This window comes from Danaus plexippus, chromosome 15, assembly GCF_018135715.1.
Source record: "Danaus plexippus chromosome 15, MEX_DaPlex, whole genome shotgun sequence".
NCBI classification, from domain to species: Eukaryota; Metazoa; Arthropoda; class Insecta; order Lepidoptera; family Nymphalidae; genus Danaus; species Danaus plexippus.
The window spans coordinates 3,741,872-3,945,754 of NC_083547.1; the positions used below are offsets into that span (position 1 = coordinate 3,741,872).

Sequence of the window (203,883 nt, forward strand, 5' to 3'; positions counted from 1 at the left end):
CAAACCATACAGACGATACTTGTGTTAATTTTTAAATTAATTACAAAACATGGAGACATTTCGAAAATGATGAATGTCTTCTGTGATTTATTTGTTTTTTAATTCTGCTGGGAGTTAAATGTTGCTGCTTAAATAAGATCATTAGAACATTACCTTTCAATACATCACAGATTCTAGAAGTGAAAGTGAACTCTAAATATCCTTTCACTTAAGGAACTTCTTGAACATTCTTACTTTTATTATTTTTATGATACGTATGTAATTATTATAATTATGAATGTTATGTAATTTGCACCACGATGTCACCTGTGCAAATTATTTCTTCAGTTTAGGAAGTCTCTTGCTGTGAAACTAATTATCTGCAATAAGGTAAGCAGTTATTAATGTGTGATGGAATCACATTATCTGAAAATAAATTCACAAGAAAATTTACAGAAAAAAACACGCTTGAACTCTCTAATTATTATACTCTCTGATTAATACGTCAAGATTCCTCACTAGAAGTTTTTAAGATATTGCGTTTGCTTAAATTTATATGTTCAATTTAACTCTTTATTTTAATGTAATATTTTTGTTTTAATTTTAATAATAGTTATAGAAACAGTCATTTTCCTTACAATTTTACCTGATAAAAGATGAACTCGTTCAGTATGAACTAGTTCATCTTTTACCTATCTTTTGAAGTTAGTTGAAAAATTTGTTATATAATATATAAGTAAAAACGTGTAAAAATATTTCATCAAGTCCATAATATTCGGGATGTCTTTAATTTTCACCTTACTAATTTCAGAGATTGTAGAGTTGGTTAAAAACAAATGAATTAAAAATATTTTGAAGCGTATTTCATTAAATAATATTTGTATTTGAAATTGCAGGTCTAAAATACGAATACCGTAAACTTTATGATGACTTTGACTGAATTGGCGACTATGTCGTTGAAAATTGAAACATAGTTCAGTATGCGAGGTGATGTTGATTCAATAGATCTATATATTTTATATCAAACATAAACCGCTGCTATCTAAGACAATGAATGGTTATGTTAATGTTGTATCTTGTGTTGAATACTACTGTCAAGGGCGATACGTGATCCACGCAGTGCTAGGCGGACAACCGTTACCCAATCCTCTATCTGTTAAGCAAGACCACCTCTCCCATTTAAATCTATGGTTGGACCTTTAGTCTTTTGACATGGTCATCTCAAATTATATTCTATCCTAAACTTGTTTTTCTTTTCTCAATATCCTCTTGAATATACTGAGTATGTAACTGTGTTCTTTCAATCTTATTGTATCTCTATAACAAGCTATGTTAGTGGGAGGACTATAAAACTAAAAGGTTTTATAAAAAATAATCTATTTTATAACTTAAAATTCTGAAATACTAGCCGATTCTGTTATTTAAGGTTTTAAAACTAAAAAAAATATTACAAATTACTTAAAATGTTCCATAATGTTTCATAGATATATATAATATTAACTTTTTATTTATTACCTATACTTATATACTTTTAATTGTATTCAAATTCTAATCTGCCTATAAGAGGTAGGACTTATATAATTCCATATTTATATTAGCACTTAAATAACATTTGTTTGATTTTCTTCTAGTCTTATATTTAGAGTGTTTCTTCTGGGTTGACTGTTATCGTCAAACCACTAATGATCTCTTAAGACGTAGCTTAGTTAAAATTCAAAAAGCTCTCTTAAAAAAGAGAAAAAAAGCAGACAAAGTAGTAGATAAAGGTCACTCTACAATATAAATTAGTGCTGTTCACTTCATATTAAAACAAAGTAACAGGTTACACTAGTAGCTGAGTAAGTTGTACAGTAAAAATACTTTTTTATTGACTTGTAAGCCTTGATTAAATTTAATAATTATTAGAACTAATTATTTGGTTTTTTAATTAAATTCATAAATAATTTTAAACAAATAAAGCTGTTTAGTATCTATACTGCTATTCTCTAGTATAGATAATATATAATATAAACGAACCACTATTTATATACAGAATTATTTGATATAATGTCATCATCAGCCTATTTGGGCCCACAAAGCTTCTCACATGGAGAAGGTTAAAGTATTAATCACCACGCTTGCTAAAGGTGGATTGTGAAGCTTGTCATTTGAAATTATAAGTCCAGGTTTTCTCAGGATGTTTTCCTTTTTGTTGATATAATAAGACTGCCCAAATTTTCTGAGATTGTTAGTTACATTTATGCAACAGCTGAAAGTCTAGAAATTGTTGCGAATGTTTTTAATCGTAGGAATAAATTACAGTGGTCACCCATTATGCAAGTCCATAATAACTTCTTGATTCATTGGACTCGTAAAACTGGTAAATAGTTTGATTAACGTAAAGTAAGGAATAAAATTATGAAGCTGGCAAGTTTATTGACTTCGTTCGTTTTAATGCAATAAACTTAAAAGTTTGCTGTAATTTTTTTCAGATATTATTTTCTTTTATTAGCTTCCTCATGGAATGAGGTTGTATGTACCAACTTTAAGCATTGAAATTATATTATTAGCTCTAAATCTTAAAGAGGAATTAGTTTTTTGACAACTACTTCTGGTTATTTATCACTAAACGAAACAAAAGACCTAACCGACGGCGCATACATACATATTACGTATATAATAATTTTTATCTAGAATGACCTCAAACAGACAGACATGACAGAGGTTGAAGTCCGTTTATGTACCGAAGTTTGTTGTTTCTTTATATATCTTATTCAATTAATAACCCTTAAACCCTTCCAATCCATCTTTCAGTCCCTTAAACTCCAAAACTAAGTATTCATAATCTTTCAACGTTCTACTTTTCCTTGACTTTGGAGATTATGTTGTATTACTTTTCTTAATTAACAAATTTTTTGATACTGCCTGTCTCGGTCAATGCTCTACTTTGTTATTCCTACTTGCCTTGTAAGATATTAGGAAGTAAAGAAGGGCGACCGCTTTTTTACTTCTTTTTAATGACAAAAGATATATAAAAGACTTTTATACTGAAAAAATTAAAACAGTTACAGTAATTAATTATTATTAAAGCCCGAAGTCTTTTAAATATCTTTATGTTTAAGAATATAATTTCAAAGCTTTCAACAAAGGAATTCCAGTTTTGTTATGATTCCAAAGTAATTAAAAACTGCCTATGAATATTAATGACATTCAAATTGTAGTTGTAGATAAATTAAGCTGCTCATATTTATTAGGAAAGCTTATAAGAATGTCAATATTACCATTTTATTTTAATAAAATTTGCCATCAAGGGCCAAGTCGGGTCACGACCAACGTTACAAAATAAGAAACAAGTTTTAAATCCTCTTCCCAAACTTTAAGTTGGAGTAAATCAGTTCTTATTCAGTTTCGTACAAGAACGCACTTAAATTAATATTAAAAAACCATTAGTCCAGATAACTTTACACAGCTGATTGTTCCTGTTCGTATTGTTAGTTGATTTATACGTCAGAAATATGAATACGAATATTTATTTATGGGTGATAAGATAATAGTTCTGACTTGATTGAACTCATTCCTTGTTTAGACGCAGAGTCAAGTGGTTCATATGATGGACCACACGTCGGAGTTAGAGAAAATTAACGTCGGTGGAAACGAAAATGGAAAGAGCGAAACGGAAAAAACTTACAGTGAAGTGGAATCGAGACATTCACCTTTTGCTAGACAGGTTTATTATTTTTAATTGTGTTGTTTATTTTTATTCGGTGATTTTCGATTGTTCGAAGTCGATTCCTTTTGTTCTAACAAATACCTTTAAACTGACTGGCAGTGTCTTAGTAATTAAATATTTTGTTGCTTATAAATTTTTGTTTCATTGATATACGTTTTTCTTAGTTCTTAAATCAAAGTTCTGTGAAAAAATCAAATTAAGTAGAAACAAAAGTGGATTAGCAAATAAACTGAATAAAATATATGTTTATAGTATTTCGTAAGCTCTCTTTAATTTTGATATACATATTAATTTAGATACATTACAAAAATATATTGCAAGGTGTCTAAACTTGGATTAAAATATGTAATGTGATACTGTGATATTATGTGTCTTATCTGGCAGTGTTTGTCAATGTTAAGGAGATTGTCCAAACTGTTTAATAAACATCGTAAAATTTTAATGTGAATGAGAAAAAAAAGAAAGTATTTTTTTTCATTTATTCGTATTAAAAACTTGTCAAATATTCTAATCGAGATAAATAAGAGCAAAATGATAAAGAAATATTTTACAAACGGAGTTAGTTTTTTCGTTACAAATGGGATTTAAAATATGATGAGAATATCAAAGTATCAATCATAGGAATAGTGAACTTCAATTAATTATAGTAATAGCAAAATACGTATCCTTCTTATCAATATATCTAACAAACAATAGTACAGTGAAATTAATTTATTTTAAATCAATGCTTCATGCTTATAGCTCTTAATGATTCGAAATGTTAGTATCCCATACAGGCAATAAATTTAGTATGTAGTGTTTATAACTTATTAATAAATTGTTTAAGCTTTATCAAGTAACCAAACCAATTCAAGGGTAACCAGGATGACTCATTTTAGTTTTAATTTTATGCCTTTGTTTGCAGATGATTTTGTAAGCTTTGAGAATCTATCTTTGAGAGCTTTATCTATATATATATATATATTAAGTTTACTAATTTATTGAATCTTCCTAAGCTTTCTATGTATTCATTTTAATCAACGGATAGCTCTGTCAATTAATTAAACTACGTACTATGTAACTACTTTAAAGTTCAATAAAAAGCCTTCTAGTATTGTTGACGTCAGCATAGTCCTTCGCTCCATTCTTTCATCCTCCCACATTAACACCATACGTGCATTAATAATATAAGTAGAATGAATTGAAACTTATCCTTTTCCAGGCATTTATTTCAACGGGAGCGTTCATGCTGTCGTTTGGAGCTGGTGCCACAGCTGGCTTCTCATCAATTCTTATACCCCAATTGAAGCACGATATGAAAAATCATAATTTCAGCACAGAAATGGAATCATGGGTGGGTAGGTAAAAATTAAATTACTAATTTGCAATTCTATTTAATGTTATATGTTGACGAATTAGTTATTTGAGTGCTTTTAAATAAATAATAAAGATTTTAAATTTTCATATGTGGAAATGTTGTTGAAGTTTATTCTTAAATTTGCAGCGGCCATGGCTTCATTGGCGCTTTTGTTTGGTAACATGATATCGGGATACTTAATGGAAAAAATGGGAAGAAGAGCGTCACAGATTTTGTTGTCTGTCTTTTACATTGGAGGATGGACTATCATTGGATTTGCCGGCAATATCCATTTGATTTTATTTGGACGATTTATAACAGGATTTTGTCAAGGATGGTTAGGTCCATTAGGCCCTGTTTTTGTTGGAGAGATAAGTTCACCGGCATACAGAGGGTTATTTTTGGCTGGTTTATCTTTAAGCATAGCATCGGGGGTCTTTATGTCACATTTATTTGGAACATTTTTACACTGGAGCCATGCGTCTTTCCTTTGTGGAGCCTTCCCTCTTTTTGGATGTATAATTCTTTATTTTGCACCAGAATCACCAGCATGGTTGGCTTCTAAAAACGAAATCGATAGATGCATAAAAGCTTTTCAATGGTATAGAGGAACGAGCGCAGCTATGAAAATGGAACTTGATAAAATGATAGAAGACCAAACTAAGAAGAAGGAAGTGCAAAGTAAACTGAAAACTTTAACAGTGAATATAAAGAAGCCTGAGTTTTGGAAACCCTTGTGTATAATGATTGTGTTTTTCATAGTGACTCAGTTATCAGGTATTAATGTGGTTTGCGCGTACGCAACAGATATAATGGAAGTTATTATAGGAAACAACTCTAACACTTACGCTGCTATGTTAGCTATAGATATATTAAGAGTTATTGCTTTGGTTTCAGCCTGTATTTTACTTAGGAGAAAGGGTAGGAGACCTTTGGCTCTATTTAGTGGAGTTTTTACTACATGTTCTTTAATACTCTTGGCTATTTATTTATATATGTTGGAAAAACGCATCATAAGACACATATCACCGATAATTTCACTCAGTTTGATGGCTATTTATGTTTTTGTTTCCAACTTGGGGATATCACTGTTGCCTTGGAATATGGTTGGTGAATTATTTGCAACTGAAACCAAGGGTTTGGGTTCTGGAATAAGTGTAATGATGACTTCTGTAGCTTTTTTTGGTACCATTAAAACTGCTCCAGCCATGTTTAAAAGTTTTGGTCATCATGGAACTTATTTATTTTATGGTATATCAACTTTATTTGGAACTATATTTCTGTACTTCTACCTTCCGGAAACAAGAGGTAAAACTCTATTACAAATTGCTGAAGAATTTAGATACGGAGACAAAGGAAGAAAAAAAGAAACTACTGAATTGACCAGTGTATAACGGTAAAGTTGTAGTGAATAGGTACTGATTAGCTAACATACTAGCTAGCTCATAAACTAGCAAATTTTTCTCATTTAGACATTAAATGATTTTTAACATATGTAGAATAGGTAATTATCAATAACTTATTCTTCGACGTTAGTTCAAATTGTCACCCGTTTAGTGATTTATGTATTTAATATAATAAGTGATTAGGAAATAGCGTTTGTTATTATCTATATATAAAATTAAGTCAAGAGAGATAACAATGAATGTCACGGGCAGTCTAACAGTATCAAGAAATTTTATCTTCTACTAAATTTACTGTTTTATATCATTCGGCAACGTTTTATAGCTCGATAAACATTTCGGAAATTTGCTTAAATTTTCCAAGCAATGATTAATTATGATGATTCAAGAAAGTTTATGACGCTTGGCGTGTACTTGATTATAAAAAGCGAAGGTCTATTTCACAGTACGTTAGAGACGGACAAGTGGCACGCGTCGTCGCTAAATTACAAACATCTTCCTGTTTTGACACGTGGCTATGACCCATGAAGTACCACTCCATGATTCGCTGACATCTGCAAGAAATTTTTTCGTACTCTAGAAATTCCCACGTTGGAACTTGGAACGCGACATGTTTTTGTCAGAACTAAAAAATCAGGAAACCATCTGGGTAGTGGGTATTCTATATTTAGTGACTCTTAATAAATGAAAGTGTAGAAAGACCTTTACGTAATTTTTTTGAAGCTTAAGAAGTTTTAGATGTTTATTATTTTAGGAACAATATTTAAAACTACGTATTACACCAACTACGAAATATTTAAGTAAATTACATGTGTATATTACGTAAGGTTTGCGTCAATTTAATATCGCAATTTGTTATCGCTATTACATATTTGTCTCTAATTGTACTTAAAATTGTGTTTGTGATCTCTTTCTGTAGTTTTTAAATGTTATATTGTCTATGGTATTTCTAGTAAATCATTATTCTAATGTTTTTTTAATGCAAATAAATAGCTAATAACTATCCTATATTAGAGGCTTATTTTGAACCAAACCAAACGAGGATTTGTAAAGAACGTGCCTCTTTACATTTACTTTTGAGTAGTTCCTGTGCATTCATTTGTTTATTATTAACGAAATGCATATCATATCATGATTTTTTGGTTGATGGAAACGGAACGAATATTTAATATCACACAATAGGACACGTGGCGGAAACTGTACACGTGTTATCAATTAGGCAGGAATGTTATAAAAAAATGACTACAAAATAAGCTTCACCCTTAAGGGGGTGGAGTCGAAGCATAAAGAATTGTACTGACCAATATTTTGATATCATTTGAAATACATTTGCCATATTAACAAAATGATTTTATGAGTTCTTATTTTACACAAAAGTGAATCTTTACATTGTTGTATTATTTATTATACTAACATTCAATTACGTAATCACTATTGATAAATGTAATGGAAAATAAATCTGTCTTCACCCAGTGTTTGGTTTTATTTTACAGGAAATAATGCGTAATTCTAGATGTATATCCTTGTGTATCAAGGATTAAGTGTGTGAATGCAGAAGTAATTAATTTATTATATATATGTAGATGTTTATAACGAAATGGTTCAGAAAGGTGAACTTGCCGGGCCCCTAAACCTGTTTAAGAAACGATATTGGGTTATTCAATTAAGATTTTATAGAAAAAAGGTTTCAAAATAAAAATAAAATACATTTGATGACTATTTCACTTTGCCTAGTAATAAAGTAATTTGTTATCTTTTTGTTTAACTGTTTGATAAAGATAACTAGTATTATTATGAAATACTTTTAACACTATGTATTTATTATTTTAACTTGTTACAATGTTGTGTTTAAATTGTATATATAACAATAATTAATGAATTAACTGATGCATGGACCACAATTGTAGCGACATTTGGAGGAGATATGGTTGCCCTGCTTGCAATATGTTCGGAATTCCGGTATGGTATGGGGTGGTTTAACATTTAAATAATTTACTATACGGTTGTAACAAAAAACACTCCTCTCTTTTAAGGTCATATGTTTGAAAATGTCTTGTTCGTGGGTTTGTTATTGATTTCAATGAAAACAAGTTTTCGGTTCTATATGTCCTGATTATTTGAAACAAGTAAGTAAGTATTATATTTGAAATAAGTAATAAGTCTGAACATGCTTTTAACATGATAAATATTAGAATATAATATAGTAAATGAGTAACTCTCATAGACGTTTCATTTATATAGATAGTAGGTATTTGCCTTAAATTTTATAATATTATTTTTAAATATATGTAAATCTTCTAAAGCGAGACAGAATTTTTCAAATTGTATCATGTCAATTTATTGTATATAATCCATTGTCTTTCTTCCTTCTTGTTTTAAATATATTTATAACTTGTGCTAGCTATATCTCAATTTGCTATTTTATACTTGTTTTTGTAGCATATTTTCATAAGTCATAAAATTAACATGACAGACGGTTTCTATTTCTATTCGCAATTATATAATTCTACACGTGGTACACACGAGCGAAGATCAACTTAATACTTACTATGCACCATAGACCTTTGACATTCAATTCCAAAGCATTAACATAAAATCAAAATCTTAATGTATAATATCTCATTCCGACAGTTATCATTTTATATTAAAATAATTATATTGTTCTGTTATTGCCATTAATGTTCTCAATACATGAGTTATAACCTGATAAAGATTTAACTGCTTGTTATAGTGTAAAGTAGGCGATAGAGTATGTAAATTATTATGACAACAAAATTACATCGACAAAGATAGAGCATTTATATTAAAACTGTGTACTTTGTTGAAGTAAGTGAAAAGCTCGGACAACTTTATATTTTACTACGTGGATGATTTTTTTAAAGAGTTATTTAAACTAGAAGGTTTATATGCAATTAATTCAAGGAGTTTTGCGTTTATAGCTAGCGGCAAATAATCAATACAAAGGACAAAGATATGTTTAATAAAGATTTTGTATTTACACAATATAAACAGTGATATCGTTTCATTGTAAGTTAACAAAGATTAATAATTTATGTTAATGGAGCTCAATATTAGATAAAGGCATTAGGTTTCACACGGAGACAGAAAAGTTTAAATTTAGGAAATGCCTTTTAATTCTATATTTTTAAATGCTCATTTAAGAGAACGATTTATAATCAAAGAGTTATATTATTTTAGAATTTAGATGAGACGAAATATTACAAGAAAATTAAACTTGCGTAAAGAGATATACGAAATTTACTCAACTCTTTTTTCATATTGAAAATATTTTTCGTGCAAGAGAAATGTATTTAGATTAGAACATATACCGTTTTTGTTGCATTTAAAAATATATCAAGTCATTGATGTTGCTACTTTTAATGGATATGTAAAATGCATATATGTTGTAAAGGTACAAAGTCGGACTGTTAATACATATTAAATATAAACACATTACACGTTCTGCTGTGTGGTGTTATTACGAATAATCAAGAATTACTGACTTGTTTACACTTTGGGCTAAACTGATTTATCTCATTCTTAATTTGATAGTATACAGTTTATTTATATGAATTCATAAAGAAATAGCATTATACATTATGTGGTTAACATTAATATAAAGCTGAACTGTACTTCTTAAAACATCTTAATTGCTTTTATTACTAAATGAAATACTAAAACAGTTTGTATTAAAAGACAATATAATACAGTTTTATATTATATTATTTTAAGTTCGTAAAAGTTTTAGTCTAGTCATGTGGTTCGGTTTAAAATAAATCAACACCGAAAGATTTGAAACGAATTAATGTAATTGTAAAGCATATGCCACCATGACTTTTGGCTTCAGTTAATTTAGCGTTTTTGTTTGCAGCACCAGATGGGCTTCGTACACCGTATGGCGGAGTCTGGAGATCACTGTCTCTTAGATTATCTGTTACGCTAAAAAATACTTAAGTATCCTACCTAAGTGTGTTTGTATCCATAGATACTCTTATTATTATAAATGATATAATGATAAAATGTATTTTTAAAACGTTCAAACCTGTATGAAATATAAATGGGAGGACTTTTTAAGATTAATTTTACCTTTCATTATCTAAAATAGCATTAAATATTGTATATCTTACAAACAAATACTATCTTAATTAAGAAGAAAACCTATTTCTTTATATTTCTAATTGTGTGCTACATAAGACTTCGATATTTCTAGTAAAGTTTTGAATGTCAATTTATTTGATAATTAGATTATAAACTGATCCACCTAATTGTTAAGAATTCTGTTCGATACAATCGTGTCAATGAAGTGCTTCATCAAGGCAATGAACTGATAGCTTATCAATGTCCAGTGTCATTGAGACTAAATAAAATTTAAAATATTATTAATTATTTGTCAACTCTTTCAAATAATCTCCTGATTAAACATGATCATTGAAAGATTACAGTTAATTTGTACGTAAAATAAATAGGTTTCATCGTTAATATATAGATTATAGAAATAGTTATTTTTATATTCCGGTTATTTATTGTAATTTTTTTATTATTCACAATTAAAGATCTTTTTTCTATGAACACTATTGGACCTGGAATATTATATATATATATATTTCGATCTCATATGTTAATTATGGAACAAAATTTAACAACAGCAATGAAGCAAACAATAAAACATGCGTGAAATATAAATCAATTATATTATAATAAATGTACTCTATATTTACCAATACCTTTTTATACTATATAGAACAGATCTTTTTAATTTATTCTCAAAGGTTCTTGCGTCTGTAGCCTTGAGCTTTTGGGGATATTATTCTTAGCTAAGAAGGAGCTGCATAAAGGGCATTATAAGCATAGCACACAGAGATTATAAGTCATCTTAATCTGAACACGTGGACTTGCAACGATATTTTTTTGCGTTCCCATGAACTCTGCGACAATAGAGCGACCTCGATGAAAGACGCCAGAGCTACGCAAGAATAAGTATTACAACAATGGGGTTGCTTCTTTGACTTTAATATAAGAGGATGCGGGATCTTGATACTGGTTTGTTTCTGTTATGTTTTATATAATAATTTGTTTAAAATTATATGGAGGTTCTACCTTAACATACTTACATTCAATTAAAATACTAGTTAACAACAGATAGGATTCGTAAAATTTTTTGAAACTGTAATTATTATAAGATTACAAGTGCAGACAATTAAAATGGATCAAAAATATCATTGACATATATATACTTTATCATATATATGTATGATTTTAATATCTGCTGGCGATAATCTTACACATCATTTAATTACGTAACTTTAGATAGATAAATGTACCTATATTTAAAGTATCAAGACTGCATGAGCTAGCAACAACACCTTAAATAAAAAAAGGACATAGCGTCTCGTAACGGACATTTTGGTGCATCGATCTTTCTTCATTCTATAGTTACGCCAAAAAAGATTTATATTCCCACGAATATAGTATTTATACATATCAAGCTTAGCTTTTGTGAACTTAAATTATCAATGTGGTAATGAAATATGTATATATACATGTATGTATGTATATATATATATATATATATGTATGTACATAATATCATACGTTCATTAGTCATTTTGGTAATATATAAAACATCAGAATTATTTTTGAAACATGTAGTCATAATGAGATCTCAGATTTAAATGAAAGAAATATTTTCGGATTATTACGCGAATTTTTTTTTTTAAACTACATACTCCAGACGTATCGGTTACTTTGCAGCAAGCGTGATCACGGGCAGATGAGATCGCTGTTGCTTTCCGGATTACTACGCGTATTTTTCCAAAATATTAGTTTCATTTACATGTAGTTATATTTCAACCAGACTTGTATTTTAGGAGCTGATTATATATATTTTTCTCTCTTATAAAACCTAATATATCATCTAAAAATTAACTAATAAAACATACTAAAGGATGATTACACGATTAAGAAATACATGAAGAATAAAACGTAGACTGAGATCTAAAATAATAGATTTTTTTTTGTACCAGACAGACCTGTTATCTAATGATAAATTTTATCCGATAGATAATAATGTAATTTTGAACCAAAGTTAAAACAGAAATCAAAACGACTAGTCATGATACACCAAAAGATTAAATGAAAATTTTTAAATCTAAAGAGCTCAAAAATATTAATCACACTGAACACGGCCTAGCGAATGAAGCGGAAAATGCTTAAATGGAATCCCAAATAGCGAGACGTTGCAACCGTAAAATATGATTTAATGTTTAAAAAAAATAAAGTTATTAAAATTCTTACCGTCCCGGAAACAGGATATATGTGGAGAGATGGAACCTATTTACAAATATTGGGATTTTTAAAATTCTTGTATTTAGCTGTACAGAATGTGAAAAAACGTTTTACTTTAAACGTAGAACAATTGCGAAAAGTTACGAAGAAGATAATGTCTTTCATAATGATGCTGTCTTCTTTAATTATGAAAGAAAACTTAAAAATGAAATGGATCGGATTTAGGGTTACTATAAATTATTTATAAAGTCATATAAAAAATACCGAAATTAGTAGAAAAGATTATGCACTGACGTTGAACGGTTCTTTGCATCCGAAATTCTTTTCAATCTCTCCCTAGAATCTTTTTTTTTAAGGGTAACGGCAACGCATTACAATCACAATACAACCGCCGCCCTTAACGGCCACGGGACTGGTTCTACAATTTCGGTTATCTTTCAAGCCATGATTAGTTTGAATTTAATTTAACTATAAAATGAGTTAGTTCCTTAATAATTGATTCTGCATATTTTTTGTTAAGAACGCTGTGCTTTGTGCTGAAGAACACTCTGTGCTTTACAGGAATGAAATAGATTAAAGTTAGTTTAAAAATATATATGTATGTACATATTTTTAGCACAATAAAAGAAAGAATTAAACAAGTTCGTATAAATTCTATTAAACTGTGGTTTATTTCATAACGCTCAGTTTGTTTGTGGCACCGACCTCGCGGTCTTTTCAAACAACGTTTTAAGTAGGTCATTTAAAGTTGAACAGTTTTGCTGCATTACCATAGGGGTTTGTTTTAAGGGGTTGGCATTCAGATGTGTCGTTAATGGTGTGATTAAGATTATTGAATATCTCAAATTAGGTGAAACAGGGTATAAGATAACAAAAAAATAATTAATAAAGCATTTAATTTATTACGTTAAAATTATTCTAACATCACATAATTTTCAATTCAAGGCACAGTTTGTATTTTATAATAGTTTGTAATTCGGTGCCTCTATTATATTTATTTACACTAACTAATATGAGCATAAAAAGACAAATTGATTATTATAAATACAATAAGTTAAATTTAATACTAGTGGACTTAATAACAATTATCAATGACATTTATATTAAATTTTTATTTTAAGATAACTGTGATAGATAAACTATTATAGGCTAAGTTATCATATATATTATAAGCTGTTATTTTTCCAATGACCGTTACAGAATGGAACACCTTGCGCCCGTTTCGAGTGTACTCTTTGGCGACGACAGCTGTATGTTTTTACTTTTTTCACATAGTTACATAATATTTACATCAAATTTATTTTAATGGAATTACTTTACAAATTTTAGGATCAAGTGCTGCTTTTAGGAATAGGTCGCGCCTGTCTAGTTTTCTCTTGCCACCATTTAAGAGTCTCTTCGAATTGTTCACGATCTTCTGGAGTAACTTGTATGTCTGGTAGTTCCTTTTTAAGGTCGACCTCGTTGTAGTGATGATCTAAATATTCACTTTCTTCCTTGAATTTATATTGATTATGTGACAGCATCAAATCTGGATTGATTGCTTCTAATGGCAGCTGTGAATCTTCTTCAAAGTTGCGATGAATATTTTGTATTGTTTCAGCATATTTAACTTCAAAATCTCCATCATTCAATGCAGCTTCTGGTTCACAATAGTTTTGTTCAGGAATAACTGTGAATTGTTCAGCTGAGTTAGGAAATGGAAAGTGTGTTTCCAAAACATGAGAGTGTATTTCCTCCGCTCCAAGAAGGTCAGATGAGGGAGTAAGTGGGTTTCTAGATTCATCTTCCTCGTATAAGTGTGGCGTGGAAACTAATTGAAAAGTTTCAGAAGGTAAGTCCATATATTGCTGAGTTGGGAGTCGATGAAGGGAACTGTCCAAATCATCTTCCTCCATATCTTCATCATCAAGAGCTGGTGAATTTAGGGAATAATAACTTCTTTCCTGGCTGTTGTCTCTAGGAGATGAAGATGCTGGTGATGGAAATGATTCCATTGATGGTCGTGACATATTTTCTTTATCTCCATGCCCTATATTAAGAAGATTCTCTAGATTTCTAATATATTCTACAGCCATACGCAGTGTTTCAACTTTACTAAGCTTTTTATTAGGGCCTCTATTCGAATTCGCGTTTTCGAAAGCTGCAGCGACCTCGTCAGGTATATGTCGCCGTAAAGCAGCAAAACCGTCGTTAACTTGACGTACACGATTCCTTTCCCGCGCATTTCTTCTCGCTACCGCTAGTGGTGTAGGGGTACGTGTAGATTCATCAGGAATATTTTCACGTAGCTTAGGACGTTTAGCTAAGACAATATTATTTGGTTCTGAAGCACTCACTAGCGACGTCACTGACACTGTGTTTTGGGATTGATGTTTTTGTTTCTTTCTCAAAATTATGATTTCACGACGGACGTTATCGTTATTGCTTATATTTACAGAATTATTCACAGATTCTTGGAGCACCTGCTGTTTGAGCGGAGAATTACGGAACACAACAACACCTATGGAACTCATTTTCGTTGAGTTTCTTCACATAACTGTTCACTTGTGATTAGTGGTAGTTTGTTAAATCACGTTATACTTAGGATACTGTTAGGTGGCGTCAGGGCGCCGGCCGCGATAGGAATGGCGCGTGCCGAGTTGCACCTGGGGTGGCTCGCGGCTCGCGGGGGGATAAACAGGGGTAGGTACTTACGTTTACTAGCACATGCTTGTAGGGCGGAATGGGGAAGCGTTGATGTTCTATGATGGCTGTTCATTTTTAAAAGTGAATCTTTTGAGAAAAATCTTATTTACTCATTTTTGTTTTAATTGGTGATAATTTTTAAGGTATATAAATAAAAATGAAATTATTAATTATTTCATATGTATTCATTTATTTATAAAAGGATCTTCTTTTCTTTTTTTTATTACATTTCCTTTAGTTTATTACTTATTTATCAAGTGGTTGCTGATGTGAAAACTTTGTGAACCTTGACGTTAAGTTGCTCCGCGGGTTACAGAGGACAATAATTTCATGGGGTGTCGCACCCAACTACAATCGTGTATGTGTGAATGGCACACACATACATTGCCATTTTTAGATGAAATGTGTAGAGACATGCGAAATAACGGGCGCAGAGCCGTTCGCGTGTACAAAATGTAATTTCTAAAGCGCATACGCATGAGTTAATTCATTTCAAGAAAACAGTTTATAAAAAACTTTAAATTCCTAAAATTCTTTGGTGTCATATCTTACTTAATTAACGTAAAAATTTATATAGTCTACTAGCTTTTACGGAAATAAAACAAACTCCTACAATAAATTTAAGATTAATTTTAAAACATATATTAAATACTGATCCAAATTAACTTTAGTACAACATGGAAAAAATGTTTTATTACAACTATTTACTTAGTCCAAGAGATATGAATTAATTGCTTCTTCTAACACTTATTGTGTATGTGTGTGTGTACGCCCACGACAGCTGCGCCTGCGCTTCTTTGTGTGATGGCACGCGCCGATCTATGACCATTCTTTAATAGCTATTTCACATATCAAACGTATTGGTTGATACAAAAATAATCCTTCTGTCTGATTGTCTAAGGTCGATTTTGTAATAATGATGAAAACCATTGTACGTTTGTATAAAAGGACAGGGAAAGGGTTTTAGTAAACGGTTTTTTCGAAAACAATAATTATTAATGGTTTTGATTTGGTTTTAAGGTAAATGATATCAAGGCTTTTGATTACTGTGTAATTTTACTGTTATGTAGAATTATACAATTTTAGAGGAACTAAGAAGAGCAATAAAAATCTTGCGTTATGTAAACATTTTATTTATTTTCTCAGTCATGATTATTACGATCATATAATATTTCAAGAGATTGTCATGTTAAGAAAACTCTCTTTTTAGATAACATCTCGGAGTAAGGATTGTAACAAAACTGTATTTCAAAAATTGTTAAAATAATAGCAGTGATAAATTTCTTTACTTAAGTTACTTAAATATTTTTGGTTCATCACTGAATAAGTTATAATATTTGTAAAAAAACAAACCGACAAAATCAATTATACCTAACTGTTATGAATTTCACAATTTAAATTTAAATTCTTTATTTAATTGATTTGTACGAGTAAATAAATTATAGTATTTTATTCTTCAAATGAATCCCATAATTGTAAAAGACCCAAAATTTGTAATACCAGAATAAAATACAATTTGATCGAGACTGGAAATAATAAAATGAGCCTCACTTATCATATTTGGTCAGGCTTTAATAATTTCCCTTGTATTAAATAAATAAGTGCGCCTTTATGTATCTTAATGCAATATCGACTGACAACAAAATTAAGTCGAAATAGTTTTCACTGCCTCAATGGTATCTATATGTTTTTCTCATAATAAATGGATTTTAATATTTCAGGGATTTTTTATTTTGCTATATTTTCATATCGGAATTCAATATATAAAATAAAAAATGTTTATGACATAGTCTTAAAAACCAAATATTATGTATCCTTTAAGCTGATTACGCTTTTAGAGTCTTCCTAATACAAGGGCATCCTGTAACACAAGATGAAAGTTTTTTCGCGGTAAGGTGAGCGCCGCCATGTTGCGAACATGTGTCACTGATTATCTATATTTAGTTCAAGCTCTTAACATATGCGAAGGTGTAACGAAGGGGAAGGTTGAGTCTGAGTGATTGCAACCCTTTTCATCAACTATTAAGTTAATAGTCATAAGTGTATGAAGTAAAGAATTTAAGGTAATAAATTTTTTTCATCACAAAAACTACAAAATATACAAATAAATAATCTTCGTATTCATTCATTCAAAAATATCATCTTCAATTTCTTTAAAGTAACTAAATTCAATAAAATCCTCGAGCACCATTAAAAGCAATACATTTTCGAGATTCATTTGAAGGTCGGCTCACTCAAGTTCAAATAAGAATAAAGTCAAACAAGATCATGAATGAAAATAAAACTAAATCCTAACCTGTGCTTTCAAGTCAGTTAACAGCTGTGTTTTGTATAGACCAGTTACTGCAACCTATCATACTTGTACATAGACGGCCAGACGGTATTATTTCTAATTAGAATAAAAGGGAACCTTCAACTTGAATGGTAAATAAGGTCACCGTAGGCTGCATCTAGAGAACTAGGAGTCTGTATTATGCATGGGGACTTGAAAGGGCCTAATATCCGGCGCGGGCTGTAGGGTGAGGAAGTTTGGAGATTTTTTTACTATATAGGCATCAAATTTAATATTATTTAGAACCAGATCGAGTCAGAATTAATTACCATTGATGTTACATGAGATACGAATGGGTAGGTTTGTACAAAACAGAAGATTGATGTTATAAATTATTTACAATTTGAATTTAAATATATATATATATATTTTTAATTTAAATAATTATTCTTTCAATTGAAAAAAATATAATTTAAAAGTAATTTGTTCATAGACTGGCAAGATTTAAAACAGAAATTCTCAGACTTAAATATAAAGCAATTGAAATAAACGAACAAATAACTTCCCATGGTAGTCCGTTCCCTTTCAACAATATCTGGAGCAAAAATAACAATATACTGCTTTCAACAGTGGTCCAGACACAAAACGCTTTTGAAAATCATTATTTCTCTCCAGACGAACAAAACTTAGCCCCTTGGAAACTTGCATTGGGATTTCAATGTTTTTACTCGGCAATTTTGCTATTATTTTTTAAAATCTTCTTAGTCACTCCAATTTCTTTCTTATGATAAGGGACTTAAGTGTCATCTCTGTTTTTTTATATTGTGGTGAGTTCTAGTGTTTTTTTTTATTTTAATGGCACAATCCGTAACAACTACAGCTTTCAGACAAACATTTTCAACAATAAAATTAATTTATTGAGATGTTCATTAACACCGATTGTCTCTATAAATTATACAAATTTTAGCCAACATGAAAACATTATCTCAGTACTATTATTATTAGGTTTTACTCCAATCACCGAAAAAATATAAAGTGCGGCAGATGTTTGGGATCCCTCCATACCCACACATAGATGTTGATATTCGGTCCCTCTTAGTCGTAGTAAATTATTGGAAAGCAAGAAAGAGAGAGCATATTATATTAGGGGATGAAGAGGACCACGTGGCTATTTTGTTACACACAGCCGCTATAAAACCGTAGGTACATCATTTTATTGATCTCGGAGCGAAATCTAAACTATTGCTGCCTGTATATAAACCCATTCCGATATTAATGCTATGGGAAGTTTAGATTATATTCTACTTAATTTGTGGACGTGTTCGTACACTTTGCATAATTCATGGAAATAACGGTCAGTCTTCGTTTCGATATTACAAAATAACCGTATAATTTCTTAAGTAGCATGTATTGACGCAACGTAATTATTAATACCAGTCGCACTAGTCGATTAATTAAATTAGAATAATCATACATCGAAATTAATGACATTATAATTTATTTGGGGTTAATGTTGTAAGTATTGTTTAAAACGGGCATTAACTGTGGCATGATAACATCCATTTATTTGTTGTTAACAATTTGTAAGAATAACAATCTGGTCATATTACCACTAATACTGTCGTCAAGCGCCACCCACGCACTCCATTTTGTTTTTTAACTTACCTTAAATGTTATTTCCTGTTAGAAAATCAAACAGAGACATTATTGACATTGTTTTTTATTTTAAGGTCTTAATGCATATAGCATTTCTTATGCTTATCATATTCTGTCTAATGATTTGTGAAGAATTGTAATAAATTAAGAGATTTTGATTTATTACACACAATAATCAGGTTATTAGTACTGCACAGTTAGATCGAGGAATACTTACTTTTAATATAGAGGCAAAAACACAATTCTTTGTTTCCTTACTAAAGTCTTAAATAATTTTTTAATATTTTTTAAAATGTATTAGGTACCTCATTGTATTAGCTGGTATAGACGGTAATAAGTTTTTAATAGTCCAATGCAAAAAGATCCTTAATATCTTGTTGGGGATGAGTGATGGATTTGAAACGACCTTCGTTGTTTCCGATGACGCAAAATTATAGTTTTAGATGTCAAATTACGATTTGTATATTATATTGTAATGATATAACGCGAAATTAGTATTTTTGGTGGTCCCATTTGTCATTCTGCGCTACTGATTCGGTTGGTTAGTAAATTTATCTGTTCATCGGATGGAGTTTAGGGGAAATATATCAAGTTATGTGAAATTTTCGGACGGTCATCGGGGTGACGGGGCGTGTTAGATGATAATCTGCATTTTTCTATAGTTTTTATTTTATAGCCAGGTTATATTCGTCTATTAGATTTTTTATGAGGCCCAAAATATGTTTTGGTACTGTAATTTATATTGCACGAATTATAAAAAATAGATTTATTTTTTCTGACAATAAACAAAAATATAATCAATAGTCATGTAGCTACTTGTGGAGATTAAGTTAATAATTATAGTCTATACAAAGTAAATGGTACGTGAAAAAATGGACTTGTTCATTGCAAAATATTTTTGATTGATATAACAATATAGTGTCTTTTGAGTAAAACAAAACTTAGATTAGATCTGACGTAAAAACTAAAGATCTCCTTGGTCACTTTGATTTACGAGACATCGTTTTGGGGACGATCTGCCGCACAATTAAAATATTTAAACAACCCTCGGTGGGTGGTGGCGACAGTTCTCACGAGCCTATTAAATATAATTTTACTACCGACCCCTCACCGCACGGGATGATAATAAACATTTTCATCTTAGTCTGTTACATTTTCTTTCGCAATTAAACATTTAATTTTATATATATGTCTGAAGATATGTAAAGCGGAAGTACTATTTAAAGTATTTTAAATTATAATACTTGATCTGTTTTTTTTTTGCGGTTTTTTGCTGGGCTTAGAAACGAGAACGTTCGGTATCCTTTGACATGTTTTACGGCCTGCGGTAGCTTTAGTATTGCTTCCGTGTGGAACCATCCACTAATTTTTTCTTATCTATACCGTTTTGTTTTGCGATTCTATTCTATAAGTTACAAAATTTCTCTTCCCATTTGGTATGCAAATACAATGTCATATTTTTATTTTAATAATGATCAAATTATAGTAGGTACTATGGCTATTGTCACTGTAATTAATTGATAATACCCAAAAATCGTTACTGTCAACAAGATATTGTGATAAATAAAATATATACAACTCGGAATGCTTTGTCAGCGTGATGCGAAAGAGATTGGTCCTTTTCAAAGGGTTTTGATAAAATGTCAGTTAATACTCAGCAGGACAGGCCTACTGAGATCGTAGAATATCGGTATGGGAGCCATTTCATGCTGTAGATAGAGTGACATAAATTTTTATTGAAAATAATTTCAATATAAATAAAATTTTATACATATATTATTAGCATATTTTGTGTCCTTTCAAAACTATAAATATTTTATGTGATTGAATGATAGCTACTGAGTTTTCGATTTAATATAATAGAGATAGGTTAATAAATTTTACTCACAAGAACGTTGTGGTACTTTTTATTATTTTTTATATTAAACATAATGACAAAAAAAAAACTCCAGAAATGAGAAATTTTAGGCTGTTATTAAAGAAAATTACATGCAAAGATGATATAAAGTTTTAATAAGATATTAGATGATATAAGATTTAAATAAGATATTAGGAGACAGAGACTATATATTTAATAGAACGAAATTAAATAAATTTCACTAATAAACAAGTCGTGTCGATTTGCTACAATGGAATACTTTGAAAGCCTTAAAGACTCATATTTACTGTGCTCTAAAGGAATCCACATGTTTTTCAATACTGAAACAATACATGTGTTTCACATTATTATATTTTTGCTTTTAAATAGATTATTTATTGTAGTTGACTTCTAAAAGGCTTTTATATGTTTTAGAAGATTTTTGGGCTAAAATATTTCAATGTGGTGCTTTATTTCATTTTTATTTAATTATAATATATAAATTGATATATTCAGAATTGAGATAAAAAATTATTATGGGAAGTCAAAATTCATGCAAATTACGAATGGCTATTACTTTTAAAGTAAATTTAGATGCATATAACCGGCATAACTTTTTCAATCTACAATCCCCACATTATTGAAGAATATTTAAACTTTTGGTAAGTGGCGCATAATATTATGAAATAATATTTTGGGATATCAGAGCACCGAAAAGTATTGGTAATAGATAGTAGGGGCTTGACAAAAGCAGTCTTTGAATTTCTGCAAATAAATTTAGACAATTAAAAAAAATACTTTTGACTTATGAATATCAAAAATATACATACTACATACTTCCATATAATTTAGACAAAACAATTGTTCTCTTACTATAACTTAATTTATGTTTCACAAATTACACGAGTGCTTTGAAGAAAGGGATGGTTATTATTCAAAATAAGAAAATATAAAGAACCATTTCGCTACTATCGTTATTAAGGATGTGACAAATGCGGCGCGACTCTTTGTCGGCCTCTAATGAGACCGTGGGGACTCGAGACAAATTTATCTCGTAAATAATCTACAGATCGATCTGCATTTAATTTATTATCTATATCGATATCATTACTCATTCATGTTATTACATAACTTATTCATATAGTTATAATGTGAATTATGATTGGTGTCGTCTATATTTTTTCTCCGTTCTCAGGCTTGCCTCTAGTTAATAAAGTCATTCTACATTTTTTACGCGACAACAGTAGAGATATTGCTTTTAGTGTACGATTACCTTTTTCTATCAAGGTACAATTTTTCTTAATTTTTTATTAGTTCTCTCTAGTTACGTCTGAAACGTGACAGTATTTTTTTTTTAAATAAAATCTTTATGTGGGGAAAACAACGTGTATTATACTTAGAGTGAATAAGACATGAAATAGCCTTACTTTTAATCATGTTTATTAAATGGAGTATCGCATTAACCATGTTCTTAACCAGCCCCTGAGCGCCTGATAAGTCGGTGCGGATTTTAAAACGAGAAACCTTTTCAAGTTATATTAATATTTCAAGTACGTTTAAAATCTCACTCCTGTAGTGATTGTCGGGCTTTTTGTCGGCTGCCTGTTTAATGATCAGATATATTACACCTCATTTCTTATTACAACTTCGTATAAATTAAATGTATCGTCTATTTCATTAAATCCGATAATCGTAATGACGACTTGACCTTAATCACTGCATCGCGGATTGAACTGATATCGATAAAACGGAAAGAATTCATTTTATAATTCCATTCATTATCTTTCCTCTTCATGAAACGTAAATGAAAAGTTTGATACGAAATTAAATTCTAGTTACATATTAGAAATAAAGAATCTTTGGTTTTATTCCCGTTTAAATCACAGTTTATGTTTGTAATACTTTGAAAACGTGTCTCTATTTTGGTTTATACATGCATAGCTAAACGTAAAAGCTCATGATTAAATTTTGTAATACATATTTGTCTTCTTAATAAATTAATAATAATTATTATCAAATTTGGAATTTCATTTATTTTGTCCGGGACTTATTTCATTTGATTAGGATATTTACTCAATTTACGGAAAATGTTGCTCCAGTGATTAAGATATTTCACGAATGATAAAGAGGATTCAAAACAAATTTATCACAACACAAAATTTCCTATGTGAATATTTGTACCTTAAAACCACATCCTTAATAGAAACAATGGGTTTTTTAAATGATATGTATAAAACATTTTATTAAAAAATGACTATAAGCAAATTTTTTTGTATCTAAAAACATTGTCGGCAAAATTATAACCATCCAATTTAGATAAATGCCGGTAAAACTTCTGTCACCGTTCGGCATGTTAGCAGGTTGTTAACAACATTGCCCGATCATTATTTACCAAGACGCAGATAAGGAATACAAACAAAGATTTTGGACCACTTTTTGAGATTTAGCAAAATTTTTTTACTATTTCACCTGTTTCGTGAGTTCTAATAAACATTTATCAAGTGGATCTTAGGAAGACTTATGGTATATTTAAACAATTTATGGCTGTGGCAAAACAAGGGATATCACAGATAAGCCTCTTGTATAGAGATAAGGTTGATGCCTAAAACATATTTAGGTGTATGTATATTTTTGTGTATCGCTTTTGAGTTTTGAATATATTTATAAATTACTCGTAATCACATTAATATTATTTGTTATACTATTTTAAATATTTAATGAGATATAATGTTCTATATTTTAATATAATTGCATATTGAATGTCCTCGGTTGCATACGAATTGTATGATTGGCGTATTTGTATTTTTTAATATTTTTGTTTTGAATTGATGTTTTTTCGCTAAATAAAGGGGAAGATTTATGAATTAGATTCTATTGTAAAGTCAGGAGATAAATTTTTATAGTTTATCATTTTATTGTTTAATATAAAAATATCTACAATTTAAGCTATTCATTGAACTTGCATGTTGATAATGTATTAGTTTTGATATTTTTATTTCTTGTCTCAATAATATAATTGATATAGACCGGTTTGATTTATTACCATGAAATCTATGAATATAAAAGATGTTCCATTTATATGAGTTGTTTTAATAGTATCTAACCCTCTTGACCCACAGTAGCTATTCCACATTCGTCTTGTCTGCAAGTCACTGCAGCAAAAAATAACTTAATACGTTCTTTTATGTATCGATTTCAATAGTAATATAATATTATTTTGTTGACCGTAGCGCGCTTTGACGTCTTAATCCAACCCAATCAAGAAAATTAGTTATTGGGTTACTTTGCCAATTATTTACAAATCGTTGATTCCTGATGTCTGTATCATTAGTATGCGATGATTTGAGGTAGGTCAGTTATACCGTTTACCTAATTATTAATGGTTTTTATAAGCGTATCGTGTTTTTTTATATGGAAATATTTATAATATTATTCATTAATTTGATTTTAATTTTTATTTTCATGTTCAAAACATTCCCGGATTACATTTTTATTATTTATGTAAAACCTCTTTTCTTTATGAATAATTAATAAGGTGATTGTGTGCAAAAGAGTAAAAATAAAAAATGAACATATAATCTACATTGATAACATACGAATAGTTTGAACCGACGACCTATTGCTTTTATTCGTTTCGTTTTTTTTTAATCACTAATGGCATCCGAGTGATGACCAGCATTCGATAGTTGCTATAGAGCCATTATTAATAAATACTCCAACCGCCTTGTTATCTATACGTATCCTTTCAATCCATCCGAACTATTGTTTTTGAATCACTTTTTTTTATATTGATATGGTTATTTTTTTCGATGGGTGTAACGATAAAAAGTGATTTGTTCTCGATATCTCCTGATGCCGCGGGCTCGTGATGCGTATATCATTCGACGGTTTTATCCTTTGTATGTAAATGTTTTATTATAGTTACTTATCCATTTACATCTGAAATATATTTAACAATTAAAATCCCATAATTCTTTATAAAAAGCCATAACTAAGACTATTTACTGTATTGTTTGAAATATTCTAACAAGTACATTGTGTGCAGAAATCTTATTTCTAATAATACAGGATTTCGCTAAGTAGCAGATAAAATGTTATTGGTTTTATGGGGACTGTTGTAGCTGTAGTAAACGTTGGGTAATATTTTTCCTTTAAAAGAGATATCTTGGAGGATCGACCACATTTTAAGAATTTAATGGTTCTTAAATTTAATATCTAGCATTGTGACATTTTATTAAGACATATTTAAGTGAAGTAGGCACTTAATGGTATATCTTTATATGTATCGTTCTTAGGAGTAGTTTCTTATATTAAGGTTGTTACTTGATATTGCTTTGCAGGTTTGAAATATATATATTTTTAATTTATATCTTGTTAATTAAAACACTTAAATTATCTGTGTGTAAAATATAGAAGACATGAACAGGGTTAAAATAAGAAGAAGTGTGTTTAGAAATAAAGGAAAAGTTTTGGTAATGTTATGGCTTAAATAAATATTGCTATGATGTGCTTCGTCACTCTTTATACTGAATTTTTACTTAAAATCTATGCTTACCTTTATGTTATGCTAATATAAAATCTAATATTTGTCTAAATCCATTTTGATGGAAACAAAATGTAACGAATCAATTGTAGCCTGTGTGTATCGATTATCGTTTCAGACGCCGTATGATTGATAATATCTTTGTTTAAAAGCATCAGAAATTAATAGAGATGTTTGTTTTAAAATGCGGCGCCGCGGGCGTCTAAAATATACAACTGTGTAATGAGGTGTTTTGTGTTGTAAAGGTGCGTGCACAATGAATTATACAACAATAATTAAAATAAAATTTTCTCGACTTTATTTTATATAAATTAATCAACTTACTTTATTATAACTTATGGATCTATTTATCTCTTGAAATTACTGTTGTAATCTCGACTGGGTTACTATTTACTTTGAGTACATGTAGTATAAGTTTGATTTGGATTATTCCATGCGCTTTAGTTAAGGATATTCGAAGTCTGGTAAACGAACGAATACTTTATAAGATATAAAAATTATCATTCACAATTGACTTTTCTAATTTTGTTATTTTAGTATTCTTTTTTATAAATTCTAACTATCATTAATATTCAATTATATAAAATTTTCTGAATTTATTTACTTCCTTGTGTAGTCTCTCTTTTTTCGCCTCCGATTTGTTTATCTATTCATTTATAGCCAATACGTATTGTGTTAATACCACTCTATCACCATTTTGCCTAAAGCTGTGAGGTACAGTCGACATCAAAAGCTTTAATTATTAAAAACTTATAATATATATACAAATGTACTAAGTTTGCACATTTTGATAGCTGTTATCATACAGTAAAAAGCTTTGCTTCTTTCAATATTAGTCCTAATTTAAGAATGTTTATGATTAATGACAATTGAATTAGTCGAATCGAATGAACTCACTGAATAATATTGTGATAAACAAAGCAATAATATAATTTATGTCCCAAATTAAAATTTACATTTCTGTATGTTAATACCTTTCTGATTGTATCTCATCATTAAATAACCGATGAGATTTGGTTATCAATATTTATATATTATATATAATGTATTTTCTTCGGACAGCTCTCATTTATTTTAATAGAATAATTAACTAGATAATTTGAATATTATCGTTACTGTATCAGAGGCTTCGATGTTCACTTATTGCTTAAACGTTATTTATTATTTGAAATATGTTTTGTTTATTTGATTTTATTCCGTGAGAAAAATATCTGTAACACCTTGACTTCTTTTAATTTTTATATACATGTATAAGATGCGTTTTTGTAAGTGGTTTTCAAATCTTAACACTTTGGAATGAAGATTGTTCGTTACGTAGATTACTTAGATAGGAGATTTTATTTAATTTATAGTTAGAAGACATATATTTCCATCATTATAAAAGTCTAACAAGTGAGAGATCTTACACTCGAACTACAAAATTAGTCTAAGAGCCTTTAACAAAAAGTTTATCATTCCAATTAAGTCTAATAATAGGTTCGAGCGTGGAGTATGTTAAAAAGACAAATTCCTCTACAATACAATAGCAGGTTCTCTATATTAATAGACCGTCGGTAGCCACGCACAAGCAAAATATATGATTAACACAAAAGTGATACGTAATAAGCGATATTGGGACCTGTTCGGGAATTTATGGATATGTTACAAAGCAGGTTTGTATGCATTATGGTAATGCTACAAATAGTAGACTATTGCCATAAGCCATTGAAAATATGCGGGCTTAGATCTCTTTGGATGAAGCTTAGTTGGTAAAACTTGCGTCAAAAGTTTTTACATATATATTATATCTTTTCCTTGTACCTCCAAGTCTAATTAGTTTTCTGATAAATCGAAGATTGACAACATAAAACCAGGGCTGATAATACTTTGTTTAATAATAGGAAGAGACTAATTATTATAAATATTAAGTGTATTGACTTTCAATTTATATTGGTTATAAATATATATTATCTTTCTTATTCCGCACCATATAAAAAGACTAAGAATCGCTTCTTATTTCTGTAACATTTAAGAACATACCTATTCAATGTCTTTTAATTAACCAACAGAGCGATCTAGCACGTGACCGTAGTATCAAGCAGTATCACTTTGTACCTCCTCTAAGGATTCGTTTGAATTCATTACGTTTATCCGATATGGTTTATCCGATTGTAAAACCAATATCTTAATGAGCTTCAAGTAGGGGTAATTTTCATTAAATCGATCCCCTTTACTGAATATTATATATTAAAAAAAGATTCAATTTAAAATTTATAACATGTCTAAGTGTATATACGTATATAATATTTTCGTTTATAAGATGGTATCTTTTAATTTTCATGTCAGGTTATGTTGTGATCTCCTTATCGAGAGTGTCATTAACAATATTACCACTTTATGGCACATAATAATGATTGACATTAACTCTATTCAGTCAAGAATTATCATCTTGTGGTCAATAGCTGTAAATGATACAATAATTATTATATTACGTACCGACCTTTATACTTATGGTTTCAAAAAACTATTAATTATCTTTAAATAACCAATTCTTCTGCTCTCTCTAAGTACGTCTGTTATTTCAGCGTGTCAGCTGTCTAAGGTGGTTTTTGTATTACTATAGCACTTACAAATATAATTATTTAGTTTTATCTCGTTATAAATACACAGAAGCGATTGTAAATAACTTCCCAGTGACACGGGTTGTAATTGGTTGCGCTTCAACATCGATCAGACGATAAAAGTTATTGCTAAACGAAACTCTAGATAACGCTATTTATTTTGCTGATATATTATGTGCAGTTCAAATAAACGAACAAAATGTATGATTATTGTTCTTTGAAAATAACGAATGTCACATATTTTTCTGCCTTTAATTATTGAGTATATCATATTTTTTTGTCAAATATATAACGTTGAAATTGTGTTTGTTTCGTATCATATTTCTTTTCATTTAAAATTTAAATGTCTTAATTTAAATATACTAATTGAGTATATTGTAAGTGCTTTTTTTTCGTAGACAAGAAGTTTTGGATTTGTGGGTTTTATTATGAAACATTGAAATAAAAATAAAAATATAATTAACCATCAAAACAGAACTAACAAGACTGAAAAGAGACATAATATATTTTTTTTATTAATACTATATTACTTATTTTTAAAGCTGCTTTAAAAAGATAAAAATTCTTTGATCGATCCTCGTAAAATATAAAATACTTAATTTCATCGGCGAAGCCTAATCATCCTTTCCAGGTTTGGTTATTGCAAAAAGTCAATCTAACCTTGCACTTGCAATACCTAATGATGAGTATCCGCCAATTAAGGTGCGTATGCGCAGCGAGTGCTACAAAAACTTGCCAGCGAGGCGCTACCGAACTTAATTGGATTCAGTTATTGACTGTACAATATAGTATTTAATAGGTATTCGAAGGTCACTCTTGTTTCTACTATTCTTCAATATTGGACGAGAATAGCTAAGGAATGTCATTTATATAAGTGTAGGTAGATTTTATCACGTATTTATTTATTGAAGAACCTATGAATTATGTAGGTACTATCAAAATGTTTTTACTCCTTAGTTACATTTTTAAACGGATATTATCATTACTTATACTTATCAGGACGATATTTTAAAAATTAAATATTAATTTTGAAAGTCAAACTCAGGACTTGTGGTTAACGTCACAATTGACACGTTAAGTGTGAGAAGAAAATTGCAATAAAGGCATAACGGTTTGTCGACTGCATCGTGAATCAATTTTATAAAAATTGTGTTCCACGTTTAAATTCATCTGAGCGTGTTATAAAACTATCTTAAATAATAAAGATCAACACCCTAGTACAATATACATTCATATATATATATATAACTCATAAAGCACATGTAAAATTAAGTTAGTAATTAGGTTTCATAAACAGGTTGTATCGGCGCGTGGCAAGATCAGTTACAGTCAGCTCTATCAGCATAAAAATTGTAAGAAGCTAAGAAAAATGTATGAAATTATGACCAAATTTATAACATAAACATTTTTATAAGAAGTTTGTGTATTAAAATGTTCAATAAAAAATGTAAAATCTTATTTGAAATTGCCAAGTTAAATAATTGCTTAGTGTAATTGTGTAATTAATCTTTAGTAATAAATTATTAGTGTTATTATCTAATAGGTACTAAATATTACACATTGTGAGATTTACGAATAGTGTTCCGATATTCTTTTTAGACTTGCTATGTTTATTCAATTTGGTACATTATTCAACTTTGTTAAAACACTTTTAATTCCATTCATACATTAGTAGTCAACGTAAAAACTAATTGCTGAAATCCTTTATTGACAGTAAATTCTATTTTTATAATATTATCATTATTTTTATGTTTTAAGATAAGTTGGAGTACTTGAATATGCATGAACAATTTTCATAAATTATTGAGATGCCTCTACAAAATAGTTAAATAAAGTAGAATACAAAGTAGCGTGCGTTGCAGATAAAAATAATTTATTCAAGATCGATTTATGCCATTATGAGTCGAAAATGGATTTTGTGTTATTTAGTTAACTCAGCGAGTGTATTTTTATGACTTTATGTACTAAAAATCAAGCCGTTGAATAGGTATAAGCGAAACACCTGGTTTCAGGTATGTGTCATTAAAAAGCGTTCTTGTTTTATTTACTAATAAACAATCTCAAATCTAGCAATCAGACTGAACGTTTCGGTAGTTATAATGTACTAAAATAATGAGGTGAAATAATTTCTTTACTTTACTGAAATTCTAGGTGTAACATCGAAAGGAAATTGTTTAGATAATTATTGCTGGTTTGTTGTTATATATATTCAAATTAAAGTCACTAATGATTAAAAGTGACGCAAAGTAATGTATGAGTATTGTCTGTTAATCGATTTTTTAAATTTATCTGGTAGATTTAGTAGTTCCATTTATAATAACAAAACAGATACAAACGAGAACACTTTATTTTTTCCGTACAAAGCGAATTCATTTATTTCTTAATAAGCGGTGCAAGTGTCCTTTGCTGGTTTAATTAAGAAGTTGTGAAACGAAGATATCGTTTACAATCTGCATAGGTATTTGAATTTTAATCACGATTATTTATGGCGGTTTTATTTTGTCAGGTACTTTAAACGCGATTGGTCTATCATTTAATGGGATAAATATTCCATCCAAAATATTTGAATTGATATCGTCGTCACATGTTATCTATGTTTAAAATGGTTTCAAGATGAAATGAATATATAAAGTCGATTCATATCCATTAATATCAGAAACGCTGAATATAATAAAAATATAATTGGTATTAAAGTATAACACTCCACGTTGTTATCATCATTTTAGAACTATTTCAAGTTAACTTGACTTGGCTTTTTCTACCAATATTCCTGAAACATAGGCAATTTTGTATTTAGACAAGGTTGCATCAATGATGACTTGTTTATCGAACCCAAGAATGAGTAAAAAATGGAATCTTGTGTGTCCAAGAAGGCCATTCAGGAATTTGTTGACAAGCAATTAAAGACTGGATGGGTATGCGCACTTGATCAAAGAGGACGAATTTTGTGCTTATCTTTTTACTCAATATTTTGAGTTATAACAAAAACTTTAGCGAATTAGATTCATGTAGTCTCATTTGAGATCTTAATAGCTCTTGCACATTAATCCAGATAATGGATATACATTTATATTCCTTATAACAAGACTTACAATACTAAAATTAAAGTTAATGTTTCTTTTTACCAATATTTATTTTTCTCACCGTATGAATTAAAGATTATTATTGATGCTGTATAATTTTGTCATGAATTGTCTTCCAGCATCAGAATTTTCGATCAAGCTCACTAAGATATTGTTAAAAAAGCTCCCAATTATTTCAATAATTCTACTTTATTGTCATTGAAAACGTAAAGAACAACAACATCGACGGATTTAAGGGCGCAATTAACGTTTTTGTTCCCTTAAAATAATTATCTGACAATAAAATTAAAATAATACAATTAACTGTAGTTGAAAGGAGCTTGGAAAACATTTTATTTAATTGGAAATGTACTGTAATTTTTTGTTCCTTAAAATTCAATCAATAAATGGCACTAAATAGAATATCAAGTAAGTGAAGCAAATAAAAGGTAAGTGATTTTAAGGTATTTTTATTTTATACATCGGTAAATAAACTACATTATTAATTATAATAAGGACGAACAACCGGCTGATTGCAATTTTAATTGTTGGGATAAGTACACCTTAACTATCTTCTAACCTAAAATGAAAGTAATATTTTTCGGATCACTACGCGTATTTTATTACTTAAAAAACTACGTACTTCCGACGTTTCGGTTACTTTGCAGCAACCGTGTTCACGGACAGACGAGATATCTGAGTACTCGCGAAAGTGTTAAATATCTTCTAACCTGTAATTGAGTCGCCGATACTAACACTGCTTAATTTAGGTGAATAGCAATTTTCTAAAATTTTGCTTTAAGCTTAAGTGCATTGCTATTTTGAATACGATTTAATTTTTTGTGCCAATCTTGTAGTGCCAAAGTGCCAGTGTACAGTTAAAGATATCAATAGTAGTTACAAAAGTTTATATCTGATAGAATACGTGATCCCACTAGCCTTAACTAGGTCTCAGATAGGTTCGTACTCATAATTTAAGAATTTTTTAATTAAATATTCTTTAAATCGAATAGCGTTTTTCCTTCAAAAAACTCATTAAAGATGAAGTTTCTTGTTCACAAGACTTAAATGATATGTATGCGCACTGAAAAATATTAGCATCTAGTTGAGAGCAGCTGTTATCAGTTCTTCAAATGGTGAAAATTTTTTTGCAGACGATTAAGCCGTTGAAATAAGTTTATCTAAAAAGTTTCGATCGGGTTCAACCTTTGGACAAAAATGAATGTGTTATGTAAGTAGGACCTATACCCATATACCCATGTTGCCTTTATCAGTTTTAATTTTGGTGTGAATTTAAATCTATAATTTGGATGGATGTAAATTATAGTACTAATAAGAACTAATTCTGTAAATTATAGTATACTTACAAAAATATACTTCTGTATATCTTTGTGTGAATCTATTAACTCCTTGACCACTTTTTTTAAATAAAGTTGCGAAAATACACATGCATTTCATTAGTTGTAAGTAAGGTATTAATGCTTTACAATAAGTTTTATTTATACTTGACTTCTATTTGTTGTATCAAGGTTGGGTTTAAAGAAAAAGAAGAAGTTCCTTAAGTGTATCATCTTCAATCAACATGATAGACGCGCCTATATGCGGAGATGTTGCCTTCGCAATTATTAATAATTAAAACTATTATTTTCACCAGACGGTTAATCTCAAAATAATTAATATGGTAACAAACAAGGCTGCGTACCCGTGTTATTACAGGGTTTTGTAATGTAGGAGATAGACGAGTTCTACTGACTGAGTGATGAAGACTCGCGTTTCATATATTAATATTAGTGAATATAAAAAAAATGTGATTATAATTAAACGTATTTTCTTTAAATTTGCCTTTAGAATCAACTCTAAGGTCACAAAAACAAAAACAGGCTAAAATTATAACTTTAAAATTATTATAAATGCGGTCGCGGTGTTTGTTTTTTCGTGTAGCAATTATAAATATTCTAGACGTTAGTACATAGGTATTATTTGTAGACAATAATAAAATTAACATGTTTAATGTAATGAATTTCCATAAAGTATTTAGTTTTTAGTTTTAAGAGTTTGTTGAATAAAACTTTTTCTTTGCCATTATGTGTAAATTATTTTTTTTGCCAATAAAAATTACAAACACTTTTATTTATTTTATTCGTCTTAATGAATTTTGTTATCGTTCGTTCTGTACCTCATATTTTTTGTACAGCAAAATTTAGACTTAATGTTTATAAGATAATGTAAACAAAAATAAACATAACTAAGATTAAACTGATCGAATTTTCTACAAATAATAAAATGCAAGTAGAGTTTTAGGTTCTTGTAAGCCACTTAATAACGTCATTCGCGTTTTACTTTAAGTTATTGATCGATTTAAATTTCCATGTGATTTCTTACACGACATAATCCTTAAAGCAATCCCAGTAATGAACTGCGGTTATCCTGTTCTTAGACATCCATGTGATATAATGTTGAATATTGATTGACGGCTACATCCATTTAACCGCTAAGTAATAGGCTTAAAAGCAGTATAAATATAATAAATATATTAATAATAGTTACTAATTTTGTAATAATATTCAAGGAACCCCTTAAATTTTTAAAATAAAAAATACAACCCCGTGTTTGAGAGCTAATCAACTAAATTTATGTTATTGGGTTTGAATATTCGCTGGACTGGTAATGGGAATTGGCGCCTGAGACACATAATTATATCATTTCTGCCATTCCGACTCCTCCTATATTTCACACATGCGAAATATATCCATAACGACTTGAGGTTACCACCCACAAGATATTTCTACCGTCTAAGTATCTAGTTGTTCCAACTACCATGATAAATGAATCGTGACAGTTCAAACAATCGGATACGTCAAATTTTAGCGTATAGCCTATAGCGATTGTTATATCGCTAATAGTTTGATCTCATTTAGTACTGACTGATGGTCATAATGATGAGCGATAAAAAATATTTAGGGGTTCATTTATAACCAAGGCGGTGCGAATGAAAAAAGCACATTATTCCATTTTGAATCTTATAATAACAAAAACTTCCATAAAAGGGAAACAATAATCGACAAAAGTTTAATAAATATTATACTGGCTTTAAGATACATATTAAATATATCATGAGTCGATTAATTGTCGTCATTTCCTTGTGTTTACAACATTCAATCAATCGGGAGGAAATCACAAAATAGCCTGTTAATATATCCGCTATCAATCTCGTGAAAAACATTAAAACATGATAAAAAATTGCAAATCAAGAAGAAATACTACAAGGAGTGAGAAATGAAATAGGTTTTTAACAAATTTATTTTTTATATTATATGTTTATATTCGATTAATCCTACTAATACTATAAACGCGAAATGTTATGTGTTACATCTACATATATGGATGTTTGGAAGTATGTGTGTATGGATGTTGCTCTTTCATTCAAAAAATACAACACTATGGATTACACTGACACTTTCCATAGTAGCCTGGACTAAATCGTAATCTAAATTTATTCCGGAATTAAGTGTAATTTGCCTGGGATTAGGACATAATATTTATTTTTATGAAGTCGCGTGACACAGGTTACATTTGTCAATGGCCGGTAGGATACCATTTCTGTTGTATCAATACATTTTAAACATTTTCTTTTGACCCCTATTTCGAAAGTCCCATGGATGGTGTTATATGCAAATATTAGTTTCTTGTAAATTCCTCAGATATTTTGATACAATGTGTTGTACTCTTCATATTTGTCTTATGTAATCCTTAATTACAGCGTATTTGAAAAAAATAATCTGTATACATAATTTGTATATAGAAGACGTCAAATTTGATCTAAACAAAAAGACTCAATCGCCGTAGGTACAAATGCAAATACGCCACACAAATCTCGTCCACCCAAGGAGCGGTAAGCCTGCGGCGGCGTACCAATTTTACAGTTAATATATTTGCACTGATTGCCGGGACACTCGTATTTATTTACAGACTGTACTTTAAACGACATGAGAAGGTTATTATTACGTTTAATGCAAATTTATTGCGTTTGCATGTAATTGCAGAACAGTTTTGCGTGGAGGCACTATTTTTGTTCTTATTACAGACGTTTCGTCCAAATGGATATCAGTTAAAAGACTAAATAATATAAACAGTTTGAAAAATCTGTTGTATTATTTATAATGGATATTATCAATCTTATAATATTAATGTAGAGAAAAACAATTTTATACTATAGTAATATCAATGTTATGTATAGTAAGAGAGACAGGATTCATGAATCATCACAGAAGATATTTCTTTAAGGGTTTGTGAAACTAAGTCTATATATATCAAAAACACTTGATCGTTAAATTATAAGAAAATAAGTCAGTGGGAATTTTTGTTACTCCCTCAGTGAAATTTTCCTGAGCCAACTGTCATATAAATTATTTACTAAAATAATTATATTGAAATTTATAAGTACGTTCTGGGCATAACATCCGAGTCCGCCGGCGATGCTGCGGAAGGCAGCTAGCTAGATTTATATAAATCAATAGTAATCTCAAAATATTCTCACTACATTCATAATATACAAATCACGAGAGGTTTTCCGGTGTTCAGAATGAGGGCGGATACATAAACAGCTTTTTGTTCTGTCGGTAAGTCACAGCTTTCGGCTAATGAGCGGATAGAAAGGCGGTTGGTTGCGAAATTTTGGTTTCGTTTTCATATACAGATTTTGGTTGTGCCAATTTGAGGAAACATTTCTGATATTAAACAAAAACCTAAAAATAAAAGACTTATGTATCTCACAAAAAATTTAAGCCATACGTATGAACACCATAAATACCTACGTTTGTTCCAACAAGATAATTCTAATGAGATTTACAGATTTCAACTATAGGATTTGGTATAAGCAAAGTGAACAAATTTCTACTTTAGCTTGAGTTTGAACATTTTGACAAATATTTTGATTAATATTAGATTATCGCATTACTTTAGCAGCTTTTGTTGTTATTAACCTGAACACAAAAATGAATTTTAAAACGTAATTTAATTCCTAAAACTTTGAAAAACATTGATTTCTATTGATTTTTGTATTTGTTTAAAATATTTTTTCCACTGCATTAAATACAATGGTTATAAAATGTTATATTAATAATAATACAGAGGGTAAGATCAAGCGACGCGTGGCCGACAGGTGCTCCAACCCTCCACTGACGAGGTTGACTTGCGAGTGATTGTTTATCTGAATAAAGCAAAAAAAATTATCAAAAATATAAGTACACAAAATGTGTTTACAACAGCAGAATAAATATAATTATATAACAACATGTACAAATAAAAGGAAAAACAAAAGAAATAAAAGGCTTTATGTATACATGTTTTCGATATGTACGAGTATGTGTTCAACGATTGTATGATATGAATAATTTATTGCTCAAACAATATTTTTGCTTGGTTGGGCATGAAAAATTGCTTAAAATACGGTTCAGAAGTCATAACATTATCGTGTCCGTAATAATATACCTGTCAAATCATTAGTAATAATAATAATAATCACAACTTTTATTATGCACCCTGCGCAAAACAGAACAATAAAAACCGGCCACCATATCCATTACTATACATAATTGTACAAGATGAGATTTGACAAAACTAAGAAAAATGTTTGAGCTCCTTTAAACTGGGAATTTCAATACATTTACAGTTATATCATAGATCATTTTAGGCTGGTGGATGCTTGTGCAACGTGCGTTCGCGTGTCGCGAGGGCGCAGGACAGGTGTGATACACCCCTTATTTGAGGGAATTTGAGGCCATTCGAATAACTATACAGTACACGTCGTAATATTGAGGGTGACCATGAGTTTTTTCAGCATCTGGATCTCTATTACCTTTATTCGCTATTTATTGAGAGATTTAACATATTATATCAGTTATTCTTCTGAAGCTTATTTTGTCTAAACAAATTAAAATTTAAGTTAAAATAAAATTTTACAGTAGTATCATGTTTAGTTTTCCAATGCTATGAATTCACTACAGTTACATAATAAAAATACAAATTATTAGAAAATACCAAGCATCATAAAATTTTTATGTATAATCATATCCCATTTCTTTTTAAGAATTTTAAGTTATATTATTACAATCAATAACTCTTTCGTGTAAATGATGGATCACCGACCATCGGCTAAACAGTACAAGCGTTACTTATCGAATGCAAATAAAACGTGTTTTATATGAATAAATCCAACCCTCGATAAAAATATAATTTATAAGTGGTCAGAGCGTGTGCTTTATGTTTGCTTGCTGCCACGAATTACCAGTTCAGTACGATATATGTTACGTCATATGAACTCTCTTTAACCACTATTTAATTTAGTTTGTAAATATGAAGAATTCGTTAATTTATTCTTAAGAACAAATCTTCTATTAGATCTAAATATTTTTCGTTATATGTAAAGACTACTAGTTTTATATATAGCAGGTACTTTTTATATTCCCTGTATTTACTTTCCAAACCTCACTTCATATTTGGCATATTTAAATGACTGAAGTAACGATTTCTTGTCAAATGTTTTTCGTTACAAAGAATATCATTCTTGATAAAAATCAGATCTGCTGTAATCTTTGCAATGTTTGGACATTTCGACCGCACCAAGAATTGAAATGCATTGTTAGTTTTTTTAACCTCAGTTACTCATCTTTTGTTCGTGATAGCGGGATATTGAAAGCAAGTCCATAGATGATGCTTCGATATAATTCCTACTTTTCAACACTATTGTATACGCTTTGATCGGTGATCTTCTATTGAAAACTATCCACGGGATCTTTATCAATAAAAGTGATACCCGAAATGTTATTTGTTACACAAATCTGTGTTATTTTCATTGGTTTTACGGCCGCTTTTTGTTTATTTGAAACTATTTATTTAGCGAAAGGTACTTAATGTTCAGTTATTGTATTTAAATGTTTCTGTTATGTCCTAATATTTTAATTATCTAAATGACCAAAGAGTATTTCGGTATTTTGTGTGTAGAGAATGTAATAGGAATTCCAAATGGTAGATATATTCATAATAATAATGGAAGATAGTTATATTTTCTCATATAATTGACACGATGCGGTCTACGCCAATAAAGTTATGATATAGTTAAAACGATCAATATGACCCAGTAGGTGGTAAAATCCGATTACGAATAATGAGAAGAGTTGAGTTCGCGTGCCAATTATTGACGTAATTATTTCGAAAATATTACCATCCTTTGTAATATTTAACAGTTTAAAGTCGCCATATTTTTAATCACCCGTCGCGACCACTGTTTATAGAGTCCTGCACATAATTGATTCTGAACGTTTTTTCACACTTTTACGATATACATGTGGCAATACCATGTCTGAGCCGTTTATTATCTGTGCTTGTAATAAAATTAAGTACATGTATTTGTGCACATTTTACATGATTGGAGCTGGCAACCCGAAAATAATTCGCATTAATGGCGAGTAAATCCTGGCAGAAATTGATGGGATAATCTTTGCTTTAAGTGCCTAATTAGTACTTATAACTTGTAATTTTTCCCTTCAAAATGTCTACTATAATTTAAAACGATATATGTAGTGACGGAAAGGAATTAAAAATACACATATTATATGACAATTATAAAATAATTTTGTTATATGATTTTTTTTAAATCACTAAGTGATTAATGTTAAAGAAAAAAAATATGACATGCACAGTTAAATTTATGCTTTCATTTCCATAAACAATCCAATACATGCGTGTAGATACGCGTACCTCTATGGAAATTAATGAAGGTTTCATTTTCATAGCTACAATTCAATAATTGGGTTATTATTCATATACGTTTCTATATTTAAATTTAATTTTTATCTATAAAAATAATATTTTAAAACAACACGGTTATATTGTAGAGTGTAGGATACGGTAATATTGTTATCTCGTTGCGTGTCTTTTCACGCTGAATTTAAATATAGCCACATTTATCATGAGTTCTGAAATGTGATGCGATTATTCTCACTACGGCTATTAGCAGAAAGGAATCCATTTATTTCAATAATCAATTAATTAGTTCTTACACCCAGATACGATGAAGCGAGTTTTGGAGTTCCGTATTTAAATCTCTTGTAGGTATAAGTTAGTTCCTATGTTATGTTGAAATTAATTTTATGAAACCCTTATGGGTGGAAATAAAATAAATACTAAGTCTTGAAAACATGAGTAATGATATCGTATTATAAATACTAAATAACTTTTACACAAACTTTACCACAGACAAATATTATAAGCAATGTTTTAATCGGCGTATTAATATCTGGTTATAATTAATGCAATCGTATGTTACCTCAGTGACAGATCAGAACGCTCTACTTCCAATTTGAGCAAAAGTAAGCTAAATTAGCTTTACCGCTTGACAAAATGATGAAAATAATCTACATTCAAATTAAGAAATTGAGGGTTGTCCTTTTAATATAACATTTTTAATTGAAATTTTGCCTAATATTCAAATTATTCAAAGATTCATTTAAAGGTACGGAACCTTTAAATAAGCAGTGCTAAATTTAAAGCTGTCTCCCGTTCTTTTAATTAACAGCGAATTAAAATGAAAAATATCCTCGCACTCAGCTCTAATGAGCCTTATAATATGTAAAATATTTTTACTCAATATTGAGAATTCATCCTTAAAGCACGATACGTTATTTATTGTTAAAGAACTCATCAGTGTTTTTCCTTTTGTTAAATAAATGAAATATTTCTTACGTTGAGAATTTTTCACTTTTGTTATCTGTAAAATTAAGAGTAGATAGTATTTTCTAATGTTATTTAGTTAATTATTTAGATAGCATTTTTGTTTATATTGCATGCTTCTTTGCTTTGTAAGCATTAAAAAGGAAAAGTTAATATCTCTTGCGAAATCACATTTCGATAGGAAGGCAAGAAAATGAAAAAAGAAATCAAATAACTGCTGTCTCTCATAAATTAAATTTCACACCTTTGTTTCAGCTACAAAAATATTCATTAAAAATCTTATCCCAACATTATTTAAATACCAACCGAAGCCTTAATAGTTCTAGAACCTTTTATTTTTCTTGTAATTGCTCTAAAGTACGTAAAAACAAGTCGTGAGGGCCAGAAGCAATGTTAGGAATACAGGGATTTCGCTTTAAGTAGGTCTTTTCTATATTAACCTGTCTCACAAGTAATGGATAGGGAATTTCACGCTTCAAAGGTCAGTTTAAATTAATTTATACATTAAAAAGACAAGTGGTTGGCGGCCGGCGTAAATATTGTTGATCCGATCAAGTTACGTATCATATTAATGTGTCTGCTGAATAATTTATAAAAATGTTTACTTATTACTGCGAAAAGCTGGTTTAAAATATACGTCTTAAGTTAATAAGCAGTGTCATTTTGGATCAGTGGGTATGTAATATTAATCTCTTGCAGCGATCAAACCCATTTCCAATGTTATAAATTGTTTGATATGAATTTAATTGCATTTAACATCCTGTAGTTTTTTAACGGAAGGAAAAACTAAAATTATGAAAGTATACTTTCATTAATTTAATTTTATTACTAACAATAAAAGCTATATGCTGAATCAGTTTCCAACATGCAAAGTATTGATATAACAGAAGCACCGGATAGGGTTGAGTTTTTGCCCATTTCTGCAAAAGGCTTTATGATTGACGGATACTTAAGATGTTTACAGACAAAATAAGACCGAATATCGAACGGAAGCAAAGATATTGACCCTTTGAGACCAAACAATGAGAATAAAAATAGAAGGAACGCGTGGTAACACATCTGCCGGTCACTATCGAATAAATCTAATAAAATAATATTTTTATTTTGATTACGTTAGGCAGATGGTGGAACGATACACACTTTTTAAATTTGGACAACTATTTAAATTACTGTCCACGGTAGAAAACTTTTAACTTAATTATATCACTTTATTAATCAAGAACATATGAAAGTTTCATAAGATAAAATAAATAAAACCTATTGCAATTTTCTTTTCTTGTGTGTCACATACATACCAGAAGAAGTTATACATTTGATTTACAAAATTTCGTTAATATTATATGTTCTTTATTGTTTGTAACCGTGTGTATTAAGACTAAGGGGTTCAAGTCGCTAGTCATTGACCAATATCGACTGTTCTACATTATCTACTAACTGGCCGATACAAGGTGCGATACTATTTATCTCATGGTGTTTTACTAACAATGAAAGATAATAACGTTAAGTTAAAATCGTTATTGATAATGTTTTAAAGCCTTTTTTTGGACAGAAAAGGGTTAAAACTGGTCTAGCAGATTAAGTTCTTTATATCACCCCATATTATGGTATACATTATCTAATAGGGATAACAAAGTAGTTTTAAATTAAGTATTTAATAGTTCAATTAATTTTGTTGATATAAAGATAAAAAGCTAAAACCATTTCTCGTGTCAATATTTTTTTTTTAAGTTTACCTATGAAAGACGTAGCTCTGGAAAGTATAAAAGTAAATCGATTTAACGCGTCACTAACATTAAGACGCGCCGCCTGCCGACACAAATGCAATTTGACAAATAATAGACACTAATAAATAAAATTAACATTCTAGTATACAATGCCTACATACCACAAAGCAGTTAAGGCAAACCTGTATATTACTTAAAGAAACACGTTGCCGACTTTAGCTGTGTAGATTTTTTTTTTATAATTCGTAAGCCATACTTTTATATTCCACCAGTTTATTGTTTCAATAGTAGTTAATAGATTTTTATTTTATATTTTATATTATAGTGGCTTAGAGCGTCAGGATTTTTGAACGGTAATTTTAAAATTATACAAATTGTAACTATTACTTCATCTAATAATAAAAGGATAAAATCATCAGAAGCCATAATATATATTTTAAAATAAGACAAATAAAATATTTAAATATTACCTGAATATCCCAAATAAAACTGTATATTGATATAAATCCTTAACGCTTCGACACATTTGACCACGCGTCAAGTTATGATCGTTATAAAATACCTTTCTTTGTCGTCCTTCACAATGGACGCCTAACTTGACTTCGAACAAAGGCGCTATATCGACGGCTTCACAACGAGCCGGTAAAATATATCGGCTGTGGGATGATGTAAATCAATATTGATGATCGCTTAAATCATATCCCGTCTGAAGCTGCTACTGACCTGATATATGTAACGATTGAATTAAAGCTTTCGTTTGTTAAGCTCAAGTCTGTCACACATCGCCAACATTAATTCATATGATTTGTTCTTATTAGTTATATCATTAAAACTTCTTAAGAGCGCAAGGTATTGTGATAAAATGTTTGAGGTACGAATTTATGTATTATGTAATAATGTTTACATACGCAATCTAAATCTGAAAACCGACAAAAAGCCTTCCGCTCAATTTCCCTTAAAACGTCAAATGTTTGCTTTCGAGAAGGATTTTAAAATTCAACAACTTTTTGTAAGTATTCCTTGGATTATCTTATGCAAAGCGGACAACCGTATCGGTGAAACGTTAACGCAAACGTCCGAGCCTGGTTTACTTTTGAAATCTATAGATTGCATTTATTCTGTTTGGAGTTTACATGAAGTTCTGCGTTCGATTCGACGTGGATCTCGCTACAATGGATAGTATTTGATTGCTTCATTATGCGAGATCGGAGTTCATTGTATATCATTTTGCATGTTATATCTGTTCGTATCCTAATTTAATCATCTTGAGGATTGGACCACCGGGATAAGCTTGTATTGGGTGGCCTTTGTGATTGAACATTCAGTGACAGCTATTTGTTTTTTAGAGGTAATTTATATAAAAAAGATTATATGAAATTTAATAGAACTTGCAAATATAATATTTTGCTATTATCGTTATATTTGGTTTATGTGTTTAAATTTTTGTTATCATAAAGTTAAAATCTTCTTAATTTATAATAAATGCTCATTACCTTATATAATGCATTTATTTATTTATTCTGAAGAAATTGGTCAGTCATGTTTTATTGCCAAGATAAGTTCGTATAATATAAATATTTAATGAATCTTAAGAGATATTAATCAGTATATATCACGAATTATGTATTTTATACCGTTACCGATTTAATTAATGCATATAATTAATACAGAATTTATCGTGATTTGAAAACGACAGTTGAAATTTTATTAGCTTTTTTCCCATCAATGTCGTTGGTAAAAAATAGAAATTTTAATTTTCTTAGCTTTTTTTATTTTCTTTCACATCAGAATATATATGATTTTGAAGAAATTTTTTTTTTTACTATTATTTTATTTTATTTAAAACTAAATATATTTAGAACACCATGTCGGATTTGCAATACGTGATTTGACTTATTGATTTGAAAGAGACAATCCTAATGCCGATGCATTTGATCGTTTCAATTTGTTTGATGTCTTATTTTCAACAAGGTGGTCCGATCTCCTTTTATTGATATTTCAGAAAATTATTGTCGTGAAGCTTTTATTAGATGAGGTATTTTAATATGTGTTTTATATAATAATATGTTGAATATTAAAAATAAAATTAATTACGTGGTGATTTAATAAAATATTATATTTTAAGTCATAAATATAAATTTGGCAGTTCTAATAAAAACGAAACAGACGGACGGTCACTTGAGAGTACAAAGGGAACATAAGTAACGTGCCATGAAAAGTGTAAAAAGTGTTTAAAAGTGTAACAGAATCCTAACAGGCACGACAATGGGGCATCGGTTCCTTGAACGTCGACTCAGTTAAATTTAGCGTCAGTAATCCCATTTCGATAAAAGTGAAATCTAAGTAATGATACTATTTGAAATCTGAATGGACTACATAGAAGATGCTAGCACATGTTTGATTTTCCATACATTTGGATGTATGACTTGCTTATGTTGAAATATGGAATTATTTTCCAAACATTTTTATTAGATTTTAAATTTGATATCACATAAAAACTTTGTAACTGTTTTTTTAATTATGTAAATAATTTACGCCAAAAATAATGATTACTTATAGTAATCATTTCATAAATAATGATTCAAAATTAAAGTTTAATATCGTTTAAGAGTTATTCCAAATATTTATTATTATGTGAGATCACGACAGCACTTGTTTTACTTGTTGTACTGAAAAACTTGGGTGGCCAGATGACGTCTGAAATATAATAATTAATTAAACAGACAATAACAGAGTTAACAAGCACTTTAATGGGTAAAATTTTTCATCGTTGGAAACCAGAAGCGAGCATAATATATTTTATTGAAGTCATAAAAAACAGTCAAGTGTGAGTCAAATTTGCGAATTGAAGTTTCCGTACAAGTGTTTTCTCATGTATAGGATTTTTAAGTCTTTTTGGCGAGTTTTAGGATTCCGTATCTATCACATTATAATGCTCTTGAAGCATATGCCTTCAGGTTTCAAGAAAATGACTCAAAAAGCTACAGAAAACCAAACCAAAGTAGTAATTACATAAAGATTTTTATATATATGATAGTTTTGAACCCTTTGAATTATATAACTGTTATTTGGTCATTAATGTCCACCTCCCGTTAAAGTGAGGAAAAAATTTCCAACGTTTTCATTGACACTGGCTTTTGTATACGAATGAATTGTAATTGTTCCAATGGTTTATGAGAGTAGCATGAGAGCTCGTTTACATTTTATGATGGCAAGGTATGTGACCAGGACGAGTGGCGTGCCTTGGTAACCAGGAACAAATTCCTTTTGTGCGTAAAAACTGGACATTTCACATCGGGAAATCTTTGAATGGCTCTGCGATATGATATGATTCCATTGAGGCTTAAAAGTGAATAGAACTCTCAATATTTTTATGGAATAACATCCTTTTTTCATCATATTCTTTTTACTGTTATGATATATTTTTGTTATTTATTATTATTTTTGTAATATTTTTATCGACAAAAAAAATATTCTGGGAAAGTTACAATGTGCATCTAATTTAAAAAAATATTATCTTCTGGATTACTTATAACAAATTAAGATCAAAAATATATTGCGATGTCGTTTTAACACAATATTATTTTATATTAAATATACGAACACATACTTCCACTTCTTGCTGTGATAAAAACTTGAACTAGCTTAGGATTAATCAGATAGTGCTCTCACGCAGTCTCATTCATCTTGAGCATTCGAAGCGGATGTCAGCATAAAAATCTTGGTCCGTGGAAAACCACAGTAAACTCAGGCATAGTCTCAATAAGACATGTTAGGGCTTATTTCCATCCAGAGTATGAAAGTATAAATAGTTTTAATTTTTTTTGTTAGTTTCTTATTGTCTGTTTTTATTATTACAGATCTAAAGATATTAGGTATCCTGAGGTACTCCTGTAGCGTGATTTTGTGTCTTTGATAAATTTATCGTAGCCGGTCTGTGACAACAACTGTATCTAATAAGACAAACGTATATAATATATATTTTTTTTATCCTTTGTATTGTACCTTAGAGTCTATTTGTTTATATCTAAATTATTGTTATTACATAAAAATAATCCTAAATTGTTTTAAAATAAATTTATTAAGAAAAATTATTGATTAATATTTAAATTAAATCTTTTTAAAAATTGTAATCTTCCCATAGTAACTTGTTCTGAGATATAAGTTTCGCCTAATCAATGCCATCTCAACCCTGATAGATTATCTTTTAACATCACATCATTAGATAAAATAAAAGATTATGAAGTAAAAATATAACTTTATACAAAATCTTTATTTTTAATACCATCAATCTTATGGCGTCTTGGTGTCCTTCCATTACGAGCGTGACGTGGATTAATATCATTATTACTTAACCAATTTACAATAAGTGTAGTAATGTTTGTTCCTAAAGTATAATGCAAATCCTGAAGTACAGCTGGTCAAAGATATATAATCATAATTCTAATTTATGGTAATCAGAATAATTTAATACAAAATAATAATTTTTTATAACATTTTAAATCAATAACTCTTTTTCATTTCTCAGGAGAAATTCAATATACGTATATGATAAAAAAATTAAATTAATAGTTTATTAAATATGTATGAACTGTGTTCTCTCGAAGTTTATCATTTTATCTTATCATCAAGTGCCTTATCGTGTAGGTTCTCGAAGGCTTTGATTGTTTATATCAATATGAGTCATGTATCCTCTTGTTTTTATTTTTTATGAAAATAGATGTTCTGTCGCAAGACAAGTTGATGTCAAATTTATCTTGGAAGTACATGTAAAAAATGTGATCATCTTAAGTAAAAATATTATTTCTTTCTAGAGAATATATTTTTGTTATCGAATTATATACATAGTATGATTTTTTTTTAATATTCTGATTTATGTTAATGTAGATATTTTACTTATCATAAAATTGTAATAACTTGATGTATTTGAAATCTATATATCTAAAAAATATTACAGTTCGTTATAAAAGAAGTTAAAGTCAAGGCAACATTTAGAACAATTTCCTTGTGGATATTGGTTCATACTTGGTGAAAAATAGAGTAACCATGTAATGGAATTCAGCTCTCATCGTGATGCTGGAGATGCAATTTAAAAATATTGAATTTATTTTACCGAAGAATATTTTAATCATGATGTAGGTTATTTGTAGTGCTAGAAAGAGATATTCAATAAGGTTTTAAAGACTGACTATCGGAAATAATTACACAAATTAGGCTTTCTCTAATGTTTTGAAGTAAATCAAATACTTTTCCTCACATATTTTTTTTAATCTATAGAAATACATGACTTGCACGTGTATCAATTTACTTTCACTTCAGGATATCCCGAAAAATGTAGTGACAATGTTTGTTTTCTTAGAAAGGGTATTTCTGTAACTTAAACCACTTTTTCCGGGGTCCGTTGTGAAGTGGGGTCGAAAGTCAGGTCTCTATTGACATCCGTGTCAATATTTGTTTTTTTATTTTAATGTTTATTTTTAACGTTTTTAGTAGTCGGTTAAGTTTAAAAATGCTTCTGTTGGACCCTCATTTTTATAAAAATACCTCTTACTAGTAACATCCTTAAATAATTATTATCTTTAATCTTATAATAAAAATGTACCTTTATTTCTACATCAAAAATATTATTGAACAATTGTAAAATAACATTTATTTTTGAAGAGAGAGGCAATTCATTAATATCTTTCATCTGCGCTTAAGACTTACACATCACATTTATTACAATGCGTGTATAAGACAATATCGCCAGCCATTAACTTAAATTTATTTAATACTACATAACCACAATATCTTAAAGTTTAGAGGAGAAACAATCCGTATAACGTCACGCGACAACTCAAACAAAAACGTAAATGTCATTGCGCAAGCTTATAATAAGGCATTCACACCACCCCAGTAAATATTTTTTCAATGTCAAGATGGGACAGGCATGCAATTTTGTACAAAAAACGGCAAAATCAATAATAGCTGTGCACGTGTTGGCGATGGATTATAGATTGGCTCGAAGATTTTCTCAGCGTTTCGTGCGCCCGCTCTTCGTCAGGTACGACGAATGATAGGGATTCTGTGGAGTTGTCGCAGTGTATAAATTCTTTTTATTTAATCTTAAATACATCAACGATTAAATACAACCGACTTAAAATTTAATCTGGTTGAAATTTCTGACTGACATTAAAAATGAATTAATTTACAAGAGTGTAGAAAACATTAAGAATATATTTTGTTGTTATTTTCTCAAATGTAATTGTTGTTTGATTTGATCTATTCATATTAGTTATACATCAGTTTGTACATTTAATACTAGCTTTACACGCTTCACTCTTTATATTTGTAAGGTCTTAATCAAAACCACTCCATGCATTGTTTGTTCGTTTTCATTCTTGAGTTTTACAAAGCAATTCTATACAATTATAACGGCCGAAATTGTAACTGTCTCTTAACAAAACCTTGTTTCTGTTTCTTTCAAGCAAATGCCTTAAAAGCAGGTAATTTTATAGGACGAAGTATTTTAGGTTGTTAAAAAACAGTTATTTGTTAAGATATAAGGTAATGTAATAAATAGGTTAGCAGTGTTGATTACATAGTAAAATATATTATTAATATTTCAACGAAGAACACTTAAAGCTTATTTATTGTTATACAATCTGTGATGTTTCATAAATAATTATGTTCAGTAATTCGTATTAACAAACGATAAAGTGAACAAAGTATCCTGTTTTTTTTTTTATAAATTTTAATACTGAATCATAATTTTAAAAGAAGCTATAATGAATATTATTAATGACTTAAATCTCTATGAAGAATTTTAACACCGAAATAAATTATAAAGCTATATTAATGCTAGAAGCAAAAACTGCAAAATTAATAGCATGGCGATAGAGTATGGCTATATTTAACATAAGTAATGGACACATGGAACATTACCGACAAGAGGTGCAATCCATTAAATATTTTTATCATGCAAATAGTAAAATTTACATTTGATGTAATATATTAACTTGTGTTTATTTTATTTTACAAAATCCTCAACATCACAGAACTGGTTACATTTGAAGAATTAAAAACGTCTGCTAGGAATAGCTTTAAATTACACAGTAACATTCCAATCTTTATATGGTGGACGTTTGACCATATACGATACGCGTTTTGTGAAAAAAGCCTCAAGGGGTTTCAGGTCTAGGCAGCTGAATCGTTTAATTAATATGATGTATATATATTCAACAACCATAATAGATACTCGTGATGACAGAAATTTAAAGGAATTTCAACTGATCACTGTAAATTTAAGAAAAAAAACATTCCAAAAAACATTCCATGTATAAATTAAATAATTAATATAAAAGATGAAAAAATTATCATCATAATTAATTAAACTAAACGCGTTAATAAATTATGTGCAATAAAGAATACAAATTTGTATGACTTATTATTTGAATAAAGTGGATTTAAGAACTTTCATGCTTATTCTTAAGTTTGTACAATTTGTATTTACAATAAATATAAATCAAAGAGTCAATATACGTCCAATTAAAGTGATAAAATCAAGACATATTATGAATTTCGATATAAAAACTCGGTCAGTGATTCACAAATTAAATATGTATAATAAAAATTTATAAATGACAAATGTCGATTTTATGAATAAGGTTTACAAGTGTACTACATAATATATTGATTTATCGAACGGGTTATTGAAGACTTTAGAGGACATTGACATTGTCGCAAAAAATTTGGAAATCGCAGACAAGTCTCACGTGTTTCGGCGCATCTTGATTCACCATAATCGTGAATTAAAGACTTAATTGATTCATGGCTGGGAAAGTAATTCGGAGTTATATAGCATTACGTAACGACGAAACGACAAAAAGATAATATCGCTATGGCGGCGAAATATCGATTATTTTAGGGATCGTTGTTATAAAATATGAATTAAAACTAAAAAAAAAAACACAATAGTTACACATTTTTTCGAATAACAATTACGTTATGACGAAATAATAATTTTAATTCAATTCATATAATATAATAACAAAAGATTGTGAACCTCAAATTATAATCGAAATGTTATAAAAATTCGTACAAAAAACTATATCGTGTCTGATGTCGTGAAGTGTCGCAGTCGCTCGACAGGCCACACGAACAATAAACATGAATGAATCGTAATTTCTGAACGTATAATTACGACGGGTAACTTGTGTGGTAGTTATAAGTATACATATTTATGTATGTTGGCTTTGGATTCAATTTTAAAAAATATTTTGGAGGTTTGATACAGTTGCTGATGATGATAAAACTTAATTGAATCATATATTTACTGTGAAATAATTCATTATAACTTTTATAATATCCTCACAACTGACGTTTAGAATTACTTGTGGATGATTACACTTTCATTTAATTTGAAGATATCATGAATCATATCATAAATGGCTTGTAATTTATGAACAACTAGTTGTAAAAGATCTTGATAGACCATTAATGATCACTAACAAAATCCTTGACACTCAATCGGAAGTAGTATCAATTGATGCAATTCATTCATTTCTAGAAGACAATTGCATCATCAAAGACGTCGAGTCATCGGCCACTTACGGAGCGGATGTTGTTAACCGTGTCTTGATTAGTTGAGACGCTCTTAAACAGTAGTGACCAAGTTCAAACAATTAAATGTATAGAAGTGTCCGACACTAATGAATGATGCAGACTTGCTCTGTTCTTCATACAAACACTACGACAAGGGATGATTGAGATAAATTTAACATGTACTTTATGAAATATATATTAATACAAGCAACACTCACTCTTAACGTTTGTGTAATAAAGTTAAATTTTCATTTGAGTGAGGAATTAAGTAATCCAATGTAAATACTAAAGGAGACTATTATAGCTGCTAGTCTATTTATGTCACCAGTGTACTTAAGTTTTAATTTTAGAAATTGGAATAGAAGAATTTCTTTTGTTAAACAGTTAGTCATGTATTGTAATGTTGTAGCTTTTTTCGCTTGTTGATTTTGAAGTACAAACATTACGCAAGATTATCTTTTTTTCCCGCCGGCGGCTCGTTTCTTTAACTATTGTTATTGTATTTATTTTAAAAATATCCTTCTTTTAAATTTTTTAGTTAAATATTAGCCTTCAATGACATTTTTAATGTTTGATTTAATATAACTAAAAAACAACATGTTTAATAATACAACGACATGTAAGAAGTAAATTTTTGTTTAGGATTAAAATGGATTAAGTATAGAAACAAATATGTAGCCCATTTTTTTACATTTTATGGCATTCAAGTGTTCAGTTTTTAGATTATGAAGGTAACAACAGCCAAAGGCAATATCTAGTTTTATATTGTTTCATATAATATATATATATATATATATATATATATATACATATAGCTACTGCTCACCAAGTAGGCCGTGTGCTCGTTTACCACCTTTAAAATAAATAAAAAAACAACTCTTATTTTTGTATATTTTCTGTAAGGTAGAAGACATACATATATCCAATAAACTATACGCTGCAGAGTGGTACTAATATAAAGTAGAGTTAGGAAATTTAAATATTATTATTAACTTAGAAATTTGTGTTCTTTCAAAAGACTTCTTTTAAATAACTACTTAAATAGCCAATCATTCATGAGTCCGCAATGAAGCCGCGGACTTTGTAAATATAAATATAGGTGATGTAAGTAATATGAATGCCACCCACCAGTTAAGTGTGAGATATTATGATAATAGTATTATAGAGTATAAACTTACAATTTGTCGTCAGATCGCAGCACAGTCACAGAGCGTTATTGATTGAGATAGATACTTACACCCACGCTGCACAAATATTGACTCGAGATAACGATAGAGGAAGTTATACTCAGAAATATATAAATAACATTCATTTATAATAATACGTTATAATTCTCGGAGTCAAAATACCTAGAGCATTTAAGTGTCTGATTATTTTATTGATGTTTTGTCTGTGTGACGATTCCTTATATTATAGTTTTTAATTTAAATTAACGAATATATGGCTCAATATATTTTATCATATAAAAATCATAGTAAAATATTTAATAGTGCTATTTTTGTCACATATTAAGAAACCAAGAATGGGAACAGCTTGCCAGGTAGTCCACTAATTTAAACCTTGTCTCATTATCTCATGGTACAGAGTGGATGGACGTATACATGGTCATTCAAAACCAACTAAACATAACGCCTCCGACAGCCAAAAAAATCTATAATAGAAATTAAATGGACAACCTCGCCACAATGAAATAAAAGATGAAGTAGAATTACAAGGAAATATCTGTAAGCTTTTGTAAAGGCTCTTCAGTAGATAACAATTTGCACTTCGAGTGTTGCTCTTTGTGTTAGCGCCGTAATAAATAAACATTACAATGACATCCAGATGTGAAGCTCGTGACATTAGCTTTGACAAGAAAGTGGACAAGTCAGCTGACATGTGAAAAAACAGTAATTCATTCAGGTGCATAAATGAAAAGAAATATATAAATGAATGAATATTGCGTAAAACAAAAAAAATAAAATAAAACAAAAATATGTTGTGTTAATAAAATTTTGCCTTAAGAGTGTAGGATTGCAATTAATAATTTGATAGAGCACATTAAAGCACATTTGCACAGCAAAGTACTTTCTCCATTTACAGTAAACATCATTAGATACTGCAGCAGCAACATTGTTAAGCTATTTTTCAAAAAGTGCGACGTTGCGTAACAGATTTTTCCGGTTCTATTTGAATAAACTCCTAATTTGCGGATGAAGGAAGTTACACTGGCATAACAACCGTAAAACCTTTTCTACGTTTGTTGTAAAATATCTACAACCCGACAAAATTTACAAGAATTATATGCAGACATATATAAAAGAGATTTTTTTTTAAATTTATGTAATAAATTATTCAAATATTGTCTAAAAAATTTACAAAGTTCGATTACTTATGTATTTTATATGGACAGGTTATTAACAATATATGAAAAGTGAATGAATCAGAATATTAATCAGAACGAAAGCAATGGTAGCTCAGAAGTTAAAATTGTTTAAAAATAAAGACGAAACATTTCAAAGTTAATAAGACCCAGCGTTTGTTATCCGAAGATGAAGATGTTTCCTCATTAACATGGACCAATCGAAGAGGCAATTCGTTATTAATTTAGAAAGTCATCGTGAGTCCATTAGTCGATATAATCATATTGATCTTTCCGATCCGAACACAACACTTTTGTGTGTGATTGCCTTAATGGTCAAGTGATCCTGCTTCTTGTTAACCACGATCAAAAGTCTTTATTACGATTGATTTACTATCAGCCGCCACTAGATTTATGGGTTTCACAGGTTTCTTAGTGCAATTACGTCACAATTGAGATCGCCGTAAATGTATTTAGTATACAAAATGGTAGCGGTGATCTTCAAAGCATATAAAAATCATAAAAAATAGCGACTATATGATCAGAGTTTTTATCATTAGGCATTCCATTTTTATAATCTTCTCAGTAATATGGAGAAACTATATAAATTATAGGATTAGTTATTGTCGTATGTACTTCATGTACTCATAACCAGTTAATCTTGTTTTATACTGAAAATAAATTTTCAACTATTTATTAAAGTTATCGGATGCTCATTACTGTTAATACGCACAACAAAGCGTGTTCAATATTACCACCTAAATTTTTATCATAATGAAGATCTTAAGAATTAATTCCTTTACACCTCATTAAAGCTTGATGAGATTCGTTAACAATAGATATGCAAATTCGATTGATGTCCAAGCATTCGTTTAAAAAGTTTCATTTCATCCAATTAACCTATGATATAATGTTTTTAATTGTTGTTGGTCGGGTGCTACAAAATAAATTGGAAAGGCGACTTTGACCGGCCGTTTTGTGTTAGCGGCATGGCGGTCGTATATTACGATTCTAGTTTCGACGAACTTTTTCTCCGGTTACGAACGTCTTAATTAAGGTTCAAAAGTGCTATCAAATAAAATATTACGTCGTATTTTCTGGATTGAAATTTTTAACATTAATTTTACAGTGTTCTAAGGTCTATATATCTTTTCAACTTAATAATTATAACGCCTCCAAAATAATCCATATTCCCATTAATATTATATAAAGGTGTTTTGACAAGCATTTTGCATCTGATTCTGCATTGATTAATGGGTTAAAGTGTGAATAAAAATTAACAAGCCTATTAACAAATCAATGATGAGTTTCCAATTAAGAAGCATGCGGTATTAATCGCTTTTTGCAGTTAACGCTTCTGTGGTAATCATCAAATGAAATCTTCAATAGGGAATTGATCGCAATACAAAGTTTATGATGTTTTATACAAAAAAGGCCTTATAAAGATGTTATAAGGAAAATAATACAAATAGGTTTACCAGTGATCATTCCAATGGTATTACATTAGTAACCACTATAGGCCCATAACATGAAGATAATAAAATTAAATCGGTTATGGTGGGCCCATAGAAGCTTGCGCTTAATAAGACAATCAAAATAACTGACGGTAAAGACGCTAAAACCATTTTTATTGAGATAGAACAATAAGTATAATAATTATATATTTTATACTCTTTAATAATAGACCTACGTCCAATTTATTTCATTTTAATATTGTAAGTTTCTGTAGTAAATTTTAATAAGTATAATTTTGTGTTTGGTTAAATTTATTATTTTAATGACATTTATTGAAGAGTCTTAAAGTACATTAAATATTTTTTAGTTTTGTTCATTTCTTAATGTTTAAAGAAACAAAGAAAAAAAAATTATGCCTAGGTATGTATATTTTATGACACACTATGCTATTTCAAATGAATTTATTAAGATTTGTCATATATTTTTAAGTAGGTATATATCGTTAAAAAATATTTCCTAATTTTATTCAAAAAGCTTATAATATAACTCTATTCTTCTTTCTTGGAAATTGGTTAAACTTTATGGTTTCATGGCAATAAATTTGACGAAATTTTTGGCGTTATGGTCACGGTTAAAGTTTTCTTAAAGGCTAAAAAAATATTTCTGGTTTAAAATAAAAGAAGCGGCGCTTCAAAGTACCTTCACCCAAACTGTTAAACAAATAATACAAAAAAGCTCATAAGTTACCATTAATATTAATAACGCTATTTCAAAGTCTTAAATGATTTTTTGATGGTGACCATTTTAAACGTGCAATTTTATGTACCTTAAAACTTAAAGAATCATCTATTTTATGACTTATCATTATCGAAGTAAACATTCTTACTGCAGTAAACTTCATACTCATCATCATCATTCATATTCATCGATACAATATCTGCTTGTATTATAATTGTCTTCAGATTATATAAAAATATTTTTTATTCTCATGTATTTTAAGAAACGAGGTCTAGTTTACGAAAAATATAGTCACACTACATATTAGATATTAGCGTGAATTTGGCCAACATACAAGTTTAAATTCGATTTCGTTAGTCTCGCCCACAATATTAATCAAAACGCCTTTTTTTCATACCTGTTTGTTTAATATCGGCATATTTGCTATACGTCGCTTTGAATTTGACCGCTGATTAAGATTTTATTCATAGAATTATTTTTCACTGAACGTTTAGCACATTTTTTGTGCTGGGTGATTGATGAGTAATTTTTATATTTTTTTTAATATCCCAGAACAGTTATGTGTATTGTTTTTCTCTTTATATTATATATTATAATATAAAATAACTGAATGGTCACTTAATTAAATATTTAAATAGATATAAAGTATCAATAGAATAAAAATCTCAATTTCAATACAAATATAAATAAAGACTGTAGAAATTTTAATGTCTAATAAGACATGTGGGTTAATAACTCAGTGGGAATATAAATAAAACAAAAATGTCGGTTAGTGGCACATTATCCTTGTTAATTTGCGTAGACCAGCTGCCATTGACCACAAGGACAAAACTGTGCAGATACGATCAGATCGTGTTACATTGCTATGGGCTCGTGGATCAAAAAATTCTCCAAAAAAACTGTCACCGCAACATAAACAAGCCTAGATATGGTTACCTTGACTTTGCAAAGGCAAGTAACAGGAGTATAGCACTATGATTGTAGGTACATGCTATGGAGGCTTAATATATTTTCACACAATTTGCTTCAAGAAACTCTATTTACGATATTATTTGTTTCTTGTCACAATATTTTATGTTATGATTTATATTGCTTTAATTAGATGGTACATAAGAAACAGTTGGAAATGTAAAAATCTTATTCAAAATATAGATACACGACTCGACGATATCTTATTAATTCACCTTTTAATTAAAACTGATGACAAATGCAAAAAAATATAACACCCGGTTTTCTTTTGATGCTGTCTCATAAATATTTTAATAGACTTTATAAAATATTACCATGTAATAGATTTTTAGGTTCATATATATGAGTTTAAAATGCAATTCTAATATCGTAACGGACAATGCTTTTATCTCGGTATTTAAACTTCAAAAGCAGACTATTTAGATGATATTTTTTGCACTGAGTTCGGGTACTGTTCTCTTATTTGCCTTTTGTCAAGATGTGGGCGCGACAAAGCCGCAAACATTACCCGCTGAGCGTAGTTTTTGCCGAAATTTCGTATTTTATTTCCTTAAGAAGCGCGGTTAAAGGTTGAAAAAAATAACTGGAATCCCTATGATATATCACCGTGTGGTTATCTTTTCTTTATAGTTTAATGCTTTGTGTGGATGGACTGGTCAGAAATTTTGTATACAAGATGTTGTGAATGGTGAATCTCATCTGATCAATAATCAAATGAATTCCTTAGTATTATAAAAGCGTATTATTCAACATATAAACTTTTTCGACACGTAGTATACTCGCAATTTCTTTTATATGTATGTTATCCCTTGCTAGCATACAACTTTTATATTTTAAATTTTATCAGAAATGTATGTAAACGAAAAAAATTCGTATTTTAATCTTTAAGTTTATTATTTCATGATAAATGGTTCTTTTATTTGCAACCCCATTAACATTCTTTATTTGTATTCAAGTCTTTCTACATGTTTTTATTAAATTTCTACATTATCCTCTGGTACCTATACTAAAATCTGAAAATCGGAATAGTTTTGACATAGGCTTTCATGGCTTTTAGGCTATTGCAGTGTTCACAAAACACTCCGGAACACGTGCAAATTCGCATAATAAAAGTTTGCATTTCCGCCCGCCATGCACTTCCTTTACTCAGATTTTACTTTTTATATCGCCTTTGTACTGCGGTCTGGACTTTTGTGAGTTCTCATTGTACACAGGACATTCAACGCATCGAAGGTTTCGATTTCCTTAATGATATCGGAACATTATAATTGAAATCGAAAGGGAAGGAAATAGCGAAACTGCTCAGCGTCATTAGATGGAATGGATCCTATACGTGAAATATATAAAAAATATCGCCCTTTATAGTCAAAATAATTAAAAAAAGTTAAATATATGAGGTTTCTAATGAAGCATGGAATGGTTATGAATTAAGTTATACCTCTTTTAAAAGATTTCAACTACAAATTTTTCTCAACAAGCAAAAATAATCTTTTATCAGTAAGAATTAGTCCGTGTGTTTGGAGTCATTTTAACACTTTTAATCTGGACCACCTTTTCACGTCAAGATAAAGGGACTCAGGACACCCTTCTCCAAATTTATTTGCGTCGTTTTGAAATCCAGCAAAAACAATGCGGGAAAAAAAATTGCAAGTATCTGATGACTTAGGATATTAAAAGATAAATTGTTTTGATGGTCAAAAAGACGAGTGCGAAAGAATTAAAATTCTGCTACCTATATGTTAAGGTATAAATTTGACTTTAGATTAATTTGCTTAATGGTATGTGGTAAAGCAATGATTATTGTTATCGTATTTATCTGTTATGGTGTCAAAATGCATGTCCGGCGCCCTGCGTGGACAGGAACCTTCCTTGGCAGGAGGTCGCTACCACACAAGGTGACATCTTATTTCCCGAATTACGACATAAATGTGACAAATTATTGAAAATACTAAACGGGTGGTCTATTCATAGAAGTGTCGTTATAAAGTTTTGTAGCTTATAACTCTCTTGGGCCAATAAGTCTTATTTGGTTCGGAGGTAATAATTACATACCTTTGTTGCATTAAAAATTAAGTAAAGCATGAAAAGCATACAAATGTATTACAAATGTACATTTATACTCGTACAATTAATTCTTTAAAATTATTTATATATATATCTGGGAAGTAGCATAGTGGTATATTTTCCAAAATTTACTTTTTACTTCAATAAGAGTATAATTTTACATATACTTGTATCTAATAAATAAATATAAAAATGGCTTAACCAATAAGTTACGTGGTCTGCTTTTCTTCGTTTTAAAATAAAACGTTCCCAGTAAGAATTCATATTTTTCCATAATATTATTAAATATTCTCTATTTTTAAGGTTTTCAATATTTTGACAGGCTATTGACTTTAAATGTAGAGCACATAAATACTCGTTATAATCAACACGTTGACTTAAAAAACTCCTTATAAAAAGTGAAACTTTATACTACCATTTTCTTACTATTTTTAAAGTAGCTACAATAAACTTTGTTTTTATGACTCTCATATAAAAGTTAGATACGTGCTGTAACTGACTTTTATGTAGGCATTTTTAAGCGCTACAACTTTCCTATGGAAATCTTTCATGCATCTTTTACCGTTAACGCGGTGTTTATAAGATATTCCTTCTTTCAAAGATTTTTTTTTTCTTGGCCGAAATTTGAAGATTTTCTTGAATACAAACCAACAATTTTTATTTATTATTAAGTTTCGGATATATAAATATTAAATAAAAATAGACGTCTTAAGTTTTAATTTACACAAAATTAATAACATTGCGATTATTTAAATAAAATATACTTAGCTCTATAGCGTTCCAGTATATATTATGAAAAATTACATAATTCTCTTCCCCCTTTAAGAAATCACTTGATACACGGTTTATCGATTGGCGATACATCGGTTGGGTTAAATTTAACAGGTCTTATAACGGACAGACAGGTGCTCGGTGGAAAAATTTTAATGCGATCAAAATCTTGTCATTCTAGTTTAATATAGTAATATCTGTTTTAATTCAATCAGATATTAAACTGTCTTCTTAAATGGCATACGTGCGGTGCATTGGCATATGTTATTTTCGTTTTGATGACACTACTATAATAACATTGAATATGATCTATAATATTTTACTCTTATAGGTAGTAAATGTTTGAGTACATTACTATTTGTAATTAACGTGAGCGACTCTCAAGAAAATGTCATCAGTGTTTAATACCAGAGGATAAAATGGACCAAAGGTCTTTTTAACTTCAATATTAACTACTGTTGCTAAAGATAACATATTATAGTAAGCGATTGCCGGAGGATAGCACTTACATCGTTAGGTGTACAGGCCTCAGTGACATTGCATGATATCTGCTATCCAAGCCAGGAGCGTGGGATAAAAATCAGTTATTCGAAATTACTCCCAATGTCTTTATGATTAAAGTTCACGTTGACGGCATTAATTGTTGTGTGAACACGTAATGCGTGTAATCAGCTCCTGATTGGCTTGAATTAATCGTGAGCATGCGTGACCGCTACTATCTGGCTCAAGCAGCCTTTATGAGAAATGGCGGGAGAGTCGAGAGTGAATTAAAAATAATGGTATAATTAAAACTTACATCGTTCTTTGTGCGCGAGCGGTTACTTTGTTTTAATTCTACTTATTAGTAACTAAATTAAGAATTTCATTAAGCTTGTGACAGCTTATAATATGGCGTGTATTATGAATGCGAATGTACCGGTAAAATAACTTTTTACTTACATTTTTAATTAAAGCAAGATTTATTTCTATAGTTATTTTTTTTAGTAGATTTTTACCGTGGTAAGATACTCATAAAAACGACTACGTTATTATTTTAAGATTTCATCTATTCAAAATCTGTGCAGTCCTTGAATAAAAAAAAAATGTATTTAAAAATCATGACCACGTCCATGATTAAAATGTTAAATTTGCTTGAAATGTCAATTACACCTTAGATAACGAAAACATTTATCAAAGCTGCACCAATATTGCATACATAAGTTTATTTAATGGCGTCTTAAATCATGAAATACAAAATCTATTGCTATTACATCGATATTAAATTCATATGAGTGTCCGTTAGCACCGCTTAACCGGTAGTTAATTCAAATTTTTCATATATTTTATAATAAAACCATTAATACTAATAGCCTGGGCGGTGGAAAGCGCAATTCGTCACCGTCATTACGACCGTCCATTTAAAGTTAGACCACCAGAACCGCTCTGCTACCGGCACAAGGTACATTGAGGTTCGAAGGTTAAATTCTTAATCATGACTTCTACATTACCCGGTTGTTTCAAATGAAAATGAGCTTTATAACCATAATATAATATGATTAAATATTTTATAAATCTACAATAAATAATCTGAAATATAAAAGGTATGCTAGTAAGGAGATGCAATTTCTAATGACAATTCGAAATGTTTCTAATGTTAATTAATATTCATATAGAGTAGTATTTAAATGTAAATGAGAAATTGTCAGGAAATTTAAAAAAAATCTTTTAATTAAGGAAAGGTTGCCTGTAAAATTAGTTCCGTTGCATTCGAGCATCTGATTGTATAATTCGTTATGCGATATTATGAGAGGCTACTGAGAGTCATTTGCGTCTAAATTATCTATGGTGTACCGCACTTTTACTTTAACGACGATTATTATATTTCTTCATTTATTGTATATTATGTTGTATGAAGTTTTCAGTCTGAATTTAATTCACTTTCTAAGCTAAATCGCAATTTTTTTTTATACATATTTTTGTGTGTCCCCGATTAAATCAATTTGAGTAACCTACATAGGTCAATTAAATAGTATATTGTGATGAAACTTTAGATATATAATTTGTTAAATTATATAAAAGGTTATTTATTATAAAATAATGTAAAACATACGAACATACATTTTATTTTTATTAAATTTAATCTTGAATTGAAAGCAAATAATTCTTGTGTCAGTTGCATCACTACTGTTTTATCGTTCGCGTGATCGTACCTCGTAAAATTTGTAAGCGAGAGAACTTAGCGTGGAAAGTACGATCAGCAAAAATATACCGGAACCTCACGGTTGTTTGGTTGATTAAGCCTTTTATTACCCTCCTCCTTCGACATTTACTCCCACTTGGAGTGATTCTTCATGCCAAATTCTGGGTATCATTTAATACGTCTAAAATAAACTCTTCACCGTAACGAAACTCTTCAATGTTGGTGTAGATTACAAATAGGTACTTGTGAGAAAATCTTAGTAACTTTGAAGTAGATAAATAAAAGATTTTAAATAGAAGGCTTATGTTAGGGCTGTATTACTGAAAAAAGTTTGAACATATAAATATCAATAAATATAATCAATAATTTAAATATCGGATATTTATTATTATGTACAGCTTTATTGTCTTGTTTTCTAGTGAACTCAGAATAAGTCTGTAATTTTCATTTGAATTTCATTCTAATTTGTTTAGCAAGCGCAATGAATTTTCTACCTCAGTGATTCGGCTCGTGCCTTACCTTGATCTTAACGCAGTGAGACAGAAAATTGTAGGACTGCGGTGGAGATGATCTTTAAATATTTAAACTTGAGTGTCACTGACACAAAATGACCGTTCCATAAACGATTTTCGCGGTTGGTAAAACCAGTAACAAGGTAAAACTGTAAGAATTATTGAAATTTTTATTATTCTCCCGTCAGATAGAGAGAATGAAATACATTGTGATATTGATTAAATACCTAATCCACAACATTAAATTGCACGTTATAGTTTTATATAGTTGTTTATATTTACTCAAATAACATTTGTAATTAACAGTATCTATAAAATTTTACTTATCCTAAAAAGGAAAGGGTTTGATCTGTTTTTCAAATAATCTCCGTGAGAACTTCAACATCAATGTTATCTTTTAAAGGAAAGGTACTTTTTAGAAATCGAAAAAGTTAATTTCTTTATCTTAATAGTTAAAGATATCTCATGTCAATAAATATTTTTGAAGAGTTTTAATGATAATAGCTACAAAAGTTAGTTTATTTGTGTTTTCAATATTAATTCAATTCAATATCAATTCTAATTTAAACTATCTTATTAAATTATTAAATCGTTTATTTTAATTAATTAAAACTTTAAAACAAAATACTTTTTAGGTCATTTTCTTGTATAAAATTAACGTAATTAACATGTCTTCTATTTGAAATGAAATTGATAACACGAAGATAATTATCGATGTTGTCATGTACAGCTTTAATAAGGTAACTGGTGTTTAGCGAAATTGCATGTTTAAGTAAAAAGTCTTCCTGTCTGATAGCCCTATTTGCTTCATAATCGATTCAATCGCAAAACGTATACTTATAGCTGATACCCTTAAATACTGTAAAAACAAGCAAATTTTGGAGCATCGCTCCCATTATCCGTGACTGAAATCGTTCTTGCTTATATCGTTCAATGATTAGTTATTACGCAGTAGCGTGTATGACACGGTTACTTGTAACCTCTTCATAATAATGAAAGTTTATAACATGTAGGAAAGTGATGTAGCGTTTATATACTTTACAAGGTTCTCAAGTAAATCTATCTAATTAAAAGCAACAAGTTTGCAGAATAATCGACTAATATAAGGTTTTCCTTCACTTCACCTCATCAGAGACTGCATTGCTGTCTACATACTTTACATTTACATACTTCGCTTACATAAACATACACGCAGTTAATTATACAAATGGTAATAAAACTTTAAATACTTATTGCTGCCCATTATCTTTATGAAACTGAAAGCCATTAAAGTATAATGACTACCAGGTTTCAATTTTCAATATATAAGGCTCTTATTTTTCAAAGTACCCTAAAGTACTCAAGACCACCAGAGTAGTGTTTTATGGTGATCTTTTTAAGGAATCTCATTAGAGCGAAACGATGGTGACGTCCATGAAACAACCATGACGTCGGAGAAATATGAACATCCTGAGAAATGTAAATTACCAACAGCATAAAAATAATTATCAACTAATTGTTATCATAATATTAGCCAAACAACAGAGCTTTAATAAGTTTAATAGAAAAAAAACTCATACAATGTTAAATATATTTTAACGATTCAGTAACGAACGGGTAAATAAAAATATTTCTATTATCCCCGATAACAGCCTATCTTACACCTTTCAACTTTAATATACAATTCAATTACTTTATTAGGCCCATACGTTGTCACTCATGTTGACGTTCGATTATTGATATCAATACCTTACCGCTTTCTAGGGCGTTATTATGTTAGGTCAGTTTCATACCATCGTTGTAATTTCTTCCGTCTATAGATAAGTCAAATATTGACAGTCCATACCACCTGGATGGGTCAAAGAACTTTATTTGTCATAATTTATCCGTTAAACTTTTTTATTCATTCAAAAACCAAACCATTGAGTTGAAAATGAAGAGATTTTGGTAAATTTTACAAATTGTTGTAAACTCCACCGGACGCAAGAACACTTTCAAGTTTGAATTACCATTTTACCAACTTTGGCTAAAAGGATTTTTGTAATCGAGTGATTATGATAATAATTATTCTAAAAGTATTCGATTATACGAATGTGATGCTTATAAGGTATTACGATTTAATGATTTTAAATTACCCTCTCGATATATCACTGTGGTACACGTTTTTGTACACAACCATTTTTATGTAGTTTAATTCGATGGCAGTTGAATTCACTCTAATTATTATATGAGTCGCGGGATACGGTTCGTCTTTGAGATGCCGATATCAAACAAGACAGGAAATGTTGAGAGTTTATTTTATGTCCAAAAATCATATAATATTAATGTACATAATATTGGTAATTGGTAAGTTATATGAAAATTTGTCGATTCTTATCCTGAGCAACTATCACTAGGTACCAACGTTATCTTTATTTCTAAAAATATTATCAATAATCTCTATAGTTTTCTTGTTCTATTAATAACAAAGTAAAAATTAGGAAATTTCTTAGTCCAATTTTCCGCTTCAAACTTTTTATTATTGGTAACATTAGACAGCTAAAAGTTTTAATGTTTGTATTATTAAATGAATAATTTAGAAGAAAAGTATGTGCGGTTCAAATAATTAAAACAAATTTTTAAGGGACCTGTCAAAGATAACGACAAAGGTGTTGCTTGGAAATTTTGGGATATTCAGAATATTTCGAGATACCGCTACCTGCTACTGATCTCCAATTCATTAAAGACCATTAATGAAGTTTATTGCATCCTAAATTTATGATGGCGGCAGCTGATTAATTGGAAGGTATAAAAACTTGATTATAAATGATAGTTATATACCATATATAATATAATAGGTACTGAATTATATACACGTGTTCTTGGCCAACAATAAAGTTATGTAGATTTTTTAGGTCAACATAAATATATACATTCAAGTAATACATAAGTTACATTTAACAATGACTATAGTTTTAATGACTTTGAAAAGCTTGAAGCTGCAATCTGAGCTTTAGTTTGGCTCTCACGAATGCTACATTCATTTGTGAATCTATAAATGATAATAGTGTTAAATACTTGAGCTAGAAAGAAATTAAATGCTAACAACGATTTGACTATACAAAGTTTGGAAGATAATAATAAAAATCTATTCACATGGCATCTTATAAAAACACTCACTGTGTACGTTGTATAAACAAATATATTCAAATATAAACATGTTAATAGCTTATTAAAACTTATTGTACTATTGATAAATTTTATGAATTAACTTGAAATGTGGGTCACAAGCCCATTGTTGCTGTTCAAGGCCGAAACTGCATTTACACAAAACCGGCAAAATTGGTTTAATATGGCCCAACTCATAAATATGTTTATTTTTTGTACTCGATTGTTCTTGGCCGGACTGTTGTGTACTTCCTGATTTTAATATCAATAATGTTGGATTTACTTCATGTCGATCCAAACTTTGTTTAGCTAATACGAGTTTATTTAATGTTTTCTAATAACAAATTATTAGTTTTAATACTACAAAAGGGGTAGCGTGCAATATAGAAATATTTTTGACAATAAACCTTAATTTTTTATAAATTAAATTGTTGTGTTGATGTGCTTCTATTTTAATAAATAAAACATTAAGTACCTAACCTGAAAATAAAATATTTTACTGCTCTACTAAGTTCTGAATATGAAAATGTATGTGTCCGAACGTCGGCACAAAAAGCTGTTACAGATTTAAGAATTCCTCCTAAAATATTTGACAATCCGGAAATCGATACCAGGAAGCATACTCGTAGTGCATAATCTATAATTGAAACTACTATCTCAGCTTATTATAAATATATATAAAATACATTAAGCACAAGTAAATCAAGAGCAAAACCAAAAACTAATTAATATGCATTTTTTGTCCTCGAAAAGCAATCGTCTGTGGGGCAGCTGCGCGACGCGTGCCGGACTCACGAGCGGACCCGAAAGTAGCCGATAGTTGGCACGTCGTTTTATTATTTTCAAAACGATAATTTATAGCACTAGGCCGACATTTCTTAAAGTCCATATTTTCAGCATAAACATTAAAAATTAAAAATAAATGATGAGCAAGAAGATAACGCTAAGTGCTTATTCTTATTCTATTATGTATAAGTGTATACCAATTCTATGTTACGTTGATTATAACATATTCAATAAAAAATGCTGTACCAATTCTATTGGATGAACAAAAAGTCGGAATAAAAACTTTGCAAACGGATGTAGCATATAGTACAAGAAACAATTAATGATGAATAGTCGTGTGCATAAACGAAACTTCGCGAATAAAAGTGTATATGTATGCACACCTGTAGGTAAACGCTTCCGTCGCATCTAGTCAGGCCCGTTCTTAAAGAGCAACAAGTTCAAGCAATTAATAACACCAACGGAAATATCCACCCATAATGGCCCGAGCTTCCCTTCAATTATCAAAAATTACTATTGCGATTTGAATTCGCTGGGCGGGAACTACGTGATCATGTTGCAGCCTCATTGTCTTTCTCAAATTAAATGTTATATTGACGTGAGGCCCCCATTTTTGTATTTCGTTATATTCGCGTTCGTCATATGATATGTAGCACGTGCACCTTTTGTTATTAAAATTTTTGCAACTGATTTTACTCTCGTTTTCACAAACAAGTTTTTACAGATCGAGCGACATTTATATTTTTAATGATCAGTATTATATGAGTATTTATAGATTTATGGTTACATAATTATACCATAGCCTTTATTTGGCGGCTCAGTGGAATGATTGATGTATCGTGAATGTCTCGACTAGATCAGTTTCGACCGGAAATTAAAGCGAATGCGTTTAAATTGATGAAGTCGGCAATACTGACAAACTTTTAAATTGTTTATCATTACAAGGAATTGATTATAATCATTATTATATGACTCTGTCAATGAGTAATTGAGATTTAAAAATGTTTTATAAAATAAGTTCTAGCAGTCATTTCCTCTTAATAATTTTACGTTTTTTTTGCCTTATTAAATCTAACATCACAGTTCTTAATTTCCTACTGCGTAATACAAATTTCTTGGAAACGGTTTTAATTTTATTATTAGTAAATGCTTACAGAATATTATATGTATATTATGAGTTATTTTTAACGAAGTAATTGTTGTCTTTATTTATAGATTACGAAACTATAAATTTAAAAAATATCTTATTAATTTAAATGAAACTAATATATTTCGGATATACTACGAGGATTTTATTATTTTAAAACTACATGATCCCGACGTTTCGATTACTTTTCAGCAACCGTGATCATTGGCAGACGAGATGATCTCGTCTGCCCGTGATTATGTAGTTTTAGAATAATAAAATCCGCGTAGTATATCCGAAATATATTAGTTTCATTTAAATGAATAAAACTCGGGAAAGTCTTAGATCTCATTAACATGTTATTTTACAAAAAATCATAAAAGTAATTAAATCTTTAAAATATTACTTTTTAGAAGATACTTGCATTTTTTTTCGTTTTTCTAAGAGTTTGTTTTTAGCTACGAAACATAAAACTCTCATATCCATCCAACTGTAGTGCTATATTTATATACTTCCAATATTTCATATCGATCAAAGGGTTCATCAATAAAAATATTAAGGGCAGACTAAGGAGACTGAACTACGTTTTTAAAATTTTACTCTCGTATTCTCGTCTGCCAGCGGTTATAATTATTGAAAAGTAAGTGCAATTTAAATCAAAACAAAGTGTTATTTAAATTTGTACTAATGAAAATCGTGGACATCATTAAACAGAAACGTAGTTTCTATATGTGTATAGGTATGGATTTATAATATCTCTAAAAGACACACTAAAGAACTTCATGGTAGAAAACATTTCTGTCGTTAATAAATATTGCTATTAATGTCAATAATTTGTTCTAAACAAAAAAGTGTAATACTAAAATCTACCAAAAATAAAAAGAAATTGTGAGGTCTGTGTTATGTAAAATCACAATCAAATTCATTAAATTCTTATACATTTACACTCGTTAAAGTTCCGTTTTAATAGCCTTTAATTGTCTAGTTAAGGGCCAAGAAGTCAGTTTATTAAATAAATGAGTGAGTTAGTCTTTGTGTCGTCAATTAAAGGAAGTTTTGTTAATGCCACAATTGAGATATTTGATATTTAAATGAATATTATTTATAAATAGAAAAGAAACAACATTATTCTTTTTAAATATTTTATGTAATATATTTACAATGTTAACCTCGCAGCCATTTGCCGAGGGGTTTTTTCAACAAATACTTTAAAAAATCTTAAGTTATTAGGAATCTTTCTTAAGGTGCTACATTTATCTATATACATTAAGTCTTTGTCTCAACATAATAAACGTTAATGTTAAGTATAACACATTTTTGAATCTCTACGATTTAAGTGAATGATGTGTATTTGCTCTAAATAAACTTAGCTCTGTTAACTATGCGTGACATAAATCTATAATAATAACTAATGACTAGATGGAACATTAAAACTTAACCATATCTGTATATAATTGGAAGCTTAAGATAATATTACAAGGCACAGCGTGTTCAAGTCTTCTACGATACAGTTAAATGCTTAAATGGAAGGATTTACAATTCAGTCTTGATACTATCTCATTCATGTATGAAACTGAGTTCGATTGCTCGGTTGCTGGGAATGCATAGATGGGTTCGGCATATTCCATGATTATCCTTCGCATTAGGAATATACTGATTGCGCTAATTAGAGGTTCTCTCCTTCATCATTCCGATTCTTCGCGACTCGAAGGGAATTCCTTTTTTCACAATCACTAAGCCGCTGAGTGACAGCACTTTGATCCGTATGGCCATAATACCTGTAAATAACAATTTAATTTAAAACTTATCTTTATGATAAAGCTACAACGATAGTGATGTGAATATTGTACACATAAATAAATTTTAATTCCCATGAAATCTCAATTGGTATCACCAGATGTTTGTTTAGTGCTTAGCAAATATTATAACACGTGTGCGAGTGCCCTTCGATTTCCCTAAGATTTCAACTTCCGGTATAATAAATTAAGAAGGCTAAGTTTTTTTTTAGCACCTTGTAATGTTGTTTTTTTTCCAATGGCGCTACCAGTTTCAAGTTGACCTAAAGTGCTTCATATGGCGAAGATGTGTCGACAGGTCCCACTGACCGGATGCTTTATATTGATTTAAGATAAATAAACAAAAGTTGCAACTGAAACCTGTTTCCACTTATAACAAATCTGATCAGGGACCTGTTATTATTAGAATACACAACTTTTTATGTGCAATTTTCTCACTACATGCGGGACGAACCACAATGTTATTAGAAATAATTGTTACTTTGCTAGCATAATAATAAGGTTCCATGCGGGTCCTATTGAGAATATTGAACCTGATTTTGATTTAAAAGCTTTAGAAGATCAAATGAAAAATTTACCTAGCTCGTATAAAGTTTTTTATAAGCACATATTTTAAGATTCGCTATTGTCATATATTTTTTTTTTTTCATATCAACTAACAAAGAATAGATAAAGTCTGCGAGATGGTTCAATGCGCAACCTTTATGGTATATGTTTACCTTTTGGCTCGTAAAGCAGTGGGTCCCAAATCTCTATTGAAATTGTGCAATATAAAGGCATAGATCTAACCCGGTGAGCAACCGTGTCTAACGAAAGGGACAAAAAGCTTAGCATATTTAAAAACTACCTGAGTATTTCATTCAGAATAAAAATATCGATATTAATTAAAAGTAAAGTGTAAATTTTTAAAACCAGTGTAAACAGTGTCGCGACAAAATGTAAACAGATTGATAAGAATTTAGAACTATCAAAGCTTTGGCGCTTTTATAAACATACTTAAATATTCATTCACAAAATATCTTATCAGTTTCATATGGCCTTGCCCCTATCACGGTCTTGAACGACTTTAATGGTACGAAACTTAAAGTTTGCTTATATTTAACTCATGAATGAAAAGAAAATTTTAATAAAACTCACCTTAAATCATTGCTGTTGCCACCATGATATAACATCTAATAATTCTTCATCTTCAGGACTCATAGGTTCATAGGAATCATAAGCATCTTGACAATTTGGACCTGTTGAACCCTCTGAATGGAGTGAGGGTGCAGGTGAATGGGATTCTTCTGAGAAAGGGGGTGTTTGAGGTCCATTTGAACTTAAGCCCAAACTCATTTGTGCTTCATTACAGCCTTCTTCACTTTCTTCTAATAATCGTTTAAGGCTTCTTATGTATTCAACCGCTAGTCTCAAAGTATCCACTTTGCTTAATTTTCGTGAAGAACCTCTTCCACCTGCCAAAGCCGCAGTTACAGCTGATGGAATATGTTGTCGTAGAGCAGCAAATCCATTATTAACTTGTTTCACTCTATTCCTTTCTCTTGCGTTTCTTCTTGCTACAGAAGCAGGTTGAGTGGGATAGGTTTGATGGAGATAAGATCTCTTTTTGCAGCGAGCATCTACGGGTGCAGGTGCGAGACGTCTAGCATTTTGCAGCTGAGTCAATTTTTGGTTTACACCGAGATTTTGGTAAGCGTGTACCGCCGCCATGGGCATCGCGAGTTAAGAAACTGTCGAGAGTAGGTCAAGAGCGCACGAGTGCGTGCCGCGGAGGTTGCCGGTGGATTGGCGGAGGTGGCGTGCACCCCCACACTAAGTAGCGCGCGCGCGGCGGTGGGGCGCGTGCCGGGCGCGCGCGCACGCACGGGCCGAGTTTCCCCGCTCTCCCCGCACGGCTACTTGTTGCGTTCATCAAAATACGCCGCTTATTATACCATAGAACCAGCAGCTCGAGCCGCTATTGTTGCACGTCGTTGCGTATAATTATCCTGTCCATTACCTTGTACGGGATTTGCCCGTATCTATTTAGAAGTTGTTACGCGAAATACATGCTGTAAATGCCGGGATATTGCTCTTATGTTTTAGAGCTTTAGTTCCCTTAATGAGGCATATTATTATAAGTTTTATTAAGAATAAATGTTATGCACATAATTGGTTACTGCTTCAGGTGCGTCGTAAATCTTGTACCATTTTCATTTTTTAATTAAAAAAATTACGAAAGAGACTAGAAACTGATAGATTCAGTAATCGACTTTATCAAGTGATTGAGGCTACTACATTTTATCCTACTCTTCAGAGGCTAATGGAGTCGATGCGCCTACGCATCAACAGACAGGTGCGCCTAAGAGCTTGTCCTAAACTAGACAAATAACTAAAGATTTTTTGTAAATCTTAAAAGAAAAAGCTATTACTGTCAACGAAATCTGGTCGCAATCTTATAATAAAGGAAAATAAGGACTGCCTTGCTAATGGTATATACATAACATTAAAAATGTTTCTTCCCTGTCAAGACTTTCCATACTGTTACCCGCCGAAACCAAAACATAAACCTAAGAAGTGCAATATGTGAGTTTAAATACCTACCTTTAAACATCATTCCATATGACTGAGTGAGTAGGTCTGTGCTAAATATATTACAAGCTGGTCGGCGTCAGGTTGTAGGCAGGTGTGCGGCGTGTGACATCGTTTGCGCTACGACTTCAGTGACGTCATTTACGAATTACTTCAGTGAAGTTATAATTTGTACCTCAATAATTGCCGGATGACTTGATTAGGTTCTTTACTTTTATGACCTTCGATTTTTAAATATATATTTTTTTCTATAATTACCTAAAATTGATATACAATGGAATATATGTATATAGTTGAAATATAATATTCTACTTGTATTTTTAGTGTATTATCAAACGCGAAAAGAATCTGTAATTAGATTAAAAACAAAATATGTATATGGCATAAGCAATTCACCTGTCCGACTAGGCGGCTCGCTCTACGAACTCATTTGTGACGTCACATTTCGGACGCATTGTAAAAGTGTTTAAATGAAACTTAAATTAATTAAAAGTATTAAATATGTTTAAAGTTTATTTTACTTAATTTACCAAAAATAAATAAAATAACTGAATAAGGATTTCACTTTAGTGAGTAAAAATATTTCTTTCCGTATTAATGTATCTAGCGCCATCTATTTTCAACCCTTAACAGGCAGGTACTAAAATCAATAGTATCTATTTCAACCCCTTGTAGTACCAAAGAATTCGTTTAGATGGCAGTGCAGTATTGTGGCATGGTTCAATCCTATTTGACTGATTGAATGAGTGAATGAAAACTTAGAAATAAAAAAAAAATACTGAACATGAACAAATTGTGTAGTACAAACAAATTTTTTAGGGTTAAAAAAGCTTTGGATAAAAAAAATAATAATCTTGAAGTACCTGAATGCGAATTCTTTTGAACAGAATTTAATTTGAACAGATTTTTTTTCTTGTTCTTAACTCTCGTTTAATGAATATTGACCACATCACAATAAAATATAAAAAGAATAATGTATTGTTTCGACGCAATTTTCGTTCATAAAAATATAAGCTCATTTCATAAAATATTTTAAAAACACAATAACGAAGTACATCCAAATCCAATACGGCAACTTAATGGCGATATAAAACTTGGTGTTGTTTAAATTGATCGTGAACTTGTCTTAAGTATTGATAGTATAGATTACACAGCTAACCTCCAACCAAAAAGGCAACGAGTGAACCCATTACAGGTTCACTGAATCTCTCGATGCTCTTCATGAACGTGGGAATGTTTGTACCTCTGTTTGTTTGTTGTAATTTAATTTTAGACTTGTTATTTTACAGTCTTATTAGAAAGTTTCTGCTCAGCAAATACTAAATCGAAAATCTGTAGAACGAAACTTTATTTGTGTGGAATTAAATCCTTCATGGATCAAGATGTATTGACGTTTATTACGAGAGAACAGTTTATAATAGGACCTTTTCAACTGTTCGATGTGTGTTTCATTATATTTAATTGATTACAAGCTTTTGACTTTGATATGACGTTATTTAGACAATATGTAATTTGATTTTATATTATAATTTAATTTGATTATAATTTCATCTTAATGGAAGGCCGGACATGGCCATCTGAACTCTTTGATTATGCATTTTCTTGGTACCCTTCATTATAATTACGTTGTCATTCGCTGAATTTATCGATATCCTTAATAACCGTGTCCGTTACGCGTCTTCATTCGTCACAGTACGAAAAGTATGATTCCGATCAGCGATATTGTCAAATTTAAGTGCAATTTTAATTAGGTGAAGTTAGTCTTTAATTATATCTTAATTTCTGAATTACAGTAATATAATGTTTCTTATTTTTAATTTCTTTGTATAAATTATAAGTTATCACTCTACTTTTTTAAAGCATAAAACGATGATAGTAAATAAGTTATGATATAAATGACGGAGCGGTGAAAGCGAACACAGACAAACTCCGATTGTCATCTAACAAACGTGCATACAAACTAAATTATGCTTAGTTACAGCTATAATTCCTGCAGTCAGGTAGAGGGCTATTATTTACGAAATAACAATCAGAAATAAAAAACTTGATTATGTATACGATGCATTAGCGAGTACTGTTGGCCATGAGGTTATTTTTAAAAGCCGGGGTCTTTAGAAGTGGATAGAAATGGTATTTTACTTACAAGATTTTTGATGTAATTCCCAATCATGTAGTAAATGTTACAAAATTATATAATTATTGTAATGACACATTGTTTCGTTGGCATCATCTGCTGATAAGCTTTCATTTGGTATTTATTTTGTATAACATTTTGATCTTGAATCCCCAATCCCAACTAGAACGTGACCAGACAGCAGAACCCTTAATTTTTTGATTCCATGTTGGTCTTGAGATATTCATTATAATTTACCTTCACAGCGCTATCGTATAATTCCACGTCTGCTGACACAAGCCTAGTGTTGCCATTTTACAATATATCACAGGAGCACGTTCGCCTCCATAGTGTGTAATTCGTGTAATTTATTGCAAATCTACTGGTAGCTATGGCCATACTTAATAGCAGACAACCACGCGACCCATGCATATGTACAGTCGGGTGTATTTTGCCGTGGGCGTACGTTAAACGACTTCTAAGCTTGATTGTAGGTTAATGTTGATTAATAGCCGTTATGAAGGAATGGAAACGATTATCGCTGTACGCGATTCTGAATATACTATTTTACAGATTGTAAATACTAATAGATACCTGATATTAAACTCGACTCGTTACGACGACTCGAGAGCACAATTACTGCAAAAAGAATCAAATGTTTGTTAACCAATTTAAAAATTTTACTTCAATGTGTATGAAAGTTTTAAAAACTTAGATATTTATTTCTAATTCATAAAATAATACATACAACCAAATTTGTTGAATATTACCTATCAAAAGATGTGTTTGTGTTAAATATATTGATAATTATAATAAATTTTGTTGCACAAAACAATAGACCCAGTTTAGTAACATCATCTCTTAATATATCCCACATATAAATACTGTCAGTACGCTTCACAAGATTCGCATTTCAAACTTTTTAGTAAACACTCAAAACCAAGGCATTCTTTGACAAATTTAAAACCTAAACAGCAAAAAAGGTTAATCTCATTCATTTTCAGAGCTCAACGCTCCTTAATGATGGATTCAGCCTGTCCTTACAATTAAGAATTAATTACTTTACGACATCTCTTTAAGGTTCAGATTAATTTCTTGTGTCATTTTGTTTGATTAAAACCAATTAGATAAGTTTTCGAGGCAAACGTGATATAATTCAAACTGTTCGTCAAATTTTTGAATCGGATGTCATAAACTTTGCACATTAAGCTCACTTTGAAAATAACTGACCACATCATCTTTAAAGTTAATGTTTTTAAGCACCTTTTCCAATAATTTCAGTTGTACATCGCATGTTCATTACATTCGAAGCAGCAAGTGTGAGCATAAAGCTAAAGTCTAATTGGATTAAAATACGATTTAAGATGGAATTTTAAGATTTAGTACAATAAAAAACGGGGACAAATTTGAAACAGAAAGTATCGTGTTGGTATTTCCAAATGGAGTTGAATTTATTGAAATCTTATTAACTGTAATTAGTCTGTCGTTGTTTATTTTAAGCAGGTGCAGAACAGTCTCTATGATGGACCAGTTCTCGTCTTACTTTAAAGCTACCGTTGACTTTTTCTTATCGATTTCACAATTTTCCGCATCTCATGCTACACGATCCATTTTGCATAACACAATAATTAATATGATAATTGATATTTCTCACAAAATTTTAAAAGTTAATGAATTATGCATACATTTTAGAAATGTTTAGAGTATATATATGATTTTGATGGGATCTTATTGGAATGTGATATAAAATAGTTAATACTTAGAACCTTATTTATTTTATTTCGGGACTAGTCAGTTGTAGTTAGAAATTCGAATAAAAAAGTTCTTTCTAAGGTTTCATGCTATACGTATTTAAAATTAGAATTTTTAATATGAGTTACAGTTTAAAAATAAAAAAAATCTACTAATACTTCAATAATAATAAATATCTCAAAACAAATAAGAGGCAGCATCGTAATAGCAGAAAGTGATAACATTAAAAGTAGATAATAGTTGATGAATTCATATACGATCTGGTCTAGGCAACAAATCTAATACGCATAGACCAACCTATTGTTACGCCACTGCTTCTTATTGGACGTCGGAGTTTACAATTCTCCAATCGCGGCGTAAGGTTCTAGTTAGGTATTAAGCTTATAGACACTGATTTGTTACCACGTGCTCTGCGCTCTCTACATTCCGTAGCTTAGAACGTAAGTGAAGGGATATCTTAATATTTGTTTCTCTCTCCAAATCTATTGAATCGTAGACGAACAGCTTATAGCGTACAGCTTGGTAATACAGTCTATACAATAAAAAATATATAAATAGTTTCATTAAGAATATATTATTTGTCACAAATTTTGTTATAAAATAGCATTGAAATCATATTGAAGCGTAAATTGATAATATCAGATAATCACTTGATTACAAATTATTGAGTATCTCTTGTAATAAACTTATGGTTCAGGCTTACTCGAAATATAGGGTTTTAACACGCCATGATATTTAAATTATTTTAAAAATGCATGGAGTACTTGGTATTGTATGAAGTTATTACTAAGTTAAATTATAAGGCAAATATAATACATTCAACTGTGCATATAAAGAAACGATTGTAATTTAAATTAATTTCCAGTAATTCTCTTTCACGTTTTGATTTTTTTAGTTCCATAATAATTTTAATCAATAAATCGATAAGATTTCAAATCATTGATCACATCCAAAACTGTTTATCTTTCTTCATTTCATATTTTATATTTGTTATATTAGAACCAAATTAGACTGTAAATAAACATTAAAAAAAAATATATCCTTACTGACTGATTATTTAACTTATGAAAACTTAAAAAATATACGAATTAATATCCAAAAAAAGCCCTTTGAGAAAGCAAACATTAAAATATTCTAACAGGATTTATTTCTAACTAACGAGATTTCTCAACAAAATTTAAATACTGTTAAGATACTTTTTTTTAGTTTAAAAATAAATACCTTGTTTACGTTGTTCTTTGACTTGTATGTTTTTGTAAACTTCGAGTTTTTAATGCACCATGTGCGGTAAGTGTGAACAATTTACAGATAAAAATCTATAATATTATTTTTATCTAACAAGCAAACAACCATTACAAATGAATACAAGCACATAAAATCGTCGCATTCTGTTTGCAACTTGATACACGTCTGAGTGCTGGGTTCGTCTATAAATTCCCTGCTCGTCTCATTAATTCATCCTCACCTTATATTTCTTGCTAGTACCTCGGGGTTTATTTGTCAAAAGATGGCTATCAGATTTGAATCTACACAGCCCGCTAACGAAGCCAGTTTACCATCGCTATATTAAATAAAACTGAAGCCACAATTAAAAATTGTTTAGGTCGTCATTAATATATTATTTTTGTAGTATTGTTTTTACAAACCACAGTATATTAATACCAATTAAGGATTTTAAGAGACTTTCTTGTAAGTTTTATCTTATTTTCTTCACCAACTGCAAATTTTAGATTATCTTTGTCTTAAGAGTGTTTTATCACACGCAAGGTAAGTTAAAATTTGTAGAAAAAATATTTTAAAATAAGGAATTTAAAAAACAATTCAACATAAATTTTTTTATATGTACAAAAGATAAAGTGTTAAAAAAGTTAATAGGCATAAAGTGTTTCATAAAAAGAAACCAGTTTGTTCCGAAATTTATATAAAAAAAATAATTATCATACGGAAACAGTAACTTCATTCATATATGCATTTCATTCATAAAATTCGAGGCACGGATTCTGAATACTCACTAGCAAAACTCTTACTTTTGTCTTGGTCTTTCGGTCACGTTTTGACAATTTCACCGTCATTATTCGAACGTGCCATAATCTTAAGGTGGCGCCTTCTTTTATTGTCCTTATTTCCTACGTGATTTGTTTTGTGATAGATACAAGGAAATGTGATTTGGTTTTGTGAATCACTCATAGTAAAAACTTATAACGTATAACTTAACGTAAGAATTGAAGTTCCGCAACGAATTTATTAATTTTATTTTCACTATTAAAATAAATTTTATTTATTTATTTACTATTTTACTTGAACATGATTGACGAATCCTGAAGTTTTATTTGTCCCTTTGGTATAATTTCCTTTATTTTCGATTAAATTATGTCAGATCTCTGGTTTTATGTACTTCCACATAACATCAAGCGCGATTTTTCTCTGACCAAACAAACATCGACGAAATACCACAAAGCAACTGTAATATCACTTAAGCAATGTGATAATAACTTGAATCAATTTGTGTTAAAAGACATGTTTTTTATTTCTAACAATGGACTCGGAACACTCATTAGGTATGGAAAACTTTGTAATCATACATAATATGTATCAATTTCGTTCGTCTCTGCATCTGGGTGAAAGTATAAATTTTTGGCTTACGGCTCTAAATTAGATGCATACATGCGGTAGCTAGGTATGTTTGCACTATATTATATGCTTCAACCGTTACCAGTTATAGACACAGACAGATGTCAATCAATGGAAATGATATATTATTACGTAGTTAGTTTGTTAATGACGGTATATAATTTTGTTTAAAACAGAATTGAATTTGAACTTTTTTATTCAATATTAATGTTACTTAAATAGCTAGTTAGAAGTTTAAAAAAGGAAATGTTAATATGAATTGCTCAAAAGTCGTACGTATAATGACATGTACAGAACCTTTGAAGGCAGTAAATAAATGAATAATTGGGTTTTATTCTTGTGAAAATACTCGACACTAAGCCGCTATTTCAATTGCCTAATTGGTATCAAGTATATAATTGACGCGATCAGATTTTAAACGATACAATTGCTATACAATTGACAAAGGAACGATTAAGTTTATTTATGATTGTCTAAAAAACTCAGCGACTTACCCGACTGAGCGGAAGTGGAAAATGTGAAGGTTGTTCCAGAATAAAGTTCAAGTCGGAAGTTTACAAGAGTATATTAATTATTCTTTAAAGAAGTACAAATCTTTTTAAGATGAAACATGTTACCGTTTAAATAAGAGGGGCTTTTTATTTATATATATATTTTTTTATCAATTTGATATAAAAAATATATTTTACACGTTTGTAATATCCATAAAACTAAATAGCCATGTAACGTTTTACGATACTGTAAATAAAACTATACGATTCCATGAGTTCACATCAGTTTCGGTTTTTGTCTTACGATGAAGATATCACGACTAATTAAAACTGGTATCCCCGTTTCATTAATATGTATAAATCGTGACTGGGATTTTATTTATTCTTTAAAAAAAAAAATTCTGATCTTGGTCATGATTTTGTTTTATGGTACCTATGTGCCGTTTTAAGTTCTTTGTCGTTTGTTTTCTTTAGATGTTTAGCCTGACGTTTCAATTTCTATTGCAATAACCGTGTTCACAGGAAGACGATATTAAAAAATAATAATTATTGAAAAGTAAAATTACTTAACCGTCAAACTCTTAGGGTTAAGTGAATATTTTTACTTACCAAAAATTCAGCCCAATAACTTTCGTCCTATAACTAGTTGCATATAACAGAGATATATTTATTAAGACTCCAATTATCCTCCAACATGGCTGGACGCAGGAGTGATTAATAAATAATTTATCCAATCATTTGTATAGAAATCGGTAAAAAGCGATTAATTTATACACCCCAAGACTTATCAGCGGGATGTGCGGTAAATGTAAAATTTGGTAAAAAATAAAACGGTAGATCGTCTTTAATGATGTGAGAGTACGTTTAAAAAAACACCAGCTTATATGATTGGTCATCGAACAAAGACTTCTGTCTTATTCCAAACAATTGAGGTATTTAATAATAATGTGTGAATCCTTTGAAAGTCACAAGACAAATTCGATATTATGAGAAGGTAGATGTTTGTTACTATTAGTGTGAAAAATTACTTAAATAATTTTATTTAAGTTTGCTATGAAGCTAGTTTATACAAGAAAAATAAATAAAAACGTCAGTGATGTTGAAACTTATTCTTAGATACAGTCATAACATAAATGCAAATCCAAGGGTCAAATCGCGGGCAGTAACTAGTATTGCAAAAATACTAATCAAATGATTTCTTAAACATGTCTCCGATATACACCGGGATTAAGACCTCAAATAAAATAGCTTCATAAAAATATCAGTTTAAACTCATAACACTTACAGCTTTATTCCTTTTAGCCGAGGTACACTTAAACAAGATTACAAATGCCTCTACTTGGCGTACAAGAGCTTTTGATATGGCAAAAGTATTAAGAAGCAATGAAATCACCTCGTCGGTAGACTTGTAAGTGCATAAAAATTCCTCACTTAATAAAGTACCTTAATATTGCAAACATGTGTATAATAGGTATATATATTGTGTATTAAAAATGCGCTCATTATAGGACGAAACATAGCATTGCGTTCCAAGTGAATAATTATGATATGTCTGAAGGAAAACACGGAATTGATTTTAAGCATTTGGTGATATTCTAGCTTTTCCAAAATACTTTTTTTTATATAAAAGTATCGTTGTAACGCAAATTTTTTACCCCTTACGGCACAAAATTTAATGAAAACAAACACTAAAATAATTTTATAGCATATTAATAACGTTATGCTGAAATATTAAATGATTAAAACAATTTTCCCGTTCAATATCCATTACCTGACTTCCTTGACGTTGTGATACAAAGTTTTAATGTCTATAATATAGCGAGAACAAAGCCTGCGGGTGGCGGTTGACAAAAAACATTTTTTGAAATGTTAAACAATAAATCATGTACAAAAATATGCATTGCAATGTTTACTTACTACACTCTTAACTACTTCGTCGTAGCTTATACATAACAACAAAATTATATTATAACAACATCAAATCCTAATGGTCACTAAAATAATGTTATTTATATTGAAAATTAAGGCATAATTGTACACATGTAAATTTATTTAACTCTAAACATAATACAACAGCTTAAATGAGTGTACAGTTTGTTTAATATTAATGAAAGAGTTAATTAAAATATATAAAATTAAAAATATCGAACTTAAAAATTATGATTTATTATGTAATTTTCGTTGAAATGAATACATCGGATTATTCATTACCCTACCGGAGTGACAATAAAAAAAGCAAATGACATACGACAATACTCCAACGAATTCACTTACTAAATTAAGAAATGAAGTCGTGTTTTTTCCTCAAAAGTATGCTCTAATTGATATTTCATTCAACGCTTTCGCTCTCTGGGTGGCGGAATGGAAATATCAACAATGAATATGACACCAAACTTCTTCGAGTTTTGTTTTTAGGATTTTTTGCTTGAAGGTTTCATTATGCATGGGTGAATGGATCATGTATTTTTTAGAAATCTTGACCCAAATAATACTATTGGTCTTAAAAAGCAAATGGCTAAAATCAAACTATTTTACACATTCATTATGAAGATTTAAATCCATTTATTTATTAGATTCTGGTTGATCTACATTCTATAAATTTAACTCACCAATATGAGAGAGTAGTATTCTATATCAAATGACTTAATTAAAAAATGCTAACAATAATTTATTAAAATTGTATAAAATTGAAAAAAGCAACAACATTGTCTCTTAAAAAATACTTTATATCTGTATCATACTTGATAGATCAGTAGATATTGCGACAGTGTGAAATAACCGAACTACTGTTTCACTTATTTAATAACCTGCCTACAAAATTCACGGACCGAAAGGCAGATGCCGCATTACATGCTCAATTAAATCTAACAACATGATTGATTCATATAAAACTCTTTCAAAACAATTGCCGTGATGTCTTATTTTAAATCTGTTAAATTATACGTTTCCTCCCAAAATATTGTTTGTTTACTTTTATAGGTTGTTATTAATAGATCAGATTTTTTGTTTAATTAGATATTGCGTGACATTGTTGGAGGTATTTCAGGTAGGAATTATGTGGATTTTTTATCGGTACAAATTTGTTTAAACCCTTTTGACTGTCGGTATTTTATTTAGATTTGATCAGTGACAAAATAGTTGGGCTGTGTTCTTTTGTCGATATGGGAGTATGTCGAGTCTAGAGATGTATCTGATATTTCCTCATGTCATTATTAAGACATTTCTTACCCGGTGGTTCTAAGATTCGACGTTGATAACATTTGATCATTTATTCCGTGCTCCGGACGAGTGCTTGGAAGGTTTTATTGTGATAATGAATTTGAATGACTTCTGTATCCAGCGGTCGAGTTCAAACCAGTTGGTTGATTTTGTAAAAATTCTTACGAAACATCAACTTTTGAAAAGTCACTATAGTTTTTATATCATTAATTTGCCGCTAGACATATTTCATTCGGTTTTGTCTGACTAATATACTTCTGGTTGATTTGCTTTTGATAAAATTAGAATCCAATCACACATGACGCGTTGCAAGACCCCTCACAATAGTCCAGAGAAGTTATTAATTAGTTTGTTGTTATTAATTAAATTGTAACGTCTCAGCGATTTTCCTTGAGATACTCACATGGTGGTCTTGCAGGTAATATGACAAAATCTTCTCCATAAACGTAATAATTGTAAAGGAGCTTATTCATGTAATGAATAAACACTTACGACTAAGAAATTATTTTTTTTGCCATATTTGAATGTTTATGGACACTAATTATTCATCGTTTAATTGTCTATATTACGTACATCAGGGTATTATTTAGAATCATTTAGACGTAGATAATACCATTTCAATAATTGTATGAATAGTGAGCTAGGGCTTTAAAGTTTTAACGACTCTTAATTAAAATATAATGTCTTATGGCCAATCGTCATTAAATCAAGCATTAAACTTCGTCCCCGTGACAGTTTTATTCGTTCGGATTAAGACTATTATGAAATCATTAAATGGAGTATATGCTATGCAATGTTATTAATTTAATTATACATTTTATTATCATTGGTGGTTGCGTTTATTTTAAAGCACCTTTCTTAATTAAGCTATACCATAAGTACTCTTTACGAAGGATTTTATTGTAATGTTTATTAATAAAATTTCAACATCAAAGTTATATCTTTTTTATGGAAAACTTGTAATAGTATTTAATAAGTTTTTATAATATTATAATAATTATAATTTATACGTGAAAATTTTGTTGTAATTCTTTTGTTTAAACTTATTCTTATTTTGTTTAAACATTTATTACAGTTACAAATACGGATATAAAAATAATACTAAATTGTTTTAAAAATATAGTTTCGTGAATGAATTAAAATTCAAGTAGAAAATTTACATTAAAAAAAAATTTAGACGAGCAGGATTAGGACCTACAACTTTCGGAACACCGTTTTCCAGTTGCCTTAGCAATTAAACTATGGCGCTCTGACTTTTTAGTTCTTGATATCCGATTTAAATTTCATATCAATTATTTGCTCAACATTGCATTAGTGTTAAAAATATAAGAATACAATCTTAGTTTAATAACATTAACGCTTTCTACGATAAATTAAAATAATTTTAAATATTGATCAGAAGCCAATAGTTTACGTTCCATAAAGTGATGATCGTAGACAAAAGAAGTTATAGGGTCGGTCGGTATAATCCTTTTACAAAAACAAGGGTTGAATTCTGGCGGAGATCAATTAGGGTTTTATAATGCTATCATGGACTAATAATATGTGTAACAAAAAATCCGAATGCATGTTCTATACTCGGGGATATAATTTTTGTAACTTTAAAAATTTTGCGTAGCTTCAGTAAAAGTGATAGATTTCTTAGTAATTTTAGTGACGAGAGGAAAATTGAACTAAAACTGCAATTTTATTTCGAATATATTGTCATCTATAAGCCAACAAATTTGGTTAATGCATAAAAAATATTGATTCGAACTATTTACTACATTAGATACAAAGTATAAAATAATCCCCACAACCTTTTTACCATGCAAAAGCTAATAATTTATTATGTAACAATTAATATAAAAATGTTAAATATTAATTAAGAACAAAAATTTTTGATATTTCTGACTGTGACCTGACAACCATCTTGAAATAACTGTTGTATGTGGTCAGAGAACTTGTTAATCTAAAACAATTTTTCGTATACGTGCTAATAGATCAGATATATTTAGAATGATAACTGTCAATCAAGGCACAAACCGAATAATTGCTAACCCACTGCTACCAACATGTCTAATCAAGCCTCGAGGCATGCTGTGCTTTTGTTATCAACCATTAATCACTGCCTAATCATTGGATATGCTTTGTTATCTGAGTCGAAATAATTTTCTAATACGTTCTGAGGGTGCTTGATAAGTAAAGTAGTATGGAACTTGAATGCGTTTTTTGCTTTCCTTATAGTAATTTTTCGTAAAAATCTTTTCTTTTCGATTGGAATTATATTACTTAAATTTTTCTATTCTTTTAAGATAGTAAGTAACAATTTATTCCAATATTCAGATTAAAAATAAACCTAAACACTGAATTGTATTTGTAGCATCCTTAAGAATAAAAGGCCCATTAATTTGTAGCTAAATAGGTACTTAATGACGATGGAACAAATCATATCCCAAATATGGCCATAGAACACGTTCCCAAAGTCGTCGCTGTTAGTCTTATGACTAGTCGGGACAAAACGCAAACAGAATACTAATAAGAACTGTTTCAGAAAATAAAATAAACTGGGCACATCATGTTAATATAGATCTTGGTAATTGTACAAAGTGGGAATTAAGTGTGCCTATAAAGTGAAAGGGAAATATACATTGCTTTGCGTAGAAGCGAGACGTAAGGGCATGAAGGCAGGTGTCACAGTACATCTGCGCGAGCGATGGGCACGTGCGTACCCAAAGCCTTCAGTTTCTTGCCAAACTTGTCACAGATTTCTAATGACATTTGAACATAACTATTAATTTATTAGGTATGCATGTGTAACACGTGTATAACCGGTGGGTACCCGGAACCTTCTGCATAATCCATATTAATAGATGCGATCGAGAATTTAAACGTCCATGTTGTTTCAATTTAAGAAAGTATATTATTATGACAATTAAGTTTCCCAAACGTTTTCAATTTATTTCATACAAGTAAAGTATAATCTTAAAGTGTAAATCGAATTAAAAAGTCATTTTTTAAACACAGTATTTAGGGATGATGACAAAATTAAACGCACTCTGTTTTTACCGTTACAATGTTACAGAAGTTTTTCATCCACAAGATAAATTGCTATCTATACATCGTGGATCATAATTGAAATATAAAGTTGTGGTCTTTTTTTTTGGTATCATTAATATCGGCACGAGTCGCCAATTTTATATGCAATTTGGGCTTTGGAAGCTCACAAGCAACCGTCCGTCACCTCATGCATACATTATATTGCTATAATTTTGAAACCTTTAAGATAATTTGATAATAAAATATATCAAATTCTCTTTGCGTACACATAGTACCAGCAGACGAGAGTAAGGAAGTTTTTTTTGATACATATAAATTTAAATATGTTTAATATGTGGATATTTATTAAAATAAATAAAAATTGAGCAATAATAATGATATACATAAAAATATTTTATTTAAAGCATATAAAGTAGAATAGTGTCGGAAATTTGTATATCAATTTGGGATGTACTATGTTTGTTGCTGATACAAAATTATTGTTCACCCGAGGCGACGACCAACGGTTTTGGGGGCACTGTATCCTATATCGTTTACAGGAACTGTCAATCAGGCTTTAAAAATTACAACCTCCAAGTTTTCATACTCCACTTAAATTATTCCAAACATGAATTAAACAGAAGAAGTTGATTTCCTTTTTAAATACGTGGTTATGGATGGTTTTCAAACGTTTCTTATGTTTGAATTGTTTTCGATTCAAATATAAATGAAAATGCCATAAATATAAATTTATTATTCCAAGCTTACTTGCCACCTCTACCTCTTTTTTGATTGAAATGTATAATTTTCTTTTCTATTAATTCGTATAATACTAAATCATAAAATATTAATAATATTTAGAATATGGAACAAAAAAACGCTGTTAAAAATACTTTAAACGCGCTTTCGTCGGCTTGTTAAAAAGCTATTAATTCAATTTTGACGTCTTTCAATAAATGTTTTAACACCTTTTCCCTAGAGGTATCATTAGGTTATTATTGTGTTCCGACAAACGTCTGACAATATATTAGTATGCTCATTTGACCCAAAAATTATGCTATGTTATTATCAAATACCGTTGCAATAAAAATTCCTACTCTGTAACACGCAACTTTTCTACTCTTTTTGTGGAAATACAATTGGAAACTGTGTTCATACGTTGTATTACAATTAAAGGGCTACTTATGTCAAACACGGAATGATATTTTGTTTTCCACAATTGAAATAATACAAAAATCGGTTACCTGAGAATTAAATCTTTGCCGGTTTACGTTATTATCATCGTAAAATCTATTGAAATTGGTAAAATAATTTTTGTATTGATTATCAACATTATTTATGGTAAAGTTTTTAAATATATTAAAAATATATGATCTCTTCTTTTCCAAAAATCCAATTAGCCTAGACGCAAGGTAATAATATATATGTTTGAGATTTAACAAAAAATAACATATTAATAAATTCTAAAGTTATGAAAGACTTAATATCTAATTTTTATATTTCGTAAATCATGTTGAATCAGTTCAATCATAGTGAGGCATGCCGTCGCTTCCGGAGAATAACTACTAAGGTCCTAATAGTTCTGCGTAGTGGTTAAATTTTTCTCTACTATAACTACTATTATTAATCAACAAAGTGTAGGCAGTTAAAATTCACACGGATACAGTTTCGTATCATTAAATCAAAATTGGTCAGTTTGACCCATGACAAATGATCACGAGGTCACAAACGGATACGTAGTTCCTGTCATATTAACACATGGTGACAATTTTACGATCGCTGCAATTAAATGCAGCGTTACTAATAACTTTCTAACAAATTTTTTTTATATTCTACATATCATATTATACCTTTGCTTGAAAATATACATTACTACGGTGTGTTACGAAAGAAATAATATATGCTATGATAATGTACTAGTAACTCGAAAAGCGAAAACAAATTAGATATGACATCTGTTTGGTAATTAATCTGGCATATTATTCTATTGAGATTACATTTACACATGTCAAAGTAACCCTTTATAATTAATGTTATCTTAAATTACTTAAACATGTATGCTGCTAATTGCTCGTAAACTTAGACGTACGTACTAAAGGTACCAAACAGTTTTTATGAAGCTTTATTTGTATCTTGGGTAAAAAATATTTCGTCAAAGCGGAAGAACAGACACGTATTTGAAGTAAACTTTGAATTTTTATAGCTATTCCTATAAGGTACATATTCATTTGCATCTGTTTATAATGTCGGAATTGAGGCGCTTGGTATGAATATGTCTAATTATAGAAGGGGTTGCATTTTAAAATTCCCACGTTTACAGTGATTATCTATTGACAGTGTAAATGATGGAAACTTCCTTTTATTATGATTAACTTTTATATATTTAAGCATTTTGTAGGATATAGGTATGTTATATTGTAAGCTTGAGTCACTATTCAAGTGGGGGACTAAGTAAAAGGAGTATCACATCAATATACCAATCTTACGCCTCCTCTTAATGTACTTAAGTCGAAATTAGTCGTATTGTATCAACACAGATAAGGGTTAATTACAGGTTGTCTTATCTCTTGTGCCGTATGTCGGATTCGTTGAAGGACCACCGCGCACCGTATTGCACTATCGCAATTTGCCTTTGAAGCTGCCGCTTTCAACCTGTTATCAAAGCATAGAAATGATAAAATCTCTGACTACGAGTTCATTATTGTCCCGCCCATTAACGCCCATTAAAATTGCAATCAATACTTAGTTATTCATATGTCGGTTGATGGCTGGTGTCGAATCTGTATGAATGTTTAATTGTGGTTCATCTTGTCGCCATCAAGCTTATGCCAATTAAAGGTATTCTTCTTCAGACTAATCTCTTAAATGGCCTTTTATAAATCCCGATCAATTGATTTTTTGTTATAGGTGTAGTAATGATAAATTTATTCATGATATGATATTTTCAAATTAATAACAAAGGAGAAAAATATTTATTGTAGATAATGAGATCTACGACTTTCGCCAGTATTCGTTTAAAAAAACTAATATTTTCGGATTACATAGCGAGAATTCTCATTTCGTCTGCCCGTGGTCACGGTCGCTGCAAAGTAACCGAAATGTCGGGAGTATGTAGTTTTAAAATACTAAAATAACACGTAGTAATCCGAAAATATTTTGATTTATTTATTGTAGGTTTATGGATGTTTGAAGTTTTTGCATATAACCTTAATTTATTAAGTATTTCTGTAAATTATATTTTTTGCTGAAAATATCTTATATTAATAATATCAGTCGAAAAAGGAAATTTCTTGTGGATTCGGTTCAAAGGCTATTAATTATGGTAAAACCTAGCCTGACGCTTTCGAATATTATCTCATGAATATTTTAAAGTCTACTCTCTATATTGTACCTGCATATATCCTGTAACTTTACTATGTCCGTGAGAATTTTTTTCTTTATCTAAATATAGAATTCTCATCGGAACGAGTGTTGGTTTAAATGGTGATCCAATAAACCCCTGTGATATTATGACTGTGACTGATTTAGTTAGTTTTTGTTGGGCCGGCGCCGTCTTTACTAAAAAATTAAACAAACATTCGTAGAACTAATGAGTGAGTAATTTCGTTAGGGAGGCTCTATGTGGGCGTTCATAGGTCACTGATGACCTTAGTTTTTTACTCTAACTTTAATTTATTTTTGAAGCTTTTTTCCACTGTTTTGTTTAGACATAAACATTTAGGAACTAATAAGATACCTAAGTTACAACTTTAATATTCGTCTTAAAATAATAAATGTATAGTGTACTTTTCCAGAAATTTCAGTAATAATCTAGAATATATTAGATTAAAGTAAAAAAAAAATTAGTCTTACTTTTGAGTTGCAAAAACTATGACATCAAAATCCTTTTTAAATTAAGCGTAATTAGGTTAGTTTGACAATCAATAATAATTTTTTTTAATATTAAAATATTATTATACCACCAAAGCCATAATTCAATGCAAAATATTTTTTAATATATGCGCAAGTTGAGCAGAATATTCAAATAAATTCAAAAAAGTTCAAGAAGAGCATCTACATATAATTAAATTTATTCTGTAAAAAAAAAAAATAATAATGACTGTAAAACATTTAAATTGAAGCCATGACAATAAATAGTATCATAAAACTTAAGCCCGCGTAACAATTTAAGATACACCTTATTTTCCTTTTACGTACCTTTGATTATATATAAAATATAAATACTTTTATTTAAAAAGGTATGACTTGAAATTCTAAAATAATAACTATTAATATTATTAAAAAAGCTTTACCTAGTCTTAGAATTACAAATATAACTGGTAGGTAGTTTAATAATAGTATTTACCATAAATTTGATTCAATATTTTTAATATCAATACTTATACAAATTATATCAATATTCCTATACAGAACCTTCAGGCTAAACTGAATCGATTTTATAGTACTAAAGTGCAATTTAGATCTGAAACGTTTATTGGGTGCCGATGGCGTCCATTGATCTCGAGCGTGGTTAACGAGCCGTGAATGACATTACGGAGATTCAATCAAAACTGTGATTGCTCGATTAAAAGCATCAAGATCACCGAAACGAATCTCACTATTAGCCACGGCTAAAGATTGGACGGTATGACTATAAATTTTTATTGCGAAACTTTCCGCTTCCACATTTGATTGATTCATTTTAATTTTATGATTCTTGTCATTTGTTAATTGAAATTAGTTAAAGGCTGAGGAAAATCAACTATCTGCTGAGATTGCGTAAGTCGTTAAAATAGATATATGTATGTCAGCGTCATATAGAATACTGTCCTTTTATTTCTTCATGTCATGATCTCTGAATGTTTAAATGCTGATGATTTTTCGATGAGTCTAAGCTAATGTAGATCACGAGTTAAATGTCAGTTCATTGTCACTTACGCGCGAACTTATTATTCTCCCCGAATGTAAGGTATAAAGTCATGTACACACTAGAACAATCGTGATAGACGTACGTCAATCACTGCGTTAACGAGCACATGCAAATGTGGAGAAGTATTTCAAGTGCGACTTCGTTACTATGAATCTTAGCACAAAATACATTTTGTGTGAGATTTTATGTATTTACTTCTAGCACAGGTACGTATTATAAACTATTGGAATGTATCTATAATTAATTTTCGTATATGTGACAGTCTGGAAGTATTTATTTTTAATAATTAAAATTAATAAATAAATTAAGAATTTCACCGTTGTTTGTTTTATTAAACATATCAAATTCAAATAAACGCTAAGTGAGCAACGGAATGATTTAAAAAAAGTATAAAAGAAATATAAATTTATTCACCCTTATAAATATTCGATTCCAAACTTACAAGAAATTCACATACATTACGTTTGATCGTTTGCAAATTGTTCTTGTTACTGCTTCCCTTAACAAGGAACCTCTGTCAAGATTAGGTGCGGAGCCGAGCTGACAATTGTGTGTCTCTAGCTTTACTTACTATAAATCTTATTCTATTTATGAAGTAATTTTTGTTGTGAAACAATTCAAACAAAAATAAATTCATTTTTAAATAAAATAAAATTGTTGCACATGTTATAAATATTTTTACAAGAACTACATTAATATTAACTAGATACGGCCAAAACTGCGATACTCGATCATAATTAATTGATTATTTCAATTAAAATTGTAGAATAGATATGTCATTATCTTTGACATTTAGTGACAATACACACGTTGAAGAATCATCAGTGCTTGATAGATTATATGTCTATGTCAAAGTCATGGTTTTGTTTGTAATGTTATGTGTATTATAATATGTATAAAGTAGCTTTGTCCAATAATTATTCAGTATGAAAATTTTATTCCTTTTAAATTGCATGTCTTTGATTAGCGCAAAATGAATATCTTAGAAATGGATACAAAGTTTTTGTTTTACGCGTTAATATTATAATATAATAAATATTCAAGAAGTAAATGGGACAAATGATTTAAATTTTGTATCCTTGGATGTTATTCCTTAGCAATAATCGTGTGGTTCAGTCATTATTTTAGTACCGATAGTTATGCATTTCTATGATTTAAAATTTAGACCAGTCCACACTGGGTGGGCGCCCCCCGCTAATACAGATTAAAAATTGTAACCACATCGCGTGGTTCAAAACATTTATACTCGTAAATCGATAGATGTTTAACGTTTGTGCGTGAAAAAAACGATAAGTCCGTGCCAACAGCTTTTATTGTGGGAAAGCAAGAAAATATATTACAACAGACTTAATATTTCATAAATATTTATATTCAAGTTGTCATGATTACTTTAATGGCTTCTTTAACATGCTGACAGCAAAATTGGTGGGGGAAGCTCTCTTACAATAAGTTTCGAACTATGTATATTGAATATATGCAGAGATGACAGCAGAAGGTTATCTTATCTTTGAAATTATCTCAACAACATTATATACATAATAAATGATTGTAATAAGTTCCTCAGAATTGCAATAAATGCATTTTCGACATTTATTTCTTAACCTATAGGAGTAGTTTGTGTACTGGGCTAATGTTTCTTTTGAGTATGTATATGATATAACTAAAAAAAATACGAATTTGAAAACTAAGGGATATGACTATGTTACATTTTCTCCATCAAGTGCCATGTTTATGGTACTAAGTGAAAAACCTCTTATGACTTACTAAATAATTATTATTATTTCATGTATTCTATAAATTTAGCGACCAAAAATTGGCTATTGTAATCAAAGTTTAAAAGCCAATAAATATTTATAAGGCTTTCATGGGTTATTGCAGCAAAACAAGGGAACGTTTATCACAATTTTTACATCAGGTATCCAGTAGGTACATACATTGTACAGTGTTTTACCATCCAAAGGCCCAATCAGCTTAAAATAAATTGTTTTATTGTTGCTTGTGAGTCTCATAAAGTCGAGAACAGAAGCTTTGTAACGTTATACATTAGCCCATACATAAAACATATAATAATAAATGCAATTAATGTCGGCTTTCGATGTATTTAGCCACTTGTTAAGGTTCCTTATTTATATTTTATTTTCCTAGTAAATTGTATGAGATAATGTATTATTAATCATCATCGAAACGTTGATATTATATTTCTTAATAACGATTTTACTTTTCATTATAACCCAGAATTTCTGTGACCACTGTAAAATTTGTTTATTTTTGTTTTTTCTCTAAAACATTGATTATTTATCCGTGTAATCAAACAGTAAACATTTTACCTGTGTCTGTTTATTTCTTACTCTATCACTCAAAAACTGTCAAATAAATTTCAATAAAATATTGTATGTTATAACGCAACCATAGTTCGATTACAGTAAATGGCACAAAGGCTATCATTTCATTTCTTTTAAGAATATAATGTTATAGGTGACGTAGCTATGGGAAATCAGAGTTACAATATATTTTAATCATTTTTTATTGGCATAGTAGTAGTAGTATTGGCAAATGATAATTTTGATGATTGGGAAAGGCGAGTATTGCAATTTCAGCAAAGACAGAGTTTTAAAATTAAATATAAATATATTAAGCCAAAATGTTAACTCAACAGAACTATATCTTTCTGTTAATTTTGAGAAAATCAAGAGACCATGTGGCTTACATTGTCAAAATACTACCTGAAAACCTTAACCGTCTTAAAGAAGCTTAAACAAGCTTAAAACTAACAAACGTTTTACATAGCCAAGGTATATTGCTTGTTCATAAATAATAAAATTATGTATGGAAAATAATTTCTTTTACTTTATACTATATGAGTGTTTTGAATAAAAACACGAGTAGTTCAATTAACTGTTCAGTATTTTTTTTGTATTTGAAGCACCTATATACCTATTATAAAATACGTCTTGTGCATGTATATAATTTTAAACATATATTTGTCTCTAGTTGAACGTATAAAGCACATTTAATAACCATTTAAAAATCTCACCCATATTATAGTTTTCATTAATAATGAAAGAGATGTAATTTACGATCAAACTCGTGATAAATATGTTCGAGGTACGAAAAAATTAAACGCATGAGATGCTGCGACGTGTATGCAGACTTGTTAACATTTTTTTATTCGTGTAATATCAAGGAAAGAAGGCCACAGCATATCCTGTTTGTCTATTTTTTAAATTGTTTGCCTATAACGCCTCTTGGTTATTGTTTTTTTAAATGTGAATAAAAATATATATAACCTTTTTTCTAAACTTGCTTATAAAAAAGTTTACAATTAAAAAATAAGGCGGCAGCTCAAAATAATTGTCTTTTTCTCGCAAATTAAATCTTATGTGTATGTTATCTATGAAATTCAAAAGAATAAAGAATTTCATTTTTTTTTATTTCATGTACAGAAATACTAACGTATTTAAGAAATCTGACCAACGAATGTAGAATATTTTCATTTTATTAGTCGGCTAAATAGGAATCACATATCTGAGATTGAGAGATATAATTCAAAGTTGTCTGGGCCATCTTGTAGACATTTTATCGTAGGGACGATACATCAAACATATCAACGGTCGTGGTGACTGACAGATACAATCATAAACGATTTATTATTCAAATTATATGACATTATGAGACGACTTGACAAATTTGTTTGATATTTATATTTGTGTTAAAATTTTATCTTATTGAAAAAATATAACAATATGTTCATAACTATCCGTTTTTTTGTAATAATTTGGGAACTATAAATGGTATTTAAAGATTTTTTTTATTGTGGGACTTAATAAAAAAAACATTCAACTTTATATTTTAACTCGATTAGTTTCGTCTCATACAATATTCTCTAAATCATGTTCCTATTGGAACATCAAAATTAAGATGTCACATCGTTACAACATTATTAAAGCTAAGTTAACAAAAAAATGAACTTCACTCGCAAATTGACAACATAATACCTATAAATCGCGACGTTTTAATTAAAATTTCCCACGTGTAATGGATGGTCGATCATATCACTTCATGGTATCAGCGCTATGGTGCGAGCACACCGACCTGACAGCAAACCTGGTTAATATAAACGGACGTAATCAATAAATATTATCACCATCATCAGACATTGAAGCATTCGTGCTGGGTGCCCTAGACATGAAAATTAACAGACTAAATGGTTTTAATTTCGATAGGCGAAATTTGGATGTATATGACATATTTAAGAATAATCTAATATGAATGCACAATTATATACGTTAAAATAAATGTATTTAGAAATTTATAATAATTCCTAAAATTACTATTCGAATATACAGTATAAATACGTATATTTACTGCGATAGCCTTTAATGTGAACTAAATTAGTAGTGTCACCGTTTATCTATCGTTAAATTATGAAAAGAAATAAATAATAAAATGATAATGCTGTGTGATTAAGATTCTATAAATAGTTCTTAGATACGACATAGGCTTGGGAAACAGGATTATATAAACTGATTATTGCATAGTAAGTTGACCATGCATCTAATGCACACGCACGTTGAAATCTTAGCTTAATAGATCCATCATAAGTTTAATGAAATGTTGATAAAACTTGACACGTCTTAGAGAAGAATTACAAAAGACATTCAGATTGAGCTGAAAATAATATTACGATATAATGTTATCCGAAATAAATTTTTGTAAATCGTTAATATTACTGCATTACAATCAAACGAGCGGTCAAGTCGAATGAAGAAAATCTTGCTAACAACATCATCACGAAAATAAGCGTCACAAATTTTATTTAAATCGCCATATTGGATTCGGAGCATACGAAATTAATAATTGGACCAACACAATGAGATCCGACATAGTTATCTGCATTATTTTGAAGTTTTGACACCTGCAAATATTGATGTGATACTCAGAGGTCTTAGAGTGGGTAATGAGTCCGGTTCCAGTTGAGGCCGTTGAAGAATTTGCAGAAGAATTTGGTAAATAAATTTATTATTACAAACGTAATGGATTAATTGACAACAATGTATTTTTTTGTATTCTTATTTAATTTAATCGTGATTGTAAGGCTACTCAAATTCTATTCTTAAATTGAATATTACAAAAATTTCCGATTGATTTATAATTCCATTCTAAAATATTACGCTGTTTAAATGAAAGAGGCTGTTTTGTGCATACTTGTGCAAATTGCATGCTATCATAGTGAAATTGACAATATGTTGCATTGTTATTCCTAGCTATAACTTGTGATTATGCTTTCATGGAATAAATTAGTAATTATTCTTTTAGGTATTAAATATACAATAAGCTCTTTAAACTTAGAATAAGATGGCAAATATATATTTCTTAAAAATGTCAAAAACATCAAGTTTATTTATTATTCTTATGTTTATACTCGTCTTACGTACGCGCGACATATTATAAAATAAATGAACTTCGCCGGGGCAACATCGTTGTATGGATAAAATATCATATAACTGGTGACGCCGCTGACTCCGCGGAACGAACACCAAGCCGTGTGAACCAGAAGATTCCTGATACCAAACAAGCTATGGAATGGCATTGCTATCCTAACATCGGGGCAATCATGTAGTCTTAGGTATATGTTATAAGTTTTAATATGTAATTTTTTATTATAATATACATATAAGTATGTTTCGTAGTTTTCCTGGAACCTCCGGTTGCCACCTTATATAATTCTCGTATGTAATTAAATAACATGGTATGGTTGTATAAATAAATATAAGTTATTCAAATTCTTTCAATGTCAAGAACATATTAAAAAAAATAATTGTAATAATTTTAAACAGTATAATAGCAATATTTTAATTGAAACAAATACAAAACCATTCAAATAGGGTGTGAAACTAAGAAGTATAAGTATGTAATTAAGAGTATATAGTAGTAAAAAAATGTATAAGGAATACAATTGCACATGTATATGAATTTAAACAGCTTTAAAAGCGATATCAAGTAAATAGCAGCTATAAAATAAGAATTATACAATTGTAAATAAAGAAATAATTTAAGCCGGACTGCAACAAGATTTATCAGAATTAGCAGTCGGAGTCCTAGCTACATAAAAGGAGCAAGCAAAATATTTTGCCTTCGACTGCTAATTCCGTTTAATGTTGTTTATATCTTTTTAAGGAATACAATTGATCGAAGTACACATTTTTTTAATTTCCTTATACGTCTGTATTCAATACAATACAAATCTATTTATTTTTATGTGTTTCAGATAATTATAATGTTTCGAAGAAGTTATTTGAATGTTAACTGATTAAACGCAATAACAAAGTAAGCTTCTACTTGAGAATCGTTCACATTTATAACATAATGAGACATTTACGTCAAAACATCTCATCGTATAATTTCATATCGTTTGAGAATACGATTTTTTAAATAAGGCTATTAAATATACATGTCTCATTTATTTTCAAGTCATAATCCATAGCATAAATTGTTATTTCGGTAATGCTCCTCAATATACTTTAGCTAAAATAACATGGATCGTAAAAATGAATTTATTATGAGAATCTGATTAACAGAATCGTACAGCACGTTGTCGAATCCGAGGTAAGTACATAATATTCGCGGGGATGATTGAACGTACCCATACATTCACTCAATATTTTGATTGAACATTCGTATATAACATTTGTCATGTAAAGTTGAATTTTGCGCCGCTATCAAAGTAAACCGACTTTGTATCTACATACGGATTTTGTTAAGCATGCCTTCATATATATAAACAAACATTTTTTTTCTGTATGGATAGATTCGAATGATGTATACAGAATTTGTAACCAATTATTTGACTTAAATACAACGAGAATAAAATTGCAATCAAAACATTAGATCTCATTTAGGATGTATAAACTAAAAACATGCTAAATTTGTGTTTAGTAGCAATACAAAGATTTTTTTTATGTTATAATTATTTAAATAAAATTAAAATTATGGAAACTTTACATAAGCAGTGTTAAAAAAAACCTTTTTGATATATAATGATAATGGTAATCCATGTCACCGTGTGTAGTCAGCTTTACGTTCATATCTCCTTAATTGATGTCGGTATTTGAGTGTACCAATAAGCCGCCTGCGCACGTCGTTACGGCACCGTTCTCAACGTATGGAATTTGTAAGCAATAACTTAAACAGCGGCGATGTACAGTGTTTATTCTTATATCTTATGATTATATAGTGCAATAAATACTCTAATGATGATTATACGTTATGTGCCATGGTCGAATAGAGCCACTTCTTGACCATTAGCTTGTTTAAAGAAAATTGTAATCAATTGCAAGGTTAAATTTATTTAATTGTTAGAATTTTATCAAATTGATTATGAATATTAAACTGATATATATAAACAAATACAGATTTTATATCCCTATCATATATGTAAAAAAGGATGTTATGTAAAAAAGTTTATTAAAAAGAATGTATTTTAAGCCTGAAATCGTAATTTGTTGCTTAGGTAGGTACTATATATAATGTACGTATTTGTTTTAATATTTAAAGATATAAATCTGTTGTACACAGCGGATACAGGTGTATTAAACAATCAGGTCGCCCTGTCTCCCCTCACAGACGAAATCTGTACCCAAATGTCCAAGGGGTTGGTTAAAGCTGGAGATAGGAAAAAATAATGAAAGTTTTTTTAGTAAGTAGTGTAAGAAGTTTTAATTGTAATCTTTTTTTTCTACGGTACATTTATATGTACTATATTTTAACAGTAGATTTAGATTAACACACTTTCAATTATAAATTAAGTAAAACTTAAAATTTCAATATTTCACTTATTACATACATATTTATCTTTTCTACTACCTTAATAAGTTTTTTTTTTAATTTTTAGTAAGAATATTGCAAATTAAATTGTATAATTACAGTGAAATCAAATTTGCACATAAACTTATATTTGAATATAGTTGATGTATGCATTCCAGAGCCGGATGCAGGTGAGTTGCACGCGGATGTACAACCAGCCTAACAATAAGAAATGTTAACCAAATTGTGCTTACGATTTTCAATAAACGAGTTTCAAAAAAACTATTAACGTATTATATCAAATTTACACTTATATTTAATGAGATGAATAGCATTAAATAAAGTTAAAAGGTTTGATCAAAAATTTAACGTCAAAGTCACAAAATAATAATTGAAACTATTTAAACAAAGTTTTTGCTTCTAAGATGTTTGAATAGCATTTACTATTCATAATCACGTATCGGTGTCATGAAGGTCAGGATTTATATTAAAATGATAACCAAGATCGGTTTTTATAACCAACGTACCCTTATACAAAAAATGACAGAATTTTTGGACATAATCCGAAACTAATAGCCGTAATTTCTTTTGGGTTGTTTTAATGTAAAATTAATTTCAATAAACAACTTCGAAGTTATTATTAAATAGTTCTTAAATTTAAATCCCATGAGTGCGCTATAATATAATAATAGGATCATAATTAAAAAGTGAACTGAAGCGATTTATTCAGGCTCTTCAACACAACCGAAAGCCGAAAATTAAAATCAATATGAAGTAGTAACCTGCCTACTCCTGTAGTAATTAATAAATACTATTAGTCAAGCTTAAAAGCTTTGGTATTCACAGATAAAATTAAAAGAATAGTTTATTTGGGAAACAAAATAAAATCACTTAAATACTACTTTTGGGCATTTTGTCATCCATCAATCAAACTAGCCCTTAAGATATATTTCGTCTTACTTCCTCACTAATAAATTAAAGTAACGTAAAAAAGGGAAAACATAGTACATTCTGCCCTACCGTGAATGATTGAATACGAGGGTGAAGAAGGCCTAAGGGAGATAGATATTTTTTGATTAGTTAAAAGTTTTTCTTAAATTCAATTCTACAGATTATTATAAAAGAAGGTACGTTATAGTCGACAGTTAAATATAAATTCTTTGCTTTCCACTAACTTTAAATGATTGTTTATTATCTATAATTTTCAAATAGTATAAATTGAGGTATTTATCTTCTCTGGAACCCCTTTCTATAAGGTATTTAATATTAATAACAACTTAATAGGTCTATTTATTTTTTAATTTTGACTTCCGTCTTGATTATTCTTTTAATATTATAAATATCCTCTTTTTATCTACTAAAAACAAAACAAGGAGGACAAAATATTGATGTTCGAATATGAATTGTATAAAATTACTATCAGTGACTTTAAACCATATTGCGATTCTAATATACAACCGAATTAGATTCGAAATAATCGAATCCGTATCGGACCCAAAGTCGTGTTAAAAGCGGACATCTGACTACGAAGTGTATAAAATTATATCATTATCTAACACATCCTATATCTTTTAATAAATAAATAACAATTTTGTGTTAAAAAAAAAGGATTTCAAGAAACCCTTAAGAATCTTCTTTGGTTCTTCTAATAAGACGAAATGCGATAAATGATTTTTAATTTCTTAAAATTTTCAGTTATTTTTAAATTTATGATTTTAGAGTATGAAATAGAAATCATTTACTAACTTATGTAAAATGTATTAAATAATGAATCAAATCATGCTAAATAAGATATTTATTTTCCATTTTAACATGGATTATATATGACTTTAGTCTTCATTAAGAACAGTGTTTTTGCTATATTTGCAATTTTAATATCATTATTGCCGGTGATTGGATAGCAGTATAACAATGCATTTCGAATTTGTTACGAATATATTTCAAAAAAAGATCTCCCGCTATTTCTGTTTACGGTACGGTTCCCAAACAAAGCATAGAGATGAGATATCATCTTGCATTCAGCATGATGCGAGTATTTTGACACCAAACGCTACCGATAACATCTTAAAATATCTAATGTTTAAAACAAACTCTTTTATGTGGGTTAACTTAATTTAAAGAGAATAAAAGACGTAATTTTTTTATGAACTTCTTCTGTTTTTATTCTCTAAAAGTACATTAGCAGAGGGTGAGAAGATGCAAAAAATATCAAGATATTAAAAAACCTTCCATTTAAGTAACAGTCAGCTCTTTATGCGAATTGTATTTTAATATATGTATTATAATTTATATTACTTTAAATTATAATGTGCTACCATTTTAAAAATTTCAATTGATCTCTATTTCATAATGGAAAGTGGACTTGAAACAGATAACATTAATTTCAATTTGATTTGGATAATGCCCTAAAGGAGGACAATATTATGACATAAAGACATAATTAATGCAATTTTTCTTTCCACCTATTAATTTGTTTATATTTTAACGTAATTAATAGATCTATAATCGTTAACCGGTTGGCGACCACTAGAACACCTGTTTGTGCATTTGCATAACACGCATGCCAAATAAAAATACAGCGAGTTTCCATGACTAATTGGGTGCTTTAACTCATTTTTTTGTATTTTTTGTCTTCAATTATTTATAAACCTTGTTACATCATTATACAGACGGAATCTTAATTGAATCTGTGATTCGGTTTTCCCCTCTTCTTACTTTTATTAACTCTCCAATCAAATTGTTCAGTCTTTCTACTTTCATCTATCTCTGTATATAAGTGATTAGAGTGTCTCTATCACGTGGGCTTTTATTTATTGCTGAGCGTTGATTATTTGTTTTTGTTTATTTGCATATTGGTTTTCAAAAAGATAACTTCACTAGAGAGAGAACACCATGATGCAAAATAAAATGACAAGAAGATGTTCATCCATATTTCGTTGTCAGCACATTTTGTTGTTTCCTTTCAGAAGCCAATAAATCAATTTTGACATTTAAAATATACACACACCTTTCAATATGAGGTTTAAAGGAAGATCTTTTTATAAATTGCTCGGAAGCCGAAAACGAGGGTTGTGTTTTTGGTGTGAGTGAATGTATATATATTTGTTTCCTTTTACCCTCTAGATGCAATTGACTGATTATCAAAAAGGTAACGTTTTAAGGTTGATTAAGAGTTATTCTTTAAAATTGAACATATATGTATTCTTAAATAAAGATAAAAAATATTTTACAGATACTTTCTGAATTGCATAACGTGTCGCATCTAATTTGATCCGATCTAATTTGAGAAATGGAAAGTATTTGAAAACAATTTATGTAGATTAAAATGAGAATGGAGACCCATTAAGATAAAACAGATAAGGTGAAGGGTCAAACAATATAATTTAATTAATTATGTAAACCATGCGTGGCTATGTAAGTTTAATATTTATATATGTTGCAATAATGTTAGTTAAGTTTGTTAATTTCAGCTCACAGTCAAGTTCAGACGGTTTACGCCAGACAGATACTGAGCTTTTAATTATAATTTTAAACAAGTAGAGGAATGCGGGTCTCCTACCTGCATTATGATAGTCACCTATAAACCCGTTGCCCGTATTACTTTATAAATAGATTTGATCGTTCTAATGTTGGTCTAGTATTAGAATAACGAAATGATTAGAGAGGACATTCATTTTGTTTATTTTGTATGCATATTATGAAAATATTTCATTGAGTTGCAATTGACAAATTTCGATTAACAATGATGACAAAATTTGAATGTTTGCAAACCATAAAATTTACTCTTAATAAGAGATAAATTTTGTTTAACTTCGTTTGTATTAATTTTCAAGAGAGTCAAATAGCTTAAGAGACTCTTTATCATTTGTTGTAATCGACTAGAGTATAGGTATAATCAGTTGCCAAACCAAGATATGGACTTTTTTAACAGAATATAAGAAATTATTGAATCGGTCGTATGCAGTCTCTTTTTCTACTTTATTTTCTATTAAGCGTCTAATAATTCGAAGCGTCAGTGGTCGGTGCGGTTGAACCAGTCGGCAGGTGACTAAACGTGCATATGCTATTTCCATGCAAATTGTAAAAAAATATTCATATAAGGTATTAGAATTAAACGATAATACCGAGACAAGAAGTGAATTTTTCAGTCGATAGTATTTTTTTTTAGTATTGGAATCCAACTAAAAAAATTAATCTGTTTATTGTAATATATTGTTATGCTCATTTATTTTCATAAACAATCATAGTATTATTTTTACAGACGTCGCGATTTTTTCACTTTTATAGTAAATAAAACAGATTACAATATTTTACTATATATTCATAGTAAAATTTAAGTCTGTATCTGAAAATATAAAAAATAGCGATATTCTTGTTGTTGACGAGTTCATGGCACTTATGTATATTTATTCGTATTATATTTATTTCATGTTTATTTTATTATATAAATTATAAACTTCTTTCACCAGTAAAGACAAAGACAATTTGAGGTATTAATTATGAAAATGGGATGTAACAATAAGTTTACAACCGTCCTTCGTGAAGGCCGTGTGACCACTAGCCAGTGAGAGTGAGTGACCTGTCAACCGGCTGTGCGCGTGCGCCTCGTGCTGCGACCGCGCAGCCATGTGCCATGTTAATTACAACCACCGGTAAGGCGCCCAATCAACATATTATTTTTTTTATTTATGACTTTTGCATAAACCCACATTATTAAACCTATCTGTAACGTACTTTTTTTCAGCGGCCAGTATGAAACGAGACGACCTTGAACAAAATGTCAACATTAATTCCAGTCTTATAAGACGGTTTGGCGACTTTTTATAAAACCGCCTTTTTCGGTATAATGCACCAAGTACGTTGTTTTTAATACAAAAATCCTATAGTCACCGAATTCCCTTGCCATATATTGCAAGACGGCATTTATCAAGATATTGAAAACGAATGCTATTTGAAAGCCAATAAACTAGTTGTTATTTCTTATAGTACTATTATTTTTACTATTTTTAAATGTTTCGAATGTATTTCATATCAGAGAAGTCATTACCTACGATGATTTTATGAGGATGACTAGATATACCAAATTTTTTATTATGAACTGTTAAATATACCTTAACACTGTATTTTTATATTGTATGTTTATATTTATTTAATTCCACGATTGAAACCTTACGTCGTATCCAGAAAATACCTGCATAACATAGCAATATATTGCGTTACAAATTAATATTGTGTTTAATGTTTTTGATATTTTTTGGTTCTGGTCAACTGATGATCAAAAGGCCGCTTGAATACATTATTATCGCCTGAATCGTTGTCATTTGCCTGACTTTGCGTGTTTCATATGAGAGCCGTCGACTATAAAAGTAGCACAAGATCATTTCTAAACTACTCCATCACATTATAACTTCTGACATGGAATATTCATCTAGAATAGTTATAATTAAGGTTTTAATTTTTTATAAACAAGAATATGTATTAAAAGTGTAGCGACGTGTGGTTATGAACAATATCCGTTGCTAGTCCAACTAATAAAATGTACCTATAGAGGTAATAATTTACCTATAGATAGCTATCTACCTTTCTATCTATTTATCTACTTAACTATCTAATTTCAAGATTGTAAATTTTTTGATCACCTAATTATTATTTTAACTATAATCAAAAATAGAAATATTATTTATGATGTACTAACAAAATAAAATATATATTTTAACGATATCTGGCTTTCTGCCAAGATTGATACAGTTAGCTTTGTTCTAATGATAAGCATTTTAAGGACGGCTCCAGTTATAACCATGTTTACATCGCCTGTATGATGAACCGGCCGCTCCAGTCATCAGCCCTTCTACGGTAATCAGATATTCCCTCGCCGGTCTGTTGATATTGTTTCTTTAATACCTTACCGATTATATACTTGTGAAATACCAAGATAATGATACTTGATTGTGTAAACCACTCGATATCTTGTATAACTAATAGAATATCATTGAATAAAATATTGAAAGGTTTATCCAGTGCCAGAGATTCAAGAATCGATATTTCCAGTAGAAAAATAACTCAATTTGTTTTTATATATATATTTTTAAATGTACTGTAATTTTATGCAAAATTATCTGCACATACTTTTAATCGTTAAGACAGGAATTAAGTGCAGAGTGCCTTTAAATATAAATACAGACAATATTAAACATACTATTATATCGAACCACCAGCAATATTCAAATATCTGGCGTGATTCAGGAATCTAAGATAAGATCATGCGCATTGATAGCGATATATCCATATCAGTTCCCAGTGTGGGTGTTGGCGTGTTGAAAAAATAAAACCTCGTTATTTACAGCGGCTGTCTTAATTGATCTGAAATAAAAAAGTAGCATCTTACATCGCTGATTTAAATCTGTGTTGATAAAATAAATATGATAAATGAGAAATTTCAGAAGTTCAAATTTATTAAGCGGTTTGAAATTATATGTAGTAGAAAATGAAAAACCTAATCGCTGCAAGTGGATTTTGGTTACCAAAATCATACATTTGTTTAAATTTAGACATATGGACGTATATGATACAAAAAATATTAAAATTTTGTATTAAAATTTGAGGAAAGGTTGGTATTAATGGAAAAACTGGCGAAGTTGCTTAGAAAACTATTTAACTATTACTATTGAAAACTATTTTATATAAAATCCAGCTATTTATTCTAAAGAACTACGAACATTAATTAAGGACGTTATGGAAGTTGAAGATGAAAAAAGAAATCGCCTACTAGTGACACCTGAGGTTCTTGCTTCAGATCTGTAGGTTTTTGAAGACGGTATTATTTGATGGGACTGAAAAGTAAAAGGAGAAAAACGTTTCTTTTTTTGTCAATTACCCCAAGTAGTATAGATTTGATAGCATTCCTATCCATTCCATTCCATCCGATCTTCAATGAAAAAGTGGTACTGAATTAATCTAACCAGCTAAAATCGCCTGATTACAAATTATTAAACATCTTCGCTTCAGAAATGAATATGTAGAAAGCACGCAAACAGAAGTGGTTTGCTGTACTGTACTTTTTAATTTTATTGTTTTCGTTCCTGATTTACAAATAAAACATTTTAGTATCAATATAAAGTTTCCATGTACGAAAAAATAACTTCAAACTAATTGAAGCAAATTTAACACCACAAAACTCCCATTTGGTACCAGATTACATTATTCGATACTGACAATAATGTAGACAATTTGGATAGAATTGTTCTGTGTGGTAAAAAAAAAAACAATAATTTTGATAGCACACACTCCCATGACAGTATTTGTATTGAGTAAAATGACCAAGAATATAATGACTTAGACAATATGACGGTGACTGTTATGTGCAGTGTAGATGTCATATGCTACAGCTTTCTAACATTTTTCCTGATAATTAACGAAGATATTTATAACCAACTAGTGCAAACAAAGATCTTTTTAATCGTCATTTACTACTGCTGATTAAAAACAAGACCAGATGCCACATGCTAGATAAAAACATCGTCCGAATTGAAATCAGATGTTTTAAAGAAAAAGAAACGATCAGGCAATGTAATTTTCAAAAGTTTTATTAATTAAAATTTATAATTACATAAAAAGAGTTTTCCTTCTCCAGGCTGATTTAAAATCTAGAACGGTGACATTCTGCAAATGCTACCCTCTTGTACTAAAAGTAAATACATCTGAAATATATAAACTTTTAAATAAATCATAGAAAAATTATTTATATCAAACTCGCATAGTTCGGATATTTTAAATAAAAAATCACAAAACAATTCTTCGCATGGAGTTTTCTACTAATATTTTAAATATTGGTAATGCGACCTCTTGATACCATTAAGTTGAAGTGAACCACAACCAAGATTAAAACTGGAACAGAATGAATATATAGGGTTTTCCATTAAGGGCGCTTGATCTTTGAAATGCAAAAAAAAATACATGTAGGAAAGATATTTGCAAATTTTTTTTTTATTTGGAAGGTCTATCGACCCCATTATGTATGGAATATGACATCATTCAAATGACCGCCACGGCTTCGGTTGGTGGCGCGCACACGAAAGGTCCAATTTTCGATGACTCTGGCGCACAAATCGGGCTGTATTTGATCGATGGCGTGGCGTATGTTGACTTTGAGGGCATCGGTGGTTTGCGGCTTGTTAGCATAGACCTGCGACTTAAGAAAACCCCACAAGAAAAAGTCCAGCGGGGTCAAATCGCACGATCTCGGTGGCCAGTTCACGTCGCCTCCGCGCGAGATGACCATGTCCAGAAATTGCTCGTGCAGAACTTCCATCGTAGCGTGTGCTGTGTGGCACGTAGCGCACGTCCTGTTGAAACCACATGTTGTCCAGATCTATATTCTCGATTTCAGGCCAAAAGAAGTTGGTTATCATCGACCGGTATCGCTCACCATTGACGGTGACGGCCACACCATTATCGTTTTCGAAAAAATACGGACCAATCACGCCTCCGGCCCAAAATCCGCACCAAACAGTCACTTTCTGCGGGTGCATTGCCACTTGGTGAACCTCGTGTGGATTGGTCTCGTCCCAAATACGGCAATTTGGCTTGTTGACATAGCCATTCATCCAAAAATGCGCCTCGTCGCTGAAGATGATTTTTTTGCCAAAATCGGCGTCAACTTCCAACTGCTCTAATGCCCAGTCAGCGAACACACGGCGCTGTCTATGGTCATTAACCTTGAGCTCTTGGGTCAGCTGGATCTTGTACGGGTGCAGGCTCAAGTCACAACGCAAAATTCGCCAAGTTGTCGTCTGCGAAAGGCCGAGTTCCTGTGCGCGACGCGGAATTGACTGCCGCGGGTTTTCGAGGACACTGTCGCGCACAGCGGCGATATTCTCGGCAGATCTCGCGTTACGTTGACGCACGGGAACCGGCTGATTGTTAACTGACCCGGTTGACTCGAATTTGTCCACCAATCGACGGATAGTCGACTCGGCAGGACGATCATCGCGACCGTAAAACGGGCGAAGTGCGCGGAACGTTGCTCGAACTGAAGACCCATTTTCATAAAACAATTTTATGATTTGCACGTGCTGCTCGACACTGTAACCTGCCATGGTGGTTTGGGAGGACGGAATGAATATAACACACTGCATTTGACAGCTGTCACTTAAACAACATGGCCGCAATCAGCTGTCAAAGTTCAAGCGTCCCTATTGGAAAACCCCATAGTATAAATATATCAATACATAAGTTCTTTAAATTTCTTTATCGTGCCCATGAGTTAAGTGTAACCAATTGTCCTTTAAGCTTTACACATTGTATCACACGATCGCTGCCGCAAGGCTTTGCTCCTCCTTCTATTGTCTTGAACATCATGTAACTTACTAACAAGGTAGGCGCAAGCGACAAACGCTCGAGGTAGTAATATAAACGACACGAAATAAAGTACTTCATTCACACTAAGTTCAGCGTTTTGTCGTATATATGTACATTGCATATGAGATGACGAATATCAAATGTTTTTTCTTATTTATTTAAAAAATCAAAATAGGTTATCAATTAATAAAAGCAATTAATTTCTGAAATTTTTTACAAATTATGTTTGTGGATCCAAAAATAAACGTTACAAGCTTGTAAATATTCAGCTTTCTGTGTCTTGAATCTCATATGCAACCGATTTATATAAAAACCGTAACAAGCATTCGCTTTTGGCATATTGTATTGACACGAGATAAATTTTTGTGCGATTACGTTGCTGTTCGATGAAACAGCTTCAGAGCTTAAGGCTCCAAAAAGGGTAACTCGGATATGCGAATTCTACCACTATGTCTTTAAAAATAAGGATTTTACCAATCAAATCTTCTTTCCTGCCTTCAGAAAGTTTTTATTTAAGTATTATTTAATAATAATAAAGTAATTAGTCAGCGTAAAATTGGTAACATTATAAAAAATATATTTTTGATCAAGTACGAAATATATTTTTTATTTTTAACACTAGTAAGTCATATAATAAATGAAATGTAAAAAATATATATTTATAACATTTTAATTACATAAAAATAAATATTTCATATTATATCTACAACTTTAACTCCAATATTACTAATAAAATCGAAAATATACGAATCTTATAAATAGGAAGGTTCATTGAAGAGATATTTGAGATGAATAGCTGGCCGTTCATAACTATGTCAAGAGGTTATTATAAATACTATATCTAGACATGTACATATAAGTACATTTATGAATGCGCAATCTCACGTGAATAATGAAAATAGAACTAAGAGAACGAAGCAATCACAAAAACTATTAACACTCGGGCATTTTTAATAACATGGACATAAATTAAATACTTTTTTAATCATTAATTCTTTTTTTTACTGAATCGTAATATTGGAATGTTCTCTTAAGAAGCCTAATTTAATTTAACAGGTAGGCAGCGGTTTAATCATAGGCTTACCTCTAAATAACATGGTACGGTAATGGCTTCTGAGCAATCAACAATTTTTCATATTTGCTACTGATTTTTTATATCGATAAAAAATATGCCCAACTAAAACTACCCCCAGATCCTTAAATTTTGATAGCTATTGATTAAAATAATGGTTCCTTTTTGAATTTGCCAATCGAACTTATTCTATTTTTTGTTGTTCAATCAATTTATTCTTCGAGTTCAATGCACATTATAAAAACTTTAACAGTACTTTTAATTTTATAGCATTCAAATCTATAAATCATATTAAATGTACGAAAAGGTACTTTGATAGAAAATCATATTAATAGGATGTATTAAAATTATATCTGAGTTCAATTATCACTACAAATATCTCTCACACTATATATAAATAAATAAATTGTAGGACTCAACGAAAATAAAACTTCTTTTGGAACTGACACGCTACCACCACTCGTTCTCATGGTACCCATGATGTAACTCGTTATTTCGAACTATGTGAATTAAGTAAAAAAACATCATTTTTACACAAATTACAGATCACTATCACTACAATCTACTATAACCTCATTAAAATTTGATGACTTGCAGATGTGGATATTGTAAATCATGCGAGTAATGATCCGATCGTTTGCCGTGAGCACGTACAATGGAGAATAGAACGCTGTAGTAGCACACGCTGTGAAAATTACAGAGGGCAACACAAAACTTAGCACTTCTAAGGTGTTAAAATTGCCATAATTTCAAGTTATGTCCACGCCCTTAAGCGGCTTGTGTAAAGGGGGCTTTTTGCTCAAAAACTCATTTTTTTAATGATTGGTAGCCGCAACCGATATCTCAAAATTGGATGATCGGAAACAAAACCTCTATCGATCGTGTGAAATTATTTAAAAATTCTTTCTCTAAATAAAACTAAACAAAAATTTGTAGATAATAATAAACTTTTTAATTATAGAAAATGCATAAATCACTGACAATTCCTTTGAATGTGTTTGTTTACGTTATAAAATATATTATGAGGTGACATAAAGTTTTAACAATTTCGTTCTGAATTTGATAATGCCAGCTCCATATGAAATTGTTTCTGGCAAAAAATTCTCTAACATAATATATCACCCTACGCCTACACAATTAAGCCTAAACAATCTCGGCTTATTCTTTGATTAATACGTATCTATTATAATATGGCTAGTTACCTATTATTGATGGAATCATTTACAATGATTGTAATCCGATTCGTCTCGCTCACATAATATAGGTCTCTCATATGGAACAATCGATCTACGTTAGAGGCATTGACATGTTAAAAAGTAATGCTCAAATAAGAGACTAAATTAGGGTTGAATTCTTTTACTATACTTGATCAATGTGGTCAATTCATTTGTATTATTAAGGAATATTTCTAACAAATTCGATTTTATAAATGAATTAGATAAGGCATGTAATAAGCCTAAGTTAGAGAATGCTAAACACCTCTATTGAATGTTTCAAATAGCCAACCATAAAATTATTACATATCCATAGTTAAATGGGGCTACTGTTAAATAATCGGCTATTTTACGTAAACTTACCGCCTTCTTTGTACTAAGTACAATATTTCACCCACAAAGATGGGAGACAAAATTAATTGCATGTTTTCAACAGCAAACCCATCGTGAAATTGCTTATATTGAAGTGTGTCCGACATGTACCACGACAACTGGCTTGTTCGTTACACCGAATTGTGCAAAAGGGGTTCTACCTGCAACTTTAATTTTTTAAATAGCTCATGACTCGGATATTCTGGTGATTGTCCAATAACTGTATAGTCTTTTGTGGAAGGGATACCGTCTCGCTACATTACACAATGTTCACAATAGCCCGTCGTTCAATCTTCTTAAGGACCTCTCGATATTTTTTTTTCGCATGTTTAATTTTGTTGCGTCGAAGTCAACAAGGTGGACTTAGGGTATCAGCAAACTACTAAACAATAGTTGCGTCACGGTCAATAGAACACGGTTAGTTTTTGTCCGAGTTTTTATAGCGTTATGCTAGTTCTAAATTATGCGGCGTTTGTAAAGGATTGACGATAAGACGGATTACTAATTCAAAGCTCCAAGGATTAGATAAATAAGAGATGTTACTAATTGAATTCTAACATATTTAAGCTTGTAATTTATTACACTTTTAACAAGGTGATTCCAGTTAAATAGTCAAATTCAAAATCTATAATCTTATTTACTTAACTTCAGATTCGTGGTTTATAAATACGAGTACATATTAATGGACTTCCCTTACTGGTTTAAAGACATTTTTGGAAAACTTTGCACATATAATTGATTATTTAATTAACCAACCGATTAGTTAAATTACATTTAACTAACAGAAACAATTGGTAAATATTTTTTAATTAAATAACTACGTATGTATTTCAACTCTTTATCATCGTGAAAATATTGCTAATTTTGTTTTTGCATAATTTGAGAACTTCATTTATAGCACTACAGTCTGGAAGAAAAATAAATCAAGTTTATGCGTTGTGAATATTTTAAATCCAATTGAAATCTAAAATGTCTATTATAACCTAGCAATAATTCTTAACAAAACATGGTAGTTGTAAATTTTAGAGCCACTTATGGCAAAAAGAATTTGTGACATATGGCACAAACCCTACTATTAATAATCACGCCTTCATTTTACAGCATACTCGTGCCATTACAAAGATTTATATTTTATTACAATACCTCATAAATTTGCCTATACAAAGTTATACGAAAAAGAATCCGTGGAAGGAAATAAATGTCCCAATTTTTGTCAAAGCGGTAGACCGGAAGTTTTCAAGTATTTCATTGGTGTCTATTGAGAGTAGGAGATTTTAAACAAATATGAAAAGTTTGGATTGTAAGCCTGGATGAAAAGGAGATTACGACGAAATCCTGTTTTTGTTTGTTTTCTTTGCAATAATTCAATTGTATCGTAGCACAGTACAGTAGTTAGAGCACGTACTAGGAACTAAATATTAATGTGCATTTTGTGCGTGTAGCTTTTATTTTGAATTTTTTTTTGTACATTTATTTTGTTAAATGCGATAATTTGAATTAAAAAATAATATAATAATCATACATAAATTTAACATTACATATGTATTTTTAATATAAATAAATCGTGATTAAACGTTACCTTTGTTTAAAGATAAATATTAGTTACAGATGGTAAACATGAGGGTCAAAAGGAAACGTCCATTTGAGATGCCCAAAAAACTGAAATATGGTTGAACTAAAACAAAAACCAATATAAACCGCAAAACCCATCTTCGTGTGAAATGTAACGGCCCAATTCCGTATTTTTTACTGTTTCGACCAATTTGGACATCTAAATTGCATGTTTGGTCGCGATCTTTATCGGTGTAAAATTTAATGACGGGGCCAAAACAATTGGAAAGAAATCTCTAAAAAAGATAGTCAAATAGACGGTCAAAACATTTTTTGGCGAACCTCTTTAAATGTAGCACTGAATAGGTTGAAATTCCATGCTATAAAATAACTTAACCATGATTTGTTTAAATTTTGTTTCCAATAAATCTTTATGAATATATTGATTGCTTGAACAAGACAAAATCTGTTCATTAACATTATATAACACATTATATATATAAAAGACTTTGTTAAACATATAACAAACGGATTAGAATCGATACATCAGTAGAGCGATTAAATTTTTTAATCTATCTAAGGTTCGAGAAAATTAAACTAAGTGATAGCAACTAAAAGCATCGGCTCCTGTATCTTGGAAGAGGCGTCATAGTTATCAAAATTAATTATATGAATGATCGGCATTCGAAGCAGTTGTAAGATAAGTGAATTTCTCAATAAAGATTTTACCCCTTTATGAACTACATTTATTAGTAAATAAATTATTATACGGTTTATTAAAACCTCATTTTATCAGCGGTGTCAACGTTACTTTATATATTGATAATATTTGTGTTAGTGTTTGTAACATTATGTTCTTAAAAACATTTGAAAATTTTACAGGAGGTGTCAATGGTATCTTCGACATTAATTTAAAATGCATTTATCTGTAACATGTTACTTAACATAGTCGACACATTAATCGTACAAACTAATTTAATTGATGTCTTAGGTAATCTCAAAGTCAATTAAGACGATGGAGGAGATTTAAGAACGAATTGAGAAGCTCCAATCCCTAGCGATAATATCAGTTCTCAAAGAGGTTTCTATTAATTACTAATCAAGGGAGTTTGATTCTTAACTTGATTACATATCACAGATTAAGGAAATAAATAGTAAATGTATCTTTATAGTTTGCTTAAGTAAATGCGGCGTTTTAAAGCAGTGATAATCTTCTAGTAATGTTGGTGAATTTTATGTTAATAATATAAAAGATTTACACCCGATTTAATATTCTAGTATGGCAGTATAGTCCATGCGTCCTTTCCAGCCACATCAAAGATGACCCGACAATACGCCCGTACTTCACCAAACGCGTGCCTTTAATCTCTATTGATATAACGGATACAAGGGCCTGTGAACACCTTACCTACATGTTTTTTACTACTCTTCCTTTAAGTAACGTTCCTATAAAACGGTACATTTTTTATATTCCTGATATTGGGGTGCAGTAATGCACTGCTCCGTTATAGCAAACAAAGACTCTCTCTAAATGTTACAGTTTTTCGAGATAACTGTATCACCGCTTCTGGATGCAAGACGTGATTCAATACAAGGTGGAAGGAAGCAATACATTTTGGTCCATGATCAACATTATGTTATTGAATTACTTTCAAATATGAATTTTATTTAAGTGTGCATCTGCTGTTTTTTTGCTGATATTGTTAAGTTTGAGATGTGGGCGCTTAATTACGGTGCACTTTTATATAGATAATGTAATATAATCCTCTTTGTAAACAATTGCGACATGGCAAGGTGGTGTAAGATCTAACTAAATGTTGAATATTTACGAAATAGGATGTTATTAAAGCGAAACCAGGTGAACTATTTTGGCACGTTCTATCATGATCTATTGAAATAACACCTTGTGATATTCTATAAGATAAATCATAGTCTCCATGAATTATGTTCTGGATTCGTAGCGCAGATGTAGAAAGGGTTTTATTTGTAACATCAATAGATCTCCACTAGCAAGGTGTACTCAAATTTATATAACGGCTCACGCCAAATGCAAGACAATGTCGTCTAACCTGATACCTTCTTGATATTCAAGTTATATTATGATATGTATTGAAATCGTTGGAGCAGAGTAAGCAGTCGATCTGTGTGTATAATTAATGTGGAGGCAATTAAAACTTGTGTCCGTTAATGTGTTTTATGCCACCAATAAAACATGTCTTTTCCGTATCTATGCTTCGGCCACTGTTATAAATATACCAAGTTCGGTTACGATTTAATGGATTTTATTAAGCCAAAAGATGCACGCATTTAAATTAATACACGACCTGTTTGGGCAACATCTAATAAGGTGTTTCGTAAGGGAATCCCGTAGTCTTAACTGATATCGGATGATGTTTGGAATGGAAGCTGTTCCCATGACTATCCGAATTAGCATTTTAAAGTAATAAACTATTAACTCTATCCGAGTGCCATGCGAAGTAAACTATAACTATTGGGGGTTTATTATATAGTTTTACGGTACTTATAAAAGATATGTTGTACAGTTATATGGAATACAATTTTTTTTGTAATCCATGTACCCAGTTTGTCCATTTCATAAAGTGCCTGCATCTATCATTCGAGTTTCGATTTCAATGCATTGGTATCGTCGGTAAATTCAAAGGAACAGATGACATATCTTGCATAACCACAAAGGGTTGAGTGCATGCCATTGCAACTTATAAGGGTACTCATGCCAATTGTAATCCAACACTTCTGAAAATTGATTCGATTTAGCACGTGTGCGAATTTATTTAGTGAATTGATTTTTGTAGTAAATGCAATGCTATACATTTAAAAAATAAATATCTGACAATTTTTTATATAACGTTGTTGAATTTAAATGGCATAATAATATATGCATCTTGTAACGTTATTTATAATACCACATCCACATTTATAAAAAATGTGAATAGTCGTTGTGTGTATTGAAACTAAAGCAGTGACCACTGTACCATGTCTTATTTAAAATGGCAAAACGTGAGCCTAAACAAATATTGCAGTTTGCACACTGGCGCCTGTAACCTTATATCTTTTGACCATTAGGATTACTATAATTTGGTGAATTGAAAAGTCCATTGTCAAACAATACACATAAAGAAACGATGTTTTGTGAGAAAAGTAATTAAAATTATGTTCTGACGTAAAAAAAATTCGAACACTTTGAATTTTTCAAAATACACAACATAGTACCCATAATGCATACAGGATCTTATAATATTCAACCTTAATTTGCATGAAGCCCTCATTCAATAACATGGTTTTAAATACGGATCGAGATAAAATAATCGTAAAAGAAAATTAAAACATAACTTATTATGAATGTATTGATATTGTAATTGCGTTTCGAACTTAAATCCATTATATATATCTTGCATTTTTATTTTTAAACAATCCCCTGTACTATGATCCATTTTAAAGTATTCTCTTTTATAATTATTAGTAGCATACAGATCTGTTTTTATATTTATAAGATTTTATATGAACTTAGTAATACATTAATTGAGTTAATTGCAATAGAAAATAAAAAATAATAAAATTTCTAGCATCTTTTATAATCATTTTCTCACTTTTTATGCCAGTACCCTTATCGAAACCCAATTTGGTTAGGACAAAACAGGTACAATTTAAAAATACACAACCATATATTTTGTCTTAAAATCATTAAACAATACAAGTACAATTAATTGGAAGTCGGAGTTAGCTTGTAAATATGTCCTTCGAACGAAGCCAGGTACAAATTACTAGCTTGATCAGACCCGATAAGTGGATAAAGACATTATTCAGTCAAGACAAAAACTGAGCTAGAAAGCGTAATTAATGATGGCACTTCGGATTAAGATGTCTCGAACACACGCGATTAGCTTACAGTAATATTTCGTACAGAACGGTGTTCTTTGAAATTTTAATGCTTGTATTTATTTCATACCTTTGGTTGTGTTTTTTTTTTATTTAAAAGATTTTCAATCACTTTCTTAATGTTACAAAAGATATCATTCACAAATTCCAAATTTCTTACAAAACATAAAAGCGGAAACAGAATTCAAAGGGTTATTGTCGGTCCTTATGATTATTTATAGCGATCCAATGAAGCGTTCCTTCCTGTGATTTTTCGCGACCAGGAAACGTCTTTGTTAAATTTAACCAAAACTAATGTGTTCATTTTATACACTTGGGTGAAGTGGAAATAATTTCTTAACAATAAAATCCAGAAGAAACATAACTCGATAAAGCCTTAAAGAATCTGCAACATTGACAATAAATTTTGAATACATAAGTTTCTATCAGTAATGTAAGAGAATGGAACGATACAATATAAGATAATAGATAAATGCTGAGATAGGTTAAATTTATGACTATTGAATACGATCGAATATGTCATTGTTATCCAAATTTTATTGAATTCGGTCCATCAGTTACAGGCTGAACTATATAAACCTCGTAAGCAAATTGCTTGGACATTAGATGTCTCATAAGAATTGAAGCGGGGTACACACTCATAGGTTTATTAAATTAAATCTTCACTGTATAATAAATTACTTAATTTTAAATTCTACTCAATATTTGTATTATTTTGGTATTTATTATTAATTAGGATATTTGTTTATGAATCTTAATTGTTTTTTGCGACACAGGAAGGTACGTATGTATATACGACCGACATAAAAAGTAGCGTTCATTTTTGTGCACCCAGCCTTCCCGCCATAGACGTACATTTCCTTAAATCAGACCGTTCAGGATCCCGTTTTGCATCCGTTCGTACATCAAGATTGCTATCGAAGATTTACAAGAACTGTCTCCAGCTTCTTGCGAATTGAACGAATTATTTGTTTATATCGTATAGGTGGGAGTTTGTCAAAGGTTTTGGGGTTCTTATTAATCTTGTATCATTTAACTAGGCTGTTAAAATATATTTTTATTGTGGTTATTAATAAATCCTATTAGTTACGGTATATAAATTATAATAGTATATCATTTCAAAACTCGAAGGGGGTAAAATTTGTGAACGTGACGGTGATTTCAAAGTGAAGTAAAAACAAATAACACATTAGTTTGATTTAATGTCAGTAATGTGTTCTTAATCTCTCTCTGTCCACACCTATGGGTGGGCGCCGTCTCCCGCTAAGATTCGGTTCAGAAACTATCTTATGACTATAAAGTTAAAATATCTCTAAATAATATGTATGAGTTAATTCTACTAAACTATTACCTTATTATAAGATACTTAAATATGCTTTAAGAAAATTTTACAGTACATGAAGTTATTTCATTTAACTGAAAAAATTCCTACAAGTCAAATTTGGAAAAACGTGAAGTGAAATTCGTGCATCTATTATGGTACTTCCAAACTAAAAATTGTAATAAATAAGAACACAGTGTCTGTTAAAATTTTGATACATATATCGATATCAAAACCTTCCCCATTTCTGAATTAATCTTTTAATATTATGATTTATATTATTTTTATCAAATTATTAATCTAATATGTGTTTGAAATCATATGCAAATTTATTTTACTATTTCGTTTTGTTCTCGCCTCATAAATAAATAAAATCATGGGGAGTCTAAGTAACGCCGGATTTATTGAGGTCTGATACAAACAAGGGCAATATCCCACTGAGTTTCTTAAATCCTATGGAAATAGGCCAGTTTTATGCAGCCTTCTAATTTTTTTGAAAATTAAAAATATATACATCAACAGTCATCCGTAAGGAGAGAGCAAATAGTTTTTAAACTGGTATTATAAAATTCATTATTCATATTATCATTTTTCAAATTATGCAGAGACATGCATATTAAACTTGCAAGAATATTATCACTTTTTTACTTAAACGACCTAGGTAACCGACCTAACCTGATTTAATTGACGTATTGTTTTTCTTTATTATAAAGGTTATATTATAATAAATACAATATATGAAATGAGTGTAAAAATTAACTACAAGTCTCTTTTACCCTGTTAGATATGACGGTTCATTGAACGTCCGGTTTAAAAATAAAGTCAAGGTAACATTTTGGCACGTGGTAATATTCTGAGTAAAGGAACGTAAACCCAAAAACACTTTGCCACTAAGGCAGATGTTATTTTGGTCATTAGATAGAAAAAAATCAATTATTTACCGTCGTTTGTATACGAAATTGATTACTGCTTCCTAAATATGAACCTTGCGCGAACCCTGAAAATTTATATCCAAATTTATACTTCGTCTTTGTCTTTCCACTGTTAATACAAACGAGTGAGATAAAGATAAAAATCTGTCTAATTAAAATAATGTAAGATACTCTTCTTTCTGATTATCTTTATTGTGTAGAAGAGAGAGACAGCGGGTAGGAAGTAGGGCTTCAACTTCGCGACTTTTTGATTGATGAACAGAGAAAACGCCTCAAGTTCACTCCACTCAAATTTAATTTAGGGAATATATAAAATACGAAGGCTATTAATTACATTTTGTTTGTTTTGGAACAGTTTTTTTTACCACTATTCAATAATACTCTCCGTAATTTTATAGCATCTTAAAAAGTATGTTTATAATTTATTATTTCGTAAGACTTGTGTGTCTCTTGTACACACTCAGCAGAGATATCAAATCTGTAATTTAATATACTTTTTATTTTTATTTTACTTGAAGATGGCGGAATTGGTTTTGATAATCTTTAGTATGCGGTTGAATTATAACCAGGACTTTGTTTATAACTACACTCCACAGTTATTATATAAAAAGCCGATAACAACAAAAGTAATTACTATTTACTGCTATATATGTCGTATAAATTAAAACCTATCCAAGTTCAAAATCTTTCTCACATTTTTTACACAGATACAACGACCGCGTCAAACGTTTTAGAACTAGAATTAAGTTAAACGTTGCTATTACCTCCACTTAACTTAGAGCCGGCTATAAACATAATACTTCTAATCATCGAACCACTATCCATGTTATTTAAAATTTAAGGACAGTGAATAGGAAATCTATGAAGAATGACCTTATTTATATCCCAACATTAAAAAATGTATAAGATCCAATTAAACTTAATACTTTGTTAATGTATATTGATTTCTTTTAATTGATTTTTTTATATTTTAATTAATAAGACCCAAAATCGAAAAATCTTATCAAATGTTTTTCAATTACATAATGTCATTGAAAAATATTTGAAATATTATACTTGTTGTAATTATACGAGCATATTTGTTCTAAATTCAATATAATTTTGTTTCAAAGTCATCTCCACATATTTTCTGTCCATAATAAGAATGATCGGTCATCATTAGAAAATTACGCATAAATAAATAGATAATAAAGTAAATTGAAAACCTACAAAAATGGTCCACGATAATGATACCGGCTCCTTTGAATTAGATATATAAAAACTATTTGTTTATTCAACTATCTGATGTAGGTAGAACCTTGAATATTAGCAACAAATCACATTATAATAAAAAATTCAACTATATTGTTCAGTATTATACTTAATAACGTAAAAAATTAAAATTCTCTTCGTCAACAAAATCACTTTAATAGTTAATGAATAAAAAAGGGTAAGAAATATATATGAAGAACTAAGTGTACACGCTTTAGATTTCGTAGGAAACCTAAGAATTCCTTCGTGGGTTTAATTTACATAATAAATATGTGTTCAAATATCAATCATACTTGCTACTATATCAGGCAGATGTATTCAACTTGTTATCTTGCGTGGGCGGCACGCGTCAATGATACCCATTGTTGGACACCCCTGACTTCACTTCCTTGTTTATGTTTGTATAATGTACTGATTGTACAAAGTATAGGTACTTAAAGGATTAACTTGATCTCTGTATCATATTTTGTTTCATAGATAACAGTACATGAATTGAATTGTCTATGGTTTTTGTAAGCTTTTACTACGGTTTTATTTTAAATTTGTATCAGTAATTATCAGCTAAGCAGAGTGACGAAACAATGTTATAAAGAATGCAGCAAGTTTTAAAGGTATTGGTAATTATGTTGTGAACACAAAAATTCTGGTTTGACCACAGAACCGTAACATAGATTACAGGTCTAACTTACGGCACATTTCGCCATCTTATTTAGTGTCGTCCGAAATGATACACAATTGACATGACACGTGTTTATGATGATTAAGGTATTAGTTTTAAAATCTTAAAATCAGGAAGAAAATATTTCATACATTATAAGCTGATTGATTCCATTCTGAAACGAAAAAGCTTGAGGTAATATACGAATATTTGTTTAAAAAGTTGTCTTGCATCCAAGAGAAGAAAAAAAGCATTAGTATTCTTCTCAATATATATATATTTTTAACAATTATAAAATATCTCATATTATATAAACTAATGGCGCTATTAATCAGCTTGCACAAGATCAAATAAATATTAAGGGTAACCACGTCAAAACTAAAATGGAAGAGGATTGATGGATCATAATGAACAATAGTACTTATTCTCTCCCCTAAAAATCAATATCATTTAACTTTGTTGCTGGTGTGAAGTCATAAATAATGACCCAATAAACTAAAATATAAAAAAAGTATAGATATTATATGAAATTACTTATATAGCCTCGTTATAATTTTGTGGTCTCTAACATAATGCTATGAATATTTAATAATTTTCGATATTCTAAATTAATGTAACATTTTTAATAAAACTTCTTTGTTTCTGACTTGTCGTATATAAGATATTTTTAATTTATAAATTTAATCAACGATGTACAAATAGATTATAACTTTAAGATAAACCAGAATTGATATTTAATTATCTTCTGCACCCCTTCAGGTAGGGATGGGCCACCCCCAGTCTAACAAAATTACTTACTTATTAATTTTAAACCAAACAGAAATGTCTCGTAAGAAATCTATGATTATAAAAACATCATTGTCGCTTTATTATCTTTGTTTTTTTTTTGATTATCTACTAGAACACAGCATTAGGAAGAATAAATATTCTATTCAAAATTATATGTTATATTAATATTTTAATAAATTATTCGCTAGGCTCAAAAAAGTACAGTTAGATTAACCATAAAATTAACTTATGCAGATAAAAAAAATTAACAATTTGTTATATTTATTATTTAGATGAAGATGTTTTAAGGCTTGATACTTCACATTCCTGACCAATGTGAATAGCGTGCTGGTTGCAAGTTAATTAATTAAATCTTACTGACTAGTAACCGTAGGTGGGCTTCGGGCTGCGTTTTGAGCTTAAACTAATTAATGGGACCGTTTTCATTGCATTTCGCATTAAAGACGAAGCCGAAAGATATTATTAGATTATATATGATATATGAATCATAACGTGCGAGTTCAATGAATTTATTGTATCCGAGCCTTGAGCTAGAGTTTTCAGTATTTAATTTTGGCGAGACCTTTAGCCCTTTGCGTGTGACTTGCTTTATTTATAGTCCGATCCTTCCCTTTAATGATAGATTTAATTATTGAATTTGTAATAAGTTATCAGTCGAAAAGAAATTACTTTTTAGTCATACGTTACTTATTTCTGTGTGTTAAAGTTAATTACGTAATAGTTTTCAAAATTTTAATTCTTGATTAAAACAGTCATACTCATAATATTTGTTCAAAGTAAATATTTATATAATATATAAAAGTCATAGTCGTAATTAAGCAAGTCCAATAAAATTAATTCATGCTCCTAAATCTTAAGCTAGTTAATTTACATCCCATACTTCCTTACTTAAAGTGTTTACGGTACATCTATAAAATTTGATCGTTTATAACTTTTAGATGACAAATAAGGCAATATTGTTTTAGTTGTTGACGATATTAACAGAGCAGATTAGAATGGTATTATATTCTCACTTCTGATTTACAATTACCCGTATAGATTTTAACAAGTAAACGAACTTTTCAATACTCTTACTGGGCTTTGGACCTAATTTAAGTATATGCAATGACTTAAGCAAATGATGTACATAACTAACTATAAATAAATACAATTCACATCCTTTTAGCATGGATAATTTGTTCGATAATAATTAACGGAGCTTCGTGACCACCGTAGGGTTTCGTGAGAGCGGCGTCTCTGACCTTATAGATTGAGATATCAAAATCCTTTTCAATATAACAATACAGCATTTGTTTTATAGTTATAATGTGGGCCTGTGGGGCGTTCACTTATTTATGAGATAGATTAGCTTAATTTTAATTAGGTTCAATGTATGAAAACATCATATGTTTGTAAAAGCGAATGAGATAAAATAATATTGAAAATCAGTACCAAATAGTCAATTTATCACATACTATAGCGAGATATAGAACTAATATCAAATAAAGCTTGTCTATTTCCATTGGTAAAATAACGGGAGAAATGTTCATGTGACTAATAAATCTAATAATAATGTATAAATTTACAATAAATTTAATACTAAAGTACTCGTAAATTATTAACTTATCTGGCTGCTAAAAATTTTGAGAAACTTAGAAAAATAAAGGGGCATATACCGGAATAAGTGATTATTTTGTAAAATAATTAGGGGAGAAATCGCATTAGGTTGAGCATCTTCTTTGTATGTATAAACTATTTAAAAATTTAGTACATTTAATAAAAGAGATTTGAATAACTGGGGACTTTCAGAAAAACTTTGTTTAAGCATAAGTCGTCGGAGCGTTTAGAAATTTACTTATATAAAACATTACACGAGAAGGCATATATTTATATCAATAGATCTGCAGAAACAGTGATTTAATATATATATATGTATGTATAATCTGTAACTTTTATTCCGCACAGATACAAAATAATGTTCTCACGAGTATCTACACAAAGGCAAATTCTAACTCGAAAGTTCCTCTATAAAATTTTCTTAAAGAAGAAATGTTAAAAGCTACAAAATTAGAAAATGATTGAAAGTAATAAATTTGAAATGATTTAAAGCCATTAATTTCTATGTATCTACTAAATAAATTGACAAACTGTTGACAATGTACATACATGTTGCGTGAGCGCGGGAAATTTAAAGTATTTTCTCACAATTAACATATTCCAATAACTTAAGACTAATGATAAAATCTACAAAATAAACATCAAATATTGTTAATGAAAATATTTTCAAGTTTTAAATCCTCCTAAATATTCATTATCAACTTCTTGTGTTGTTGTATTATGGTTTCTCTCTGTATTGAGATATTATCAATTGAATTTCAGTTTTATAAATGTCATCTTTCTGAATAAGTTAAGTATTGTCATATTATATATGTCATTTTAATCCTTAGGATTAAAACGCATACTTAATAACTTCGTCACGTGTATCGGTTAAAGCAATAAAAAGACATAAACTCAGTTCAATCGCAAAATTTTTAAGTACACATCTCTTTAATAATAATTATAGGAATCCTAAGAAGCGGTTACTCTTAACTTTATTTCTATTTGCACTATCTAAGATCTTGGTAACTATGTTTTTATTTGAAACAAATTACAGTATCCATGGCAAGCGCAGGCTTGGTTAGTCTCGCCTTGATTTATACAGCACTGCCATCTTGATTATTTAATGTGGTGTTGTATTTTAGCGATGCCAGAAAATTATTGTATACTTATCTTAAATATAAAAATGTTTTAGTTTTAAGATGACTACACTGTGATACTTGATATACATATTTATTTAGCTTCATTAATATTACTTGCTTTACAAAATATATGTCACTTTACTACCTTACAATCTCATTCTTGTATATAAGTAAGAAAAATTAATTCCAAAATTTTGATTTTTTCTAATGTAAATATACAAATATATTCCCACAATATTTTTAAATTGCAACACAGTACAGATACTGCAATAGGTGGCGTTACGTTGAGATAATCGATTGTTTATGTTTGCCCCGAGCCTGAATTGAGCCATTTCACTCCTCAGCCCATATCTAGATCGTAGTTCGTAGCTTATGGTTCTTTATAAAATCTTGTATTATGACATCTGATATAATAATAAAAATAAGCCAATGAGAATATAGAATATATATTTACATAATAGTTACCGATGGAGTTCAACGAAATTGCACTATTATGGATAAAGATATAAAATGCATTTATATTACAAATCTGGTAAATATGCCAAGGACTTCGCTACTTTGTTCACGTATTTATATGCCAACAATGAGGCGATTTTATTTTTATTTTGTCGCCAAGATTTTATTCAGTTAAATATGTATCAATCAATCAAAATGTAAACAAAAAGGTTTTCACCTTGAATACCTGCTTTTGTTAAAATGGTCACAATTGCAGGATACTCATAGAAATTACAAAAATCAAGCATTCAGAGAGGTGTTGATGCGCGTGCACATGATTTAGACAAGCAATAAAATAATTGCGGACGTGTTTGTACTAAAATAGCAGCAGTTTAAGGAATTACAAAGAAAATAAAGACGAAATATTATTAAAATTGCTTTTATAAGAATGTGAACTGAATACTTAAACAATATGTAAAATCCAAAGCTAATTCCAAATTATAATAGAATAAATAATATTTTATAATTTATGTAATTAATGTTTTTAACAGATAGTAATAAACCTTTTTAATTCCAATTATGTTTTCAACGATGGAAGTCACTGGGATTGACAAAAATAAAATACATGTAAACAATAAATTAATTCACGAGGCAGTTAACCGTGTTCAGTTATGTCCAGCTTAACAACATGAACTAAGATCTGTATCAAACCTAATTTATAAAGTAACAAAACAAATCTAAGATCTTATTTTTATCCACATAAGGTTTATATTCCATCGATATTCCCATCACTCTGTATTGTAGTAAATATGCAGACATATGTTAAGACTTTTGTCGCTTTATCGGGATTGAATCAGCTTCTTAGTTTTAACGATTATCGCACTCAGTACGTTTTCTCACAAGTATTTATGTTTATTATAATTTTTAGTAGCTGCATATAATTTTTTTCAACTGTGAGCTGATTATATTTGCAATTATTTTCCTATGTATAGAGCTTTAGCTCGTTATATCTCTGTAAAATATTATACTTCAGGTTTTGTAGCAAGGTTTAAAATTGAGATTTGATGTCACTCAAACAAAATGAACTACATAATTTAGTGTTTATTTGTATAAATTAATTATTATACATTCACATTCTTACTATTCACAAATCATAGCTATTAATAAGCTAAGAAATTTATTTATTAACCGGTATGGGAAATGATTGTAAAAATAATAATATAGAGGTACGAGTTTACGTATAGAGAATTTAGTGTATTGAATCATATGATTATATATATATCTCGAATATTCGAGATATAATTTAGACAATAACACCAAGAATTGATAGAAAACTGAATATCTACATAGGTATTGCTATAACTTTTTATTCACCAGCATACAATATACTATAACAAGAGAAGGTCCAATGAACCATTCACAATAGTATTTCGTATATTAATACATATTTCATAACACATATATTTGCTGTATACCAAGCTTACGTACAAAACACGAGCTTTGTAGTTACCTAATATACCAAAGCAAATTTAAAACTGGATCACGTTGAGAAAATTGCTATAATACGAAGTCCTCTTCGTCTTCTTAAATATTTAAATTTATTTTGGAAAGTACGTAAATTAAATATAATTTCATCCAAAACACGGAAGGGGACACGTGATTAAATACTCTCTTACTTAAAATGCAAATAGAATTCAGGGAACCAAAAATTATTGACATCGTATCAAAATTGCACTGGTTATTTGTAATGAGTGCTAAAAATTCAAGAGAGGAGTATCAGGACTGCCGCCTCATATAATTTGGACACGTGGTCTTGAAGAGCCAGAATACCTTTATTCGGAAAGAATTTGCAACACATTCTAGTTTAAACATTATTTAGACGACAACCAATCTTAATCTTAATTATCTCGTAACTTAAACAGTTAAAGTATTGAGTCTCTTATAGCAAGTATTTTCAAAACGTAAATCTACTAAAGATTCCGCTTATAACACTGCCGTCGCCAGAAGCAGGTGTCCTCAACACGCGCTAAACCTCTAAACAACTATAAAATTATTTGTAACGTATCATCCTGAAAACTAATTTCATATTTAAATACGATAAAAATACATGCTTTAGGTTTCGTTATGTATTTTATTAGAATTAGGTACTTATTAAACATTGAATTCACCTTAAAATATTTTTTTTTTATGGTTTTTAATTTTAAAAGTCAATGTCTGTTTTGGTCTGACGTATAGTTGTAGTATGTTTTCAATTATATAATTTCATATGTCAATCGCTAACTTAACATATAATTTTGTAAAAATCTAATACGTAATAGTTTTAACTGATTTATATCCGACGTAATACCTTGACTTAAAATAAAGGCAGTAAGGGGGTTCCAAGAAGGGGGATAGACCCATTGCCAGGGCAGATGTATGCTGACACCTGCCCTTACTCACCTCTCTCTTTCATTATCATATACTTCTTATGTCTGTCTCTGTCTAATATCTATTTATGAATAATTAATTAAACTTGCTAATCACGTCAATATTTTAAAATAGTAAATATACAATTCGCATTTTATTTAACGATCCCCTTTTCAATCAAAATATACAAAAAGAGGAGATTATTATAGACATAAATATAAATGTTGAGTAAGTAACATAATGTCATTAAAAAAAGAATTACACGTCGCCAAAATCATAATGAGTAATATTTATATTGGATCATATTGTGAAGGAGGCATTGAAACAAAGGCTATGCGATAGACTTAGTCATGGTAGTACAAAGTAAGATGCTCAGTAAAACTGGAAAAACGAAGACAAGTCGTACGATAAGGCTATATAATGAGCTAGCTAACAGGTGGAGCAACTGTTAAAGTATAAATAATTCAGATACGTCTTATTTATGACGACAGAATTTAATTTTGGCTGCAATTTTATTGAAGTCTTGTAGATAATACTTGTGCTTAAACAACGGTACACGGTACGATACTATAAACATAAAAAAGGACCAACATTACAAACAATACTTTTCATTAAGGTTCGGATTATTCAAAACACTTTTTCTGTCTTTAAAATGTTTTTCATTTTTTACTCTTGTCAAGGCACCTTTCTGAGATATCATGAAATTATAATATATTTTTGATGTCATTCACTACAAGTTATGGGACTATAAGATTTTGTTTGCTATGTTGTCATTTTTATATAATTTTGAATATAATTGTTAGAATTAGCTACTAAAAATGTTTTTAATTAAGATGATTGAGAATTGCATATATTACTCTGAGTATAATTTAAAATCTCATATATGTAGCAATATTCTTCTCTCAAAACATTTCTTTATTATAAAGGCAAGTTAAAATAACGTTCGAGATGAAGAGCTAAACATTTTTAATACTGGTAGTTTTCACTAAGCCGAAGCAGGCAGGTGGTTGCACTTCTTTCATTAAAATTAATACCAATGTCGCGTGTGCACATTCTTACATGATAACGCCTTGCCGTAATTAAGGTAAGGTTTGAAGGAGTAAACTCGTCTGACGGTGCGCAAGCGCAGCGCGCGCGCGCCACGCGCCGCCACGTTTAACGAGTCCGCCGTACACTTGAAGGCAGTTTATTTATCGCAGCCTTCTTATTTGTTTTATTTTATGAAGTTAATAGAAAAACTAGATTGTTTTATAATTCATCTATCCTTTTTGAAGCTTTAATTTATAAACTATTTTATGCCTATTTAATTATTATTGAAATTTATCACCAGATACTTATTGATTACTGTAATAGATTTTTATTCTCTTTGAGAACTTACTCTAGCTTACTCACAAGCTATAAAACAAACAATAACGTTGTTTTATTTTAATGATATTTAACCAGTTTAATATGATGGTGACTGTACTTTATTGCCTGCATATTATATGACACAAAATATCGAGTTTGTTTATTGGCAATCAGGGTTCGAGTTTTTATTTATGTTCCCAGTTTTTTCACCTGTCTCATTGTGACGTAAAAAAATCGTGACAATTAAAAAAGACATGGCTAATTATCTATTTAGGCCTAACGAGCTATTGTATAACAATAAAATAGTTACCTTCGGCAGGGTTTATCAATTGTCTAATTAGCCTTATTTATGAATAGATAACGACTTTAAGAAAAGGTCAAAAGTAAGAAACAAGTCTTACTTTGCTCCAAGAAAAACCATAAATTTAAAAAATTCAATTTTAAAAATAAACAAGTACCAATACACCAAAATTTACAAAAGATTTACGTTAGAAAATTTAAAAAGTAAAGTCAAAAGTCAAATTAAACATATATCTAAGGCGTTTCAAAAATTCACTGGCCCTCTATCAGTGTCAGCTGACAAGAGTCCCATCCAGGTTCCCGTCATTGTCACTTGCCAACAGTACCGCCAGTTGATGGCAACCACAGATAGTCTCTTGTTCTACAAGGTGCGTGACATGTTCATTTGCATTTCGGATACTGAATGCGATCGTGAGAAACGTTTGATATTCCAAATCTAAACTCTGTTTATACGGAAAATGTTAATTCATATAAAATTTTTAAAATCTTAAAGAAATAATTGGTTGTAGATGAACGTATTACATCAGAATGTAAAAAAATACATTTGTAATTGATATAAATTTCAAGGACTATAAAGAATGTCTGGGTTCTATAAAGTTAAAGTGCAACTCATCAAGCTTGTTTAACTAAGCTAATCTTCAACAATGTGGTAAGATACAACACCTCCCCATTATAACCGTCACCCTTTGATGTCGCGATGAATGGAAGACGCTCAACAAATCGTTAATCAAAGTATATTGGATCAGGTAGTCCATTCAGATCGGCATCTTTTGCATGTGATTAATAGTTTATTCTCAAATATGAAATTAATGTAGTCTTTGATAAAATCCAGCCGCAAGCTACCGATTGATCATACTTAATTTTCAAATGCATAACATCTCTTATGATGGACATGATATGGTTTTACATAGTATTTGTTCTGCTACGTTCTTTTTCGTAGTATATTTTATAAACATATATTTTTATATGTTAAACATTTGTTAAAATAAAAATGTGACTATTTGTTTTGGATCCCACACCGGTGAAGCGTGACGTCACAGATGACGCCATTCACATCAGAACCATCCCTCGAATCCCACGTTACATCTCCGTAATTTGTTCATATAATTGTTTATTTGTACCGGATAATTGTTTTATCAATGATAATAATTTGTTCAAAATGTAACTTTAATTATAACCCTCTTGTGTATAATTTATTGTGTTGCATCGTTGTTACTTAATGTACGTGAAATATCAATATTCTTCTTTGGCAATTATTGATTGCAAATATTTTATATATAAGAGATGAAAATAAGAATATCATCGCGGACACTAATTTCATAACATACTTAAATAGAAAACTTAGGATATTGTAAAATATACTTATGAAAACTGAAATGTTTTACAATTATTATAAAATTTTAAACAAAATTGCTTACAAATATATACATATATTTTATCATTTTTATTTTGTATTATACTTACATGGTTGCATTTTTATGCTTTATCTTAATTAGTCAACGGGAGGTGAAATGCTTGTAATTTGTTATGACATGTTTGAATTCAAACAGCGAGGGGTTCATCAAAATTATGAGACAATTTGATATACCACCGTTACTTCCACGAAAAGAAGAACAATTTATGATGTTTCTTTAATAAATTTGTACATACTTTGAATTTAACCATTAAATTAAAGATCTAAAAAATACTTTTTAAAATATTGAAATTTTTTCAGCAATAAAAAAATATATAACTAGCTTTTTAAGGTTTCGTCAGCCACGGGTAAAACTGGACAATAGTACTAATATCTTTCTGTCTGTCCAGACGGACCAGACTGTATCTCAAAAACCTAATAACAGTTGAGCTTATTACAAATAATGTACCTCTAAAGCCGCTGTAACAACAAATTTTAAAAATAATGTGAATATTTAAGGTTAATTCAAAACATCAGACATGATTTTTTTGGTGTTTTTATATGTACTGGTACTGAACCCCTCTTTTTAACCTCTGGCTTCACCGGTTTTATATTTGTTTTTCCCTATTTATAATTTCAGAGGTCAAAATTAGAATTTAATAAAATTTTATCAAATAAAACCCTACTAATATTATAATTGCGAATGTTTGAAAGAATATTTGAATGCAGTTATAAATTTGTTACACTTCTATGTCAAAACTACTCAATAAATTCAATAAAACTTTACAGGTATGTGGATAATACGCCAGAATGAAAAAAATGGATGTAAATTTTCCCGAAAATAAAATATTTCCCACAAGATTACATCATAAACGTTATATTTTATGAAGTCACTTAACGCGGAATTTAGATACTGCTGCCGCTTGGTTAACATTAACTACTTCTTGAAGCGAACACAGGTTATTTCTCTCCAAATCGTAATTCATGGTCTACGCAAGCGAAGTCATCTGCAAATGCTATTACATATATACGTACATTTATAATTTTATTGACTGCATTATTTAAATATTTATATATATGTGTTATTAAAATGCATGATTATAAACATTTTGATTTTAAAGTCTTGATTAAAAACAATTTAAAGAGTAAATGGAATATCCCGGAAATAACAGATTCTTCCCTTCTGACTAAGTCTAAAAAAATACAATTATAAATTTTTGCCTTAATACTGTTATTTTTCTTTAATTTCCATGGAACTTAATAATTATATTACAAAATTTACAAATATATTATTATAAAAATCAAATGGGCCTGGTCATGATAATGTTTTAAGTAAAAATAACACTAATTAAAAACTCTTTATCTTAAAGTAAAATCATCGGCATTTTATGTACACTCGTTAAGCGGGAAAAATAAAGGTAATCTTAATACTTTGTATGTAAATAGTCATTTTTATATCAAAGTAAAGTAAAAACATGTTTTTATAACTTCGTGTCGCAGTACTTACCACGACCTAAACAATTTTTTTAATGTATTAATATAAAGGCAAGATCTGCAATATTACATATTTAGCCATTTTCATAATGAAATTTTATATCAAAACTTTCCGCTTTAAATATTCTAATGCATAGGTTTTGGGAATTTGTTCTTTATTAACTGGGGAACTGTTTAAATTTTAAAATGAAACCATTTAACTGAAGGAAGAAATGGCTTTAAAATATTACATCATACCTAGTGGGACTGTAAAGAAACGTTCAATATACAAAAGTACATTTTTTTAATATTTGCAAGCATTTTTTTTCAATATGAAACATTTCAAAACGTATACCCTTAAAGCTTTTTATGAATTCATAAATTATTCGCCTTATTTAATTTTCATTTTTCTCTTCCTAGTTTTTTCATAATATTTTAAATATAGGAGTTGATATACAATGAATAATTATTTGCGCAACGTGCCGCAATGAAGTTACCCTTTAGTTGTCTGTGTAGGCCAAGTCTTTAATACTAAAAGTGCCTAGCAAACAAACCGCAGAGAATCGTATTGTATCTGTAATTGTAGGTTGCTTTTATTAATCTTTTTGTGGTGAAAATACTTTTAATTCATTGCCTATAATCTGCACTAACTCTCACAGTCTGCATATATTGACTGCCAGTAATTTGCTTCTGAGATATTGTGGCTAAGTACAATGCTAGTTTAATAGCATCCAACTAAAAAACATGCGGGCTAAATAGCAGGCATCGGCAAATAATTCCTTTGTAGGCAAAGTAAAATATTTAAGATCTTAAACATTTCAACAAAACCGACAAAGTTTTATTGAGATAAATCTCTGATTAAATCCATGCGACATTTATCTGCCACAAATAATATTGTTTTTCAATGGATATACGTTAAAAGTAAGGACGTATTAAGATATTGTAATATCGATAAAGTTTTTTAAGAAATGTTTTTCTTTTGAATGTTTCAAATATACCTGATGTGAACGTTAATCTGTCGTTTTAAATAACATGATCGTTTTATACATTACCATTAAATAACGTTCTTTTTTATTTGTATTAGGCTGAGAATTTATTAAAAATATTATTTTATAATGTTTAGTGGTCATCAGATAAAAAAACTGGGCACGCGTTACGTTCGCTCCCCATGCACCTCGCCAGGTACGGACCCGTACAAAAGGGAAGGGATGGTGGAAAATAATAGGGGAAGAGAATTTTAAAATTTATATTTTTTGCAGCCGGCGCAGGTGATATAACGCGTGCGCGTGCGCCGCCGGCTCACTTGTGCGTGAAGCTCCGACGCTAACGCCCGCACTCATTCACAAAGCTCCCACTAAGCCTTTACGCGTCATCCAGTGCTTTTCCGATCGTCACGTAGACTACCGGTGTATTTATCGCTTCGTCGTAAAGATATAAAATGTTACAAGAAATACAACTCGTTCAAGGTCAGACCAACTATATGGTCGTCTCTTCGGGCTATCCTACGTCTACTGTCACCAAGAATACAGAAAAAAGGATTCTACCGATTTCTACAGGTGCTGAAAAAAATTATGTAACACACGATACTCCTCCAAACCTGCAGTACAGAAAAAAAGTGCACTTTAGGACTAATCCATACACAGGACCTCAAGCTGTTTCAATTGCTAGACGCAATGCTAGAGAACGTAACCGTGTGAAACAAGTTAATGATGGATTTAATGCACTACGCCGACATCTTCCGGCCTCAGTGGTAGCGGCATTATCAGGTGGAGCTAGACGAGGTTCAGGGAAGAAACTGAGTAAAGTGGACACATTGAGAATGGTCGTGGAATATATAAGATATTTACAGCAATTGCTTGATGAAAGCGATGCGGCTTTGGGCATTACACGCGACCAGGAAAATAGAGAAAATATACCAAGTGGTAATCAAACTATGACTGTGTCAGATATGGACGATGGCTTTTTTTACGGAAGTGGATCACCTTGTTCTGAAAAAGCCGATTCCCCAGCACCTTCAGAATGCTCATCTGGTGTTTCATCAGCGTATTCCAACGTGGATAGGTACGAGGTATCAACACAACAACCTTTGGGCCCAATGGATGAGGATGAACTTCTAGATGTAATTTCATGGTGGCAACAAAAATAGCAATAACGTAAGTACGGTGTTTAATAAAATTAAATATAAATCTTTGCCATTATCTCAATGCGCATTTCTGAAATGCAATATTAATGTTGTTGGTTATATACATAATGTATAAACAATTTGCTGATGGAATTTATTTTTATCTACAGGTACTGATGCACCGAAACACGTTTTGAGAACCCTCCGAGTTGTTTGTATTTAGTGATGAGAAAGAGACTCTTTAATATATCTAGTCAAATTTTAGTGCCTTAAAGATGAGAATACGTGGATGACAAGATCCAGACCCCCAAGTTATTGCATAATATTTTAAGTTTAGTTTTAAGTGAACTGAGGCTTTAGTAACGAGCCTACCGCATATTGTAAATATAGATATAAGCTACGAATAAACAATATTTATTGAACAACCGAGAATAGTGTATATATTTTTTTTAATAAATCCCTCGAAAAACAATAAACACAAGACTTACAATTTTAATAATTTTTACATAGGTATATAAATAAATATTTTCTAACATATAAGTTTCACTTATAACAAAAATTAAAAGTAAATAAAAAAAATCTGTTCATTTTCTTATAAATAATTTTTAAAAAAGCTCTGAAAAATTTAATATTCCTTAACGTCTAGAAAAAAATATTTTTTTGCAAATATAATGTTTACTATTCCAATGATCTCATTATGGAAAAACGATATATATTTTTAAATAAAATCTTCCAATTTAATAAGAAATCTAAATAATTTTATATAAATTTATTTAAACTCAATTTGGATCTTTAATAACATCAAAATACTTTTTTTATAAAGGACAAAAACAAGACATGATTTCAGACAAAATTTATATATTATAAAACAGTTAAATTTGGGTAAATATTCCATTTAATTTAATAACACAAAGGTTTTTCAGTAATACTATTGATTTCTAATATTACAACCCTAAATAATTAGTTTCTTCCCGTGATCACGGTTGCTAAAAAGTTATTTAAACGTAAATTTAAATATAAAACTTTAAAAAACCCTATGGCAATAAATAATATAGATTTATTTACATAACATTTTATTGATTTTCATTGTTTTACATTTAAAAGTCTTAAACTAATAATAAAATCTATATATATTAGTTTTTATATGAAACCAATAATAAAAATTAAAAACTACACTTAGTTCTTATGTTGGCAAAGTCTAAGAAAGATTCTGATAGCATTGTAACAACCGAGCTTATATAAGAGCTATTTATAAGTTTACTTGTTCTATTATAACCGTTTATGAATAAAATCTAAATTAAATTATATACTAAGGAGATTAACGTCCCGTTTCAACATTAACTGGGCCTAATACTTTAAAACGCCTCAAGTTACTCATACTGTTTGACATTTTCTAGAGCAACGATTATAGCCACTTGTATTGACATTTTATTACCTTACTGCTAACGAGATGAATTATATTATTGATAGCACAAAGCGATAAGTTCACACTAAATTACATATGATTATAAGTTTAGCACCCGATAATGTTGCTTGGACAGTCTGTGTACATGTTTTGGACAAATAGTTACATCAAAATATTGCTTCCAAATAACACTTATTAAACTAAAGTGTTTATTTGATGTTGTATTAGACAAAGCAAATTCTGTTTATGAAAGCTTTAATGTTTTAACGCATTTAATATTCAGAACAAGAATGTATTAAAAAAACAGATCGGTTGTAATATATAAAACCTTATTTTTGGCTTTAATAATAGGTAACATCAAGACCAAGCCGTGTCAAAATTAATGATATAAAAATCATATGTATGAACAAAATATTTTTGTGTATCTTTCAGTATGAAATCAATTTAATTATAGAGAAGCAAACGCTGAACAAAACGTTTATAATGAAAAAAATTCAAAACTTTAACATCGCTTTTGTAAATAAACATAATTAATGTAAATGTATCGATAACGAAGGGAGTTATTACTGTCAATTTGTTCAAACAAATATCCAGGAAGTGTGATATCTAAAAAAACAGACAATAGCTAGAAAAGTTAATTTTGAACCCGAATCAGAAGCCCGCATTGTGCTAACCAATAGGTCTTTTGTTATCCAACCCACGCTTATTATCAAACACTGTCATTTTTTATCAAAACAATATTTTACAACCACAAACTAATAGCAATGTATAAAAGTGTTTGTTTTGAAATATAAAACTTTGTCTTTCTTTTCATTTTGATGAGAAGATATATGTTGAGGACTGGAAATAGTATGACTTATTTGTAATATTTTTCACTTTTCTTTTTAAAAAATTAGAGTGAATAAAAGAGATCCGAAAAGGGAAACTGAGCATTGCCTACTAATTTTTTCATAATTTAAAAAATTATGTTCAACAGTTAGAATTATAGTTAAAAAAATATTAAATAGGACGTAGTGTATGCAGTTATATATGTATATATATTACATGTACATATAGATAATCCTTAGGTAATATAAATCATTTACTACTTTATTATTAAGACGATTGATGAGTATATTGCAATGACTATGTAACAGTATAATATTTATGGCATTTTAATATTATGCGACCCCAAAATCATAAAACGGCTATGACTTAATAAAAATAAGATGAAATTACAGTAATTTATTAGAAAAATCAAAAAAATAATACCAGTATATCCACCCACATAGATAATAAATTAAAACCCTTATGAATTGTCATATAATAATGGCTAGATGATTGGTTTCGTGTGAGGTATATTTTTTTAGATTCTCTGCGATGTTTTCTAGTCGCTAAATTACAATGATTTATGACAAAAGGGTATGACAATTTTGCCATCGGAAAAATATTCAACGGCCTTATTTAATCTATTGAGGAAAAATTTTATGGTATCTTAAATATTATTTTTTAAAACTATTTATGCGATAATATAAACAATGCTGTATCTGATGCAAAAATTTAGTAATTCATTAGAATATTCACTAACAATTGGGCGATTCCTTGAAAACTGATCTATCAATTTATTACTTTAAAAATATAATTTTATACAGTATTTTAAGTGTTCGCAATTTTTTGTCCCTCATTTATTTACACACCAGTTATATTTGCACTTGTATTAATTTGTTAGTTTAATTGAAATCTTCCATTTATATATACGTCAGTATCACATATTTGCTGTAAAAATTGCTACGATGTTTTTAGTTACACGACATAATTCTACTGGATACTGTGAGAAACAATTCCCGATTTAACAGCTATAATCATTTATACCTTCGTCCAATAATAATCGATTAAATCAAAACCTAGAAATCTGTCGATACTTCGATGTTTATCGAATTATTCCTTGACATTAATCAAGAACATATCTTGCCTTTCTCTGTTTCAGTGAGGCTTTTAGGAAGTTTATCTCACTAATGATGTTTAACGACGTTCCTCCACTCCACCTTATCACTGACTGTCGCCTACAGTAGCAGTGCATATTTACTATGCACACCGATACAAATTGAGCCTTATGTATCAGTATTAGAATCGATTTTTCTACATCTAATAGGTATAGCAAAATAGTAGTAGCATTTTCTCGTCGGCCGTCCCTTTGTCGCCTTTCATATCTCAAAAGTAAATTAATTGACGGATTGCGGTAGCTACTGATTACCGGTCTTTTTGTGACATCAAACCTCTTTTGTCACAAAATTTATCATACAGATAGTGCATATTTTAGAGTGAGAAATCGTTAGTGAAAACATAATTTTTGACCATCCTCTTTTGTCATATTAGAATTTAAAGTTCAACAACCGCTTTACTTAATTTTAACAAAGCAATTCACAAATGTAATAAAAAGTTTGGTATCATATAATAAAAAAAAATATTTATATTTTATTTTTACTAGCATAATGTTATTATGCATTTAAATACATGATGTAAAATTTGTTTTATCAAAGAAACAGGTACTAAAACTTTTCTGGAGCTAAACTTTTAAGACTAAATCATACTTCAATTTGAGCTTCATACAGAGCTGAGACCAGGGAACAGTAATCAGCGATCAGATAAATCTTCTTTAAAAATCCTTACTAATATGCCACGACGCATAGAATCTTATCCACCCTATCCCAAATGGGGAGCAAAACGTTAATTTAAAGCACTGGAATTGAATTGGGGAACAAAGGCATGGCTGTCGGCTGCATTAACGCCCAACAATAAATCCCTGAACTCTGTCGCTAGAGGGCTAATTACTTGGCATACGGTTGATATACTGTCTACTTAGGAGCGGTGATGTATGGCTACACTCAAAGGATTCGACGCCGCTTGCCCGCGGCAAATACTGTTACGATTTAGAATAAGTCGATATGAGAGACGGAAGCAACAAATGGTAATATGGTATTTATCATAGTCTAAATATTGCTCTCTTTAATCTATAATGTGGTATGTAAAAATATAATTTATATTTTGATAGGATTCTATTTCAAAATATACTATGTATCTATGTACGCACCTTCGTTTAGACTGGGTACGAGATAAAAAACAATTCTGCTTTTATTACGATGAGTAGGACTGTAGGCTGTAAGTGATTATTTCAGGCAAAAACTTGTAAATGGGCTATTATAAAAAACTACATAGTTTTAAATATAGTAGTTTGTATAAGTTTAAACATCTTGCAATATCTACTACTGCAATTATAAAATATCTTAACTTTAATGTATAGTAAAATTTTAATAATTACAAAATTCTTCTCTTCATCGTATTTCGTTTGATATAAAAACATTCGAATATAAAGAAAAACTATAGAATACAACTTATCGTTATTTCAAATGTAGAACCGATTCAATCAATACGATTCTTGTGAACCGACAAAGAATAAGATATTTCTTTGGTATTGTTATTTTGACAATACCATGATCTAGATCAAAAATACATTGTATTCCCAAAGGGTTAACATTTATTTGAGGTATCAAACAATTATATACCTTAATAACTTAGTATTATGGTTCAATTTTATTTATCCGACGTTAGTTTATAATAACGTACAGACAAATTTTTACGTTCACACGCATCATGAGCAACGGTAACACAAATAGATAGCATGTGACAGTAATGGTATATTAAATAGTATATTGCTTTCATTGCTGTAATAACTTTTTAACGAATTTTCCTGTCCTATAGTGTAATTCAATTAAATTAATTTTTTACCTGATAATATTTCTCTAATAATCGAAAAGATTATCCAAAGATAAGCATAAGGATAATTTTTTTTTTACCTGTATAATTGTGGTTATTTATCTTGGCACATCTAACAAATGAATACATTCATACTCAAAATATAATCTCACAAAAAGATAAAATCAAAACTCTGGCTTCACTAGACAAATTGTTTGCATTTCAAAATATGTGTTTACAAAATATGTCGCTCTTACATTTAGATTTTATTGTTGTTTGAAATTGATTCTTAGATTTACAAAGTACTGGTGTAAGAAATTACACAGTGGCTGAATCTTATCTTGCAATCTTACCACCAACGATACCAATTCATGAGGCGTTAAATTCCCCATTATGACTTCTTTCAACTAGGTGAATATTAGTAGAGAAATTTTAATAAGATATATAAAAAGTATTTTGTTATATCTATAATAATAAATCTTTTGAATAAATTACAAAAGTACGGATAATTTTTTACGTAATGGTATCTTCGGAGATAAATTTAATTATATCAAATAAAAACATACCACTGTGTTTTCGTTCCATTTAATTAAATATTTCTAATGAAGTATGTAACAATCTGTAATTATGAATGAAATAATTGACAAAAACAAACTTTTTTTCTACAAGTATCTAAGATGCATTGACTTGTCAAGCAGATGTCAAAGGATTGGTAGCAAGGTGTCTTTTCAGGTGGCGCGGCACAAGCCGTTCAATTGTTAAAGTACTAGCGAGCACAGAACGGTGTCCAAATTGTATATATAATATAACCTTGGTCACTTAATTTAAAAAAAAATCATTTCTAAAACTATTTTTTTTTTTGTAAATAAATTTGATTATAATTTATCAGAAAAAAAGTTATTTTTTAAAAGTAATAAGAGACTACAACAAACATTTAATATATTTATGTATAAAAAAAACTTAATTCCTTATTTTTGAGATAGGAGAGCTTGTAAGGACTTTTCTCTTTAACTGTACGTACAGTGTGTAGACACCTTTTACGGTCAGTTTTTGTATTGATATATGCGGAACCAGCAAAAGTAGCACGACGATTAAAATGCTTATGATTATATTGAATACACGTTTACCGACAATTTATCGAATGTTAAAAAAATTATATCTTATATTTAATACATTTTGTTGTATAAAACACTTTAATGTTTAAATCACTCAGAGTTCTGGTAATTTAAGAATAAGTTTTAAAAATAGCTACACGTTATGACTGCTGAAATAAATTCTATGGGCTACCAATAATTCATAGAATAAAATTTAATCAAATGATATGATAATAGTTTGAATCGCTAAAAGTTGCAACAATATAAACGAGACCATACGGGGACATCTTGCTGTCCTGTGCCATATTAAAGCGAAAGCTGCGTAAAATCTTTGATTCAGATTGCGCAAAAACTCTACACCCTTTCTATTTGTGCAACCCTTCAAACGTTTTCTGGCTAAATGCCGGCGCACGCTTCACCAGGTGCAAAATACAATTATTCAGATGTATTTATACAATATGAAACGAAATAATTCCTCTGGAATATAAACACAAAATTTTAAGTTGTCTCTCTAATATACTGAAAAAATATATAAAATTAAATGTATGTAGTTAACATGCAATAGAAATAGCGCATATATATAAAGAAATGGAGTGTACAAAATTGGATATATCTACGTACCTGTAAAAAACATAATCTCATATCAGGTCATATCAAACTTTGAAGAAACTAATATTGTTACAACTATATAGCAATTTTTTATCGATTCGAATTCCTAATTTTAATAAAAATATATATTTCAACGTTATTGCCCGTCTTATACATATTAGAATTAAAATAACGAAAAAAAAAATTAAATGTCAAAATTTATAGATACATTAAGAACATCCTCAAATGGAAATTTGAAATCACATAAGAAATTTTAATAAGTTAATCCAAGTTGATATCTTTATTCTCATATAAGCCTATTAAGTTTTAAAATTTACATAACAAAGAAACAGGTAAGGTAAATAAGTGACCGCAGTCTAAATATTATACTGCAAGACGTTTACATTGGTGTTAACGAGCTCAGCCCAATAAAAGTTTTGTGAAGGACCCCATAAATCTCTCCAACCTATATATATGTGGCATTTCAATGATAGTATTAAAACGTGAATAATATTTGGAAGCTGAAACTCAATTTAATACGTTTACAATTCATTTGAAGGTGTAAATAATAATGCCAATAAATTATGACAACTTATTAATAATAACACAATTCAAACTAACTGAATAACAATAATTATTTCACAAATTTAACGCTAGATAACAAACTATGTATTTCATTAAAAAGCCTTCTCTTATCATTGGACACCGAGTCCGTTTTTGTGCAAACATTTTATCTTTGCGGTCAATATTCTAATGCTTTTCTGTTGTTTAGTATTAATTTCTTTTGGCGACCTTTATCTATTATTGAGATAATGTGTTTCTAATGATACTACAAAAACCGATATCTTAAATAACACATTGATTTTAGAACTGCTATTATTTTGCGTATACTCAAATTCATACAAAAAAAGTTATACGGTTGATTCTAAAAGTAGTTATTAAGTAATTGAATTAATTAATGACAAATCAATTATCTGGTTATTACTACCAATAATGGTCTCAAAAATTTTCAATTACAATTAAAGTTTTGCATTTATTAAAGTCAAATGAAATCTTAATCTTAATTGTGGCTTTTGTTAACTATTAAAAAATTTTTTTAATGATTCCGAAGTGTAAAAATCGCGATAAACCATAGGGATTGCCTTCAGCTTAAGTGGAAGATAAGGTAAGAAAGAAAAGTTATTTTTTTAATTAACACGTTTAGATATCTTAATCTCATTGGCGCCGATTCCTGAGAGAACTTACCTTTTGATAAGAGTCTCGACATCTTTATCAAATATAGCCGTAGGACGTTCTGTAGAGGATGCGCTATGCAAAAAATCCATCGGATCTTTCTAATTAATGGTTCCTACAATTTTTGAAGACCACCCTTGATTATAGTTATAATTTATGATTATCTACAGAGAATAATAATATAAAATATATATTATTAATTAGCATTTGCCTCAAAAAACCCGGACCTCAATAAGGGTTATTTGATAAGACCGTCCAAAACATTAACAAACTATTTAATCGACATACATTAACATAACATTAACACGAAATAATCAATAAATTTAATTATTCTAAATAAAGTATTGCTTGTTATTAATTGGTTGTGCGTAGATAAGATTGTAATATGCTTCGTGGGAACCATTCTACTGCGGTTATAGCCAATAAATCACTGCACTCAATCGTATCCGGAGCAATTCTATAACCATGTGTATTCTTTGTGCGAATTAAAGTACAATAATAGTATTATTATATAAAACAGAACTTATATAATGTATTGGATATATATCAAAATTATAAGTTAAATAAATGTGTTAAGTGCCCTTCCAAGGAGAGTAAATTTAGGTAGAATTTTTAAGATATTAGCCCATTTAGGTAATAATAAAAATTTAAACGTTTCTCCCGGCTATCCGGGCCACTGTTTAGTCGATATTCTGTTATTTTTCGGAATATTTTATGAGAAAAGTTCACTATCCCGATATCTTTTATGTGATTTATGGTCCGTCCTAATTCGTGGCCACTAGTTAGTATACCGTAAGATTTGCATCTCATTACATTAGAAATTCGTATTAAGTAATGTACCGTATCACAACATATATCTTGTTAATATTTTCTATCAACTCGACACTCGGTTTGTGTTTACGAACATATGATCATTATATACTCTTACACAGACATTCAATATAATAATATAAAGTGTAAAGGTAAATCGCAATATAAGGTTATGGATGATTAACAATATTACAAAGTTTAAAATAAGTGGAAATAATCATATAAGGCTTAAGGAGCAAACAATCTAATGAAATTTCACAGCAACCTGTGAATTACCAATTGCTTCTTACATTGCAGTATGTACCTTCTGCGATACACACAGACCAAAAGTAAAATTGTAATAAAATCTATCATGACTTACCTTAAATATATTACATTAGGTATGTCATAATATATTTTAAATCTAATAACAATATAAAATTGTATAAAAAATATATTTTAAGGTGCTTTTAAAACGAAAGTAATATGATGTTTTTAAGCGTATTATTAATATGGACTTAAGGTTTGGATACGTCTCAACAACAAAAATATTTTAGTAAAATCAAAGGAGTTTTCATAATTCGTATTAAAAATTGAAAAATTTAAGTCCGGTCCGCAAGTCACCGCAGCCTGAAGGCACTACTAACCGCCCAGGAAGCGGGTCTCAACGCGCAAATAAGAAATAAATTTGCTGCCAAGCGTAACAAAGCTGAAGCAAAAGAAATACAGCCGTAAGCGTAAATCTGTAATACATAGGTCAAAAGAGTATAAGAAAAAAACGTCTCTTGAAAATAAAATTGTGTAGTTTCTTTTTTGCCACAAAATTATAACTTACAAACCTTTATAAACCTTAGATCTTATCAATTAAAAATCTATATCTAATTAACAACTCTAGGCAATCAATAAATCTGTAGACTGTTGACATCGTGGAAGCAATTTGTCTTACATCGTTCGATAAGAATCGCGTCTCAACCCGTAGACCCTATTACCCTGTAGACCCTTAGACACTATTCGAAAAAACAAGTGCAATTTAGTTGCACAATTTTATAGGATTATGAGACTGTAAACTGACTTACATTCTACTACATTTATGTTAGTTATTTTATTATATATTTTTTTTTAAATATAAATTATACAAAGATTTTAAAACTCAGGTTTAAAAAAATATAACGATTTATTAAATTAACGTTTTATGAATGATATAAGCGACTACTGAATATAAAAATAACAAATGTCAAAAACTTAATATTGTATGGCTTAAACCCTTTATTATACAAATTAATATCAAACCGTGAGCTTCTTCATCGTTCACAACTCTACTTTCGAGATAGTTTTTTCTTTGATAAAACAAGATAAGAGAAACAAACATCGGGGACAATACAAGACATACTTTTTCATGTCCATTCATCTTTGAAGTGTTAAATTGTACTGGTGATAAAATCGGTGTATACTTTTCTTCTTGTTGAATACAATTTTTTTTACTACCGTACTTGTGGCGCGTCACTTATATAGTCTGTGTATTTAATCGAATTAAATTTATTTTATACACGTGAAATATACACAACAGTAACAAAATACAATATCGTAATTATAACGGAACGTTTTATAGTGATTGTTAGCAATAAAGAAGATAACCGAAATTTGGGTCAACTTCATATGTATATGTCATAACGAACAATTTTAATTCAATTAAGATTGAAAGCACTGCATTTATAAAGGCAAATATAATTATCGTCATTCCGAAAGCCTCATTAGGGTGACCAAGCCCGAGGATGTATAATAAATGTTGATGTTTTATACAGAAAAATATTGCAGATCTTTCTCAATAATAATAATACGAAATTAATCGTTGAAAGCTCTTCGAATGACATGAACAAATGCGGAAATTGTTTAAAACTACATATTATCCTCCAAGGAAGAGATGATAGAATTCATTTCCTGTTTGGCAAAATTTTAAGAGCAATGTTTATGCATTGTCCGCGTGGGATAGCTACCTGACTCCTGCGGTGCTGTAATTTCTTATAAATCGACAACGAGTGAGATAACTGACTAGTAACGGTGTGGAGGGGGCAATCTATAGACGAGACACAATGCAACAATAGTGCACTGATCTAGATTAGTGACGCGCATTGTGTCGCCAAAGGGTTGCGTCCTTTGTCCGATACAAATGCGCCTGCGCATAATGCGAATAACCCGCAAACATCTCGATACAGAATTCGCACGGATTCTTTCAATTTCAAAAGAAAATAAATATAACTTCTGACAGCCGATTCTATCTTTATTTGTCATTTGTACAGTATAGAATCATACAATAACAATTTGATTATATTCAAAAATTATTGTTATGAAAAGTCCTGAGGCTATATGAAATTAATTTTACTTAAAGCGCCCACTAATCATACTTTTAACTTAATTAGAGGTTTTACTGAATATAAAATATAAAACAATATGAAATATGCTAATAGTTTGTAATGACGTGATTTTAATAACTTAAGACAACCGATCATTAAAATAAGGGGTGCAAAGACGTTATAATTATAACATTCTCACTATATCAGAGGGGGAACAGAATTAACCCTTTCTTAATTATTCAACATTTAAAAGTTATAAATCAAAACATAAGTTACATAAATCAAATTTGCTGGTCATGCAACACCACAATGTTTTCGTTTTATTTTTATTAAAACGTCTTAAATTTTGAGAGTCAAAAAAGGAATATAAGCTGACTTAAGGCCACTAAAAGAGTAGTCAAAATATTTTATGGCTGTAAATGTTAGCAGTTGTCAAATAGGATCACCCGTATAGAACACAAAGGGGCCGATGTAAATCTTGTATTTTATACGCCGCTAAAAACCTGATTCGTTCCCATAAAATATATGTAGATATGAACAATACTAAATGCAATAAACTGAGCTCCATTCATCGCACTGGTCCCTAAACGTCTATAAAAAATGTCAATCGGAATGACCATTCTCACAATTTTCAAATTTTATTAAAAAAAACTCGAGCAAATAAAACATGGGTTAACAACACAAGTATGTGTATTATTAAGATAAGAATACCTATTTTAGTATCGAAGTGAAACTTTTATTTTTCTAGAATTGCTATAGTTTTTTGTTCATCAGCTCTAAACTATATCATAAAATGTTGTAACCCGACCGCTTATTGTTACATCTTTATACTTTTGAATAGCCACCGTCATCTTTAAGGGTTGACAAAAATAGAAGCGATTTGTCTAAAAAGTCAAGAGGTGCCTTCTTAATACAAGGACCACTTTTTACAACACTTAATTGTGACAGTCTTATCTATTTATCATTTTTTTTTTCAATATGGTCTTGTAATATAACCAGAAATTTGAATTAGTGAGAGATTTGATTGTTTTAACCCCAGAATATGAGTCTTGGTCAATAACTTTTGAGATGTTGCTGCAACAATAATTATGATTTGTAAGAAAATATTTCTACTTCTTGTTGAGATTTCGATGTGGGAAGATACTTATTTCAACAAATCGAAAGTAGTTACTAAAAACTAGGTATGTTCAAATATTTTCTAATATCCGGAAATTCCGAGTGTGTTATATTTATACAATACACTAATTAAAATCAGATACGAACATTTATATATTGTGATCGTAATATATTTTCCAAATTCCTGACTGTAAACACGAGATTTGAACTGTAAGACAAAATTACTGCTAAAAGATTTAAATATAAACAGTCATGATGGTGAGACACAAATACATAATAATTATAAATTAAATAAGCATTGATTAACATTTCTTTGAATTTAGGTATATAATAATAATGTTTCTCAACAAAAAAGTAAAAAATATTGCACACATTTAAAAAAGACTACTATAAAGTTAAATCAACTAAGTGACTTAATAAAAACAAGCGGAAGAGGATGGGACGGTATTAGTTTTATATGTCAAAAAAACTGACACTCGAGAGCGATTGTCGATCAGAAGGAATAATGGCTCAAAAAAAATATTTACGAACCCTTTCGGTAAGTAGAGCACCTGACTCGGAAGGCTTTCGCATTCCGTGGGAAATCATTTTTAATGTTTCCTCACGTTTTGCATTGTCACGTTTTACCTCACCAGCTAAATGCAATTTTACTATAATCCTAAATTTTTTTTTAAGCATAATTACATATGTATTTTTATAGCGCTATAATTCTCTCCGTAATAAAAATAATCTAAATTTCAAGAGATTTGTCAGAAATAAACAAAAAAAAAATTCAACTTCACCAAATTAATTTTAAATATTATATGAAAACAAACACATATCCTCACACATCGCTAGACAAGTTTTGAGTATGCCAGTAATAATGATTTATAAAAAAAAAAGAATTCTATGGCTCTTTTATAAAGCTTATTTTTCATTGTTCTTACATCAAGTTACCCGCATAAGGCCTGCAGACACGCGCTACCACATTGATAATACTATCTGTGTACTTGACTTTTAATGTACCTTACACTACCGTATTTCGATTATGTACAGTTATTTGCTCAGTTAAAGACAACTTTATCTGGATTTCAATTTAAATAGCTTTTCTAAGTCATAATATAAGCATTCTACAATCACATTATAGAAAGTTAAATAAATATTTGTTTTCATAAGTCGGCATTTGTCTTTTATTCCTTGCACTTTTACTGGTCCATATTAGTTTATAATTAATGAAAAAAAACCTTATGCTTAAATTGAAATATTCAATAATAATCTTTGTCACCGTAATACCACGGAAGCTATATCCCCTGATAATTTGATTGCTGTCATAACACCGGATAGGTATTTAAATAAGATTTAAGCTTATTCCATCTAATTGAATCCTAGCGCATTAACCCTTCTTAACCTATAATCTGCTTTGTGGCCTCACGCCGACTTTAATGTCACGATCAACTGTCTCCTTAGAGCTTTACATTTTTTATCTTTTCTATCACATCAGAAGCTATTTGATGCCTCTTTCTAATGTCGAGTTAATAGTAGCACGGTCTTCTGAGGTTCTCATAAGTAATATCTAGCTCTTCATATCATATAAAAAAATTATTCTTCTATCTATTATATACATTCATAAAGATGTCGATAAAGGAAAAACCAGTCTTTGTTCTATGTAATTTAATTACAGGAGTTTAATGACTAAGTTTAAAGCTATTATATGTTTACTCAATTATAGATAATTTACAACAAAATGTGTTTAAATATTATGTCAAAAGAAAGCCGACATTATTAAACGATCAGCAAACTCATAAAACCGCATAACACAAAAAGTACTAAAACTTTTTATGTCATTAAAAGCAAAGATGGCTACCAAGTTATCGAATATAATTTCAACATTTCAAACATTCATTAGAAATTTTGAGGGCTCTACAAACACAAATAAAAAATACGAATCCAACCGCAAGTAAGGAAGTAAAAAAAATGTAGCAAACATCGATAAGTGCTAACTATTTCGCATCATTCGTGCGGAAATGTATCTCAAATTGCACGTCACAAAGATCTTCCGATTTCACGAGCACTGGGGGATGATTTAAATTTTTTTTATCACAGAAATATTATTGTTATACAAAATCGCAACGTTAAATATTTATTTCCAGAACACTAAGTTATATCACGGTTACAACTTTGAATGAACAGCCATAAAACTATGTTACCTTTACATCAGTGTCTTACAATAATATTAATCTTTGATATTAAATTTTTTATTTGCATGAGGTTTCGGAAACATTCATTTATATTAATTTTTGTCAAAATAAGAAACTGGCGAGGATTAAATAACAAAATTATAATGTACATTTCAAATATATAGAGTAAAGAAAAGCCATTCATAATCTTTGAAATTTGATACTTTATAAATTTGCGGTCAAGTGGCCATGTTAACATCTAATTATACATTATAATTGAATTTCTCTTTCACTTCTCGCAGTGTAATCATTTTAATCATAACTTCATTCATAATAATTCGGAGAAAGATAAAAAGTTTTATGTATATTTATCTTTTATATGAACTAAATATTGACTGTATGTGTATGTATGTAGTAACCAGTTGGTAAAACAGTCACTATACTTTTTAAATCACACGGTCCCGCCGGCGTAGGATGTTGATATCCGACATTAATTATGCCATGGGAATCATATCTATATGAAATATTATGTATAACAAAAATCTTAAACATAAATATTTAATCACATTTGATGCACTTATATCATAATTAGTTCAAAATAAATGTGAAACATGCATTAGCCCTAATAACTGACATTCAATTATCATAGCCAAGTGAATTACGTCTTTTCTTTATCCTGTTACATTAAATCTTACCCGAAGAACGGCTATAAAGCATTTGCATACGACGGGTCCCGTCTTAATGTCTGTCCGTATGTCCTGTAATTTATGCGCAACTACCGTCGACATATCAATTTGAAATTGAAACTGCTTACATGTTTCTGTTTTTATCTCGTCAATCATCGCAAATAATTCGTACAAAATGATATTGAATCAAACTTGGTACAATGTCAAAGTGAGGCAACTTTATTAAATACATACGGAGATGATAGTTTTTAAGCAGTCTTCTTTATTACAGGTGGCAGATCCACATTAAATTATAATAAATAAATTTTACTTTACAAATTTTTAGTTCAAGGTAAAGTTAATTGTGGAATTATTAATTATAATAACAATAATCAAAATAGCCGCTTTCTTTGTTTATAGAAAAATGGACAGTAAATGTATTTGATAATAAAAAATTTACAAATGGTTGATTCTATTGTAAGAGCTGATAACTACCTATCATCTTGAAGGGAAAATAATTTAGCGCTAACAACGACGTGAAACCTTTTACTTTAGAGATTGGCATAAAATTGAAAACAATACGAACAAAAAATAAGTTATGTGGTATGGTTTATATTATAAAAAAAATATTTCATTTCTGATAAAACTTCTAAATTAATAAAAATTTTAAATGTTATTTTTCAATCTCACTGCAAAACGTGATTGTCAAAAAACTTTTAACTATAGGCTGATCGTGTAAATTTCACCAAAATCACGACTTAACCAAGGCCACGTGCGATACATAAGAAGATTAGTTGTAACATATAACAAAAGGCACTACATTTTAATAGATTCCGGGATCCACGTATCGTTTCTTTATTACGGGAAGTATGGAAGTAGGAAACAAACATTTAAGTAATCTTTAAAGGTCTGCAGGTAACACGCAATTAGTAAACCGCTCCATGACAAATATTATATAGAATATATTTACTATAGAAAAGAGATGTGTTTTTTTATAAAATAATGATAGTTTGAATTTGTAATTTTTTTTTAAGATTTCAACATAAAGAATCAATAGTCAAAATTCGTCCTAGTTTAAATATTTAGAGACTGTAATATAAAACTAGTAATTAATGAGATATGTTTTAGTTTCTTATAAATAACTTTGCTTCTATTATTCCATAACTTTCTTAATCAGTCAGACATCACGCACAACCAAAGTTGTCAGAAATAGAGCATCCTGCAAGGATTTTATACCTTTTCCCTGAATATGTTTTTAAGTATGTGTCTTTGACGTGTCATAGAAAGACGGTTAAAGCTATGTGTGAATAGCAGCTAAAATAACAAATAATTAAAAAAAACTTAATTTAAAATAATCGTTATAAATATGACACTATATGCTTGTTTAATACAAACATACATATACTATATAGATACATATTTATTTAACAAGAAAATTAATGAAGGTGACAGAACACTGAAATATATAGACAAAACCACAGTACAGATAATGTATTGGAGATATCTGACTATAAAACCTTTGTGGCATTATCTTTGTCGCACATATATACGCATTTGGCTTCTTATCTACACCAACCGCCGTTTATCTTGTATAACAATGTCCTCACAGTAACATCTTAATCAACTGTTTCCAATTTCAACGGTATCTATGTAGACAAAAGATTCATATCTGCAATCAAGCCGCTAATAAAGGTTAAAAACTTTATATCTGTTTTGAGTTATCGTGTTCGATATGCGAATGAACAGCCTTTGTAATACTTTATTTTCATTAACGAGTGTTAAACATTTCTTTTACTTGTTGTTTTTATGCAGATAGTTAATAATTGTAATATATGGAGCTACGGAAGACTATAACAAAACGAATTATAGGACCTCATATTATTATCAATAAAAATAATGCATACATTTTTTTTTATTGTAGCCATTTACGGAAAATGTAAATTTGAAATACTCTTACTTATTGAAAATAAAATATATATACAAATTTAAAAATATGTTTTAAAAAGTATGATCTTTATAAAATCTGTACAATTAAAATGACTAAGTCGTCCCTATAACACTTCTTACATTTTAATTACATGTACTTAGTTTTGTTTGACAAACATTTATTTCTATTCTATTACAGAAATTGAGATATTTATTCTCTGGTAAGTACGTTTCTATTCGTGTCTGTTTCCTTGTACATACAAAAACGCTGTGATTATATAAAAGTAGGCAGACGAAATCCCGAATATAAGCTGATATATATATAAACAAGGTGTTTAACCAAAAACATTACAGTAATTTATGTTCAAAATATTATATTGAAACCAGAATACACACCAGTCATTACCAACATTTTCTATACTATGATAATTAAATGTATACAATTTGACAAAGTCCAATGTATATAATATAAAGCCGAGTAACGTTAGAGTCATTAAAAACTTCCGGCACCAATAAAATGTTTTAATTACAATTCAAATCAAGTGTGAGGTACACGGACTAATTAGGACACATCTGTATTGAAAATACAAGTTGTATAAATGTAAACATACCTTTAAACCAAAGCTATCGCTGTAACTTATACTATAGATACCTTTCTCTTTAATTCATTTCAAACATACAAAAATAAAAGTTTGTTAATATTAAATTCCTTAAACACTTATCATAATGATAGATATTTTTTTATTTGGGAGATAGAAAAAGAAAGGAGTTTTGATATCAATTTTATTTATATTATTATACTTATGTATACTACAAAAATATATTAATAGCACAGCCATATTTGTATACCATTATATTTACATATTTACAAAGTATTTCGAATTCAATGAAATACCAAAAAAGAAAAATAACAATTTGCTAGTGACTAGAAAAACACAAAAACATACGAAACTTTACTTTTGCTGCCACCAAGTGATCGCATCTAATAATTCACTATCATTTACTGCGTTTACTTCACTATAGTAATTGTTGTGAGTGTTAATTTGGTAATGATCATTTGAATAGCTTGAAGACACCCCCGATGAACATTCAGAGTTAGCAGGCGATGGCACAGAGTCAGAGTACGGTGATGTTCTTCCAAAAATTCCCTCATCAATTCCAGATGTATCCATAGGTTCTTTGGTAACACCCAATGAAGCATCACTTTCGTCGATTAAATTCTCCAAATATCTAATGTACTCAACCACCATTCGTAATGTATCGACTTTGCTCAATTTCTTGCCGGATCCCCGACGAGCGCCTCCAGACAATGCATTCACAACGGCAGCGGGTAATCTTTTTCTTAAAGCGTTAAAACCATCATTAACTTGTTTTACGCGATTCCTCTCTCTTGCATTGCGCCTCGCAATAGATGCTGCTTGTCCGGAATTATTTTTGTAATTATATTTTCGCACTGTGCAATCCATTTCTTGGTCCACCATGGGAGCGATTGGAACGAATTTTGGGATCTCGTTATTGTAAAAGCCAGTATAGTTCTTGGTTTGAATCATATTGTAGTTCGTTTGGGCTCAACGTTCTCGTGAATGAACGCATTGGGATCCCGCGGGCCTTTATATGGCCCACCTGACCAAAAAAATGAATAGGGAATACTCCCACCCCTATTCCATTTTTTTGGATCGGTACCTGGATATTTTTTTGTATTTGATTGAGTAGCTCGAAACTTTATACACGTGCCGTACAATTTCTTGACCTACAAGTATTTATTCTATACTACATAACTATAACCCATACATATAATCTATATAGATATAATAGAAAACTATTCAATAAATTGTACACACCTTAAGTCAAATATATACATCAGAGTATATTGTTAGAGTCAAATATATCATTATTGAACATTAAATTTTTAAACTGTCATTACTAAATATAAAATTTCTTTCATTAGTATTTCTTATATTTTCTGTTTTTCCTTTTATTTTCAAACTCATTGTAAATAACGTCAGCTTCTAGAACCTATATTATATGTAAAAATAACTATTACATGGTAATAATATATTTTTTTTATGTTCATTGAATATACTACATTTTTCTCTTCCCAGCGCCGTTATAATAGATGTGACGTTTATTTACTAACACTTAATTTAGTTTAGATTTTCACAGTGCACATTGGAAATCAATAAAATTATATATGTATTTTGCTAATTTACACGTTCTAGGTGTGTTTAAAAGTTAAATCATGTAGACGGATAATCTTTAATGTAAATTGTACTGTAATATTTATATGGTGAATTAAAAAATAGGCTATGTTACTAAAATATAAGTTATTATTTTAAAATTTAGTAAAATATGTAAAATTTTGTAAATTATATATGCACATTTATTTGGGTATTGATTATTATTTTATTTTAAATTTATCTATCTCAAGATCAAGTGTTTAAATTACAATACTGACACTGTGCAATGGGAAATTTATTACAGCCCCCAAAAATAATGAAACAACGGGTTTATGTTTGTATAACGACAAAAACCAGAACCAATAGCAATACCTACTAAAAATACCAATCTAAACTGTACTTTATTTACTGATAATAAGGTTGAAAAATAATGAAGAATAAATTAAAAATGAAACTCTGGCGCCCTGGGCGGTGTTGACTTCATTGAATTCTCAAATGGTTATATTAATTTAAAACTCAGTTTGTATTCTTCAATGGGCTCAGCATTGTCATATTGCACTTTAAAAAGATTACAAGAGGAATATGGGCCAGCCTTTGAGAAGCTCTTGATTGTTTAGAAGCTTTCAATCATTCTTGTAGGCGCTTAACTTGAATTTAATAGACTCGGTGTCGCCTCCAAGTAATTCATGTACTATTATGTCCCATTGATTTTTTCGATCTACCTGACTTTGAATGACGAAAACAGTGTCATTAAAAACCAGTGACAATAGCCTGTTTTTATATTTTATTAAGTTGAAATAGCATTGTAGATATATTCTGCATTCCGTATTAATTAGTTCAATCGTTAACTACTTTACTATTTAAAAAATATATATTTTAAGCTAGAACATTAAAACAAAGCTATATAAAACATTTTCAATAATTCTAAACAAGGGAGACATTAAATATACGTTTATATTAAAATTATTATAATATACTATAATTTCACACGATTTAGGCATAAAGATATTAAACTTGTAAGTGTACAGGTTAAAAACAACGTATTCGTAAGCGATGTAAGTAATAATTTAAAGTAGTATATTATCTTCAAGTTTTATCTAAACTACACTGAAAATTGTTTTAAAGTTAATGTTTCCCCAGAGTCGAATAAATTCTCGCTCTCCGATCACAAGACCCCCATCCATCATGACATGCCTCTTCCTGCAAGTGAATTCGCAAAATATAATAAAAATGTGGGAGTGATACACGCACTGTAAAGTACAATAGCGCACGGGTACAATGGCATCAAATAACTAGCCCACACCTTAGAGAATCGCAAAATAGAGACATCTTACATTATAATAGAATAAGAACCATTGTAGATAATTACGACCTTTGTAAGACTTACTAAATGCCATCGTATGACGTGTAAAAGGCATTAAAATTATGATCGGACACAGTTTGATCGAGTACCTTAACTTCTTGATATACAGAAGTTAGATCACGGTCAATTATTAAAAATAATAAATAATATTAAACCCATATTCACTGATTTACATAAAGAATTTAGGAGAACAAAATTTTGTTGCAACAAAACTATTAAATATATATGGGACTGATATTTGTATGGTAATTTTTAAAACAGCCATCCATACCAGTCAGTTATATAAGGAAAAAAATCTTCCCCACAAATCTCGATACAATTGGATCATTAATAAATGCTTCCACAAAACATTCTTCTATACCCGCAGTGTTGAAATTGAGTACAGGTTGCACTAAAACCTACATATAAGTGGTGAAATAAACTTCGGGCATCTAGACATTCCATGACATTTACAATGAACAGTTTAAAACAAATAGTGGCTTACGACTTTAATAGTTCCAAAGAAAATTCTACTCTTCGTGATATAAAATTTATTTTATATGTACATGATAAATAATTGCTATTGAATGTCAAGTTATGTTTTTAAAATTACTATTTTTTATTACACATCACAGAATTAAGGAGAATGATAACATTAAAAATGTATCAAATTGATTTAGGTTCTAGTTTTTTTATAAAATACCCTTTTTTTATAATCTAAATAAAAAAATAACTTTCTACAGTGAAAAATAACAACCACTTCGATAAATATCTTCTTGACATAATAATTGTTTATGAAAACTATAGATTTTAGTGTATTTATTTCATTATCAATAGATTTGCGTAAATATTTTTAACCTATATTAATGAAATGATAATATATAATTTTTTTATCCAGATATAGATTCTCTTATTTTTTGCCATAAGAAAAATTTGCTTAGATTTTTTAAATGACTTTATCGAAAATGATTAAAAAAACCTACTTATTCAATTTGATGTTACACTAATATATCACTTGCCGTCGATATTAGTTAAATTACTTACTTATGTGCATAAAAATCTACAATTCATAGAATGCTTTTAAAGAGGCATTGAGACTAATAAACAAGTGGTATAAGGACAAGTAATGTCAATTTTAATACGACCATCTGGATGACATCCCAATTTGGTATAGTGTACATAGAAAGAAATATAAAAAATTATAGGTCAAAGTAAAAGCAAACAGATGCCGAATCTAATATCGAATATGGCACAAGCTAAGATGAACACCTTGACAATGTGCAATCCTTTCGCATCTGCTGCACTGATTATGAAAAATATGACGAATAAGCCTTTATTTGCCACCACCTTTGCGGATGTTCCTTTGACAGGATATTGCAGTATAGTTTGCGAAGCGCTGAGTAATGTTAAAGATAATATTTAGTCAAAACTTTGACGAAATGAAAGTATTTAATAGAAGAACTATTCAATGAATTTTTAATATATAACGCATCGATCACCGAGACGTACATATCAACATCTGTTGGGCAAAAAATATCTAGGTTGGTGGTTTGTTTGTTTTGCAAAAAATGTCCAAGATTGTATTACGCATTGAATCAAATCGGGTGCTTTTAACTCGACTGAAGCATCATTGTGCAATCCCCTATTGACATATTAGCTTTTTAGACCAATCCCATTGTATAGTCCCCGTGGATTAAGTTCTTTGTGTCAACCGCACGCGACCTGGACCTTTTGAATAATGTTCTTTCCATTAACGCCATTAATATGTCAATTATGTCTACCACGTAACTTTATAACTAAGTGAAATTAGTTTAAAGTGAATGCATTGAATAAACGTTTTACAGTTAAGAATTTAATTCTAAACTAAGTAAAAGTTTTGTGATATGCGATCTCACAGTGGCTCAATGGGAAAAATAGAAGTAATTTTAACTAATTAAAGAGATTTTTTTTATTTTTACAATTAAATTCTGCTTTTTAAATCTGGATTTTGTGTATAAATTTATTTATAATTTTTATTTTATTTTATTACGAAAACTAAATATTGAGGTCAAATACATTATTCTCCGATTTCAATCTTTGTACAAACGTCTTGGGAACAACTACAATCAATCACAGGTAGCCACTGAACGTAACCTGACCTTCTATAACTTAAACAAACCTCCTTGATTAAGACATTACTTAAGAACGCATCTACAGAAACGCTTAGTAGATGCTCTGCATTAGATTTAAAAATTTCCTGATATATTATGAGCTTTTAGTTTTCCCATAGCGTAGGTATATATGTAAATTAATAATTACAAACATATAATAAACATTTTTAATGTTTTTATATCAATAAAACGTTTGTTAATATGGTTGTAAATTAAATAAACGATGTGATTTTAAAAACACAAATTCAAGTTATCACCGACGGAACCCGCGGTGAGCTGAACGTCAAATAAAGCAATAAAAGACGCCATATACAACATATACTATTAATTTTATATATTTCATAAACATGACAATTATATACTATTACAGATATACTAGATACTTCCTTTTATGTCATTAAATTACGAAGTTAATACTAATAATACGCTAATAAAAATGAAAATGAAAATTCAATTTATTTCTAAGTTTATTTTTTTTAATGCTTAACGGGGGCAAACGAGCAGTTGGCTTACCTGATTTAATAGTTACTGTCGCTCATGGACATCCGCAACATAGTTTTGCGGATGCCTTAACACCCTTGATTGGGGAAGAGGGCGAGGAAAGGGTAGGAAAAGTGATAGGACAGGAAAGAGTGGGGAAAGGGAAAGGGCACTCGCCGGACGAACCGCAGCCATTTAAGGCTATTTTACGTCAATCTTCTGTGAGAGGGTGGTACATCGCCGGTCATGCCAACCTATATTCGAGCTGCAGTAACTTAACCACAACTAGGCTCTACCACCTTGAAAACATAATTTATATAACATCGTCATCATCATTAGCCTAGCGGAGCCCACTGCTGAGCAAAGACCTCTTCTCACATGTGGAAGGTTAGGGCATTTGTCACCACGCCTGCTCAAGGCGGATTAAAATTTGAACTTGATTCCAGGTTTTCTCACGATTTTTTTCTTCAACGCCTGTTAGTACTGTCTAAATACTATATATATCTCGAAAATATATATATATCTCGAAAAATCATATTGGTACTTACCAGGTTTCGAACACTCTGTCTTTGACCTCTAGGTCACCACGACTATATATAACATGGTTTATTTTAATTCACTCTTTACATTTAAATGTACAGATAAATCTAAATTACCCGAGGAAACCCAAAATAAATCCAGTGTAAATAAATTTAGTTAAATAAGTAGGTACTAGGAATTATCCAGCTGTCATAATTGCATATTTTAGTGTATGACATGTTGTCATTTTATAAGTTATAAATTTTGTGCGAGTATTTCTTTCTTAGTAGTTTAAAGTTTGATAAGAGTTTACACAGGTTCTGTTTTTGTAAAATTTTATAACAATTAGATTAGAGATGCAAACTTCAAGTGGCATACAAATAATTAATTTGTACCTGTAATGTTCAGATATATATATTTTTTTGTTCAAAGTCACGAGTCTGAATTTTTAAACTTAATAAGTCAAAAGTCTTTCTATCTGTATAAGTAGACGCTGTTTGAGCGTTGAACTCTTTTGTTCTAATCAGAAAATTGAAAACATATTTTTTAAAAAGGGGCGTTTTTAACAGAGGGCAAGTCAATTTTTCATAAAATTCAATTTAGGTCAAACTAACGTGGTGGTCCTTAAATTTATCAGTGTCATTAACAAATATATATATGAACGAAATGGTAATTAAAGGTTGATACTTTTACGGTAGAAATATTCCATGATCTACCGTGACAATTTATTACATTTGGTGGCCGCGTGAAAAAAAAATGTTTTACGAGGCCATTTTCGCTTTAATGGTTTTATTTATAAGCTTAATAATATTATTGAAATACATTTCATTGCCATAGTAAGTTCCTGTTACTAGGTCCCACTACGTGTAACGTGACTTAATACTACAACAATGACTATGACGTGTTCCCTCACAAAAAACTCAGAGTAAAGGGATAATATTTAGTCTATGTTATTCTGCTGTCTAAACTAAATCATTCTATGGTTTCATCAAAATCTACTCAGTTTACTTTACGTAAAAAAGCAACAAACACATCCACACAATTTTTAACATTAATAAAATTAGTAGGATACAAGCTATACTTAAAAAAGTTTGATTTAGAGGCAATAACAATTTTTGTTCTTATAATCATATTAAATTAAATTTATATAAAATTTTATTGCAATAAACATTAATACTTAATAAATAAAAATGCCATTTTCTGACAGTTTAAATAACCTGCGAGCAATCCTTGTTTGTTTTGAAATACAGCCTTCATATATAATTACAGTTTTAAAATCTTCACACCACGTAAAAACATAAATTACACAAAGAACTCATATTTGCTGGGTAGTTTAAATCAAAGCACAATTATACTGTCTCGCTGCCTTTTTTAATCTAAGATGTAGGACAAACGGAAAAACAACAACTGCATAATTGTTTTAAAAACAATAAAACAAATCAAGTAGCAACAAAATTATTGTAAATAATTTGTTCGTTCTAGCAACTTGTAATCATAACGTTTACATCTCTCTTTAAAATAACGCGAAAAACCCAAAGCCTATTCAAATTTCAAAAAAGTTTTTGGTAAGACACTAACATACATAAACATGAATCTAGTCGAAAACTTTTTCCACAATATCAAGTTCAACAAATTCCTGACCACTTTAAATTTTAAATTGACAAAATCAAATTTAATTAAGACCAAATCTAGACAAAGCCTTTTTTAAAACATTAGACGTCTTTTGATGAATGGTCGTCTACTTAGTCCATAAGAAGAAACAATATATGTTTGCCTGGTCTATGAAATATATTGTATTGAATTTAAACATTATTTAACCTTAAGTTTATAACATACCTAACAGACAGTTTAACACAGTGCTGTCTGATATATTACGCGATTGTACGCCTTCTTTTGGATGATTTAAGGCAACAAATAAGACAATCGTATGCAAGGGGAGTACGTCCAAAATGATATACCATTGTTTGTTTTATTGTTATTCGAATTTGTAAAAATACAATGGTGCGAATGTTTTAAGATCATGCAATAGTCATTATTGTGGCAGAATTCTCAAAAATTTAACTTCATTGACGCGAGTTTTACTGATACATATTGTCTTAGTTAAATCTTAAATATTTGAATATTAAAATTATAATCATGATAATGCATGTATTTTTAAAGCAAAGTAATAAATATCTACTTTTGCGATTTTCAATAGAAATTATCATAGCGAATAAAATATCTTATATGTAATATAAGGTTTAGTGATCTGTTGAAAGACTAATTATGAAAGATAATTATGAAAGATCATTATAACTGATGTAACGAGAACGCTCAAAAGCTGGAAAATGTTCTAAAAGTTTAAGTATAGTATATACTTATCATGAATTGATTTATTTTAATAAAAGTAATGCATAATTTATGTCATATAAAAATTTTGTACAGTTTAACTTAGCAATAATTTTAAGTAATTTGAAATCCGAAATTTATTAATTAATATAGTAATTCAAAAAACAGGATATGAGTTTCACTTCCAATATTATTATAAAAATATAGAAAATCATTTTGGACATACATCCCCAAAAACAGAATGTGAACCTGAACATGAACAAAAAAAAATAGTTTCCTAACATCATAACCAACACGATAAAGTAACCAAGTATACCCCGCCTGGGGCTATTTGTATAGCAAAATGAATCAACAAATTATAGGAGATTATATCAAAAACCAAATTAATACTCTCACTTTAACAAACAAATATCAATTTGCATATCAGAAACAAACAACCCTGTATATTAGGTTTTAATTTCATTTGAAACATACTTTATATGATGACTTTTAATTTATTTAAATAAAATTTTGTATTATGGAAACTAAACGATTTGAGATAAATGAATGAATTAATAATTTCAAGCCATCACTGTTTATAACAATTTTATTGCTTTGATATCTAATTAACAACTAGAAACACGTCAAATATTTTATTACTCAAAACTCACAGTTATGAATATTTTAAAATTATGATGTAACGCAGCAAAAGAAAAAGTATGTACGTATATATGTTCTTACAAGCTTTACCTCATAACATAAGCTTACAGTGTACTCGCTGTATCGCAGGGTATCTGTTGAAGCATCATATCCACAATTTTATGTAAAAGTATCAAAACGTTGTGGGTGAAGTACAATCAATTTGATGTGTATTTGCCAAAAGCAACCTGTTGGGATAACTAATAGCTTAATTCTATATCTTCTCGCTAAGGTGCTTGGTTTCTCGGCTTTATGTTAGAAAGATTAATAAGCACGTGTTATTAAGTATTCTCGACGTTTACAAACTACTGAAATAACAACTTTGTTTGTTTTGATATTCAAATTCGGCTGATTATGCAGAGTCAGACATTATTTAAATTTCGTTTTTACAATCAAACGAATCGGTTACTACGATCAGTCAAGTTCAATATCAAATACGATAAAAAACATAAAAATACTCCAGGTCGTTTATAATTTACACAATTTTATGTCAGCTTAATTGTATACAGGGACATAACTTAATGGTCTATAAAAATTATCAGACCATTAGTACTTTTTTAAATCATCTGATATCCTCATGTCTAAACGATTACGTTTATAATATTGTAGAATATTTATAGTACGGCCACCCATCTAGTGCTGGCCACTGTGACGGATCCTTTCCACGCCCCTCATTTGTTATACAAATTTTATACTAACCTTCGAGCGAAAATCCAGACAATGGAATCCAGTAAGAACTCAATATCGGCGAGCGTTTCGAATATTCGCCTAAGTTTTTAACATTTCTATAAAAATGTATGTCTTAAAATATTACTTTGGATAACAAAGATTTATTATTCTTTATATTGCAAATATTCATAAACCAATTTTGAACAAGTAATCAGTTATTGTCTTCAGTTTCAATAAAACAACTACTGAATCAAAGCAATCGCGAGATTCCATTAAATTCACTATCACCTGGGGATAATTCGCAATTGTACGGAGGCAGTTGGAATTGAGATGGCAGAAATACATTGCCTTTACCCCGAGCGTTACTTTGATTAAACAAATCAACGTCGTGCCGCTGGCCGTCCTGTCTGAAGCATATACCACACCACCTCAATAAAATAGAGGAATGAAGAAAGTTTTACTGTCTAAATTGGAGTATTAAAACTATTGCTCATAAAAAAATAACTACAACCAGAAATGGTTTTAATTTTTTTACATATTTAGTTATTCTATATAAGTTAGATTTAATACATCAATTATATACGATATTAAAGCAAGACGTTTCTAATAAGTATATTTTCTCAATACAAACTGCAAGTTATTAAACAGCGTCTCTTTGTTAGGAGATTTTAATAAAACAGAATTCCAAATAATATTACACCCTGATTTATAAATGAACACCGCAACACCTTCTTGTTTTATGTTATTATTCACTTACATTAAAAATAACAATTGAAACTTTTTTCAATTCTTTAGATTTACTTTCAAATAAGTGTTTTGCATAACATAAATAAGATAATCAAGGCAAAATTTGATTATTTTGCCAGTAAAAAAATTGCTTTACTATATTTTATAGAACCAACACAAATTTTGCAGCTAATAATAATATTATAAGTAGTTTTAAGGATAATAAATCATGATACAATCGGATAAATGTTAGTTATCTACTTTATGTCATTCTAAATGAATGGTAATAATCTAGATAATATTATGGACATAATTTCAGACCTACAATAATTGGATATCCTATCCAGGAGTGTCTTTGCGATTTTCTATTAGCGTATAGCAGTCATTGAATGGTCTAGAATAGCTCCTCTGCTCTAAAAGGTAACGTACAACAATGTTACGTTTTTTAATCTGCAGCAACGATTTTTCTACAAAATGCCTACAAAACAAAAAAAAACTCGCAACTTCTCTTCGATACGTCGTCAGTACTTGAAATTTAACCTCCACAAGCGCGAGAATTACGAAAACCTCTTGAACCAGCCAATAGCCATTGCAGAAATAATTTTGAAATCAATTCGACGTATAGTGTTTCACTAGAACCTCTCTAATAATTGGTGGAAAATGGATCCCATTGAGACATTTTTTGACATTAAAATAGTTCACCTCGACATCAACTGTAGGAAAATTTATGTAATTAACAAGTAATACTGCAGGAATTTCATTTTGAGACTTATCAAAAGGAGTTATAAGTTAAGTCAGTCCGAAAACGTCTTTACTGTATTACTTCACGTATGTTGTTTGGTAATCAACATTTACGTTTCCATCGACAGAAGCGTTTCATTAAAAAAACGGTAAATGTGTTATAAAATGTGACGTAATATTTCGTTCCGGTCAAAGTTATGACTTAATAAAACCATCGAAAACCGTAATTCATTCGATTACAAAGGAAAAAATTACCTGCAGCCGTTTTAAATATACCCACATCCTAGATCAACGTGTGATATGGGATGAATAAATTAATTTAACCACAGATAATTTAATTTAAATAAAGATTCTTTAATTATGTTTAAATTTTGTTGTAATGAACACCTGTTTCTCGCTTTTAAATTTTTTGCATGATTACCACATATTATAAATAAACCTTTTAAAAACTCCATTGCAATATCCCATAATGTCACTGATTTTAAAAACAGTTTTGCATACATCCATTTTTCACTCTCTTAACATGTAGAAATTCCGATTTTTCTAAACAAGTCTATAATCCTGACACATTATTAATTGATTATGTCAATATAATTGAACCTTACTTTAGGTTAATTAACAGGAGTAGGTCTCTACCTTGAATTTGCAACCAAATTCCGTAAATTTCTTATAAATCAAATAGATTTAATTAGGTACGAGGAAAGTCGTCAAAGCATTAAACATAAATTTTAAGCATATCATTGATAACTTCGAATATAAATCACTTGACAATGGACCGCTAGTCGGACTGTAATAAATTCAAAATTGACTCGCGGGGTAGTGAGAACTCATACAGAAGTCATACCACAGCATAAATCTCAGGATCCGTCGACAAGCCATGAATAGGTTATATGAGCGATGGCCTGCGTTCCCTCCAGTCAGGATGAACAGAACGTTTTGACAATAAGAAAATTGAAATGTGGAAGTCCCACTATAAGACAGCGGTCGACTTTGATCGGTAATTTGCTAATACAACAGACATAACTTCATTTTATTTAAATGATGTATTGAAAATCGAGGTACACTCGATCTTATACTTTAATTTTTAAAAAAGGTTTAAAAAAAGCTGAACTAAATCAATATTTTATCTGCCCTAATACATTCTGTTTAGTATTATATTGAGGTATAACATTATAAGTCCTATGATCAATTACTAACCAGCATAAAAATTTCACTGATCATCTTATTTTAAGGTATCAGTACAAAAATGTATGTTGATGTTTAAAATAAAAAATATAAAATGATTCTGAGTCTATTTACGAAAGGATAATTCAAAACTCAACCAAGTTGATCGTATGTGAATTTATTATTTTTTGTCGTTTCTTACGATCAGAATGATATCAATTTAGAGGGTTAAGAGGACTGCAAGGGTTAGAAAAAATACAATGGAATTATACAGCTTTAATGATCTTCCGAACATGGGCATTAAAATCGTCATACAATATTGATGATTTTTAAAATTTATAGCCATTGCTAACAGACATTTTTAAGATATTGCTTATTAATGTGTGAAGACAGCCACCTTTTTAGCATTATCGTCCATCATATATTTTTGTAATCTTCCCGAGATCATTAGAGAAATATTTTTGATTTAATTCGCAGAATACAATTGAATGCGATCGTCAAAAACACAGAAAATTTACCTTTAATGATAACAGTATACCGCTGTTTGAGAATTTTAAAAAACGTGAACTGGTTACAAATATACCGAGTGTTTTATATTATCTAGTTGCGACAGTAGTGCGACAAAACGTTTTTTTAATTATTAGGACTGAAGCTCAAAATTTTATAATAATACTAAATATTTCTGCAATAATCTTAAGTATTACATATTAATTATAACCATATTTGTAGAATCTTATTCTATATTTTTATTAATATTCATATGAACCCATTTATCACTGGAACGTTGACATTTTCATATGTTAAAATTATAACAAAAAAACTATAATCCCAAAGACATATTCGTTATAATCTTTATGCTTCGCCCATTCACTTCCAAAGCACGTACCGGTGTAAAGAAAGAGTAAATCTGACCCTTTCCAATAGTCCCTCGAATTCTTTAATCGTTCAATAATACACTGTGATGTTTATTATTGTTTGCATTTGCATGCATATGCGGACCCCAACAGAGCTTAGTAAATCGTTATTCAACTATGACCATATATAATGTTACGCTAATTTTCTATTAGTGGTTCCGTATGACGTACAAATTTTTTTAATATTTTTATTGACTACAATTAAAAAAATACTCAGTTACAGTTTCAATAAGTCGATTAACTGTGAAAGTTTTTCTCTCTTAAACAAATTAAGAGAATACGAATAGTGTCCTTTAGTTATTACCTATTTATTTTATAAAATTTTTAATCAACCTTTACTAATTATGTAACAATATTTCTAATAATAAAATCAGTTCTCTACACAAACTTGCTATACTCGTATAATATCAGAGAACCCTGAACCTTATAAGTTCTCCTTACAAAATAGTAGTATTATTATGAATGGTTTTGATCGTATTGGATATATGAGTAACAAATATCTTTCATATAATTTATAATTATAAAATGTGTAATTTATTAACAAACATACTATTTTCAGGATTTTTTGTTGTTATAATCATACATAATGAAGTTTACAAAAAAATATCTATGAAAAATCATCAAGCAGTCAGTTTTTAGAAATGCTAAATAAAAAAGACAAACAGACGAAAAAAAAATATATTTTAAGAACAAAATTAAGTACCGGTCATCAGTACAGCATTTGCATCTTTTAAGAACCTACAGCTGTATAAAGGGGAGGATCGTTTATTATAATTTAAATCAGTGCATTTCCTTTAATAAGCGTATTTATATGATACGTGACGACAGCGCCCCCGAGCTAAGTGGGCAAATTACGTACTGCCGACACCTACGAGGTGCTAACTGAGCAGCACCCTGCAATTTTGTTATGCTTCTGAGCGACACCACTTATAGCTTTCGGGTTTTTCAATACAATACAATAGTCATTCCTATTTTTATGTTATTTTATAATTATATATCATATAAACATACTTATTTTAGTCGGTAACTAATTATTGATTCATAAAATAAGTGCTAGAAAGGATATGGAAGGAAATGAAAATAAAGATGTGTATTATATTATGATTGGTCATGAAACAAGAGTTACGGAATCCTTTACCGGACTTCAATATTAATACCGCTTACGGCAGACCAGTATCCGAAGTTTTTAAGTATTAAATAAGATGTTATCAACAAGATAAACCCAAAACCACCTGGTAAAGTGGCCACCGCAACTGTGTGTAATTCGCCGATATAAAACAATAGCAACAAAGGAAGCCATCGATTGTGAATCTCAGTGCGCTATAATCATCCAAATATTTATTGAATGTCAAAACAATATGCCAAAACGTACAGCTAAAACACTTAAACGATCTTATTTAAAGATAAAAAAGATACAGTCTACAGATAAGACGTGACACTTACTTTTTAATTTACGTACGTTTTATGGAGCTACATAGGTTTAGGTATAATTTTACCTTTTAGGTATATAATATTATTTCAATCGGTTTTTTACACATTTCTATTTATATCACACACACACACACACACACACACACACAAACGTTTCCAGACACATACGTAGTCTTGAAATACACCATTTATTTTTTAAAGGGAACAATACTCAAATTGTTGGACAAATCTCTGTATCACACCGAAATCTGATCGTCTATAACATCGTGGAACTTTACAAATGTGTCTGTATAGCTCGGAGCGCTCGTTAGCGTAAAGTACGATGCATTGTTGCACAAAGGAGGGAGGAGTCCGCCGAGGGCGCATGCACCGCGGGAAAACATCTACTCCTGCGTGATACTATTTGAGAATACTGTTTGGGTGCTATCAGCCGATTCATCACTCATACCAACGTATTCGCTATGACAACTTATGCACAGTAATACATACCTCTGTTCCTCTAGTTTTCATATTCCCACTCGTTTGCTTACAAAGAGCGAATATTTGTTAAAAATCAAAATACCTTATTGTATCATGTTTTGTCACATTATTAATTTTATTGGTTGAGTTAATATACATGATATAAGTTCAGTTATGAATTTTATTGGTAAAATTTTTATGTCATTCGATGCTTAACGTTAATCTGCATATTTTTGATAACCAAAACTAAAATAAGGACACAACGTCACTACCTAAGTGGTCCCAAAAATTTGTAACTCCATAAAATATATCTTTATTCGGCACATAAATAAATAAATAATTATAACATCGCAAGTACCGTTGGCGCGTGGCGATACGCGTGCCAATGTGCTTGCGCATGTTTACGACAAAATAATATACTTGTAAATTAACACAGCATTTATTACTGGTTACCAGGACTTAATTATGCGGTCAGAGTACTTTTGTAATTTTTAATCATACGATTTTCTGATGCCTTCCATATCGGTTTTTACAAAAATAAGCTTTAGGTCAGATTATACATAACTCCACATACTCTAAAAGAATCTATACAATACGAGTATAATCACATTCATATTTGTAATCGATAGCTAAAATAAATTTAACTTGATGTATGTATATAATTTACAAGAAAGTAGAAATAGACGTCTCTAGAAATGCAAGGCATATATTAAGCTAATTCCAGTTTTAACGAAAAAAAAATCCCTCTCGGGTTCCCGCAAACGAGTATCTTTTCCCAGGATTGATGGCAAAATTATGTGAAATTACACCATCAATTACAGACCAACAAGGAATAAATGTTGTGCGCGACAAAACACTAAATACGGCAACGCAAAGACTCCTATCAACATAATTTTCACATATCGTTAGGTACTGTGGTTATGAAACATGGGTTCCATTATCACCTCACTTTTTTTAACAATTACCCCTAAATTTGTGAGCCAAATTTGTTATAAGATTTTGACCAACGGTATAAAATTACACAAATTAAACGTTTTACATATGTATAAGTCGATAAAATTTTCTTTATTTCGTGAAGTATATAATTTCATAAAGTTTATAAATTTCACGAAGAGACAGATTGAAAGACAAAAAGAATCACTATTTTGAATTTTTTTTTAACAACTGTCTCAGTTTCATAAAGCTAGTTTTATTAATTCGTCACATACTAAGGGATTTCTCTTTTCGTAGTGAAGGTCCGAGGGTTGACCCGTGCTCACCAGCAGATGTCTTGTGACACCTGCCCTTATATATCCATCGCCACCTAACACCCACAATTCATATAAACCTATCCTTTTCATATTATTTTTAATTTATACGGAGTGATGGAATAGAACATGTAATAATGGCTTATATTAATTGCGCAAAACTATGACCATATAAATTATTGGAATGCTCCTGTTCTAAATAACCATACATTTTAAAGGTCAGACAGAATTCAAGGCTTTCTAATAGTTTAAAATCCATATAAATTATTGTTCACACATGTAACATAAAATAAAAATACTTTTAAATAAACTCCAAACGTACTGGACAAACCAATGTTTAATTATAATATCAAAGATTCGCGTCGTATTGCAATGTATGAGGAATTAAAACGGCATTCCCGTTGTAGTTTAGAGATACAATTAATATATAATTAGACACTTTGCAATACCGAATTCCACAACCGGCGCATGCGCAGGTGCAACCGATATTACATTAAACTTTAATACAGATGTCGCGTGTGTCGCCTTTTTACTTCAAGACGCTCCATTATAATTAAATCCATAGTTATAAACACAACAGTTATGACTTTAAATTTAAAAGGTAACGCTTCGAAATGTACCGTTCAATTAAAATTTCTTATTTCTTTTATTACTTTGTTTTAATATCAGCTAATGAAATTTATTAAACACTGACGTAACTCATTGATCCTCATATATATATATATATATATATATATAAATATATATATATATGAGAAATATTTACTATTACTTAAAATATTTAGAAAGTAAAATTGGGTCAATTCGTAAAAAAAATAACAGTTATTTATTAATTTAGCAAGTAGAGTCGTTTTTGAAACTTTTTTATATTATTTGACAATAGGAAACTTAATTCACAATATAATAAAATTACAATATACTTTACTATTAACAAAGTATATTTAATCGCATGTAACATTTCATTAAATAACAACACTTAATGACACAAACTACTTTAAAAATAAATTCTACTAGTTTACATACGTGGGAGATAGATAAACGTTTAAGTAAGAATAGCATCAAACATGTTTCTTGGATCAATTTCTTTTTAGTTTTTATTTATTCTTTTACGAAAATACAAACAATTATAACAAAAGATTTGAAAATCCAGGTGTAAACTTGATGATATAATTATTTGGTATCCAAAATTATATTAAGCAAACGGCGCCTGATCAATTCATAATAGCAATATAGAGTTGTTGTTAAAAGTACAAAAAATCTTAAAGGAACCTTCATGAATAAAAAGTCTATTGCATTTTTAAAAATTGATACAAATTTTATTTTATAAACTATTGGATATGAGAGTGGAGATAAAATAAACACTAATAAGGTAATATAATCTAAACCGGTTCCAGCTTTTGTTCTTCATGTCCATTTAAGCAAAGAATCAATACATTTATCTAGTTTTGTCTCCTCGACTGTCTATTTTGAGGAGTTTATATTGACTCTCAACTAAAGTGACCATTCTGTCAGTAAGATCTGGATATTATTTTATTATTCAAAAGTGTAATATATTTGTATCTTTCTCTTTAACTTACAATATAATTCCAAAAACATTTGGTACTTTCTTTTTCATTTTAAATTTCACGTTTTGTTTAATTATCATCATTAGATATATCTGACAAGAACAAAGGCAAGAAAAATTTAAAACTTAATAGTTGTAATATTTTTACACACGAAAGAGGAGTTTTGGCGATACATACCTACTTCTTTTATTTCCCTCTGATAAATTGAAACATTGTAATAACACGTTATTAAGACCATAAGTTTTTTAATAAAAGGTAATACATGTACATCAGTAACAGTTTGTAGATAATTAATGTATGTGGGGAAACGACTAAAAAAGAAAGCAAGGTACGTTTTTGTTTTCGAAATTTACATTTTGGAGATTGATTTCCTATAAATCCACGCGGACACACAGGGCCCTAAGTTCACAATACGGAAATGAAAGTAACCGCGGAGGCGGATCTATTGTAAACTTAGTCATGTTAAGTGGAAGCACGTATTTAAGTGACTCAACGCGTTTTTTAAATTTATATTCACAAAATTCGGTTACTTTAAATATATATGAATATATACATTGTAATGTGGTATTAGTTTAGTTAACCTAGGTAGCTTCAAGTTCATACTAAGTACATATTTAACATCCCGAAGTAGCAATTATTGGAAAGGTTCTTTTATAAGTTATAAGAAGTTATTCTAAAATATATGGAAAAAAGAGGCCTTGTACAAACATATATATATATATATATATATTGTACAACTAATTTACCACGAGACGTTAATGTAATTCTGTGAACCAATCCTAGCTTAGTTATGTAATGTTATACTATCATGGTGAATTTCGAACCAATAACGAGGTCTTTCCGTATGAGATTAGAAACTACATTGAGAATTCTACTCTCATAACAGAAGCCAGTTAGCATGTAATCAAAATAACTATTGATTTTTGAAAGTTATTACCTCTAACTAAACTAGTTTTTAAGGTCATGTGTGTGAGTACATATAGACTGTGAATTATTAACGTTTCGAAAATTTTGACTTTTACGTCATATACATTTCGTTGTTAATTATGTTCTAATTTTTGATCTACTGACTTGCATGACATCTTACTGTCCTCTTGTCTAAACTCTAAAATAAACATATGAATCTGTTTGGGATAAAAATATTGGAAATAAAACAATTGGTGACCAAATAAATCAATGTATTGTAATTTGTATGTTCTCAATAGATTTAATTTAAATAAAAATAACATAATCTTTTCCAAAAATAATTACGTATTCTTGTTTCTAACGACTTCCTTTATTGTATTCTGGAGATATCAATTCATGGAGCTTCTACATGTAGGCACGCGACACAAAGGTCCACGACTCTTCTCATCAGGTTTCCTAAACTGGACTCAAGAATATGCTGAATAAAAATAAGGCTTTCGGACACTTCATCACCATATTACACGGTTTTGACTATCTCTCTTTATTAAAATTAGCTTTTTATAGTAACACTTTACATTTATTTTCCATATTTATTTAAAGAATAATATTAAAATTTAAAATATTCTTATCACTTTCTTAAGAAGCTTTGAGAAGAGAAAATAAAATAATTTTGAAAAAAAAGGTCTTTAATTGTTGAAAAAAAAATAGTAATTATTATTTTAATAACAATAGTCAATGCTTTAAGCTAACTTTACATAGAAGAAAATATAAACAAAGCTAAGAAACCAAAAATAAATTCAGCTCCAAGAAGACTTCTGGAATTTTAAAAATAACATGAGATATCTATTACATAAATAAGCAATTTACAACCATCAATAAGGAATTTGTTGAAGCGCACGCGCATCAACATTATGCTTTCTGGTTTATGGTCACCGCGGACAATGGTGTTGTATCGTATATGGTGAAGTTGGGTATAAATAACTATTAAATACTTGAATGTTCATGCTGCGCCCTTCAGCGTCAGAGATATGACCTGTCTTGGTTGATAAACTCATCGCTTAGTACAACGTTAAACTCTTTCTTAATTTGAAATTATATTTTATGTATGTCTATGTGTGTGGGTGAGGCAGACAGGGTAGGCCTACTTTGGAATGTCATTTTTTGTATTGATATAATTTGGTCTTTATCGGAATAAAAACCTCAGTATTAATAAATTAAAAAAAATGCAGAGGTTGTATGACTATGCATATAAGAAGGTTTTAAATTTATACAAAAATGTTAGTAGTAATTTGATCTTTTACAAATATATTAATATGCTTCGACGGAAATATTTACATATAACTATAAAACAAGCAACAACTTAACATAAACTACTGAGAAAACGAAAAAAATACTTATTATAATAACTAAAATAAATAAAATAACTTATTTTTCCAAAATTTTCATATTTTAAAACCAAAAAAAAACTTACCTTATGACAAAGTCATAATATTTTCTCTATAAACAAATTATTACTCTATTTGACATAAACATCTTGATAGTGAAAAAAAAATATACATATCATCTGTTATGACACATAAAAGCAAATGTTGATAACGGACCTTACCATACGCATTTCATTAAAATGAAGTAGCTGAATAATTATTAGTTGATTATCGACGTTTCGCGTCTAAGTCATATTATTTAGCATTTATGCAAGTGTTTTTATTATTGAATTTTATACTAATTGTAATATATATTAGTGGCAACTATTAAAGTTCGGACTGCTTTAGAAATGATAACATTGTTATGAAACACCGTGATCGTTTTATTATTTATTTAAGTAGCCAACTAACCAACTTTTAAAATTTTATGACATAATTTGTAATGTATATAAATCTGTATCTGTAACCAATTCCTTCGATTGCCTAAGCCAAACCTATAGAGAATTAATGAAACGTTAATAAAAATTAATATTTACTTCGTCATAATAAATACTTTTTCTCTAAACTAAGTGATTATTATCCTTGAAATTTTATATTCTACACACAGAACCCTAATTCGTAGCACGTGCGCTATGCCGGTTTGTCCTGTTTTCAGAGACCGGAAAAAATTAACAATTAATGCCAAAATGCCCCAAAATCTCATTAAACTTTAAACAAACGTAACGTAGAACAGTTTTTATATATAAAGGGAGATATTCGATTTGACTAATTAGATTTTTGTTTCTTATACTACGTTTCAAAATGCAATATCGTGTCATTCACCATTGTCACTCAATGGATGTTTTTTCTCATGTTGTTATAATTTCAAATAAGCATCAAGATTGTTTTTTAACCAATGGTATGTTTATATTTCTGATAAAACCATTTGCCGATGCGGTCGACAGCGGCTAATTGGTGCGCGATAATTTGAAGACTTCTCTGATGTATATTCTGTTTGGAGATCGGTTAAAAAATATGATAAGGAACAATTTTTTTTACCAATAAAATATAAATTGAAGGATTTCACTTGTACTTTGGCTTTTTATATATATTGAATATAGTTTTAATTTTTTTTATTATTATTATTATTAAAGTACCGATTTTATTATACCAAAAAAAATCGATCTAAAATATAAGACGTAATTATTATTTCGCTATTCATAATAAAATAAAATATGTATATCGCAATATAGTAAACAAAATTTTAGTTTAAAATATATATTACGGAACCCATTTTAAATTATAATTCATTGATACTTTATAATGCTATTTGGTGTCCGGGTCTAATCACGTATTAAATCAGCAATCGCAAAACATACGGATTTTCGTGAACCAGACAGATGTATTGGTTAATGAGCACACAATATTAGAAAAAAAATCACATCAAATGAACAATGTGCCGTTAATATTAAATCTAAATAAAGGTCAATATGACGTCCGGTTGCTACAACTAAGTATTACACTACAAATATTAAGAAGTTTTACCTGTATTAAAGCAATACTTTCATGAGAGTACATTCATTTGATTCCCTTCCAAAAGACACTGCTGATTTCTTCAAGGAATTTTCTTTAATCAATAAGATTTTTGTAGTTCAACATTTACGAATTTTGCTAGAAGCCTAGCATTTTAACCTTTACATTGGGTAGTACACAGACTAATTTTTATAAATATGAATGTGGTTAACAGTTATTATTTCACTTGTATTACGCATTTAAAATAAAATTGTGGCATATACCTATTAGTAAAAATCTTTTTGTGTGTATGAAAAGGACATTCTTAATGAATGAGCAATTGTTTACCCATTCGTGATCTTTTATCGTGTGATTTGATAATAAACCATATATCCGTATAGTAATATCAACTACGATTCCATTAAATGCGAAAACCGTTGTGCACGCCTTGATTATTTTATGATGATTTCAATTTTGATCTAAATTACTTCCTTGTTAAATATAGTTCATATTTTCTGTAGGTACATGTTAAACTATTTTTGCTCTATTATTCTGTATAACCGAAAACTAAAAGATTATAATTTTCATTGGTTTTAAACTGTTGATGAATTAAATGTTTAAAATCAATAGTTTTTGTTACAGGCTCGTACTAATTCTACTCACCTCCTGGGTTATGTGAGGTGCAGGAGTGAGGAAGGTATAGCTAAACATAATTCCATATATAATTCGTTCTGCCGACGGTTACACGATTTAACCGTACTTCAGTTTGTTTGTAGCTCACACCAAACCAAGCTTACCTAAACGATATAATATCCTGTAAGAATCCGCCAATATCATGAGAAATAAAATACAATAAATACAATACAATCTTTTTAAATTGAAAGGCTGACAAGATCAATTTAGTATACAAAATTTATAAAATTAGGATACACGACTCTTTACCACATAATGTACGTATCTTGATTTTTTACCAGAAAACTATAAACTCTACAAGGTTAAATATTACTGGTCATTTTTGCATTTCCTAAACCCTTTCGTAATTCCATTGAGTTTTTGTGGATCTGCATAAAAAAAAATGCTTCAAATCATATCAGTTCTTCATTGGAAGGTAAAATTTAAATGCTTATAACATGGTTATAGGGATTTACTAACGCATTTATCCTAAAATTTATTTATTTCATACTAATGGCAACAGTATGATGACCACTTACAAAAACTTTAAAAAAAATTGGGACCAGATTTGGTCATGTTTATGAAATTTAATGATGTGACAGATGAAAGCCTAATTATTGAGACAAATTTTATGACGTTGCCAGATTTAAAGACGTTTCCAATAATGATAAGGTTTGTATTAATCTGTTGCACTAAAATGATTTACAGCAAAATGTACTTATTGATATATATATATTTTTTTTTTGTATTTTAAATGTGTATTCATTAAGCCCTGAAAATTTTATAATATCATATAGAAATTTATCTATAAGATTAATTAAGACAGGTTTTAATTGGGTCATCACGAAATTTACTTAGTCAAGTCACTGTCATTTATGTCTCACTACCACAGTCTCACAACCCATATACCGGATGTGGTGACAAGCTTTGGCGTGATGACTTTATATATTTTACAACAAGGCATCAAGACCATTGCAAATAATACTAAACCAGTTTAAAACAACTGTTAATTTTAATCATAAAAAAAGGACTCAGTTGAAAACCTTATCAATTACAGTTACTTCATACCCAAGCGACCGTGACTGAATTATAATTATTGATATAACGTTATGGATACTAGGTAACGCCTTTATAAAAAGGTGTTTCCTGCAAGTTTTACTGTATTAAACATTTTAAAAATCGATTAATTGAATCTGAACAAAAAAAAAATCGAATATGTAAGAGAATTCCGTCGGGTTTGTTGTAAACTGAATTTTTATTCTTATATTTCATCAGATGGAACTGTCCCGAAAATAATAAAAAAAAAAATTTGTCAAAATAATGTTACATCGAAAATTTATTTGTGACATATAAGAGAGTAAGAAAAAAACTAAAAGACATTGAACTTTGTTTCCGAATTGTAATGTTGGTTAAAATAACAGTTACCTGATATAATTTAAAATATCATTCACCGAATCTATATTTTTCATGAATTCCAAATTGTAATGTTGCACACAAATTTAAGGGCACAAAGAAGATTTTTTTTTTAACCTGAATATATCAAGTAACGAACTAATGCTGCAGTCAAGCGTTCTCTCATAATAAAATATTTTAACTGTAGACATAAAAAAAATAAGTTGACTTGCATAGAGCGTTTTTTTTCTTTCTCAACAATAAATATAAAATTTCCAGACTGTCGAATAATTTAATTTCCAAATACATAAAACATGTTACTCAAAACTAAAGCAACTGTAGCGAGAGTGACTTAATTATTTTAATAAATATTACATCAATAAATTTAGATTAATTATTCATTATTTTTTTATATTAAAACGTTAAATTAACCACAAATTTAATATATAACATAATATAATAAACACGTAACACTCGATATGTTTCATAAACAATCAAAAGTTCGTTCCCCGCTACTTATTTTATGTGTTAAGCCATGTCAATGCATCAACTTTTTATTATGACATGAAACATTAAACAACAGTGAATAAAAAAATAACATATAGCAATCAAAAAAAACTTCTGATTCGAAAATAACTAATAGTATGGAATACCAACCGAGTTATTGCAATTTGTAAACAAACATATCTTGCTTCATACCTCGCATTCCATTATGGCAGTATAAATATAACTGCGTCTGGGGACTTCTGGGGACAATTTATATCTAAGGGAATAATAAATTATATATCCCTACCATATTAAAAAAAGAATAATAAGTAATAAATCAATAATATAATATTTTTGTTGTAATAAAAAATGTAATACTAATAATAAGTGCACGTTCAAAAATAAAATTTTATATGTGTTAATTAAGCATCACGTAACATTTATATTATTTTTTTTATTTTATTTTTCATATACTTCATCAAGATCTCTAAACAGCAACATTGTATAGCCATGGTGTTTATGCCTTTGGCAGATTCTCCGCACGTATTTTATGTACATTCTTTTGGGTTTCTGTAGCAAGGAAAATGATTACGTAATGTTACTTTTATTTCGAATAGATAGTTAAAACGCGCTCGCTATCAACTTTCGAATTCACACAAGTCGTTAACACAAGTTAAAACCGGTCTGAATACCTTACAAACAGTCCTTGAACTCAAAACGGATAATAATCACATATACCATTAAACTTTTAGTAATATCTGTTAAATCATAATTCACAGTCATATTTCGAATGATTGATATTAAATAATAACCAAATAAAATAAAGCAGAAACAAAACATTATAAGTGAATTAAGAAAAAAAATAACACTTCAATGATGTCAAGTAAACTGAAATTGCATATAAAAAAATTTAATATCTTATGTAGAGAAAAAGGTTTAGTATATTAAGGGTATATGTTAGTATAAAATAATATTAATATTACGTTTGCGTGTGTTCATTTTGTAAGTAATACAATATCCGTCACAACTTTTTTAACCTTGAAAGGAATTCTCATATACTTTGGTATACGATATACGAGAGCAAAAGTCCTATTTATTATTTAGAAAGTAAAAAATATTGTAATTTTCATCAGAAGAGACCAACTAATAACAAACTTAATTTATTATTTATAAAAAAATTGATAACTATTATCATATAATATTATGGATTAAAAATCATCTATGGGATAATGCTCGTCTGTTTAAAACAAATTTTAATTTCTTGTAAAACTTCAACAGTCATAAACGTATTTGGTCATTTTAGTAAAACCAGTTAACAGTTATACATTGCAATATTGCGTAATGATAATATTATATTGTATTTCCGAAGTTAGTGACATGAAAGCTAAACGCGATATATTTTCCCTTGTACATTTATTTTAACAAAACTTATGCTTCGTTCAAGTATAATACAGCAGGTTGCATCATTTATGCAACACCAACAATTGTTACCGATAATAGCTTTGATGAAATGTATCCTTACAAATAATAATCAATAATTATTTGCTTTGTATTTATGAAAATCCGGTTTGCAGTTCGTGTTAATTAAGTCGTTGAAGAAGAAATGTTGCCAATAGAATTATGCTTTATATAAATTAAAATTATTTGGAATGAAATTCATAAAAGTACATTGAAACAAGGTAGTAAAAAATTATAATATTAAAAATCTATGCCGTTCTACTTTGGAGCTACGTAATCCGAAATTTGAATTAAATTGAAACACACTAGCTTTCTCATTACATAACATTAGCTATATCAAAATCAAAATTAAAATGTAGATAAAAACCAAAAAAAAAAATTCATAAATAAAATCATAAATATTACGTAAAATTAATCGTAAAATATATGCAAAACAATACCAATTAAATACCGAAATCTCCTTCCATAATTATTGACAACCTCGAATAAATATTATAAAAATATCAAAGCAAAAATATAAAACTAACATTAGTTTTAAAAAATGAAACTAGTGTTATTCGGATTTACTACGCGGATTTTATTATTTAAAAACTACATAATCCCGACGTTTCGGTTACTTTGCAGCAACCGTGATCACGGGCAGACGAGGTGTGAACCTCACCTAACCTCACCTCACAGCCTCACACACACCTATGTAGTTTTTAAATAATAAAATCCGCGTAGTAAATCCGAATAACACTAGTTTGATTTAAATGAATACTCGCGAAAATCTTAGATCTCATTAGTTTTATTACCCACAATGTAATATCTCATACATTTTTATTTTTAATTTTTGTTTAAAACAATATTTACCTCGTAGTCAATTAAGTTTTCATCCGGAAAGTCACTGACAGTCACTGAGTGCCGATGCGAAGTAGCGTTATTCAGTGGTCCGTACGCTCGATGATATACTTCTTTAGCTCGATGAAATGTATTAAAAGACGAGAATACTTCTATATGCAAACTGAAAATTAAATGCAATTCACTTAAACAATTCAGTTTTGTTTCACTAAATCGATAAAATACTAATTAAAATGGTTATTATTTTAAACTCGCGATCTTTTGTATTTGTGTTACTCCTAGTCATTTTGATGACTAAGGTATTGCCTTAGCACAAGTTTTGCATCGTCACACTATAGACGAAGCGTTTCCCGTAAAAAACTACGTTAATACTATATTTTTCAAAGATTTATGAATGACAAACTGTTAACTTTCCGTACTAAAAAGACCATAAAAAATAATGTCTGTTTATATTCTAAGCAATTGTAATGGAAGTTACCTTTAAGATTTATTACTCGTTGTTTGCTGATTTGCTCTTAATGCCCATTCTTCAAACTACTTAAACGAATTCTCCATCTTTCATTGCTTTTGTTTTATTTACAAAAATTTTAATTTAACTTATGTATTATATTTTTTATCTCTTTACATTGGCTGGTCCTGAAACAAGTTTAAGTAATTCCAAAGTTATATTGATTAGGATATTTAAAAAATATAATAAATCAATCAATAAACTGTACTAGATGTTGATTTCGATATAGCACCTAATAAATCACTCACTAAAACAACATTTAACTGTCGTGCATAAATTGTGTTGAACAATGAAACACCTAGAATTTAATTATTATTAATTATATTTTTTCCAGTACAATAATTTATTAATGGTCTTGGAAATACGAATTTATTATTAATTATATAAAAATGATAACGGATTACATAACAGCGACATTGACAACCTGACAGTTACCATAAAAGATATTTCCAAAACGTATTTCCTTATTATCATTTATACATGTCAGAAATATTTAAATACGACACAGTTTCCATTGTAATTGGCTATTAGAAATTAAACGATGCTTTAACCATTCTAAAAAACCAGTTACTACTTTTTCCCCACCTTAGAAATGTAGAACAATCACATAAGCCTACGCGGTAAAAAGTAAATAATCATTTTTGAAATAATAAGCACTTTTGTTGAAATTATATAATTGAAATGTAAATATGAAGCATTATCACAGTTAATATAGCAATTAAAAATAATAATTATACGATAAGTAAAATAGTTCGCCGTTAACTTAGATATTTGCTAACATGACCTTCTTGTGAATTTAACTTACGTATAAAACAATTCATGAATATTATAGAGGTAAGTTTTTGTTTGTCCTTGCGTCATCAAATATATGTTGTGGCAGGAGAGGCGTGTCATATATACCATTAACATTCTCTTAATTCCTGCTACTATATATATATATATATATATATATATATATATATATATACATACATATAAATATTTGGTTATTAAAATTATTAATCTATTATTTTTATAGGAAACTACAAAAATACTGTTTAATATAAGTTTTCAAGTTTAAGGTTGTATAAAAATATTTTTTTCTACAAATGTAATAAAATTGTAACCATTTACTTTCTTTAATCAATGCATAATTTTAAAAATATAACAAATTGAATTATCACAACTCATATAGCATAACATACTCGAGTTAAGCTGAACACCAGGACAATTTAATTGCGGGAAGAGCTAGTGTTGAAATACATTTGAATTTACACGTTTTTATAGAAGTACTTAATATAAATCAATACTGGGATTCCTAAAATATGTTTTATGAATGGAATGAGTTAGTTTGCATTATCTCAAACAGTCATTGCGTCAGATTGAAATGAAAACCTTTTACAAGTACAAGTTTATTGCGTTTGCTCTAAAAACACGCTCTGTGTGTTATATTTCAACGGAAACGTGAGACATAAAAAGTAATAACAGACATACATACATCCATGTATATCAATTCCAATTTACACGAGAAACTGTCGCGAACATGTTTTTGTTGATAACTAGATTTGATTAACGTAAATATTTAGAATTAATAAGGTAAAGGTAGTTTGTTTTTAAAGCTATATTTTACACTTGGTTTGGGGGCTTGTTTTGTTGTATAAAATTGATTCACTTTAGAACTTTATAGAAGTGGTAGAGCCATTTTTACTAAAGCTTAAAACCTTTTCTTGACATGCTAATGTAATATGATCCTGCAGTAATTGAAAAATAGATTTGCCAACTCACAGACTGTTGATTGGATTGAGCTCTTAATTAACTAACATTATGAATTACGTTATAAGTTTTTTTTTAATATCATAAATTATAAAAATCTATGAACCAGTTTTCAATAAATAATAAATAGAAGAAAATACTTAGAAATTTAACAGGACAATAAAAACTAGATACTTTAGCATATTAAATGAAATGTATGTAACATATTGCATCGGATGGTTATAAATAAACTATATTAATAAATAAATGTTAAATTTTTTGTTTTATTGGCGATAATAATAGATTAAAATGCCCTAAATCATATAACGTTAGTGTTTAAAGAAAATTCGTTTCTATAAAAAGAAAACGCACGTATATTTTTGCTACTGTTTTTGGTTATTACTTATTATTTTTTGTGTTATAAAAAAGTTTTACAGCCTATGGCATTTACTAGTTTCATACCGTATCTCAATTAGATTTGTTTGTGTTGATGAACTTTAAATTATAATTTTATCAGAAACTATAATTTAAACGCACGATTACATATTTGTACCAATTTTCATCAGAGTAATTGAATATGATTAAGTCCACTTTATAACTTTTAAGGTCAAATCTGGTGCTAAGGCATGATTTTGAAGGTTTTAGACCACTAAGCTACCATTGTTGGAATATAATAATTAAAATATTGATCTATATTTTTTTTAAGTATATTGGTGTTAATTAGTGATAAAATAGAAATAAAGTTTCATAAACAATTTAATTTGTAAACCATCCCTTTTATTTCACATTACAAAAACATTTACAAAGAAATCTCAACTACAACGTATCTTCATGTATATATATATTAAGCAAACATTGGACATCCTTAATGATGTTGAGAAAGGATATATATTTTTTAGATTTGTGTTCGTTACAGATAAGTTATAATCATTAAATAAATTATATATTTTTTTAAAGAAACATCGTTGGAAAGTATTGAAGGTTGCTCAAGTATAATTTACTCTCAATCCGATTCGATATAATTAAACAAACTGTAAATAATATATCCAAAAATAGTTTTTTTTAAATTAACTTTGACATCAAAGTTATTTTATGTAATACAAGATCGCAATTATAATGTAAAGGAGCGAAAGGAATGTCAATTTAATAAGGCGTGTTTTAACGTGAACTTATTTTTAAAAAGACTTTTTAACCTTCACCATGAGACAGTCTAGGTCCCAACATCTAACGAAGTAAAGAATTTTGAAATATATTTTGAAAAATTATTATCCAATCACTAATTATATTAACATTGGCATAATAAACCCAACAGCTTTAGTTCCTTATTAGATAAAGTCAACATTTTCAAAAAGTTTGAAATTTCTAATTGCAAAATAAAAATGTTGCGCAATTTTGCTAACCCAAGTTACGACTTAGTGCCGGTGGAGATGGGTGGATATTTAATAGTAGGGGTGACTTAACAAGTTGCAGTGTTATTCCGGCAGCCAGATAGGCTTGTGCTGTTAAGTTTAATGTACGTATAATAATTATTACTCCAGACGTTGAAAATTTTAAGGGTTATATATATCGTGTTCGTAAATACACTGTTCAGTGAAATTAAAACCGGTATTATTTATTTTGTTTTAGCAAAATGTAAATCAAATATTTGTGATTTTTTTATAAATAGTAATTCGTAACGACAATTTTGGATTTTTTTATGTGAATATCCTAAGTATAAATTTGATGCTTTTAAAATAATACGTGACTTCATTTCTAATCATATCAAACCTATCAGTTTCAATATAAAGTTTTAATAAGTTTAAATGAAATATATTCAACAATCAATGTTTATATGTGTGTTACATTAAACATTGCAGAACACTTTAATTTATAATTACAACTTAACTTTTGTCCGCAGATAAAATATGGTCGGCAAACTGTTTTTCATTTTCGGGTTCATTGCCGCTGCTTCTGCGGCAGTGAAGCTTCAGGAACTATATTCCTGGAATGTTCTTGACTGGAACTATCCAGACCCGTACCTGAAGCAACAAGCTCTACAGACGGGGGCTCTGATACCTCAAAATGCTTTACCTGTTGGTATCGAAAGATGGAGGAACAAGCTTTTCGTCAGTGTCCCGAGATGGCGTGGTGGTAAGTTTTTATGGATTAATAAAAGTTATTAAAAATTTATAAAAACCAATTAATGAACTGTTATAAATTTAAAAATTTCTAAATTAAGTTATATGATCAACTTAAATAAATCAAAGAATCAATTTGTAATGTAAAAAAAATATTCGTAATATAAATGTACACATATGGGATGTCTGAAAAAAATATACACACGTACTAATAACAACACTAGTATAATTTATATTTTATTATAGCAAAAAGATTATATAATGAATAATTAATCTAACATAAATAAGTGAATATAATATAATAACGCTTACAGTGTTTGAACTCTCTACGTAACTGTTACGTATTCATCTCGGGTATCTTTATAATTTAGTCACCACAAAGTCTTGTGGTAATTCTCTTTATCAGTCTAAATTACGATGATGCCAATAACGTTAATGCAAATTCTGTCAGTAAATCATGAGTCCGAGCTGTACGCAACATAACCGCCTACATATAATTATGTTGACCAACAATTAATCGCATAGTTACTTTTTACTTAACTATTATTAAAATACTAGTGCATTTTACATGAGTTTCTTCACAGTTTGGCGTAATATTTAACAGACAATTTAAGGCTTTAATCAGCGTTATTTTTTAGTAAAAAATGTCTAAACATAATAATGGAACTTAGGAATTTATACATTCACTCAATCTTTACCATATAATTTATAATTTATGAAAAAAATTTTTGTATGTGTTTAAAGAATATTTGAACGACAAAGAAAAGTCAAGAATTTAATCATTATCATATTATTTAGTTTTGTTTAAGAATTTTTTATTATAAAAAAATAGTAAAATAAAACAAGTAAAACTATGACAAACGGCTAGTTTACTTTTTACGTTTCTAATTTTATAAGTAATTTCAATTTTCTAACGAAACTCTAACTTATATTTCAATTTCACGTTTTTATACACAGCTGTTATAATTATAAATTACATAATTTTTCCAACATGTCCTGAAATATTGAAACGAAAGGTTGAAAGAAGTGTTGAAGGTGGTAGCACTTTTTTACATTTATTCCAAATGAAAATAATTAAAAATAATAAAGAGAATGGAATATCACTCTCCTTAAAGTCTTTTTAAAAGGTATATGTATCTATATCCTCATATGTTTTTAAGATATTTTAAATCAAAAATTTAAAACTAATATTTTTCGGATTTACTACGCTGTCTGTCCGACAGACATTTACATCTCGTCTGCCCGTAATCACGGTTGCTAAAAATTCACCGAAACGTCGCGATTATGTAGTTTTTAAAATAAGAAAATTCGCGTAGTAAATCGGAAAAATATTAGTTTTATTTTAATGAATCCTCGCGAATATTAAGATCGCATTATTTTAAATCAATTATTTTATTTAAATGCCATAAGAATTGTGTCAACATCGAACCTATTTACTCTATCATACATGGTTACACAACACTCACTCGAGTTTTAACATGAACCGATTTACATACATCGATTTTTAATCATAAAATTATAATATTAAATTAATAAGATACGAAGTATAGTTACACTTTTGATGGAATTAATCTAGTCTGGACTTAAATTTAAAACTTTTACAATTATATATAATCAATAGCGTGGAAAAATTATTACACTATTTTGATTATGCAATAGATAGTGATGGGCGTTGGTTGTTTATGCGATGCGCTACTTAACATGTTTATAATGTTGTTTAATTATATCCAGTTACGATCGCCAATGTTTTTACTTTGGTAATTTATACTCAATACATTGCTTAAGACATTGATATGCGAAAGTTTACCTTCAATTTACTTGATCTTAATACTGCCTTTGTCTTAAACTTGTCAACTTTAATTACCATAATAATCACAGGTAATAAAACGAACTTTTTTGGAAAGATATAAAGGTAATTCTGTTGTTTTTATAAGTCTTTATATGTATAAAAACGTGAACTGCGTACCGTCATAGAGATTTAAATGTTTATTAAATCTAAACTGAATTTGGTCTAGACCTAAACATAGCTCGAAACGGTTTCCATAATATTTAGCTAGTCAAGCTGGTTATTTATTGCAGCTTCCGACATTTTGGAATACTTGTGTCCAGTCCCAGCCCTGATTTAATTTAAATAATTTGCTTTCATTTTTAAAATATAAAGGCATTTTATATGTAGAATTATTTTAACATCAGATTTTATATTATAAATTCCAAGCTGCACAAACTGAAATATTTCGAAGAAATAAAATAATTTTTGTTATAATAACTAAAAATATTTTCAATTTTGCTTACTTATGAATAAAGATAGTGGAACAGAACTCATTACTTAAGAAATTTGTAAAGTAAGTTTTACTGTTTTTATTTTCAATATCTGAATCAAAGCCAACTTAATTTTACTATATTTGACAAAGAATTGTATTTGGTGTGGTTTTTTTTTAATAAAAAATAATAAATAATACCTACTGACCATAATCTACAATTTCTTTTTTTTTATGTTTAATTATTTGGGCGTTAAATATACAATTAAACTCAACAAAGGATATTTCGTCACGATAAAAGCATTTGGTTCAATGTCGTACAAACTATTATGTTCAAGACTTATTTTTGAGAACACGTGTTCAAAAATTTTATATTAACCTTGCTGGTAGTAAAGTTACAAAACGACCTTCACAAATCCCAATTAGGCTCTACACTGGTAACAATAAATATACACAGCAATAACTATTATAAAGTTACTACGAATAAATTTCTCGTCTCATTAACAAAAGTTTCGTGTGTCGAAAGAAAAATTCAAGAAATAAATAAATTTAATCAGAGCACGTTTTATGAAGAGAAATGTAAGACAACGCTACTATTATTATTGCGAGTACTTATCTGATTTCGTTTTCGTGCGCGCGTATATAAAACTGTTGTTATAAATTGGTTTGCTCTATAATTTCAAGTCTCAACCGGTCATCATAACAAATATATCGTTCTTAAGGTAGAAATGTGTGCCTACATGTACAAATAAATTTATGGGCTATGAATTCATAGACAATGATGAATTACAGGTCTAGGAATGATGAATTCAAAGAATAATATAATAATACATCAGACAAACATAGTCCTAAACATACCTTTGACTTTGTGTTAAAAGTTTTAGTATTATCTTATACTTCAATGATTTATTGTTATTATAATAAACTGATATCCTGTTACCACTTTAGCACTAAAGTGTTTAAGCACATTCGATTTAATTGTTATGGGGATTACAAAAACAATTTCAAAAAAATGAAACTCAACTGAATCCTCCATTAAATATATTTACATCTTGTATTCTAAATTGAATACAATTTTTTTAAGAATAATATAAAAGATGGAATGTACTACACATTCCATCTTACAAGTAGGTAGATGAACAGTCTTTGAGAAATTTTAATAATTCATTCGTATCCCTTTTTGACATAAAATTTTAATGATGTTGAGAACTTTAGGTATCAGTCGAAAAAGATTAAAATAGGGTGTCCCAAAATTACCGCAAGATTGCGTTAATTTTGATTAAAGATAATCTTGCGTTAATTTTGGGACAACCAATATAAACCAACTGAAATGTTATATTGAAATAACTTCAATTCGGTTTAACTCCTTTTAAAGTACAAACAATTAGCGTCTGTCAAAAAGGAATCAAAATACACACACACACACACATTATATATACATTTATCAAGATATATTAGGAACTAGAGTTTATGATAAATTAACAAAAATTTAATATATCTCTGGAATAGTGAAACTTTAAAAGTTGCTATTTATTTTAGATAGCCAGTAAAAGCTAAGTCGAGTCTATTATGTAGATTCGAAAATTAATTGCTGTTACTGATTTCAAAATAAAATCTAAATTCGAAACTCGTCATGCTTGTTCATATTTTTCACGCTGATGGTAGATGCACTTTTATCACAAATAATAAGTGATATTAAATAATAATTTTGTTGCAGGTATTCCAGCTACATTGAACTACATTCCCTTAGATGCCCCACACGAACCCTCACCGAAACTAACACCCTATCCAAGTTTTAAAGAAAACGAATTAGGGGACTGTGAAAATGGACTAACGACAGTTTACAGGATCAAGGCCGATCAGTGTGACCGTCTTTGGGTATTGGATGTTGGAACCTACGGATATGGTAATTCGATCTACATATAATAAATCAATAATTGACAAAAAATTACAGAATTTGCTTACATAAATTATAAATCAAATATTATATACTATAACAAATAATTTTATAAAAATCATTACTTCACCGAATATGACTTATGCAATAAAAAAGATCTAAGTTTAAGAAAGTGATTCCATATCTGAAAAAGTATTGCTTAACTTTCAATATACACATTGAATGTGATATAAATTATTATTGGTTACTATAACTTTTTTTGCAGATCCTAACGTTACCAATCTGTGCCCGTACGCGATAAATGTATACGACTTAAATACGGACCAGCGTATTAGAAGATATGTCTTCCGCCCCGAGGATATTGTTTCTACTACGTTCATTGCCAATATTGCTTTAGATGAAGGGCTTTCTTGTGAGGATACGTTCGCTTATTTCTCTGATGAACTGGGATACGGTCTTATAGCTTATTCCTGGGAACAAAATAAATCGTGGAGATTCAGCCACAGCTACTTTATGCCCGATCCTCTTGTTGGTGATTTCAATATTGCTGGGCTTAATTTCCAATGGGGGGCTGAGGGAATTTTTGGTATTCACACTTCTCCCATAGGTCCTGATGGCTATAGAACTCTCTATTTCTCTCCTCTTTCTAGTTTTACAGAATTTTCTGTCTCCACTCGAATTTTGAGAGATGAATCCAAAGTAACTGGGTCGTACAAAGACTTTAAAGTTGTCGGTACTCGTGGCCCAAATACCCATACCACTGCCAAAGTCATCGATTCTTCCGGTGTTCAACTATTCAACTTAATTGACCAAAATGCTATCGGTTGCTGGAACTCAGCATCAGAGCTTAAACCACAAAACACTGCTATTGTAGATAAGGATGATATTGGTCTTATATTCCCTTGTGATATTAAAATTGACAGAGGCAAAAATGTATGGGTTATCTCAGACAGAATGCCTGTATTTTTAGAATCAGAGCTGAATTATGGTGACATAAACTTCAGAATATATTTTGCACCATTAGATTCATTAATTTCCGGAACAGTATGCGAACCTTTCCCCCCTCTAGTTTCGACACCTAACACACTGCAAATACCAAATAGCATTAGTCCATACTACAACATTGGTCTGGAAACATTGTCACAAGTGCCACCTCAAATTTTCCTACCAGCAACTTCTCCCAGACCATTAACATCCAGATACCCCCTACTATCTCAAAACATTATACCTAAATTTCCAAACAACGCATATTTCCCTCAATCACAGCCCGAGAAACCGAACGTTTCGTATAGAAATCCTTGGTTCTTAAAACGGAACTACCAAGTGTTTGAACGTCCTCAAGCATAAATTAGGTGTTTCCAGTAGAAACGGAAGCAGCCTAAATTTAAAAGGGATACCACGGACTTAGAAAGTTCATTAAACTTAAACATTTTGATATTAATTTCTTAGATTTATATAATAATGCACTATAAAAATTTTGTAGTACATGCGCTATAAATGAAGATAGCTAAATGCTTACTATAAAATTAAATTGTACGCTTCTTATTTAAAGTGTTTGAGTGATTGATTTATATGTTTGATTAATGTGTAAAAGTGTATCGAATTGTAATGTGATTTGTTTGAGTGAAGCCAGATAATTTTTATGATAATGAATAAAACATTTGAATATTGCTACTACTTCTTGTACTTAGATAAAATTCTATTTCGTTATTTTGAAATTAAAAATTTACAACCAGTTCTAGTGTTTATTTATTTTATCACATATAATTGACACTATTTACTAATATATAAAAAAGGGTAAACTTTATTTATATTTCTTGATTCATATTTTTGACCAAAATTGAACCTTAAATCGCCGCATTGCAGTAAGGACTAGTTAAAAACAAATGTATGTTCGGAATAAAAGACAAAAAATACAATAGCTTCTATTTCAATACAGGTTTATTAGAATAAATTCTTAAATTTGATAAATGTCATTTAACGAATGTACTCGCACGCGTGATATAATTATCAAGAATATGATTTCAGGCCAAACATTTTTTACATCGTTTTGTAAAAGAGCTGATAATCTCACACACCTGAACTTTTAACGGCTGATCTGCTGAACTCTGAGCTAGTTCAGAAACAGATTTGCGGTGGGCAAAGAAATCAGCTTTCAAATCAATCAATCAAAAAACCGAATCAAAATGTGTCAATCTATTATATTCATAATGCTTATGCTCTTAGATATTAGATTGCAAAAAGAGCTGTCTGAAATAATCTATAACGCAAGCAGACAAAAAATGTCACCACTATGCATTAACAGTTTCTAATGAGTTACTCCATCTAAATAAAATTACATAACAGTGGAGACGGCAGCGTTCACTCTCCTCAGATTATTGTATTATTATTAAATAATATTATTAAATAAACGCGTTGTAATCTTTTATATTCCAAACCTTTCCTAGAGATTACATATAATAAAAAGAAAAGCCTGCTTATATTCAAAAGCGTTGAACAGGAGAAGCTCTATACGACAAATTATATCCACTCGCCTATGTAAAACAATCGCTTTTTAACTTCAGATATGTTTGTTAATATTTCAATCCGACCAATAGAGTTTGTTGAGACTGATTGTTTATTTTTAAAACTTATTTATTTTTTAAACTCAGATAATCGGTGACTGAGAGTTTATATATACAATGGAATATATGTAGAGCCGTAGGTCTTTAAGCCAACTATTTTACTTAAGATATAGATAATAATAATAAAAAATATGAACGGTGAAGTGTGGTAAAAATATTTCAGATGGAATTACTGATAACTGTTGTATAAAATATTCAATTTTCTTTCCTTTACACTAGAAATCTTAGCTGCTAAACGTAAAGTACAACATACTGACGTCAATTTTATTATTTCATATATCTTTCAAATAAGTAAGTGAATTGCCAAGTTGAAACTGAGATTACAATCGTTTACGAGTTTGGCCTTGTCGTCACAATACGTCTATAGTAAACAATAAAAGATTAAGTAAACACTGTTTATTTTATTTAATTTGATTCATATTAAAAGCTTTTTTATGGGAAAATCTGTAATATTATAATATAAAATATAAAAAAAAAATAGATCTTTAAAGAGGATAATTTGGAGAGAAACAATTTTCTTCTGACTTTCACTATAACACGTGCATATAATGGTATAGGCTTCAACTCGAATAAACTATCTAAACCCATACGACCTTATCTGGAAATTTATAATATAAAAAAACATAATACTTTCCCTTCATCTAGAAGAGAATATATGATTATTGAAAACATGTAATTATAATGACATATATGGTCATTGACCTTAAGAAGTAATGTTTACTTATTCCGGATGACAGAAAAACGGTATAAAAGTAGATAACATTAAGACATAAAACATTTAATGCGACGTCTAATAATTGTTACGTGCACACTTTATTTTCCAGGTGCTATATCAATAATCCAAACTACATAAGAAAATGATACATTGAACTATAAAACAGAAATTTATCTTTTATAAAATACTAACATTTATTTAACCTAACCTAACCCCTGCTTGTGACTTCCAAACGTTTGAATATATTGAATTCTTCATTTGTACCGCTATATTATTTACAGTTACAGGCATAACATCCTATTACATTAATATTGCAGGTTGTGTTTTCTATTTGTTATAAAATTTTGAATAACAACCCAGTTTCATACCAAGGTAAATTTAATGCTGCAGGAAAAATGAAATACTTGCCACTAACCTGCCACTAACCTGCCTAAACGTACGAACATCGCGGAAAAGATTGGTCTTTTTTATTCAATTTTATGTTTGTTTTTCTTTTTGTATCTCTTGAAGAACAAAGTTTAAGAAAAGTAACTTAAATATTAAGTACTATACAAAGTATTGTAATAACAAACAAAGTAACTACGAAAAAATACTTCAAACGATTCTTTCTTTTATTTTATTGTTACTCTTATTAACTGTGACCAAGTAAACGTATGTTTAAAATATGCAGGTATGTATATAAAGGAAAAGAAAAAATTTCTCGTTCGCACAAAGATCTTTGACCATATACCCGATATGTCATTTTTATAAAACAAAAGAGAAAAAATTTTAATAACAAAAAATACGACACACCTATTTAATCCTTTCCAAGATATGTTAACAATTCATTACAACAAAAAGCAAATATCAGTTCAAGCAAAACAGCGAAACAGCGTGATTGGCTTATCAGTGAATAAAAGGTATCAAGTAAGGCTTACCCACAATTATGTATAATCCATTATGATTGCGCATATAAGAAATCACGAGCACTATCTATAGTTTGAACACAGCAGTGTCGTGTGTTTGTGACCATGGAGAAAGATAAACAAGAATACAATCCGTATGAAAATCGGACAGTTGAAAAACCAAGCTCGTAAGTGTTCATTATAATTGAAATGTTAATTTTAAAACCATGTATGTAACTAAATAGCGCCCTTGAAAAACATTTTTTTAAATATATTCTTTAATTTTGCGTTTCCTTTTAAAATTTTACTGGCACGCAGAATTAAATATTACACAATACACAATATTTCAGGATTTCAGACTTTGACGTTTCATTCTATTTTGAATTTTAATTCCACCATTTAAATGAAAATTGATTTAATCTTAAAAACATAATTGTAGAAAACATTGTTCCTATAAATAAAAATAATTGGTGTTTATTGCTTTAACAATAACCGCAACTGATTTTGTTGTTCTTAATCTCTCGCATTTAAAGAAATATATTGAACTGGTAATTATTATTGGTAAAAAAATAATTAAATATTTTTCATTCAGTTTAATTTAGTAAACATTAAATAAAAATGACAAAAAAGACAAATACAAACATACTCCTTGAATATGTTTGTATATTTTTTTGGAACTACAGCGCAACATCTTTTCTTGTATCACTAATTACTAAGTGAAATTGAATATAACCTTTCAATATATATATTATATTATATATAATATTTCAGGGACATCCGAGCCACTGCGAATATTATCAAAGCCTCTTTGGGTTCTGGGCTGCTGGCCGGACCCTTGGCCTTTTCAAACTCGGGCTGGGGAGTTGGACTTATAGGCACGTTTGCAATAGGAATTATTTGTGGTCACTGCGTTCACATACTAGTAAGTAATTTAATTTATCTTAGGTTCCGCTAGTGAACGTAATACTTTCTATTATATTTATAGATGAACTAAGATTATTACAAATAAAATAAAATAAATTCTGTGGTTACAATCCAGGAAACAATAAAAACTTACTAGGTTTATTGTGAATTTCAATAATCTTTTACGTCTGTTGACACAAGAGTTATAATTTTTACAATCAACGATTACAACTTCATCACTCTCTCATTTAAATATATCTATTTGGTTTGTTTATTAGACCAAATGAGGTTATTTGTATAGACATACTTAAACATAGTAATAAATAATACATCTGTGACAAGATTTTTTTATATTAGTTTTATAAACTCTATTCATGATAAAAAAATATTATGCAATTTCAGGTCAAAACGTCCTATGGATGTTGCAAGTTGGAACGCAAACCACTCTTGGGATACGCAGAGACCTGTAAATCAGCCTTCGCAAATGGCCCAAAATTTATACGCCCATACGCCAGTGTGGCAAGGTACCTTATGGCTATTATTATCTTATTTAATAAAGTAATTTTCTAGGTGCACAAATTCATACTATGACTGACACAATAGTTCTAATGACTCAGGACAAAAAATGTGATTAAAACATTTATCGCATTGCGTATATGATATTTCAGGATAAAAAAAAAATTAAAAAAAAAGTATTTATGTAATTTTATATTTTCTTTTGTAAATCTGGTACACCATATTCATTTAAGTCTTCGTTGATTTAAGCAAAACAAATTGGAGAAAAATAAAAATCCGATTAAATGTGTTTAAGAAATCCCGGAATATTCAAAAAAAATTATGCACAGTCACATATACTGATTGTTATATATATTTTTTTGTGTATTTATATTACTGAATGTGAGGACACAATGGATAAACAGACTAAACGATTTACCATTTACTTAAAATTGACTTTATGTACTTAATAACTATAATTAAGTGCACGCATCTGCGATTTGTGCCAGTACGTAGAATCACTGACATTCGCTAAATAGCTACAGATATGTTATAAAACTATCCGCTAACAATTTTGCAAGTGAATATAACCGATATTAACAAAAACTTCCAACATTAAAAATACATTATGAAAGAAGAATATTTCTAAAACTTCTGACAAACAGTAGAATACACTTTACAAAATTGAAAATGAGAACAAGCTAATATTTTATTTAAAACAAATATAAAAAAGGCTTCGGAAAAAATATAAAAACAAATTTATTTATAGCAAATATAAAACGGGCTTCCGAAAAAATACAAAAACAAATTCATAAAATTTTTGGTAGATCACCTTGTTGAGGCTTGGAGATGACATGTAGGCTAGCTGCTGCCTAAAGTAGAACTACTGTTATAAGAAGTTGGTAATGTTGGTAAAGAACTTATAACATTAGTGATTACAATTACATTTTGTGTGAACCCTTAATCCAGCGTTTCCCTTTAGTTAATTCCAAATTTATATTCCCTATTCCAATAACTTTTAAAACGAGAAAACACCTTAAGGACTCTTTGGGCGGAGAAACTACTTAATTTGTCATAAACGGTAATTTTAATATCCAATTATAGCGAAGCGCTTAAAATTTTTCGTATACATTCAAGCAAGCTATATTCTTATCAAGTGTGTGAAAATAATGTTCATACTAATATCAGTGTCAACGAGGAATGTAAATGAATAGATATCTCAAGAATTTTAATTATGAATTCATTATCATAATATTTTTGATTTGTTTGCACATGGATTGTATCCACGGTTAGTGAATACTTCCCAAAAAGATATATATGTATGTATGTTGATGTATAACAATATATATATTTAATTTGTTGTTTTAAACGACATTTTCATTTGGAAGAATGAATGATTTTTGTCCAATCTGTCTTTATTCACGGAATAGTTTTAAAGTATGTATTCGTCATTTTGTTTTTTATTCTTTCGCTTTATTTGAGGTCATATTTTTTTTTTATTATATAAACTGTTGTATAAATTTTTTTTGAGAAAAGACCGAATTTCAAAAAAAAAAATCATGACAATAATCTACGGCGAAATATAATTACAAGTAATACATGACAAGCCTTTGACATTATTCCATTAATATATACTTAATAACCTTTAATTAACGAAATTATCACGTTTATTGGTTTTAAGTTTTACACAACCAAGAAATGCTTTTCTCAACTGTCACGCATCAAAGACCCGTTCCGAAGATTGAGATGTTTACCTGACATGCAACTTGTGCAACGACAACCGGAGTAGAAAATTATAATAACTTAAATAATACTATAGCTAAGTTGCATAAAATAATGTAATAATTAAAAAACTATTGAGTAGAATTTTATGGTTATAATACTTACTTACTTATATAAATTATTAGTAATTAAAATTAATTGATAAAAAATCTATATTTCCGACACACATTTTAGTAACAAATGACATTGGCAAATATATTGCAACCGAATAAGTTCAATTTCAAAACTACAAAATGTTTAATTCCTCTCAAATTTTATAATAAGAATATAATAAAATATGTTAATATTGTAAGATGCTTGTGCAGGACACTCTTGCTTCAGCCGAGCAATTTTATCTGGCACGTTACCTAATTTATTATTTGAGAGCACGAATGTTGATGAAATTTGTGAAAATTATTATTAAAAATAAATAACCATTTAAAACGACTAATGTACCTACATTATTAATATTTATAATAACCTTTATTGAGTCTTCTGCATTGTACGAAATTCTTTATTTATAATAATAGGTACAATCATAAATTAAGGTTTTGATTGAAGACATCTGAACAAATTAGTCATTATATTTTTTCTCTTTGTTTCAGCATATTTGCAGAACTGGCAATGTTATGTACGTATGTAGGCGTTTGCTGTATTTACACCGTCCTCATATCGGATTCTATAAAGCAGGTAAGTTTGGTTTATCTTTCGAGCACCATAAAGATTAAACTACTAAAGCAGCTAGCTAATATCTTGAGATTTATTGAACGCTAATAATCTGCAATAAATAATGCTCACTTAAATAATTTTAAGCCGTATTTACTAAAATAACAAATATCACAGATATTAACTAGTTTTATTACCTGTACAATTATTACACCACATTATTTGAAATGAATAAATTACTTTATACATTAAACGTGTAATGGCTATAATTCTGAGGTAAACATATTTTTGTTGCAGCTGATTGATAGATACGTGCCAAGTTTGAACCTGTCCGTGGAATATTACTGTCTGATCATATTGATACCGCTATGTTTACTATGTCAAGTCAGATATTTGAAATGGCTAGCAATTTTCTCAATATTAGCAAATTTATTTTTGTTTCTTACTTATCTAATTTGCTTTTACTATATATTTCGAAGTCCTCTGTCCTTTGAAGGAAAGACAGCTGCTGGTGACCCATCAAGGTTTCCTGCATTTTTGTCGTAAGTTTATATAAAATAAACAAATATATCCATTGTTTTAAATGTTCATATCTATAAAAATATACCAGTATATTAAGAAGACCGCAGCATAAATATCGTCCGATCAAAAAGTATGTGAAAATATTTAGGCTTTCGTAGCGTTTGCGTTTGCAGAACAAACGAGAGAATATACATATATTTGTTTGCTATTCCTTAGCAACAAAATATATAAATTATATTCATAATAATAGCATTAACATATTCAATATTAAAAAGTGATTTGAAGTAACAAATTACTATTAGCAATGAAAATAGTTAGGAATTTGAACACATAAAATAAAATTTTCCTCTGAAATATCTGAAACTGAAAAATATGGTTTGCTACTTATATGTTTTTTATTGTGATAAACAGGACAGTAATCTTCGCGATGGAAGGAATCGGCGTAGTGATGCCTGTTGAAAACGCCATGAAGAAGCCCCAGCACTTTCTTGGTTGTCCCAGTGTCCTTGTGGTAGCAATGACAGCTATCGTCTTTTTCTACAGCACTCTGGGCTTCTTTGGATACTTGAGATACGGCGACGTTTTAAGAGGATCCATCACCCTTAATCTTCCTATTGAAGACTGGTATGTTTTTTTGATATCGTTGTCTTACTATCAGAAATATTTTTCGTATAAAATAAAGAATAATAATAGGTCGGGGGCATTATTTATCGAGGTGAATAATGATTTAAAAAAAAATAGTTGTTCAGGCTTTTGTCTTCATTCATTAATTACTTCATAGAGTGCTATTTTTTTCTGTTATTGTACATACACATTTATATTTATATATTATATATACACACATATATTTTAAGTAAAAACAGGTATGTGATAAAGATATATGAGGTATTATTTTCATACAATTATAACATATAAAAAAATTTGCTTCTTACTTTTTATAAATAAAATGTTATATTTTACATATAAATAAAAATATAAATTTTTAATTGTTATCAGTACAACCAGAACAGAAATGAATTCTTCTATATTAAAATGAGAACACAATTATTTATATTTTACCAAACGTGGTGCCTGTTTGAAAATATATTTCGGGTCAAATTGCTAATTAATAGCAATGATAAAATCGCTTAATTTAAATTACACCATTAAAGACACCCTAGCACTTACTTATACTATATAACAAAAATGTTTTAATTATTTAGCATCAAATTACTTTGTTGCGTAATTGAAACACGGTTTTAAGTGTACGATCTTTCACTATGACAAACGCCTACTAAAAAAGCCTTATCGTTATTTCCAGTACGCAGTTTTTTAATTATAAATCGTCGGCCGTACTAATAAATTCAAAGAATCAAATATATTTACATAAGTATATGGTTGTTTAGTGACAAGTATACAGGAGTCAATTAACTGCAGTTTGTTTATTAACGAACATAAAGTTTTTGATATTACCCACACATATTTCATATGTATGCATATATTTAGTTTCTTTGGTGCTTGTTTCTCTTACATAAACAATATGGTACCTAGAAATACTATAAGTATTACATACAATTTACAACTTGCTAGTACTTATACAACATTGTAGTTATTTCAAAACTGTATGGAAAAAACACGACCAAAAGGTTAATTTAAACAAAATATTTGAGAACTTGTATCCAATTCTAGTCAGAGTTTTAATTGACTAGGTCTTAAAATTTATAAATATGTTTATTATATGTTGCTGGTGTTAACTTTTGTATAATGTATAATTATTTCTTCTAGAAAACTAGTTAAATCCAGAATTTCAGGGTCAGGTTTTAAATTTTTTATACCTTTCAGAATCACAAGAGATATATAATAAATAATTTACAAAATTAAAAAAACTACCATGTTATATGTGTTTAAATAAAATGCATTTGTTTTTAATCTCAATAATTATGAGATAACCTTATCATTCTCCTTTAAAGAATGTCATTGAAATTAAAATTTCCGTACCAATGATTTTAAATAAAAATAAAATATCTACATATAATATACTTAATGAATAGGGTTTTATTACTTATGAATCATGATAAGAGCCGACCCGATTGAAAATATTGGGTTTGATAGACTTTATGCATTTTATCTGTTAGGTTACACATAACTTGAATCAATGTAATTTTATCACATAAATGATAATTCACACAGTACCTAATACACACCTACTATTTAAACTTTTTGTTTCAGGCCGGCCATCTGCGCGAAAATATTCATAGCGATGTCAATTTTCTTTACCTATCCGTTGCAGTTTTACGTAGTTTACGACATATTCAAAAAGTACACAGATGTTTATATAAAGGATGATTATAAAAAAATCACTGATATTGCATCAAGAACTTTGGGGGTCTGTTTTTGTGGTAAGCTTTGATAATTATTTTTAAAATTATCATTTTCCACTACACTTATGGCTTTACTCAAGTATTTCCAGTTGACACCAGTTGACCTTTAGGTTTTGTAATAATGTAACTGCCTAAAACAAAGTGAAGGTACGCAAACATATTCATCCTTTTGTATCTAGTTGTATGACTATTGTACAGTTGTATAAAATTATTTTAGCCAACGTCGAACGCAATCCTCTTAGCAAAGTGACTACATTCTAATATGTGAAGTATAATGCGTGACGAAGATTTACGACGAGAATTCTTTGTTATAATTAATCTAATTACATATTTTAATAAATATATTTTTTTTGTAGTTGGAATCGGTATCGCATTACCATTGCTGGAACAAATTATTAACATTGTTGGATCATGTTTTTATTCAATCCTCGGTCTTATTATACCAGGAATCGTAGAAACTGCATTCCGTTGGGGAGATTTAGGAACATTGAAATGGGTTATGTGGAAAAATATTTTAATTATCCTCTTTGGTCTTACTGCCTTAGTGTCCGGATGCACGGTTACCATTATGGACATCATACAGATCCTAAGAAAAAAAAACGAATAAGGCTTAGGCAGTAAAATTTGCTTTATATTATGTAATATAGTGTATCAAATAGATTATGTATTTTAATTTATAATAAAATGTTGAATTAATATTGGTTTGTTCATTTAATCACATTAAGTTAAAAGCAAGCACGAAATCAATTGTATATGGTTACCTTTTATTTTCTCCGCCTCGATAGTACTATCACCAAAATCAAATCTTAAAATTACATTAGTCGGATTAGTTAAATGTACTACTAGTTATTTTTCCTCCTATTGCACTAATAATAATCTAAGGTTCTTCAATTTAACTTATGTACACAGTGTATCTGTCTTTATCTTTCCATAAATACCTAGATTATATTCATTAACATTCGTGTTCTGGCAAAGGTTGTCGTATGATATCAACTGTGCTACTCCGCGGACACGAGTGTAGCTATGGAAAATATTATTTTATTTTTGTAATTATTTAGTTTAATGTCATAAATATTTCTTCGCAATGGAAAATAAAGACAAAACACTGGATTATAATCCATTTGAACATCGGAAAGTGAAGAGACCAAATTCGTAAGTTTTTTTTAATTTTTAATATATTATAGCTAAACCTAAGGTGAAAATTTTAATTTTGTATTCCTACATGAAATCTGTTATTATTGAAAAGGATGCTTCATTGCCTTGAATATCTTCTATTGGTCTGTTGAATGCTTAAAATAAGATTTAAAAAGCGTAAGATATATTATCTAGGATTAAACATTTTTATTAATCTCTTGACGTATTACATTATTTACAGTGAGTTTAGATTTTCCTTGATCTTATAATATGGCGCAATAAAAAATTTTGAATTTTAATTTATCATTGTGAACAGATCATGTTCATGTTATAATAATATTCGCATACATTTTATATGGTTGGTACTGGTCAGCAATTACCTTTCTATTTTTCGCTTTTTAAATATATATATTTTTTTAGTATTGCAAAGCGAAAATACACATTATAAAAATTATAATTATAATGATATCTAAAGATATTAATTTCAAATTATTCATAGGGATATAAGATCACTAGCCAATCTGCTGAAATCCTCGCTCGGCTCCGGTATACTTGCGGTACCTTTAGCCTTCGCCAATGCTGGCTGGGGTGTCGGTCTTGTTGGAACTATCCTCATAGCATTCATATGTGCATATTCTGTTCATATCTTTGTAAGTACTCAATAGGATTAACTAGACTTATCTGGTAATCAATTTGTATGTCAAAATAGCGATACTCTAATTAAACTTCGCAAACACATCACTTCACTTTGATTATCATTAAGATTATTCAAAACTATTGCAATGGATATTAGTTCCATCTGCTTATTTTTATGTTACAAAGTATGAAAGCTATATAAGGAATCTCTTTCAATTTATTGGATGGAAATTAATCAAAGAAGAAAAAGAAACCTGTACTATAAGCAAATAATTTAGGTTTAAATATTATTTTATAGTTTATATTCAGTTAGTTTTTTTTCTCTAATTGCAAAAGATACAATTAATACCGCCTTAAATGACTACTTGACAATAGAAAAGTATGATGTAATTGACGATTCCTGTTTCTTAATATATATATATATATATATTTAACAGCATCTTTTAATAGATCGGTATAACTTTTAGGAACATTGTCAGTAGTTCTTTACATTGCATTAGTCTACCGTCAAATTGAATTTTTAGTATAGTTAGAACCTTCCTTGTATTTTTTTTAAATAGCTACGAAACTTCACTAAATACCTTCTGCAATTTTTAAGGAAACTGCTCACTCAATATCATAGTAAAATATTGAACCATCTCTTTTTGAAATCGGTCGTAAATATTAGAAAGTGTTTTAACGTATGAGTTATTCAGATTGAATTTCCAAAATATCAGTAAGAACCTGATTAACAACCCTAACTAAATTTTCACAAAATGTTATGGAATATAAAATTGTATTTGCATAAGTCATTACAGAAAAAGGTTTTTTTTTTAATTCAAATATTTGAACATCTGTAGCTTTATCGGTCTTACGTAATTTTTTCTCATCGATATCATCTTTTATAACTTAGCAATACGTAGCTATCTTGCTCTAGTATTCATCGTTTAGTGCTCTAACCTTCTCCATGTGAAAAGAGGCCTTTGCTCAGCAGTGGGCTCCGATAGGCTGATGATGATGATTCATCATTTATTATACATAGTGTAAGTGTTAACATATGGTAGTCGGTATCTCTAGCTGTGAAACTTTAGAAAAACCAGTTTATATTCGTACGTTCTGTCTTTAACGCTGCTTATGAACATTTACGTCGCAGGAAAATAATTTTCATATTTATCCTCATAGACAACGTCCGATTATAAACGACCGTAAATAGTCTTTCGTCTTTCAAAAAGTTTGTACATCATAAGATACGTACGTGCTTGTTTCTTCACAAAACTGAAGACACAAAACTTTATTTTTAATTAATATAGCACTCACGTTTCTTTACAGGTGAAAATTTCAAGGGATTGCTGTAAGGCAGCACGTAAGCCTTTATTAAGTTACACAGAAACTTGCGTAGTTGCGTTTAGTATAGGGCCTAAAAGATTACGTCCCTTTTCTAGAGCAGCCGGGTAAGTCCTATTGAATCTCCAGTTTTCCTAATAAAAGTGAAAAATTAAGAGAATTCATCGCACTTCCCATATTCTTATAAGTTTTTTTATTATACTTTTACGTTATTCTTTTATATAAAGCTGCAAAATCATCTTTATTTAGCTTCGGCAGACGTCGTTATAGAAATTATAGAAGTAAGTGTATAGAGTTGTGTATTAGAAATACGATTATTTTCAAAAAATGATCACATCTCCCTTAGTTTCTATGACAACATTTTAAAATAATACTAATTGTTCAGTAAAATCATCCTCTGCTAGTAAATCAAAATAATTAATTGTTACTTTGCATTTATATTGCATTGTTTACGAAGTGGCGTCATTCAAAATCTAATATTATGTCATCATACTGAAGATGATACACTAGTTATTTAGCATAAACCCTATACACTTAAAAATACAATTATGCTCTATTAACACATTTTGAATTATTTACTTATTAAGCTATGTATATGTAACCAAAACAATACTGTCATTCATTCTATATTTATCATTGGACTTTTTATATGTACGATATCGTTACAGAATATTTGCTGAAGTTGCTTTACTCCTTACATACCTCGGAGTATGCTGTATATTTACTGTACTTATAGCTGATTCAATAAAACAGGTGAGGTAAAGATTTATAAATATGCAAGTAGGTTAAAATTCATCTTTATAAGTTTTTTTTTTTATTTCAGCTTTGTGATACGTATTTACCAAACTACATTTTATCAGTGGAATATTATTGCCTAATATTACTCCCACCCCTGTGTTGCTTGGTACAAATAAGATATTTAAAATGGCTAGCACCGATGTCGTTGATAGCGAACGTATTGCTAATATCTACATTTGGTATATGTTTATATTATATATTCAAAGATGAAATTATAATGTCTGACAAACGAGTTGTTGGTTATCCTTCAAGGTTTCCTGCCTTCCTTTCGTGAGTATATTTGTTATGTAAAAAATTAATAAAAACCTAATTAACTTATCCTTAGTTTAGCTTGTTAGGTTAAGTTTAGTATAGTAAATATGAAGGTTCACATAACTGATTATTTATCTATATATAACATCTTAATCTCTTTTATTTTCAGCGTGAATAATACATCTTAATACGTTAATATCAAATCTTCACGATTTTTAACGCTATAACTAACTGTATATGTGCTAGAATAGAGTGTAGGTACTGAGTATGTTGAGTATGTGTTTAAGATGTACAACAATGTATCATTGTAATACTGAGTGCTTCACACTACACAAATACTAATAACTCTCTATGATGCACTTTTAATATCCTATTGTTGATAATAAGTCAAATAATAAATGTATGCTATTTATAATTAAGAATTTCGTGCAGCTGCCCCTTTACAAATATTATACAACTTTGACAAGTTATACCATTTGCTATATGAAATTGTCTTTAATTACATACACCGTATTTTGGCTGGGTAAAATCATCAGTGATATATAATGCCACAGAGATATTATGACGAATGAACTTTGTCATAGCGTGAAATATTTTTATGTATCTAAATTATTTAATATAATTATTCTAAATAAATAATACGAAACATTTATATAATTAAAATGGAATTTAATTTCCTCTTTCGTTTTTATTATACAAAATAAAAATACAATCATTGGATACGCTAGTCGTAATATTATATTTAAATCCGAGGACAATATTTGTTTAATTCAATAATCAAAACTGAAATCACTTTACCTACCCCTACTCCGCAGTAGATGTTAAGTGACATGTAATAGACTAACAACAGAACCCATAGCGATGTTAAAAGTTTCAATCTAAAAGTATACTTAAAATAATACAATAAAAACATTTGTAGAACAGTTATATTTGCAATGGAGGGAATTGGCGTTGTGATGCCAGTTGAAAATAATATGAAGAAACCTGAACACTTCCTAGGCTGTCCCGGAGTGCTGATGATTGCTATGACCTTTATCATGATACTGTACGCTACGCTGGGTCTATTTGGTTATCTGCGATACGGCGATGAATTACAAGGATCCATCACACTTAATCTACCTATGGACGACTGGTAGTCATAGTCTAATATCTATACTATTATTTATATATTTTTACTAAGTACATAGATATAGTCTGCTATAATATTCATAAAAATATTTCTTCCATGACTAAAGACAAGAAGTATTTGCTTTTTTTTTTGCCGGATTTATCTAAAGCTTCTTTTTGCCTATTGCAAGTTTCTTATATGTACATGTATAATAATAAAAATGTGTATAAAAGTTGTGTTTCTTTACAGGCCCGCAATATGTGGTAAAATCTTTATAGCCATATCAATATTTTTTACATATCCACTTCATTTTTATGTAGTAGGAGATGTTGTTACGCGAGTGAGTGAACCTTACATCAAAGAAAAATACCAAAATATTGCTCAAATATTTGGAAGAATCGCCATTGTATGCTTCTGTGGTAAGCCTTTTGTTTTAAATTCTATTATTGGTAACAAACTTTTATTGGCCCTTGCATGTGATTAAAAACCTGTTTGGCTTCAGGTGGAATTGGGATGGCTATTCCATTATTGGAGCAAATCATCAACATAGTGGGTTCAGTTTTCTACTCCATCTTAGGACTTATCATACCCGGAATATTAGACAGCGTTGTAAGGTGGGAAAACTTAGGCAAATTTAACTGGATCCTATGGAAGAACTTCTTGATTGTTTTATTTGGAATATGTAGCCTGGTATCAGGTTTAACGGTTACCATATTCGACATTATGGAGAAAGTAAAAGATAAATAATCACTATGAGTAAATAAAGTAAAAAGAAACTTATATGAGGACGACAATTATTTCTTTTATTTCATTACCTAAATATTTCTACCATAGATACTCAATGGAAAACTATTAACAAACGTTTTGCATCTATAAATTGTTTCCCCCAAAAATTTTTGTATTCAGCTAAAATATCTGTACTGACAACATTCATTATCACAACATGTGCTAAATTGACGAATAAAAAAATATAGTCACTACGAATCACGTTTTACCATAACCTTGAATAATCACAAGATATAAACCATACAATGACAGTCTTGTCCACGTGCAGAATCTAGACGATTTTATATTCATTGACTCGCATTAGTATTTACGTAAAATAAGTATAACAAAATCATTTTTTTATTCACAGGGTCTTTAGCCTTATAATTACTATAAATTAAAATTATAACCAATTTGGACATTTATTCTATACATTGCTATTACGTTATAATTATGATTTTTGTATATATATATATATTACAGCAAAACATTCACACCAGAACTATATTTTGTAAGTTTTTATTAAAATAAATAAAAATATAACGGAAACACTTATCTTTATTATTAAAATGAAAATTTTATTGGTTGCATAAACAAGGGTCAAGTTTTGTTTACTACAGTGGCCGACCGAATAATTTTATTACTACCCAGACAGGCTATGTACACGAAATATTATAATAGCCGACAACTTTTTGAAAACTGAAAATTTGCTTCCGGAGTTGACAATTTTAAATAATTGATTAATAATAATGTTTATATATTACAAACACTTGTATCCAAAACTGAAAATATGCTTCCGGAGTTGATCATGTTCATAAAGACAACATATTAATTCTTAATTAGCTAAGTTTGATCAATGTAAACAAAAGATAGTTTAAATGAAATATAAATCATACACTTTTCAACTACTTAATAAAGAAATAACGAAAGATAGATCCTGGTCAGGTAATAAAGAGGGTAAATTACATTTTCGATGGCGTGGAGAAACATGAAACAAAGGAACACTGTAATTTAATAACATACTTAAATTCCGCTTCTGATGTATTTCTCTTTATTTTACATATTTTAATAGTTAGATATGAAGGTTTACGTACAATTAAAAGCATTTTATTTTACCATAAAACTAATATTTCTTTCAATAGAAAGGTAAAAATAGCAGTGGTAAAACTATCCACCTAATAAACATCAAAAATCATAATAATATCATAATCATAAAGCATGGATAAAATGTTTTATCAAACTTACAGGAGTTTTGTTACCTGAAAAAAACGTCACTCATTATTGTTTTGACTATAAATAGTACTTATTTAAATACAACATAAATAATCATAAAATTAATATAAATTGGGCATTATGTGAGGACTCAGTTTAAACTATGTACATGCTCATTTTATGTAAGTTATATAAATGTTGTGTGATTAAATATTTAGTAAAAGTAAATAACATAAAGTCTGCAACCTATATAAAAGAAAGCTAACTGTGCAAATAAAGGAAAATACATTTTCTACAGCAAACATTTAAGGGATAAATGAAGAAAATAAGACATTTAATTTTTGAAATAGCACTCGCCTCCTATATTTTATACAAAAAGTTACCGTAATAACATTTCTCATTATTTTATTGTCTTGTAGCTGAAGTTGAAGTGTCTTCTGGAAGTTACGCTCGAAATTTGGTGAAAGCTATACAAATTAACGAGTACATATTTATTTTATTTCTTAACTGTAGTATAACTTATTTCGTACACTTGAATAAAGTAATTGGAAGACCAAATCTAAGTTAAAATAACCGCAAAACCTTCAGCTGCGTTTCATGAAAAATATACTAAATTGCACGCTTTAGTCACAAAATTAATATGAATCTATAGTAATATAGAAGTACATATTTATACCTAAACTTCCTTCACGACTTCTTTAAACTGTTTCGGGTTTTATCTAATGTGTCAATAATTTATGTTTGTGAATGACTGTTAATCCCCTGATTTATTTTCACAAAATGATATGTCAAAGCTATTTAGATGAAACTAATATTTTTCGGATATAAACTTGATCACGGTTGCTGAAAAGTAACCGAAACGTCGGGAGTATGTAGTTTTTAACAAAAAATAAAGCACGCGTAGTATATCCGAAAAATATTAGTTTCATTTAAATGAATAAAACTCGCGAAAGTCTTAGATCTCATTATGTCAAAACTATTTTCGCTTTTTGCAGTGGGATTTTAATAAGATTCAAATATTTTTTCTTATACATTCATGAAAATTCAACAACACTTGAAGACGATTTTAGTCGAAACAATATTTGAAATGATTCAACTGATAGCAGAATAATAATTTCACAATTTACACAACTCCCAAAATGATTTTGTAAATGGCTCATCCAAAGAATTAACATATTTTCCTCTTCAGATTCAGAATGGATGTATTAAAATATTATAAAACAAGTATAGTATTGTGTAATCGCGGTTGCGTACATGTCATGTATTTTATAGCTTAACAACATTTTTTTTTTATTCACATCAATTGATACTACATTTATCAAAAAACTGTGAATGAAGTAAGTAATAATCACAGAAGGTACGAGTATAAGTATGTACTTATGATAGTAAATTAAGCAGGAAATAAATTTTTACAACATTGAGGTTATATCTGTTTATATTGATCTGAATAAATTTAAATATCTTATAAAAAAGTACACTAAATTGTAATCCACGT

General features: G+C 29.5%; 8 protein-coding genes and 1 long non-coding RNA gene across 14 annotated transcripts; 5 read left to right on the forward strand and 4 right to left on the reverse strand.

Moving 5' to 3' along the window:
* The first annotated feature begins 3,369 nt into the window (after positions 1 to 3,369).
* LOC116766387 (facilitated trehalose transporter Tret1-2 homolog) lies at positions 3,370 to 7,899 on the forward strand. Of its 2 annotated transcripts, XM_061522947.1 has the most exons (4): positions 3,370 to 3,448; positions 3,545 to 3,685; positions 4,890 to 5,025; positions 5,172 to 7,899. In XM_061522947.1, the coding sequence occupies exons 2-4, from the start codon at positions 3,566 to 3,568 to the stop codon at positions 6,416 to 6,418; spliced, it is 1,503 nt and encodes a 500-aa protein (XP_061378931.1). In that variant the 5' UTR covers positions 3,370 to 3,448; positions 3,545 to 3,565; the 3' UTR covers positions 6,419 to 7,899. The 2 variants fall into 2 exon arrangements, with proteins under 2 accessions (XP_061378931.1, XP_061378932.1); XM_061522948.1 differs by lacking the exons at positions 3,370 to 3,448; positions 3,545 to 3,685 and having other exon boundaries at positions 4,891 to 5,021.
* Positions 7,900 to 13,674: 5,775 nt separating this feature from the next.
* LOC116766290 (achaete-scute complex protein T8-like) lies at positions 13,675 to 15,314 on the reverse strand. Its single transcript, XM_032656100.2, has one exon. It carries the CDS (start codon positions 15,226 to 15,228, stop codon positions 14,044 to 14,046), a length of 1,185 nt encoding a protein of 394 aa, XP_032511991.2. The 5' UTR covers positions 15,229 to 15,314; the 3' UTR covers positions 13,675 to 14,043.
* A 43,632-nt stretch (positions 15,315 to 58,946) lies between these two features.
* On the forward strand, positions 58,947 to 185,952 carry LOC116766570 (protein yellow). 2 transcript variants are annotated; one of them, XM_061522741.1, is made up of 4 exons: positions 58,947 to 58,957; positions 179,860 to 180,088; positions 184,051 to 184,239; positions 184,496 to 185,952. In XM_061522741.1, exons 2-4 carry the CDS (start codon positions 179,863 to 179,865, stop codon positions 185,575 to 185,577), a joined length of 1,497 nt encoding a protein of 498 aa, XP_061378725.1. In that variant the 5' UTR covers positions 58,947 to 58,957; positions 179,860 to 179,862; the 3' UTR covers positions 185,578 to 185,952. The 2 variants fall into 2 exon arrangements, with proteins under 2 accessions (XP_061378725.1, XP_032512358.1); XM_032656467.2 differs by lacking the exon at positions 58,947 to 58,957 and adding an exon at positions 179,408 to 179,471 and having other exon boundaries at positions 179,856 to 180,088.
* Positions 67,621 to 70,089, reverse strand: LOC116766596 (achaete-scute complex protein T3-like). The gene is made up of 2 exons (XM_032656509.2): positions 69,429 to 70,089; positions 67,621 to 68,273 (listed from the first exon to the last, which is right to left on the reverse strand). Exon 1 carries the CDS (start codon positions 70,005 to 70,007, stop codon positions 69,435 to 69,437), a length of 573 nt encoding a protein of 190 aa, XP_032512400.1. The 5' UTR covers positions 70,008 to 70,089; the 3' UTR covers positions 67,621 to 68,273; positions 69,429 to 69,434.
* LOC133319210 (uncharacterized) lies at positions 102,963 to 188,576 on the reverse strand. Of its 4 annotated transcripts, XR_009752896.1 has the most exons (4): positions 188,487 to 188,576; positions 176,198 to 176,355; positions 175,732 to 175,882; positions 151,726 to 151,837 (listed from the first exon to the last, which is right to left on the reverse strand). It is a non-coding gene; the product is annotated as an uncharacterized LOC133319210 (long non-coding RNA). The 4 variants fall into 4 exon arrangements; XR_009752895.1 differs by lacking the exons at positions 151,726 to 151,837; positions 188,487 to 188,576 and adding an exon at positions 102,963 to 103,158 and having other exon boundaries at positions 176,198 to 177,211; XR_009752893.1 differs by lacking the exon at positions 188,487 to 188,576 and having other exon boundaries at positions 176,198 to 177,204.
* Positions 130,606 to 131,827, forward strand: LOC116766595 (achaete-scute complex protein T3-like). The gene is made up of 2 exons (XM_032656508.2): positions 130,606 to 131,436; positions 131,576 to 131,827. The coding sequence occupies exon 1, from the start codon at positions 130,722 to 130,724 to the stop codon at positions 131,427 to 131,429; it is 708 nt and encodes a 235-aa protein (XP_032512399.1). The 5' UTR covers positions 130,606 to 130,721; the 3' UTR covers positions 131,430 to 131,436; positions 131,576 to 131,827.
* LOC116766597 (achaete-scute complex protein T3-like) lies at positions 149,246 to 150,254 on the reverse strand. The gene has a single exon (XM_032656510.2). It carries the CDS (start codon positions 150,008 to 150,010, stop codon positions 149,414 to 149,416), a length of 597 nt encoding a protein of 198 aa, XP_032512401.2. The 5' UTR covers positions 150,011 to 150,254; the 3' UTR covers positions 149,246 to 149,413.
* LOC116766483 (proton-coupled amino acid transporter-like protein pathetic) lies at positions 188,274 to 195,856 on the forward strand. The gene is made up of 8 exons (XM_032656338.2): positions 188,274 to 188,641; positions 189,225 to 189,375; positions 189,759 to 189,880; positions 192,218 to 192,302; positions 192,576 to 192,820; positions 193,212 to 193,424; positions 195,009 to 195,178; positions 195,517 to 195,856. The coding sequence occupies exons 1-8, from the start codon at positions 188,580 to 188,582 to the stop codon at positions 195,765 to 195,767; spliced, it is 1,299 nt and encodes a 432-aa protein (XP_032512229.2). The 5' UTR covers positions 188,274 to 188,579; the 3' UTR covers positions 195,768 to 195,856.
* Positions 195,857 to 196,107: 251 nt separating this feature from the next.
* On the forward strand, positions 196,108 to 201,205 carry LOC116766482 (proton-coupled amino acid transporter-like protein pathetic). The gene is made up of 8 exons (XM_032656337.2): positions 196,108 to 196,312; positions 196,794 to 196,944; positions 198,239 to 198,360; positions 198,922 to 199,006; positions 199,077 to 199,321; positions 200,223 to 200,435; positions 200,661 to 200,830; positions 200,914 to 201,205. The coding sequence occupies exons 1-8, from the start codon at positions 196,245 to 196,247 to the stop codon at positions 201,156 to 201,158; spliced, it is 1,299 nt and encodes a 432-aa protein (XP_032512228.2). The 5' UTR covers positions 196,108 to 196,244; the 3' UTR covers positions 201,159 to 201,205.
* The last annotated feature ends 2,678 nt before the right edge of the window (positions 201,206 to 203,883 follow it).

What these genes read in the sequence shown, in the direction of transcription:
- LOC116766387 (XM_061522947.1), top strand. Translation starts at nt 3,566, where the DNA reads ATGATGGACCACACGTCGGAGTTAGAGAAAATTAACGTCGGTGGAAAC. An exon ending in ATTCACCTTTTGCTAGACAG is followed by an intron (nt 3,686 to 4,889) that starts GTTTATTATTTT and finishes ATCCTTTTCCAG; the next exon opens with GCATTTATTTCAACGGGAGC. An exon ending in AGAAATGGAATCATGGGTGG is followed by an intron (nt 5,026 to 5,171) that starts GTAGGTAAAAAT and finishes TTAAATTTGCAG; the next exon opens with CGGCCATGGCTTCATTGGCG.
- LOC116766290 (XM_032656100.2), bottom strand. Translation starts at nt 15,228, where the DNA reads ATGAGTTCCATAGGTGTTGTTGTGTTCCGTAATTCTCCGCTCAAACAG.
- LOC116766596 (XM_032656509.2), bottom strand. Translation starts at nt 70,007, where the DNA reads ATGCCCATGGCGGCGGTACACGCTTACCAAAATCTCGGTGTAAACCAA.
- LOC116766595 (XM_032656508.2), top strand. Translation starts at nt 130,722, where the DNA reads ATGTTACAAGAAATACAACTCGTTCAAGGTCAGACCAACTATATGGTC.
- LOC116766597 (XM_032656510.2), bottom strand. Translation starts at nt 150,010, where the DNA reads ATGATTCAAACCAAGAACTATACTGGCTTTTACAATAACGAGATCCCA.
- LOC116766570 (XM_061522741.1), top strand. Translation starts at nt 179,863, where the DNA reads ATGGTCGGCAAACTGTTTTTCATTTTCGGGTTCATTGCCGCTGCTTCT. An exon ending in TGTCCCGAGATGGCGTGGTG is followed by an intron (nt 180,089 to 184,050) that starts GTAAGTTTTTAT and finishes ATTTTGTTGCAG; the next exon opens with GTATTCCAGCTACATTGAAC. An exon ending in TGTTGGAACCTACGGATATG is followed by an intron (nt 184,240 to 184,495) that starts GTAATTCGATCT and finishes CTTTTTTTGCAG; the next exon opens with ATCCTAACGTTACCAATCTG.
- LOC116766483 (XM_032656338.2), top strand. Translation starts at nt 188,580, where the DNA reads ATGGAGAAAGATAAACAAGAATACAATCCGTATGAAAATCGGACAGTT. An exon ending in ACAGTTGAAAAACCAAGCTC is followed by an intron (nt 188,642 to 189,224) that starts GTAAGTGTTCAT and finishes ATAATATTTCAG; the next exon opens with GGACATCCGAGCCACTGCGA. An exon ending in AGGTTTCCTGCATTTTTGTC is followed by an intron (nt 192,821 to 193,211) that starts GTAAGTTTATAT and finishes TGTGATAAACAG; the next exon opens with GACAGTAATCTTCGCGATGG.
- LOC116766482 (XM_032656337.2), top strand. Translation starts at nt 196,245, where the DNA reads ATGGAAAATAAAGACAAAACACTGGATTATAATCCATTTGAACATCGG. An exon ending in AAAGTGAAGAGACCAAATTC is followed by an intron (nt 196,313 to 196,793) that starts GTAAGTTTTTTT and finishes AATTATTCATAG; the next exon opens with GGATATAAGATCACTAGCCA. An exon ending in CGCCATTGTATGCTTCTGTG is followed by an intron (nt 200,831 to 200,913) that starts GTAAGCCTTTTG and finishes GTTTGGCTTCAG; the next exon opens with GTGGAATTGGGATGGCTATT.